Genomic DNA, 288,358 nt, shown 5'->3' on the forward strand with positions numbered 1-288,358 from the left:
AGTTCCTTGACGCTGTAGGACCAAAGTCCTTGTTTTGTTACTAGCTGTCAGCCTGGGACTGCCCTTAGGTCCTAATAGCTTTCCCCCATGTCATGCTATATGGCTCCCTCCTCTCGGAGTATAACAATTTGCTTCATCTTCAAGGCCAATAGGAGAACATCTCTCTGAACGTTCTCTTAAAGGACTCACCTAATTAGGTAAAACTCAGTCAGGATAATCCCTCTTTTTATTCACTCAAAGTCAACTTATTAGTAAGTTATTCATGGCAATAATAGCTCATCATATGTACTAGTACCATCCACACTCAACAGAAGGGTATTATGCGTCAGGGGAGGGAAATTTCGAGGGCCATCTTAGAATTCAGCCTGCCACATCCACCTAAACCACCTTGATTTGGAGTTTGAGGGTTTTCAACCCTAGCATCCCAATAGAATCTCCTGGGGAAATAGTCAATCTTAGTATCAGAATTCTCATTTAGTTGGTCTGAGGCACAATCAGAAGAGATATTGCTTTTGTTTTTAAGGCTCTCCCATGTAATTCCAATATGCAACCAGGGATGAAAACCACTATGGTAGAATGAAAACCTTTTCAGATATCCAAGATCTCAAAGAATTTATTTCCCATTTGCCCTTTCTCAGGAAGCTCTGAAATGAGGCTGTAATAAAGGGAAGCGCAGGATCCAGGAAACAAGGACTCTAAACCAGGAAATTACAGAGCGAAGTCCCCGGATGACAGACTGCGGGAGCCTAGGAAGTGACCAGTCTGAACTGGAAAAGGAGGATGAAGGGCTCCAGGATGAGGTCTCAGAAAAAACAAGTGGAGTTAGTAGATTATCCAGATTTTTTTTCTTTTTAAGATTTCTAAAATGTGGACCATTTAAAAGCTTTACTGAATTTGTTACAGTATTACTTGTGTTTTATGTTTTGGTTTTTTGGCCTTGAGTCATGTAGGATCGGAGAAGGCAATGGCAACCCACTCCAGTACTCTTGCCTGGAGGATCCCGATGGATGGAGGAGCCTGGTGGGCTGCAGTCCATGGGGTCGCTAAGAGTCGGACAGGACTGAGCGGCTTCACTTTCACTTTTCACTTTCATACATTGGAGAGGGAAATGGCAACCCACTCCAGTATTCTTGCCTGGAGAATCCCAGGGACAGGGGAGCCTGGTGGGCTGCAGTCCATGGGGTCGCACAGAGTCGGACACGACTGAAGGGACTTAGCAGCAGCAGTATGTAGGATCTTAGCTCCCAAACAGGGATTGAACCTGCATCTTCTGCCTCGGAAGGCCAACCCCTAACCACTGGACCACCAGGGAAGTCCCAATCATCAGATGTTTCTGATCACTAGATAAAGAGAACTAGTATTAGGCATATGACAGAACTGATATATAATTGGAAAAAATTGTAAAAATAGGTGCAAAGAAAATTTATACATTTGATAAATGATGTAACTATTTTCTTCAAGAAAAATTATAAGCTTTTCAAGACAGAAAAGTATGTACTACTTGGCAATGCAGTTAACAGTATTAATGTGGCCATAATGTAAATATTGATCTTAAGTTAAAATTATAATTACCTCGAGTGTATAAGAAGAGGGGAAGAAAGAGTGTATGTATATCTATATAAAAGAGCTAAATCAATAAATTGCAAATTTTTTAAAAAAGAAATTGCAAAATAGAGCTATAGTACTAATTACAAGATAGAAAGAATGGGGAACTACTGTTTTATACATAATCTTTTCAATATTATATTTTTTAAACTATGTGCATGTTTAAATTGCTACATGTTAAAAAAAATAGGAGCAAAAGGAAGCTCATGAGTAATAATGTTAAAAGAAAATAAATTGATAATTTTATTCAATTTTTTACTCAGTTTTTACTAAATAGATTAGCAAAAGTTAAAAATTCTTACATGAAAAAACTTCTTACATGAAAAGTTGTTACAAAAGGTAAAGGGTAATTTGCAACTGGTAGGATGGTAAATTGGTATAGCAACTGGGGAAAGCAATTTAGCAGTTCAGCAAAATTGAAAACACAGGCACACTACTACCTAGAAATTTACATTCATGCATGAGCCTTAGAAAGATATCCATGCAGTATTTCTTGTAATTTGGAAAATTGAAAATAACTTGACCATTTATTGACATATCACTAAAATTCATTGGTTCATTCAGCACATGCTTTATGAAGTGGCTGCCGTGTGCCAAGCACTGTTCTTAAAACTAGAGACATGGCAGTAATGGATGCAGACTATGGAAAAAAAACAAAGCTGGGAAGGGTAACAGAAGCCCTGGGAAGGGGTGTGTGTTTGACTTTTAAAAGGGTGCTCAAGGAAATCGATTTTTGAATAAATACTTGAAAGTGATCAAGCAAGTCAAATGAATACAGGAGTTGGGAGTGTGTCAGCCCTTTAAAATAAATAAGCTAGGCCGCTATAAATCAAGAGAGACAGATCTCAAAAAGATAAAGTTGAGTAAAAATGGCTATAAATGTACCAAAACACTATTCTTCAAAATAATTTTAAGATGATAATACTATTCCTTGTTCCCAGATATAGGTAAGTAAAGTATAAAAACATAGAATTTTAGAATAAAACTAAAAAGAAAAAAATACCAATTTAAAAATAGCAGTTGGCAGAAAAACAAACAACCCAATCAAAAAGTGGGCAGAAAACCAAACAGACATTTCTCCAAAGAAGACATACAGATGGCTAATAAACACACGAAAAGATGCTCAACATTGCTCCATTTTAGAGAAATGCAAATCAAAACTACAATGAGGTATCACATCACACCGGTCAGAATGGCCATCAACAAAAAAATCTACAAACAATAAATGCTGGAGAGAATGTGGAGAAAAGAGAACTCTCCTTGCGCTTGTTGGTGGGAATTCAAAATGATACAGCCACCATGGAGAACAGTGTGGAAAGTGAAAGTGAAAGTCGCTCAGTAGTGTCCAACTCTGTGACACCGTGGTCTATACAGTCCATGGAATTCTCCAGGCCAGAATACTGGAGTGGGTAGCCTTTTCCTTCTCCAGGGGATCTTCCTAACCCAGGGATCAAACCCAGGTCTCCCACATTGCAGGGGGATTCTTTACCAACTGAACTATCAGGGAACAGTATGGAGATTCCTTTAAAAGCTAGGAATAAAACTACCATATGACCCAACAATCCCACTGCTGAGCATATATCCTATGGAAACCATAATTGAAAAAGATACACGTACCCCAGTGTTTGAGGTTTCCCAGGTGGCACTAGTGGTAAATAATCCACCTGCCAATGCAACAGACATAACAGACATGGGTTCAATCCTGGGTTGGGAAGATCCCCTGCAGGAGGCCATGGCAACCCACTCCAATATTCTTAAATGGAGGATCTCATGGACAGAGGAACCTATCAGACTACAATCCATAGGGTCACAAAAAGTCAGACACAACTGAAGCAAATTAGCATGGATGCACCCCAGTGTTTATTGCAGCATTATTTGCAATGCTGCTGAACCTACAGCCTATTATACAGAGTGAAGTAAGTCAGAAAAAAAATTTTGTTTTTTTTAAATTATTAATGCATATATATAGAATCTAGAAAGATGATACTGATGAACACATCTGCAGGACAGGAATGGAGACAGAGAACAGATTTGTGGACACAGGTGGGGAAGGAGAGGTGGGATGAATTGAGAGAGCAGCACTGAAACATATGTTTGTTGTTGTTGTTCAGTAACTAAGTCACGTCTGACTCTTTGCGACTCCACAGACTGCAGCACGCCAGGCTTCCTTGTCCATCACCAACTCCCGAAGCTTGCTCAAACTCATGTCCATCAAGTCAATGATGCCATCCAACCATCTCATCCTCTGTCACCCTCTTGCCTCTTGCCACATCTCATCCTCCTGTCTTCAATCTTTCCCAGCATCAGCGTCTTTTCTAAGGAGTCAGTTCTTCACATCAGGTGGCCAAAGTATTGGAGCTGCAGTTTTGGAATCAGTCCTTGCCATGAATATTCAGGTTGATTTCCTTCAGGATTGACTGGGTTGATCTCCTTGCAGTCTAGGGGACTCTCAAGAGTCTTCTCAAGCACAATTTGAAAGCATCAGTTCTTTGGTGTTCAGCCTTTTTTATGGTCCAACTCTCATATCTGTACATGACTACTGGAAAAACCATAGCTTTGACCAAACAGATCTTTGTCAGCAATATGTTTCATGCCTTCATGGACCACAGCCTTGTCGCGGTGAAGGAACTTGAGTAACTCAATAAAGCTATGAGCCACGCTGGGCAGGGGCACCCAAGGCAGACGGGTCATTGTGGAGACTTCTGATAAAATGTGATCCATTGGATGAGGGAATGGCAAACCACTCCAGTATTCTTGCCTGGAGAACCCCATGAACAGTATTGAAACACATACATTTCCATATGTAAAACTAGACAGATGGTAGAAATTTGTTGTATGACACAGGAAGCTCAAATCTGGCGCTCTGTGATAACCTAGAGGGGTGGGTTGGGGTGGGAGGTGGAAGGGAGGTTCAAGAGGGAGGAAATATATGTCTACCTATGAGTGATTCATGTTGATATATGACAGAAACCAACACAACATTGTAAAGCAATTATCCTCCAATTAAAAATAAATTTAAATTAAAAAAGAATGGCTTTCCAGTAATCATATGGCCTTTCCCATTGTTCATTTAAAATATTCTGAAATACGTAATTATTTTCCAGTTTAAAAAAAAATAGTGGTTGGTTCTAGGGATGAAAGAACTAGGCTTGGATAGAGGATCAATAATACCTATCTTTATTGTAGTATTTTATTTATTTGATGTGAAACAATAAATTTCACTCAGATAAAACAGACTTAAAAATTGTTAATTCTGGGTAGAAGGAAAATGGGTGTTATATAAATTTTTTTGTACTGTTCTGAATTTAAAATTTCTCAAAAAGATTAGCCAATACATTTTTGGAGAGAATAATGAGAGCAAAATTGATCTTTCAGATAACAAAGTGAACAATAAAGCTATCATGATTCAAATACTGCCATACTAGCGTAGACAGAGAGATTAATGGAACAGAGTAAAGTTCAGAAATAGATTCAGAGGTATATAGGAATTTTTTATACAATAAATACAGCATTTCAAGTAAGTGAAGAGACTAGAAAAATGGCCAAGAGGTAGAATAAGTCATTTAACAAAGAACATGAATCTCAATCTTCATTCAAGTTGCATGTATCAGTAGTTTGTTCCTTTTTATTGCTGATTCATATTACATATCATGGGTGTACCAGTTCCTTTAACTATGCATTTATTGAAGGACATCTATGGTATTGTGATTTTTGACTATTTTGTAAAACAAGTTTTGTGTATAAATATATCATGAAAAAAAAAAAGACTAAAAGACAAATTGCTGGGAGGTATACGAAAGTAAAAATGATCTTTTTAACCTTTTAGGGAGACTTAATTTTTTTCCTTTACACATTTCTTTATTGTCATTTTTTGTTTTTTGTTTGTTTTTGGCCACGTCACATGGCAGGCATGTGGGATCTTAGGTCCCCCACCAGGGACTGATCCATGCATGGCCCCCTGCAGTAGAAATATGGGGTCTTAACCACTGGACTGCCAGGGAAGTTCTATTGTTATGTATTATTTTTAAAGAGTAAAAATAATATTTGAGTGAAGCAGCCTTTCAAAAATTACAATTGCCAACGTTTAAGTGAGAACAGTAGTTCTTGCCTTATTATCAGACAGCACCCATGAACTATCAGGGATGATGTCATTGAAATGGATGCTCTTACAGCAAAATCGAATCTATTTCTATAATTTGTTTTTATTGTGGCGCGATGTAAAAATTTTGTTTCACATGAGAATGGCACACCAAAGTGAAGAAGAAAATGAACTGCATGTTTTTCAACATTCAGGTATTCCTGAGTTAGGGTGCACTGAAAATCACTTAGCTATATTAAAAGATTTGTCTTACTCAATATTTTAACGTCCCTTCTATTAGAACTTCATGATCTTACCCTTCTAATACCACCGGTTTAACTAATATAAAGGATACCCAATACAAATATTCCTGTTGTCTCTTAGGCAGAAACACTTTAACAAAGTAGTGTGTTTGTTTGTTTACTTTAGTTTGTTTAGTTTGTGTTTGTTTAGTTTCCACTAAACTATTTAGTAGATTCTACAATGGCACTGAAAGTATCCTTTGCAGCTGCAGAATTAATTTTAATCATAGCTATAGAGTATAATAAAATTGTTATTCTTTGTGGTCTATATGCAAAATTCATCTTTCTAACAATGTTTAATTTTTTAATGCAGTGAAACTGATTATTTTTCTCTGAAGAGCTGTTTCTTGCCATTGAACTTCATAAAAATACCTGCAAGGCATATTAGTAACTATGCTCCTTAAGCTATAGACAAAAATTTGAAATGAATGAAAAAATACAGGTTCTTAGCAGAGAAACAGAAACCATAAAAAAGAGCCAATTAGAAAACTAAAAATTGAAAAATATAATATCGGAAATTTTAAAATTTCCTTGGTGGGCTCAAAAGCAGAAATGAATGTAAAAGAGACAAAAGTAAGTGAACTGAAAGACAAATCAATAGAAATTATCCTGTATGGACAAGAGAGAGAAAAAAGATTGAAACAATGAACAGAGTCTTAGAGAGATGGACAACTTCAAAATGTCTAACATTCTCATCACTGGATTCCCAGAAAAGGAGAAGGAAATTGGCAGGAAAATACATGAAGAAATAGCTGCTGAAAACATTCCAAATTTAGTGACATACATAAATTTTCAAACTCAAGATCTCAGTAAACCCAAATAGAATAAACTCAAACAAAAACAAAACAAACAAACAAACAAAAACCACTTCAGCACATCATAATCAAACCGTCAGACCAAAACAACGTAAAATCTTGAAATAATCTAGAGAAAATTTTCTAGACAAATTACATATAAGGGGGAAGCAATTGATATCTGAATGACCACAGTCATAAGGGGAAAAATCCTGTTAAATCAGAATTCTATAACCAATGAGTAGGGATAAAAACAAAGTAAAAATATTCTCTAGTGAAGGAAAACTAAGACAGTGTGTCAAACAGCAGGCCTGCTCTAAAAGAAATACTAAAGTAAATTCTTCAAGCTAAAAGTAAAAGTAAAAATTCCAATCCCAAAGAAAGGCAATGCCAAAGAATGCTCAAACTACCACACAATTGCACTCATCTCATACGCTAGCAGAGTAATGCTCAAAATTCTCCAAGGCAGGCTTCAACAGTAAGTGAACCGTGAACTTCCAGATGTTCAAGCTAGATTTTAAAAAGGGAGAGGAACCAGAGACCAAATTGCCAACATCTGTTGGATCATCAAAAGAGCCAAAGAGTTCCAGAAAAACATCTACTTCTGTTTTGTTGACTATGACAAAGCCTTTGATTGGGTGGACCATGACAAACTGTGGAAAATTCTGAGAGATGGGAATACCAGACCACCTGACCTGCCTCTCGAGAAACCTGTATGCAGGTCAGGAAGCAACAGTTAGAACCAGACATGGAACAACAGACTCGTTCCAAATAGGAAAAGGAGTACGTCAAGGCTCTATATTGTCACCCTGCTTATTTAACTTATATGCAGAGTACATCATGAGAAACGCTGGGCTGGATGAAACACAAGCTGGAATCAAGATTGCCGGGAGAAATATCAATAACCTCAGACATGAAGATGACACCACCCTTATGGCAGAAAGTGAAGAAGAACTAAACAGCCTCCTGATGAAAGTGAAAGAGAGTGAAAAAGTTGGCTTAAAACTCAACATTCAGAAAACTAAGATCATGGCATCTAGTCCCATCACTTCATGGCAAATCGATGGGGAAACAGTGGAAACAGTCACAGACTTTATTTTGGGGGGCTCCAAAATCACTGCAGATGGTGACTACAGCCATGAAATTAAGAGATGCTTAATCCTTGGAAGGAAAGTTATGACCAGCCTAGACAGCATATTAAAAAGCAGAGACATTACTTTGCCAAAAAAGGTCCATCTAGTCAAAGCTATGGTTTTTCCAGTAGCTATGTATGGATGTGAGGGGTGGACTATAAAGAAAGCTGAGTGCCGAAGAATTGATGCTTTTGAACTGTGGTTTTGGAGAAGACTCTTGAGAGTCCCTTGGACTGCAAGGAGATCAAACCAGTTAATCCCAAAGGAAATCAGTCCTGAACATTCTTTGGAAGGCTCTCTTAAATATGTACAGGAATGTCTTAGAGATATTGCAGGTTCAGTTCTAAACCACCTCAATAAAGCAAATATCACGATAAAGCAAGTCAAATGAATTTTTTGGTTTCCCACTGCATATTCAAGTTCTGTTTACATGAAATACTATAGTTTATTAAATGTGCAATAGTATATCAAAAATGTACTAATGCACACCTTAATTTTAAAATACTTTATTACTAAAATATGCTAACCATCATCTGAGCCTTCCATGAGAGCAGTAACAACAAAGATCACAAAACACAGATCACAATATAATAATATTGAAAAAGTTTGAAATATCATGAGAATTACCAAAATGTGACACAGAGACATGGAGTAAGCAAATGCTATTGTAAAAATGACACCAACATACTTGTTCATTCATGGTTATCACAAACCTTCTATTTGTAAAAAAAAAAAAAAAAGGAAATATTGGCAAAGTACAATAAAATGAAACACGATAAAATACAGTATGCCTGTCTAACTGTTGAAAGCAAAACTTTAAAATTATCTAATGGGGTTTCCACATATAGAAATTTATAAATATACCAACTTTACCTTAAAAATCAGTGAGTGGGGCAAAGAGGGACCTATGTGACTACAAGGCGTCTTTCCACATTTTATTTGAAGTGATGTAATACACTCATTAGACTGTGAAAGCTTATGTATATATCTTGTAAGCCATAGAGCAACTCTTAAAAAAAATACAAAGAGATATATCCAAAAAGGCAATATACCAATTAATTAAAATGTACTATTAAAAATATGCAAATAATCCATAAAAAGGTAGGAAAGTAGGAATAGAAAAAAACAGAGAACAAACAGAAAATAAACAACAAAATAGTAAGCCTAAATGCAATCTTATCAACAATTATATTAATATTAAATGTAAATAATCTAAATACAGAAATTACAGTGATTGTCAGACTGGATTAAAAAGAGAGACTGATGTGTTGTCTACAAGTAATTCATTTTAAATATAACAATATAGATAAATAAAAGATAGGAAATATATATATCATGCAAATACTAACCAAAGAAGGTGGAGTGATTACATTAATATTAGAAAAAAATAGATCTCAGATCAGGGATATTACAAGGGATTAAGATAGTACATAATGATCAAAAGAGTCAATTCATCAAAAACACATAAGTCTAAATGTGTGTACAGCCAACAACAGAGCTTTAAGATATGTAAAGCAAAAATACACAGAAGCGAAAGGAGAAATAGACAAAGCCACAATTATAGCCGGAGACATCAATGCTCTTCTCCCAGAAACTGATAGAACTACTGCAGAAATCCAGTAAGGATATAGAGGACCTAACATTATCAACCAACTTGCCATGATTGACATAGCACATTGCACCCAATAACACACATAAAATGTTCTATCATAGGGGTTCAAACTTGTGTGCAGATCAAGAAACAACAGTTAGAACCAGACTTGGAATAACTGACTGGTACAAAATTGGGAAAGAAGTATGTCAAGACTGTACATCATCACCCTTATTTAACTTAGATGTAGAGTACATCATGTGAAATACCAGGCTGGACGAATCACAAGCAGGAATCAAGATTGCCAGGGGAAATATCAGCAGCCTCAGATATGCAAATGACACCACCATAATGGCAGAAAGAGAAGAGGAACTAAAGAGCCTCTTGATGAAACTGAAAGAGGAAAGCAAAAGAGCTGACTTAAAAACATTCAAAAAAACTAAGATCATGGCATCTGATCCCATCACTTCATGGCAAATCGATGGGGAAAAAATGGAAACAGTGGCAGACTTTATTTTCTTGGGCTCCAAAATCACTGTGGATGGTGCCTGCAGCCATGAAATTAAAAGATTCTTGCTTCTTGGATGAAAAGCTATGACAAACCTAGACATCATATTAAAAAACACAGCCATCACTTGCCAACAAAGTCCATATAGTCAAAACCATGGTTTTTCCAGTAGTCATGTACAGATATGAGAATTGTACCATAAAGAAGGTGGCTGAAGAATTGATGCCTTTGAACTGCAGCGCTGGAGAAGACTCTTGAGAATCCCTTGGACAGCAAGGAGATCAAACCAGTCAATCCTAAATGAAATCAAACCCTTAATATTCACTGGAAGGACAGATGCTGAAGCTGAAGCTCCAATACTTTGGCAACCTGGTGCAAAGAACTGCCTCATTGAAAAAGACCCTGATGCTGGGAAAGATTGAGGGTAGGAGGAGAAGGGGGCAATGGAGGATGAGATGGCTGAATAGTATCACTGACTCAATGGACATGAATTTGAGCAAATTCCCAGACAGTTAAAGACAGGGAAGCCTGACGTACTGCAGTCCATGGAGTCACAAAGAGTCAGACACAACTTAGTGAGTAAGCAACAAAAGGACATTTACTAAGATACTCAGGCAAAATAAACCTTAACAAATAGAAAAGAACTGAAATCTTAAAAGTATGTTTTCTGATCATAACCAAACTAGTAAGTGCTACATGGTAGTTCATTTTTGTCTTCCTTTGGTGTGTTTTTATTGTTTGACTTGGCAATTTTATAAATCCAGAGTATACTGCTTCATAATCAAGTTGACTCTTGTTTCCAAATGACTTCAAAGCTTAGCTGTAATTTCAGTGTTTGTTACAGAGTATGTTTCAGTGCACAATACACATTTGAGTATCAGTTATCTTTATTTTCAATGGAAATAAAACCAAAAGGCAAGTAACTATTATTAAATACCTCCAATGTGTTAGAATGGAACAACTGTGTCACCTTGGATGTTCTACCTCTTGACTTTAGAAAACAGCTCTTTAATTCTATATTCCATTTTTTGTTTGTCTTACAGTCTGAGTATCACAATTTCAATTTTTCCTGTAAAACATTCTTCTTTCAGTCTCAGGACCTGAAGCAACACATTTCATCATATAGAGGCCTGACATAAACACTGAAGAACAGTGCAGATACCTTCAGAAGATAAAGCAGACAACATATTAATGGTCACCATATAAACCAAATACAGCAATTGTGAATTCAGCAGTAAATGTTAATCCTGTACCATTGAGTAATCATACAAGTACCAGGTATGACATTTTCTGTTGTGACCTGCGTGCGTTCTAAGTTGCTTTAGTTGTGTCTGACTCTCTGCGACCCCATGGACTGCAGTCCACCAGGCTCCTCTGTCCATGTGATTCTTCAGGCAAGAATACTGAACTGGATTGCCATGCCTTCCTCCAGGGGATCTCCCCTACTCAGGGATGGAACCTGAGTCTCTTAAGTCTCCTGCACTGGCAGGCAGGTTCTTTACCACTAGCGCCACCTGGGGAAGCATGGCACATGTTGTGACACCAGATTTCTTAAAGGCAGATTGAAAAGCTGAAGAAAGTGAAAGTCACTCAGTCCTGTCAGACTCTGTGACCCCAGGCACTATACAGTCCATGGAATTCTCTAGGCCAGAATACTGGAGAGGGTAGCCTTTCCGGTCTCCAGGGGATCTTCCTAACCCAGGGATTGAACCCAGGTTTCCTGCATTGCAAGTAGATTCTTCACCAGTTGAGCCACAGGGAAGCCCAAGAATACTGGAGTGGCTAGCCTATCCCTTCTCAAGTGGATTTTCCTGACAAAGGAATCTAACCAATGTTTCCTGCATGGCAGGCGGATTCTTTACCAACTGAGGTATCAGGGAAGCCCAAAAGGCAAATTATCACATAACAAAAATCATATAATGCATGTACCATCTATTAAAATAAATTTTAGAAAAACATGAATTTACCATCATTTTCCCCCACTAAGGACCACCTATTAAGATCTCACTAAACTCTGGGCCTGGGAACACAAATTTGGGAAATGCTGCCTTAAGATTTCCTTTGACCAGTAATCCAATATCATCGCTTTTTTTTGTTGTTTGTTTAAATTCCTTTCTCTTGAGTAACACAGTGTTCTGAAAGTGCTGAAAAACACTGGTTCAAGAAAAATATTTAGAAACTTAGACTCCTGAAATATGAGATGAAAACCAGAGCTTAAAAGAGAGAAAGCACAGGAAATACAGAAACATAGTCGAATGAAACTATGACCACATAAAGGAATGGTTCTTTTTTAGGATTGGTTAAGGATGTGTGGTGTTTGAGCAAAACTGGTTATTGGTCAGTTTTCAGCACTGAATGACAAGCTGAACTGTAACATCTCCAGGGCGGGTCACTTTCAAGTCCTCTACTCCTTAAAATGCAAGAGAGGGCCCTACGTTGAGGACTTGTATTGCAGATTTCTGCTAATCACTGTTCCTACGTCTTTTTAATACACTGAAAGGCCACTAGGGGGAGAAACACGCCGAAAACCTGACCCTTACCAGTAGTGGTCTCAAAACCTAACAGATCCTATTACTCTCCAGCAAAAAGAAGCTTCTGTGGTACGCAGTATCAAACCACCACCCTGCGTCTACTCTGGAACCAAAATGGTTTTTCTAGAGTCTCCGTGGGCACTACGCGAAAAAAGCACGTGTTCTGAATAGTCAGAATGGAATCCTACAAGCTGATTCAGATCTGAAAAAAAAGGACATTGCAAAAGGTCTCCCTGAGTGAGTCAAAGTATTGCAGAAGGCTGTGGCAGTGCATTCCTCTTTCGGGATGGGCTACAACTCAACCTTACGTTGGCAAAAGGACGCGAAGCAACGTTTTGTAAAAGGCCTTCTTTCTAGTATCGATATCCATTTCTGGTTAGCCACTGACAGAGGCGGTTAGCCACTACATCCCCTCCCCTCGCCCCTATACGAGAGTAAATCTTATTTCCTCTATGGGCGTAAAAGTGAATGGACCCGCTAGCTCCCAATACGCCTTTCTATATCTCAACCCAGCCCTACAGCTCGTAGAAACACACAGGCGCATCCCTGCTGCTCGTACGACACCTATGCCTCCACAGGATGACAAAACAGCCTCACCACTGCAAAAGACAACAGCGTTAAATACCAGCGCGGCAGGAAAATGAGCCACAAAGCCACTCAAACTTCGGGCACAAAACCAAGGCGCAGGCGCACTGGCACACTGTCACCCGATTTGCCCACTTCCCCCTCCTGGTCTCCGCAGTTTCACTTCCTCTCGTTTGTTCCTCTGCTTCCGGGGCACAGTAGGCTCGGCCCCTCCTCAGCTCTTACCCTCCTCTGCCCGAGGAGGGGGGAGTCGAGGGGGTGGGGAAGAGTTCGTTGTTTGTTTACACGATGTGAGCGGAAAAAGAGACCAATAAAGTTTATTCTGGAAACAAAAGAAAAAAAAAAAAAACAGGGGTGACAGAGAAAGGAGACGGGGGCGGGGGCGTGTGGCGGGGGCTAGCTAGGAGAGGCAGCGAGAAGGAGAAAGCGGCAGTTCCGGTGCCGCCGCTGCGGCCGCTGAGGTCTCGGGCTGCTGCCGCCGCGGCCGCTGGGGCTGGGGCCGCCGGCGAGGCAGGGCTCGGGCCCGGCCGGGCAGCTCCGGAGCGGCGGGGGAGAGGGGCCGGGAGGCGGGGGCTGTGCCGCCCGCTCTCCTCTCCCTCGGCGCCGCCGCCGCCGCCGCCCGCGGGGCTGGGACCCGATGCGGTTAGAGCCGCGGAGCCTCGAGGAGCCCCGAGCGTGAGTAGAACGCGGACAGGCCGGGAGTGGGAGCGGTCGGGATGGGGGCCGGGTGGGTGCCGGGGACTCTCGGGCGCGCCCGCCGTCTTGGGCGGGGGCTGCCCGCCGGTCGTTTCTCCCAGCTTCGGCCCGCAGCAGAGTTCGCCTGCGATCCCCGCTCTCCGCCTGCCGCTGGCCTCACCCAGATGCAGAGGCGAGGGCTCGCCGCTCCCTCTTTTCTCCCTCTGGCCGCCGCCTCGCTCCTCGTTTCCTTCCTCTCCCATTTTTGGGGATGGGGCTGCTAGAGACTGAGGAAGTGCGCCCAGGGCCGCCGCCCCGGCCGCGGTGGCTCGGTCCCCCCGCGCCCTTGCACATCCACCCGACCCGCGAGCACCGCGGCGTGAGCGATCGCGGGTGCCAAACCGCGAGCTCTTCCTGAGGGGCTGTCACGCCCGAGGACTCCGACCGCGCCAGCCCGGCGACCCTGCGGTTTGCCTCATACTGGGTTTAAATCGCCCGGCTGGGGCTCGGAAGGCTACCGCGGTTCCTCTCCCACCCTTCCTCTCGAAGTTGTTTTTTTCCTTTTAACCGAGGCAATCAAACGTATTGGATCTTTCATTCATAGACCTGAGACATTGTCTCGCAATTGTGTCTTTAGTAAGTCTAATATGTGATGCCTGCTTCATAGCTCCTAAGTGGCTCGGAAAGGTAGGGTAGCGCCCAGAATTGGACTGTGTAAACACCAGACGTTCAGCCAGTGTGTTTTGATCGCGGCTTGAGGGGTTTATTTTAGGATGCTAAAGGAATAGTGGTGATGGTGGCTAGTTACCAGACTTAGAAATCGAAAGCTGTTTTGGCTGACAGTAATTGGGAAGCTGTTTACGTAGTCATAAAGGGTAAGGGGAGCGCAATAAGAGGGGCTTCTGTGAAAAGAGCCTGCATATTCTTTAATGAAGTAGAGTTGTGATTCCGTTTGGTGACGCTTCCTCATTCCAGCACTGCGCCTTTGGGCACATGCAGGACATGGGTTTGCGAGATGATGTTTTGATCGTAGTTTGTGAGGCCTGGGAGAACCCCTTGGAAAACTTGGGTAGGTAAACTTCTGTTAACTCAAGTCATCGGGTAATTACTATGGCCACATTTGAACCACTGTGGGCAATACCGGTCGCATGTTTTCCTGCTCAGAAGCTGGGTTCTCTGGGTATTTGCTTACATTGCACTGTACAAAATTTGTTTATGTACTGGATTGCGTGTTGTTAAAGAAATACCTACAAAATGCGTAAGATACCACGTTACTAATTTAATTTGTGTAAATCACAGCACGTCCTTATTAATGGATCCTAGAAGCAACTGTAGTGTAAGAATTTGTTAATATGTCTGTATTCAAGTTTTAACATTTTTTAAGACTGAACCATTGAATTCTGGTTGACAGCATAGATCTCTATCTAAACATCACATGTTCTGGAAAATTTTAATTATCAGATTAACTGTTCTGCAGTGTCATCAGCCAAAATTATCTGAAGAGGGCCCAGTGAGGGTGTGTGGGGGGGAGGAGGGGTATTTTGTTTGGCTTTCTGAGTTTTCTCATCTCACCTTTTCGGATAAAATTAAATTTCATCCGTAACTTTTTTCAAAAGTTTCTTACAGGTTTTTCCATCATTGTAAAACTGCTTTCCTGTTAAAATCACGAAATAGATGACTGAAAGAAGTGATAGCACATGGTAACAGTCATAGCATCATGGGGGAAATAAAAAGAAAATGAATGAATATTAACTTAATATTTTATCATTGACTTTATGAATATAAAGTTTGAAAGACATTCCTATCAGTTTTAGTTCAAGAATTAAAAATGAACCACATATAAATGCAGAACAGTGTTTTTATATGTCTAAAGTTTTTTTTCCCCTCAATTTTAAGTAAATTAGATATAGCATTAAGGAGATGTCACTAAATACAAATGCTGTAAACCCAAAAATTACTGCATGAAAGTGTATCTTCTCATGGGCTAGATACATGTGAAAGGAGAACTGTAAAAGAGCAATAGCTTTGCCTGGCTTTGGATGGAACAACCCTTCTTAAAGCAGAGCTTCCTTCCTGTCAGGATAAGATCCTCTCCATCCCAAATAAGTATTGCCTTTAAAAAAAAAGGTAAATTTACAAGTAAAATACTTAAATGATAAGATAGGTCATACATTTCCTAAAAGAGTTCGCTTGTTTCCTTTATTGAATTAAGAATTTTTAACATTTACTATTACCATTTAAAAGGCATTTGCTCTGTTGATCTGTTTATTTGAAAAGGGCTAACTTAATCCCGTTTGATCTCTTTAGCAACAAAAATAGCATTAAAAGGATCACTTCTCTATTTTATTATTTAAATATCTTGAATTTCAAGGGAGGGGTGATTCTGTAAATGAAATGTGTTTCTTAAGCATCATAAAAGATTTTATCTCTGAAAATATTTATGATCTTTAAATTTGTGCAAGTTTAGAAGCGTAAATCTGGGGAAATCAAGGTTTATATTAGTATAGTTATTGACCTGTTTTTTTTTAAGTATGTTTGTCTTGAGCTACAAAACAATCCTGTAGAGAAGGCAGTATTACTGTCTCTGAGAAATGACATTTTAATTTAAGGTCAGGCAAGTATCAGGTGACAGACTCATTGACAAAATGAATGCTTTGTGACTCCTTTCGTTTTGTTATGCTACCTCTAACTTGCTCCAGCCTGCTTTTTTTTTTCCAGACTGCTTTTTTATGATAAAGAAACTAGAGTCCATAGATCACCTTTTCCCTTATTTGTAGTAATAAATGGATGTGTTTAATTCCTCTATAACTTAAACAGTGGTTTTTGATCCTGGCCACATTCTAGAATCATCTAGTTAGCTTTTTAAAAATATCAGTGCCAGAGTCTCATTCCTGGAGATTCTGGTTTAATTGGTCTGAGATGGAGCCCAGACATCTGTTTAAGTTCCCCAGGTAATTCTAATAGACACGATTGTAAAGCCCTTGCTTTCTAAGACCTGTATGATTTGTCTCTTTTCTTCTACGTTCATCTCTCCTCTTTCTTCCTACAGCTCCCTTGGCCTTTTCCTGCTTCATGTGCCAGTGCTGTTTGCTTTTCATGAGACATTTGCACACTCTATACCCCTTGTTTAACTGGCTGACTCCTACTCATTTTTCATATCAATTCCTTTGAAAAGTCTAGTCTGGGTCAGGTGCCTTTGCTTCCTGTTCCCATAACATCTTGTGCCCCTACTGTCAGAGCACTGACTCAGTGCATTGGCGATTGCCTATTTATTTGTCTGTATCTTCCACCAAGATGTAATTTTCATGAGAACACTAGGGGTTTTATGTTATATAGTTATGTTCTCATTGCCAAGCACAGCAGCCAGTACATAATAGAGTTATTCACTGAATAAATAAATATATTGACAACAGACTTCTTTACAACATTAATAATTTACAAATGCCTATTGAGTTTTTATACTATATTTGTTCACTAAAAATATACATACCTAACCTGCCACACATATGTATCTTATTTGGAGATGTTTGGGATGTTCTAAATTACATATAAATTATTTCAAGAGTGACACTCAAACTCCCCCTCAACACACACACACACACAAATAATTAAGCACAGAACTGTGCTAGAAATCAGGAGATGTGAATTCAGATCCTAACCTCACCACAAGAGTGTGTCCTTGGGCAAGTCTCAATCTTTTGGGGCCTCAGTTTCCTTATCTGTAATAGAGGAATTGTACTGAATGCTGTACATGGTACTACTCAGTGCTTTAGCCTTAAAATCCTATGAGTACTAAAAATACTGACTTTGTAAAATCTGAACCTCCTTGGTTCAAACCCTGGCTTCTATACTTACTGGCAGAGTTACTTTGGACAGATTTCTTGATATGTATAAGGAGAGTAATTACTACTCAACAAAGTTGTTATAGTTTTTGTTTTGTTGAATTAAATGAGTGTAGATCCAGGAAAGTTTTGGCCAGGATCAGATGTCTAAGACATGTTCATTTCCTTTCCCCTTTGAAAGTGTTAGATCTTATGAGTGGACTTATCTGAAATAAGAAAAAAGACAGTTTATGTAATACATCCTGTTTTCCACTTTGCTGACGGCTAACTTTACAGGTGTGACTAGGGACCAAGAACCACGTGGCTTTTAGTTTCATTTTCTTAGAACCCCATTCCACTGTCAGACACCCAGGTGTTAGTTAACCTGCCTGGGAAATAATTATGCCTTGAAGTTTGAACCATGACTGGAGCTTCCCTGGTAGCACAGTCGGTAAAGAATCTCTCTGTAGTTCAGGAGACCCAGGTTCAATCCCTGGGTGGAGAAGATCCCCTGGAGAAGGAAATGATAAACCACTCCAGTATTCTTGCCTGGAAAAATCCCATGGACAGAGGAGCCTGGCGGGCTATAGTCCATGGGTCCCAAGAGTCAGACACGACTTAGCGACTAAGCCACCACGACAGGATAGCAAGTGTCAAGCTATTTATATATCATAATACATAATATGGAGGAAGGGGGAATCTGAACTGATGACCTTATACCATTGCCGAAGATCAGTAAAATCAGACGACCATTCCAAAAGAATGGAACAGATTAAAACTAAGGATGATTTACAAAAAAGACTCAGAGATTTTGGTGAAGTCTCTGTTTGCCAGACCTTAAAATTCAGGGAGTTTTTTTATTTAGTAAATTTTAGTAAAAATTATTTAGTAAATAGTAAATTTATTTAGTAATTTCCAGGAGATACAGGAAGTATACCTCTGGTCAGGACTAATTGTAGAAGATTGTTCTCGATTTCAGATTAGTAGTTACAGGTATCAGTTAGCAAACTGAAGTTTATTTTTATTTGTTGGCCACACCTCAGAGCATGTGGGATCTCAGTACCCCAATCAGGGATCAAACCCACACGCCCTGCAATAGATGGAGTCTTAATCACTAGACCACCAGGGAAGTCCCTTAAGCTTATGTTTAAAGTGAACTTTATTAATTATCTTTTAAGAGATGATACTGTAATAAAAATTAAAAATAGTGGTTAGGAGAAACTGAAGTATTAAAGGTATAAAAAAGAAGCATGAGGCAACACACAGTGAAGTCTAAGGATTCGACTTAAAGGCTTGTGGTTTCCATTGTTCAGAAAGGTTATTCAGCCTTAGATAAACAGATAATTTTTATAGCCACTTATGTTATTCGTATTTAATCCTTTATTAATATGAATCAGTTGATACTGGTTAAGAAATTTTTATATGTTCTCTCTCCCTCTCCTCAACTATACAATTTGGGGAGTTTAATGTTAAAATACTTCAATAAAAAGTTTCTAAGTTTATAGTAAAAGTGGTGGCTTAGAGCTTTTTCTTTAAGTTTAATGTTTCTTATACAGTGAAACTGTTTTTAGTATGGATTATAGTGCTCTGGTTTGGATGGCTGAAAGACCAAATTCCAATTCCAAACTGCTACTTTGTATTTGTCTATAGGGGAAAGGAGGCAGGCCTTATCACATCTTTGCCTCTCTTTAATATGCTACTTGCTAGTAACTCATATAATTAATGAGATAATTTAAGTAATTCCAAGTTCTATACAATTATTTAAAAGAAAATGTATACATACTAATTATTTTAAATTTATACCTAGTACAGGAATAACACACTTCAGCATTTGGTCTGACAATTAAACACTCATCTCTTCGTATCATTTTGCTAGTTAGCTTAATAGTTTATCTAAATTACACTCATTTATAAGAGGTTAAGTTTAAGTATCTTTTAGTATTAATATTAATTGGAATTGTTACAAAGGAATCACTGTGTTAGTGCCAGCATTACCATTTAAAATAAGTGTGGGATTTTTAAAAAGTTAGAAGTTAAGTATTCTTACAGACCATGCTTATCTGGTACACTTTAGATTTTAAATATTTGTGTAGTGGAAACCAAGGAAGTCAGTGTTGTGATGTAAAAATAGCTGCATTAGGATAGAAACATTCTGTTCTGATCATAATTCTCTTGCCAAACTCACCAGGATTTAGTAAGATTCTGTAGAGAAATGCATCTTATAAAGCACTATAGAGATTTAAAGCAATATTATGAGGATAATTTTAAGCATAAATTTTTTTTAACAGGAGGAGACTGTGTTCATTCTTGTATCCTAAGCACCTAGCATAGTACCCAAAAGTAGGTGATCAGTAAGTGATATTTTTGCAGTAGAATCATAATTGGGGATCAAACGTTTATCTTTCTATCAGTTAGTAGCTGTATACTTTATAAACTATCTGAAAATTAATAAATTGCTGTGTGCCAGTGTGGGTTGATCATTTACTGTGTATAGATTCAAATTATAGGAGATGTTTTTCTATAAGTAAATTAGTTGCATATTTCTGTTGATGTTTGTAGATGTTTTTAACAGAGATTGATAGGTTAGCAATAGCTATTTCCTAGAAGAACACTGAATCAGGAGTCTGAGAATCTAGCTTCTGTCTAGCTCTTTGGCCTTAGATCTTGATCTTTTAGCACTCGTTTGATTTCTAGCATTTTAAAAGCCTATTTTTGATTTCAGGGAAGAATAAGTAAGCCATTCCCTAGAGGGAAGATGGCCTATCTCATTTTACTGTTATCTTCAGAAGAGAAGATCTCTTTTATCTACCTGTTTATAAATTTGCACGTATTTGAAGGCCCTTCTGTGAAATTCTGTGACAGAAAAAAAAACTGCCATCAGAAAAGAATGGACTGGAAAGATTTTTTTCTTTCTCTCCTAAACTGTCAGGGACTTGGGAGGATCAGACTTAGAGCAGGCGCATCCTTTTTGGTCACTGGCACTGAGAGCAGTTAAAGTTTCTGACAGACACTGAGAACAGGTCATCTGTTGCACTCCAGTTGCCAGGGTTTTGAAGGCTCACAAACCTGTCTCAGCACCCTTAATAGCCATTGGCAATCTTCCTTACTTTAGTTAAAGACTTCTAGGAAAATGTGTCCCATAATTTCCTTTGGTAACCCATCCCACTAGTTGGTTTTCAGAAAATACGTTCTAATCTTAGAAATATAATTCCAGGGGCATAGTAAGGCTTGTTTTTCTAGATGTGTCCTCTGTTGTGTGTAAAAATATATGAAATGATGACAAAACTAATTGTCCTTAATCAGGAAACAGTGATGTGCATGCTATTAATTTGTTGTTTCTATAAATGTTCAAATTACTCACTTTCAACTTTTGAATAGGTTTTAAGCAGCAAACTGTTCAGGTAGTGAGATATTATGTAGAATTATTTTGATTATGTACTTCATTTTTCAACAAGCCAAGCAGATTTCTGTTGCTCTTCTTTGACAGATCATGCTTTTCCAAGTGCTTTTCTGATGGACTTTCTGCAGGTCTAGACCTGAAAGTACTATTGCATTTTTAAACAATTGATTGCCTTTAGCCTGAAAGCAAGTGAATTGTGTGTGTTTTGAGTTTTTTTCCTTAGGAGGTTAACCTCTTGACAGGTACAAAATCCTTCGAGTTTTCTGCCAAATAAGCTACTATTCTGGAATATAGATTTATGGAACATGTCATCAAGAGTAAATCAGCATTAAAGGGAAAAATTATTGGGAAAAAGATTGAAATTAGGCACTATTGTAAAGTCAATATGAAATCAAACTACATATGACAGCAAAGAAAGGAAAAATTATATTTTCACATTGTCATTTTATACTTATTGTAAAGATTAATAGTAACATCATTTTATTTTCCATATGAAGATTTCCTTAAAATCTAGTGGCTTCTTTTTTTTTTTTTTTTTGCAATTGATACCTGGATAGGCAGCATCTTAAAGTATTTATTTATTTTATTTTATTTTTTTATCTTAAAGTATTTATGAAAGTGATATTTGTATTCTTTTTCTATATACCAATTGTAAAAGTTGGACATGACTTTATCAAAGCAGTTTCTGTACTTGATAATTAACAGTGGTAGTAAAATTCAAAGCAGTTTATAATATTAGTAATGTTATGGTTCAGAGACTGGTAGTTTGATTTCTCTTCAGTATAAGGGACCAACTTTCAACTTTCTTAGTGATATTGTAGGACTTAAGATTTACTCAAAATCACTGTGAATAATTTTGACTGTTTCTATGCAATGAGAGCCTAAAGCCTTGTGTTGTTCACAGACACTACTAATATACAGCTAAATGATCTGCCGATGTGCAATGACTAAAGCACGGCTAAATGTGTCGTGTGATGGTGTTTTGTTGAGTTTAAATATCAGATACATAAGTCTGTTGAGTACATTCCTCTTGCAGATAGTATTTTTCCCCAGTCAAAATGGGGTCAAGTAGTCTTAACAACTGTACAGAATATTTAATGTCAGAACAGTCTTAGAAAATCCATAAAATATGGTCAATGTGTGTAGGCTTCTTTAATTTTTCTTTTCCTAAATATATGTCACAATGGCTAAAAGCATGTGCTCTGAAGCCAGACTATCAAAATTACTAGTTTTGTAATTAAGAGCAAAATTATTTACCTGTCTAGGTTAAGTATTCTGTTGTTTTCACCAAGTTGTGTCTGACTCTCTGCAACTTCATGGACTGCAGCATGCCAGGCCTCTCTGGGTCAATACATAATTCCTTATTTGTAGAAAAGGGATAATTACAGTACCTACATCATAATATTATAATGAAGGTTAAATGCCAAATACATGAAAGCATTTAGAACAATGCCTAGTACATAGTAAGCACTCAGCAAATATCTGTATGCTACTTGAGAGCACTAACCATGTCATGTTCATTGGTTCATTTTGGGGCTTTAACATTTTGTAATGAATTGAATCCTGTCCATTTTGAGAATTTACTAATGGATCCTCTCTCTGAAGAATGAATGATAAGGTTCGTGTCTGACAAACTTCTTGACATTACTCCTTGCTTTTTGTTCTATTACAGTTTTTTAAAGTTTCATACTCACTCAGAATTTGAATTCTATTTCATACCTAAGAGAAGTTAGCATATAGAGATTTAGTGTGATTGGAATGGGAGATTTGTGGACAGAAAGGAATTAAGTAAATGGATGTACATTTTTCACATCTAATCTGAGCTTCCTATGGATTAATTTTCCCTGCCCATTCTTAGAATCTCAGAATCCCCAACAGATATCTTTTTTCCTTTTTTATTGAAGTATGACTGATTTACAATATCAAATTAGTTTCAGGTGAACAACATAGAAATTCAATGTTTTTCTGGATTATACCTCATTTAAAGTTTTTATAAAATATTGGCTATCTTCATAGGCTGAACAGTATGTCCTTATAGCCTATTTATTTTATATTTTTTAATTTGTAGCTCTTGACTTCCTACCCCTATATTTCTCCTCCACTTCCCTCTTCCCCACTGGTAGCCACTAATTCTCACTATTCGTGAATGTGTTTCTGTTCTGTTATATTCTGACATTTATTTTTTAGATTCCATGTGTAAGTGATAACATACAATATTTATCTTTCTCTTTCTGACTCATTTCACCAAGCATAATACTCTTGAGGTCCATCCATGTTGTTGCAGATGGCAAAATTTCATTCTTTCTATGGCTGAATAATATTCCATTGTATGCATACATTCCACATCTTCATCCATTCATCTGTTGGTAGACACTTAAGTTGCTTCCATCTCTTGGCAGTTATAAATAATGCTGGTATGACCCTGATGGCTCAGCCGGTAAAGAATCCACCTGCAATGCAGGAGACACAGGAGTTATGGGTTCAATCCCTGCATCGGGAAGATCTCCTGGAGGAGGAAAATGACAACGCACTCCAGTATTCTTGCCTGAAAAGTCCCATGGACAGAGGATACTGGCAGGCTACAGTCCAAAGGGTCGCAAAGAGTCAGATGTGACTGAGTGACTAAGCATGCAATATTCATGAACATTTAGGGTATGTGTATATTTTTGAATTATAGTTTTGTTTTCTTTGGATATATACCCAGGAGAAAAGGAATTGCTGGATCATATAGCAACTCTATTTTTAGTTTTTTGAGAAATCTCCATACTGTTTTCCACAGTGGCTGCACCAATTAACAGTCCCACCAACAGTGTACAAAGGTTCCCTTTATTCCACATTTGCACAAACATTTGTTATTTGTGGTGTTTTTGATGATAGCCATTCTCACAGGTGTGAGGTAATATCTCAGTTGTGGTTTTAATTTGCATTCTCTAATGGTTAACAAGCTTGAGCATCTTTCTGTGTGCCTGTTGGCTGTCTGTGTGTCATCTTTGAGAAAATGTCTGTTCCGGTCTTGTGCACATTTATTAATTGGGTTGTTTGGTTTTGGGGGGGTTTTTTTTGGGGTGTTGAGTTGTATGAGCTCTTTATATGTTTTGGATATTACCCCTTATCGGTCATATCATTTGCAGATATTTTCTCCTATTCTTTAGGTTGTCTTTTTGTTTTGTTGATGGTTTGTTTTGCTATGCAAAAGCTTTTAAGCTTAATTAGGTTTCACTTACTTTTGCTTTTGTTTCCTTTGACTTAGGAGACAGATCCGGAAAACACTATTACAATTTATGTCAGAGACCGTTCTGCCTATGTGTTCTACTAGGAGTTTTATGTTTTCCAGTCTTACAGTTAGGTCTTTAATTCATCTTAAGTTTATTTTTGCTTATCGTGTGAGAAAATGTTCTAATTTCATTCTTTCGCTATTCATTTTTCCCAGCACCACTTATTGAAGAGACTGTCTTTTCTCTGTTCTATATTCTTGTCTCCTTTGTTGTAGATTAATTAACCATAGGTGCATGAATTTATTTCGGGGCTCTTTATTTTTTTTCATGAATCTGTTTTTGTGCCAATACCTTGGTGATTTGATAACTGTAACTTTATAGTGTAATCTTAAGTCAGGGAATGTGATAACTCCAGTTCTGTTCTTTTTTCTCAAGGTGGCATTGGTTATTTTGGATCTTTTGTGGTTCAGTATAAATTTTAAGATTGTTTGTTCTAGTTCTGTAGGTGTCTTGGACAGGAATTGCATTAAACCTGTAGATTGCTTTCGGTAGTATGGACATTTTAACAACAGTAATTCTTCTAGTCCATGAACACAGGATTTTTTCTTCAGTATCCTTCATCAGTGTTTTATAGTTTTCAGAATATAGGTCTTTCATCTCCTTGGTTAAGTATATTTCTTGATACTTTATTCTTTTTGATGTGATTTTAAATGAGGTTGTTTTCTTACTTTCTAGTAGCTCATTATTAGTGTATTAAAAAAGCAATCAACTCATATAAACTAATCTTGTACCTGCAACTTTACTGAATTCATGTTCTAATAATCTTTGTGTAGAAAGTTTAGGGTTTTCTATATATAGTATCATATCATCTACAAATAGTGAGTTTTACTTCTTTCCTTGGCTTCTACTTCTTTCTCTTGTCTGATTTCTGTGGCTAGGACTTCCAATACTGTGTTAAATAGAAGTGGGAGAGTGGGCGTCCTTGTCTTGCTCCTGGTTTTAGAGGAAAAGCTTAAAGCTTTTCACCATTGAGTATGATATTTGCTGTGGGTTTATCTTGCTGCTGCTGCTGCTGTTTTGTCACTAAGTCGTGTCCTGTTCTTTGTGATCTCATGGACTGTAGCTTGCCAGGCAAGGATACTGGGGTGGGTTGGCATTTCCTTCTCCATGGGATCTTCCCAAACCAGGGATCAAACCCATGTCTGCTGCTTGGCAGGTGGATCCTTTACAACTGAACCACCTGTGAAGCCCTGGGTTTGTCGTAGATGGCCTTTATTATGTTGAGATATGCTCCTACTATACCAACTTTGCTGAGTTTTTATCATGAATGGATGTCGAATTTTGTTAGATGCTTTTTCTCCATCTACTGAGATGATCATGTGGTTTTATCCTTTCTTTTGTTAATGTGGGGTATCACATTGATTTGCAGATATTAATTATCCTTGCATCCCTGGAATAAAATGCATTTGATCATGGTATATGATCCTTTGATATATTTGTGAATTCTGTTTGCTAATATTTTGTCAAGGATTTTTGCATCTCTATTCATCAGAGATATTGACCTGTAATTTTCTTTTTTTGCAATATTATTTGTTTTGGTTTCAGGGTAATGGTGGCCTCATAGAATGAATTTGGGAGTGTTCCCTCCTCTTCAATTTTTTTGGAATAGTTTGAGAAGTATGCATATTAGCTCTTCTTTATATAATTGATATAATTCCTCTGAAGCCCACTGGTCCTGGACTTTTGTTTGCCCCCCCAGCAACCATCTTAATAGCACTTTACCATGGGACTTCCTGGTGTTCAGTAGTAAAGAATTTGCCTGCCAGTGCAGGAGATGTGGGTTTGATCTCTGGGTCAGGAAGATGCCCTGGAGAAGAAAATGGCAGCCCACTCCAGTGTTTTTGCCTGGGAAATTCCATGGACAGAGGAGTCTGGCAGGCTGCAGTCCGTGGAGTTGCAAACAGTCGGACACAACTTAGCAAATAAACAACAAATTGAAGCAGTAATTGTTTCATGCTACTGGGTATTTCCTTTCCCTGTCTTTCTTCATGCGCTAGATGGTGATTGTGTCATACTGTCACATAGCTGTTGTGTTACATGGCTTTTGTAGAATTCTCACATCATGTTTTAAAGCTTCTCCATTATACTTGCTGTGAAGTCTTAATGAATACAGATTTAACTCTTGTGAATCATTCTCTTCATTACCTAGTTTATACTGACTGGACATTGTGTAAATCTTACAAGTCATTTACATGAAAATAAGGAAAGCAGTCATGTGTTCTGAATATTTTCACCAGTTTATCTTTTAAGTCTTTGCCTTAATCACTAAGGTAACTAGTTACCTAGCATCATGGATGGAAGTTTATGTGGCATCACCTACCTGGTTTCAGTACCATGGTTGGCACCTTACATAAATGAGACTGTTAGTTAGTATTTATGTTTTTGGTAACTCTGTGTGAATTTGTTTTCTTACCTCTTAGCTTTTAACAGTTTTCACTAGACCGCTCTTGATGGTCATACAAGGTAATTTATTTTTCTCAAGTTGATGATCCCATAGTCTATCTCTCATATAACAGGAAAATAATAGTAGTAAAACCCACACACTTTAAAAAACTTCATATATTATTGTAATTTAATTTATATGGAGATTGCTTTAGAAAGTGTCTATCATTTTTGGCATAATTGTTCAACATTTTTCGTTATTACTTGTTCATAAAGAATTGTTAGCATACTCCCAAGTGTTTTTTATGCATGTAAAACTGTGTAGAATTTTGTGTCTTTGGGGAGGGGGGAATGATACACATAATGAAAAGTTTAAAAAAAAATGGCAGTGGACTGCCCTTGTACTGACAAAGAATTAATTGACATTCTGTGGGAGAAAATTTCCTTGATTTTCCAAATGTACCTATTAATATATAAATTTTTTGAGTTACCTCAAACCCAGCAGCAGCAAACTTTAATATCATGAATCTGGGAAAGGGTAATGTTACGGACTTTATGCATGTTATCTCCCTTAATCTTCACAGTAGCACTTCAATACACATCCTCTCTTTGTTTCACGGGTTAGGAAACTGAAGTTCTACATCTAATCAGTACAGTGGAGTTGCATCACGCTCAATTTATAAGAATTCAGTTATACATATTAATACTCAGCCAAAAGTAAAAGCATGATGAAAGCAATCATTTAAATATTGTAATCACATTCCACTACTGAGCTTTTGCTTGAAGTAGACATGAAATTAAAGATGTGAATTTGCTGTTACCTCAAACTGGTTTCAGTGTGTAGGTATGGACTCACTGTGTTGAATGTGATTCTGTTATTCAGACATATGTGATGTTCATGCAGTATGGCCTCTAATACCAGTTCTCTAGTGCAGAACTAAAGAAACAGCAATATGTTCCAGTGTTGAAAGAGAAACTGTTGTTTTAGACTTGCTGAGCAATTGTGTTGATTTCTAAGGTGGCCTATAGACATGACCACAAAAAACTATCATCTCTCTGGTTACATGCATGGACATGGGGAAATCCACACCATTTTAAATACTAGATATATTTTATATATTCTGTATGTAATTTTGTGTTCTAAATTGATTATATACTAATATATTATTATCTTTACACAAAACATATTTTTGTACAAGGTGGTATACAAAAAACATCCATTGTAATTTATGGGGGATTTAAGAGACTTTTTTTCAGGAAAATGTTGACTCTGTAAATCCACAGACTATGTATGTGATGTTTGCCGCTATACACCCAGGACCTAGCATGTTACCAAGTACAAGGTTTATTGAATAAATGGAGAAAAAAATGTTTAATCATTCAGCAACTTACGTTTTTTTTAAATACAAATATACATATGGTGATCACATTTTCTCAGCCCAGATTTTGAAGGCACTTTAGAAAAATCTGCTTTATCCCCCAGATGGATTAGTCTTAAATCATATTAGAACAATAAGAAAATAGAATATTAGAAATTACAACTATCTCACAACATCTGGTCCTAATATGACCACTAAACTTACTGTTATTTATGTTTCTTTCCTTTCTCCCATCTGTTCTTTTATATGCATATGAATTTGCTGAAGGAAGTACAGCCATATTAGACAGAATTTATTTTATGAAAACCGAAATGGGTTTCTGCTCTTTCACCTAGAAAAATGGAAAGACCAGAGGATAGAAAATATAAATAAGGTAACAAATCTATGTGTTATTCTTATCTCCTTATGTAATATTTATTCCCTTTGTACAACCCCTTCGTGAATTCCCATCTGGTTTGTGAAGGGAAGAACTTCCCCTTAGTCCCTTGAAAGAGCTGAGCTGCCAGATATTATTCTTTTTAGCTGGTCCAGAAGACATGTCTCCTGGGCCATGAAGACATGATCTCTTTCTTACATTGGCAGGGGAGGAAAGGCTTGATACAGTGAAATAGGACATTTTCTTGTAATTCTAGATCAGAACCAGAATACCTAACCTGCCTGCTAACTGTGTGACATTGAATAAGCCACTAATGTTTCATAAGCCTGAAAAGTTGATGCTGTGTGGCTAGTGACTGAAAGAGATGTTTTCAGGGTGGTACCATGTTCCAGACAGAGAAGGAAATGGCAACCCACTCCAGTACTCTTGCCTGGAAAATTCCATGGATGGAGGAGCCTGGTAGGCTGCAGTGCATGGGGTCACGAAGAGTCGGACACGACTGAGCGACTTCCCTTTCTTTCTATAGTTTCTTTTGGAGAAAGAAATGGCAGCCCACTCCAGTGTTCTTGCCTGGAGAATCCATGGACGGAGGGGCCTGGTGGGCTGTGGTCTATGGGGTTGCAAAGAGTCAGACACGACTAAGCAACTAACACACACACACACTGTGTTCCAGAAGTGAGCTTATGCAAACAAACTTTAAGGATGTAGAAGTAGCTCAGTCATGTCCGACTCTTTGCAGTCCCATAGACTGTTGCCTACCAGGCTCCTCCGTCCAAGTGGGTTTCCATTTCCTTCTCCAGGGGATCTTCCCGACCCAGGGATCAAACCTGGGTCTCCTGCATTGCAGGCAGACATTTGAGCCACCAGGGAAGCCCCAGGGATGTAGAACTCAAATGAAATAGCAACTCTAAATAAAATAGGAGAGAAAATAAGTCAACAATATATTAAGTCTATTTTATGATTACCAAATAGAAATTATTCTAAAAATGCAGAGGTGGCTTAATACGAAATTTTATAATTCATAGATCAATAAATCCAATAAGGGAAGTAAAGATCATATCAATAAATATGGAAAAGTAATTTCCTTTTGTTTCTTTAAAAACCAGGAACAAAGAGAAATTTTAACAAACTATATCAAACTGAAAGCTGAAATAATGGTTAATGGTGAAACACTAGAGAAGTAACCATTTTTTAAAATTTGGAAACCCATTATCACTATATTATTATATAACATTGTTCTGGAAGTTCTGACTAATACAGTAAGACTTGAAATAGAAACAAGAGGAGTAAATACTAAAAAAGAAGCCACACAGTCCAATTTTCAGTATGATGTAGTTGCATTGTAGGCAAACTAATTGAGAAATTACTAGACTTAATAACAAAAGAATATAGAGTAACTAGATTTAAGACAAATAGTTTAAAATTAGTGGTTCTCCTTTATGGTAGCAATAATTGTTTAGAAAATATATTTAATATAAAAGAGCATTTTAACAATATACAGAAGAGGGTTAAATTATGTTCATAAGAAGTATATGAACTCATATGAAGAAGCCTAAAAATGAATGAAATATAGATAGAGTATGGGTACAAGAGACTAAACAGGTAAAATGAAATAAATTCTAAGTGAAAATGAAGTACAATCTCAAAGAGCTAATCCTATCACCCTATTAGATATGAAAATATACTATAAAATGCTAATAGTAAGTCAAGGACTTGGATAGTGGTATAATCATTGATAGTAAAGTTGGTAAAGGAAATAAAGATCCCAGAAACAGACATTCTGAATGTAAAAAGGAAGTTCAGAAATCAATAGAAAAAGGAAGATATTCAATAACTGTTTTTGAGAGCATTAAATAGAAAAACAAAATCAATTTGATCTTTATCTCATCTTCTATAACTGACTAAATTCTGGATTAATTGAACGGTTAAGTGAAATAAATATTTTTATGCCAAGATCTTAATGACCCAGATAACCACGATGGTGTGATCACTCATCTAGAGCCAGACATCCTGGAGTGTGAAGTCAAGTGGGCTTTAGGAAGCATCGCTACAAACAAAGCTAGTGGAGGTGATGGAATTCCAGTTGAGCTATTTCAAATCCTAAAAGATGATGCTGTGAAAGTGCTGCACTCAATATGCCAGCAAATTTGGAAAACTCAGCAGTGGCCACAAGACTGGAAAAGGTCAGTTTTCATTCCAATTCCAAAGAAAGGCAATGCCAAAGAATGTTCAAACTACCACACAAATGCACTCATCTCCCACGCTAGCAGAGTAATGCTCAAAATTCTCCAAGCCAGGCTTCAACAGTATGTGAACCGTGAATTTCCAGATGCTCAAGCTGGTTAACCTTAGAAAAGGCAGAGGAACCAGAGATCAAATTGCCAACATCCGTTGGATCATCGAAAAAACAAGAGAGTTCCAGAAAAAGATCTACTTCGTCTTTATTGACCATGCCAAAGCCTTTGACTGTGTGGCTCACCACAAACTGTGGAAAATTCTTCAAGAGATGGGAATACTAGACCACCTGACCTGCCTCCTGAGAAATCTGTATGTAGGTCAAGAGGCAACAGTTGGAACTGGACATGGACAATAGACTGGTTCATAATTGGGAAAGAAGTACATTAGGGCTGTATGTATATGTCACCCTCCTTATTTAACTTCTGTGAAAAGTACATCATGCAAAATGCTAAGGCTGGATGAATCACAAGCTGGAATCAAGATTGCCAAGAATAATGTCAGTAACCTCAGATTTGCTGATGACGCCACCCTTATGGCAGAAAATGGAGAGGAACTAAAGAGCCTTTTGATGAAGAGAATGAAAAAGCTGGCTTAAGATTCAGCATTCAGAAAACTCAGATCATGGCATCTGGTCCCATCACTTCATGGCAAATAGATGGGGAAACAATGCAAATAGTGACAAACTTTTATTTTCTTGTGCTTCAAAATCACTGCTGATGGTGATTGCAGCCATGAAATTAAAAGACACTTGCTCCTTGGAAGAAAAGCTGTGACAAACCTAGACAGCATGTTAAAAAGCAGAGACATTACTTTGCCAACTGAGGTCTGTATAGTCAAAGCTATGGCTATTCCAGTAGTCATGTATGGAAGTGAGAGTAGCATCACAAAAAAGGCTGAGTGTCAGAGAATTGATGCTTTTGAACTGTGGTGTTGGAGAACACTCAAGAGTCCCTGAACTGCAAGGAGATCAAACCAGTTTCAGTCCTGAATATTCATTGGAAGGACTGATGCTGAAACTGAAGCTCTGATACTTTGACCACCTGATGCAAAGAGTCAACTCATTGGAAAAGACCCTGATGCTGGGAAAGATCGAAGGCAGGAGGAGAAGGGGACAACAGAGGATGGATGAGATGGCTGGATAGTATCACCAATTCAATGGACATGAGTTTGAGCAAATTCCAGAAGGTGGACAGGGAAGCCTGGCGTGCTGCAGTCCATGGGATCGCAGAGTCGGACACCACTGAGCGACTGAACAACAATAACAGATCTCATTTAAGAAAGATATTTATCTGGGTGGGGAAGTAACTTCCAAACATACAAGAATGAGAGACTCTCAAAGAGAAAGTTTATTACATTTGACTCTCATGTAAAACATTGGCATTTATTCTGTCTTTATCTCCCACCCCCCCTCCTATTCCACTTCCCAATACAAACAAACAAACTAAAAGATGTGCAAACTAGGATTCGAAATTTGCAAAAATGTAATATTACAGATGTTTAAATTTTAAGGTATTCATACAAATACTTTCAAAAACACCAAGATCCATATAAATGAATGAGAAAAGAACTTGAGAAAACAGGTTTGTTTACTAAAGAGAAAATAAAAACATATGGGAAAATTTTTTTCCCAGAAAGATAAAGAAGTGAAACTGTAAGATACAGTGATATATTTTTACTTTTTGAATTAGCAAGAAGTTTCTTCAAACAACGTTGCTGGTGAAGGTGCTGGGAAATGTGCTTGCTCTTGTATTTCTGTTGGCAGCCTAAATTGATTCAACCCTTTCTGAAAGGAAGTCAGCAATTTTTTTTTCCATTAAAATTAACATACCTTTTGATCCCTTAATTCCATTTGTGGCATTATGACAGTAATGTCAATTTTAAAACAGTTGAAGTATTCAAGTAAGCTGTGCTATACCTTCCAAAGAAATAGGCAGTAAGAAGAAGACTGTTGTTCATGAAGAATTTACAGTAATTTGAAGGAACATTTTCAAAGTGGGGAAAAAGGCAAGATACAAAATTATTAGGCAGTTTGAGCACAACTATATAAGCCATGAAGTGAACTACAAAATATGCATATTAAAAAGTCTGTAAGAGATTGCATTGAGAAATGGTAATGATGGTTGTCTCAGGTGCATTTTTCACTGTTTTGTTTCCCTCCTTGGTTCATGTACCACTGTATTTTACATGGATACAGAGTGCCGTCCGATGGTCTTAACAGACATTTCAGTCAGTATTTAAGTGAATGAATAGCTCTAATATGCATGGGTTACTTTTACTTTGACAGAAACATGAATACAATCCACATCTAAGTTAAGGAGAATGTGGAAAGTGTTTTAGAAAGGAACTTGTTTCTATTTTGTGTGATCCTTTTCTGTTAATAACATCACTACTGCCCAAATTAGGAATTTCTATTCATTTTGGACTCTTATCGATAATCTCTGACCTGTTAAATCCAACTGATCACCAAAATCTTGAATTTTTTTTTTAGAAATGCTTCTTGGTTTCATGTCCATCTGTTCTCATAGTCACTGCCTTAGTTTAGTCCTTTCCTTTACCACTGAAGTCTCCCAACAAGTCTCTCCACTTTACTACTCCTCTTTTACCACACTGCTGCCAGAATTATCAGACATGTAAATAATCAGCAGAATTCTGTGTATGTGGTATAAAATAGTTGTATGGGGGAAAAGCAGGGGAGATTAACACTGTCAATTACACCATAAAATACAAAATTGATCTGCTTAAAACTTATTCCTTGTGACCTACATTGTTGCTTCTCAAACTTTAGGTGTATTAGAATCACCAGGGGGAACTTGTTAAAATATGAATTACCCAAGCTTAGAAATTCTAGTTAGATGGTTCTTTGGGCCTGGGAACATGCTTTTTAACAAGGCTTCCTGCTCTTGAGCCTCATCCATGTGATCCCAAGAACTAGATATTGAGGAACACTGACCTTAAAGGGCTCTCTTATTCATTTTACTATAATTCTCACAATTTGGCAGCAGCACACTTTTCTGTACATTTTCTACGCTATCCCTCATGAACACCTTGCAGTCTAGCCATCTAGAACTGCCTCAGGGTCACCTAGGCCCTTCTGGACTCCTGTGCTGGTGCTCACACTGTTTCTGCTGCTCAGAGCCTCTTTAGCTACGGCTACTCCTGCCCAGTAACTTGTTGACCTGGCACACTCTCTTCAGCTTCTCCATGAAGTATTCCTGGTCTCAACTCTCCTAGACAGAGGAGAGCTCTCCCTTCTTTATAGCCTCTACGTAGGGCTTCCCAGGTGATGCAGTGGTAAAGAATCCACCTGCCAGTGAAGGAGACGCAAGAGACATGAGTTCAGTCCCTGGGTTGGGAATATCCCCTGGAGTAAGAAATGCACCCCACTCCAGTATTTTTGCCTGGGAATCTCCTGGACAGAGGCGCCTGGGGGGCTGCAGTCCAAAGAGTCAGACACAAGTGAGCACATTGCAACACACTTAAGTTGTGCTTACTTATCTATGTATCTGTCTTCCCCAATACACTGTGAACCTCTTGAGGTCAGAGATGTCATTTTACTTACCTTATACCTTTAGCATAAGCCTGGCACATAATTGCTTAATAAATGTTTGTAATATCGATAACAGCTCAATAAAGAAGGCAGGGAAGGAGTGGTTAGTCCCACTTTTCAGTGAGGAAGATGAGGTCTTAAAAAGTTAAGTATTTGCTTATAATTACGCAGCTTGTAAGTACCATAGACTTGAGATTTGCCCCTAAGATACCTGGCTGCTTTTCTGGTTTTAGTCTACAGGAAAGGTAGACAGACTATCACTGTAAAATTACACACACACACACACACACACACACACACACACACACACACAGCCTTTTAAGCATTTTTTTTCCTGTTTATGTATTTGTCATGTTTTGGGGACACACACACACACACACACACACACACACACCCTTTTAAGCATTTTTTTCCTGTTTATGTATTTGTCGTGTTTTGGGGGGGCGTGTTTTAATAAACTTTTTTATCGTATTCACGATTTATAAATATATATTCCTCTAGGGCAAGAACTGATTACTGGATATTAAGCTGTTATTGCTTGGTGTTACCCTCTGCTTTGTGATGCTATTTGTATCCCTTTCAGAAACCATAATATAGTACCTAGTGGGGTATCCACAAATACTTGTGTAATTAAATTCAGCGAACACTTATGTACTTACCATTTATTCTGCAGTAATTAAGACAAAAATTACATATAAAAATATATATACACACATGTATATTACATATATGAATATTCAAGTGGTTTTGCATTGTGTTTTTTTCAAGTTCAATTTCCAGAGTTTGGTTGTGTTCAGTGTTGGTACTTCAGTCTTGATGTGTTGATGGAAATCAACGACCAGCTGCAAAGTTCAGATCCAGTGTGCCATAGAATACATCTAGCTACGGCTTAAACCAAATGTTAGCAATGAAATATTTAGTAGCAACTGTTCTTTTAAAAGAAACATTTTAGATAATTAGAGTCATCTTGTAATATCCTTGCACCCAGCTGTCAGCTTTTTACTTTTTCTGCCAATATTTCTGGAACTAAAATCAAGAAAATGGAAATTAGGGTACCACACTTTGAAGTACACTAAACACTTGACAAACTGTTACATCTTATAAAGATTTCCAAGTAGAGTTCTTCAGTCAGTGTCTCAAAAGATTTTGTAAAAAGCAAATATCTAAATTAACCTCCAATATTAAGCTGAAATACATTAGTAAATATTAGCATTTGAGAAATTGAACAGTTCCCTTTCTTAATAGTCACTGGACATGGAGATTATTAAATTTGAGCATTTAATTTTAAAAATTTCCTGTTACTGTTAATTTTTAACAGTAACCGTATTTAATCAGCATCTCACTATCCTTTTGTTCTCCCTTTCTTTAGCTTTTGTTGTTTCTGCTTTTAATACAGTCAAATGTCCATTTTCTATCACATCAACTTTTAATAATATTCCTGATATCCCACTGTTACACAGTGATAATAGTACCCTATCTTTCCTTTAAATTCTTGTCCCACCTTCCCTAACACAGTATATCTGCAGCTACTTAGTACATTGTCAAGTAATGGTAACTTTTACATTCTATTCTATGACCATACTTAAAACTGCTTATGTTTTGACTCTAGGTAGATTGTAATAGCTGATATTAGTAGTATTTACATTAATTTGCATGCGTGCTAAGTCACTTCAGTCATGTCTGACTCTTTGCAACCCTGTGGACTGTAGCCCACTGGGCTTATCTATCCATAGGATTCGCCAGGCAAGAATACTGGAATGGGCTGCCATTCTCTTCTCAGAGGATCTTCCTGACTCAGGAATCAAACCCCAGTTTCTTTATCTCTCCTGCATTGGCAGGCAGATTCTCTACCACTTGCACCACCTGGTATGATTATATAAAAATGTTTCACTCTACAACCAAATAATAGATTTTTTTATACGTTCAACATCATGAACCACACGAAGAATATCCTTAGTACTTAGATCACCTGGTTACTCTTTTTATACATGCCACAGGTTGCTCAAAATTGTGCTGTTTTCCTTCATATTTTGAGCCTCATTTTATTATACATTTTTGTTGTTTTTTTCCTCCCTAAAGTTTCAGATTGCCTTTTATTTCCTATTGTGAAAATAAGCATGTATATTCTTCAACATGCCATTAATACTTTATGACGCCTCATTTCTTTTATCTGCTGTTTAAAAGCTGTGAGATTCTTTTTTCTGAATACTTTTTACTTTGGCCACATAGATTTCATTCTAGTTTGGGCTTATTACTATCTATGATTGGTGTAAAACTTTTCCTGGGATTGCTTTTTCTTAATATAAATAAGATTATTTATGTGATTCAGCCTCTACGTCAGTTCTATCATCTCTAGCATGTATCTTCCTCTTTTTTGGCCTCCATTTTTGGTTGGCTTGAGTAATAACTCGTGTGCTTTAGGACTGGGTCATGGGAGGTAAAATCCATGGAAATACTTGATATTTTCTTTACATATGATAATTTGCTGGGTATAAAATTCCTGGTCAGAACATTTTCCAACAGATTTTAATTGCTGCCTAGTTTTCACTCCCTCTTTCCCTCCACTCCACAAACCTTAGTAAAATAGTAATAGAAAGCAGTTCCTTGATATATTAAATAGTAGCTATCCCAAGCCAGAAGCTTCACGCAGGCTTAATTACAAAGGATTCACATTCTATTCATGTTATGAATAACATAAGGAACAATCAGCTATTTTCTCACTTTTTTTGTATTGGTATACAATACTGGTACAGTTAAATGAGGGAAAGGAGACAAGTATGATAAAAGAGGATGTAAATTATTATTTGCAAATTTTACTTTCTGTATTCATTTCTGTCCTAACCACCCACTCGTATCCTGCTTTCCAAAGTGTAGCCATTGTTAGTAACATGATTAATTTTAAGGGGGAAATAGGAGGGAATACAGGAATATATATTTATGTAAGATACTTTTTAAGCCAGAGTTTTAGTCTTACTAGTATAGAATTATAATCAACATTTTCTTGTTCAAATATCTTCTCAGTTTGTCATTGTATTCCCCTTTAAATTTTTAATTTTCATCATCAAAATAAATGTATCCTCTAGTAATGACAGTGTGAGGAGATTGGGTGATTCTCCTTTGTCAAAAACAAGTGTAAGAATGCTGAAGTAACTATATTAATATCACCCAGTATATTTTAAAGCAAAGAATAATACTAGAGATAAATTATAAAGGAATGAACATAGCAGGGAAATGTGAAATTCTAAATACACGTGCACTTACAACAGAGACACAAAATACATGAAGTAACACTGCCAGAATTGAAAGTAGAAATAGGCAGTTAAACATTTAGAGTTGCAATTTTCTGTATTCTTCTTTCAACAATTGGTAGAATAAGTAGACAGAAAAGCAGGATATAGAAGACTTGAGTAAGGCAGTCAACCAGTTTGACCTGACACCTGCAGAATACCATACCCAACAGCACATTCCAAGTGCATTTGAAACATTCATCAGGATGAGCCATATAGTGGCCCACAAACATAAAGTTTGTTAATAAATATAAAAAGATTGAAATTATGCAATGTGTTGAAATTACGTAGTGGCAATTTAATTTAAAGGAGGGCTTCCCTAGTGGCTCAGAGGATAAAGCATCTGCCTGCAATGCGGGAGACCCGGGTTGGATCCCTGGCTTGGGAAGATCCCCTGGAGAAGGAAATGGCAACCCACTCCAGTATTCTTGCCTGGAGAATCCCATGGACAGAGGAGCCTGGTGGGCTATAGTCCATGGGGTCGCAAAGAGTCAGACACGACTGAGCAACTTCACTTACTCACTCAATTTAAAGGAATTAAAAGTCAATGCAGAAAGAAATAAGGACAATTCCCAATATGTGGAAATTGAATCACATATTTCTAAGTAATCTGTGGGTGAAAGAAGAATTCACAGGGGAAATTGGAGAGTATTTTTAACTGAATGAAGAAAATATTATTAGCTGCATGAAAATAAAAATACAGTATATAAAATTTTGGGTATAGAGCTAAAGCATTGCTAAGAAATTAATTTATAGCTTTAAATGCTTAATACTAGAAAAGAAGAAAGTTCTAAAATCAGTTATCTAAGCTTCTGCTTTAAAGAGCTCAAAAAGAAATAGTAAGTTAAGATCAAAGTAAACAGAAGAAAGGAAATAAAGATCAGAGAGGAACTAAAGTAAATAGAAAACAGAAAAACAATGAGATGAAAATCTCATTCTTTAAAAGGGTCAGTAAAATTGATAAACCTTTAACTAGAATAATCAATAAAAAAGAAGTAAATTAACAATATTAGGAATGAAAGAATAGATATCATTACATATCTATAGCTACTTAAAAAGATAATGAAAGAATATTATGAACAACTTTATACCAATCAGTTTGACAGCTTGGGTGAAATGGACAAGTTCCCTGAAAAATACAAATGACTAAAACTGACTCAAGAAGAAGTAGAAAATCTAAATACACTTATATAGAATAAGGAATTTCAGTTAATAATTAAAAACCTTCCACCAGTAACCATATTCAGGCCCCAATGCCATAGCTGGTAATTCTGATCAACACTGAAGAAAGAAAAATTGTAATTCCTACCCAGATTTTAAGAAAATAATAGATGTAAGGAGGACATCACAACTCATTTTATGACGCCAGTATTACCCGGATATCAAAGTCAAACAGACATCACAAGAAAACTAGCAGTGAACATTCCTCACAAATATAGACACAGAAATTTATAACAAAATATTAGCATATTAAATCTAACAGTATGTTGATATGAAAAGGAAAATGTATCATGGCCATGTGGGATTTATCCCAACAATGAAAGACTGGTTTAGCTTCTAGAAATCAATTCCATGTAATACACAGTGCTAATAAAATAAAATTGAAAAACTGTATGATTATTCAATGGATACAAAAAAAGTATTTGACAAAAATTCAACACAAATGCATAAAAAGGTCAGCAGGCTGGGAATTGCAGGCAACTTTTCCAGTCTGATAAAGAATATCTGTGAAAACACAACCAAAATCATACCTCAGTAAATGCATATGATTATGTCTTTTCTGGTACAGTTTTTGTTCTTGTTGCTGTTTTAATTAAATAATTAACTTATTTAAAAATTTTGTTTAGTTAAGGTTGCATCTGAGTCTGTCTTCCCAGAGGCATCAAACCATCTTTGTAATAATAACTTTAACCCATAGGGTAATTAGTTTGATTACTTTTGTAAGATACCTTCCTGTGCATACTAAGTCACTTCAGCCATGTCCAACTCTGAAACACCATGGTCTGTGTCTTCCAGGCTCCTCTGTCCATGGGATTCTCCAGCAAAGAGTACTGGAGTGGGTTGCCATGCCTTCCTCCAGGAGAGCGTCCCAACCCAGAGATCAAACCTGCATCTCCTATGTCTCCTGCATTGTCAGATGGATTGTTTACCAGTTGTCCCACCTGGGAAATGTTCCTAGAGCCTTCAGTTTTTCTGATTTAATATTGACTACCCCCTAGGTCTGTTTCACAGCTGTTACCTTATGACTTCTTGCTCTTATCCTGGAAATTCCCTTCATCTGCTTCCTGTGTTGAAGGATTGATTTCCCATGTCCCATACCTTCATGGCGTAATCTCTCATTTATAAGAGCATATTCTCTAGTGGTTTCTTGAAAAGGGATAGTTCAGTTCAGTTGCTCAATTGTGTCCAACTCTTCGCGACCCCATGGACTGCAGACACCAGGCTACCCTGTCTATCACCAACTCCCCGAGCTCACTCAGACTCATGTCCATTGAGTTGGTGATGCCATCCAACCATCTCATCCTCTGTTGTCCTCTTAGCCTCCTGTCTTCAGTCTTTCCCAGCATCAGGGTCTTTTCCAGTGAGTCAGTTCTTCACATCAGGTGGCCAAAATATTGGAGTTTCAGCTTCAGCATCAGTCCTTCCAATGAATATTCAGGACTGATTTCCTTTAGGATGGACTAATTGGATCTCCTTGCAAGGGACTCTTAAGAGTCTTCTCCAACACTACAGTTCAAAAGCATCAATTATTTGGCACTCAGCTTTCTTCATGCTCCAGCTCTCACATCCATACATGATTACTGGAGAAACCATAGCTTTGACTGGATGTTTCTTTGTCGGTAAAGTGGTATCTGTGCTTTTTAATATGCTGTCTAGGTTTGTGATAGCTTTTCTTTCAAGGAAAAAGTGAATTTTAATTTCATGGCTGCAGTCACCATCTGCAGTGATCTTGAAGCCCAAGAAAATAAAGTCTGTCAGTTTCCATTGTTTCCCCATCTATTTGCCATGAAGTAATGGAACCAGATGTCATGATCTTTGTTTTTTGAATGTTGAAAAGGGATAACTTAGGGGTAAATTTTTTGAGATTTTACATACCTGAGTATGTCATAATCTATTCCTGCAATTATGTGATATTTTAGATGAGTGTACAACTCTATAGAATGAAAATCATTTTACTCAGAATTTTAAAAATATTGCTGCTCTACTGTCTTCTGGCATCCAGTTTTGCTATTGTGTGATCAGGTGCCATTCTGGCTCTTGATCATTTATTCAGCTTGAAGGTGGTTGTTTTTGTCTTTAGAAGTTGTTATTATGTTCCGTTCAGGCCTGGTGTTATGACATTTTTTGGCACTGTCTCTTGGTATGGGTCTCTTCCTTTATTGTGTGGTGCGCTCAGTAGGTCCTTGCTTTCTGCAGACTTACATCCTTCAGTTCTTGGAAATTTTCTTGCCTTACTTTTTTTATATTTTATCTTCATTTTCATTGTTGTTTCTGGAATTCCTTCAAGTCAGATATTAGACTTCCTGAATTGCTTTTTCTAGTTTTTTACCTTTCCCCCATTACTCGTCTTTCTTTGTATTCTGCCTTCTGGAAAATTGCCTTGACTTTAAATGCCTATTGAATTTTCTTTTCAGTTCATATTCTCTCTCTTTTTTTCTTACTGGTTTCTCTTCTTGTTAAATGATGCAATATTTTCTCTTTCATGAGGATATTTTAATTAGTTTCTTCAACATTTTCTTCTGTCCCATCATTCTCAGTGTTCCTCAGCACTCCTGTTTTATCTTGGTCTCTGTATTTAATATTTGGAGACTCCTCAAATACTTAAAGATCCTTGGCTGTCATTTGTATTTAAAAAGCATTAAAAGCTGATAAAATGCTCTGAGTTTGAGGCAGGGCTCTTGTCTGTTGGTGGACTGTGCTTTAGGAAATACTTAAATGTCATTATCTTTCTCTAGGTAGTCAGTTTGGGATCATTTTTTGGAGAAAAATCTACCCTCTCTTATGTGGGACTACTTATGTTCTAGAGCTTTACTGAAGAAAAGAACTTTGAATCTCATTTAAACTTTCACATTATCCTCTGGTTTTATTCACAACTTTACTCTTAGCTATTTCTGTATCTGTTTCAGTCCACAGTCTTTTGGGTTTATTTTTTCCAGAAACTGTGCCTTCTGATTTCTGAAAGATTGGCAAGTCATTGACTACGTTAAATGAAGTTGGAGACCTGAAATTCTAATAGTTCCAGGTATCTCCTATCCTGAACCTTTCTGAGATTCTATGAGAATTGACTTGTTTCTTATCTATAGGCACTTAAATTTAATATTCCTCACCTCACTTATCATTCTTTTTTTCCCTTCTGAGCTATTTGTAAATTACCAAAAAAAAAAGAAAAATTAGCCCTTTGTCATGTTGATGTTTGAAGATGTTGCAAACACATCTTCCCAGTTTTCCAGTGGTCTTACAGTTTGGTTTATGGAAGAACTTTGACCAAAAAATCTTTGACTTTTTAGTCATTCTATCCATTTTTTTCTTTATGATTTCTTGGTATCATAACATTAATATATAAATGAACCATAGTTTTATTCTATATGAACAATAACCAATTATATAATGGAAAAGAAGAACTCATTCACAAAACTAACAAAAAGATCATTTATCTACATATAAACTTAATAAGCCATAACGGAACTTACATAAAGAAATCTTTTAAAACTCTACTGAGGAGGCAAAAATTTCTTGGGCAGAATATGGGAAGCCCTAATTATAAAAGAAAGATAAATAGGACTATCAACGTTAATATTTTTTTGCTTATACAAACACAATAGCAAGATGAATAGACATACCACAGAATGAAAAAAATATTCTTAATATTTATAAGTGACATAAAAAACTTATTTTCAGAATATAAAGAATCTGATATCAACATTTTAAAAAATCAGCTCCTAATATAAAAATGAAGAAAAGATGCAAAACATTTCATGGAAGATATACAAATAGCCAGTAACACATGGAAAGATTTTAAACATCATTTGTCATTAGTAAATGAGAATTAAAATCATTGTGTGTTTATTTGTAGAAATATCACTACCCACTAGATAGCAGGTACCCACTAGAATAGCTAAGGTTAAAAACTGATACTACTAAATATTTATGCGTATGTAGAGCAGCTGGAACTCTCTTTTATTGCTGGTGGGAATGCAAAGTGATCAGCTCCTTTGGAGAACTGGTGGGCAGTTTCTTATAAAGTTGAACATAACATTTACCTCCTGTGTCAGGAGCTCACTAAGACCAGTTTCAGTGGTTTTGCTTAGAGGACTCACAGGACTCAACATGTGGTCATACTCATTACTGTAATTTATTATAGCAAAGGATGCAAAGCTCAGTCAGCAAATGAAAAAGGTACATGGGGAGAAATCCAGGGGAGAGCAGGTAAAGCTTACAAGGGACCTCTCAGTGGAGTCATGCAAGGTACATTAATTTCCCCAGTGAAGAGTTGTGACAACACTGAAGTGTATCCAACCAGGAAAGCTTGTTAGAGATTCAGTGCACAGGTATAGCCTTAGAGGTTCATCCCTCTGCCCGGCACATACCCGAATTCCAGACAGAAAGCAGGTTACTAGATGCATATTGTTTCCATAAACAGCTCAGACACAGTGAGCCACTCTTACCATTTAGGGGTTGAGAATAATCCTCTCAGTATCTAAGATCCACTTTCCCAGATGCTAACTACAGGCCAACTTTGTAAGCAGGCCTTTTTAGGGATAAACAGTCTTGTAGAACCCAGCATTTCACTTCTAAGTATTTACCAAGAGAAATAAAAGTATATGGCCACTAAAACAAAACTGATAAAAACTGATGTAAAAATGTCCATAGCCAAAATTGGAAAAAGCTCATATATTCAACAACTAGAGAATGAACAAATAAGTTGTAGTATATTTTGGAGTACTACTTGGTGATTTAAAAGAACTGACTAGTGATACATTAACAGCATGTCTAAATCTCAAAAATAATATGTTAAGTGAAAGTAGCCAAATACAAAAGAGTATATACCATGTGATTCAGTTTATATGAAGAACCAGAAATACTAATCTGTAATTAGATTAGTAATCAATTAATTGATTAAAAATCGAAATGTGATTGGGACAGAGAGAAGTTAATTGGAAAAGAGCATGAGGAGACTTTCTGGGGTTATAGAAATAGTCTATATCTTGTGTGGTGGTTGCATAGATGTAAAAACTTAAAAATCATCAAACTTAACATTTAAGATATAAGCAGTTCATTGTAAGTTAGTTATAATTCAGTTTAGGCTTCCCTGGCGGCTCAGTGGTAAGGAATCTCCCTGGCAGTTCAGGAGATTAGAGTGTGATCGCTGAGTCAGGAAGATCCCCTGGAGAAGAAAATGGCAACCCACTACAGTATTCTTGCCTGGAGAACATCATAGACAGAGGAGCCTGGTGAGCTGCAGTCCATGATGTCACGAAAGAGTCAGTCATGACTTAGCAACTAACCAACAATGTAATTCAATTTTAAATGTAATTACCTGGGAACACTGAACAATAGTTAAGTGGAGATACATAACTGTATAGGAAGATTATTTTGTAAAAATGTCAGTACTGTCTAAGCATAAATCAAGTATTCATAATCAAAATATGACCAATTTTTGCTTTGAGCTTTGTTTTTGAACTTAACAAAGTGATTCTCAAATCCATTTGGGATTGAAAGCCAGGTTTAGTGAGACTGTGAGGAACTAGAAAGAAGGCATTTGGGTTGAATTTAAGGAATAATTGAAATGGCAATAAATAGACACAGAAGAAAGATCCTGGACTTTATTTACAAATGCAAAGAAAACAGAAGAGAAAAGATTGATCCAGTAAGGTTAGAGTTGGGAGGGTGGTTAGTGGGAGAGTCGAGACAGAGCGTTGTTGTAATGATTTGTGAGACTTTGAGCTATATTCTGTAGATACTAGGGATTCATCATATTATTGTAACTGAGTAATTGTATGATTAGGTGTGTTTTAGGTAGCTAGTGACACTGGGTGGTGAACTGGGGAGGGGAGAGATTAAATAGTGTATGCTTTCAGGGCTTTTAGCCTTAGTTCCTACTGCCCGCTTAACCTGCTGTGCCCTCTGTACCTGTCAGACATTCTTTTCATTTCATCTTAGAAAAAGCACTTGCTTATGAATGCTCATTGAATTATAAATAAGTCATTGTTCCATGTGAAAACTCTTTAGGACCTAATAGTGATAGAAAAAAAATCCCGTGGACAGAGGAGCCTGGCTGGCTACAGTCCATGGGGTCTCAAAGAGTCAGTCAAAGTGACTGACCAGTGACAGAGAAGATGGCCAGAAAAACACAAAAGATGGATTTAAGAACAGTTTAGTGGGTAGAAGTGGCATCCTGCAAGAAACATCTCCAAAGTTTCTAACCTTGGAGATTGATTGAGTGGTAATGTCATGAAAAGTCTCCACTTTTGCATAGTAAGCTGAGTAAGAGTTACCAATAAAAGAAGCAAATAAAGAGACCAGAATAATATCACAGAAAGATTATTTTTACTTTTTATTGGGGAAATTTGGGGAGAAAACTTTAAACCACTCATAATATTAATATTTTCTTACCTTTGTAATTTTAATCTTCTAATTTTGAAGGTATTTCAAATTAAAATGTAACATATGAACCTGGGAATTTTTTGACAATTACCATTGTAGAAATAGCCACTTTTAGAATGTTCTCTAAATATACTGTCTTGTAGTAACTTTGTAATTGATAGTGAGATCTATTACAGAGTTTCTACAGATAAATAGGTCAAATAGTGAGAGGTAGAGGAGGTATGAGTGAGCGCCTGAGTGTATGTGTCTGTATTTTGTCCTAGGAAATGACATCCTGACGGGACAGAAGAACAAAATAACAGTATTGAAAATAGCTAGAGTAAAGGTTGTTTTTTTCTGTCACCACACAGCAGATATGGAGAATCGTAGAAGCAGACAGATGGACAGTTAAGCTAGTTTTGGAGTGTTCTAGTAGAGAAAAGAAACTTTCTGTTCCTTTTATTCAGAAATTGAATTTCTAGGCTAACTTACTAGTTTCAGTAATAAGTTTCATATTCTGACCAAAGAAACATTATTTTTTTTACCCTGGGGATAATGACTCATCCTCTTCTCAGAATTTTGCTTTTGTGGAAACTGAAGTGCAGTCATAAATATAGCACTGTTATTTGGAACTTAGTGCTAATGATACTATTGTGAGCAGACTAGTGATGGGTAAGAACTAGTACTGTAAGGTCAGTTGTAACAAAGAAACCACAGACAGGTTTTAATTAGCTGATTCCTAGAGATACAAAAGTATTTAGATATTTTTTTAAAAAACTGATAAGATAGTTACTGTGATTTTGTTGATTATGCTATAAAAATAGAACATACTTTTATCTTTTTCTTTTTTTTAAAGTACTTCATTGTTTTGAGGACTTTGTGACAGACAAGTAAATTTCTGACTTCCAATAGTGACAGTGGAGATATTTAAAGAATTTTTTTCTGTGCATTTTTTCGTATACCACTCAAAATTGATATGAGACTATCAAGTTATAATCATATAGACCATAAAGCAACTCTCCAATAATAGAGATTCTCGGTGTTGCTGGAGATGACACTTGAGAATCCCTTGGACAGCAAGGAGACCAAACCAGTCAGTCCTAAAGGAAATCAGTCCTGAATATTCATTGGAACGACTGATGCTGAATCTGACGCAGTAATACTTTGGCTACCTGATGCAAATGGCCGACTCATTGGAAAAGACTTTGATGCTGGGAAAAATTGAGAGCACAAGAAGGGGGCAACAGAGGATCAGATGGTTGGATGGCATCACTGATTCATTGGACGTGAGTTTGAGCACACTACGAGAGATACTGAAGGACAGGAGAGCCTGACTAGATGCAGGCCATGGGGTCACAAAGAGTTGGACGTGACTTAGCAATTGCCAAATTCAGACTTAAAATGAAGAAAGTAGGGAAAACGACTAGACCATTCAGGTATGACCTAAATCAAATCCCTTACAATTATACAGTGGAAGTGAGAAATAGATTCAAGGGATTAGATCTGAGTGCCTGATGAGCAGAGTGCCTGATGAATTATGGATGGAGGTTCGTGACATTGTACAGGTGACAGGGATCAAGACCATCCCCAAGAAAAGGAAATGCAAAAAAGCAAAATGGCTGTCTCAGGAGGCCTTACAAATAGCTGTGAAAAGAAGAGAAGCAAAAAGCAAAGGAGAAAAGGAAAGATATACCCATTTGAATGCAGAGTCCCAAAGAATAGCAAGGAGAGATAAGAAAGCTTTCCTCAGTGATCAATGCAAAGAAATAGAGGAAAACAATAGAATGGGAAAGACTAGAGATCTCTTCAAGAAAATTAGAGATACCAAGGGAACATTTCATGCAAAGATGGGCACAATAAGGGCAGAAATGGTATGGACCCAACAGAAGCTGAAGATATTAAGAAGAGGTGGCAACAATACACAGAAGAACTATACAAAAAAGATCTTCATGACCCAGATAATCATGATGGTGTGATCACTCACCTAGAACCAGACATCCTGAAGTGAGAAGTCAAGTGGCCCTTAGGAAGCATCACTATAAACAAAGCTAGTGGATGTGATGGAATTCCAGTTGAGCTATTTCAAATCCTGGAAGATGATGCTGTGAAAGTGCTGCACTCAAGATGTCAGCAAATTTGGGAAACTCAGCAGTGGCCACAAGACTGGAAAAGGTCAGTTTTCATTCCAGTCCCAAAGAAAGCAATGCCAAAAGTGCTCAAACTAAAGTAATGCTCAAAATTCTCCAAGCCAGGCTTCAACAATACATGAACCGTGAACTTCCAGATGTTCAATCAAGCTGGTTTTAGAAAAGGCAGAGGAACCAGAGATCAAATTGCCAACATCCACTGGATCATTGAAAAAGCAAAAGTATTTCTGCTTTATTGACTGCCAAAGCCTTTGACTCTGTGGATCACAATAAACTGGAAAATTCTTCAAGAGATGGGAATACCAGACCACCTGACCTGCCTCTTGAGAAACCTGTATGCAGGTCAGGAAGCAACAGTTAGAACTGGACGTGGAATAACAGACTGGTTCCAAATTGGGAATGGTTCCAAATTGGAAAAGGAATATGTCAAGGCTGTATATTGTCACCCTGCTTATTTAACTTATATGCAGAGAACATCATGAGAAACGCTGGGCTGGAAGAAGCACGAGCTGGAATCAAGATCTGGAATCAAGATTGCTGGGAGAAATAACAATAACCTCAGATATGCAGATGACACCACCTTTATGGCAGAAAGTGAAGAAGAACTAAAGAGCCTCTTGACGAAAGTGAAAGAGGAGAGTGAAAAAGTTGGCTTAAAGCTCATCATTCAGAAAATTAAGATCATGGCATCTGGTCCCATCACTTCATGGAAAATAGATGGGGAAACAGTGACAGACTTTATTTTGGGGGGCTCCAAAATCACTGCAGATGGTGACTGCAGCCATGAAATTAAAAGACACTTGCTCCTTGGAAGAAAAGTTATGACCAACCTAGACGGCATATTAAAAAGCAGAGACATTACTTTGCCAACAAAGGTCTGTCTAGTCAGGGCTATGGTTTTTCCAGTAGTCATGTATGGATGTGAGAGTGGACTCTAAAGAAAGCTGAGCGCTGGAGAATTGATGCTTTTGAACTGTGGTGTTGGAGAAGACTCTTGAGATTCCCTTGGACTGCACTGAGATCCAACCAGTCCATCCTAAAGGAAATCAGTCCTGAATATTCATTGGAAAGAGTGATGCTGAAGCTGAAACTCCAATACTTTGGCCACCTGATGCGAAGAACTGACTCATTTGAAAACACCCTGATGCTGGGAAAGACTGAAGGCAGGAGAGAAGGGAACGACAGAGGATGAGATGGTTGGATGGCATCACCGACTCAGTGGACATGAGTTTGAGTAAACTCCAGGAGTCGGTGATGGACAGGAAGGCCTGGCGTGCTGCAGTCCATGGGTTCGCAAAGAGTCAGACATGACTGAGCAGCTGAACTGAACTAAACTGAACTAGCAACTGAACAACAATAAGATGAAGTTAAAGTTTATGTTCCAGTTTAACCTTAATCTTGCAGTTTAAGAAATAGAGGTTTAAATGTGCTGTTTATGTTCCATAATTGATGCTGTTATGCTGAATTTTCCCCACATCAGGATTCTCCATCAATGTATCCATCCTTCTAATAACTGTTATTGGGCACATATGCATAAGTCTCTATTAATATCTCCTATAGTGACTCCCTTTAACCTAGGAACTTTCCCTATCGCGTCACTGTAAACTTTGCAATCATTCCTTTTCTTGAGATAGTAGTACTCCTTAGTGAAGGTTTAGAATTTTAGCTAAGTTCCCTTGTTCAAACTTTCTTTTATCTCCCTCTGTGCATTTATTTTAATTTCAGCAAAATTAACTAATGAATCATAAGGTGGGAAGCAGTTGTTTGATAATAATTTAATGACTTGGGTGAAATAGTCAGTTTTAAAGGTTTTGTCAGTTGATACAGATTAAAAAAGTGCTTTAACTTTCTGAATTATATGATAATTTATTGTTTAACTTTATGTGTCAGGCAGTTGACTGGTGACAAACTAAGCAGCAATGAATAAAATGAAAATATTCTACTTACTGATCCCTTATGTTGCCGTTTATACACAGTCACACCCACTTCAGCTCGTCATTCTCATTGCTCTCATTTTAAAGTATAGTAACTATGATTTCCCAGCTACTTAGTACATTGTACTGTACCAAGTATAAGTGAATAGTAAATGTTTGAAAGTGCAAAATGAAACGCGTCTACTAATATAATCCATCATTAAATAGATTCTAAGATATCTTACCTATATTGTGTTGGCTGAAAAATCGAGTTTTTAAAAAGCAAGTCTGTGCTTACATGACTCCACATTGTTGTTGCTGTCATTCATAAGACTGCTTGTCTTTACATCTTGACTAGGGGATGCTTGTGCTGAAATTAAGCTACCTTCTCTCTGATTGCATACTGAATGATCTGTATTCCTTTGCTTGCCAGACAGCTCTCCTGCATTACTCCAAATCTTGCTTTTGTGAAGTAGCCTTTATACTAGAGAGCAAATACTGAAGTCTGATAAATCACTACTAACTTAGTTAATAATTGCTTGCAGGGGAATGTCTCTGCATTACTAGTGTAATACTAAAGTATTCTGTTATTGCCAGAAAATGGACCAGATGGCAAGCAGTTACACCAGAGTAAAGTATTATTGTTTGGTCTTTATCATTGAAAAAGAACATTTTTTAAATCAAGTTTCTACTGTATTTCATGTCTTCCATCCAGTGCTGTAGCATTCCTCTTGAACTGTATTGTTATCCGTAGATAGACTTGGGTAGTATTCACTAAACAAATAATACCTATCTTACTTTTTTTTTTTTTTTTTGGACTTCTCTGGTGGCTCAGACGGTAAAGTGTCTGTCTACAATGCGGGAGACCTGGGTTTGATCCTTGGGTCGGGAAGATTTCCTGGAGAAGGAAATGGCAACCCACTCCAGTACTCTTGCCTAGAAAATCCCACGGACGGAGGAGCCTGGTGTCCATGGGGTCGAAAAGAGTTGGACACGACTAAGCGACTTCACTTCACTTCATGTTTTTTTAGAGTTTAGTTTGAAGAAAATGGAACATATTTGCAAGTAGCTCTCTCTGGATTTATTTGATTAAGTTTGGTAAAATGAGGGACTTTTTATTTTGGCCAATAAATTTGGCATGTGGAATAAGCAGATTAAAAATAGATATTATATGATCATCTTAAGTGAGATTTAAGGAAATAAAAGTCAGTGCCCTTTGCATTCTATGCTCTGTATCTATTTGTAAGAATGTCAGTAATATATCAGTAAGTATGGTATAAAAGTAAGAATACTTGAAGAGATTGTAGTAGTGGCCTCCAGGAAAGGTAATCAGTTCAAGGACAAAGGGTGGGATTGTGATATTGGAACAAAAGGATAATAGCTATAACATAGATAAATAGCTAGACAAAAATGGCAGGGACCTGTGTATTGATATAACAACCAAGATTGTGCAGTACATCTTCGTCAGATTTTCCCAGTGTAATCTAAATTAAATCTAAATTAAAAACTAAAATATGTTTTCATGACACTGTATTATACTGATGCTTAATTTTGTAATACAGACATTGGGGAGTATGCCTTGAGATGAATGAAGCTAAAGGTAAGATCTTCCTAGTATTTTTAGTAAAAGTTCATTAAATTATACCTATTTCCACAGTATACTAAAACTAGAATGACAGCAAAAGACTAGTCCTAATCCCTGTGTAAGATTGATACACATATTCAAGAAGTACTCCATAGTTTTATGTTAATGTTTTTATTTGATTCACTTACCAGCAGGCTCTTTTCCTGCCATAAAGGAAATTGGCAGAGTCCATTTGTACTTTCTCCTTAGCCTGTGAGTACTCGAGAATCACCACCATGATGGTTGCAGTGCATGCTAGACCTCGTCATTTGATTTTGAAAATATTGTCCTTGTAACAGCCAGTTATAGCAATGATATATAAATATATGCTTTGTTCGTCCTTTGTGGTATATATATATATATATATATATATATATAGTCATATACTACCACTAGCTTATGATAATAGACACAGGTACCATAGCTGAAGTTTTATGACACTGCATAAAACTCAGGAGATAGAGAAATCCATTGGAAACTGTAGACCATGATGAAGCCTTATGATTGGCCACTCATTCTCTATTCTAGATAAATTTGGGCTTGTCACAGATAGTATAAATCTGTAAAATTTGAATAAATTTTGAGTTGACCAAAAATGAAAATAATGCTGTGCAGAGACTTTCAGTGAGATATATCTGGAAGTATTTAGGTGAATATATTGTCTGCTAGTATCCCCAGTCAAAATTGCTAGCTCCAACTTTATTGGATCAAACTAGAGTGAAAATTTACAATTTGGGGATTTAGGTTTCTCTCTCTCTCTCTTTCTCTGTGGACACAAAGAGCTTCCCTGGTGGCTCAGACAATAAAGAATCTTCCTACTGTTCATTCTTGATAAAGAGAAGAAAAGACAAAGAGGAACAGTGTGAAGCAGATGGTTTCCAGAAGTTCATCCATCCTTACCTGTAGTAGCAGGAGAACTTGAAAGAAGACCATTGAGATATTTAAAGCTATAGAAAGTCTTGTGAAGGCATTAGGCTAAACCAGAGAGAAACAAAAATGAAAGAGGAAAAACCATTTGATAAACTTTAGAAAAAGAAGTTCTCATTCCTAATGACTTATGGAAACATCTTACCTTCAGCTTATTACAGGTCTTTAAAAAGAATCAAGTCAACACTAGAAGACACCTTGCTAGTGTTACCTTTTACTAGATGTTTTAATTTGATTAAGATGATTACTTAGGACATTCTTAAACTCTTTAATGAATTTCTCTGGATGGGCCCTGGATGATGTACTCTTGTCTCTTCAAAAGACTATAATCTGAGTCCTGGATAGGTGTTAGCTTCATTAGAATAATAAAGAGTGAAGTTATTTTTGGTAAAGCACCCAGGCTTTTGAAAGAAGAACGGGAGAGTGGAGCCCTTTTATACTTTGCGAAGTGAACCCATCAATCAAGAAAGGAATGGTGTGTGGTTAGCATCATCCAAATAATGCCACGTAATAAATAGATTGTCTTCCTTAAATAAATGGGACATGAGTCTCATTTGAAAAGGGAAATTAGAGTCTGTGGCCACACCACCCTGAATGTGTCCAATCTCGTCTGAAAAGGGAAATTAGAAAGTACTGTGAGCCCCATTTTTTGGTTATCATCAGTAGTAAGTTTGGTTATAAACTTTGACTTGGTATAAAAGATTAAACTTTTAGGACCTTTTCTCTTCATCTTTCATGCGCTAAAATTTTTGCTTAGAAGAAAATCGGAGTAACATTTCTAGAACCCCTCCATATTTTGCATTTTCTTATAGTGGGTCATGCTTCCTTACTTGGCTGGTCTCTTCACTGATCTCATATTGGTTGAATTTTCATGGAGGCATTCGTGCATGATTAGGTTTCTATTTTCACCGTTGTGTTGGAGTATACTCTAAACCCTTAAATGGAGATACAGCTGTCAAACTTAAATATCATAGAGCTGTTTCTCTCTTTATATAAAAGATACTGCTTTTTAACCATTTTTCAAGAAAAGTATCTTTTTTACTCATTAAAAAATCACCCTCTATATTATACCAAATTTCCTTTAAGTATTGCTTCTGTGAACTAAATAGTATCTTAATAAGTGTACGTGAGCTGTATTGTTGGTTTTTAACCCAAAAGATCACCATCATCCCTGCTTATTTCCAGTCAATTCAGATATGATTAAAAGGCATTTATTTTAGCATAAAGAGAAATTTGATAGTATAGTCTATTTCATTCCTCTTTACTACTTGCTTTTCCTCACTGGTCATTATTTTTTTCAGTCCAAAAAGCCAAAAATATTTGTTACCATGAGTTTGCATTTTTATTTCTATTACTCATTGCAAATTTTCCCTTTTCTTTATATAAAAAAACCAATATAACTTAATGTATAAACTTAAAGAAGTAGATTTTACAAATAATGTATAGCATAATTCTAAAATAACAGTTTTTTCTATTTCCATCTGCTTTTTTAGAATAATCTCTTGTGTTTTATCATTGTTGGAATGTGTCGAATGACCATTTGATGCTTATGCTCTGCTGAGAGTGTACAGACTGATTTAAACAGATACAGGTTTCATCCTTTAGGGATTTCATGTTTGAATAAGAATACAGAGACAAATATAAAGATGAGGACAGAGACATCTGTTCAGATATCAAATATATCAATAAAATTACTCTGCATCAAAAAATAATTTTTAAAATATCTATCATCTTGTTACACTAGACCTGAAACAATAAAGTTCTGTCCCTTTCTGGATATGGACCTAGATAGCATTGATCTTATAGATAAGAGAGAGGGGAACTTTATTGAATTTTTATGTTCCAAGCACTACACTAAGGATTTTTTAACGTGTGTTATCTTATTTAATTATTACAACATCACTATGAGGTAGTAACCATTTTTTTTCACTTGGTGCTAATAAGGAACTGCCCAAAATTTCCTGAGGAAGTCTTAGTAATTGCAGAGTTCTCCATAAGGTCAGTAATGCTGAGGGTGATGGAGTAGTGATCTGAACCAAAGCAAAACCCTCAGTTTAGACCATTTCTGCTCTGCTGTTAGAACAAGACTGGTTTCATATATGTTCTCTTTGCTACTAAATACTGAATAATAGCATAATTGAAAAAATGTAGAGGTTTCTAAAATGTTTCTGGTCCCTTCGTCACTCATTTGCTACAGGTGTTAAGACGTCAAGGCTCAAGTCCTGGTTAGATCCTCTTTATGGAATGGTTAGCTTTGCTCTTGCCTTTGGGCAGGAGGAGGTACCCCTAACACTGTCCACTGGTCTTACCAGTCTTGCTGTTAGTCACAAGGTAGCCTGGTTAATAAAGAGGAATCAACAAATTAGAATTTACTATTTTCTACGACTAGAAAAACTAGGCAAACTATTAATGTATTTTTTATTTTAAGTATTACTCATTCTTTTAGTTCTATATTTCAAAATCGTAATTTAACCAAATACGGCTATCTCCATCTGAAATGTAAGTGGGATTTATAGAGTTACCTGATTTGCAGTTTACTTCTGACTGCCTGCTGCTTGTTTTATGTGAAGCTATGATAATCTGTTTTGACTCCCTCACAAAGATAAGAAAAATATTTCCTGGAAAGCTACGTCACTATGGAATCATTTGTTCTATTAAACTGTGTGTTACTATGAAATATCTCTTATTGTATTTTCCACATTGTTTAACTATGTTTACTTCATAATCTTGTCCTTCTGATATTCACCTCAGTTAGTTAATATTTAGCTCCTTTTGAGCTTAAATTTTAAGCAATTTTAATTTATCCTGTCACACTAAAATTTGAATTTTTATAAGTTCAGAGTAGGGAAATTAGTACTATATTTTGAGATTTGTTATGTTTTCTTCATTTATATAAAATTTGAAAATTCATAATTCAATAATCTGAGATCAAGTTCTTAGACTTCAAGATTTATTAATCTATATTTCATCTTATAAATGTCTTTTATGTTTGTTTATCACATTTGATTCTGCCTCTCACACTGGATTCTTTTAACCACTTTAAAGTTCTTGTTCATTTTTATTGATAATCAAAAGTCTATATCAGTATAGATATTCTTGACCTAGATTTTGTCATTATTTTAAAAATCCATTAGCAAAACCCTTCCTAAACCTGTTTGTGGACCTCATGTTAGGGAATGCTTATCTTATATAATGGACTTCCCTGGTGGCTCAGTCGGTAAGGAATTTACCTGCAGTGTGGGAGACCTAGGTTCGATCCCAGGAAGACCTGGGATCTTCCCCCGGGTTGGAAAGACCCCCTGGAGAAGGAAACAGATACCCACTCCAGTATTCTGGCCTGGAGAATTCCCTGGTAGCTCAGACAGTAAAAAATCCACCTGCAATGTAGGAGACCTGGGTTCAATCCCTGGATTGAGAAGATACCCTGGAGAAGGGCATGGCAACCCACTCCAGTATTCTGGCCTGGAAAATCTCCATGGACAGAGGAGCCTAGCAGGCTGCAGTCCATGGGGTCGCAGAGTTGGACACAACTGAGCGACTAAGCACATCTTATATAATGCATTAAATCTCTGAAATGTAGTGTTATAACACCTTTTTAAAGCACTACACATTTAATAGTGAAAATAAATTGCATTCTCTTCTAAAGGAATTTAAATTTTCTATATCCTAGTCATGAGCACTTGATTTTCCAACCTGATTTTCTCTTAATCACTAAAAGAATGTTAGGTCTGTTTTCTCATGATCTGCATATAAAGGTCAATGAAGGACAGCACTTTGAAAGAAGTGAATTATATGCATCCTTCCAGAGCTAGTGTATATTACAGCTGTGCCTTTGGACTCACTTCAACAACAGTTCAGTGACTCTTAGAGGAAGAGAATTTTAGAGGCCCTAACTGGGACTCAGAATAATTGTACTAAAAGAGGCTGTGGAGAAAAGGGAACCCTCTTACACTGTTGGTGGGAATGCAAACTAGTACAGCCACTATGGAAAACAGTGTGGAGATTCCTTAAAAAACTGGAAATAGAACTGCCATATGACCCAGGAATACCACTTCTGGGCATACACACTGAGGAAACCAGATCTGAAAGAGACACATGCACCCCAATGTTCATCGCAGCACTGTTTATAATAGCCAGGACATGGAAGCAACCTAGATGCCCATCAGCAGATGAATGGATAAGGAAGCTGTGGTACATATACACCATGGAATTTTACTCAGCCGTCAAAAAGAATTCATTTGAACCAGTCCTAATGAGATGGATGAAACTGGAGCCCCTTATACAGAGTGAAGTAAGCCAGAAAGATAAAGAACATTACAGCATACTAACACATATATATGGAATTTAGAAAGATGGTAACGATAACCCTATATGCAAAACAGAAAAAGAGACACAGAAATACAGAACAGACTTTTGAACTCTGTGGGAGAAGGTGAGGGTGGGATGTTTCAAAAGAACAGCATGTATACTATCTATGGTGAAACAGATCACCAGCCCAGGTGGGATGCACGAGACAAGTGCTCCAGCCTGGTGCACTGGGAAGACCCAGAGGAATCGGGTGGAGAGGGAGATGGGAGGGGGGATCGGGATGGGGAATAAGTGTAAATCTATGGCTGATTCATATCAATGTATGACAAAACCCACTGAAATGTTGTGAAGCAATTAGCCTCCAACTAATAAAAAAATTAAAAAAAAAAAAAAAAAAAAAAATAAAAGATACTTGCTTCCCATGCCTGCGTAATCTCTGCAGTGAAATGTTTAAAATTACTCTTCTTATCCCTCAACTCCAATTGGTCTCTCAGTGCTTTTGATTTTCCTTTACAAGGTATCTTCATTTATCTCTTTCTTGCTTTTTACTAATTGCTACCACTTTTTTGTTCAGGCCCTTGTTACACTTTCCCTGGGATAATTTCAACATATTAGTTTTCCTACTTACTCATTTATGCTCTAGGATTATAGTGACCCAAATAAAAACCTTATCCTGGAAAAGTTCACGGTCTATCAGGAAGTCTAACATGGATGTAGATAATTTTAATAATAACATATTAAGGTACAATTACAGAAATACATGTAAAGAGCTGACTAACATTAAGAAAGGAAGTAGTTAACTCTGGAAGTAAATATTAAAGAGAGTAATCAGACCATGGAATTATTGAGATTTTAGTCATGTTTCTGTAGCAAGTATAGAGGCCGGTTTTTGTTCTCTTGTTCTAAATAAATTAAAGATTCATTTGTAATTTTTTAAAAACAGAAAAGCTTATTTTCCAGTTTATGAACAAGTAGATGCAGCTGAGATGCGACTTTGGCAACTGAGTTAGCCACAAAACTAATGTTTTCTATCAACTTGTCTGAGAATGGGGTGGAAAATATCTTGTCATTATATGTCTGAGTAGATACACATTTGTTAATGTTTTAGTTAAATCAGATAACATGGTAAATGTATCAGTTATAAAAAATGTAAAACCTTTGGTCATTCAGCATTTATGCAGCTTCTGTATTTGTGGGACATGTATATGTATCTGTAAAATACAAGGTGCCTGTTGAGCAAATTGTGGCTGTCTGGGCTTTTCAAGTGGCTCAGTGGTAAAGAATCCACCTGCCAATCTGCCAGAGCCACAGGAGATGTGGCTTCAGTCCCTGGGTCGGAAAGATCGCCTGAAGAAGGAAATGGCAACCCACTCCAGTATTCTTGTCTGGGAAATCCCATGGACAGAGGAGCCTGGCAGGCCACAATCCAGGGGGTTACAAAGAATCAGACACAACTGAGCGACCGAGCAAACATAAGGTAATTAAGCTACAGTAGAGTCAGTATCAGTTCAGTTCAGTCGCTCAGTCGTGTCCGACTCTTTGTGACCCCATGAACTGCAGCACACCAGGCTTCCCTGCCCATCACCAACTCCTGGAGTTTACTCAAACTCATGTCCATTCAGTCGGTGATGCCATCCAACCATCTCATCCTCTGTCGTCCCCTTCTCCTCCTGCCCTCAATCTTTCCCAGCATCAGGGTCTTTTCAAATGAGTCAGCTGTTTGCATCAGGTGGCCAAAGTATTGGAGTTTCATCTTCAACATCAGTCCTTCCAACGAACACCCAGGACCGATCTCCTTTAGGATGGACTGGTTGGATCTCCTTATAGTCCAAGGGACTCTCAAGAGTCTTCTCCAACACCACAGTTCAAAAGCGTCAATTCTTCGGCACTCAGCTTTCTTTATGGTCTAACTCTCACATCCATACATGACTACTGGAAAACCCATAGCCCTGACTAGACAGACCTTTGTTGGCAAAGTAATGTCTCTGCTTTATAATATGCTATCTAGGTTGGCCATAACTTTCCTTCCAAGGAGTAAGCATCTTTTAATTTCATGGCTGCAGTCACCATCTGCAGTGATTTTGGAGCCCAGAAAATCAGTCAATATAGATATCCCCTAAATTTGCAAGTGTATACTTCAAGATAGCTTTTTTTTTTTTTTTTTTTGAACTTTTTATTTTGTATTGGGGTATAGACAGTTAACAGTGTTGTGATAGTTTCAGGTGAACAGCAGAGGGACTCAGCCATACATACACATGTGTCCATTCTCCCCCAAACCCTTCTCCCATCTAGGCTGCCACATAACATTGAATAGAGTTCCATGTGCTATACTGTGGATCCTTGTTGGTTATCCATTTAAAATATAGCAGTGTGTACATGTCCATCCCCAAATCCCTAACTATCTCTTCCCGCTGGCAAGCAGAATTTTGTTCTTGAAGTCTGTCTCTTTCAGTTTTGTGAGTTCATTTGTATCATGTCTTTTTCAATCCCACATATAAGGGATGTCACACAATATTTCTCCTTCTTTGACTTAACTTCGCTCAGTATGACACTCTCTCGGTCCATCCATCTTGCTGCGAATGGCATTATTTCATTCTTTTTAACGTCTGAGTGATATTCCATTGTATATATGTACCACATCTTCTTTATCCATTTCTCTGTCGATGGACATTTAGGTTGCTTCCATGCCTTGGCTATTGGCTATTGTTAACAGTGCTGCAGTGAACATTGGAGTGCATATATCCTTTTATATCATGCTTTTCTCCGGATATATGCCCAGGAGTGGGAGTGCAGGGTCATATGGTACCTCTATCTTTAGTTTCTTAAGGAACCTCTATACTGTTCTCCATAATTACTCTACCAACAAAATAGCTTTCTTATTTTTAGTGATTTTTTTGATGCATATGTAACATTGATATTTTAGAAACAAATAATTTTTAAACATAATATACTTCTGAAATTAAAATTTAAAATATACAAGATATGCTTTATGTATATTTTAAGTTAGAAAGTCTCTGCTATATCAGCCAGTGTATATAGACTTATAATCCACAGTCAACTAACAGTTATCTGTACTCTGCCTTAATGATATTAACTGTAGAGTATTGTACTAGCTGTTAGTTGCTGCATTTTGAGGTGAATATTATCAGCAAAAGAATACATCCAGTGATGGCAAAGAAGACAACAAGCTGTCTCTCTTGAATTATGGTTAAAGGAACTGGGGTTAAAAGAACTAGGGAAAATTTTTACTCTTTGTCAGTATGTGAAGAGATAAAAGGCAGACTGTTGGAATAAAGAGATGTAAGAGTAACAACCTTTAGGATTAACTTTAGAAATACTTCACAAAAACTTCTATATCAGATGGGTGAGCTCCTAACACTGAAAATTGCTACTGAACTTTTAGTTAGGTGACTTATAAGGTACTTCAGTGTTTTAAGATTTTAACTTGACTGGCTTAACATTAATCTCTTTGTTTTCAAAATATTTAGCTTGAAAGTGTGGGATTGAGGTTGCAAAGGCAGGGTTCGGATGACTTATTAGCCAGTGTACATTTAGAAAATTCTCTAGTTGATATCAAGTAATTCTGACATGTTTTCAGAGATAGCAGACTTTTTCTGTAAAAGGCCAGAGAGTAAATATTTTAGATTTTGCAGGCCACATGGTCTCTGTAGCACCTGCTCAACTCTACTGTTTTTGTGCGAAAGCATCGTTGATGGTACGTAAAAATGGTTTATTGGCTGTGTTTCAGTTGAACTTTATTTACAAAAGCAGGTGGTTATCTGGGTTTAGCCTGTGAGTCATAGTTGGACAACTCTTGCCTTAAATGATAAAATCTGGAAATACCATTCTAATATAAATGGAGAAAGGCTTTCAGTTAAGGAGTTAAAAACCAAATTGTCAAATGTCATTGTCTTTTTGGCTGGAAGAGTGCACGTCTGGTGTTCCAAATACTGAATTGCCCATTGAATTAAGAAACCTTTCACTATAAAAGTCAAGTGACAATGGAGAGTCTGAGACTATTATCTGCTGTTCATTTCTGCTGTATATTTTGTCCTTAAAGGTGTGTTTTTACACCTTGGTTTACTGTTTATTTGATTATATCATTTATTTGAAAACAAAACTTTTAAGAAATCTGAATTTAAAAATCATGAAAAAATGTCATGTTATTCTTTTGTTCAAAACACTTAGAGACTCCCTTTTACTAAGAGTATATACTATGTAGAATTCAAACTCCTTAACATGGAGTTTGTCCACTTTTCTTGCCCCTGTGTATTTCTCAATCCTCCCTCATTATCACATATCCTACCTATTCCCATGCATTTCATACTCAAGTAGTAAAAAAAATCAAACTTATATTGCTGGTAAAGGCTGCATTTTTTTCATGGTCTTTGTACACACACTTTTATAGCTCCCTCTTCACCTAGCTGTCCCATGTCCAAGCCACTTCTCTGCAAAATCCCTATTAATCTGTAATGCTGTACATAAACTTCCCTGATGCCTTCCTTAGCCTCCTCAGGCAGTTGGAGATTTCTTGTGACTTTTCCAAAGTTCCTATTCTGCCTTATAACAATTTTCCGTTGTTAAAGTTGTTCCTGGGTCTTGTCTTTCCCCAACAAACTCAACAACCAAAGAGAAAGCATCTATTTACCATTGTTTTCATACTGTTTAACCTAGAACCTAGCATAAACAAGTATTTCTCCAAAAAGGGCAATTAAGCCAGGGATTTCTCACACCTAAGCTGTAAATAGCTGTACCAATTAAATAGGGACACACGGGGTCTGGGGAACAAGCCACAGTTGCAAAAATCCCAGCATCTGAGCCACTCAGTACTGTTGCAAATTTGTCTTTGAATCTTGCGGTTCCGGCTCTGCCTTCAGGCTTTAGCACCTGACTCGTACTGCTTTGTGAAGCTGAAACTCCTTGTTTACTTGCCCCGCTCTGTAAAAGAACCCAGTCCTCTTTTTCCTATCACTAACTGATGCCAGTCCTGAATAATTCATAAAAACTTCAAAAGATACTGTGGGTATACTTGACAGGTTGTTAATTATTATTATTATTATTTTTTTTTTTTTTTGGTGCATGGGCCGGGAATGACAGGTTGTTAATTATATGTAACATTTTTTGAGTGCTTAGACCGTGCCAGTCTCTTTGCTTACATGTTTATCATATGTTACCTCATCAATACCATGGTCTGATGAAGTATATGCTATTATCCCAACTTAACAAATTGGGGCAGGGGGCCAGGGTGGTGGTGGTGGTGGTGATATAAGGCTTGGTGAGATGAATTGAACTGCTTAAGGCCATACAACTATTAACTAAGGCAGACAGAATCTGAATCCAGTGTAACTTCAGAGCCCGTTGTTTTATTCACCATTATTCACCACCAGAAATATTCCTGCCATAACTGAAGTCCAAATAACAGTATGGTTACAGTGTACACTTTGAAATCATGTAAACCTAGATTCAAAATACTTAATATTTACTGGTGGCAAATAACTTTACTTCTCTCACCTTCAGTTTTCTTATATGTAAAATGTTTATTACTTACCCCAAAAGGTTTATTGCACTCCCAAGTGCAAGATATATACTAAAGAGTAAGTGTTAGCGCCATTTGTCTCTTCTGCACTTATGTTCTTGTGAGCTCTGAGGTGATGGTTTGAACAGAATAAAGCCTGGGGTAAGAGGACAAATAAGAAAGTTAGCTTCCTCTCCCTCCTGTAGAGTACTACCAGTGTGAACCAGTGCCTGCTTTCCAGGATCTCCCAGTATTTTATGGCAATGATCACATTTATTCTCTTAATGAGAAGGGTGTGTCTTAAGTATTTCATAGTTGTTAATTGCCCATAAATATACTAAAGTAGAATAGGGATTAGAATCAGTGATCTTCTGGGTACTAGACTTCTCTTGCTAATTCTTAGGAAACATATGAGACTTTGGGAGTTGTTATTTATTATGTAAAATAGTTGCCCTCATGATTCCATAACATAGACCTGTTAGTGCCATTCAACAAAGAAAACTATAAACACAGCTGCTGTTTTGGTGTGGTCTGTGGTTTGGTTTTGTTTTTATTTGAACTTTTTTCTGCAGGCAGATCACTTAAAAGTAATCATTTGGCATTTCCCCTTGCATTCTTCAGATTTTTTTGTATGTTTTTTAAAAGTGTAACCTAACTCATTTCTATAATTATGCTGTCAGATGGATCCATCTGGTTGTTTTTACTAGCCAGTGAATTTTCTTTTAAAAGTATAGAGAATAGGATAATTATATTTTAAATCCTATAACCTCGGTGAGTCTCTTATAAATTTGAAGAAGATATTTTCAAGTATTAAAAAAAAATTGTACATTCCTTATTGTCTTTCAACTGATCTCTGTATTTCCAGAGGTAGGGAGAGGGCTTGAAATTCCTGCTCTTTTACTCCTCATCTCCTTCTTCATGTGTTAAAACTCTGAAGCATACCATAAACACTTGTTTACAACTGAGAATGGGTACTGCAAAAACATCTAATCAAAATAGATCCTTTTGCTCTCTCTAGGTTTCATAGGCCGTGTGGAGAAAGAGGAATTGTAGGGGGCAAATGTAGAGGTAGTAAGACAATTTAGGCATTTGCAGTGGTCCAAACAAGAAATAGTAGTGGACTGACCCAAGACATTAAGAAATTCAAGATATAGAATTAACGCAATTTGTTGATGAATTAGATACTGGCTTGTACGAAATAAAGGAGTCAGAGACAGTTTCTGGATTAAGTATATCCTGCTCTTCACCTCTTTCTCACTGTGTTCGTTCCACTCCTGCTTATCCTTAAAGAATTTAATTTATATGTTACCTTCTATGGAAAACTGTCTCATTCCAACTTCCATTAAGTTAGGTGACCACTGTATGTGCTTTTATAAGCACCTGGTACTTCTTCATGGGAGCTTTTCCCCCCCTGTTTTATACGTGTGAATTTTTTACTCCACACCAGCATACACATAACCTTCACACTCTCGATGTTGTCTTGTGAGGGCAGAGGCCATGCCTGTCTTACCATCGTATTCCCAGTACCTAACATGGTCCTGGGGACAGCACCAATACATTGTTGGTGAATAGTGTCATTTATAGTTACTGTCTATAGTGCCTGATAGAGTAATTGAATACAGTAGGTTGTCTGGGGTTTTTTGAATCATTCCTCTGGCTTAACTTTTATTTATTTTTTATTTTCTTAATATCTCTGACATTTTTTTTCTTATAGTTTTATAGTTTAGCTTACTGAATAACAAAATATAAGAAATAAATTTGTGCTACATGGGACTTCCTGTAGTTCATACAGTAAAGAATATGCCTGCAATGTGGGAGACTCAAGTTTGATCCCTGGGTTGGAAAGATGCTCTGGAGAAGGGAATGGCAGCCCACTCCAGTATTCTTGCCTGGAGAATCCCATGGACCCTTCCAGGCTCCTGTTCATGGGGTCACAAAGAGTTGGACACGACTGATCAACTAACACTCCTACTTTTTGGTGAAAGGGATGGATCCTTGCAAATTAATCATCCTATCTCAAGGAAAATGCATTGATGACACTTTTTATTATACTTAATATATAACTAGATTATACTTAAAGAGAATCATCAAGGTATCACTTAGACAATAACAAATACAAAAAAAAAGGAAATTACAAAGATTTTTCTTTCTTAAGAAAGAAAAAAATACTAAACTTTGTAAATTCTAATTACCACAGAGTAGAGGTAGTAGTGTAAAAGGAAAAGGATTTGACTTCTCTAGCCTTTACTTCACTCGTCTTTAAAATAAAACCACTGGTGCTGGTTTAGTTGCTAAGTCATGTCCGACTCTTGCAACCCCTTGGACTGTAGCCTGCCCGGCTCCTCTGTCCATGGGATTTTCCAGGCAAGAATGCTGGAGTGGGTTGCCATTTCATTATTCTTACCTAAAAGCCTTTACTTTACTCATCTTTAAGAACAGTGGAACCATGGTCTAAAAGGTCCTTTCCAAACCAAATTCTGTTGTTGACGTAAAATAGAAAAGAATAGTATATAATGGGAATTTTTATTTCAGTTGCAGCTTACTATTTATTCTCTCCATAGCTCCAGCTCTGTCTTGTTAAGATCTGACCTTAAAAATCCATTCAAATAAGAATTTTTTGTTGAATGAATTTATTAAATGTGATTAAATGCAAGTAATTGTTTTTTCTAATTTCTGGTTTGGAATCAATTCTTTTAGCCTGTGCTTAGTCGCTCAGTTGTGTCTGACCCCATGGACACATGGGGTCCCCCTTCTGCCTATGGGGATTCTCCAGGCAAGAACACTGGAGTGGGTTTCCATGTCCTCCTCCAGGGCATCTTCCCAAACCAGGAATCAAACCAGGTCTCTCCTGCATTGCAGGCAGATTCTTTACTGTCTGGGCTACCAGGGAAGCCATCTTTTAGCTTAATTAGGAACAATAATCTAAGATGAACTATAATTACTTACTCTAATCATTTCAAACTACAGAAAATGAAATTTTACATTTAGTAATGCCGTAAGTGTATTCTTTGATGGTTCCTCCTTTAACATACTTTTTCTTTCTTTGATTTAGATTTCTGCTTTGGGACAGCCACACATCTAATTCCTTAAAGTACTTTTATATGTAAAACTTGTAAAGGATCAGAACAATGCCTCCAAGACCATCATCAGGTGAACTGTGGGGCATCCACTTGATGCCCCCAAGAATCCTAGTAGAATGTTTATTACCAAATGGGATGATAGTGACTTTAGAATGCCTCCGTGAGGCTACGTTAATAACTATAAAGCATGAACTATTTAAAGAAGCAAGAAAATACCCTCTCCATCAACTTCTTCAAGATGAATCTTCTTACATTTTCGTAAGTGTTACCCAAGAAGCAGAAAGGGAAGAATTTTTTGATGAAACAAGACGACTTTGTGACCTTCGGCTTTTTCAACCCTTTTTAAAAGTAATTGAACCAGTAGGCAACCGTGAAGAAAAGATCCTCAATCGAGAAATTGGTATGATAAAATTTTGAAATGGCATTGTCATCCCCTTCTAAATGCAAATAACTATGAAGCTTAACTGTTTTTTCATTAATACAATATTTTGTCTGAACTGGTTAAATAGATTTCAAAATAAAAATCATTATAATTCGAAAGTATTTTTTGACTGTTAGGCTAAGGAACTATTTTTAACACCTTGGTATTATTCTGTAAAGTTTTCTTTAAGAAGTATCATATGAAGGAATGAGGGATGATTTATATTTTTTATATCCCAGTTTTGTTTTGTTTTCTAAAAAATAATTGATAATGAATAATTTTTGCTACTTTTGCTCCAAATTACTGAGCATATCATATTTTATATATTAAACATATTTGAGATTTTGTCAATTCTTACTATATGTATTCATCAAAAATTTTATTAACACAGAAAATTCTTTATTGTGATCATCTATAGCTACCAAATTCCTTGTTTATAACAAGCATGGTCTTACTGTGTGTTTAACAGAATGTTATATCCTTTAAGGTTTTGCTATCGGCATGCCAGTGTGTGAATTCGATATGGTTAAAGATCCAGAAGTACAGGACTTCCGAAGAAATATTCTCAATGTTTGTAAAGAAGCTGTGGATCTTAGGGATCTTAATTCACCTCATAGTAGAGCAATGTATGTTTATCCTCCAAATGTAGAATCTTCACCAGAACTGCCAAAGCACATATATAATAAATTGGATAAAGGTAAGAAAATTATTTATCTACTATAAATGGCCACTGTAATGAAAACTTCTGTCTGTACCTATATCAATATACAGTCTTTTTGCCTTAGCTAAATGATAAGTTTCTTGAAGACAGGGACTGCTTAAACTGACTGATATAATTGACCACCACGTACACAACTTGTATGCAGTTAGTATTGATTGAGTGAATGAATGTGTGCATGTGGTGCTGATCCCTTGGTGAATTGTTTATCTTAGAATAAAACTGAAAAGAAAACATTGAATTTCAAATTCACTGTTAACAGAATTACAGCTAATTATATTTTTACAAATAAAAACAACTATAAATAGAAATATTTTATGAAATTATGGAGAAGGTTAACACATTCTTACTATATACAAAGAAAAAGTAAATGTTAGATGCAGTGTTTAACTCTGATCATAATGAGTGATAATAATGACTTAACTGTTGACAGTATATCAGTTTCTAGAATTAAGTGAATATGAGAGTATTTAAACTGCGTTGTTTTAGAAATGAAAATATCATTTTATCAGATAAATATTTGTGTTTTTCAAGGTAACAAAGTGAAGTTTTTAATGGAAACTTATAGAATAGGTTTACTCATTAAACATAGTATTCTGTCAGTAGAATAAATTAAGGCATCTTATTACTGTTTCAGCCATATTATTCAAAGTAGTTTAATGATTATATAACATAAGATCTTCATTTAAAATTCATTTCTACATTAGCATGGTTTTTAAAATGGAATGATCTTTTCATTTTTTCCTAATACTCTTTATGAAAATTTTCCAACAGAAAATCTGAAAGAATTTTACTGTGTATACCTTGGCCACTCCAACACAGTTTTAATCTTTTCATTTTCATCTTCTTTTTCTTGGTCCCCTAGCTTTACACTTCATTAATCTTAAAAGGAAAAAAATAGAAAATTTATTTTCTTCCCCGTCCCTCCCCCATCTTTTCTCTCATTCTGATTCAGCATCTTTCTTTAAGTCTCCATGGTTCTTTCCCATAGTTACGAGACACAGTTGTACTTAGAGTACTGTTGAACTTTTGATGCCATCATGAGTCACTCTTCACAGGGATTGTATCTGTGAAGTATGTCATGCAGTTTAGAATAGAAATTAGCTTAGTCTCAGGTACTTGCAACACACAGTAGTCGCAGTTTTGTATGCTTGCCTTAAAACACGAGGTTGGGGCATGGTTTGTCAGCCCTATCGGATTTGAAGATTTGCTCTTTCTACCTGACATTTACCTGTATTTAATTATGGTTGATTATAAGTTGTTTCTGTTTGTGGTTAGAGTAATGGTACTGCATACTTTTTGAAACTTCTCTCTTGAAAAATGAAATATATGTGGTGACTGCATCTAATATTATTTTTCTATTATAGGGCAAATAATAGTGGTGATTTGGGTAATAGTTTCTCCAAATAATGACAAACAGAAATATACTCTGAAAATCAACCATGACTGTGTGCCAGAACAAGTAATTGCTGAAGCAATCAGGAAAAAAACTCGAAGTATGTTGCTATCATCTGAACAACTAAAACTCTGTGTTTTAGAATATCAGGGCAAGTATATTTTAAAAGTGTGTGGATGTGATGAATACTTCCTAGAAAAATATCCTCTGAGTCAGTATAAGGTGAGTAACAAGTTTTAAAGATATTACTTTTAAATTTAAAAGGTAATAACATTGGGAACTGATATCTGTATTTAGGATGTAGTTTTTGAAAATTTAGTTTTTTTTGGCCACACTACTTGGCTTCCAGAACCTTAGTTTCTTGACCAGAGATTGAGCCCTGGTTTTGGCAGTGAAAACACCAAGTCCTAATTACTGAACTTCCAGGGAAGTCCCAAAACTAAATAATTAGTATTAATAAATAGCATTAATAAGTTTATTTTTTTACACTATAATTTGAGAGACAAATTTGAGAGGACCAATGCTGTTCTTTTATATTTTATATAATTAATATTTGGGGACCTGACTACATGTATATGGGTAAGCTTAGTAACAGTTTACAGTTGTAACAATAGTTATGTCATTATTCAGATACAAACATTTGATTTGGTGACGATTTAATTGTGCCATGAGGTAAGATATAATAATGTTTCAGGTGTTTTACAAAAAATGCATTATGTGCTTTTTCTGGATAGCTCCAGTTCTATAGTGGAAATACTTTTATAGCCAATAGGAATTTTAAATAAATTGAAACTTGCCCAAAAGGCTTTTCATGTGCCATACTTTTCAAAAAAGGGCTTGTTGTATTTGAATAGGCAGTGTTAGCAATAAAGTAAATGTTCTTTGTCAAAAAAAAAAAAAAATTGGCAGTTATACTAACACCCAAATATGGGGCATTCGATGATTTTCGTCCCTTTGCAAACAGTGGCACCAGAAGGAATTAAACATTTCAAAATCCATGATCTACAGTTAATTAAGATGTACTGTTAATACTTCTCTATTCTGTTTTTCTGTTCATTAAATAAATACCTATAAGAAGCAACCATATTTGTACCAAGTATATGTCAAATACTGATTTACCGAGTAAGACATGGTCTTGGCTTTTAGTTTGCTTCCATTCTACTAGGGCTTATGGGTAAGAAAACAGATTTTTGTAATATGTGTACAGCAGTGCTATGTGTATATGGGCTTAGTCGCTCAGTTGTGTCCAACTCTGTGTGACCCCATGGACTGTGACCCCCCACCCCCAGGCTCCTCTGTCCATGGAATTTCCCAGGCAAGAATACTGGAGTGAGTTTTCATTTCCTTCTCCAGGGGATATTCCAGACCTGGGGATCAAACCTGTGTCTCCTGCATTGGCAGGCAAATTCTTCACCCACTGAGCGATTAGGGGTATACAGTAGCATTTATATTAAAAATCTCTATCCTGATTATCATCTTAAAGTTCAAACCAATGCATTTTAATATTTTTAAGAACATATTTCATAATTATTAGTTTCCTCTCTTTGTGTGTGTGTGATTTTTTTTTGAGAAATGTTTCTCAAGAAGTGTTGGGGCAAAAGAACAAGTGGGCAGCAGCTCTTGGATTTTACATCAGTATGACTTAATATGTTGAATGACATAGGCTTTCTAAATATCTTGCTTTTTCCTTTAACAAGTACAGTGTTTTCATAATGAGTATGTCCTGATCCTTATTTTTAATTCTTTCTTCTTTCTTTTTTTTTCCAGTTGAAGGTAGAACTATAGTCTCAAAAGCTGACCCTGATTTTCTTTTCTTTTATACAATTTATATGCCAGGAGGTGCTTGGCTTATCTGTGCTATAACCTAACTCCCAAATGTTAGTATTTTAACTATTATAAATATAGCAACTGCTAAAAAAAAATCTATAATGTTTGATTTGTTTAATCACCTTTGCAGATTAGTATGTAAATTCTGTCATAATACTCTTGCATTTTGCTTTTAAAATGAAAACCTTACAAGAAGTGGCTTCTCCCCTCCCACCTTAATCTCTTACAGTATATAAGAAGCTGTATAATGCTTGGGAGGATGCCCAATTTGATGCTGATGGCTAAAGAAAGCCTCTACTCTCAACTGCCAATGGACTGTTTTACAATGCCATCATATTCCAGACGCATCTCCACAGCTACGCCATATATGAATGGAGAAACATCTACAAAATCCCTTTGGGTTATAAATAGTGCACTCAGAATAAAAATTCTTTGTGCAACCTATGTGAATGTAAATATTCGAGACATTGACAAGGTAAGGTCAGGTGTTGCTGTTTATAATTGATATAAATTATTTTATATAAATCTTTTTTATTGAACTATATCATAATCTGTTGACCTGCAGTATGTTTTCAGTTGGCTAGAAAACATCTACCTCAGTTTATAGTCCTTCTCTGTAATTCTAATATTCTAATATCCATAATTCTAAGCTCTTAAAACCAAACTTTTATAGAATTCATTTGGCGGGAAAACCTGACCTAATCTGAAGCAAGGTTTTTTATAGTCTTTATTTATCCCACTTAGTGTAAATATCCATATGTTTCATTGTAGAAATATTAATAATTTCTCTATGAAGTGCTGCTCTAACTGCTAAGAGTACTAAGTAATATTTAGTATATGCACCAATTTATCGTTCTGAAATTTGTAAAACTGAACTACAAAACTGGCCTAAAAAGGGATTGTGGGCCTGTGTTGAAGGCAGCAGCCTATTGGTGAAAAATCTACATCATTTATTAATTTACTATATATGGGAAGAAAAAGAGACCAGAAAAGCTACATCTGAACAAAAACTTTTAGTTGATTCTCTCATTCATGTCAGTTAAATTGTTTTGATAATGTTTAATACTGGCCTTGTCTAGTATGTATGTGTGCATGCATATATGTATGTGTATACACATAACTTTTTTTTCCCTTAGATTTATGTTCGAACAGGTATCTATCATGGAGGAGAACCCTTATGTGATAATGTGAACACTCAAAGAGTACCTTGTTCCAATCCCAGGTAAGGAAGTATATGAATTTATATTTTCAAAAGTCATATTAGTGTTTAACAGTATAATAAATAAAAGTAGCATATTTTACATTATTAGTTTTATGCAAGTCATATATAATTCCCAGACATTTAATATAGAACATAAGGACATCCCATCAAATAAGTATCCTCATTCCGGGATCACTTTATTTATTTTCTCTAAAATGTTATTGGAACAGGTTTTCTGATTCTCTCTTTCGTTGTATCGAGGAGAAAACAGAATGTGGTTATAGTTTTGTGCTGATGATTCCTTACAGTAGATCTAAAAACCTTGCATTTTATTCCTTTTTAAACTCCATTTTCATTAAGAAGTGAGAGTTGGCAAATAACTTCAGAGCTGTACTACTCTGAGGCAGTTTCCTTTACAACACTCCCAGGAATACATGTTTATGACATTCAAGTAAAGAATCTTTGGGAACAAACCAATTTCTTAGTGGGAGGGGGAGTTACTAGAAATGTTTAAAAATGATTACTGTCTAGATAAAATGAAGAAATAAAAAAGGTAGTATAATTCAGCAACTTTCCATCTTGCCATTTCTTTGCCTTTCTTTATAGAATCATTTGGGAATAAAAGTTTATTCCTGATGAATATAGTAGTATCTTAAGAGAACTCAAATTGGTTTTAAATGTTAAAGTAGACTTTTTAGACTAGTAGTAGAGCTAACTAATGGATCTTCCAGAAGTAAGTTTTATAATGAATTCAGCCTGAGTTCTAGAAAAGTCAGGAAAAAGTTCTGGTCTTGTAATGTAAGTGCTACAGGTGCCACCCTTCTAGACCGTAGGTAAAGTTCAGAGAGATGGTAGCCTTCTCGACCAGGAAGAAGGAATATAATTGCAATCCTGCCTGAACCACTGTAGGTCAGAAAGCACATCACTCAGGGTAGAAGTTACGCTGCAGCAGTAAACAACACCAGAATCGTTTAAAATTTTTGTTAGACCAGCAAAAGTTTTGTTTCCCATTCTTAGAGGATATCTGTCACAGGTTAAGTGGGTGCTTTTGCAAGGAGCATAAAAACAATATTTGAGGAAATAATAGCCAGAAATTTCCAAATTTTGGTGAAAACTATAAGACCAACATCCTAAGGGGTTCAACAAGCCTAAGGAAAGACCCCAAAATAATGTTAGATAGATTTATCCTAGTTATTTAATGATATAAGATCAAAATGTCAAAATGTAATATATTAAAGTAATTATTTAAAAAGGATTTCTGTTTCATTATCATTTCCTTAAGAATATCTGTAAGGTAAAATCCCTATGGAAGTAGTATGAAGACTTAAGTAAATTTTTAAGCTTTTCTGTACTTAAAAACCAGAGATAAAAGTATATGAAGTTATTAGAAAGATAGAATCTTAAAAATTCTTACTGAGATTAAGTGATTTCTCCAAATCTGTGCTTTCTATATGCTAAATAAATTAGATACTTTATGATTTCCATATAAATGTTACCAGTTATCTCCCAAAATCAGAATAAATTTGGAATATATATATAAAACCATTGCTTAAAACTGAAGAACTTAATTGGGTTGTACGTGTTTGTGTGTGTGTGTTTTGTGGACTTTAAAAGAAGAAAAGAACACGCTTTAGTTGGTTAGCACAATACTGAACAACTATAATGCGTTAATAAGACATAGCTCTCTTAAAAAGTGTGTAGAAAATTTTTCATTAATTACGATCAATTCAGAAGGTTTCAATGTGGTAAAAAGTACTAGGTACATTTGAGATACACCATCTAATTTTTCTTGAATTACTATGAACTTAACAAAGCTTACAGTATTTCTTTTCCCTGCATTTGTTGTTTGCTTTCCCTTTAGATTTCCTTCTAGCTGAGTTTCCCCACTTTAAGTGTAAGTCTTCTCTGTATAAATGGACACTTGAGCTTTTAATGTGGACTAGTTATTGTTCTAATTTCTTTATGTATGTTATCTCATTTAATTTTCACAACTGTATGAGAGTTGGTGCTGTTATTAGTCCCATTTCACAGATGAGAAAACACAAAGCAAGGGTTACACATTTAGTAAAATAGTAGAAACAAGATTTTACTCCAGACAGTCTGACTCCTAAGTTCATATTCTTAGCCATTACTATGTTTTTTAATTAAAAACAAAAGAATTACTTATTGTATTTGGTTCTTTATAAGTATGTATACCAAATATAGACATAATTTCACATGTAACAACCAATAAGTTAAAGAGAACCTAGGAAAATTTGAATAATTTTTATCACTTTTTGTTGTAACTTTTTTCCTCTCATTATGTCGTTTTACTACTTCCTGTGAAGTAGTTACTCTGAAATTTGAATACTTTCTCCTTATGTATCTTTTATTTTATTTATCTACTGACTTATTTAAATTAACAGGCTCTTCTGAGTGAAACTACATCATACATAAGAGTAATTAAATATAATTTTAATCATAATAGGAAATTAATTTTATCTTTAGTTTCCTTTTTCTATTCCATCTTCTATAAGTGAATTTGTTTTTTATTTTTACCAAAGTACAGCACAAATGCATAAAATTATACAAATCATGATTGTATAGTTCAGTGAATTATCGCAAAATGAATACCTGTATAACCACCTATATAACCACTATGCTGGTCAAGAATTAGAACATTTACAGGCATTCCGAAAACCCCTCCTCATACTCCTTCCCAATCCATTAATCTTCTCTCCTCCCCAAAGGTAGCTGTTCTAATGCTATTAGTTTCAGTTGTTTCTAAATTTTATATAAATGGACTCAAGGATTTGACATTCTTTTGTTCCTAGTTTCTTACAGTCAATATTATGTTTATAAGATTTCATCTATTTGTAAATAACTAGTGTTCATTTCCATTGATATACAGTATGCCATTATATGACCATACTACCATTTATCTATTTACTTTGAAGTTTGGAGATACTGTATATAATTCTGTTAGCATTCTGTTCAGGATTGCATACATTCTGTTCAGAAAACCTTCTGAATTGATCATAATTAATGAAAATCTGTTCAGGTTTGCATATACCTAGAAATGGAGCCAAGTTGTGGATCAGTTTTAGTAGATTATGGTTTCCAAATTGGTTGTACAAATTACACCTCCCCTAGCATGTATGAGATTTCCTGTTAATGCATCTCTTTACCACCCCTTAGTATCATCAGTCTTTATCATTTTAGCCATTTCTTTTATAGTGTTATCTTTTTATTTTTGCATTTTCTGGATGACAGATGATATTGACTACTCTTTCATGTCTATTAGCCATTTAGATTTGATCTTGTAAAGTTTCTGTTCCAGTCAGTCTCTGACCTGGTTTTCGTTTGATTTATCTTTCTCTTAGTGAGTTATAGGAATCATTTATATAGTCTGGATAAAGTCTTTTTTGGTAAATTCTTTTTTTCTTTAAAATTTTTCACAGGTGGAATGAATGGCTGAATTATGATATATACATTCCTGATCTTCCTCGTGCTGCTCGACTTTGCCTTTCCATTTGTTCTGTTAAAGGCCGAAAGGGTGCTAAAGAGGTAAAGTATCAGAAAGAATAGTAATATTCACTCCTAAAAACCCCTGAATATACTGCTGATTGAATTTTTCAAGAAATGGGTATTTTTTCCCTTACTTAAAAATTAATAAATCAAACATTTAAAAATAATATATTTATTTAAAGAAGAATAACTTAGTAGAGCTTCCAGAATTTATTTTATGATGAATATGTCCTCAGTTCATATTGATAAAACTTTTAATGTACACAGTGACTACACGTAAATATGTCTTGCTTGCTTTGGTTCATATTTCCCATTTATAATTTTAAAAATATGTGTACTTTCAAATGGGGAAAATGAAACTACACTTGGAAAAAAATTAATGTGACTTGTTATAGATACAGTTTAAAAGGCAGTTGTTGAATTCTCCTTTCTGGCAAAGATAAGTATTTTGAAATGCGTTTTATAATTTAATCTATAGAATAGTGAACATTTTTCTGTTTCTTAAGGAACACTGTCCATTGGCCTGGGGAAATATAAACTTGTTTGATTACACAGATACTCTAGTATCTGGAAAAATGGCTTTGAATCTTTGGCCAGTACCTCATGGACTAGAAGATTTGCTGAACCCTATTGGTGTTACTGGATCAAATCCAAATAAAGTAAGCTTTTTATTATCATAAATTAGATTTTTTTTTCTTTTTTGTGTGTGTGACAGTCAAGTATAATATGTATAATAACTTTTGTTCCATCTCTTAGGAAACTCCATGTTTAGAGTTGGAGTTTGACTGGTTCAGCAGTGTGGTGAAGTTTCCAGATATGTCAGTGATTGAAGAGCATGCCAATTGGTCTGTATCCCGTGAAGCAGGATTTAGTTATTCCCATGCAGGACTGGTAAGGCAAATCACAGAGTTTTCCTTAAGTATCAGTCATAATCAGTGCATTTGCATACCTACTTTTACTCTTTGAATGGAAAAGGTTTCATGTGTTTTATTTACACTGGCATCAATATTACAGGCTCTAAAACAGTATTGCAATAGAATAAAATTCTGTATGCTAATATTTTTTCTGCAGTCTGCTTCTTAGTTTAGCCTGCCTCATTTAACAAATATTTTATTTAACACTGACTACACATATATATTTACTATACAATAGGTTGTTGTTCAGTCACCTAACCATGTCCAACTCTTTGACTGCAGCATGCCAGGTCTCCCTGTCCCTCACCTTCTCCTGAAGCTTGCCCAAGTTCAAGTCCCTTGCATTGGTGATGCTGTCCAGCTATCTTATCCTCTGATGCCCTCTTCTTCTTCTGCCCTCAATCTTTCCCATCATCAGGGATTTTTCCAATCAGTCGGAGCGTCACATCAGGTGACCAAAATGCTAGAGCTTTAGCTTCAGCATCAGTCCTTCCAATGAGTTTTCAGGGTTGATTTCCTTAAGATTGACTGATTTGATCACCTTGCTGTCCAAGAGACTCTCAGGAGTCTTTTCCAGCACCACAGTTTGAAGGCATAATTCTTTGGTGCTCTGCCTTCTTTACGGTCCAGCTCTCACAACCGTACACGCCCACTAGGAAGACCATAGCCTTGACTAGACGGAACTTTGTCGGCAGAGTGATGTCTCCGCTTTTCAACACACTGTCTAAGTTTGTCATAACTTTTCTTCCAAGGAGCAAGCATCTTAGTTTCATGGCTGCAGTCACCATCTGCGGTGATTTTAGAGCCCAAAAAAATAATGTCTGTCACTGTTTCTATTGTTGCCCCATCTATTTGCCATAAAGTGATGGGACCAGATGCCATGATCTTAGTTTTCTGAATGTTGAGCTTTAAGCCAACTATTTCACTCTCCTCTTTCACTTTTATGAAGAGACTCTTTAGTTCTTCTTCACTTTCTGCCATAAGGGTGGTGTCACCTGGATATCTGAGGTTATTGATATTTCTCCCAACAATCTTGATTCTAGCTTGTGCTTCATCCAGCCCAGTGTTTCTCATGATGTACTCCGCATATAAGTTAAATAAAAAGGGTGACAATATACTAGGTGACATACTCCTTTCCCTATTTGGAACCATTTTGTTGTTCCATATCCAGTTCTTCTGTTGCTTCCTGACATGCATACAGATTTCTCAAGAGGTGGGTCAGGTGGTCTGGTATTCCCGTCTCTTGAAGAATTTTCCACAGTTTATTGTTATCCACACAGTCAAAGGCTTTGGCATAGTCAATAAAGCAGAAGTAGATGTTTTTCTGGAACTCTCTTGCTTTTTCGTTGATCCAACGGATGTTGGCAATTTGATCTCTGGTTCCTCTGCCTTTTCTAAATCCAGCTTGAACATCTGGAAGTTCACAGTTCACATACTGTTGAAGCCTGGCTTGGAGAATTTTGAGCTTTTAGTTTTACTAGCATGTGAGATGAGTGCAATTGTGCGGTAGTTTGAGCATTTCTGGCATTGCCTTTCTTTGGGATTGGAATGAAAACAGACCTTTTCCAGTCCTGTGGCCACTGATGAGTTTTCCAAATTTGCTGGCATACTGACTCCAGCACTTTCACAGCATCATCTTTTAGGACTTGAAATAGCTCAACTGGAATTCCATCACCTCCACTAGCTTTGTAGTGATGCTTCCTAAGGCCCACTTACTTCACATTCCAGGATGTCTGGCTCTAGGTGAGTGATGACACCATCGTGATTATCTGGGCTGTGAGGATCTTTTATGTATAGTTCTTCTGTGTATTCTTGCCATCTCTTCTTAATATCTTCTGCTTCTGTTAGGTCCATACCATTTCTGTCCTTTATTGTGCCCATCTTTGCATGACATGTTGCCTTGGTATCTCTAATTTTCTTGAAGAGATCTCTAGTCTTTCCCATTCTGTTGTTTTCCTCTATTTCTTTGCACTGATCACTGAGGAAAGCTTTCTTATCTCTCCTTGCTATTCTTTGGAACTCTGCATTCAAATGGGTGTATCTTTCCTTTTCTGCTTTGCCTTTTGCTTCTCTTATTTTCACAGCTATTTGTAAGGCCGTCACATTCCCTAGTTTTATTGACCACAGTGCTTCATAAGGTCCATTTGACTTCACACTCCAGAATGTCTGGCTGTGGGGGACAGATCACACCATTGTACTTAACCAGTTCATTAGGATCTTTCTTGTACAGTTCTTCCATGTATTCTTTCCATCTCTACTTGATCTTGACACAATAGGTACCAGGTAATAAAGTTGTGACCTGAAGAGACCTCTACTGTTTATTCAGTGTGCTGGTGAAAATAGGCCTGAGACTGGTAAAAGCAGAAATATAAGATTACAAATTATGCTGAGTGCCATGAAGGAAATAGTAGTGTGTCAAGAATAATGAACTGTTTGGGGAGAAAGGATAGTGTATCTTGGTGCAGGAGAGACCTCTCTGGGATAATAACTTTGAACTTGAAAGCAAGGTGTACGTGTGTTGTTAACTGGGCCTGGAAGCAGAGGAAATAGCATATCACAGTAGTCTATGCTGGACTTCCCTGGTTGCTCAGTGGTAAGGCACTTAAATGCTAATGCAGGAGATGCAGGTTCCATCTCTGGGTTGGGAAGATCCCTGGAGAAGGAAATGGCAACTCACTCCAGTTTTCTTGCCTTGGAAATTGCATGGACAGAGGAGCCTGGTGGGCTGTAGTCCATGGGGTTGCAAAGGAGTTGGACATGACTTAGCAACTAAACAACAACAATAACAACATAGTCTATGCTAGAAAACAGTATATATAAAATGGAGTTTAAATATTGATCTGTTTGTCTGATCTTGGCTGTAGTTTTAGAACCACAGTGTAACTGGGTTCAAGGATCGTAAACTCTCCCTTATTTTTCAAGGCAAAAGTGTCAGTACTGAGAGAAGAGAGTATTTTTGTTCTCTGCTGTCTCTTTTCCCAGGTTCCTAATTTGTCACCTTTTTCTTTGGCCTAATTAAAGATTATAGATAGACCATTCAATGAATGTGGGTTCTGAAACATGCCTACCCCCAGTAATAGTGGCACCCAGGGGCAGTCTGGAATCCTATATTTAGAAACTTTATTAGTTTAACTTTATTATTAATAGTTGTGTTCTCAGTAAGGAGTTTACCAAACTTTTGTAAACAGAATAATAATAATAATAGTGATAGTAATCTTCCTGCCTGTGTGCTTTCAAAACTATGTACAAAATGTTTTGTTAAGTAGAAGTTAATTTAAAATCATTTCTGAATTCTGTCATTTACTAAAAGTACAATCAGCTTTTTTGACATTAAAAAAGGGATTCTTTTGCTTGAAAAATGTAACCACTACTTTGTAAGTTTAATTCCTTGAATATATTTAACATGTATTAAGTGCTAACTATGTACTATAAATGCCATGCCAATTACTTTTCACATATTACCTCATTTAATCTTAAAAGTAGTCTCAATGAGAGTAGGTGCTATTTTAACTCCTATTTTACCAGAAAAGAAAAGGTTTAAGGGGTTTAAATAAGTTATCCAGTGTCACTGTTAAATAAGTATTAAGTCTTTTACTCTTAACCATTCTAACTTAGATAAGCAGGATAATAACCTTGATTCCTTAATTTTGAAATTAAGCATTTCTGTAGAATGTCCATAACTCTATCTAATTAGTTATACCTATAAATTAACTGAATTACCAGAATTAGATTACATACTTGAAAACTCATTTATTTCCTATTTTATTCATATTTTAGTCATTGAACTCAGTTTGCCACAGCCCATTTTAGCTTTTGAGTTTCCTTTTTGAGCAGTTCTAAGTTTTTTAGGATTGATATTTTTATGACATTTTCTTCCTAGAATATTTTTTTTTATTTCAAAGAAAAACTGTTTATTTTTGTAATAGAATAAAACTGATTCTGTCTTTCAGTTACCATCGGATCTATTGAAAACTTTCATAAATCTAAGATACAACAATGGGATACTTAATTTTCTTGTATCTTAAGACATTTTACTATTTAATCATTATTCATTAATTAATTCCAACTATGCTAAAAAAAAAAAGACTAATAATATGGAAACATAGAAGGGTAGAACAACTAGAAGGATGATACAATAGTGAGGTAAATCATCACTTTTACATCATCCTTCAGTCTTATTTAAATGCTCAGTGTTTTCCATCATCTTTCCAGATGTATAAAGAAGTCTGCAAACACCATCTTTGTAGTTTTTTGTTTTGTTAGTTTTTAGGCTTTCATTGAACACTGTTAATAATTTAGAATTTTTCCCTTTCCACCCACAGTGACAAAGAGAAGAAAACTTGACAGAGAAAAATATTTCACAAGTATTAAATCAGAGTATGAATGCAAAGAAATGGATAATAGTGCTTTAAAGCACAGTTTCTCAACCTTAACACTGATGACATTTGGGGCCAAAAATTCCTTTGCTGTAGGGGCTGTCCTATTCATTACAGGATGTTTAGCAGCATCCCTGGCCTCTACACGCTAGATGCCAGTAATACCACCACCACCAAAAACGTGTCCCAACACCGTCAGTGGTTCCTGGGAGGTAGATGGGCAAAATCACCCCAGCTGAGAACCGCTGCTGCTGCTGCTAAGTCGCTTCAGTCGTGTCCGACTCTGTGCGACCCCATAGACGGCAGCCCACCAGGCTCCCCCGTCCCTGGGATTCTCCAGGCAAGAACACTGGAGTGGGTTGCCATTTCCTTCTCTAATGCATGAAAGTGAAAAGTGAAAGTGAAGCCGCTCAGTCATGTCTGACTTTTAGCAACCCTATGGACTGCAGCCTACCAGGCTCCTCCTTCCATGGGATTTTCCAGACAAGAGTACTGGAGTGGGGTGCCATGGCTCCAGACTTAAATGATGATGTTAAAATTGATCATATTAAGTGAAACATCAGATGACACTATCCTAGATGAATTTTCTCAAACTCAAGAGACAGTGAGTGAACAATGTATCTCCAAGGACAAAAAATGACTAACACAAGTTAGTCATTCTGCAGGAATGACTTTATCACACAATATGTCTTAGTAAGAACCTGGACCACAAAAAAAATTTTTTAAATATTAAAAACCTGGACACCACATCTTTTCCAGTATTCTTTTTATCTTTTATGATGTTGTGCACCAAAATATACTTTTTAAGTGGCTAAGTGCTACAGACAGTTGTGTATAAAAATAACTGGAAGGAAAAAAATAATGTAGAAAAGTCTTAACTCCTTGGATTGATTATTCTGATTGATATCTGTAAGTATAAAAAATAGAAATGTTTTGTACTTATGAAGCAAAGAAGATGGTTATCAACAAAATTATGAGTCATCAAAGTTTTCAAAAGTATTGTATTTTGAAAATGCAAGTATGAGAAGAAAAACCAAAAGTAATGATAAGCTAGAACTTACGAGATATGTATTTGAAATCTGGAATCAGTATTCACAAGATGGATATGTTTCAGGCTCACACAGGACAGCTGATTAGCAAGTTTGTTGCTTTCAACATATGTTGCCCATTTTGGATTATAAATTTGGTTTTACTGTGTTTAAATTCTTATTAAGATGTCTATTAAATTGTGTTTACCATTTTTTATTCTCTAAATTATTTTGTATTAAAAACAAAAATAAGTAAAAGAACTAAGAGTCCATTGGAACCCAAATGATTAATGTTAATGACTACTTTTTCTGATGAGTTGAGGGTTAAGTATTTATTCTTTTACCTGGACTATTACGGTAGCTCCCTACCTGGTCTTCCACTTATCCCAGAGCAGCCAGAATAGCAAAATTATAAAAGCTAAATCAAGTATTAATAACAGTATTCATCCTGTACATAACTTTCACTAAAAGTAAAACCCAAACCTTTTACCCTAACCTACAAGTTTTACACGCGGTGACTATGACCTGCTGTCCGTCCTCTCCCTCACCTACTGGGCTTCAGATGCCACTGAACTTCACCAAACTCTGTCTGTCTGTGGGCACTTTTCACTGTTTCCTTCATCTGTGGTAATTTTTCCCTGGTCTTAGTGTGGATGGTTCTTTCTTGGCATTTGGATCACAAATTAATACGTTCTCAGAGGCCATTTCTGAACACTCAGTCTAAGGTAACCACCCCGTCCTTCTCTGTCACATTACTCACAACATCTGTCTGTGTTGACTCTCCAATAGCTTTATTTGTTCATTTAATTTTCCACTGTAATAGAGTCTCTGTTAATACAGGGTGTTTTACTATTTTCTGAGCCCAGCAGTAAGAATAGGACCAAGTTACACAATACATGTATTAAAGATTTGTTGAGCGAATATGTGCCAGTAATATTTTGTTATGCTGCTGGATAAATTAACAATATTTAAATATATAAAAACCAGGGTCTCCCCTGGTAGCTCAGATGATAAAAGAATCTGCCTGCAGTGCAGGAGACAAGACCTGGGTTTAATCCCAGGGTCAGGAATGTTCCCTGGAGAAAAATATGGCTACCTACTCCAGTATTCTTGCCTGGGGAATTTTGTGGACAGATGAGCCTGGAAGGCTATAGTCCACAGGATCCAAAGAGTCAGACAACTGAGTGACTAACACTTTGACTTTTTAAATAAAAACCAAGTAGCATGGATGTCTGCTTTCATCTTTAGCCATTAGGAATAAGTATAACCCATCCTAAATGGCATGTGTTTTTCATCATATGTTAGTATGTTCATAGTTATTCATTATGTGGTTAATATATTTGTATTTAAAAAGAATAAATACATTACTTAGAATCTTGGAATTATATCAAAAGTTATGGTATTTTCATTTTAGTTTCCAAAATTCAGCGTGCAGTATTTTAAAGTGGGTTGTTGTGTTTGTTTGTTTTCCTGTTTTCCCCTTATTTTTACTTTTGAAATTGGAAAGCCTTGCAGTGATTATAAGGATATATTCAGGCAAGGGTTATGAAAGAATTTAAACTTGTTCTCCCCTATCACTGAAAATAAAGTCTTATAATGACAATAAACTGTTTTGCAACAGTTAATAATCAATGTAAAGTTTATTGAAAGTTAATCTTTTTTTGCAGATCACTCATAAATCGAGGGAGAGGGTTAGGAAATATGACAAAGAAAAAATTATATAAGATACTACTTTATTTTACAGAGTAACAGACTAGCTAGAGACAACGAATTAAGAGAAAATGATAAAGAACAGCTCCGAGCAATTTGTACACGAGATCCTCTATCTGAAATCACTGAGCAAGAGAAAGATTTTCTGTGGAGCCACAGGTAGGTGTTAAGATAGAGTCTCTGTTTCTCCTATTTCACAAGAAAGAACTGACTTTTGCTTGATCTTGCCATGTTTCTGCCATTACCTATTAGAGTAAATAAAGCATAATTTATATGATTTTTTATTATGAGCATTATCCTTTTTTAAACTATGGATGTAGATCAGTATTTCTAGAAAATCATGATGCATTGGTACTAAGCTTGCAGGTGGAAGGCTTTTTTAAAATTCTAAATCCTTAACATGATCTTTTCTTAGATTTGGTTTTTTTGTTTTGTTTTCAAATAAAATTTAAGATCCACCCCCCAAAAAATACCTGTAGTTTTAGACCCATTTAATTGTGATTTAGTTGGCCTAGGTATTTTCCATTTTTAAGAGTTCCTTTCATTTTTCATTTTTCCTTATGCTTCCTGAAAGTAACAATGTAATGCCCTATTTTTACTTTTGAAGAAATTACTCTACAGCTTGGTATGTGTACACTGGTTTATTTAAATACAGTTGCAGTGCATTTATGCAGAAAGTCCATTTAAATATAAGTTTTGTCCACTGACCACAGTAGAAGTGGAAATCTTAGCATGGTTCATGATTAAAAATAGAAACTATGTAAAGAATGTTATAAGTTCATAATTTTTCCTAAGTAGTTGTCCTCCATTTGGATTTTCCTTTTGTCTTCCATGCCATTTATAACTGTCTCTAAATATATATATGTGCAGCTATAGTGTTAAATATTTGTTTTGATTTTAAGGAAGGCTAGTCATGGTAAGAAATTTTTAAAATGTTTGGAACTTCTTAGAGATTGCATAGTTGAAAATTTAGACATTTAGGTCTTTTGGATAACATGTAAGAATGGTTTTTTATTTTGTTTTATCTTTTCCACATAGACACTATTGTGTAACTATCCCCGAAATTCTACCCAAATTGCTTCTGTCTGTTAAATGGAACTCTAGAGATGAAGTAGCTCAGGTAAATGCATATTTGAAATTACTGAATAACTGTTGCACAAATTTGGTATGTCGTTCAAATTGTTTTCTCTCAGAAAATCTGCATAAGTGTAAGAGATGAAATAGACTGTGTGTTTTAAATTAACTAATAATGATAATACAGATGGTCCTCAACTTACCATAGTTCAACTTAAGATTTTTTGACTTTACAGTAGTGAGAAAGTGATATGCATTCAGTGGAAACTATTTCAAATTTTGTATTTTGATCTTTCCTCAGATTAGCAATATGTGGTAAAATAGTCTCTCCTGATACTGGGCACAGCTTCAGTCAGCCAGGTGATCATGAGGGTGAACGACCAATATCCTTACCACTAGTCTGTACCCGTACAGCCGTTATAAAACAGGCTTTGTGTTAGATGGTTTTGCCCAACTGTGGGTTGATGTAAGTGTTCTGAGAATGTTTAAGGTAGTCTGAGTTAAGCTATGATGTTCAGTAGATTATGTGCTAAATGCATTGAGCTGTTTTCAACATATGATAAGCTTATCAAGACATAAGCCCATTGTAAGTCAAGGAAGATATGCATAGTAAAGAAAAATACCATTTACATAACTTTCACTGATAAAATTAATTAGAATTAAACATTTTAAGCACTGAAGTCATAAGGGGGGCTTTTATCTAATTTTAAAGCGAGAAATTAAGACAATGTCTGAGAGGGTTCATTCACAACTATTTTTTCTTTTTGAATATAATTTATTATCTCACTCATACACAGATGTACTGCTTGGTAAAAGATTGGCCTCCAATCAAGCCTGAACAGGCTATGGAGCTTCTGGACTGCAATTACCCAGATCCTATGGTTCGAGGTTTTGCTGTTCGGTGCTTAGAAAAATATTTAACAGATGACAAACTTTCTCAGTACCTAATTCAGCTAGTACAGGTAAAATAATGTAAAATAGAAAAATAATGTTTTATTTTAAATCCATGCAATTTCCAGAAAATGCTGTATTAGCTGGTTTTATACTTTTGTAAAAATCAGTTTTATTATCAGGAGTATCTATTTTCTTCCTAAGAAATTTTTTCTTTAAATTCGGCCATGAAGAAACTTATACTGATTGATGTGGCTTTGTTTTTATGTATGTTTGTTTTTACTGACATAGGTACTAAAATATGAACAGTATTTGGATAACCTGCTTGTGAGATTTTTACTCAAAAAAGCATTAACTAATCAAAGGATCGGTCACTTTTTCTTTTGGCATTTAAAGTAAGTCAAATTATTTTTCCATTTAATTCTTTATATAAATGTTACTTGTATTCTAATGTATAACATATACATGTATTAATGTATACTTCTGTATTACTTATCTATTATTGTTTTTGTCTAGAAGAGGTTTCCATTCTGAAAGTATATTGTACCAGTGAACTTTCTCAGCTTTTTCTCTTTAACATTAAATAAGCAGTAAAATTAAAACTAAATTTTATATAGGAATGAGAGCTGAAATATTTTTAAAGACTTTGATTCTATTTTAAGAAAAGTAAAATTTGCTAGGTCTAGGTTAATGTTGCAATTGATTTCACTGTATGTGTGGATTAAGATATTCCTTAACCCCCCCAAAAAATCTTCCCTTGGAATTCAGAACAATAATGATGAAACCTTACTAGAAAATAAGATAATTAACAACAAAAATATTTTGCAGAATTGATATATGTAATACACAAAGTTAGAGGTCATAAACCATGCATGTTTTTATAAATTCAGATACAGATTTATAATTAACATGGTTTTTTTTTAATGTTAAATAAAAAATTGAATCTGGAAGCTAGGTTTAAAATAACTTAAATTCAGGCACAGTACAGAAAAGGGACATATATGTCAGAAGGGTCAAATAGTACTCACTGAGCTCTTCATTCCCTCCCTGTTTTTTTATTATTTTTCTGCCTGATTTCCTTTTTTCATGTTTATATATTTTGTGCTAAGACTAGTAAATGAAAGGTAGTTGAAATAAATCTAAAATTCTAGATTTTTTTAAATTTATATTTTCAGGAACTACCTGAAACTCTTTGTTTTGCTCCTAAATGATAGGTTTTATAATAGTTAGTATGATTATATTAGTTAATATTAGTATGATTATAACATGTTTTGAATTTAGAAAACGGGTTTTCTTATTTTCCTACAAAAGGTTCTGTGTGTACATTTACAGTTCTCTCTCCCTGCCTGCCTGCTTCTTGCCCTCCCTGCCTCCCTCTCTTGCGCTCTCCTTCGCTTGCACTGGTCTTTTAGATCTGAGATGCACAATAAAACAGTTAGTCAGAGGTTTGGCCTGCTTTTGGAATCCTATTGCCGTGCATGTGGGATGTATCTGAAGCACCTTAATAGGCAAGTTGAGGCTATGGAAAAGCTCATTAACTTGACTGACATTCTCAAACAAGAGAAGAAGGATGAAACACAAAAGGTAAGTGACTCTTGAGTGTGTTTCTGAGACTCCTTCATTGCAGTGGAGCACGGTTATTTGAGAGCCCAGTATATATGCCTTAGAATTAGGCAGATTAAGATTTTGATCCAAGCAGTGTAATGTTGAACACATAATTTAGTCTCTTGAGATTTGATTCCCTCATCTATAAAATGGGACTAATACTTTCCTCATAAGGTTGATGTGAGAATTAAATCAAACCAGATACACAAAGTACCTGTCATAGTCCCTAGAACATGGAACATGCCCAGTAAATATTAGTTCCTTCCTCTTTACATTCCTTTCTCCTTTATATAGCCCTCTTTAATATTCTTTTCCATTATGGTTTATCATAACATACTGAATATAGTTCCCCATGCTGTACATTAGGACCTTGTTGTTTAGCCCTAAGTGTTGAAATTGATTTTTCCTTGCTCTCTGTCATTTCTTTTCTATTAGTAATGACCCTGAAAATGAGTGAAAAGAAATTTAGTTTCTGTATTTCTAAGCTTAAAATGGACTCAGTCACACAGTGAATAGTTCACACATTCAAGTCATCTGCAGTCTCACTTAGTGTAACTAAGTAGACTAAGTCTACTACAGTAGACTAAAAAAGTGATTTAAAAAGGATGTTTCTTTCCAGCTATGTACTAGAACTTAGTAGCATGAGACTTTTCCCAGACCTTCTTTACTGAACAAAGAATGTGGTGTTTTCTGAAAAGCTTAAAAGTCAGACTATTAAGCTAAGCTAACATGATGTCTCCATAGTTTTTCCTCTAGAAGAAAGATCTGCAGACTTTTTCTTAAAAAGTTAGATAGTAAATATTTTAGACTTGGCAGGCCACACAGTCTGTTTTAACTACTCAACTCTGCTATTCTACTGTAAAAGCAACTATCAAAGTGAATAGATGTGACTATGATCCAATGCAGTTTGACTTACAAAAACCGGCCGGCGGCTGACTAACAAGCCATAGTTGACCGTGCCTTGATCTAGAGCCCAAACATAGTCTCTGTCAGGATACAGGACCTTCTTACAGGAAGTGAGAGTGCTGTAACTCTCACCTCTCTGCCTGAGTTGTGCTGCTCTGTGCTGTAGAATGTTAGAGAGACCCTTCTACTTAGAATGCAGCCAGTCCAGGATATGGATTCAAAAACTACACACTAATGAGGTTCCAGTGGGTAAAAGATACTAGCAATTAGTTTTACCTTTTATCAAGTCAATTTCTAACTGTGATTATGCTTATCTATCAGGTACAGATGAAGTTTTTAGTTGAGCAAATGCGGCGACCAGATTTCATGGATGCTCTCCAGGGCTTTCTGTCTCCTCTAAACCCTGCTCATCAGCTGGGAAACCTCAGGTAAGGAACTTTATTGGCAGTTTTATTCATATATTTAAACACATACTTTCTTTGGAGAAAACTTGAAAAAAGTAAAAATGTCCATAATAATTGTATTCAATAATATATGCATCTCTTTCCTTTTCCTACCCTGCAAAATAAGAGTAATAATATTTTCTTAAGTTCAGGACTGCATTTATTCAGAATGAGTTTTTACTGCTTCAACAACAGAATTTAAAACGTTCTATGGCCAGAATTTGTGATATCATTGGATAAAAAACAGAATGTAATATCTGTAAAACTAATGATATATACCTGTATTTGTGGAAAATTCATATTCTGTGTAGAAGAAATTTTTAAGCTTTTTATTATGTATTTTTTCTTTATATGCCCTTAGAAATTATTTCATATGTAAAACTGAGGATAATGTTTAATCCTCATAACTGAGGATAATGTTTAAAATTGCTATAACAGTTCAAAAAGCTATACAGTATATGTATTTTGAAATAAATTGAGACTATAAAGAATAACAAAGCTAAGGTGCCGAGTAAAATTTTCAACTCTGTTAAAGGCTTGAAGAGTGTCGAATTATGTCTTCTGCAAAAAGGCCACTGTGGTTGAATTGGGAGAACCCAGACATCATGTCAGAATTACTCTTTCAGAACAATGAGATCATCTTTAAAAATGGGGATGGTAAGAGTATTAATGGACTTATGATACATGAACTTAGCTATATTTTTATACACAGGATATTTATGAACCATGAAGATTATTGAAAGCCATTTAAGGAATATGCATGTGGTAAAATATGTGATATTAAGCAGATGTCTTAACATTTAGAATATGTATTTATAATTTTTGAAATGAAAAGATGTATTAGGTTTAGAATCAGAAGGCCTGAAAATCATTTTCTTTAATGTATATCCATTCACTCCATAAATATTTGACATGCTAGGCCCTGAGGTTGTAAGAATACACAGAATGGAATCCATGCCTTCTTAGAATTTATAGTCTAGCAGGGAAAAGAGAGACATTGAACAAATAACTACATAAACAAAACTACAACCTGGTAGATGTAGTCTGCTAAGGAGTCATGAAAGAAGGTCCTAATTCATTTAGAGAATAGGCTGTGGGGGAATATATTTTTATATTCTAAACAAATGTATCTTAGATGGGTTTTCATTAAGAAATGGCCTTTCAGCCCTGAATTCTGTTAATCCAAATATTTTAATATAAACATGTTCAAATTTAAGGTTTCAGAAAAATAAGTAATTTATATATTTTAATTTTTGTATGAAATACATGCCCACTTACCCTACATTGTTATACAGATGTGTTTAAGCAGATACTTTAGAAATGGTTTAAAAACTCAGATTTTTAGCCTCCAACTAATAAAAATAAATGGAAAAAAAAAACCCTCAGATTATTGCTTCCTTACAGATTATTTTGAAGAGCAAATATAGTTCTATATATTTTCTGTTTAAAAACATTGTGATGATGTGATACTCAAATTTGTGCTTGTGGCATTAAGTGGTGCTATACATATTATTTGAATTTCAGATTTACGGCAAGATATGCTAACCCTTCAGATTATTCGCATCATGGAAAATATCTGGCAAAATCAAGGTCTTGATCTTCGGTAGGTAACCAGTAAGGTGACATGTATGTTGAAAGTTATCCTGAAAAAGTAAACCATTAGTAAATATTAATTGTAAGGTATATTAATTAGAAAGAATATAGTCATGTATCTATAAATAAATGTATAGAGTAATAACTAACACTAGTTGATTACACTGTGGTACTTTCCATTTGTCCTCTTCTTCCTTGGCTCAGAATGGCTAATGAGATTCAGCTAGGTTAGAAAAACTATCTCTGATAAGCTGGTAAAGACTCTGCAGTTGCCTTCAGACTGTCACTAACAGTCTTCCCTTGGTATCTGCAGTGGATTGGTTCCCAGACCCCTACTGATTTCAGAGTCCATAGATGCTCAAGTCCCTGTATAAAATAGCATAGTATTTGCATAAAGGCTATGCACATCCTCCTGTATACTTTGTCATCTCTAGTTTACTTACAATACCTAGTATCATTAAAGGCTGTGTAAATAGTTGCCTGTGTGCAGCAAATTCAAGTTCTGCTTTTTGGAATTTTCTGGATTTTTTCCCCCCCCAAATATTTTCCATCTGCAGTTGGCTGAAGCCAAGTCTCCAGAACCCACAGTTGTGGAGGGCCAGCTGTGTTTAGGAACAGGGCATAGGGGACATGAGGCACAGAAGGCCCAGTTTTCATTCGGAAGTGAAGAATTTAAAAGAAAGTTTCTTTCATGATACTAGTTTTCTAATTCTAAAACTTTATAAACTCTCTAATCTTGAGTCAAGTTGCAAAGTAGTGACTGTGCAAAAAAGCATCTGAAGTTAAGCTAGCTATATTATTGAAAAGTAAGATGGATCTTTGAAAAGTTGTTATGTCTTTTAACTTAAGTAAATTTAAATTTAAAGTTTAATTTTTTAATAATAAGCCTTATAGGATTATGTAACCCTTTAGAAAATCCTTATTGGATTATGTAACCCATTATGTAACTATGAGCATGTTCAATAATAATAATAAAATTAAAATAAGGAAAAATGGTCAGGAGTACCACCTTAAGAAATTCCTGTATTTACCAGAATAGATGGAAGGAAGGATCACAGAAGAAAAATGATCAAAACTGTAGGAAGACCAGAGTAAGTAGTTCACAGATACCAGAAGACAGGAGAGAGTTACAAACAATTTACAGTATCAGTTGCTTCAGGAGTTTAAGAACATAAGGACTATGAAAAAGCTTTTGGATTTGATGATTCATGGTTAGTTTTAAGAAGAGTCAGTAAAATGGTAGTCACAGAAATTAGGCTACAAGGAATTAAGTGAGAAAGTGGAAATAAGTTTAAACTATTACTTTTTTAGGAATTTAGGAAGTAAAGGAAAGATGAAAAGTAGCCTATGAGAACAACAAAGCAATAAAAACCGTACTTTAGTACTTATGTGCCAATTGGCATATTAGATACTTTTTTCATTGTCTCTTTAAATCCTCACATCTCTGTGCTTGAGACTATATGCTGCTGCTGCTAAGTCACTTCAGTCATGTCCGACTCTGTGCAACCCCATAGATGGCAGCCCACCAGGCTCCTCTGTCCCTGAGATTCTCCAGACAAGAACACTGAAGTGGGTTGCCATTTCCTTCTCCAATGCATGAGGGTGAAAAGTGAAAGTGAAGTCGCTCAGTCGTGTCTGACTCTTTGCGACCCCTTGGACTGTAGCCTACCAGCCTCCTCCGTCCATGGGATTTTCCAGGCAAGAGTACTGGAGTGGGGGGCCATCGCCTTCCCCATTGAGACTCCCTGTCCTTTTTTACGTTTTGTGTGGTGAATGGGAAGTAGCCCTAAAGCACTTCTGCTTCACACCAAAGTATGCTTACGTCAAGGAAAAAGCACTGGTTGGTTATTTGAGCTGTGAGCTAAACTAACTGCTTTTATCCTGGAACATCATTTTGACTTAAAGAACAACTAATAGACAGAATATGGTTATTCAGACATGGATGTTTGGCATACATTTTCTTGAACATGAACAATTTCTTGAGCATGAACAATATGAGACTCTTCAGAGAGAAAAACTGACAGCATTTGTTGTCAGGGATCAAATTTGAGCTTTCAAGCAAAAATTAGAATTTTGAGAACCTTGTATCTACTGCTTTAAACTTCCCCCAAATTAAAGATTTTTCTGATGAGATCAATGGTAATGTTAGCAACTGTGATTTTTTTTTTTTAGTTAATAAAATGAAAAAAAGTACCATAATTTGAAAGATCTCCATATCTGAGTGAACTAATATATTCCAAATGACCAATGTAGGATATTATTAAGTCATGTATGGGTAAAAGTTCCATTCAGAGGCAAGATGAACAAATGGGTGGGTCTTCATGTAACAGAGTATGAAAAGTTTACTGATATGATTTCACTTTCCATACTGCAACTTGAGAAACTATCTCTTATCAAGTTTTGGAGCAGTGTAAAGGAAAAATCTGTACAATTATCTGAAAAGGCTACTATGATACTCCTTCTTCCAACTACATACCTGTGTGAGGCCAGGTTTTCTTCATATGCTTCAGTTAAAACTTTGCATAAGATTGAATACAAAAGCATACATGAGAAGCCAGCTCGGTGCTATTAAGCCAGACATTAAAGAAATTTGAAAAAATGAGAAACAATATCACTCTTCTAAGGGTTTTTTGTTTGTTTCTTTTGGTTTTTAAGGTTTTTCTTTTGTAAAAGATAGTATTTTTATGTAAAGAAATATAAATATTACTTTAGATGAATTAACAAATAGTGAAATTTTTAAATTTTAATTTCTAGTGTCAGTAGATATAACCCACATAAATAAAAGCTCTTTGGTATCCTTGATGATTTTTAAGAGTAAAGGAGTCCTGAAACTAAAAACTTAAGAACTGATACCTTAAGGTATCATTTAGATGTCAATTAAACACCCATATTTTTAAAGTCATAAATGTTTATAAACTTTGAGTTGGCACAGTGATCTTCATGCTTTTCTCAAGTACAGTTAAATGCTTTCACAGTTGAAGGTTATAATAAATGATGGCAGATAATTTGAGGATTTTTCTAGGAATGTTTGTCATTCTGTAATAAAATTAAAACTAGATTAAAGGAGTAAAGGTCCCACTTAACAAATTTGCACATAGAATATTCCTTCATTAGCCCATTAAAATATTTGCTATTTTGGGGAGCACCCTTTGCTAGATGGAATGCCATTTGATTCATGAATCTCCTAATGAATCCAATTAGAATCCAATTAGATCTTCACATTAAAAAAAAAAAGATAAAATATTTGCTGTTTTAAAATCTCATCAACTAATTGCAAATGTCTTGATCCTTTTTCAGAATGTTACCTTATGGATGTCTGTCAATTGGTGACTGTGTGGGACTGATTGAGGTGGTGAGAAATTCTCACACTATAATGCAGATTCAGTGTAAAGGAGGCCTGAAAGGTGCTCTGCAGTTCAACAGCCACACCCTCCATCAGTGGCTCAAAGACAAGAACAAGGGAGAAATGTGCGCTTATCATCCTTTGCTTCTGTGTTAATATAACTTTCTGACAGATAAGTTTTTTTAATGGTTGTGTATATTTCGAGTTAGACCAGAAGAAAGAATTGTATTTACTTTGGAAAAAGATATGTTCAGCGTTTGAAACGTTTGAGGTTACTGCATTTAAATGATCAGAATTGCTTATAATTTGGTGAAATCCAGGAATCTAAAATCTGTTTTTCTTAATGCTTATTCTTTTGTTAGAAGTTAATGTTAAATCAACATTAAATTAATAAAAATTAAAATGAAAAATTGTACTCCCTATTCATTGTTAAAATGATTCAAAAATTTTATTTTAATGGCACGCTAAGTATTTTTTCACTATAAGAATTATGCTTTGGTCAGAGAATATCTAGAAGTTTTCTTAGATACCTTTGATAACTTCAGAATCCTAAAGTTCATCAGATTTTTTAACATAATTATTTCCTTGCCCTAATGTCAGTGATTGTTTTCATTGTTTTAATACAGACTTCACTAGCGACTCTGACCATGTTTTCCCAGTTTGGACTGGATCATTCTGTACTTCCCTACTAACACATGCTTATTTCTTTGTAGATATGATGCAGCCATCGATCTGTTTACACGATCATGTGCTGGATATTGTGTTGCCACCTTCATTTTGGGAATTGGAGATCGTCACAATAGTAATATCATGGTTAAAGATGATGGACAAGTAATAGTTTCCTCTTTTTAAATATGTTGACATTCTTAAATTTACTAATTCGGGACATTGTATTTCTGCATTTGTCAAACTAACATAATTTCTTATTTTTGAAAGCTGTTTCATATAGATTTTGGACACTTTTTGGATCACAAGAAGAAAAAATTTGGTTATAAACGAGAGCGTGTGCCATTTGTTTTGACACAAGATTTCTTAATAGTGATTAGTAAAGGAGCCCAAGAATGCACAAAGACAAGAGAATTTGAGAGGTAAGCAGAAGAAATCAAAAGCACAAGCTGAAGAATTCTTGCTAATATGCAATTGATATTTTTCAAGCAATTTAAAATAATAGATGTTATATTAACATTGTAGTATAAACTGAATATTTTATGTGTTTATTGTGTAATGCTGTGAAGGAAATGGAAAGAAAAACCAGTTTAACTTATTGAATTAGTTAAGGCCTAAAAAGGAAGTGATCTTTAAACTCTTTGTACAGTAGAAGTTTTTCTTTACTGCTGCTTAAAAATTGGAGTCCACCTTCTCTGTATTAACAAATCATGGATAGTGTGCTACATACAATACTTTTTAGTCATACAGTGTGAGGAATTCAGTCAGCCATGAATACCATGTTTGTTCATAATTTTTCTTACCACCTTAGGGAGTATCATTAGTCTATCTGAAAACCTTAATGTACTTTTAAAAACCTTTTATAAAATTCTCTTTTATCTATAGCTTAGTCCTGGCCCTAACCTAACCCTAAAGGCTTTCGTATAGACCAGTTCATGCATTTAATAAATCCCTATTCTATTTCTAATGTGCTAGGCATCATCTTGGGGGTTGATGACAGCAGTAAACAGACTCCCTGTGGACTCACAGAGTTCACATTCTAGTGTCAGGTCAGGGAATAGAAAGTGTTGTTAAGAGGAATAGGGAGAAGAACGCTATATGTTATAGTTTTGTCTAAGAAGGCCTCTATAACTATGTGACGTTTGAGCAGAGACCTGAAGGTATTAACAGGATTTACTCCATACTGACCAAACTGTTCTTATTACTTGTAGGTTTCAGGAGATGTGTTACAAGGCTTATCTAGCTATTCGGCAGCATGCCAATCTCTTCATAAATCTTTTCTCAATGATGCTTGGCTCTGGAATGCCAGAACTACAATCTTTTGATGATATTGCATACATTCGAAAGACCCTAGCTTTAGATAAAACTGAGCAAGAGGCTTTGGAATATTTCATGAAACAAATGAATGATGCACACCATGGTGGCTGGACAACAAAAATGGATTGGATCTTCCACACAATTAAGCAGCATGCTTTGAACTGAAATGATAACTAAGAAACTAAAAGCTCAGTATCTGGATTCTATACTGCACTGTTAATAACTGTCAACAGGCAAAGACTGATTGCATAGGAATTGCACAATCCATGAACAGCATTAGAATTTACAGCAAGAACAGAAATAAAATACTATATAATTTAAATAATGTAAACGCAAACAGGGTTTGATAGCACTAAACTAGTTCATTTCAAAATTAAGCTTTAGAATAATGCGCAATTTCATGTTATGCCTTAAGTCCAAAAAGGTAAACTTTAAAGATTGTTTGTATCTTTTTTTAAAAAACAAAACAAAAAACCCCCAAAATATATAGAAATGATGGAGAAGGAAAAAGGATGATGTTCTCTTTTTGTCTTGCAAATGTTTTCTGTTTTGAAATGTGGACACAACAAAGTCTATTATTGCATTAGGTCCAAGTAAACTGGAGTTTGATGTTAAATTACTTTAAGATTGGAAAATAATGAAAATTTCTTATTTTTTCCATTGCTGTTCAATTTATAGTTTGAAGTGGGTTTTTGACTTCTTGTTTGATGAAGACAAATGCTTGGGGTGTAAGGGACTCTTGAGATTTCAACAGAGACTTTTCTTTTTTAATAAATCAAATCTTTTGATGATTTGGGGTCTTATCTGCAAAGTTTGGGAAGCAGTCACAAATGAGACCTGTTATAAGGTGGTATTTTGTTTTTTTTCCTGGACAGTATTTACAAGAATCTGATTCTTATTTCCCAGGGAAATTCTGGGCTCCCACAAAGTAAAATAATCATCGTAGAGAAAGAATGAGCAGGGATAATTCTTGCTCCAGAATTGTACAGTATTCACCTTAGATTGACTTTTTTTCTCCTTTTGCAATGAATTGAATACATTTTTCATGCATGTTTTCCAGAAAATAGAAGTGAGTATTAATGTTATTAAAAAGATTATTTTTTTTATTAAAGGCTATTTATATTATAGAAACTATCATTAATATATATTCTTTATTTACATGATCTGTCCCATAGTCATGCATTGTTTTGCACCCCAAATTTTTTATTGTTTGTAGCAGCATGGTCAGCTTTTTTCTTGATCTGTGGGTAAGGTTCAGGCACTATCTCATACCAATGACTAGTATATAACTACTTAAAGAAAACAGATTTAAAAGTTCTCCTCTTTCCTTTTATTTTCTTCTGTTTTCACTTGAATTGCCCATCTTCCATCCTCTTTTATAGCTGAGAATGCCTCAGTCATATGAAATTAGTTGCCAAATTAACACAGTTTAGACTGTCTTCCTAATTGCTTCACTCCTCTACCCAGGTATGCTCATGAATAATACTTTATAATAAGGGCAATAGAAATCATGAACTTTTTACCTTTTTAGGCTATTTACTCAATATCTCCCTAGTAAAATTAGGACCTTAAACCATTTTAAGATCATGTCCCATTTCCGAGTCATCAGGGCTCACTTTCCAACTTTATTAAATAGCATTTGAGCACAAGATACATCCTTAAACATTTTGAAAAACGTTAACCCTGGATGTAGGGGCTCAAGCTAGTCATCACTCTACAATCTGATATTTTACTGAGTATTTGAAATGAATGATTAATGCCCTAGAAAATAGCTTTAGCAAATGTCCAGGTGCCACACCAGAAAAAGTGCAATAATTTACTGACAGTTTTCTAGACTAGGTTTATTATTGGAGTACAACTCTATGAAGAGTGCATATTGTATACAGCATCACTTAAAAATATCCACTTATGAAATCAGTTACCTATATAGAAGTCTTGGATAATAAACAGGGACTCTAATACAGATACTCTTAATATTTGGCTATTTTAGAACCCTTAAAGGGCACAATTACTGGAGACTTAGGTACCTCACTAAAGTGTGTACATAATATTGCCAATAAGAAAGATTAATTTGAAAATTAGGGAAACTTCTCTAAACTGTCTTGGAATAGTTAAGGAGAATTTAAACTGTTTTAAGCAGGAGACCAGATAGATTCTTTTGCAGATATCGGAAATTTCAAACTTATTAAAATTTTGTGATTAATGTTTTTTGTCTTTTAGATTTATTCAGTTAATACATACTAACATCCCAGTATTTTCTGATTTAGGGATTAATTACAGGAAAGCTCAGTGAAATAGTACAACTTCGAAAGAAGTTTTGATGGTGGAAACTGAGATTTTAACAGAGAACTAACTGTGTTTTACTGAGTGCCAAAAAAGCTTTGAGCTTCCTTGTACAAAGTCAATATAATTTTTGCATTTTTCACATCAGTCCAGTTAGTTCCTTCCCCTAGGACCTCTCTGCCACTAAAAGACAAGCCACATAGCTTATTTTATCCCAAATTTTAAGAGTTATTACAACCAAATTAATTCCATTGGATGAAATGTAGACAGATTCCATAAAGACTATAGATTAAGTGAACTAGCTAAAAACAAAGTATATTTCAAACATAGCCAAGCAGAGTTTATGCAAACAGCATTAAAAACAAGGAAAAGGGGGACAAGTAGTACTCAGAAAGCAAGGAACCAAAAATTGAATTAGATGCTACGTGGGATGACTAGGATATGTTTCAAGTAAGTCAGTGATAATATAGCTACTTCCAGGTACTTCAGTATCAGAGATCAGTTCCTATTGGCCAGTTTCTGTGACCAGCGGTCCTTGTCATTGAATGTGGTATAACTGACTATTGACTTGACAGGTTCATTTGGTCACTTGAGCAATATTTCCTTTAATGACTATTTTGGAGAAAAGAAAAATAGGTTTAAAGAAAATAAAACTTAATTTAAACACATTCTCGCAAGAAATAATCAACTATTTGAAAATCATGCTTTAACTTTTTATCATATTTTCAGCTATATAAAATCATTTATTTTGAAGACTTTCAGAATGCTGTTAATTTGAAATCTGTTAATCATGTTGTAGAATTTGGTTTTTTAAAAAAGATGTTTCTAATTGGATTTTTTAAAGACGAATGGAATTTGGTCACTATTTTATGATAGAACCTAAGCTTTTTGTGGTTCTTAGTGTCCTCTGTAAAACTTAGTGTCAAGGTAATCAACTTTTGAGGTTTTCCCTTCTAATCTGCTTTATATTATAAGCCCTTTAGGAAATGGGAACCTGGTGAATATATAATGAATTGTAAAATATTTTAATGTGTAACTTTTTCAACTGTGAAACTATGACTATTGGTTTTTTTGAAGAAAACAGCTGCTGATAAAGTATTTTGTGTAAAGTGTAGTTCTTATTAATCAGGAAAATAATCAAATACTTGATTAGAATGTATATATCCTCTTGGATTTTATTTTAAATGGATTGGTGATTTTCACATAGGTAAAACACAGTCCATCTGTATTCTTTTTCCATCAAAAATCTAGTGATTTGGCATTTATTAAAAAAAATTTATGAGCAGCTTATCTATTTTAAAGGCACCATGGAAATTTCACAGTACATAAACTTGGATTTGTTTCTTAATGATTTGTAAATCCATTTAATTCATATCCTGATCAGTAGTTCATGTTTGCCACCTTTTGAAGAAATATAATTTCTAGCATTATTTTAAACATAGCAAGTTAACTTTTTCTGAACGTTATAAATGCCTTTTGTTTCTATATCTGCACAAACTGCAGACCTGGGCTGGACCCACACATTCAGAATCCATCTTAAAAATTGATTTTGATGTCCAAGACATCACTAAAATATTTCAGTTTAAAGACCGTATGTGGTGTTAATGGATTGTGGTGCTTCTACTATTTAAAAACAACTTTCATACTTCAGATATTTTTGAGAAGAGAGGAATGTGAAGGGAGGGGGCAGAACAGGGAGGAGTTGCTTGAATGAGTTACATTCTTCATATCCGTCCTGCTCGGATCGGGCACTAAGAGAAGGCTGAAAGCTGTGAGAATATATTGTGCACACCATGAGGGAGTTAATTCTTCTTCAAGGATGGGATTGTGAAGGCTGAGCTATACAAATCAGCACTGACAGAATCTTCAGATAATAATTCTTGGTGATAGAGAATAATGCAGCTGGGCTGTTTTTTAAAATATAAAGACCATTTTTATTTTTTAATTATCACATTAAAAATTGTAAATGTATCTTATGTACCATGGCCTGGGAAGCCTTTTTTCTTTTCTCTTAAGAGTTATTTTCACTTTCTGAAAAGAATATAGGGTTCAGCTCAAGATAACTATGGTCCTGATAAAATTGGATGGGTAATTCTACCTCAGAAGGTTAATAAGGAAAAAAAGTAGATGAGTCACAATTCAATACTTTTGGCTCTGATATTACAGAAATTTGCAGAGCACTGTATTTTAGATTTATAAAGTCAGAGTTGGCATGTCTTGTTTTTAATGGCATTGGATACATTTAGAAAAAATTTGGATTAAAATTTAATCATTGCTCCAGCCATTTGGGAAAGGCAGTAGTGCTAGGGGGTTCATGGTACTAGATTCCTGAATTTAGCATTTGAAATTTTTTTTATTGTTATTGAAATTGATGTGTGTATATTTGCAGACATTTATATTTGTATACACAGTACTTGCTAACCCTAGTCAAGAGACATCATTTATAAAAGGTGTAAACATCAAGGTTCTAAAATTCAGAAGAGTTTAGAATCGATTCGGAGTTTCCCAAGTTGGGATGTTAGTTTTTACAAGCTTATTTCGTCCAAGGACTTCACTTGAGTAAGGGTTTGCACTTTTTGTCAATGCAGCGCCATTCCTTTTGCTTGGTTTTAGTTATGTTTATATTTCAGCCATGCTAGTTAGCATAAAGAGATAGTTATGAGCCATAAGAAAATCTTATGACTTAATTTTTACACAACTACATTTAAGCGTTTTAGCAACAAAGAAAAAAGATCAGTCCACTGTACATACTAGCATAGGTGGGTAGCTGGTTTTTACTACCAACAGTTGACTCCAGTCCTCCTGTTGGTAAGTATGGGAAGGATAATGCATTTTGTAAGCATTAAGTTTATTAATCTATCTAAAATATTATTTAATCTCTCACTATAATAATTCTGTGGTTATGCTAAGAGCCATGTATATTTCTGGTGATTCTTACTTTTGTTAATCCTTCTAAGATAGCAAGGAGGCAGAACCTTCACTGTTCTATTATTTTCTCAGAATCTTTAATAAGACTAACCTCTTTAATTCTAGTGCAGATTTCCAAATGTGGTCACTAGCCATTGATTTCATAAGAAAAAAACTCTTATCAGATTTATATTCCTATTGGAGAGCTTGGCCTTCATGATTTCTAGAAATGTTTTTGGCTATGGAACCAAAGTTTCAAATGCAGTTAATGTTTTCAGTGTGGTTCAGTCCTAAGACTTTATTTCAGTTGAATAAAATCTAAAAGAATGTATCCTTTTAGAACATAACACTTCAACATCTTGGGAATGTGACACTACCAGAGACTACTGACACCTCCAGTATTGACTTTGGAAGCTTCAAAAAGGAGCTCCCATCACCCTCTTTAGCCCCATTTATTGTCACAAATCTATTTATCTATATTTGTCTTTCATTGAGTTAAGAGTCCTGTAGTATACCACATTAGTTAGGAGGAAAATGTTTTTAAGTGTTCTTTCAGTGATGGCCCAAAAAAGTATTTGACACAGCAAGTGCATGTGTTACTGTACTGAGAATATAGAATAATAACAGTGTCACTAGATTTAAGACCTCGTCCCAGTCGTGCTCTTCCTGGCAAGAAGTTTGGCCTGTGACTGCACTTACTGTTTGTGCTCATCAGAAACTGTCAATGTCTGCTTTAACTTTGCAGTCTGTAACATCACGCTGTTTATTAAAAAAAAAAAACAATTACTTTAACTTGTGTCCAAACAGTCCTTAGTGTACTATATGTTGAACAAAAAAACTGTGATAATTACTTTTGCCATTTAATACTTAACAACAAACCATCTTTTTAATACTTAACAGCAAATCACTGTTGGTAATAATCAAAATTTAGCTGAATTTTTCTTATCAATGATGACTAAGTATAGTTGATAGAAAACCTGAAACTATTATGCCTTAAAAGTCAATTTTTCTGTCACAGTAAAATGATGAATATTGGAGAAATATCAGTTTAAATATTAACTTCCTTTAAACATGAAGAATTATATGCTTGTATTTTAAGCAGAGATACATGTGTACACATACATGTATGAATGTGTCTGTATGTGTGGACAGACTTTTTCCCAAGTCAGTTGATGACCAGAACCTAAAAGTGAAGTTCATCTAGAAGCAAACTGGTTTTGCATTCAGCTATCATAAACCTTGCAAAAGGTAAGTCTGGGCTTTTCTTGGACCAGTAATGCACATGGGCATTGATATTTAGTGCTTCTAAGCAATTCACAGCAAATAATTGCTAAAATTTTCATTTGCCAAATGGTTTGAGTTAACGTTGTAAATTGACTTTGTTCTTCAAGCATAATGTCTCTCTTTCCTGAGATGAGCCAAGTAGCTACTATATAAATGGAAAACTATATTATTTGAAACACTTCAGGTTTCACACTTCATATGCTTTAGGTTTCTGATGGTTTTTAATTTGTTAGAAAAATCCAACTGCATATTGTTAGGTGGGTGTCAAACTTAGTAAGAAATGGAATAGATATGTGACCTTAATTTAAGAAATCTAGAGAATCTCAATTTGTGGAATGACTTAAAAAGTGTATGCATACATATATTTTATTACAAGGAAGTCTTTGGCATACAAAATAGTCTACTACAGCCTTCTAAATAGCATGTTCTGAACTCTAGATACATATCACACTTAGCCAAGAAAAAGTGGGGAGGAATCGGCTCCTGCAGCTCCTTACCCCAGCCCCTGTTCCAGCTGTCCAACAAAAGGTACCAAGACTGGTTGAATTATTTTGTTTTTAATAAGAACTGTACATACTGAAGGTTTACAATATGGTGATTTGATATACATATACATAGTAAAATGATTACTATAGTCAAGCTAGTTAATGTATCATTCACATAGTTACCTTTGTGTGTGTGTGTGTGTGTGTGAGATGAGAGCACCTAAACTCTTAGCAAACTTCTGGTATTCAATGCAGTATTATTAACTATAGTCATTATGTTGTACATTAGATCATGAGATTTATTCATCTTATAATGAAGTTTGTACACTTTAACCAATGTCTCCCCTATTTCCCCGACCCTGCCCCTGGTAACCAGCATTCTGCTCTCTGCTTTTTATGTATTTGACTCTCTTAGTTCCACATATAAGTGAAATGCAGTTTTTTCTTCTCTGTGTCTGGATTATTCTTAGCATAATGCCCTCCAGGTTCGTCCATGTTGTTGTAAATGTCAGGATCTCCTTTTTCTCAGGATGAAAAATATTCCATTGTATGTATGTGTACACACACACACACACACATTTTATATATATATATATATACATATATCACAATTTATTCATCTGTCGATGGACACTTAGGTTGTTCCACATCTTGGCTGTTGTGAGTAGTGCTGCAGTGAACACGAGAGTACAGATCTCTTGAAGGTACTGATTTCATTTCCTTTGGGTACATACCCAGAAGAGGAATAAGGCTAACTAAAAATTGAAACTTAGCAAAAGTTTTGTTATCTATCTACTAGGTACCAGAAACCAACCTAGGTGTTTTACATTTGCCTTTTTTCTTCCCTAAAAATAACCTCATGAAAGAAAAGACCCATCCCCATCTTACGGATGAGAAGAGAGGCTCAGTTCCCCTGACGTGCCCAAGGACACATATCTCAAAAGCTGTAATTACGGCCCACCAATTTTAAAAAGCTGTACTCTGAGACACATGTTCTCTCCACTGTTCCACACTAGAAGGAGGAGAAAATACCCAAATTGTTCACTGCTGGTCAAGTCAATATTGCTCTATTATTCAGTTTGTTTAATAATGTGTGACTTGCAATTATTGCTAAAAAGGCATTAAATTGGCTGAGAATCAAAGTTTGTTTTGATTACATCTACGTATCAGAGTTGCTTCAAAAGTCGTCCTTTTTATTGTCCATGATGTAAGATCTTTTAGTAAAATTGTAAAGATACTTTGAGGAACATTGGTTTTCAAAATGAAGTCTGTTTTCAACTCATATTCAGCTTAATCTGAAAAGCACTTGTTGGGAGAGTCTTGTGATACTATTTCATAACCATGGTTGATTCATTAATTAAAGTACGGACAATTGTGACTATCCATGTGGGACTTTTCTATGATGCGGATTATCTGAGATGAATGTTAAATTCTATGCGGTACAGCTTCTCCCTAACTTGATAACATTTCTAGCCACCTCTCCCACTCCCTCCAGAGTGTACACAAAGAGCAAAATGAACTTATGGGAATCATAATTAACTAGAAAGAAATGTTTCTGAAAGAAAAATCACATGGTACATGGCAAGGTTAAGTACCAGTAACACTAAGCTGAGTGAATTTCCCAGGCAGCAGCTTTCCTCTTTTCTCATGGATGATGAGGTAAAACGGTAGGTCCATATTTTCTGAAATTACCAGATTATTATCTTCCTATAGTGTATGAACTGCTCTTCACTAAGACTTCTTTGACAAGTGTTTTAATGTACACTGCATTGCATGGAACTAGACTGCCTGTTCAGTGTTCAGCAGGTTAGAAACTTGCATCACTTATTTCGACAGTGACAGGTTCCAGCAGGGCTGATACCAGACGAAGCACAGTGACCGTGAGCTCCTTTTACCCTGTGGAAACAAAAGGTGCTTCCCTGGCTCATGTGGAGAGATTTGGAATAGAAAAGATGGTGGATTTATATTTATTTATAGAAGAGAATACACAATGAGACTTTTTAACATTTTTCTTTCCCACATGAAGTAACCAAGCTTTGTTTCTACCCGGTTAGTTTGCGAGGAGGCATAATCAGGTCCTCAAGTGCAGACCCTGCAGGTCCCTGAGGGCCAGGACTTGAATTTGGCCACCGCCTCAAGGTTTCTCCGCTCCTTCCTTCGCTCCTCCCCACACGCCACAGTCTGCGTTGATGCTGTGCCGTGTAAGGAACTTTGCCACTTACCTCATCTCTGAATGCAGCGCTGTGTTTTTCACACAAGAAGGACAGGTACTGTGTTAATCTCACCATGCCAACTATCAGGACGCCACCCAGCAGGGTCAGCGAAGGCCAAAAGAAACAGTGGAAGATCACCGTCCGGTCGTACTTTTTTATGAGAATGACATCTTCGGATTGGCTGTCTGGACTGTAGAAGCATGAAAACGGGGTCCCATTTTTGTGATCGAAGAATTCCTTTATGTCCAGAGCACCGCTGAGCAAATCATTTCTATCCTGGTGGCACTTAGGTGTGTAGAAGCACTAGGAATACGGAGGAGGAAGAAAAATGAGGGCGCTGGCTCTGAAATCAAGCGCTTAAAAGCTTTAATTCTGAAATCGCTTCACAACTGAAGCTATTACGAGTTTTAATCTCCCAAGGTGACAAGACCTATTACATAGCTCATGGGGAAGGGGTGCCAGGAGGGCAAATAGTGAACTGGCCATTTCTGAGCACTAAACAAAGACGTGGGAATAGAGACACTGAGTTTATCACCATATCCACTAAGCATTCAAGACACTCTGCCATCAGCCTACAAAAACATTTGAGACCTTAAAGGTTATGGCATCCAAAACAAATCACCAGATTGAAACGAGTGCTTAAGCAAACACAAAGAAGTGTAAAATGTCAACTAATTTAAGTCAACTTTTTATAGTTAGGTGAAAATGTACTCTTTAAATCATATGAACCTATTGAGTATCCTTTAAAGGATAATCTTTAAATTTCTTTGATAAGAATAATTACTTGTTTGATTTAAGGTGGGCTGTAAGTTCATTTTAACATTTTCAATACAATGAGGAATGGGATCTCCCAACAATAAGTTAAGACTACTTACAAATAATTTTGTTCACTGTCTCAAGTCTTTAAATTCCAGACACCAACATGAACTCTCTTTTCTATATATCCCATTTTTCCTCCAGGAATGCTTTTAGCTTCATTTATCCTGATTGGGTCACTATTGAGATGTTCACGGGAAGAAAACAGCTTTATCTAGAGATGGCCCTAGGTACTGCCCCTTGCTAGGGACAGTCTGCCCTGGAAAGGTTGCTGTAATTAGAGCACTTTCACACATGAAATATACACTACCTTGGAGTTTATCTGGACAGCCTCTTCATTATAATGTAGGAGCACTTTCTGACCTGAATGGGTGAGGTTCACAAACACCTGGAGACACGGGTACTTGCCCTGACCTCGGCAGTCCATCCCACAGGTAAATGCACAGTCCATCCAGTCGTCCATGATGTGCGCATGGATGATAGTGCAGTTCATTCTTCTCTCTGAGTGCTTCCATTTGGAAAAGTAAATAAATGATTTTCTTCCCTAGAAAATTTAGTCCTATATTTCTAATGTGATAACCCAAGGCACCTGTCTATTTCAAAGCAACACAGGACCCATCACAGAAGGCATTTAGCGATTCAGGAGCACAAGAACCTTGCAACGGGATAAACAGCAGCGAGGTACCAAGTTCCATCTCAGTTATGACCCTCCTGGTGTATTTCTCACTATGTATCAATGGTTTTCGAATTTCAGAATCACCTGAATGGGTTTGTTAGAATGAGGAATTTGTTAAAACATGGTTTCTGTGACTTCTAGGGATTTGGGTTCAGTTGATCCAAGTTGAGGCCCAGAAATCTGTGAATTTAACAGTATTTAAGTTGTTTGGGGAAACATACTTTTTAGCAATATTAGCCTAAATATTATAACCACAAAAATTCACACTCAGAAATCTTACCATCTTTTCCTGCCTCATCAACTCAAGATCCACCCACTGGCTTGTCCTGGTGAAAATGTGCCTTTGGAAGGAGTCCAGCCACAGGACTTGTAGGCAACTTAGCCATTCCATTTACCCTCCCTAAGAGGCAAGTGCAAATCATAAGAGGAATCCCACTAGAAAACTTGCCATATTTTAACTTTAGTAAACTCCTTAAGGTCAAGAACTATATCCTCTGCATCTTTGTGTTCCTCAAAGCAGAAAGCACAACGCCTCTCACATAGTAGAGGCTCTTTAAGTGTTGTACTGAACTAAATTCTACTTGGCTTCCCTGGTGGCTCAGTGGTAAAGAATCTGCCTTCCAATGCAGGAAACACGGGTTCTATCCCTGATCCAGGAAGATTACACATGCCTCGGAGCAACTAAGCCCCTGCACAACCACTGAGCTTGTGCTCTAGAGCCCAGGAGCTGCAACTACTGAGCCCGCGTGCCAGTTACCAAGCCTGGGGGCCCGAGAGCCTGTGCTCCGAACAGGAGAGGTCACAGCGATGAAAAGCCGCGCACCACACCTCAAGAGCAGCCCCACTTGCCGCAACTAAAGAAAAGTCCGCACGGCAACAAAGACCCAGCATAGCCCCAAATAAATAACAATTATTTTTTAAAATATCACTTGGAAAACATTCCTTAAGGATTTGCACACACACCACACACAGAGAATGTCATAGATACAGTGAGAAGGGGTAGACAAATGTCCTGCCCCTGAAAACTCTGTAGTGGTATTAACCTTGGTATTTTCCTTGGCCCTTCTGAGCCTGAGATTTCTCATTCATAAAGTGAAAAAGTAATAAAATAATGCTTCGTTCATGGACTTGCTGTAAGTTTATATAGGGATAAAATATATGTTTGACATATGTATTATCAAGTGTGAAACAGATCGCCAGTCCAGGTTGGATTCATGAGACGAGGGCTCAGGGCTGATACACTGGGATGACCCAGGGGGATGGGATGGGGAGGGAGGTGGGAGGGGGGTTCAGGATGAGGAACACATGTAAATCCACAGCTGATTCATGTCAATGTATGGCAAAAAACCACTACAATATCATAATTCAGTTCAGTCGCTCAGTCATATCTGACTTCTTGTAGTTAGCCTCCAACTAATAAAAATAAATGAAAAAATATATATATATGTTTGATATATAGTATATATTTAAGTTAATGGTAACTTATTACATGTGTTTAATAAGGAAACTACTTAAAAAGAAGAAAACTAATATTTGTTGAGCAACTACTATGTGCCAGGTAGATATTACCAAACTCAAAAACTCAGACTCAAAAAATTGTTGTTATGTTCATGCAGAAACTCATGCTCATCTCCTTCCCTAGGATGTTAGTGTATTAAAGAATGTATTACCTGCAGGGATATTGAATATGTGAACCCCCTATTGAAAGACTTTGGAGGCTGGAGGAGGGGAGCAGCAAAGGAATATCTTTCACTTTCTCACCACCCCTTCCTCCACACCCAGCTGCCTCCCAGCACTAAGAGAGGAACAGGGATTCTGGAGGAAGCAAAGCCAGCCTCCCCTCTCCTCTACCACTGTGCCTACACCTAGGATAAATGTTACGTCTCCTCTCTCTGTTCTCACCTGAGCAAGCAGGGCTTCAGGATGGTTACTCCAAGCACGAAGAACATTAGGACAGAGAAACCCATCATTGCAAACCCCAGCAGTATGGCCCGGTCCTCTCCAGCACTGGATGGCCGCTTCCTGCGCACATCTGGTGGGTCTCCATCATCGTGGTCTGTGTGTCTCCTCGTCCCTGAGGTAGGAAAGGCTGACCTTTGTAGGAACAGGGAAGGAGATATTTCAATAAATTGGGACCCCAGTTCTCATTAACAGTTGGGAACAGAAGTGATTATTTTGTATAATACAGAAATGTTGAATCACTATGTTGTACACCTGGAACTAGCATAGTGGTGTAGGTCAATTATACTTCCATTTTTAAAATTAAATAAACTATTTGTTTTTAAAAGCCTAAGTTTAAATTCTAACACTTCCGGAAGAAAGCATAATATAAATCCTTTATGAACACACAAGCACAATCTGACACACAAGCACAAACAGAACAAATTGGTAAACTGAACTTGATTAAAATTTCTGCTCTTCAAAAAAAAAACACTGTTTAAGGAATGAAAAACAAGACCAGGCTGGAAGAAAATATTGGCAAATCATTTATCTGATAAAAGTCTTGAATCCAGAACACATAAAGAACTCTCAAATTCAATAATGCCACACAACACGATTAACAGTTTCAACAGCCACTTCAGAGAAGGTATATACATAGCAAATAAGCACATAAGAAGATCTCATTAGAAACTTGTACATTAAAGCTACACCAGCATACCACCTCATCCCCACTAGAATGGGTTAAACCAAAACAACAGACTGTATCCAGTATTGGAGATGATATAAGGAACTGGAACTCTCCTGCACTGCTGATGGGAATATAAAACGATATAACCACTTTGGAAAACAGCTGGTATGTCCTAAAAAAGTTAAATATATAGGGGACCATATGACCCAGGTGTTCCATTTCTAGGTATTTATTTACCAAGCAGAATGTAAGCACACAATCATACAAAGACTTGTACAGAGATGTTCTTGGCACCCCAACTGTAAGGAGCCCCAAACTGAAAACACCCAAATATATGATACACTTTTATCAATAAGTATAAATTCTTACTTTTGTATAATGGGATACTATGCAGCAACAGAACTGATAAACACAGTACTCATAATGGACCTCAAAATAATTACGCTGAGCGAAAAATGCTGAACAAATCAAAGAGGCCACAGTGTATAATTCCATTCCAACAAAATTCTAGATGATGCAAATTTACCTTTAGTGACAGAAAGCAGATTAAGCGGTTACCTGGAGGTTGGAGGACATGCTATGGGCTTCCCCCGTGACTCAGTGGTAAAGAATCCACCTGCAATGCAGGAGCCACAGGAGATGCGGGTTCGATCCCTGGGTTCGGAAGATGCCCTGAAGGAGGAAATGGCAACCCACTCCAGTATTCTTGCCTGGAGAGTCCCATGGACAGAGGAGCCTGGTGGGCTACAGTCTATAGGTCACAAAGAGTCAGATACAACTGAAACGACTTAGCATGCAAGCAGCATTGGGGACATGCTAAAGGGTACAAGGAAACTTTCGTGGCTGTAGGTGATGGGTATGTTTCTCATCTTGACTGGTGATGGTTTCATGGTTACACACATATGTCGAAACTTACCAAGTGGTACACTTGAAATATGTGCCATTCGTCATATTTCAAACATAAAGCTTTTTTTTTTTTTTTTTTTTCCTTGACAAATGTTGGAAGAAAAAAAGTGGGACATTTACCAACCCATGGTGATGGGATGATCCCCTCTGCCGTTCACCTGAGGGGTGTGGGCAGTCTCAATGCAACGCGGTGAGATCTTACATTCAGAGCTCAGTCCATCTAAACAAGCTAAGATGACACGTTATAATTTTTTTTTAATGTAACAAACAAGACTAAGGAATGTTGCCTGGGTAAAGTCTTTAGAGATCTGTTTAATCAATGACTAGGAAAGAATCACCTGTTAGTAGCTTTCATATGAACTTAATTATCTCTCAGGGATATTGTATATTCCCCCAGAAAATATTTTTTACATTCCTTTATGAATTCCATATGGGAAGAATGACTCCGCAGGCTCCCATTTGGAATTAACAGCATCCTGAAGGAGGATCTGACTTAGTCTTTCATGTCCATCTGCCGGGAAGACAGCACATCCAGGGCTTTCTGGCCGGGGGCCAGCCTGCTCAGAACAGTGAGGGTCTCACTCTGGCTTCTCCCCCTGCCCACCTTCTCTGTCTTCATGCAGCTCCGTAAACAAGGCCCTCCATCTCTTCCCGCTCTCTGCTCTGTTCTAGCAAAAGAGGTGATAAATTCTTTCACCAGGGGGCTGTCCAGTGAACCAAGTCCAACACAAAGGTCACCAACTGGTGGCCCATGGACAGCATCCAGCCCACAGATGTGTTTTGTTTGGCTGTTCCTGTGTGTTTTTTTAATTGTGGGATTAGTTGCTAACGCTTTAAAAATCATGAAATTTCTCACACAAATGCGGATTTCTACTTTTGAAAAAAATCACAAAGGCCACATCACTGCCTGTGAACAGCTGGCTGAGCCAAGCAAAGGCTGCTCCTGGGGGCAGGGGTGTCTTCTCCAATCCGCCACAGTCCCACCACTTCCTGTGGGCACTGTCGCTGTTCCCTGCTCAGCGGGCATTTGTGTCCCAGAGGTATTTCCATTTTAAGAAGCTTAACGAAATCTTAAGCCAAACAAATGCAGCCATCATGGTAAAAACTCAGGCTCCATCAAGCTGTGTAAAAAGCTTACTAAAATTTTGAAGTGGAGCAAAAACCCTGTTGACAGAATTGCTAGTTGTTGTCTTCTGAAAGCATATTTTATACCTTATCTTCCATCCTTCCTCTTTTCTCTCCCTAAATCCCTTTCTCCTGGCAATATCTTCAGACCAAGAGAGTGAGATTGGGGGGGATTCCCTGGTGGTCCAGTGGTTAGGACCCTGTCCTTTCACTGCTGAAGGAGCAGCTTCAATCCCTGGTTGGGGGACTACGTTCCTGTAAGCCTCGTGGCTCAGCCCAAAGAGAGAGTGTGAGCAAGGGTGATGTGAGGCAATCCAGTTTCTTTCGGGGGCCTGCTCTGGGAGGCACCTCCCTCAGGAGATGACAATTCTGTTGTTACACTGTTTTGGGAATCAAAGTCCTGGTTTGGGATTTTTAGTCTCCTTTGATATTTTACTCACCCTCTATCTATTATCCCACCTTCAAAGAATGGGGGAAATTTTAATGAAATCTGAGCCAGCATATTACAGTTTCTCAACAAATATGATAGCTTGATTAAGAGTTTTAGCCCTAAAGGAAGGTTTGGCTATTTTCCAGGTTCCCATTAGTAAAGAACCCGCCTGCCACTGCAGGAGACACAAGAGACAACGGTTGGAATCCCTCGGTCGGGAAGATCCCCTGGAAAAGGAAATGGCAACCCACTACAGTATTCTTGCCTGGAGAATCCCATGGACAGAGGGGCCTGGCGGGCCACAGTCCATGGGGTCACAAGGAGTCAGATGCAACTTCGTCATTAAGCCACCAGGTTCCCAATACCCAACACCCAGAATTTCCCTCTTGTTCTGAAACTGGACTTTAATTGCTCTATATTGTAAAATCTCCAGGGGCTTATTGTCAGATATCTGTGGAATCCATGCATGAGGAGGCTTATTATGAGGCCTCTCTGGCCATTTCTGACCTATTGATTTGACATACCCAATTATACCTGTGATGTACAAAACTGGAATAACCTGGGAATTAGACCTAGTAGTATAATAGACTATTCTTTCTAATATTTCTGTCCACTTTGTTTAAAGGCTTTATGAAAAGCTGAAAACCTCAAGGACACCTTGTGAAGAAATTATTTTATATATGGAGGGAAAGATAATAAACAATAATTGCTAAAAATGAATATACAGCTATATTTTACTATTATAACAATGACAACAATCTTCTATTTCTCTAGTAAAATAAACTAGATACCACTTTAACTGTAAACAATAAAAATTCTGGTCAAAGCTTAGAAAAAAAAAGAGTTTGAGATATGCAAAAGACAAAAACTATGTGAAAATAAGAACCCAGAGGAGAAAATGGACTGGAGCACAAGTTGACCTGGTGACCCTGAGTCTCACAGTTTGTGGGAAGGACACAGGGACAGGAGATAATGCCCAGAGCCCACCCAGGGTATGGGAGTTAATGCTCTCAACTAGAGCTGGGCTCCAAAAGACCTCATACTCCGTGTGAGGTGGAATGACAAGTCCCCATTGTCCACACACAACTCCCTAAGAGACTGCCAGGAAAGAGCCTTTCTCAAGCCCTCACACTGCATAAAGGGGGAAAACGACAATCTCCTCCGAGACTTCACAACCTTAAGGAGAGACTCAAGAGAGTTTCTGGCCAGAATTCACACTACTTGGGAAATCCAGAAGCCTCAAGCTGAAAATGTCATTCAGTCTGCTCTCAAGTAGCTGGTGCCCTCTGGCAGCAGGCAGAAGCCAATGTATAACTTCTCTGGAGGAGCTCTCCTCCAACCTAGGTCTCCAAGGAATCCTACAAAGTTTCAAGGAGTATGTGCTCTCATTCCAAAGTCATAAAACACAAAATTAGGGCCTTGGAGTGAGAAAAATACACAAGAGTCAGATCCCCCCAAAACCTTCTGATATTGGACCATATACAAAAATATATCTACAATATGTTTGAAAAAATAAAGGAGGGGGTGGATATCAGAAAGAGCAAGAGACTCTAAAACATGACCAAGACAGGATTAAAAAGAACCAAGTAGAATTTCTAGAAATGAAAAAGAATTGATATAAAAATTCAATGGATAACAAGGACCTACTATATAGCACAGGGAACTATATTCAATATCTTGTAATAACCTATAGTGGAAACGAATCTGAAAATATATATATACATATTATACATATATGTGTGCATGCTCAGTCATGTCCAACTCTTTGTGACCCCATGAACTGTAGCCCACCAGCCTCCTCTATCCAAAGAATTTTCCAGGGAAGAATACTGGAGTGGGTTGCCATTTCCTACTCCAGGGAATCTTCCTGACCCAGGGAGTGAACCCTTGTCTCCTACGTCTCCTGTAAAGGCAGGCAGATTCTTTACCACTCTGCCACCTAGGAAGCCTGTGTGCGTGTGTGTGTGTGTGTGTGTGTGTGTGTGTGTGTGTGTGTGTGTGTGTGTGTGTGTGTGTGTGTGTGTGTGTGTGTGTGTGTGTGTAACTGAATTACTTTGCTATATACCTAAAACATTGTAAATCAATTATACTTCAATTAAAAAAAATTAGTGGATAGATTTAACAGTAATTTAGATACATCTGAAAAGAATTAGTAAACAGTTTGATCTGCAAAATAGCTAAGTATATAATATAGAGGTTTCTTTAATGGAAAATACTGAAGAAAGGTTAAGAAGCATGGAAGATAGACAGAAAGGGTCTAGCATAAAGTCTAGTCAGAATTCCAGAAAAAAAAAAAAAGAGAGAGAAAAAGCCAAGTAATATTTTAAAAAGACAATAATATTAAAGAAATGATGAAGGTCCAGTCCACAGGTTCCAGAAGCTTAGTGGGATAAAATAAAATGAAACCCACACCTACATACATCACAGAGATTTTGCACAGAGACAAGAGAAATTCTTAAAAGCAGCCAGAGAAAAAGATTAACTTCAAAGGGATGACAATTAAGCTGAGAGCTTACTTCTCTATAAGAACAGAAGCCAGGAATATTGCCTTTATCCTGAGAAAAAACAGAACTCTATACCCAGCAAATATTTCACAAGAGTTAAGTAAGAAATAAAGGCATTTCAGACACACACAAAGCTGAGTTTGCCATCAACAGACCCCCACTAAAGAAAAAGGTGAAGCATTTACTTCAGGCAGAGGGAAAACAATCCAATCTAAGAGCCAAAAGTTAGTAAAAAATGAAGAGCAGTTACAGGGGTAAACAGTTAAGTAGAGATACTAACCTCACAAAATAACAATAAAATTTAAATATTTAAATTTTTTAATTAAAATAATGATAAAGGTGATGACAATGCCTATTCACTTACTGGGTTATTCCTTTGTCTATATTGTTTAAATAGAATGAGAGCAGCAACTTCCCTGGTGGTCCTATGGTTAAGACTGCATTCCCAGTGCAGGGGATACGGGTTGGATCTCTCATTGGGGAACTAGGATCCTTCAGGCAGCGTGGCAAAGCCAACAAATTAATTAATTTAAAAAATAAATAGAATGAGATCATACTGGATATAGTGGAGTTTTTTTTTTTAAGCTTGTCTTTTTCACTTAACATAATAACCACTTCCCCATGTTGGCAGCAATTCTTCATAACCCTTCTGCTGGCTACATAATATTCCATCCATTGGATACACCATAATTTCCTTAACCATTTCCCTGTTGTTGGATATTAAACTGTTTCCAGTTTCCCCAGGCCATAAACAGTTCTGTAATTAAGTTTGTGGTATTTACAAGTACCTTTCATCCAAGGACCTCAAAGTGCTTAAGAGTGATCTAATTTTGCTCTCCAGCCAATAAGATGAGTGAATAGCATTTTCATTCCTTTTTGCCAGCAATAATCTTCACTTCCAACCAATGTGTGTACCTAGAGGGATTTTATTCACAGTCATGGCAGTACCCACCCCTTCCTGTTGCTCTTCTTCTTTCAGAACTGACTTTCCCACCTGCCCGAACTACCACTTTTGCTATGGGTGCTTTCTGGCTTAGCCTGAGGCAAACTCAAAAGAGCTTGAACATGTTCATCTGGGTGTGATCCCTGAGGAAGCCAGCAGCCTCTCCCTCCAACACTGTTACTTGGGCAGGATGCTGACGTTCATCAAAGCTTAATAGTTCTGCTGACACTCATCTCACATGTATATGTAATTTTAAGCACTGGGTATGTTAAATTAATATTTCCTTATAATTTGCGTTGCAGAGATATGGGTAATTATTTTTACCCTTCTATTTTTTCAATTACAAATTTATATAACAGCTTCTTTTGAAACAGCAAAGAAGGTTGAGGAAAGTCAATATGGTCTGTGAAGTTCACCAACAGGCAAGACGTGTGATGCAGTAGTGCATTTCAGAAGTGGAAATGGGACACTGTGTTGCTTTGGGGAGAACACAACTGCTCTCACAGCTCGTTAACTGTGTTATGAATGGGGCATTAGAACTTGTTCCCTTGCATGTTAGTCATTTGATCTTCTGCCATACAATGATTCACTTTAATTGTCTTCTCACAAAAGCATTAGTTCATTTGTAAGAGAGCAGTGTTTTTGCCTAGGTCTCTTTCTTCTGTTTATTCCTTCCTCCTCCAGCCCTGTCCTCCATCCAAACCCCTCTCTCTCACTTTCCTGCATTCTCTCTCTCAAAGGCGCATCAGTGTCGTTACAGAAGATGGGAGTGAGCAATGTGATGACCATTATGATCTTTATACGGTTTCCACTTTCTCAGCTCCCAGCTCCACTCAAGCTGCTAACAAACCACCCAGGTTTCCAGATACAGTGAGCAAACATAGCTATGAAATGTACCCTCCCAGGAGTAAGCTGGCAAGCCTTAATATCTCATTCCTCAAGCCCCCTCAGGCATTGTTCCTCTCTCCAGGTGGGTCGTGCCCTACTGCTCCACTCCTGGGGGCAGGCAGATGTAAAGCACCTCTGTTTTGCCTTCCCCTGGGGAGGAAAGAGGTCCTCAAGATAACTGGTCTCACTTCCCCCTTCGATAGTAGAGGTGGGTGGTTAATAACAGCAGCTGAAATGTAACATGGTATAGTATAGAAAGTAGCACTGGCTTTTACACTAAGGCATGCAGAGACCATCACTACCTCCATCAGCAGACAAGGGGATGGGGCAGAGACAGGTGAAGTGATTTGCCCACAGCCAGACAGCCATTTAAGCCAGCTGGATTTCAACCCAGGCTGTGACGCCAAGATCCAAGCAGTTTTCACCAATGAAACCAATGCTGGTAGTAACTTCATTCAACTGACAGACGTTTGTTGAGCAGCAACTGTGTGCTGGGCAGAGTTCTACTGGTGCAGAGCCAGGAAGGCTAGAGTCCTAGCCCCCAAGAACTTGCCATCTAGAGGAGGAAGCCGGCAAGGAAGGATGCGCCCTTGATAGCAGCGGTGGGGGGGAAGCCTCCAGGCTCCCTCGGGAGGCATGACAAGTGGACACCCTCTGAGGATAAAGACCAGACTCAACCCCCGAACTCCTTGAGGCCGCTCTTCTTCTCACCAGTTGTTCAGCGAGATGCCCATAAAGGCTGAGAGATTCTGGGGGTGACTTACCTCCCCTGGCGTCTCCGGCCGCCCTGGAGTGTAATTTGAACAGGGATGCTGAACGGCTGCATGGGACCAGGGGGCTAGGCAAAATGGACTGCTCTCACCAGACTCACAGCCTCTGAGGGAGCCAGAAGGGCGAAGTTTAAACATCAGCAGAAGTGGGGTCCCAGGGGAGGCCCTCAGGCGCACCTGCGCCTCCAGAGTTACCACCTGGGGGGGTGCCGCGCCCGCTCCCCTGGCAAGTGGGGAGGTTAGGACAGGCCTGTCCAGGCGGCTCTGCAGACTCCTAGCAAGGCGGAGCGGTCCGTCCAAAAGGCTCAGGATGGACCGTCCGTGGCTTCTGCAGCCAGACCTTCTCCCCAGGCTCGCCCAGAGCCTGCCACCGCCTTAACACCTGGGCTCGGCCTCAGCGGTCATGCATCGCCATAGAGACTGAAACGTTTGTGGAAAGTTCTGAGGCCCAAGGGACCCTATGTAATTGGTGAAGGGCATATCAGTTCAAAGTTTATAAAAAGAGGAAATGTTTTGCCCTGTCCACATTTCTTTTTTTCCTTTCAAGTTTTTCTGTTAGAATATACATTGAAAGTGTTAGTTGCTCAGTCGTGTCAGATTCTTTGCGACTGTACCGTCCATGGGATTCTCCAGGCAAGAGTACTGGAGCGGGTTGCCATTTCCTTCTCCAGGGGATCTTCCCAACCCAGGGATCGAACCCATGTCTCCTGCATTGCAGGCAGATTCTTTTACCGTCTGAGCTCGTGTATGTATGTGTGTGTAGAATATACATTAATAGATAGCTAATGGGAAAGTGCTATATAACACGGGGGAGCTCAATCCAGTGCTCTGTGACAACCTAGAGGGGTCAGATGATGAGTGGTGGGAGGGAGGTTCGGGAGGGAGGGGACATGTGTATACTCATGGCTGATCCACGTTGTTGTACAGGAGAAACCAATACAACATTGTAAAGCAATTATCCTCCAAAATTAAAAATAAATTTTTAAAAATTTCTGTTAAGAGTGCAAGCTTAGAGGATGGATTTTTCTTGTTAATCGCATTTTCTGATTAAGAGAATTCATTTCTAGACCATATGTGATTTAACAAATTTTTAAGACTCCAAGCGTCATAAAATAACTCACCATTAAAACTACATCAAAGTTTAAAAAAAACAAAACAAAACTGTATCAAACCTCTTTCCCAGCTGGAACCATGAAGGGTGCCAGAAGAGAAGAAAAAGACGGTTCCTGCTGTGCCAAAAACCCTTAAGAAAAAGTGAAAGAATTTCGCAGAATTTAAGATCAGGTGCCTGAGGAAGAAGCTTGCCCAAAAGAACAGCTTCAAAAGGCAAGGAGGAAATTTATCTATGAAAAAGCCAAGCACTATCACAAGGCATGCAGACAAATGTACAGAACTGAAATTCAAATGACAATGATGGCACAAAAAGTGCCATCTATGTACCACGGAACCGAGATTGGCACTTGTCATCAGGGTCAGAGGTATCCATGGTGTGAGCACAAAGGTTTGAAAAGTGTTGCAGCTTCTTTGCCTCTCACAGATCTTCAATGGCACCTTTGTGAAGCTCACATGCTGGGAACTGTGGAACCATACATTGTTTGGGGGTACCCAAACCGAAAGTCCGTAAATTAACTGATCTGCAAGCGTGGCTATGGCAAAATCAACAAGAAGCGAATTGCCCTGATGGATAACATGTTGATTGCTCGATCTCTTGGTAATACAGCATCTTCTGCATGGAGGATCTGATTCATGAGATCTGTACTGTTGGAAACTGTTTCAAAGAAGGAAACAACTTCCTGTGAGCCTTCAAACTGTCTTCTCCACAAGGTGGAATGAAGAAAAAGACCACCCATTTTGTAGAAAGTGGAAATGCCGGCAACAGGAAAGACCAGATCAACAGGCTTATCACAAGGATGAACTAAGGTACCTACCATGATTATTTTTGTAATTTGCTCAGTTAATGAACACTGTGCTCAGTCACTAAGTTGTGTCCTCTGCCTCTTTGCAACCCCATGGACTATAGCCAACCAGGCTCCTCTGTCCATGGGATTTTCCAGGAAAGAATACTGGAGTGGGTTGCCATTTCCTCCTCCAGGGAATCTTCCTGACCCAGGTATTGAACCCACATCTTCCAGGTTTCCTGCTTTGTAGGCAGATTCTTTACTGCTGAGCCACCAGGGAAGCCCCTAATAAACACTGCGTGCTTTCAAGTTGAGGAAAAAAAAACCAAACAAACACTGTATCAAATGATATTCTCTCTTTCTTTAATAACTAAAAGACATGTGGGGGATCTTTCAATACCACCAAATCATGAACATAAATTACTATTACATTGCAGCTCACTGAAATGATGATGACAGAATGCCAAGTAGACTACTTTTGCTGAATTTTTTTTTTAAGTAAAAGTAATATTATCTTGAGGCTTCCCTTGTAGCTCAGTTGGTAAAGAATCTGCCTGCAATGCAGGAAACCTGGGTTCAATTCCTGGGTCAGGAAGATTTCCTAGAGAAGGAAATGACAACCCACTCCAGTATTCTTGCCTGGAGAATTCCATGGACAGAGGAGTCCAGTAGGCCACAGTCCGTGGGGTTGCAAGAGTCAGACACAACTTAGCAACTAAACCACCACCAATATTATCTTAACATTTTCCAAAACGTTGGTGTTGGCAAGAAGGTAAGCATAATCTCATCTATAAACATCATGTATATGTAGCCATATTAACTATTACCTGCAACTGTATTAATATTACTTAATGAAAAATATATATACTTCTGATTTGTATTTTCTACTAGAGTTATGGACTACTTCCTTTGTAAATTATTTGTTTTTAATAAACTGATACAATTTGGAATAAAAACTGGTAGCAACTAGATTTTTTTTTCCCATCTTCCTCCTGCTTGTAACAGCCTTATAAATATATAAGAACTTTCTTTTTCAGATTATATGTGCTAATAAATTTCCCTGCAATTTGGTATGTAACTCTCTTTGAAAAAGTGTGATTTGCTGCTATTTTTATGCATTTGAATCAACTTCAGAAATATGGTACTTTTTGAGCCTTTGAGACCTCCTATTTGAATTTGCACCTGCCTGGGGCTTCCCATTTTATGATTCTAGTTCCACTCAAGTGAAAATACTCATGTAGAATCTTTTAATAAAATCATCTTAAAAGGGTGTGAACAGAGAAAGTGAGTTATTTTAAATTACTTTCAGTTCCAATCCAAAAGTTCTGATAGATCCAGGCAGATTTATTTTGAGTCCTGGACAAGTCTGGGCCTGGTATGTCTTAGAAATAGCTGGCACAACTGGCCATCTGAGATTGACCTCAGACCTAGCCTGTGCTCAGGTTTTTTTTTTCCTTTTTACATAGGGTCATGATGGTAAGTGGAAAGGAGTAACTTAACCTGTTACCCTTTGATTTTCTTTCTGGTGCCCCTTCACTTGGTAACTGATCAGCCTCTCTGTCCACCGGTACCCTCCCACCCTTACAGCAAGTGCCCATTAACACACTCTACCCAAGAAGAACCTAGAGTGGTTGGTATGAATTGCCATCCCAATGCATCCATTCAGGAACACGTAAGCTAAGCCACAAGAAGTGCGGTGCTGAGAGAGGCCAGGTACATGGACCTTCGCTGGACATCAGAATCTCTAGTCCCCACCCTTGGTCCCTGAGACCCTCTCTGAGTCCCTGGTCCCATACTTGGTCCCTGAGACCCTTCCTGAGTCCCTAGGACTCATGTTTCCCAAATAGATGGGGAAACAGTGACAGACTTTATTTTTCTGGGCTCCAAAATCACTGCAGATGGTGACTGCAGACATGAAATTAAAAGACGCACCTTGGAAGAAAAGTTATGACCAACATAGACAGCATATTAAAAAGCAGAGACATTACTTTGCCAACAAAGGTCCATCTAGTCAAGGCTATGTCTTTTCTAGTAGTCACATATGGATGTGAGACTTGGGCCATGAAGAAAGCTAAGTGCCAAAGAATTGACGCTTTTGAATTGTGGTGTTGGAGAAGACTCTTGAGAGTCCCTGGACTGCAAGGAGATCCAACCAGTCCATCCTAAAGGAAATCAGTCCTTAATATTCATTGGAAGGACTGATGCTGAAGCTGAAATTCCAATACTTTGGCCACCTGATGCAAAGAACTGACCCATTGGAAAAGACCCTGGTGCTAGAAAACTTTAGAGGTGGAAGGAGAAGGGGATGACAGAGGATGAGATGGTTGGATGGCATCACCTACTCAATGGGCATGAGTTTGAGTAAACTCCGGGAGTTGGTATGGACCCTCTCTAGGCCTGGCGTGCTGTAGCCCATGTGGTCACAAAGAGTCAGACGTGACTGAGTGACTGAACTGACTGAGTCCCTGGTCCCTGCCCTTAGTCCCCGAGACTCTCCCTGAGTCCCTGGTCCCACTCTTGGTCCCTGAGACCCTCCCTGAGTCCCTAGCTCACTCTTTCAGAGTAGCTGGGGATCACTTCCTATTCCACAAAAACCATGAGTCAACCATAAGCCCACCACTTGGGCCCCCCGTCTCTCTGGACCAGACGCTTTCCCCCCAGTTTTGTAACTTCAAGTAACCTTTTATACATTCCCTACCCTGGTTTTCCTTAGTAAAAAAATAAATAAAATTCCATGTGAGTCGTATGAGTAAGATGAAACTTAATTAGTGCCCACAAACTGCAGTGAAATCCAAAGATGAAAGGGGATGTTATTGCAAAATGCTGGCATCATGAATTCCTGGCTCCACAGTCATTTTCTTTTTCCTTGAACAGATGCTTTACTCAAGGGGAAAAAAAGAACCATCTCTCCCTTTCACTAGGCTGGAGAAACCACTTCCTCATTCATTTTCATATTCTCTCAATTACACACTACCTACTATATAGCTAAGAATTCTTTGGTAGCTGAAATTCTCCATATTCATGAGAACTATATTTGTCTTCAAATTTAGAGATGTCCAAATCCCAACAACCTAAAAAGTATACCACAGCTTATGTTCTTTATGAGTCTCTGTGTATTTGTCAGAGATTAAATAAACCCCATACTGAATAATTATCCTGGTATGAGTAGTTTTTGCTAGTGCAAGCAGCAATTTAAACTGTCAAAACTAAGGTAATAACTGAGCTTATATTCTCTTTGTAGGAAAAACAAACAATAAGGGAGTATGATCTATGCTACACATTTACAGAGTCTCAGATGGGATCTTTCTTTTCCTTCATCATAATGACTAACTCCAGACATCTTTGCTAATCAAATGGACACTGACCCTATGATCTAGGCTTGTGTCAGAGAAATCAGTGTCACCTCTCTATAGATGTTCTTCCTGCTCCGATGAGTGATAATACTAATGACTAACACTCACTGGGTAGTTACTATGAGCCAGGAACAGTTCTAAGACTTTACATGCATTAATTCATTTCTCAGGCATTTTTAAGAGCAGAGAGCTACAGTGAGTTACACAACCTCACAAGAGCCACAGAACTGGGCCAACCTGGCTTAGAAAAAGCTCATTGTATAATTGAAATGGAAACTAACAGAAACAATAGCTGAAGTTGTTAGATAGTTCAAGAGCCCTTAATTTATCATCTTGTTTGAAATCCACTGTGACCAAGTCTTCACCAGGTAGCACTGGGGACAGACATATTTTATAATAATATAAGTCAAAGTCACTGATCACTATGTGAGTGGTACTTGATTTCAAGGGTGACCTAAGGCCCCATCTTTAGAGATTCTGATCAAATCACTGAGCTGTAGGACCCAGGAACCTGCATTTTGAAAAGCTCCTCATGTGATCCTAATACATGTGGTCCTATAATTCATGCACTAGAAAACCCTGGGTCATGAGTTATGAATTTAATAGGTCTTGGAGGCCTGGTCTTGGGATCCTAAACATTGCTTCTGGTCCAGATCAGAAGACCTCCCTGAAACTCAGCTTACTCCTCTGTGCAATGCAGGAGTTGGAGCAGATATTTAAAGTATTTTCCACCTTTCAGTTCAGTTCAGTCGCTCAGTCGTGTCCGACTCTTTGTGACCCCATGAATCACAGCACGCCAGGCCTCCCTGTCCCTCACCAACTCCCGGAGTCTACTCAAACTCGTGTCCATTGAGTCAGTGATGCCATCCAGCCATCTCATCCTCTGTTGTCCCCTTCTCCTCCTGCCCTCAATCTTTCTCAGCATCAGGGTCTTTTCAAATAAGTCAGCTCTTCGCATCTGGTGGCCAAAGTACTGGAGTTTCTGCCTCGACATCAGTCCTTCCAATGAACATGCAGGACTGATCTCCTTTAGGATGGACTGATTGGATCTCCTTGCAGTCTAAGGGACTCTCAAGAGTCTTCTCCAACACCACAGTTCAAAAGCATCAATTCTTCAGTGCTCAACTTTCTTTATAGACCAACTCTCACACCCATACATGACTACTGGAAAAACCATAGCCTTGACTAGATGGACCTTTGTTGGCAAAGTAATGTCTCTGCTTTTTCATATGCTGTCTAGGTTGGTCATAACTTTCCTCCTAAGGAGCAAGCGTCTTTTAATTTATGGCTGCAATCACCATCTGCAGTGATTTTGGAGCCCCCCAAAATAAAGTCTGTCATTATTTCCACTGTTTCCTCATCTATTTGCCATGAAGTGATGGGACCAGATGCCACGATCTTAGATTTCTGAATATAGAGCTTTAAGCCAACTTTTTCACCCTCCTTTTTCACTTTCATCAGGAGGCTCTTTAGTTCTTCTTCACTTTCTACCATAATGTGAAGTGTCATCTGCATATCTGAGGTTACTGATATTTCTCCTGGCAATCTTGATTCCAGCTTGCGCTTCATCCAGCCCAGCGTTTCTCATGATGTACTCTACATATAAGTTAAATAAGCAGGGTGACAATATACAGCCTTGACGTACTCCTTTTCCTATTTGGAACCAGTCTGTTGTTCCATGTCTGGTCCTAACTGTTGCTTCCTGACCTGCATACAGGTTTCTCAAGAGGCAGGTCAGGTGATCTGGTAGTCCCATCTCTTTCCACCTTTAAGATCCAATAAAAATATGAAGCTTCTCTAGTGGCTCAATCAAGTAAAGAATACACCTGCAATGCAGGAGACTGCTTGCAATGTAGGAGACCCAAGTTCAATCCCTGGGTCAGGAAGATCCCCTGGATTAGGAAATGACAACCCACTCAAATATTCTTGCCTCGAAAATCCCATGGGCAGAGGAGCCTGGTGGGCTATAGTCCATGGGGTCGCAAGAGTTGGACACAACTTAGCCACCACAAGAAAGTACATGCAACCATAAGTTAGTTTGCAAGGACAAGTCATCTCTCCTCCTGGAGTTACAATAATGTGAGAACAACCCCACCTCAGCTAGCTGAGTGACAGCTAGAAAGAAAAAGAACCCAACCATCTGCCCTCAACCCACTTCTCTTCTGTTCAGTTCAGTCACTCAGTCATGTCTGACTCTCTGTGACCCCATAGACTGCAGTACGCCAGTCTTCCCTGTCCATCACCAATGCCTGGAGCGCACTCAGACTCATGTCCATCGAGTAGGTGATGCTATCCAACCATTTCTCTTAGACAGCTTATAATAGCTGAGGCACTCTGAGCAGCCCCGGACTGCGGCATTGTGCTCAGTGGCTTGGGACCATCATTTCCCTCAGTTACACCACACAAGGAGGGAGGTAGGCACTCATTCTGCAGATGAGGACACAGAGACCCAATCACAAAGCCACAGCAGGGAGGGGTGAGTCCAAGACTCCAGAAGGGATCAAATGCAAAGCCCAGCTTTTCCTGACAGTAAGTCTGCTTTATCATTCAGTGGCTTGGGATGTGGGTCTTACTCTCAAGGTCTGCCCAGGAATGTTGGTGGCCAGGTCTTCATAGAGACAGGATGTTCACAAGTTTTGATAGTGTCAACTACAACTCGGCACTTAACAAGAGCATTGCCAACGACTGAACAACAAAGGCATTTGCCATCTGCCTCTGGAGATTAAACCCTATGCTACTATAGTTGTTGACCTTCAACAACCCCTGAGGGAGTTTAGGGTGGAGTGAGGCACTCTGTGCTCCAGGGAATCTGGTGGGACAGGTCTTTAGACAGTTGGATGGTTCTAGGTCTTTAGATAGTTGGATGTTTTTAGGTACTTTAGATAGTTGGATGTTTTTAGGTCTTTAGATAGTTGGATGTTTTAGTGCTGCACTCAAGATGTCAGCAAATTTCGAAAACTCAGCAGTGGCAACAGGACTGGAAAAGGTCAGTTTTCATTCTAGTGCCAAAGAAAGGCAATGCCAAAGAATGCTCAAACTACCATACAATTGCACTCATCTCACACGCTATTAAAGTAGTGCTCAAAATTCTCCAGGCCAGGCTTGAACAACACATGAACTTCCAGATGTTCAAGCTGGATTTGGAAAAAAAAGAGGAACCAGAGATCAATTACCAACATCCACTGGATCATTGAAAAAGCAAGAGAGTTCCAGAAAAACATCTATTTCTACTTTAGTGACTATGCCAAAGCCTTTGACTGTGTGGATCACAACAAACTGGAAAATTCTTCAAGAGATGGGAATACCAGACCACCTGACCTGCCTCTTGAGAAATCTGTATGCAGGTCAGGAAGCAACAGTTAGAACTAGACATGGAACAATAGACTGGTTCCAAATAGGAAAAGGAGTACGTCAAGGCTGTATATTGTCATCCTGCTTATTTAACTTATATGCAGAGTACATCATGAGAAATGCTGGGCTGGAAGAAGCACAAGCTGGAATTAAGATTGCCGGGAGAAATATCAATAACCTGAGATATACAGATGACACCACCCTTATGGCAGAAAGTGAAGAAGAACTAAAGAGCCTCTTGATGAAAGTGAAAGAGGAGGGTGAAAAAGTTGGCTTAAAGCTCAACATTCAGAAAACTAGGATCATGGCATCAGGTCCCATCACTTCATGGCAAATAGATGGGAAAAGATTGGAAACAGTGACAGACTTTATTTTGGGGGGCTCCAAAATCACTGTAGATAGTGATTACAGCCATGAAATTAAAAGATGCTTGCTCCTTGGAAGGAAAGTTATGACCAACCTAGACAGCTTATTAAAAGCAGAGACATTACTTTGCCAACAAAGGTCAGTCTATTCAAAGCTATGGGTTTTCCAGTAGTCATGTATGGATGTGAGATTTGGACTATAAAGAAAGCTGAGCACAGAAGAATTGATGCTTTTGAACTGCGGTGTTGGAGAAAACTCTTGAGAGTCCCTTGGACTGCAAGGAGATCCAAGCAGTCCATCCTAAAGGAAATAAGTCCTGCGTGTTCACTGGTAGGACTGATGTTGAAGCTGAAACTCCAATACTTTGGCCACCTGATGCGAAGAACTGACTCATTGGGAAAGAACCTGCTGCTGGGAAAGATTGAAGATGGGAGGAGAAGGGGATGACAGGATGAGATGGTTGGATGGCATCAACAAGTCAATGGACACAAGTCTGAGTAAACTCTAGGAGTTGGTGATGGATAGGGAGGCCTGGCGTGCTGCAGTCCATGGGGTCACAAAGAGATGGACACGACTGAGCGATTGAACTGAACTGAAGTTTTTAGGAACAGATTTTATGATCTCAATCCTTGCATCTCCTCAAATCTAGAGAAGCACTAAATCCTTCATGGTGACATCAGATTCTCATGACTAACAGAAATCTTTTGTAAAATGAGTGCTTCATGGCAGTGAAGTCCCCCTTCATCAAAACCTTATATAGTGACCTTCCCCCACTGCCACTTTGGAGCAGTCTCTTTGAGCTATCTGAGATGCTGCCTCCTGGGCTGCCGTCCTCATTTTGCCCCAAATAAAACTTAACTCACAACTCTCAAGTTGTACATCTTTTTTTAGTTGACAGTAGATCTGGCTGTCTTACTTTTAGATAAATTCTTGCTTCTGATTTGACCAAGCCCTCATTTCTTGTCAAGTGACATGTGGTCATTAATTCTAATGCTTCCTTTAAAATGATAGAATCAGGATTCCTGGTACAGGAATGTGCCTGCGAATGCAAGGGACATGGGTTCGATCCTTGGTCCAGGAAGGTGGAGCAACTGAGCCCACACATCTCAACTACTGATGCCTGCAAGCCCTACAGTCCATGCTCTCCAAGTGAAGTCACCACATGAGAAGCCCACGCACCACGACTGGACGGTAGCTCCTGCTCACTGCAACTAGAGAAAGCCCACACAAAGCAACAAAAACCCCGCATGGCCAAAAATTAATTAAAATATGGCAATGTAGATGCTTCATTTTAAAACAAAATACAATGATAGAATAACTCTGTGGATAAGAACTCAAATAATCATAATTCTCAACTAACTAAAAGATGTTTGTTTTGTTTCATTTTCTGTTTCTCTTTCTGAGAAGATGACAGAATATAGAGAAATAAACTTAGGGACACTTAATTTTTTTAAATAAAATTCCACGAGAGTTCCTGGGTTAGCAGATTAACTCTCCTTGTCCAGCAAGTTTTTAGCTAGTGGGCTCCTGATCCCACTGCAGACACTTTTAATGTTAGTTCCTCCTGAGCTCAAAAATTTAGCTCCTTGAGGGTCTGAATCTGTCTGCTTTATTCACTACTGGACCACCAGCTCTTAGAACAGTGCCTAGCACAGACACTCAGTAAATAGTTTCTGAATGACTGAACAAGCTGGAGACTACCTCAGAAATTATTCTGTGTATAGCATTAAAGCAACCACCAACCAGTAGGAACAGGCTTGAAAGATTAAAACATTTGGCTATCCCTGTCTGGATCTCCATTTGTATCTACAGCCTCTCCACGGTGTGACTTAAAGTTCAAAATGATGGTTGCAAGGATCTGCAAGACTCTTAGTCATTCCATCCAACAAGCATTTAATAGTGTAGTGTATTAATTAATTAATCGGTGTAGAGTTCAGTTACAGTCACATAATACACAGCAGTGGTTCTCAAAGAGGACGGTGCCACCCCCTGGTGGACACTATGGAAACCTCTGGGGTATTTTCTCGGTTGTCACCAGGATTGGAGTGGACAGCCAGATGCGGCAGAATCCTGCAGCTTGCAGAAAAAGTCCCACACAACGAAGACTCGCCTAGAGTGCCATGGAACTTTCCACATTCCCGCTAGACATTCATGTAGGTGAAAAGCCTGTCAAAAATGATGTGAGCTAAAACCAAATGCCATGTTACATATGAACACAAAATATCTTATCTTTGAGTGGCTTTTGCATTTTTTCACTCTTCACTGAATTTTCCAAAATGCATCTGCTGAGAAAATTGATGGATTTCTTTTGTTCAGAACTTTATTAAAAGTTCTTTGCCATTTTAGAAACCTGCATCACCATCACCAAAGTTGTGCATGGTATTTGAGTTACCAATATAATAAAACCCAAATCAGCCTGTTTTCAGCAGTCACATCCATGGTGACTATCCATATAAGTGTCAGGATGCGTACTTCATTGTACTACTGATGTGGCCACGCCCAAGGATTCGAATGGAGAATTACATACTTAACAGGAACTTACTCCACTTCAATTTCTCCTGTATAATACAGTTTGGGTGTGATTTTTTTTAAACATATGTAGGTAAGTTATATTATCTATGAATCCTACTTCAGAATACTGAAGTACTTGCTAGGAAGGGGACACTGGGTCTGAAAGGATTGAACACTACTGTTCTCCTTGTTAAGAAAGTAGACAATTATGTTTCAGGAATTTTTTTGAAGCTTGACTCACATATTCTTTTCCAGGCTCTTTGATACAGCATGTCAGCATCTTTCTTGGGCCAAATGGGACATGTCTACTCAAGTTGGTTCACAGTCTCATTTCAATCAGCTCATTTGGAGAAATAAGTAGGTGTTAACACACCCCTGCAAAGAGAAATCCACACAATTCCTGCATTGGAAACATCCAGCCTTCTCTGAGTTTCTAAGTTCACACACCACGCACAAGCACAAGTGAACTGCGCCCTTCTCCCCTACTCCTCCCCAACCCACGGCGCTGTGCTGCCCTCAGTGTGACGACCATCCTGGTCTGGTACCTGCCGCCCAGTAGCCTCAAAATAAAAGGTCTGAATAAATAAATGACCCTTGAAGGTATCTGTACCGGAGGTAATGGAGCAAACAGGAGGCGAAGCAGGGAGGTGATACAGAAGGGAGGCTGTCTGTATTTATATCCAGATATGATGACCGCCCCCAGTTTATTGTAACCAGAAACATGGCTTTCATGCATCAAATGTTGTTGGTACTTGAAACATTTTATGGAATTCTTACCTTGCCTCTTTCTTTGCAGAAAAGAGAAATAAGGGTTCTTACCTGTGTCTCCTTCAGCTTCCCTCCTCCCTCCAGGTGTCTCTGCTGCCTTGTCACCACTACACTCACCCAGCCTCTCCTTCCTCCCCTTGCCCAAAAGGAAAGAGGTCCCAATCCTTTCCAAGAAATACTTTCAGCTGGTACTTTTGCTCCCTTTCCCTTCTATCTTCTGTAGGATCTTGAAGTGCCTTCGTTTTTATAATTTAGCCTTTTGCTCTCCCAATCAAAATGTCTGCATCAACCCTATCTGCTCATATTGCATGAGGCACCACGTTTACCATGTTTGATGCTTCTGAACTGCAGTGTTGGAGAAGATTCTTGAAAGTCCCTTGGGCTGCAAGGAGATCAAACCAGTCAATCCTGAAGGAAATCAGTCCTGAATATTCATTGGAAGGACTGATGCTAAAGCTGAAGCTTCAATACTCTGACCACCTGATGTGAAGAATTGACTCATTGGAGAAGACCCTGATGCTGGGAAAGATTGAAGGCAGGAGGAGAAGGGGACGACAGAGGATGAGATGGTTGGATGGCATCACCGACTCAATGGACATGAGTTTGAGTAAACTATGGGAGTTGGCAATGGACAGGGAAGCCTGGCATGCTGCAGACCATGGGGTCGCAAAGAGTCGGACACAACCGAGCAACTGAACAACAACAACCATGTTCACTGCTGTGTGCATGTGCATGCATGTGCGTGTGTGTGTAAAACGTTCACTTATTGTTTCTTTTGATTTTTCCCATCACCCTCTAAGCTAATATTATTCTTGCCTTACAGGAAGGAATCCAGGACTCAGAACCTTTCCCAAGTGTCACAGCTAGTCAGCTAGTGAGTAGACAGGTCAGGGTTCCCCCCAGAAAACCCTCCACTCTCTGTTTCTCTGTCTCATTAATCCCTTATGGTCTGACTTCTCTGCGTCATCACCAGAAAGTTGCCTTTTTTAAGGCTAATAACCTCCTAATGCCCAAGTCAATCCTGGCACATCTTATTTATAATAGAAAGTCTTGATTACTTTTTTCACACTATTTTGCTTTTAATTCACCATTTAACTCTACCAGTGGTTCTCAATCCTGGCTACATCTGGACCATCTACAGAGACTTCTTTAATTTCCACATTTATTTTGTAGTAGGTAATATGTAACCATGGTCCACTATGTTACAGTGGAGAGTCTTCCTCCTGTTTCTGTCACCCAGTCACCCAGGACCTGACCCCAGATGTAACCAACAGTACCAGTTTTCTATGTAGCCATGAGCTTATAAAAGCTACAGACTGTTCTCCAGGAAACTCAGATTGAATGGGTCAGTATTGGGGAAAGCAAAGGTAAGTCTTAAGTTTGAAGTTTGAAGATTCTTTCTAAAACTTCTGAACATGTATGAGTCACTGGGGTCACAAAGTTCATGTCTTCTGCCATTTGGAAAGTTGAACTTAACCATATCTCCCCACGGCTAGGAACCCTTCAATGGCTCCCCAGACAAAATTGCCATAGAACTGAATGCGTGATCTGTGGGGGGGGGGGGAGAAAAAGAAAAGGTCCCGTGCTCAAATCCATTTGAAAAATGCTCTGTGACTATGTCCAACATCAGGAAATGCAAAACCACCCAGCATATTGCCCTAATTAGCTTTGTGAAAACATAATAATGATTGTCAAGCCCTCAGCCCAGTGTCTGCCTAATGGCATGGGCTGAAAGAATGTTAATTCTTGTCTTTATTAACCTCTTAGCTTATATCCTATAACACGAACTCCTTTCTGGGATGTGGCTCACTTGTACAGACTTAAATCATTTGGAGGGCTTTCCTCCTGTCTCAGTGGTAAAGAATCCGCCTGTCAGTGCAGAAGACACAGATTCAATTCCTGATCCAGGAAGATCCCATATGTCGTGGAACAACTAAGCCTGTGCACCACAACTATTGCGCCTGTGCACTAGGGCCCAGGAGCTGCAACGACGGAGCTCACACACAACTGCTAAAGCCCGCATGCCTGGAGCCTGCGCTCCGCAAGAGCAGCCGCAACAAGAAGCCCGTGCACCACGACTAGAGAGTGGTCCCTACTCACTGCAACTAGAGAAAGCCTGCCCAGCAACAAAGACCCAGCACAGTTGAAAATAAATAAATTAAAAAGGAAAAGAAATCATTTGCAGCCATTTGCTTAATTCCCGTCTTCCTTATTGGCCTACAAGCTCCAAGCAGGGGACAATATGTATTGTTCCCTTCTGTCCCCGCAGTTGTCACAAGATGGTGCACAGCACTTGAGAAAAACAGGTACCAACTGAACAGTGTTAATGCTGTCCTTTAAAATCAGTGTTCCTCAAATTAATCAGGAAACCCTTTCACCATGCAAGAACAATTATCATCACACAGAACAAGTATTCCCTCAAAGATGTTTTGAAAAATGCTGGTCTACAGGTTAAAACTCAAGTGCCTTATGGGATCCAGAGATGGCTCTGGTCTGGTCTCATGCCATTTCTGGTCCACACTTTCCTGTCTTTTGTTCTTGCTGTTTCTCCCTGTTCCCCATCCTTTATCTGACCTGTTTGTATTCAGCCTCCAGGACTTCACGCTACCAAGGCCCTCACCAAATCAGACTGAAAGCATCTGCCCTCGTGTCTTGCATCACCCTTTAGACTATCAGCTCCTCAAAGACAAGGACACATCACACTCATGTTTGTCAAGTCCTAGCACAATGCCTGCAATGTACTACACAACTTACAAATGGCTGGTGAGTAAAGAACTGATTTTCTTTCACAATGAAAATTTTCATGTTAGGGATGACATACATAAAATTACCAAATGAATTATGGTTTTGAATTTCAATCTGTGATAACATAGTGGCCAAAGGATGTACAGAATAAACTCATCAATGAATTGAAAGTGGAAAGAAGGAGCCTGAGCTAACCCTCATGCTGTGCGTCATTAATCTATCGTGGGTAGGATGACATAGGCGTCCTCTCCAGCACAGACACTGTTATGATTAATGCTGCTGGACTCACAAGAGCTACTGACTATAACTCAGGCTAGATGAAAATAGAGTTGGTCAAGAACTGAGAATGTCACAACCAGGACACAACTCTGAATTTCTATCCTAGGCTAATGAATAGGAGCATGTGATTGGAGGATGGTCCAAATAGACTTAATTTGACACAATAATGATGAAATGAGCTCTTTTGCACACGACTGGCCAAAGTTTCAAAGGCTTTTTCAGTGATGTGGTTTCGGGATAAAAGGCCCTGTATTAGTGGATTTTATTATTGCATCACTAACCCTGACTTATCTCTTGCATACCAGATTTGTACATTCAGTTTATTAACACACTCACCAACTTGTATAATCCCACACAGAATTTTTGCTGGCCAAGAGCTCACAGTCTAATTAGGAAGTAAGACAGGTCAGCGAACAAGTATACGATGCTGTGCAACATGTGCATTATTAAAGGTTGGGAAGAGGTGTTCTGAGAGCAAGGGAGAAGGGGTACAGCTCTGGGGGTCAGGGCAAGGTAAGGTTTTTGAGAGGCAATTCCAAGCTGAATCTAGGAGTTTACTTGACAGATCAGGTGGACGGTTCCAGCAAAGGGAGTTGGATGGCTCCAAGTGGACAGCCTCCAATTCAGCCTGCATAAAAATCCATTGCATCTTCTCCCCCTGGCATAGACCAGGCATAATGGGGGCTCAGCAATCAAGAATCATTCATAAGTAGCTCAGTGAGCACCTGCTGTGTTGAAGGACCTATTCCATGCCTTCCAATAAAACAGTGAGCTTAAGAGGGGAGGTCCCCGCCTTCCAGGAGCTTTCATTCTAATGAGGAAACAGGTAAGGAACAATGACCCAAATAAAAGAATTCCAAATCTGTAGTGTGATGAGGAACAAGAAATGGGGTGAGAATCTAGAAAGACACGGGAAGAGGTCAGGCAACACTGAACAGAAATGTGACATTTAAGCTCAATCTGAATGGCAAGGAAATGCTGACCAGGCTGGGGGGCAGAGGGCTGCCAGAGATGGGCAGGGCAAAGGCTGAGGTGGGGAGAGTCTGATCAGCAAAGAAAACAAGAGTTGACCCAATAACTATGGCAGGGACACCAATGTGGGGAAGTGCCATATAAGACTCTAGGAAGAGGTAAGCCCGCCAGGCAGGTAGATAGTCAGGCAGAGGAATGCCCTGAACATTCAGGTTGTGGCTAATATTTAGGAGCCAGCTGACAGATCATCACTGAGGGCTCTTTGTCCATGTGAGGTATGGCCTTAATCAACACGCCAGCCAAGTCGGACAGAAAGAGACTGCAAGAGTTGAGTTGGATACCAAGGCCTAGCCACTGGGAAGGTCCTCGAGCAGCCCTAGAGTGCTAAGGCTAAGGAGGGGAAACTGAGGCAGCTTATTATGTGCTAGAACTCAGGCCAACCATGCATCAGGATTCACTCTCGGGATCCCTAAGACCTCGGTCCAAATTGGCAGCAAAGGAGCCTAGTCCTGGAGAACTCTGAGAAGGCATAAAGGCCAGACCCCTAGACCACCGTAAAAGGTAGATCCAGCCAGACCACGGGATCCAAGGCCAGTGGGAGCCCCAGCAGACAGGGGAGGGCACAGGGAAAAGAGGGGTGGTCATTTCTTGGGTGTTATCAGGAATGGTCAAGGACTGAAGTGGGAAGGTTGGGGGTACCTGAGGAGCTGGGAATCACCGCAGCCTCTGAGCTCTACAGAGATTAATGGCACAGCATGGACCCCATCCATCAGTGGAGCTGGAGGCTGAGTCACCGCCTCTCCTCACCTCCACCCAACATCCGTCAGCCACTGCAGTCTGCTGCTGACAACTCATCTGAACTCTCTCTTGAATCTGTGCCCTGCTCCTATTCACGCTGGAATTCTTTCACTCAGCCGTCTTTCTCTCTGCAAGGCAGAGTGGAAAGTGCAAGGGCTATAGGGTCAGCCCTGGTTCCTAACAGTGTTGTGTGGGGCGACGGAATTCCAGCTGAGTTATTTCAAATCCTAAAAGATGATGCTGTGAAAGTGCTGCACTCAATATGCCAGCAAATTTGGAAAACTCAGCAGTGGCCACAGGACTCGAAAAGGTCCGTTTTCATTCCAATCCCTAAGAAAGGCAATGCCAAAGAATGCTCAAACCACTGCACAATTGCACTCATCTCACACGCTAGTAAAGTAATGCTCAAAATTCTCCAAGCCAGGCTTCAGTAATATATGAACTGGGAAATTCCAGGTGTTCAAGCTGGATTTAGAAAAGGCAGAGGAACCAGAGATCAAATTGCCAATATCCACTGCATCATCAAAAAAGCAAGAGAATTCCAGAAAAACAACTACTTCTGCTTTATTGACTATGCCAAAGCCTTTGACTGTGTGGATCACAACGAACTGTGGAAAACTGTGAAAGAGATGGGAGTACCAGACCACCTGACGTGCCTCTTGAGAAACCTGTATGCAGGTCAGGAAGCAACAGTTAGAACCAGACATAGAACAACAGACTGGTTGAAAAGGAGTACATCAAGGCTGTATATTGTCACTCTGCTTATTTAACTTATATGCAGAGTACATCATGAGAAACACTGGGCTGGAGGAAGCACAAGCTGGAATCAAGATTGCCAGGAGAAATATCAATAACCTCAGATATGCAGATGACACCACCCTTATGGCAGAAAGTGAAGAACTAAAGAGCCTCTTGATGAAAGTGAAAGAGGACGGTGAAAAAGTTGGCTTAAAACTCAAAATTCAGAAAACTAAGATCATGGCATCAGGTCCCATCACTTCATGGCAAACAGATGGGGAAACAGTGGAAACAGTGGCTGACTTTATTTTGGGGGCTCCAAAATCACTGCAGATAGTGACTTACAGCCATGAAATTAAAAGATGCTTGCTCCTTGGAAGAAAAGTTATGACCAACCTAGACAGCATATCAAAAAGCAGAGACATTACTTTGTCAACAAAGGTCCGTCTAGTCAAGGTTATGGTTTTTCCAGTAGTCGTTGAGATGTGGACTATAAAGAAAGCTGAGCACTAAAGAATTGATGCTTTTGAACTGTGGTGTTGGAGAAGACTATTGAGAGTCCCTTGGACTGCAAGGAGGTCCAACCAGTCCATCCTTAAGGAGATCAGTCCTGCGTGTTCATTGGAAGGACTGATACTGAAGGTGAAACCCCAATACTTTGGCCACCTGATGTGAAGAGCTGACTCATTGGAAAAGACCCTGATGCTGGGAAAGATTAAGGGCAGAAGGAGAAGGGGACGACAGAGGATGAGATAGTTGGATGGCATCACCAACTCAATGGACATGAGTTTGGGTGAACTCCAGGAGTTGGTGATGGACAGGGAGGCCTGGCGTGCTACGGTTCATGGGGTCGCAAAGAGTCAGACATGACTGAGTGACTGAACTGAACTGGACTGAACTGTATTGGGTTAGTTAACTTCTCTGTGCCTTAGATTTCTCACCCATAGAATGGAATAGTTACACATTCCTTGGGGTTGTTGTCATGTACTGATGTGAGAGCTGGACCACAAAAAAGGCTTGAGCACCGAAAAATTGATGCTTTCAAACTGTGGTGCTGGAAAAGACCCTTGAGAACCCCTTGGACAGCAAGGAAATCAAACCAGTCCATCCTAAAGGAAATCAACCCTGAATATTCATTGGAAGGACTGATGCTGAAGCTGAAACTCCAATACTTTGGCCACCTGATGCAAAGAACTGACTCATTGGAAAAGACCCTGATGCTGGGAAAGACTGAAGGCAGGAGGAGAAGGGGATGACAGAGGATGAGACGGTTGGATGGCATCACTGACCCAATAGACATGAGCAAACTCTGGGAGATAGTGAAAAACAGGAAAGCTTGGCATGCTGCAGTCCATGAGGTTGCAAAGTTGGACACAACTGAGCGACTGAACAACAAATGGGGCTTTATAAGGACTGGAGGAAGAACCCTGTAAAAGCAAACATATTCTATAAATAAAAGGATTTATAAACTTATGTTTCCTTAGGTTTCAATATAGTGTTACATAAAAAACAAATCCAACCTTGAAAGGTTAAACAGTAAGTACAAGCTTTTATTGATGTGTCGCCACAGTTTTTATTTAACTAGCCAACTCCTGCTCTCCCTCTCCAGTGCCCCGAGTACCTTAGGGCACAGCCCCTCTTTGCTCTCAGTTCTTATCCCATCTGTCTCCAGAGGTGACACAGGAGACCCAGGCCTGGCCAGTCAGAGCAGCCCGTCTCCTTGGTCAGCCATGTGACTCAGGGTTGGCCAAGTGACTGAACTTCAGCCAATCAGACGCCAAGCAACTTTTTCTGGAGTTAGTACCTGTCATTTCCACCACAAGGAAGACAACTTAGCTCCATAGTCCAGTTCACATGTACCATTTCCTTCGGTCACAAGGACTAGTTTAAAGATGAACTCATGGCCCAGCAGAGCAAATGAGCACCTTCTCTGAGGGCAATGTCAGAGCAATGGAAGAGAAAGCCTCTGTTTTCACTCAGGGCTGCCAAGCTGGAGCGTATGTACCCAGAGCTGCTGTCACCTGTCTTACCTATCAGACAAAGGGAACCTGCCTATAGAACAGAAAAGGACAGGCAAAGAGATGGAGAGAGAAAAGTGCCCTGGATGATAATGTGTGAACCCCCCAGATACAACTGTGCCTGAAGCTAATCCACTTCTGGCTGCACTTCTCTGTTACATGAGTCAATAAATTCACTTTTTTGCTCAAGGTGGATGGAGTTGAGTGTCTGTCATTTGTCTCTGAAAACAGAGTCAATTTCTAAGCGATTCAGTAAAAGGAAACAGTTTCACCAGCATATTAAAGTAAGTATTCCTATTCTCTGCTTTCCTGGACAGAAAACCTGACCCAAACATGGAAGGATAATAAAGAGAGCAGCACACATCCATTCACCCACTTTAAATGCCTAAGGATCTATGAAGGAACAAATAGACTAGAAAATCACATTTTCTCTTTGTGTCAATTATTAATCATAAATTGAAGCCAATAACAATCTACCGATATTGGCAGAGTTAAATGATAAGACATCTGTCATTTTGGCAGCAAGGAAACCAGCCTCCTGTTTAAAAGGACGTGTTACACCAAAGCACATTATTTATTAGGCACTTGGCTTTGCAGCCACATAGGGCAAAAGCGATGAGCAGCTCCATGGATCACCCCATCTGGTTCCTCCAAGCTGAAATATCTAGGCCGCATTTCCCTGCCAAATTAAGAAGAGAAAAGAAAGGAAGGAAGGAAGGAAGAAATCTGAAAAGGAAACCACACAACACAATCCTGGACTGACTCCTGAGCACCAAAAGCAAAGGTTTGCTTTTCCAAACTAGGTTTTGCAGCATGGCCTGTCGAGTATTACAAGCCCTTTATTAAGAAGCTGAATCTATTTCCATTTGCTCCTCAGGAAGAGAATTATAGATGCTTGATTTCACAAACCTGGTATGTGCCCTGTAATGCTTCCACTGTCAGGGAGGTAACTACGATGGGTAGAGGGAGGGGTCACGTGTGAGACCGCAGCACAGACTGCCTGGGAGATGGGGCAGAAAACCACATCCTCATGTCCCGACCCTTGATACCAGGTCTCTTTCCACTTTCCCCAGGAAATATTTTCTGTCCTCTGGGAAGCTGAGGATTCATGGATCCTCTTTCCTCAATACAACTGCTGTTTTATGGGAAACATTTTTAAAATATGTTAGTGGATTTTCCTCTTTTGCATCTCCATGTGAGTGACGTTCTCACTAGTCAGACAGACACACAACTCTCTGAGGTCCCTGGGCAGACAGAAGGGGATAGGATTTTCCTAGTAGGAATGTCAATATAGGAGACTCCATATTCAGTCTCTGACACCCAAATATGTGATTTTGGGTTCTGCAACAACAGCACAATAGATTTTGAAAGGCAGCCTTTGTCAGAAAAAAAAAAAGATTTTCTACATGCCTTATGTTCCTTTCTACAATTAAGAAGCAGATCAGGTGAACTCTGGTCTGGGCAGCTCAGTTTCTCCAAAGCCATAAGGACGATATGTTTTCTTCTCCCCAAGCACATGAGGCTGGCAGTGCACAAAGAAAGGACCCAGAGGAAGTGACCGTCCTGGCCACCCCAGGTCTGACACACAGTGAGTGCCCATAACTGTTTATCCACTGAACTTGAGAGGCTTTCCCAGTCTGGTACCATTAGCATTCTGGCCTAAATTTCTCCTCACTGAAGTATGAATTCAAGCAATCAGAAAAATCCAAGACACATAATCTACCCACAATCTCCCTCCCCAGATCCATATTCCAAATTAGAAAAATGGATTGAATTCATCCACACTTTGCTTACATATTGTGTATCTGTTTCAGGTTGATTTTGTTGCAGGTGTAACCCAAACTCAATGTTATTATATTCTGCGAATATAAACTTAGTTTCTTTTCCAGAGCCACATCTGTGACACTGAAAATGAAGCCAGAAGGTCACTCAGTTGTTCCTCAGCCTTGAAAGTGTGTGCAGCATGGACCAATGGACCTGCAGGCCCGGTCACCCCCACAGGTGAGACCCCAGAGGCAATGAGCCCAGCTCCTCCTCCTGTGAGCGCACCTCATTAGAACCTTTGCTGGATGCACAGGAAACATCAATAACATCAATCTTTTAAAACTGAAGGACTTTTCTGGATGCAGGGGGCAGGAATCTCATACTAATAGGAAAACTGTCTAGATGGAAAGATCCACACATCAGGAAAAAGGGTCAAATCAACTTAAATGGTAAGGCCAGTCTCGTTCATTCAAAAAATGCTCGTTGAGCATCTACCATGTACCAGATGCCAGGAGAAAAAAAAACGCACAGAGGCAATTTGTTAACCACCCACTCCACCCCATCCCCAAGCAGAGCGGATACAGAGCTGCTACTCAGGCTGGGCAGGGTACACCTCCGGGCGGTGCCATTCACGCCAGCTTCCACATGGGCTTCCCAGGTGGCGCAAACGGTAAAGAAACTGCCAGCCAAGGCAGGCAACATAAGCAACCCAGGTGCAATCCCTGGGTCAGGAAGATCTCCTCAAGAAGGAAATGGCAACCCACTCCAGTATTCTTGCCTGGAGAATCCCATGGACAGAGGAGCCTGGCAGGCTATGGGGGTCACACAGAGTTGGACACGACTGAAGTGACTTAGCATGCACACACACACCATGTGAATGGGGCCCCTGGGAGCTTACCACTCTGCCAGAGGCCTTCATATTCCCACTGGTGACAGAGCTACCAAGGAATAACTATGTGTGACAGGTGTAGGAATAAAGGGAAGGGTGAGGAGTCATGGGAATTTGGTCAAGAAATGAGGTGGCTCCATCCATCCTGCTTGATACCCCCAGCTTCCCCCAGGTTAAGGCAGCAGCAGGTCCAGGGTGTTTCTGCCTCTGGCATTCCTGCATGCCGCATTCCTATGTATACGGAAGCACTTTGGGGAAACAATTAATATCAGATCAAAAGAAGACTTTTTAGCTTCCAGATCTGCTCCCAAAGCACAGATTCTGGACAGTCAAGGTGTTGCACTGACCTGAGATGCCCCACAGCCCATGGTACAGGGGACTCAAGCATCCCAAAGGGCTGATTATCACTTTTGCCTTTTCTTCCCAGGAAAATGCAGCTGATTGGCTGGTGGAAAAAGTAAAACCAACAGGTGGTTACATTTTTTTAAAATCCCTTTGGTGATTTCTCTCCATTTTCTAGAGAGGAAACAGTGCCAAGTTCATCAGAGCCTTTTAAGATATCTACTCTTGTGACTTCCCTGCTTGTCCAGTGGTTAAGACTCCACACTTCCAGGGCAGGCGGCACAGGTTTGATCCCTGGTGAGGGAACTAAGATCCCACATGCTAGTGAGGTTAGGAAAAAAAAACAACAACACTACTTTTGCTGAGGGGACTGAGGCAACAAGTGACTTCAGCTACCTTGGTTGGCTCTCAGAGACACAGAGAAGAAACCCACTTGTACCACCCATGGGGACAATGTAACTGAAATTTCTACCCTCTGAGCTAAGACCATATTGAGAATTACAAGTCACAGATGAGAACATTTTCTTCCCTGACTTATAATTCTTTGCTTTAAGCATCAAAGTAAACCAAATACACACATAATCCTCACAGAAATCAGGCAAGAGATGAAGAGCTGCTACACAAAAGACCAGTCTTATGTGTTTATACAATAGTTCACTTCATTCAGTCCCTCAGTCATGTCCAACCTTTTGCAACCCCATGGACTGCAACATGCCAGGCTTCCATGTCCATCATCAACTCCAGGAGCTTGCTCAAACTCATATCCAGTGAGTCGGTGATGCCATCCAACCATCTCATCCTCTGTCGTCCCCTTCTCCTCCTGCCTTCAATCTTTCCCAGCACCAGGGTCTTTTCCAGTGAGTCAGTTCTTCACATCAGGTGGCCAAAGTATTGGAGTTTCAGCTTTAGCATCAGTCCTTCCAATGAACACCCAGGACTGATCTCCTTTAGGATGGACTTACTGGATCTCCTTGCAGTCCAAGGGACTCTCAAGAGTCTTCTCCAACACCACAGTTCAAAAGCATCAATTCTTCGGCACTCAGCTTTCTTTATAGTCCAACTCTCACATCCATACGTGACTACAGGAAAAACCATGGCTTTGACTAGATGGATCTTTGTTGGCAAAATAATGTCTCTGCTTTTTAATATGCTGTCTAGGTTGGTGATAACTTTTCTTCCAAAGATTAAGCATCTTTTAATTTCATGGCTGCAGTCACCACCTGCAGTGATTTTGGAGCCCAAGAAAATAAAATTTGTTACTGTTTCCACTGTTTCCCATCCATTTGCCATGAAGTGATGGGACCTGATGCCATGATCTTAGTTTTTTGAAGGTTGAGTTTTAAGCCAGTTTTTTCCTTTCATTAATAGGGTCTTTAGTTCCCCTTCACTTTCTGCCATAAGGGTGGTATCATCTGCATATCTGAGTTTATTGATATTTCTCCCAGCAAGCTTGATTCCAGCTTGTGCTTCATCCAGTCCAGCATTTCGCATGATGTATTCTGCATATAAGTTAAATAAGCAGGGTGACAATATACAGCCCTGACCTACTCCTTTCCCAATTAGGAACCTGTCTGTTGTTCCATGTCTGGTTCTAACTGTTACTTCTTAACCTGCGTACAGATTTCTCAGGAGGCAGGTAAGGTGGTCTGGTATTCCCATCTCTTGAAGAATTTTCCACAGTTTGTTGCAATCCACACAGTCAAAGGCTTTGGCGTAATCAATAAAGCAGAAGTAGATACTTTTCTGGAACTCTCTTGCTTTTTTGATGATCCAACGGATGTTGACAATTTGATCTCTGGTTCCTCTGCCTTTTCTAAATCCAGCTTGAACATCTGGAAGTTAACGGTTCACATCCTGTTGAGGCCTGGCCTAAAGAATTTTGAGCATTACTTTGCTAGCGTGTGAGGTGAGTGCAATTGTGCAGTAGTTTGAGCATTCTTTGGCATTGCCTTTCTTTGAGATTGTAATGAAAACTGACCTTTTCCAGTCCTGTGGCCACTGCTGACTTTTCCATATTTGCTGGCATACTGAGTGCAGCACTTTAACAGCATCATCTTTTAGGATTTGAAATAGCTCAATTGGAATTCCATCACCTCCACTAGCTTTGTTTGTAGTGATGCTTCCTCAGGCCCACTTGACTTCACACTCCAGATATTTGGCTCTAGGTGAGTGATCACACCGTCATAGTTATCTGGGTCATGAAGATCTTTTTTGTATAGTTCTTCTGTGTATTCTTACCATCTCTTCTTAATATCTTCTGCTTCTGTTAGGTCCATACAATTTCTGCCCTTTATTGTGCCCATCTTTGCATGAAATGTTCCCTTGGTATCTCTAATTTCCTTGAAAAGATCTCTAGTCTTTCCCATTCTATTGTTTTCCTCTATTTCTTTGCATTGATCCCTGAGGAAGGCTTTCTTAACTCTCCTTGCTATTCTTTGGAACTCTGCATTCAATTGGGTATATCTTTACTTTTCTCCTTTGCCTTTAGCTTATACAATAGTAATAATTGTTAAATAATAATAATTGAGGGACTTCCCCGGTGGTCCAGTGGCTAAGATTCCATGTTCCCAGTGCAGAGGGCCTGGATTTGCTTCCTGGTCAAGGAAGTAGATTCCACATGCTACAACTAAACAGTCTGCATGCCTCATCCAAAGATCTCACATGCCACAATGCAGATCGAAGATGCCGAGTACCACAACTAAGACTGGGTGCAACCAAATAAATAAATTAATTAAAAAAAGAGAGAGAGAAAGCTAGAAGTATGACTAAAGATTAAAAACTAAGACAAAAACCAATATGACCTTTTCAAAGACCATTTAATATTTTCATGCCAAAAATCTTTAAGCATACCTCCATTCTTCAATAGGAAGAATATGGTAAATTTCTGTTACTATTACTTTATTGGTAGAAAAATGAGATCCTAAGAAGTTGGACAATTTACTTATGATTACATAAGGATTCTGAAGCAGACTTCAGGTTGGAACACTTTGTGTTCCTGCTCTGGGTCTATCTCTCTAAGTCACAGCACTTCTCTTAAATTACTTGCATTTTCCAAACAAGGGATGAAGTCTGAATTTAAAAGAGAAAAGAGTGATGTGTAATAGCCCAGTAATTGAGATTTTTATCATCCAAACAGAAGTCAAGGTAAAACTAATATATTTAATCCAAGATACCACACACATTGACAATAAGATAATATGCAAATAATACCAAGGACGACAGACACAGTGCTGTCTACAGAGACTGATTTTTCACACTGATTTGTGAGGCGTCCTTAGCAATATGACACTCATCAGGAACAATGCTGTAGAAGTTTAGGTAGTCCTGAAATTGATTTATGTTTTATCACAGGTCTTAGATCTTATTTTTATGGTTTTAGATCTTATTTTTTAACTGATTACAGCCATGGACTCCTAAGTCTTGAATTATGCACATAATGACCCAGAGAGAATCATCTTCCCCCAGAAAGTAGATATGCTAAGAGAAAGCTGGAGTTTTCTGCTGAGTCAGGGAACTCAGTGAACCTTGGAGAAAACAAGGGAATAAATAACAGGGGGGAAGAGGTGCCCCATAAAAATGCCCTGAAAAAAATAAAACCAGAAAAAAAATGTAACTTTTTCATCTTCCAGGTTTTGGTTTTGTGAATGAGTTGTTTTTCTGCAGATATGTGACAAATAAAAATCCACCTATTGGAAGCATCCAATATTCATTCACTCGTGTATTTATTTGGCTCTCCTTCTGCTACAGGTTAGGCCTTCCAATATCCAAAGACAGCAATCTCGAACTTCCCTGGTGGTCTGGTGGTTAAAACACAGTGCTCCCACACAGATCTGGGGCAGGGTTTCCTAGAAAAAAATGGTACAGATGAACCTATTTGCAGGGCAGGAATAGAGACACAGACGTAGGGAACGGACATGTGGACGTGGTGGGGGTTGGGATGAATCGAGAGATTGGTATTAACGTCTGTGCACTGCCATGTATGAAACAGAGAGCTAGTGGGAACCCACTGACAGCGCGGGGAGCTCAGCCCAGTTCTCCGTGGTGACACAGAGGAATGGGATGGGGTTTGGGAGGGATGGTGAAGAGGAAGGGGATACACATATACACACAGCCATTCACTTCATTGTACTAACAATGAAGAAACTCTGTTAGTTAGCAGAAACTAACACAACACTATAAAACAATTATACCCCATTAAAAAAAAAAAACACCTCTGTGCTCCCAATGCAGGGGGCATGGGTTTGATCCCTGTTTGGAGAACTTAAGATCCTGCATGCTGTGGGATGTGGCCAAAAACAAACAACAACCAACAAAAAAACAAAGATAGCAATCTTGTCAACTCTCCAAAGACTTCTCCAACTTAGTCATCCTTCGTGTCCTCAACTCTTCATGACAGGGTTGATTCATGCAACATGACCAAGTCCTACCCCAGGTGACGTGCGCACAGAACACCAAGACAGAGAGGCTGCTCTTCCACCTACGCACCTCCTGCCTCAGAGCTTATTTTCAACAGGCAAAAAATGCTGCCATGAATGTGTCAATTTGCAATGAATTAAATTCTAATTCCAGGTAAACTGATGAAACAATATTTATCCTTGCATACATATTTGAAAACCTTCTGTGTACAGAGCCTATGCTAGGCATTTCTAAATCAGAGAATCCTTAAGAATAGTTTTATAGTCATAAAACACAAGCACTCAACTTTAAGGTAAGGTCTTAGTTTCTGAGGGCAAAATTTGTTTTTCTCCTCTTATTTCTGAAGGACTCTCTGACTAAGAAGTACCTGATACAGGCATGCTCTGAAAGCCTCATTCAAATCTTGTCTGAATACAAAATGACTTAAGAAAAAGAGGAAACCATGTAGGAAAAAAGACACAAAATCTCACTGTCAAAATGTATTAGTCATGTACATCAGAGACTCAAATAAACCATCACTCATTCATTCAACAAACATTTATTGAGTCTCTGCTCCTATTGGGCACTTTGGGGACTGAGTAAGACAAGGCAGCTGTCCTGAAAGGGCTCATGATTGAGTACAGAACATCTGCATATACTTCACTACTTAGACCAAGCACAGATTCTAGCCTACAGGGTGTTTCCCCTGTGGTTAATTTATTAATCTTTCTGACTCTGTTTCCACATCTGCAATATTCCTGAAAGGATTGGTATAAGGATAAACTGAGATGATAAAGATTTCTCTCTCCCCAGGTGTGCTCTTGTTGGGCCAACCTGACCTTGATGGTCATACTCTAAAAGCACACTATCCAACATACAAACATCCCCACAAACAGCTTAAACAAAACAGAAAATACAAGTATTCTCTCAACTCTTTCCTCTGCCAAAAGTAATTTTGACTATATTTCTCACATATTTTGTAGTAATTAAGAACAGAAGGTAAAAGCAATCAAATGGAGACAATCTGGAAAATAAAAAGGTAGAGGCAAGGTTTTCCCCATATTCTATCATAATTGAGTGCTTAGAAGATTGATCAAAAATATGGGAATTGAGAGGGACTGAGATGGAGGAGGAGGTATCTCACATGGACTTCCAAAGGTTAGACTGACAGGCGGAGGGAGCAGACAGAAAGTTATGGAGAAACGAAATGCAAGGCCTGTTTGAAGAAACCCTGAGAAGTCCAGTTTGACTGTGACCTAGCACAGGGGTGGAGAATAAAAGGAAATAAAACTTAAGTTTGAACAGAGTAGAAGCCCCAGTGGTAGATAATGAAAACCAGCCTACGGCACTCAAAATAACTCAGAAAGTCATGTTTTAAAAGCGTACAATCCAGTGGCTGTCAGTACATGTACAAAGTTGGGCATTTAGCACTGCAATTAATTGTAGAATATTTTCATTACCCTAAAAAGAAACCCACACCCCTAACCATAATCTCCTCAATATCCCTTCCCCTTCCAGCCCTAGACAACCACTAATCTACTGTCTAACTATAGATTTGCCTATTTTGGACATTTCATATACTGTCAATGGAATCATACAGTACATGATCATTTTGAACTGGCTTCTTTCAAATAGCATGTTTTCAAAATTCATTCACGTGGTAGCATGTATCAGTACACTGTTTTTTTTAAATATTTATTTATTGATTTGGCTGTGCCAAATCTTAGTTACAGCACGCAGATCTTTGATTGTGGCATGTGAACTCTTAGTTGCAGCATATGGGATCTAGTTCCCTGACAAAGGATCGAACCCAGGTCCACTGCATTGAGATAGCAGAGTCTTCACCACTGGACCATAAGGGAAGCCCTCATCCTTTATATTGATGAATAACACTTCATTATGCAGATATACTGCATTTCATTAATCCATTCATCAGTTGATGGACATTTGGACTGTTTCCATATTTTTGGCTATTATGAATAATGCTGCCCTGAACACTGGTATGCAAGTGTTTGTGTGGGCACAGGTTTTCAACTCTCTTCCATCTAGAAGTGGAATTGCTGGGTCATATGACTCCTGTTTCTTTTTGAGAAACTGCCAGAACATTTTCCAAAGATATCTCACTATTTTACATTCCCACCACAATGTATGAGGGTTCCAATTTCTCCATATCCTCACCAACACTTGACATTATCTTTTTTATTATTATTATAACCATCCTACTAAGTATAAACTGATATTTCATTGTGGTTTTGATTTGCATTTCCCTGACAACTAATGACATTGAGCATCTTCTCACTGAGCATCTTCTCCCTCATTGTGCTCACTGAGTAGGGTGTATGTCCTTGGAGAAATATCTCTTCCTTTGCCTGTTGTAAACTGAGCTATTTGTCCTTTTATTATTAAGTTGTAACAGCTCTTTTTCTATTTTAGATACAAGTCCCTTATCAGGAGTATATTTGCAAAAATTTTCTTCCCATCTGTGGTAAATAGGATGTTTTTGAGGCACAAATGTTTTTAACTTTAATGATACCCAATTTATATATTTTCGCTTTTATTTCTTGTACTTATCTCTAAGAAACCACTGGCTAATCCAAAGTCACAAAGTTTACACCTATGTTTTCTTCTAAGGACTTTACAGCTTTAGCTCTTTTGAGTTAATTTTTATATTAACACATGGTGTGAAGAGGAAGGTCATTTTTTTCATCTTTAACCTTCTAAATTCATCAAGATGGGTTTTAGACAGAGTAACCTGTCAAGAATATGTAGACCAGATTAGTTTGGTAGGAGACTAAAGGTGTAGAGGTCTAAATACATGGTAATAAAAGCAGTATAAGTTAAAGTCCTGGAAGTTGGGGCCTAAGCATCAATTTCAGTTCTTAGAAGAAGAAACAGGAAATATATTGGAGAATAATGAATGATAGACAAATGCAAGAGGGTCCTTCTAAGTGGCTGTGTCTAAGCAAGGTTAGTGCTGGGGTCACCCTGGTCTGGACTGACTACACCCCAGGAAAAGAAGAGGTGCAACAGAGACGCCTAGGGGAGGACTGGAAATACCCATCAGTGAATGAGCACATGCTGCTGAAATTTGACAAAAAGTACCTTCAAATTTAGTAAGTTTGCATCCCTGCTTCAAATCACCTGTAAAGTGGGAATTCCCTGGCAGTTCAGTGGTTAGGACCCCACACTTTTACTGCTGAGGCCCTGGGTTCAATCCCTGGTTGAGGAACTAAAATCCCAAAAGCCATGCAGCTTAGCCCCCCCCCAAAAAAAAAAATTACCTGTAAGGCACAATTTTGCCTTTTGTAGTAGGTGAGAAGTGCTCATGCTTTGGATGTTATCCTTATTTCATAAACGTGCAGGTGACTATCTCCACACATTTCCATCAGTTGTATCTCTCACTACCTATGTGGTTTTCAACCTGGAGGAACCAGTCATGGAAATTCACCTAATGAAATGATGAAGTCTAATTTGGAAGTTCAGCCACACAGGAAAGAATTGTCTTTTGGGAAATGCTTTCTCCATTCAGAAGCAGGAGACTAATTAAAAGAAAACACCTCAGCAGACTGAACTGAGGCATTAACATATTGGGTTAATGAGCATTTCCACCCTGAGGAAACTCAAAGAAGTTTCAACTGACCTTTGTGAACTTGGTTAACCAAACTCTGCATAGACTTTAATCCTACGAAGTCTAATTTAAAGGTTGCTTAGAATATATTGTAGACTGAGTGATACTCAACCCTGGTCTTCCATTTAAAACAACTTGGGTTGTACGTATTTACTTTATTTTCAATGCTCATTCCCTAGCCTTTATCTGAGAGTGCTTTGATGAAACATATTTGGGGTAGGTCACCAGTGTTTGTATTTTTAGAAAATGGGACAAGTGATTCTTACGCCAACCAGGATTTAGAATCAGGATTTGGAATGAAGAAATCTGCTTCTAACCAGGTTTGCCATAACTAGCTATTGTACTTTGCATGCATGCAAGCTCAGTCGTGTCCGACTCTTTGTGACCCCATGGACTGTAATTCACCAGGCTCCTCTGTCCATGTGATTTCTCAGCCAAGAATACTGGAGTGGGTTGCCATTTCCTTCTCTAGGGGATCTTCCTGACCCAGGGATGGAACCCACATCTCCTGCTTTGGCAGGCAGATTCTTTACCACTGAGCTGCCTGGGAAGCCCAACTAACTACTTTAATCTTGAGCAATTCCCTGAAGTCTATCTGAGCCTCAGTTCCTTGGTAAGAAAAGAGGGATAGTAATAATCATAAATACCTCCCAATATCTTCATGTGAGAGAAAAAATGGACATTCCATATTTCACAAAAGTGCTCCAAAATATGTCATGTTATTATCGAATCCAATGGTCACCTATTTTACTCAACAGCTTACCAGCATAAGACTTATCTGGCCTCCCCCTTTTTGAAACACTGCCTTCTCCTGGCTTCTCTAATGATACAGTTCCCTGGGTCTCTTACCTCAGGGACTGCTCCTCTTCCTTGTAGCTTTTTTGTTCCCCCTGCACTGTTGGGGCTCTAAAGGTTGAACCACCCAGGCCTCAGTCATGGTTCCCCTTATCTTCTCTACATACACTTTCTCCCTTGGCAATCCCGTCCAGTTTCGGGAGATCTGTGATTTAACATAAGCATCCCCAAATTTCTATCTCCAGCCCTCGCGTTTACTAGCTACCTAAATGCCTATTTGATCTCTCCTACTTAGACCTCCACTTGGAGGTCTAAACTATCTCAAACTGAACACACTGGAAAGAAAATTCCCGATTTTCCCTTCCCATACTGCGGCTCCCACTAATCCTTTCCCTTTCAGTGTGTGGTATGTGTGTGTGATTTACTACAAGGAATTAGCTTATTTGACTATGAAGGCTGTCTAAGCAAATCCAAAATCTGTTGGATGAGCAGACAGGAAGGGAAGATAGGACTGTGAAGTTCACAGTGTGAGCCCGCCCAAACTGTTCTCTTTTTCAAACCATCTGACAAGAGGCCAATAATCAAGTCAGTCCATGGATATTCCATGCTCCCTACCATACATCACACAACCTCCTCAAAAAATCTGCTCAAAGAGATTTCTGAGTCTATCTCCCTCACTTTCTTTTGGGCCACAGACTTTAGTTAGGTAGCTTGCTCAATGAATGCAGCTGTCCCCAGGAAGAGATTTCCTTTTTCACATATGATTTGAGTTGCATGGATAGAGAGGAACACACTAGACCAAAATTTTTCCTACTTCAGTTAATTTGCCTTTCTGAATCATTCACATGATAACTAAGTTCACTTGGTTCCTAATTGCATAAAATATTGTTTTAAAGACAAAACCTTTTTTTCTTTATAATCCATGAGTTGTGAGATTTTTTTACTCCGTAAGATTCTTATCCTAAAATGCTTTCTTGGGTTTAAAAAAGAAACATCAAATACATTTTTCTCTCTTGAATCACAAGATACAGAATGCTTCACAATATCTCTAGGGAAAAGACTTCTTATTGAGATATAAGTGACATATAATACTATATTAGTTTCAGGTGTACAACATAATAGGACTTCCCAGGTGGCACAGTGTTAAAGATACCCCCTGCCGATGCAGGAGACACAGGAGACCGGGGTTTGATCCCTGGGTTAGGAATATCCCCTGGAGGAAGAAATGGTAACCCACTCCAATATTCTTGCCTGGAGAATCCCATGGACAGAGGAGCCTGGTGGGCCACGGTCCATAGGCTTGCAAAGAGTTGGACCCGACTGAGCAACAGAGCATACATGCACGCATACAACACAATGACTCAAAATATGTAAATATTGCCACAATACATAGAATGATTACTACAGTAAGTCTAGTTAAAATCATCACAACATATAGTGATAAATTTTTTCTTATGATAGAAATTTCTAAGATCTACTCTCTTAGCAACTTTCAAATATACAGTACAGCATTATTAACTATAGTCATATAAATCTCCAGATCTCATTATATCTTTTATAATAGGGAATTTATACCTTTTTTACCACCTTTACTATTTCACCCACCCTTCAATCTTCTCATATGTAAAGAAAAAAATCCGCCTGCAATGCAGGAGACACAGGAGATGGAGATTTCGATCCCTGGGTCAGGAAGATCCCCTGGAGAAGGAAATGGCAACCCACTCCAATATTCTTGCCTGGGAAATCCCAGTGACAGAGGACCCTGGTGAGCTACAGTCCAAAGGGTAACAACGAGTCAGACACGACTGATTGACTAAGTGGTTTCAAAGAGTATCATGAAAAAAAAGAAAAAAAGAGTACCATGACTAGCATTTGATTGGTACATAATAATGATAACTGTTACTAATAAATGATTTTGGCAGAATTTACAATTTGAGAAATCCTTAATGCATATGAGAATTATCTGGGAAACTTTTAAAAGCTGTCAATGCCTAGGCTTCACTCCTGAGATTGATTCACTCAGTCTGGAGATTAGGCTTTTCCAAAACTTTTACACAATTTATGTACAGAATTATTTATAGTAGATTCCTTTCTGATAGCCCAAACTGGAAACAAGCAAAAGTGTCTAGCAATGCTAGACACTGCTAGTCCATGTTGTGGAGATGTGTCCATAACATGGGCTACCATTCAGCAATAAAAGGGAACAATCTACTGATAACATGCAGCAACTTGGATGGACCTCAAGGGCATCATGCTGAGTGAAACAAAGCCTAGCTCAGAGGTTTCTATACTACTCAAGGGAATCTATAGATTTAGTGCAATCTGTAGCAAAACACTCATGACATTTTCCACAGAACTAGAACAAATAATCCTAAAATTTATATAGAACCACAGAAGACCCAGAATTGCCAAAGCAATCTGGAGAAAAAAAGAACAAAGCTGGAGATAAAACCTTCCAAATTTCAGACTATACTACAAAGCTACAGTAATCAAAACACCAGGGCACCATGTATATTTCTCCAAGTATATACAATGGAGAAAAGATAATCTCTACAACGAATGGTGCTGAAAAGCCTGGAGAGCTCCCTGTGAAAGAATGAAATTAGAACATTTTCTCACGCATATATAAAAACAAATTCAAAATGGATTAAAGGGCGTCCCTGGCGGCTCAGTGTAAAGAACCTGCCTTGCAGTGCAGACGATGCAGGTTCAATCCCTAGTCCAGGGAGACTACATGCAGCTGTGACTAAGACTCAATACAGCCAAATAAATGAATAAATAAATATTTTTTAAAAGATAGATTAAAGATGAAAATGTAAGACATAAAGCCATAAAACTCCTAGAATAAAACACAGGTAAGACATTCTTTGACATAAATCTTAGTAATCTCTTCTTAGATGAGTCTCCCAAGGCAAAAGAAATAGAAGTAAAAATAAACAAATTGAACCTAATCAAATTTAAAAGTTATCACACAGTAAAAGAAACCATCAACAAAACAAAAAAATAACTTATTTATGGAATGGGAGAAAATATTTGCAAATGTGACTGACGAGGGATTAATTAAACAAAACACATCAAAAGCTCATACAACTCAATAACAAAAAAACAACCACCCAGTCAAAAAATGGGGCAAAAGACCTAAACAGACATTTCTCCAAAGATGACATACAGATAGCCAAGAGATAGCCATAAAAAGATGCTCATCACCACTAATTATTAGGGAAATACAAATCAAAATCACAATGAAGTATCTATCACCTCACACTGATCAGAATGGCCATCATCAAAAAGTTTATGAATAATAAATGCTAGAGAGTGTGTGGAAAAATGGAACCCTTGTACATTGTTGGTAGAAATGTAAATTGGTGCAGTCACTATGGAAAGGGGTAGGGAGTTTCCTCAAAAAACCAAAATAGAACTACCACACAATACAGCAATTCCACTCTTGGTTATATATCCAAAGAAAATGAAAACACGAATTCAAAAAAATACCCACACCCCGATAGTTTAGTTCCGTTCAGTTTAGTCACTCAGTCGTGTCCGACTCTTTCCAACCCCATGCACTGCAACACACCAGGCCTCCCTGTCCATCACCAACTCTGAGTTCACCCAAACCCATGTCCATCGAGTTGGTGATGCCATCCAACCATCTCATCCTCTGTCATCCCCTTCTTCTCCTGCCCTCAATCTTTCCCAGCATCAGGATCTTTTCAAATGAGTCAGCTCTTTGCATCAGGTGGCCAAAGTATTGGAGTTTCATCTTCAACATCAGTCCTTCCAATGAACACCCAGGACTGATCTCCTTTAGGATGGACTGGTTGGATCTCCTTGCAGTCCAAGGGACTCTCAAGAGTCTTCTCCAACACCACAGTTCAAAAGCATCAATTCTTTGGCACTCAGCTTTCTTTACAGTCCAACTCTCACATCCAAATGTTCATAGCAGCATTATTTAAAATTGCCAAGATATGGACCTAAGTGTCCACCAACAGATAAAATGGATAATGAAGATGTGTTATATGTATATATACATACACACACACACACACACACACACACACACACACACACACACTAGAATACTATTCAGCCAGAAACAAAGAATGAAATTTTGCCATTTGCAACAACATGGATGGACCTAGAGGGTATTATGCTTAATGAAATAAGTCAGACAAAGAAAGACAAATACTATATGATATCACTTATATATGGAATCTAGAAAATAAGTCAAATGAATGAATATAACAAAATCAGAAACAGACTCCTAGAGAACAAACCAGTGGTTATCAATGGAAAAGGAGGGAAAGGGGGAGGTAACATTGGGGTAGGGGATTAAGAGGTACAAACTACTATGTACAAAACAAGTAAGCTACAAGGATATATTAGAATAAACTTAAATGTAGTACAGTATAATCTTAAAAAGTAAAATAAAATTTCACAAGGGAAAAACATTGCATAGAACTATACACAGGCACAAGCATGCACAAATGAGTGGAAATAAAGCTGGTGAAACCTGAATAAGTCTGAATAAAATTGCAACTTTTGATATTATACTATAATTACCTAAGAAGGTACCATGGGGAAAACTGGATGAAAGGTACACAGGGTTTCTCAGTACTATTTTTGCAATATCTTGTGAATTTATATTTATTTCAAAATAAGAAGGAAAACTCTTTTGCACCCAACAACTTGGATCTTAAGGGCATTAGGCAGAATGAGGAAAACAATCTCAAAAGGCCACATATTGTATGATTCCCATGTATATAAAATTTTCAAAATTAAAAAAAAACAGATGGAGCATAGATTACTCACTTTCAGAGGTTAAATGTTAAGTGGGAGGAAAGGGGTGCGTGTGATTTTGAGAAGGTGGCATAAGGGGGCATCTTTATGGCCATAGTATAGTTCTGTATTTTGATTGCAGTTATGGTGACAGGAATCTCCATAGGTGATAAAACGCCATAGGGCTATACAAACACACTGTATCAATTTCCTGGTTTGGACGCCGTACTAAATTTAACAAAAACTTTAACCACTTGGAGAAACTGAGTGATGGGTACATAGGACCTCTCTATATTGTGTGTGCAACCTCCTATGAATAGTTTTCAAAAAATAAGACTTCCAGGTGACTTACATATATCACATTTTTTAGAAATACCCCTTTTTTGTTAACTCTGTCAGAAATATTAAATAGAGACCTCCCTGGGGGTCCAGTGGTTAAGACTCTGCGCTTCCATTGCAGGAGCCACACATTCAATCCTTCGTTGAGGAAGTTCCATGTGCCACACGGTTCAGCCAAAAGTTAAAAAAAAAGAAATATTAAATGAAAAGGAACAGAATTATGATCTGCTCAGATTATTCATTCATGGGGTTCTCAAAGCAAGAATGCTGAAATGGTTTGCCATTCCCTTCTCCAGTGGAACACATTTTGTCAGAACTCTCCACTATGACCCGGCCATCTTGGGTGGCCCTACACAGCATGGCTCATAGTTTCACTAAGCTACACAAAACCAGACATGGAACAATGGACTGGTTCAAAACTGGGAAAGGAGTATGTCAAGACTGTATATTATCACCCTGCTTATTTAACTTATATGCATTTCACGTTATGCGAAATGCTGGGCTGGATGAAGCTCAAGCTGGAATCAAAATGTCAGAGAGAAATATCAATAACCTCAGATATGCAGATGACACCACCCTTATGGTAGAAAGCAAGAGAAACTAAAGAGCCTCTTGATGAAAGTGAAAGAGGAGAGTGAAAAAGCGGGCTTAAACTCAACATTCAAAAAGCAAAGATCATGGCATCCAGTCCTATCACTTCATGGCATATAGATGGGGAAAAATAGTAAACAGTGACAGACTTCATTTTCTTGGGGTCCAAAATCACTGCAGATGGTGACTGCAACCATGAAATTAAAAGACGCTTGCTCCTTGGAAGAAAAGCTATGACAAACCTAAACAGCATATTAAAAAGCAGAGAAATCACTTTGCCAACAAAGGTCTGCATAGTCAAAGCTATGGTTTTTCCCATAGTCCTGTACAGATGTGAAAGTTGGACCATAAAGAAGGCTGAGTGCCAAACAATTGATGCTTTCCAACTGTGGTGCTGGGGAAGACTCTTGAGAGTCCCTTGGATGACAAGGAGATCAAACCAGTCAATCCTATAAGAATCAACCCTGAATATTCATTGGAAGGACTGATGCTAAAGCTGAATCCCCAACACTTAGGGTATCTGATGTGAACAGCCAAGTCACTGGAAAAGACCCTGATGCTGGGAAAGATTGAGGAAGAGAAGAAGGAGGAGACAGGAGGAGAAAGTGGTGACAGAGGATGAGATGGTTGGATGGCATCAACTCAACGGACATGAGTTTGAGCAAACTCTGGGAGATAGTGAAGGACAGGGAAGTCTGGCGTGTTGCAGTCCACAGAGTCACAAAGAGTCAGACATGATTTAGCGACTAAACGACAAGATGTCAGGTGAGTAAGCAAAGACCAATTCCTGCCCAGAAGGGAGCACCACTACACTGAAATGTAGTACCACTTAAGTGAGATGCTTTTGTTAATATGTATCAGAAAACTAATCATTAATCTACTTGTTTTCTTTTATCTCCTTACCAAAACAGTAGTAGCAACTGCTATCACAGGAAAGCATTATAAGGTTCCAAGTTGTTCTGAAAGATGAAATATATTTGCAAATACAAGCAAATAAAATCTATATTTTTTTTACAAATATTTCCATAATCATCAGGTGTATCTGCATTGGGAGGAAAGGTCCTAAAGACACTGAACTAAATGTCACAGAGGAGAGCAATGCTAGAGAATAATGAGAACTGCTAGGAGCCATCTCTAGCTAAGATATGTCTGCTAGTAGCCACACATCTCTCTAACTCCTCCATTCCCCTGCCTCTCACTCCACACTCATAACTGATCCACAGTGAGGGCAATGATCCAGAAGCATAGAGAGAAAACAGGAGAGAGAGAGCACAAAAAAAAAAAAAAAAAAAAAAGAGAGCACCTATCCACCGTCCTTAGTTATTATGATTTTTAAAATAATGTGTTACTTATATCAAAGTAATATATGTACATATTTTTTAAGTTAAATTGCTTTATTAGGCTTCTTATATAACAGCACTAGTCTCCTGCTTCAGCCCTCCCCATACCCAGTTTCTGGCCACAAAGCAATCCAACTTTTTTGGACCTGATGCTTTCCTATGTACTTTTTTTTAATAGCTTCCTTTTTTTCCCTCTGTATTTCTAAACAGCACAATTATAGGGGAACGACATTTTTCAGATTGTTATCTTTTATTGGCATTCTACTCTTAATAGGAAGTGTTTGGATCTCTTGCTCCTCCATCTATTTCCAGAGAACACCTTCCCTCCACCACACACATATACACACACTCCCTAATACAGATTTTTGGCTAAATATTTAGTATTTTTAACAACATTGTAAATAACTGTGACTCTCATCTGAGCCATTTCCTTTCTCATGAGTTTGTAACTTTCCTTGGAATTAAATGCTTCATTAGGCATAACCTTCTAATTCCTTTCAAGTTCTGTGCCAAAACTGCTTTAAAAGATAGCTGGTACTCTACTGGGTAGAGTACTATTTACTTACTTATTAATTTTCAAGTGTAGACATGTCTGGAACCCTCCACCTTCCTGCTCTATCTGGGTAATTTTTATCCTAGGCCTGCTACATTAGGGTGCTCTGGAATTTTTCCCATCATCCTGGGAACTCACACCTTTCTCTTATGTTATCTCCTTATGTGTTTACTGAGGTCCTTATATTCCTTTCTGATTTACTTACTTTAGTGGAGTGCGTTCTCCAGAGCTTTTGAAGAAGAGCACATTGGCATAAGGATTCTGAAGTCTTTATCTTCTACCCTCACATGTGATTGGTAGTAATGTCAGGTGTAGAATTCTAGATTAGATTCCATTTTCCCTTGGAATTCTGAAGGCCATGCTTTACTGCGGGCCAGCTTTCCTCTCCTCTGTATGTGATCTGTTCCCTTCCCAAACTCAGAGTTGTTGTTTTTTTTTTAATTAGTTGTAGGCTAATTACTTTACAATATTGTAGTGGTTTTTGCCATACATTGACATGACCAAACTCAGAGTTTTAGACTCGTCTCTTTAATCACAGTTTTCTAAAACCTCACGATGCTTTTGTTTCATTTCATTCATTTTGCTAGGCACTCAGTGAACCCTTTCAATCTGAAGACTCATGCACTTCTCTTCTGAGACACCTCCTTTATTTTTTCCCCTTGAATAACTTCTCTCTTTTCTATTCTTTTTGGAACACTGTTATTTGGATATTGGACCGACTCAAATGATTTTACTTGCTTATATTATCTGTCTTCAGTTCTCTTTTTTCCTACTTTAAAGATGTCTTCAACTTTATCTCCCAAAGCTTCTATTCACTTAATTTTTTTTCTACAGCATAAGGAATTATAGCCATTATTTTATAATAACTTTAAGTGGAGTATAATTTATAAAAATATCAAATCATTATGTTGTACTCCTGAAACTAGTACTATAAATCAACTATACCTCAATAAAAATTTTTTTTTTACTTTAACTAATCTTTTTATTTTCCAAAAGCTCTTCCTTAATTGATGAATATTCCCTTTAAGAGTATTTTTTCCCTCCTTTCATAGATTCAATGTCATGTTTTGCTCCTTGGATTATCTCTTTTCTTCTAAATTTTTTTCATGTTTCTTTTATTTTCTCTTTCATGTTAAATGCTTTTCCCAGATCTCTCATGGTCCTTGGGTGCCATCCATATGTAAGAGTAAGGCACGAAAAAGCTACCTGGAAGCTAAGCGTGGGCTTCACTATAAAGTGATCAGGCTGGAAAGTAGCTATTTCCCTGGCTGCTCACATTCTCTACTGCCAACATCTGTAAGTTTGTTTTCCTTGGTTTCCCAAGAGAAGAACCATCCCATTTCTAAGCCTGAAAATCAATCTTCTGACAGCTGTGTGAGGGAAAGAGGCTGGAGTCTAACCATTAACTCTGCAAACTGCCTCAGTGCCCACTCTCAGTAAGACCTCCCTTTCTTTGCTGTTTCTCATGTTTCCCAGTCCAGCCTCTGGGTCAACCGTTCTGAGGAGTAAACGTTTTCAGTCTTCTATTGAGCCAGTGAATTGGAGCCTGGCTATGTAAAGAAGCTGAAGCTCTAATACTTTGGCCACCTGATGCAAAGAGTCGACTCATTGAAAAAGACCCTGATGCCGGGTAAGATTGAGGGTAGGAGGAGAAGGTGGGTGACAGAGGATGAGATGGTTGGATGGCATCATCAACTCAATGGACATGAGTCTGAGCAAACTCCAGGAGATCATGAAGGACAGGGAAGCCCGCGTGCTGCAGTCCATGTGGTCACAAAGAGTCAGACATGACTGAGCGACTGAACAACAAAAACAACATGCAAAGATGAGAAAAAATTCTAGAGGTTTGTCTTAATCCACTCAGGCTGCTATAACAAAGATATCTTAAACTGAATGCTTTAAACAACCAACATTTGTCTCTCACATTTCTGGAGGCTGGGAAGTCTAGATCAAGATGCTAGCAGAGCCCCACAAGGACACACCCAGGATGGCACATACTATGGATCCACTGCCAAAGATCTTTAAAGGATGTTTTAGTAGCTGAACTTGTGGGCATTTTTGAAGCATATTTTTTGCTAAAAAGATGAACACAAGCGAAGATGTCAGGCAAATAAAGAGCAAGAAATGTCTCTTCATCTCAGAAGTTTACTACAAATCCACTGGACACCCTGAAATGTACAGAATCTGAGAGCAAGGTTAAGAAATGGCTGAACAACAAAAATTAGGAATTTGACCATCAATCAAGGTTTACCCTATTTCATAGTATCAGGCAAAATTAAAATTCTGAAGATGACATGAATGGATTTTAGAATATTTAAGGTTAAATGTAAATTCTAGTTAAGTCAGAGGCTTTGTTCTTTGGACTAACTGAGGAAACTGAGGGAAGGTTTGTTTATCATGTTATAAATAGAGTTTTGTTTACTATTCAAAATTAAGTGGTGGTTCTCCTTTAAAAAAAAAATGCCAGCAGATTTGGTATCTGGTGAAAGCCTACTTCCTGGTTCATAGATAATATGTTTTCTCACACTATGTCCTCACACGGTGGAAGGAAGGACAAGGAAACTCTCCTTGACACTAATCCCAAAGATGAAGATTCCACTCTCATGGCTGAATCACTGCCAAAAGGCCCTACCCACTAACAATATCATGTTGTGGGTTAGGACTTACTAATAACATATGATTTTGGAAGTGAAGTAAAGTTGCTCAGTCGTGTCCTACTCTTTGCGACCCCATGGACTGTAGCCTACCAGGCTCCTCCATCCATGGGATTTTCCAGGCAAGAGTACTGGAGTGGGTTGCCATTTCCTTCTCCAGAGGATCTTCCCAACCCAGGGATCAAACCCAGGTCTCCCACATTGCTGGCAGACGCTTTACCGTCTGAGCCACCAGGGAAGTCCTAACAGGGGGACACAAATGTTCAGTCCATAACAAGGTCTTAACTGCCTTCTTATGTTTCATTTTCACACAGACATTTTCATATTTTCAGTCCCACTCATACCTGTGCCTGTTGGGCTTACTTTGAGCTTTCCCAGGATATTGCTGTGAAACCTGGCTTGCTCCTTGAAGTTACCTGCTTACAGGCAGTTAGATCTGAGAAAGTGAAAAACAGTCCTGCTGGCAATCAGACTGTGATATCCCTCCAGAACATAAACAATGTTTCCAAGGGACATGAACAAGGTCACGTAAACAGCCTTTCTGTATAAGGCCATGCCACAGACCGACTAGCCATCTTTTCTTCTAAGTGCTTTCCTACCAATGATATTCCTGGTCTGCTTTCTTCTTTCAGTTTTTGGAAGAAAGATTTCTGAGATATCCAACTGCTGAAATGTCCCCATTTCTCAACAATATCCCACCCAGAAATGGCAGTTCACATCCCTCCTCAGAATCATGCAGCAAAAACCCAACCCTATGAGAATTCTTTCCTGGTGGGAATGCAAACTGAAACAACCACTACGGAGAACAGTACGGAGATTCCTTAAAAAACTGGGAATGAAACTGCCATACGACCCAGCAGTCCTGTAACTGGGCGTATGCCCTGAGGAAACCAGAATTGAAAAAGACACATGTACCCCAATGTTCACTGCAGCACTACTTACAACAGCTAGGACATGGAAACAACCCAGACACACATCAACAGATGAATGGATAAGGAAGTTGTGGTACATATACACAATGGAATATTACTCAAGTATGAAAAGGAATGCGTTTAAGTCAGTTCTAATGAGCTGTGTGATCCTAGAGCCTATTATACAGAGTGAAGTAAGTCAGAAAGAAAAAGACAAATATTGTATATTAACACATATATATATATGGAATCTATAAAGATGGTATGGGCAATCCTCTGTGCAGAGCAGCAAAGGAGACACAAACATAAAGAACAGACTTTTGGACTCAGTGGAAGGAGAGGGTGGGGCAATTTGAGAGAAAAGAATTGAAACATACATATTACCGTACATAAAATAGGTAGCCAGTAAGAGTTTGATGTATGACACAGGGCACAAAGCTGGTGCTCTGTGACGACTTGGAAGGATGGGGAGGGAGGGAGGTGGGAGAGGAATTCAGGAAGGAAGGGTCACACGTATGCCTATGGCCGATTCCTGCTGATGTATGGCAAAAACCATCACAATATTGTAAAGTAATTATCCACTAATTAAAATTAAAAAAAAAAAATTCTTTCCCAATTCTCCCTTCCTGAGATGCTTCCAAGAGTCCTCTGGGCTGTGTTCTCCCTTGCCACAGAAAACCAAACATAACTTTAACTCCAGGTGTGTCCCTGATCATCTCTGTTGGGCGAACATTGACAGAAATCAGCTTTCTGTGGTTTGTTAAGCCCTATGTATCTATTTTCCAGGTTCTAAAATACTGTTGGCCTCTCTCTCTGGGGTGGCCATAAGTTGGATCCTCCTCTTCTACTTGCTGTAAACCAATACTCTAGTGCCTAAAATTAAAATTAAATTCAGATTTCCATCACTTGCAACAAGTTTCTGAGTGTGTTAATGGCAAAAAATCCCGGAATGAATAAATCTGAGATAGCATCTCTCATGCTACATGGATAAGCCATGACTTTGAATGCTGAGTATATGTGTATCTCCAGACCAAGTCCTTCTACAAAGTATCACATGTGCCTAACAAACTCCATCTGTATGTCAAATTCAACAACTGTTGTTGCTGTTCAGTGGCTCAGTCATGTCCGACTCTTTGTGATCCCATGGACTGCAGGGACCCCAGGCTTCCCTGTCCTTTACTATTTTCCAGAATTTGCTCAAACTCATGTCCATTGAGTTGACGATGCCATCCAACCATCTCATCCTCTGTTGTGCCCTTCTCTTCCTGCCCTCAATTTATCCCAGCATCAGTTTTCCAATGAGTGGGCTCTTCACATCAGGTGGCCAAAGTATTGGATCTTCAGCTTCAGCATCAGTCCTTCCAATAATCAGGGTTGATTTCCTCTAGGATTTAACAATGTCAAAACCCAATTCATTCTCTTTTGCCATCACACTTGCTCCCCTTTCTGCATTCTCTATGCCAGTTAATCTACCATTTAATCAGTCACACAAGCCAGACACTGGAAACTCATTCTATATTATTTCCACTTTTTCATCTCCAAACATCCTATCACCATGTTCTGACAAATTTACCTCTTAAATACTTCTTGAATTTGTCCAGTTCCTCTGTCCTTAACACTGCTGCTCTGTTTCAAAGTCTTTATCATCTACCACCTAGAATAATACAGCTTCTGTTTTCTCTACCTCCTGGGAAGCAACCCTTATTTCATACTGCTGTTGCTAGAAGTTACCATTAAAATGCAAATCTGATGTTTATGCTACTACTTATCAATGGCTTCCTCCTGGCTACAGGATAATGTCTAAGCTCCTTATCAAGACAAACAAAACCCTCCTGGGCCTGGTCCCTGTCCATTTCTCCAGTCTAAAAACACATCCAACTTCAAATTTCACACTTTATCCCAGAAATACCAAATCTGTTGTTTCTCTTCCCCTTTGGATATGTATTTCTTCTGGCCAACAAACATCCCCATCTTTGTAACATGACTGATTCCTACTAATCTTCCAACAAGCCCTGCCTGCCCTGCACTCCCCAGCTCAGATAACATTTGTCTGACCCAGAAAGTTTCTCACGGCCGGGGGCTTTCTTTTTTTCTACTTTGTATTTCCCAGTGAGGAGCACACACACAGGCACATAACATGCATTCTGTAAATAATTCTTCTCACTTAAAAATAAAATGCTATAACTATATGATATTTTTTGTAAGCCTCACAGTAACCACATAGGAAAAACCTGTAGTAGATACACAGAAGATCATAATAAAGGAGTCAAAGCCTACTGCCATAAAGAGTTATCAAATCACAATAGAAGACAGCAAGAGGGCACTCAAGGAACAAAGGATCTACAGAAAGTCAGAACACAATCAACAAAATGGAAATAGGAAGTCCCCACCTGTCAATAACTACTTTCAACATAATGGATTAAATTCTCCAATCAAAAGACACGGAATGGGAGTTCACTGGTAAGCTAATGGTTAGCATTCCACGCTTTCACTGCTATGGTTTGGGTTTGATCCCTGTTCAAGAAACTGAGATTCTGAGAGCCACATTCCCACCCCTCCAACCAAAAAAAGACAAGACAAGAAAGGGATGAATGGATAAAAGAAACCCAGTGATGTGCTGCCCAAAGAGTTTCAGTTTAGCCTTAAGGACACATACAGGCTGAAAGTGAAGAGATGGAAAAAGCTATTCTAAACAAACAGCAATCAAAAAAAGAAAGCAAAGACAAATTCTAGCAAAAATAGATTCTAAGCTAAAAATAGTCAAAAGAGACAAAAGTTATTATATAAAGATAAAAGCATCAATTCATCAAGAAGACACAGCAATATTAAATATTTATGCACCCAATATCGGAGCACCTAAATATATAAAGCAAGCACTAACTGAACTAAAAAAAGAAACAGCAATACAGTTATAGTTGGGGAATGTCTCTTTAAAGAATTCAGCAAAAATTTTTTATTGATGTATAGGTGATTTATAATATTGTATTAGTTTCAGGGTACAGAAAAAATGATTCAATTATATTGTTGTAGATTATTTTCCATTATAGGTTATAAGATATTGAATAGGGTTCCCTGTGCATTATAGGTTATAAGATATTGAATACAGTTCCCTGAAAATCCTTATTGCCTGTCTATTTTAAGTATAGTAGCTTATATCTGTTAATCTCATACTCCTAATTTATCACTCCCCCTGTCCCTTTCCCTTCTAGTAACCATAAGTTTGTTTTCTATGTCTGTGAATCTGTTTCTGTTTTGTATATTGACTCCTTTGTGTTATTTTTTAGACTCCACATTTAAGTGATCTCATATTTGTCTTGGTCTGATTTCACTAAGTATAATAATCTCTAGGTCCATCAATGTTGCTGCAAATCGCATTGTTTCATTCTTTTTATGGCTGAGTAATATTCCATTGTGTATACATATATCTATTTGTTGCTGTTCAGTTGCTCAGTTGTGTCTGACTCTTTGTGACCCCATGGACTGCAGCATGCCAGGCTTCCCTGTCCTTCACCATCTTCCAGAGCTTGCTCAAACTCACGTCCATTGAGTCAGTGATGCCATCCAACCATCTCATCCTCTGTCGTCCCCTTCTCCTCCTGCCTTCAATCTTTCCCAGCATCAGGGTCTTTTCTAATGAGTCAGCTCTTCCGATCAGATGGCCAAAGTACTGGAGCTTCAACTTCAGCATCAGTCCTTCCAATGAGTATTCAGGGTTGATCTCCTTTAGGATGGACTGGTTTGATCTCCTTGCGGTCCAAGGAACTCTCAAGAGTCTTCTCCAGAACCACAGTTCAAAAGCATCGACACTTCGGTGCTCAACCTTCTTTATGGTCCAACAGTCACATCCGCACATGACTACTGGAAAAACCATAGCTTTGACTATATGGACTTTTGTCAGCAAAGTGATGTCTCTGTTATCTATCTATATGTATATCTAGATATACATATAGATAGATATCACTTCTTAATTCACTCATCGTGGATAGACATTTAAGTAGTTTCTATGTTTTGGCTATTGTGAATAGTACTGCTATGAACATAGGGGTGCACGTATAATTGTGAGTTACAGTTTTGTCCAGGCATATTCCCGGGAATGGGATAGCTGGATCACATGGTCATTCTATTTTTAGTTTTCTGTGGAACCATACTGTTTGGAAAGCAGTTTTTAAGTTGGACGCATTTCTGTCTCAAGTCGGGATTTTGTTCATAAGGAAGAAGGTTAGATATATTATACAGGGAACTGAAAATCTCAGTCTCAATGATTTTAATTTTAACCTCTAATTTTCAGAGGTCCTTACAGAAATCAAAATTAATTAGCCAAAGAAACGAGAAATGTTAATAGTGATAAGCTTAGAAAATGTGACTGAATTACCTGTTGTTTAGTTGCTAAGTCATGTACAACCCTCGCAACCCCATGGTCTATAGCCCTCCAGACTCCTCTCTCCATGAGATTTCCCAGGCAAGAATACTGGAGTGGGTTGCCATTTCCTTCTCCACTGAATTACTTCGTTGTACTCAATAATGTTTTGTTTTTCCTTGAAAAATTAGACCTCTCAATTAGTTTAATATTACAAGCCAGATAAATTAACAAAAGCTCAGTAACTTCTCTCTCCCACCCCATAAACCTGGCTGTTTTGTTTTGTAAGTCTTCCTTCTTTTTGTAAGCTAGCAAAGACTAAGAGATGCAAAATTCCTTAAGGTGCAAATTTTTGGAATTTTATTTGTAACAAAATTTAAAATATTTGAAAATTTTTAAAAATGTAACTTCATCTTCCATAATCAATGAAAGAAAAAAAGTGGGAAGTGGGTTTTTCCAGGTTAATTGTAACTAAAGAAACATGACAAGTAGGCTTGACTATAGACCTTACTTCAATCTTGTTTTTCAGCAAACTGAAAAAAAGGACATGTGTGAGACAGAAATTTGTGTCTTTGATGACATTAGGGAATAACTGTTCTTTTTGCTAGGTATGAAAATGAAATGTGTTTACATAAGAAGATGTCCATATTTTATAGAGAATTGTGTAGGAGTAAAATACCTGGGATTTCCTCAAAAAGCTTGAAAAAGAAAAAAAAAAGAAAGGAGGGAGGGAAGGCAGGATAACCAAAGGAAAAAAAAAAGACAAGTAGTATATGGTTTAGTAATTATTGAAAATGTGATGATGAGTATATGAGAGTACATTTATTCTTCTCTCTATTATATACATTTGGAAAATCTATAAAAGACAATATTCAAGAAAAATATCCAAAAGACAAGCAGATTAAAAATGGAAACAATAAATTTAAGTGAGATTACTGACCAAGTAAACTATCCTTTGAATATGCCAAACCTCATCATTTTTAAGAGTGAATCAATGATACACAATCCATAAAAATTCTCAAAGGGATTTTACATCTGTAAAGCACAGAAAAATCATGATCTACATTCCTTTTGATGTTCCTCTTTAAATCATTTTTCTTTTCTTAATGACTTCAAAGTACCCAAAAATCTTGTAGCTTTAAGGGTAACTGAGCTAAGCTTGTTTTGATGTTACCCTTCCCCTTAAGACTTCACATCAGTTTTCCTATTTCAAAACAGATTTAACATTTCAAAACATATTTGAGGGGGAAATTGAATATGAGAGGAATGCCTGGTAAATAATCTTTACTATTAAACATACTTTGAACACATAAAATGGACTAAACCTTGTACAAATATTTACACTGCGTAAGGATTTCATGCATCCTTTCCTTTTGTGCTTCATTCTTATAGTAAATGTTAGGTGATCATTCTGTCAGCACTGTGCCAGGCAAGCTTTAGGGATTAGCAGTCAACGAGACAGACATTTCTTACCTTCACTAAGCATACAGTCTACTGAGGAAGACCCCAGAGAATTCCTAACCACTTCTGCTAGAAGGTGGTGTTTTACTGTGATTAGCAACCATTATAAATAATCATATCTTTTGATTTTTTCACTCCCATTGCCAACAGGAAAAGCAATGCTAGTCAGTTTAGACTAATCGAAGTTTGAAACAGGTAAACTCTGGATATTCCTGATCATCAAAAGTGATGCCGTGTAGGGCCCTGTGGGGCTCCTGGGAACAGAGTCTTTCTGGGCCCCTGCCCCCACTTCTTTGATCATAGGAAACAGATTTCATTCAGCCTTCATGACCTTCTTTGAGTTCCAATGGGCAGATTCAAGTAGTTATTAATTAAGGAAGGGAGGGGACAGGAGACCAGGAGAAACACTGAAGAGCAGACTTGGGGCAAGGACCTGTTTCCCCAAAATGGATGCACACAGCAATGTGTTTGAGTTGTTTTGCACAAACTGAAACCCTCTCTAGGTGGGAGAAGTTAACGATGATGACGGTATGCTACCTACAAACATGCAGACACCAGATGAATTGGACCTGAAGGTTGACAATGCTGATTCCTACTTACCTCACCACTAACCCACCAGAAGAATATCCGTAAACTGATCACACCCTCTTGGAAAATACAAACCTTCTCACTATCTTCCCCAAGGGAAGGACACATGATTTTGAGGGTGTCTCCCTTTGCCTGGCAAAGCAATAAAGTTATCCTTTTCTACTTCACCCAAAACTCTGTCCCAAGATTTGATTCATTGGAGTACAGAGAAGCTGAGCTTTTGGCATCAAAAGCAGCTCCCATAGTCACCATTTAGAATGTGGTACCACTTGGTGTAAGACATGAGAAAAGCTACATGAAAATACTGCAAGAAAATTATAGCTCTAACTGAATTATATAGATTCTCAGTGTGGCCTGATAAGATTGCTACACACTTGGTGCACCTGGCAGTCCCATGGATCTCTCTTTTGCTTCAACAGTGTTTGGATGGAACAGACGGAGAGATGCCTTTTGTTCCAGCCTCTGACTACCCTCCAACCTTTTTTTCCAGTTGCAACCTCTGGAATCAGCCACTCAGCTATCCTTGGTCACCAGGACCAGCCAACACCATTTTTTGAGCTTAATTCCTCATTACCAATCAACCGTGAGCTCCCAGATTCGCCAGAATTATTCTACCAAGGTGGAGGCCACCATCAACCATCTGGTCAACCTACATTTGGCCTCCTAATCCCATCTCTGTCTGGGGTTCTATTGATACTTTGACTGCAAGGACGTGGTTCTGGAGGACATGAGCCACTTTTTTCATGAATTGGACAAAGAGAAGCACAAGGACACCAAGGATCTCTTGAAAAGGCAAAACCAGCACGGCAGCCGCACCCTCTTGCAGAATGTGCAAATGCCGTCTCAAGACGAGTAGGGTAAAACCCAGAACACTATGGAAGCCGCAACTCTCTAGCAGAAGAACTTGAACCACCCTTTCAGATCTGCATGCCCTGGGCTCTGCCCCTGCAGGCTCCCACCTTTGTGGGAAAAGCTACTTCCTGGAAAAGTAGATGAAACTCATCAAGAAGATGGGTGACCACCTGACCCACCTTCACAGTTCTGGCTGGACCCCAGGCTGGGTGGGCAAGTATTTCTTGGAAAGGTTCACCCTCAAGCACAACTGGGCTTCCCAGGTGGGGCTAGTGGTAAAGAACCTGACTGCCAATGCAAGAGACATGAGACTCGGGTTCAATCCCTGGGTTGGGAAGATCCCCTGAAGGAGGGCATGGCAACCCACTCTAGTATTCTTGCCTGGAGAATTCCATGGACAGAGGAGCCTGGCGGGCTACAGTCTATGGGGTCACAAAGAGTCGGACACAACTGAAATGACTTAGCATGCAAGCACAACTAGGAGCCTCCAAGCCCAGAAGCCTTTAAGGAGCCCCTCTGGTGTTAGGACTTCTGCCTGAAGCCCCCCTCTGCAGCCAATAGGCAGTTTTGGATCCCTGGATCCAAAAACCTGGATCCCTCTCCCAAGCCTTGGACCAAATGCAACGGGTGTATAAATTTATCCCTTGTCTTAGTCAGTGATGAAAAATGATTCTTCTATAAGAAATTATCCCCAAAACTTATCAACTTAACACAACAAAGGTGTGTTTCTTGCTCTTGTTACATCTGCTTTGTGTCCTGAGAGCTCTCCAGACAGAGGAAGAGAGGGCTAGAGAAGCAAGCACCAGAAATGAACTGCCTCCCGGTAGGACTAACACAGCATGTCGACTGACATTTCAATGACCAAAGCAAGTTATCTGACTCCACCCAACTTCAGTGGGATGAGGGGTGAAATATATGCCTTAGTGTAGAGAGCACCAGAAATTGGGAGATTGTTGACATTAGTAATGCCCACCATAGACCTAAACAATCATTGAGTTTTCTTCCCAGGGATATCAAATATACTTTCTAACTAGGGAAATGCTTTTTTCATCCTCTATTAATCTCAATTTCCCTTGACATGGCTTAGCCTCTTCACAGGAGAGTCATCACATTCCAGTGTTATTTAATTACCTATCTCCTCTAATGTAAAGACTAGCAAGGTAATGACCATGTCCATCTTGCTTATACTGTATCCCCAGAACCTAGCACAGTGCTGAACATAAGGTAGATAAGCAGGGAATAATTTTATTGAAGCTTTATGCAAGATGCTGTGCTAAGCAGGGAGATGGAACAGACTGGAAAATAACAAAACCAGAATTCAAAGCCTGTGAAGAGATGATATGATAAACAGGGGTAAAGTCAAATTTTGTCAGGACAGAAGCTTATGAAAATTGGGGGGACCAATTTAAGAAAAAGAACAAAATTATAAATGCAAAATTAAGTACCTTATCCTAGAAGAGGTTCATGCAGTGGCAGGGACTTGAAGCTTAAAGCTTCACCATTTCCACAATAAATGCATCTTTGACGGTAAGAGGATAAATGCACCAAATACTATAAAATCTCAGAAGAGTGATCAGAGATCTCTGCTAGGAAAAAATCAAAGATTTCATAGAAATGAGAAAAGTGCAAGCATGATCTTATAGATAGAAACAAAGGAAAGGAATTGCAGGTGGAAGAAACATACTGAAACACACAAAAAAGAAAGAGTTAGATCTATCTAGTTCAGTCGTTCAGTCATGTCCGACTCTTTGTGACCCCATGGACTGCAGAAGACCAGGCTCCCCTGTCCAGCACCAACTCCTGGAGCTTGCTCAAACTCATGTCCATCCAATCGGTAATGCCATCCAACCATCTAATCCTCTATGGTCCCCTTCTCCTCCTGCCTTCAATCTTTCCCAGCATCTGGGTCTTTTCAAATGAATCAGTTCTTCGCATCAGGTGGCCAAAGTATTGGAGCTTCAGCATCAGTGTCTATCTATGGAATAGTGAAAAGTACTGTACTGTTTAACTAAGGAGAGGTTGGGTGGGGAAAGCCTTAAAGGCTAGTGGTTCTCAGAGTGTGATCCTATACCAGCAGCAGCATCACCCGAGAACTTGTTAGAAACGCTTGATTGATGCTTTTGAACTGTGGTGTTGGAGAGACTCTTGAGAGTCCCTTGGACTGCAAGGAGATCAAATCAGTCAATCCTAAAGGAAATCAACCCTGAATATTCATTAAAAGGACTGATGCTGAAGTTGAAGCTCCAATACTTCGGCCACCTGATGCGAAGAGCCGGCGCATTAGAAAAGACCCTGATGCTGGGAAAGATTGAAGGCAAGAGGAGGCGGGGACAACAGAGGATGAGGTGGTTGGATGGCATCACTGACTCAATGGACATGAGTTTGAGCAAGCTCTGGGAGATGGTGAAGGACAGGGAAGCCTGGTGTGCTGCAGTCCATGGGGTCACAAAGATTCAGACACAACTGAGCAATTGAACAACAACAGGCTCCATCTCAGACTTACTCAATTAGACACCCCCGAGCTAGAACACAGGGCTCTATACTTTAACAATCACCTCCTAGTGATGCTGATGCAGTTAAAGTTAGAACACCTTAGGAAGTTACTTGAACATCAGATGAAGTTATTCTCAGAAATTTCATTTCAGGCTGTTATACAAAATGGAGAGAAATAAGAAAAAAGAATTATGTCAGAGAAAAAGTTTTCCTCATCTTACATCACATCTCACAAAATAAATTACAGATCAATTAAAAAGTTAAAGTAAAAAATGCAACCAGATCTTGTGTAAGAGAAAAGGTTATTTCATAGTAAGGCCAACAATAGAACTTGTAAAGGAAAAGATTAATCGACTTGATTTCACAACAATTTTAAATGTTTGTGCCATTAAAGAAAGTAAAAAGTAAAAACAAACCAGGAAGAAACACACATAACATATATCTCAGATAAAACATTTAAAACCTTAATTTTTTTAAAAAAAGGACAAACTTAGAAAAATGGGCAAAAGACATAAACTGATCCTTCACAAAAGAAATACAAATGGCCAAGAATCGTATGAGAAAATATTCAAGTTTACAAAAAAATAAAGTGCTCAGGTTTTTGGCAAATTATGCTCAGAGCCTGAGATTCTTTGCCAGTAATTTATTTTACAGAAGCTCACTGTGGGAATTATCTTATTATTCACAAGCCAATAGAAAACAGGTTAATATCTCTTAAGTCAATGAAGAAACATACTCCAAACCAAAGACAGATTGATTACACTACTGTCCCAGGCAGAGAAGAGGTGAAAGAAATAAAGTCCAAATTGAGTTGAGGTGTACCTTTTCTATGAGCTTGTTCTCAGTAGAGTCGGCTTAGCCAACAGTGAGCTGATGTCCAGCTGCCGCCAGCGCGAAAAGGCTCTCGAGGCCAGAGCACAACGCTAGTGGAAGCAAGGCTTGGCAGGCAAAACCACCTCCTCTTTCCCAGGCCCGCCGCCTGGTTTTCATCACTGCAGGCAAAGAGGAGCCTTAAAAGTGGTTCCACACCACCCCCTCGTGGCCTCCACCGTATCCGGTCAAGAAACAACCCTCCCGGAGAGCGTGGAATGAAAGGGACTGTTCTTTACAAATTCCAGAAACCTGTGTCAATTCCCTATTCCGTGCCATACCTAACTATACTAGGATTAAAAGGAGCCTCTAAACCTCTTCGTACTTTATTCAGGCCATGCCAGCATTCGTAAATATTCATTTGGGCTGAGCACACACATAAACGTTATGAGATTGTAAAAATTGAGCCTCACACACTAGCGTCTCTTTCGAATATGATTTTATCTCCTGGGAGTTAGCTGATGGGGTCAGAGTAAAGTCTATGATTATTACTATCCGGTGGTTGATTGGTTAATATGTGATAACCAAGAAAAGCACACACACGATGAAAGAAAAAAACACGGATTGCAGTCCTACTAGTGACCTTGGGCACATGATAATCCAGAAGGGCCGCATCATCCACTTAACAATCATTAATGAATAAAACCTAGTCTCTACACCCTCACAAGCTCACTTTACTAATTTGTAAATTTGGAGTAACAACTTTAACTCTGTCAAAAACATTAAACGCGTGATCACACCCCGTTCCCAAGTTTATCTATGCTTACTCAATTTAATCTTCTCTACATCTGCTCCTAGAAACTCAAGGTCAGAAAAAGTGAAATCATTTAATCCAATGGGCCATAATTTCACATTCATTCCACCAACATTTTTTGAGGCAGGGAATCCAGATAAAGACCAAGAATGACCCGCGATCTTTTAAATTTCCCCTCCTGCCCTGCGGACGGCTGCCCTTTTCGTCCCCAACAGGCGGCATTCCACGCTTTGAGGTTTGAAATGCCACATGCCTTGCCTAACCGGACGAAGACCATTCTGGCATGTCCCCAAAGGGGAATTTAGTGGGAAAAGGGCGTCTGGCGCGCGTTGCTGCTCCCACTTCCTCTGGGCGGGAGGGAGAGCCGGGCGCTGGTGGTGGAGGGAGCTCCCTCGGCAGCCTCGCTAGGAGCAATTCTAGAGGGTGGAATCACCCGCTCTTTCCGGGACGCGCGGTACCCCTCCCGGAAGGCACCCGCGAAGGCGCGGAGCCGCCTGCAGGGGGCGCGGGCCGCCGGGCCACCCCCGGGGCTGGAGGCCGGTGGTCCCTCCTAGCCCGGGAGCGAGGCGAGGCCGCGCCGCTCGCTCCCTGCCCCCACTCTCACCTCGTCACCTCCCCGCCCTCTCGGCGGGCCCCTGAGGCGTGCGGCGCAGGCGCGGAGCGCGGCGGTGAGTGCGGCCGCGGAGCCTGGGCCCGGGGCGTCGCAGGCTGGGCGTCGGGCGCGCGGGGAGGGAGTGGGGCCGGCCCGGCGGAGCGCCGGGGAGCTCGAGGACCAGAGAGGCGGCGCCGCCCGCGCGCGCCTGCGGGCAGGGCTGCGCTACCCCTCCGCCCGCGCTCGGGCTTCGCGGCCGCCGCCTCGCAGCTGCGCCTGGGCTGGCCGGGCGGGCCCCGGGGACTGGTGAGTGTGAGGGCGGAGCGGCCCGGTCGCCGCACTGCTGCAAGGGCCGCGGGCGTGCGGGCGCAGCTTCCTGCGGGAGAGGGCAGGGAAGGCCGGATGGCGCCTTTAAAACAGAAACCCTGCCTTCGTTTTCTGGCGGGACGGCGCGCCCCTCCCCCATCCCGAAGGCAGTTCCACCCCCTGCGGAGGGCATCTCGGCCCTGGCTGGCCTCGGTCCCCCGCTGCCTTTTTTCCGAATGGTGCCTTTGGGGTCGGGACTTGGGACTCCTGGCTTGTCGCCGGGCCCGGATGGGGCCAGTACGTGGCGCGCGGGTGGAGAAGCCAGGTCCCGGTGGCTCCTGCGTGGCCTCTCTGGGCCGCGGGCCCCTATCCGTGCCACGCTGGCCCTCAGGCCCTGCCGCCTGGCATGGTGACCGGCGGCGCATCCTTTGCCCGCGCCGGGAGTCGGCAACCTTCTGGCTCTTAAGTCCCCAGCCAATACAGTCTAAGGCACTTACGAGGGTACTTCTAACCCGTTTTATTTTGTTTTTCAGTACAACCTAGGGACAAGAGAGATTTGAGGCAGTTTATCTCTAAGCAGAGAAATAAAGCAAAGACTGACACTAAATGGGACGTGTGGTGGGTTCTAGTTCAAGTTTCCTGCAGCATTTTTGTATTTTCATTTCTTTCAAAATCTGGAAAACATACACTTGTTTCAAAATGAGGCTGGGGAAGAACATGCTTCTAAAACGCTTTAGTATAAAACCAACTTTTTATTGTAAATGCTTGTCTAATAGATATTTACATTGCGTGAAAGGTCTTAAAAAGGTTGAACCCTTTGATACAAGTGCTGCCTGCCAGTAAGGGTCTGCCAATCTGTATTGTGTTTTGTACTTAGACGTTCTTATTGTTGAAAAAGTGACATTGGAAAGATGTCTTCTAAGTTGCTTTTTTTTTTTAATGAGTGTTTTGGATGGCATGGTTAGCTTTTTTGTAAATTTAAAGTATGTATTAATCCCTTAGCATGAGAGAATGTCTACATGTCTATACTTTAAAATGTTTAGTCGCTAGGCCTTGTAGAGCTCTTTTGCGACCCCATGGACTGTAGCCCACAAGGTTCCTCTGTCCATGGAATTCCCCAGGCAAGAATACTGGAGTGGGTTGCCATTTCCTTCTCCAGGGGATCTTCCCAACCCAGGGATCCAACCGGTTTCTCTTGTGTCTCCTTCACTGCAGGCAGATTCCTTACCACTGAGCTACCAGGAAAGACGATGTTAACAGTGTTTTTTCTGGATGAACAGATTCTAAGTGATTTAATTATTTTCTTTTTTCTTCTTATTTTACTACAGTGACATATATTAATTTTATCTGTAGTTTTTTTTTAAATAAAAATTAAAGCAATTTTTATTTTATTTATATATATTTTTTTGTATTTTATTTTATTTTTTGGGGGGATTTTGTCATACACTGATATGAATCAGCCATAGAGTTACACGTATTCCCCATCCCGATCCCCCCTCCCACCTCCCTCTCCACCCGATTCCTCTGGGTCTTCCCAGTGCACCAGGCCCGAGCACTTGTCTCATGCATCCCACCTGGGCTGGTGATCTGTTTCACCATAGATAATATACATGCTGTTCTTTCAAAACATCCCACCCTCACCTTCTCCCACAGAGTTCAAAAGTCTGTTCTGTACTTCTGTGTCTCTTTTTCTGTTTTGCATATAGGGTTATTGTTACCATCTTTCTAAATTCCATATATATGTGTTAGTATACTGTATTGGTCTTTATCTTTCTGGCTTACTTCACTCTGTATAATGGGCTCCAGTTTCATCCATCTCATTAGAACTGATTCAAATGAATTCTTTTTAATGGCTGAGTAATATTCCATTGTGTATATGTACCATAAGTGAGGAAGAGGACTTGAGTGAAAAATTGCCTGTTCAGAATCTTCCCATTAAAAGAGGAGGACTAGAGAGCAAATGTGTGTTTGACATCCTTAGGTAAAAAGCCAGACTTCATCAGGGCAGTTGTACACACTAAAGGCACAGAAAAACATTTGCTGAAATGAAGGGTGGTTAGCATTTTTGGTCTTGAGTGGGCATTTTACCATCTTGCTTAAAGGAGGTTGGGTAAACTTTTGGATATTGTTCAGCCCTAAGTAGGAGTCAAACATTTCCTGATCAAGGTAATCTTGTTCTTTTCACCTGACAGTCTGAATCCAAGCCAGCTTGCAACATTAATTCTAATGCCACGCTTGGTTTCCTTGCTTTTTTGAAAGAGTTTGAAGTGTTTAAAATGCTTGGCTGACAGTTTTCAATATTCCATCTGATACTTGTAAAACATTTAGAACATGAAGTATAAAGCTTTCAGCTGTATAAATTCTGTACAAAAGAAGTGTTAGAAATAAGTCTTAAGATTTTAGTTTATTACATAAATATGAAAATAGCTGTTTTTTTTTTTTTAATGCACTTGATGGGGTGAGCTCAGGGAATGCTATTTGCGTTGTTAGATGAAGCATTATATATGTTGACACCATTTCTGCAGATATGGTTGTCAGTTTCTTTGAGTGATTCCCCCACCCTCCTCCCAGTTGGTGGCTGACTAAGGACTGGGAGCAAGATATAACTTGCTGGTGACTGTGATTATAAATGAAGATTTAATCACACAATTGTAAACCCAGAAGTCAGAAGACACACTTTTTCATCGCTGGCTCTTCTACTTAGATGACTTCACTTTCAATGAATTTGTTTCCTCCTCCAGTAAAATTGGAGTAGATTTGATAGTAGCCCTTCTATCTACGTCACAGGATTGTTGTGAAAATCAAATAAAGAAAATTGGCAGTAAATTCAGCAGCACTTTATGTGTATGATTACATTATGTATGGTGCTGATAATTTGTCACTGTTTAGTAAATAAGTCGTGTCCGACTGTTGTGATCCCATGGACTGTGTATTTCCCACCATTCTCCTCTGTCCACCGGATTTCCCAGGCAGGAATTCTGGAGTGGGTAGCTGTTTCCTTCTTCAGAGGCTCTTCCCGACCCAGGGATCAAACCTGAGTCTCCTGCATTGGGTGGTGGTTTCTTTACCACTGAACCTCCTAGGAAGCCCAGTATTGATATACCCAGCACTTAATAAAGCAGCAAAAATAGTATGTGCACCTCAAGTTCCCTACTGCTAGAATTGAGATGAGAAATAACGATGCCAAGTTCTACCTACTGTGTACCTGTATCACCTTGGTGATAAGAAAAGAAGCTTATAAGTTCACAGAAAAAACTTTACAATGCATTTTTCCCCTGACATTCCTTATTTTCCCACTTCTATAGTAGAAAGAACACTAATCTGAAATGGAGGAAAGAGTTCTGATTCTAACACTTGCTTAAGTTGGACTGATCACTTTATCTCCCTATTTCTATAAATAAAAGAGATTAAAAGCATAGACTTGAAAATCTGTGTTCAAGTTAGATCTCTGTTCAACCCTGTCACTTATTTACTATTCCTCTGACTTAAGTTTATGCCTCAATTTCCTTATCAGTTGTTGTTTAGCCGTTATGTCCTGTCAAACCCTGCAATGGCTCCTTTGTCCATGGGATTTTCCAGGCAAGAATACTGAAGTGTGTTGCCGTTTCCTTCTCCAGGGGATCTTCCTGACCCAGGGTCCCAAGCTGTGTCTCCTGCATCTTCTACAGTGCAGGCAGATTCTTTACCACTGAGCCACCTGGTAAGCTGGAGAAGGCAATGGCAACCCACTCCAGTACTCTCGCCTGGAAAATCCACGGGGTCGCTAAGAGTTGGACTCAATTGCACGACTTCACTTTCACTTTTCCTTTCATGCATTGGAGAAGGAAATGGCAACCCAGTCCAGTGTTCTTGCCTGGAGAATCCCAGGGACGGGGGAGCCTGGTGGGCTGCCATCTGTGGGGTCGCACAGAGTCGGACACGACTGAAGTGACTTAGCAGCAGCAGCAGCAGCAGCGCCTGGTCAGCCCTCTTTATCAGTAACAACTGGTAGATAATGGTGATTTGGAGAGTGTGTTATAGATTTTTCTAATCATGTGTGTGAGTCACTCAGTTGTGCCCGACTCTTTGCGACCCCGTGGACTGCAGCCCACCAGGCTCCTCTGTCCGTGAGATCTTCCAGGCAAGGATACTGGAGTGGGTTACCATTTCCTTCTCCAGGGGATCTTCCCAACCCAGGGATCAAACCTGGGTCTCCTGCACTGCAGGCAGATTCTTTACCGACTGAGCTACAAGGGAAGCCCTTTCTAATCATAGGTTTAAATAAAATAGTATGTTCACAGCCTGGTACATAATTGGTGCCCAATAAATGATCATTATTCTTCTATTAAGTAATCTATAAGGAGGATTTAAACAGTTGAAAATCTGTAATGTGGGAATTCCCTGGTGGCCCAGTGATTAGAACTCCATGCTTCCACAGCAGGGGGCACGCGTTCTATCCTTGGTCAGGGAATTAAGATCCCACAAGCCACCCCAGTGCAGCCACAAGTGAGAAAAAAAAAAAAGCCTGTACTAATTTGTCAGCTTTCATTATATTGGCTTTCATTGTGACTGAATAAATTAATGGCAGGAGAAGGAGGTTCAGTCCCTGGGTGGGGAAGATCCCCTGGAGTAGGATATTGCAATCCACTCCAGTATTCTTGCCTGGAGAATCCCATGGACAGAGGAGCCTGGCAGGCTACAGTCCATGGGGTTTCAAGAGGTTGGACTCAGCTGAGCACACACAAATAAATTAATGAGGTTTATATTCCTGTGTATTTATTTATGTTCCTTTTTTGGTGTTAAGATAGTTTTAGAAGGTAAATTCACTTCAAAGAAATATGACACATATTTACATGTAGGCACATATTTACCAATTTATACAAGTTTTAGTACTTAATACAGTATGTATTCAAAAGAATATTGTACTTGAGTTAATTCTGTATAGCTTTCCAGTTAACTAACATCCAGTACCTTGAGTCTCAGAAATGAACTATATTTTTGCTCATAAGACTTTTGTCCTGTTTTTCCTACAGGCATATTTCACCGTCTGTGAAAACTTCCCTGTAATTCAGTTTTCCTCTCTCCATTATTAAGAATTACACCAAGTAAGTAGGATGTGGCAAAACTAGTTAGTCAGTTTCATAACTGTCTATGGATATTTATTCGATAGCTGCCACATCTCTTTTGTTCTCAATAGAATGTTGAGTGTGACCTCATGAGTAAGAAAAGGATTTTTTCTTGAAATTATATTCTGAGCCTCTGAATGATGAGGGTGATTTTTTTTCCCTTCTGAAGCCAGAGAATTAATACAGATTTGTGACAGTATTCTTTTTTAAGGGGGTGTGTGGCTTCAAAACTGTCAAAATATTCCCAACTGTAAGAAATGTACCTATAAAACTCTTAATTTGGCGCCATAGGTACAATTTGTCTTTTATAAAAAATAAGCATAAAGCATATATAATTATTCGGTTTTCACATTTGAAAAGTTCTCAACCTCAGGAAGAAAGAAAACAGAACTCAGTGTCCTGCCTTTAAACTCGATCAGAAAAGTAAATCCAAAATATAAGTAGGATTGTTTAACATTTCTCTCATGAAGTCAGTGTTTATGTGATGCACACATTTCCTATCGCCAGCCAATTTTTTTATTAGAAGAAATTTGCATAACTATTAACACTTGTTATTTGTGATGTATTTGTTAAATTTTTCCATTTTTTAGATTAAAAAGATATGAATGAATATCCTAAAAAAAGAAAAAGGAAGACTTTACATCCTTCTCGTTATTCAGGTCAGTGTACTATTGAATTATTTAAAAGTTAGGCCATGTTTAATTCCTGTGCAATTGTGTTTCCATCCATTTTCTCATAAATGATCTCATAAGAGTTAAATATCTGGGTCAACTTTTAGGTAAGAGGAAACTTTAAGTTTTCTGAAAATATATTTCTCAATGTCTGCTGTGTGCTAGACATACATCAGAATTTCACATTTATTTTAATCCTCACAACTTCATAGTTTATAGACATTTAGAATTAGATATCCAAGTTACATATTTACAGAGCATAATTGATATTTGCCTGTGTTTCCCAAGCTTGTGCTTAAGTCTTAATAATAACCTTGATGGAAGATATTTTGCATCATTGGAAAAAAACTTTATCCTGTACATTATTTTCAGAAATGTTATAAGTTTCATTGTGATTGTGTAATTTTAGATCCTTCCTTTGAGATTGGCTCTACTATCTTGGCAAATAAGAGGTCTTGACCATCTGTAACTAATGCTATGCACAGGTATACTTGGGGCGGTCTCAGGTACACCTGTTAACCAACCCAGCCTACTTGTTTTTCATATCTGAGGAAATTAGACCTGGTCTACCTAACTGGCCCTTCCCAGGCAAGAGTTGAAATGACTGTCTTCAGAAGCCCTAACTGGTCCTCAGACCTTCCTCTGTGTATTATGCTTTCTCTGCAGTACATGGCAGATCTGCGTGGTAGTTAATTCAGTGTTTTTTGCAATTAACACATTTATTGCATATTCATATTTTGTGGGACTCTTGACCATGGGAATTGTATCTTAGTGTGTTTCAAAGTATTATATTTTAAATGGTATGGTTTATGGTTCTTTCAAAGCTCAAAGTCAATATCTGAATTATGAAAGCCTTCAGAATTGAGGGAACTATTAACACCTTATTACCAATACTATGAAAATTTATTTATGTTTGATAAAGAGATGGCTGTCATTAGATGTTTATGTGTTCAGTGTGCTTGAAAATTTTTAAATTTTGTTTTATGTTCAGATTCCTCTGGAATAAGCAGAATTGCAGATGGATTCAATGGAATTTTTTCGGATCATTGTTACAGTGTTTGTTCTATGAGACAACCAGACTTAAAATATTTTGACAACAAAGGTATATTTAAATTTTCCAAAATATTTTTATTCAAATTTTTAACAGTAGTTCAGACATATAAATCAAAAAAAAAATCCTCCTCTCTCAGTTTTAGTCAGCTAGGAATTGGTGGCGAAGCAGGAGTGACCCAGAGTTTTGAGTATTTATGATGAAAAGTTAAAAATAGTGGTATTTCAGGGAGTTCCCTGATGGTCCAGTGGTTAAGACTCCGTTCTTCCACTGCAGGGGATACAGGTTTAATCCCTGGTTAGAGAACTAAGATCTTAAGTGCTGTGTAGAGTGGAAAAAAAACAAAAAACCACAGAAAGAACAGTGTTACACACAGATCTTCTGCTCAGCTATACATCTCCATTTGGAGGGCTAATGGAAGGACCATTTAAAGAACATTCAGTCAGAGGCATCAGTATGAACTCATGTTTGGCCTAATATAGACACAAACCGTTACCTACAGAAACATTTATGGGATGTCCGTATGTTTGTAGTAGTGCACATGCACATATTTTTTGCTCTGTTAACTGAGAGTCTTAACAGAAATGACATCCCAGTAGCAATGAGAACATCTAGTGCCCTGATCTTGGTTTCTAATACCATTTTCCAATAAAAAGAATAAGAGCTTCTTGGAGAAATGGCAGGTTCTAGTTCTGGAGCAGGAAACCTCAAAGAAGCATCTGGAGCATTTTGTTGTGCCAAAAATTAAGAAAGTACTCAACATATAGAGTCACTCAATACAAGTATGCCAAAGGAGCATAAGGAGCCAACTAAAAGAGCTCCCAGTATCCAAAGCTGAAACAGTTTGAGAGGGGGAGAAATTGAACTATAACCCAAAGTATGAAATAAATATCCATGAGTCCGTACTGATATAAATAAATGATAGAATAAATAAGTAAGGGAGAAGAAACAAAATGTATACAGAAGAACTCCAGATTATTTGTGTAGCTAATCCTCCCTCAAGGAGGTGAAGCATAACTTTCCACTCCTTAAGTGTGGACTGCGCTCAGTACCTTAATTCCAAAGTGTAGAGTGTGGAAAGTAAAAGAGTGACTTTACAGTGGAGAAACCTGATAAAGCCCCAGGTTATCAAGTTCAACATCAGTAGTCATAAATAATGTTAGTAGTTTATACTCTTTATATAATGTGAGTTTTAAAACAAGGCAGTTTGCCTCTGTGTCTACCTTCCAATAATACATAATCCCAGTCTAATCATGAAAAAGAAAAGTTAATTGGTGGGGCATCCTGCAAAATACCTGACCAGTCTCCTTAGGATTGTCATGGTCAAAAAAAAAAAGAATTGTCATGGTCATCAAAAGCAAGGGAAGCCTGAGAAACTGCCACAGATAGCAGTAGCCTGGAGATATGACAAATAAATGTTATGTATCCTGGATGGGACCTTGGAACAGAAAAAGGATATTAGATAAAGACTAAGGAAATCTGGATGAAGTATGGACTTTAGTTAATGATAGCTTACCAGCATTTGGTCATTGTTACAACAAACAATGTAAGATGCTAATGGAGAAACCGAATGCAGGGTATGTGGGAATTCTCTGTATTACCTTCTTTTTTTTTTTTTTCCTGTAAATTTGAAACTTCTGAAAAATAAAGTCCTTTTAAAAAAGACATGATATTGAAGCCCAGTTTTCTCTAGTGACTGACATCTCAGTTTGTCCATGTAATGTTTAATGTTTTGATTGATATAAATAATAAGTATTTTTCCAAATTCTTTTTTACAGATGATGATTCTGATACAGAGACATCAAATGAATTGCCAAAATTTACTGATGGAATCAAAGCCAGAAATAGAAATCAAAACTACTTGGTTCCCAGTCCTGTACTTAGAATTCTAGACCACACTGCCTTTCCTACAGGTAGGAGAAACTAATAGCATCTGCACATTTTGTATAGTTCAGTGAAAAAAATAAAAAGTAAAATAAGTTTCTTTTTGCCAATTACTTATTTAATAGGTCTTATTTAGTAATAATAATAATAGTCTTGCTTTGTTTTTCAGAAAAATCTGCTGATATTGAAATTTGTGATGAAGACTGTGACTCCCCTGAATCGGTCCACCAGCAAACCCAAGAGGAGAGCCCCATAGAAGTTCACACTGCTGAAGATGTTCCAATTGCTGCAGAAGTACATGCAATTTCTGAAGACTATGATATAGAGGCAGAAAACAATTCCTCTGAGAGTCTCCAAGACCAAACTGATGAAGAGCCACCAGCTAAACTTTGCAAAATTGTTGACAAGAGCCAAGCTTTGAATGTGACTGCCCAGCAGAAATGGCCTTTACTGAGAGCTAATAGCAGTGGCCTCTATAAATGTGAACTTTGTGAGTTCAACAGCAAATATTTTTCTGATTTAAAGCAGCATATGATCTTGAAGCACAAGCGTACTGATTCAAATGTGTGTCGAGTATGCAAAGAGAGTTTCTCTACCAACATGCTTTTGATCGAACATGCCAAACTTCATGAAGAAGATCCCTACATATGTAAATACTGTGATTATAAGACAGTAATTTTTGAGAACCTCAGCCAGCACATTGCAGACACCCATTTTAGTGATCACCTTTATTGGTGTGAGCAATGTGACGTACAGTTCTCCTCAAGCAGTGAGCTCTACCTGCACTTCCAGGAGCACAGCTGTGATGAACAGTACTTGTGTCAGTTCTGTGAACATGAGACGAATGATCCAGAAGACTTGCATAGCCACGTGGTAAATGAGCATGCATGTAAATTAATAGAGTTAAGTGATAAGTATAACAATGGAGAACATGGACAGTATAGCCTCTTAAGCAAAATCACATTTGACAAATGTAAAAACTTCTTTGTTTGTCAAGTATGTGGGTTCCGGAGTAGACTTCATACAAACGTCAATAGACATGTTGCTATCGAACATACTAAAATTTTCCCTCATGTTTGTGATGACTGTGGGAAAGGCTTCTCGAGTATGCTAGAATATTGCAAGCATTTAAATTCACATTTATCTGAAGGGATTTATTTATGTCAGTACTGTGAATATTCAACAGGACAGATTGAAGATCTTAAAATTCATCTAGATTTCAAGCATTCGGCCGATTTACCTCATAAATGTAGTGACTGCTTGATGAGGTTTGGAAATGAAAGGGAATTAATAAGTCATCTTCCAGTCCATGAAACAACTTGATTGTTCTCTTTAACTTCCATAATGTTGATGTGAAATAATAAATTCAACTATTTTGGAAATGTTAAAATGGATGATTTTAAACACAACTTGTGAGAATTGTCTTTAACAAGATCTTTTTAATTGCCAGTTTTCTTGGCATTGCTGCCTTTTCAGTATATAGTTGTATCCTAAATGTGGTATTTTCAATGCATTCGTAGTTTTAACCACTTTTGGTGACTGTCATCGTGTTTCTTGCATGTGCTCTGAATTTATGAGTTGATAGGAAACATACACTAAAGAAACTATAGTTTTCCTTCCATAAATATAGGTGTTACAGACTTTTTCTTCTTTAAACTCAAAACAAGATCAGTCTTTCATGGATGAAGTCATTAAAGTACTGAACTTCCAGAGCTAAAGTGCAACATAATGCACAGTTAAGTCCACTGATACTCCCATTAACAAGATCCAGACCCTGCTTTTGCATTCCCCAGTAGTTACTCTCCCCACGACAGTCAGTGAGTCTTTCAATGACACTAGGAGCCCCATGTTACGGTAGGAAGGAAAGATCTGATTTTCTTGGCAATCTTTTTTTTTGTAATCCTTATTTTAGCCCCATCCATGTGCTGAGTAATCGTAGATGGGGAGGAACTGATTAGGGGTTAAACAATAAAGGAACATTTCATAACTCATTTATAAATGAAACAGGTCATTTTTAATCTGTTCATATTTCATTTTCACTTATGCAACTGCAAAGTCATGCCTGAACTTCTGATACCAAATCATTTGTTTCTGAAAAAACCCACTGAAGTATTAAAATAGAAATAGAAGGGTATGAGAGATTGGGGTTGCTATTATGAGAAGGTATAAATTACTTTTGATAATGGTAAAGCAGTCTTATCGTCTGTATTTTCTGTGGCTGCCATAACAAATTACCATAAACTGAGTGGCTTAAAAAGTAGAAGTTTATTGTCTTACAGTTGTAGAGGCTAGAAATTCAAAATTGAAATGTTAGCATAGTTGGTTCTTTTCGAGAGCTGTAAAGGAAGAATCTGTTCTCAGCTGCTCACCTTGACTTGTATGTGGTCATCTTCATGTTCACGTGATCTCCCTGTGTCCAAGTCTGTCTCCCTTTTACAAGGAATCAAACAGTCATTGGATTAAGGCTTACCTTGCCAAGCTCATTTTAACCTAATAAAGACACTATCCCCAAATAAGGTCGTATTCCATTACTTCAACATATGAACTGGGGAGACACAACCACCACAATTGAGTAACAGCTTCTTCAGTAGTATCAAGAAGATGGTATTTTGTGCATCATTGGCCTCAAATATAATAAACTGCTGCTAACAAACTATTGTCACTCAGGAATATTAATATAGTTAACAAGACTGGTTTATGACCCATGGTTTTCCCACCTTGAGACCCATGGGAGTTTAGTCTGTTTTGTAAATTGTGACAGCAATAAGTTTTTCAAAACCATTTTTATTTCCACCCTTTTGTCATATATGCATAGCTGTATTCCTAGAAATTACCATTCCATCTGATTATAACATTCCAGGTAGGGCTTGTCTGATAAAAACGTTTCTTAGAAGACTTAAAATTGTAATTAAATTGGAAGAAAACCTTAGAAACCATCTGATCTACACCCTCTTGTTTTCTTTGTTTCTTACAGAAACAGGTTATTATTAGGCCGAGGTCACAAAACCAGTTAGAGCAGACAGGAGTGGAATCCAAGTTGTTTGGCTTCCAATCTAGTGATGTTTCCATTACACCATGTTATAAAAATCTGAGCTTTGGGATATTTTTCATGACTACTTATCCTAGCCAAGAATTGCCTTGGTAATTCGGTTTTTATACTTTTTCAGTATCCATTCAGCTTCAGGAATTTGATTTTCAGAAAACAAACTTTAAGTAATGACTTGGTTTGTTTTTATTTTCTAATTGTGTATCTTACAGCATTACATTTTTGATCAGGCATTAGTAATCAAATTAGAGATTGTAATGGAACCACTGGAGACATTAAATCCAAGTTTTAGAACCATATAATTTGGTGCTTTTTTGATGAATCTGCAGCTTGAGGCCACATTTTACTGCCATTTGTCCAATAAAATCTTGCTTTGACTCAGCTTTCAAATAAGCCTATAAGTGACCATTAAATTGCTGTGGTAGCAAGTCTATATTTTTGGTTTAATGAACTTCTTTGGAAAAACAAGCCTACCTAAAAAGAAAATTTTCTAACTGCTTCTGGATTTTTTCTTCTCAAAGACATTTCCACTGTACTCTTGTGACTCGAGAATACATAACGGAATACACAATAGAATTATTGCCAGCAGTGAACAGTAGTGATGGATCTTTTTTTTTTCTTTGATCTTCACCTTGAAATGAGTGTTATTTGAAAATGGTGTGGTATTCAAAAGCCTCTTTTCCTGCTTGTAAATCTGCCAGTTTTAGCATTTTAAATGGCCTTTCATAGGTTCCTCTGAATATGTACCATAACATACTAACCAGTTTCCTTTTTCCACAGGGTCCACAGCTTGTTAGGTGATTGCTGAATTATTCACAGGTGTAGTATATACAGGTTTCTGGGGGGTTTTTTCCCCTAGTAAGCTAACAATATTCCTAATTTTTAAATCTGATCTTCAAAGCATTGCATTACTTAATTCCTGGCACTTTATCTTAGCTTGTTTTCTCAGTCTTACTACCTTTACAAGCAGGTTAATATATCCCCCAAACTACTGTGATTAATTTTTAATGGAATTCTGATGACTTAAAAGCACTATAAGTGACATAAATTTGAAAAAGCTAATAAAAATCAACTAACCACAATCCTCCTGGGAAGCAGATTGACTTAAAATAATCAATACTACTTACTTAACTGAAAATAAATAGTTAACGATTAACCATAAATCCCAACAGAGAAGCAAATTTGGTTAGTCAGTTTTACACTACAATTAACAGTCTCATCCCTGTAAATTAAAAATGAACTTTTGAAGATACAGTCTTCTGTAACTTTCATTTCTGATGACCGAAGATATGGAATATCTTTTAGAATTTCTATTTATGGCATTGGGTTTATGGATTTTAAATATACCTTGTATTGGTTTAGCTTTCCATAAATTAATAACATTCAAATCTAAGAGAAAGAAATGTGTATATTTATGGTGTAAAATATAAATACACAAAGCTTAAAAGTTGTCACATGTAATTTACATGTTTATATGAAATTACATGCTCAATTTACAAGTTTAAAAAACAAAATTTTAATGGTGTTTGCTCTATACTAATGATTTGAAAAATACTTTTCTATACAAAGATTTTCCATATTAAAGCATCACCACGACTTCCTTACTAAGTCCATCCTCTTTAATAACCTTGATATTAAACTAGTAACTCCCTGAACCTAAAATAAATCACATTTGTGAAAAGTAATTTTTTTATTGTAAAAAGAAACAATTTTCTCACATTGCTAAATAGGAATATTGTATTATCTACTGGTTTTATTCACATATTTTAAAAAGAATGACTTTAACTTCTTTTTTTAAAGGAATTTTTGTTGTCGTAACCATTGATTGTTGTTTGAGTTTTAAATAGGCAAACAGATATGACCTGGAAAATCTTTTTTCTTGCTGCTAAAAATACTGAACTGAATGAATTATACATTGAAAATTTTAATGAAAAGTATATTTTGAATAAAAACGTTTTCTAGCTTTTAATATCTAGGTATTGTCTGCTACTGAAAAACATCACAGATGAAATAATTGGTATTTTTGCCCTTATTCTTCAGAGTAAGCTCAGATTAGGAATTGGAATCAAATGAAAATAACATAGAAGCATCATTTCTGGTGGGTGATGGGTGGTTTTTTGTTTTGTTTGGGGGAGAGGTGTTAGTTTTTGTTTTTGATCCTCTGCCTAAATACCATTTACCATGATGTTTTGGATTTCAGTTGGCTGAAATGTGAGAGTATTGAATTCTTTTTTCTTGCCTACCTTGCACATTTTATTTAGGGTTATCACTTCTCTGCTATAACCTTATGTTTCTGAAATATATTGCTCAAGCTATATTCTACGACTGATTACTCTTCGCTTTGCAACCCTTTCTCACCTCATTTGGATTTTCAGAAAGTCTCAAAGAGAGTAAAATTTTCCCAGTTAGCAAGGAGAGAGTGGATGTCTTAATTCTTCCTTCTCTGTATTCTCCAAACTGTTAAAATAATTTACTCCTTTCATACCGTGTATCTCATCACTCACTTCTACACCCTGTAAATATTTTATTATATCCTGTCTAACAGAAGTGGTGAATTTATAAATTTTAATGTGTCTATTTTAGATTTTTAAGAAGCAGAATATCATGGCACTTTTCTTTCTGGCTGTGCTACACAACTTACGGAATCCTAATTCCCCAACCGGGGACTGAACCCAGGCCACAGCAGTGAAAGCACTTAGTCCTAACCACTGGACGGCCAGGGAGTTCCCTCACAGCACTTCTTTATGGTTATAAGATTATAGTTAATTGCATTCTTTATTGAACAACTAAATTGCTGAAGTAGAAAAACTAACACAGAGTGACAGAATGTTAATTTGGAAGGAACCTCAGAAATCATCTAATCCAGACCCATAAAGTGCATTACATAAAAATAATTGTATATGGTACATTATTTTATGGTTTTAAATTATATGTTGTAAAATGTAACACATCAAATCTCATTCATGAATATTTTTACTTAGGACAGAACTAATTTTTTTTTTAAAGCAAACGTTTAAAGAAAAACATGAAGTAAATAATGATACATCAACATGGAAAAAAATAGGCAGGTAAAACATGGATGACAAATTTGAGAATACAAAATCCTTATCTAAACTTCTTATTTATAGCTCAGAAAATGATTCTCTAACATCGTTAGTTGAATGCTTTTTAAGCTATAATAAATATGACACAACTCTCTACCACTCTTCAAAGAATTTTAGAAAAAGTGAAAATGTACCCTATTTTTTCAGTGAAATGTCATACCAGACAACTGAAGAGAGAAAATAATGTAATGGGGGGTTCTGGATCATGGCATGAGACCTTATTTTCTAGTCCCTGTTAGCTAACCATAAATTGTGTGACTAACCAAGGACAATGGATGTAATGTTACCAAGTTTTTCTTTCAATTCCTTAAAAACTTGTTTCACTACTACTCTGTTTAAAAACTATGGAATGTCTCTTCTCAAGCCATATGCACAGGGATACAAAGATAAACTGTGGTTCCTGTCCTCAAAGTGATTTACTGTATAAGGAGGAAACTTCTCTGTCATTCTTCTGAACTCCAGTTCAGTATGAAGCTGAGTGCCTTTTGTGTTTCTAACTGTTCACTTTCTATATAATGCTACCATAAACATTCTTGTATGTGTTAAGGTGTTTGGGAATTTTTTTTTTTTTTTTGTCCCTTGGAGGGATGTGGGCTTTCTGTAAATATTTTTTGTATGCTTGTGATTAAATATGTCCAAAATATCCAGACTGGCTCAAGTTTATACACCCATCATATGATCAGGTTTCCCTGCATCCTTATAGACAATAAAGTGAGTTGATTTTGGTAAATCTGAAGGGCATAAAGCACTATGTTACTGTTGTTTGAATTTGCATTGTTTGATTACTAACAAGATTGGGAAGGTCTCAATATGTTCATGAGACACTTTGGTTTCTCATTTTGTGAAGTACTTCTGCATATGCTTTGTTTTTTCGTTGTTGTTGTTTGTTTGAAAGCCCAATGTCCTAACCACTGGACCACCAGGAAACTGCCCTTTGTCCACCTTTCTATTAGGTTTTCTGGTTACTTTTGAGAAGTTCTTTAAAATTTTTAATTATTGGTCCTTTGTTGATGATATACACTGCAGAGAACAGATTCCCGGGTTCCCATCCATTGCTGATGTCTTTTGTTGAACAGAAATCTTTACATTTGATGTGGAGAGATCCATCACATTTCACCTTACAGGTCGTGCTTTCTACAATCTTGTTAACAAACTCCTCTGTAACCCCAAAGTCACAGAACTATTTTCCTACATTTTCTCCGAGTAATGTTGTGGTTGTACCTTTTGTGTTTAGGTCTGAATTTCTCTGTGTGTGAGAATGATTCAAGTTTTGTTTTTGTTCATTCAAGTGAGCCAGTTTCCTCAGTACTATTTGTTAAATAATGCATTCTTCTCCCAGTGATTGATGATAACAATTTGATCATATATCACTCCCCATGGGCATAATTGGCATACAAATTTGTGTCTGTACTCATTATATTCCTGTTTGTTTCTGCAACAGTTTAACACACTCTAACAGTTGCTTAAAACATTATAGGTTTCTAGTATGTCTTTCTTTTAATTGGAGTATGATTGCTTTACAATGTTATGTTTCCGTTGTATAATAAAATGAATCATTTCTATGTGTGCATATACCCCCTCCCTTTTGGATCTCACTCCCCAACCCCCATCCCATGTGTAAAATAAATAGCTAGTGGAAGCTGCAATAAAGCACAGGAAGCTCAGCTCAGTACAGTATGTCTTAATATCAGGTAGTGTGAATTTATTCTCTTCGCTCTTCTTTTGAGAATTGTTTTAGCTATTGGTGGACTTTTCCTTCTTCCATGTAAATTTAGAATTAGTTCCAAATTCCATCTAAAGTCTTGTTGGAATTGCATTATAATTATGATCATTTTAGAGGGAATTGACATCCTTATAGTGTTAAATCTTTGCTTTCATAAACATTGTATATTTCTCCATTTACTTAGGTCTCTTTTAATGTTCTTTAAAAAATTTTCCATAAAGGTTGTATGCAGTTTTTGTTAAGTCAATAACTAGATTCTTTAGTTTTGGTTGCTTTGACATGCTTTCTTGTTTTCTAATTGGTTACTGCATGTTTATAGGAAAGTCTGAATTTTGAAATATTGATTTTGCATATAGAAGTGTTTGGGTTTTAATCTTCTTAGTTTTAATAGCTGTCTTTCCTTAATTTTTAATGTAAGTCATCATATAATTGTCATAAATTATATACTTGTTTCTTTATTCCTAGTCTGCGAGTCCCGAATGACTCTTTTTTTCTTATCACAGAATTTGTCAGTGCTTCCACTACCGTAAAGAGCAGGAATAGCATTAGCAGGCATTTATTTTTTTGTTCCTAGCCTTAAGTGTAAGACTCCTCTAATCTCCCTGTCAAGTATATTTTCTGTAGGTTTTGGTAAGTAGCCTTTAGCAGTTTTCTTAGTTTTGAAGACTTTTTATTGTAAGTAGGATTAAACTTTAGCAGTGATTTTTTTCTATAGCTATTGAAATAAATGTGGGCTTTCTCCTATAAGTCTGCTAATATGAATTCCATTGGTTGATTTTCTAATATTATCTTTGTATTTCTAGGAAAACTGTACCTGTAGAAAAAAAATTTTTTAACACAGTGTTGGATTCAGTTAGCTAATATTTCACATAGGATATTTGCCTCTACAGTCATACATGTGATTTTCTTTACTTACACCCTCTGTAAGTGGTATTAAGGTTATTCTAGTCTTATAAGTGAGTTGGACTGTTTTTTCCTCTTGTTCTATGCTTTGCAAAAATCTATGTGAGATAAAATTAATCTTTTCTTGAAAGATTTAGTAAAGGGTTATCTCTAAAGTCATTTAGGCTGGCTTGTTTTTGGTGTATATGGGAAATTGCCATTTCCATTTTTTGAGTACTTACTAGTTTTTCATAAGTTTTAAAATAATTGAATTTTAGTTTTTGTTAATCTCTATTTGTTTTATTTAGCCTTTATATTTAAATTTTTCCCCCTTTCTTCTTTATGTTTACTCATGTGGTTTTTGCCTATGAGTCTTCTATAATAAGGAAAATGATGGATTAAATTACTTATTATATGAAAACACTTATTTTTATAATTTATAACATGTAATGTCACTTTTATTTGAAATACAATAATTATATTAAACATATAGTTGTTATTTGTAAAGTGATACTGTTATGATTTTAAAAATTCAAATAATATAAATAAAGCAAAAGTTACCTTTGAGATTCCTTGTGTTCAAAACTGATTTTGAGTGGTTCAGGATTTCACATAGCTACTAACTGGCATAGTGTAGATATGAACTAAGGTCTTCAGATTAAGTTACATGCCCTTTCATTAAAAGATTTCTTCTTCAATTTATATTTGTTGAATAAACATGAAGATCTCAGGATGATAACTGCTTTCACCTTTTGCATGCTAGTTGATGCTTGAAATTCATCCTGAAAATTTCATTCCTTTTTGCTTAATGCCTTAACTTGATTTTAAATTATAGTACTTGTTGGTCAGGCAAGTACAACAGAAGTCTTTTGATTTCAGAGTGTTTTATGCTTTTTAATTCATTATCTCTTTCCCTACCCTCCCTCTCTATGCCATAAACAAAAATGTTTACATAAACAGTATACTAATTATTTCTGCTAGGAATCCTTAGAATTGTGCTTCTATCAAAATTTCTTTTACAATAAAGACCAAGCATAGTCTCTTACTTCCATGTCAGCTGGGTTACAGTGTGTATCAGTTAGGGTTCAGAGGATAAGAAATTTATTGCAAGGAATTGAGGACTGGCTAGGCAAATCCATAATATATAGGGGTAAATATATATCTATATACATGTAGATATATACATCCAAAATGTATTGGGATATACATATATATGTGTGTATACTGGAATATTACTCAGCCATAAAAAGAATGAAATACTATAATGCCATTTGTAGCAACATAGGTGCACCTAGAGATTATACTAAGTGAAATAAGTCAGAGAAAGACAAATATCATATCGTATCACTTACATGTGAAATCTTTAAAAAAAATGATACAAGTAAACTTATTTATAAAACAGAAAAAGAATCACAGACATAGAAAAAAAAACTTATGGTTCCCAAAGGGGAAAAGAGCAGGGAGGAAGGGGTAAATTAGAAGTTTGGGATAAGCAGATACAAACTACTATATATAAAATAGATAAGCAGAAATGTCCCACTGTATAGCACAGGGAGCTATATTCAATAATTCAATATCTTGTAATAAACTGTAATAGAAAAAATCTGAAAAAGGAATTGTACATGTGTGTGTATATATATGTATATAAAACTGAATCACTTTGCTGTACATCAGAAACTAACAAAACATCATACATCAATTAAACTTCAATTTGTTGACAAAAAAATAAGCTAAAAGGAAAAGAGAATTTAATCCATCCAAACTGAGGATTATAACCCAGGAAACAAATTCTCAGAAGCTCTAAGAGTTGCTTCATTGGTCAGGAGTTAGAGATGCAGTTTTTTTGGGGTTTTTTTTTTTTTTTTTTGAGATGCAGGTTTATAGATTTTTGAGACAAAGAAATTATATAACATATTGACAGGTTAGCATTGTATCGATAGTTCAATCAACCAAGGTTTTTTTTTTCTTTTTCAATTACACATGTGCAGACAAGGCTTTGGTCAGTGCCACCCCTTGTGCCCTTGCCTGAGATGAAAAAAATACATTAAGCATAGAATTACAATGTAATTCTGTCTTGTGAAGAATGGGGCCAACCTTTTCTCATAGGGTGATTTCATCCTCCTGCTTTGAGAAGGTCTGTTTAATGTGTCATGTAGATGCACACCACACATGGTGAAAGGTCTGACATGAAGGGAGCATGTCATTTGTCTTCCTTTATTTTAGTCTGATTGTCCTTCCACAGAATATTTAAGATTTTCCTTATCAAAAATTTTTAAAGGGTGAAAAACCAAACCATGCTCTAAGGAAAATACAAGTGTAATAGGTTGGGCATTTTCTCCCCAAAATATGTGTCCAAGTTCTAACTGTTGATATCTGTGAATATGATCTTACTCAGAAATAGCACCTTTGAAGATACAATTAAGTTAAGGATCTTGAGATGAGATCATGGATTTAGGAGCCAAGACCCCAATCCCCATACTGAATCTAGTGACCAGTGTCCATATAAAAGAAAGGAGAGAGATATTTTAGACAAGGGCAGAAGGTCATATGAAGATAGGGGCAGAGATTGGTGGGTGACATGTATCCTTAAGCCAGGGCTTCCCTGGTGGCTCAGATGGTAAAAGACTCTGCTTGCAATGCAAGAGATGTCAACAAGGGAATGCCTCTAGCCAGTAGAAACTGGAAAAGGCAAGGAAGGAACCTCCCCCTGGAGCCTCCAGAGAGAACTTAGTCCTGCAGACACTTAGATTGTAGACAATATGGCCTCCATAAGACTGTGAGAGAATTAAAATTTTGTTTAAAACAAAAGCGAAAAGCACAAGGGCAAGTCATCAGTAAGACTTGGGCAGGAACTAACAGTCGATCCTGCAGTCCACAGGCAGAATGCCTTTATTAGGCAAATATCAGATCTGCTCTTAAAATCTTTTAACTGATTGGATCACCCAGTATCCGAATTAACCTCTTTTACATTCAGTTCAGTCCCTCAGTCATGTCCGACTCTTTGTGACACCATGGACAGCAGTACGCCAGGCTTCCCTGTCCATCACCAATTCCCAGAGCTTACTCAAACTCATGTCCATTGAGTCACTCATGCCATCCAACCATCTCATCCTCTGTCATCCCCTTCTCCTCCTACCTTCAATCTCTCGCACCATCAGGGTCTTTTCAAATGAGTCAGTTCTGTGCATCAGGTGGCCAAAATATTGCAGTTTCAGCTTCAACATCAGTCCTTCCAAAGAATATTCAGGACTGATTTCCTTTAGGATGGACTGGTTGGATCTCCTTGCAGTCCAGGGACTCTCAAAAGTCTTCTCCAACACCACAGTTAAAAAGCATCAATTCTTCAGCACTCAGCTTTCTTTATAGTTCAACTCTCACATCCATACATGACTACTGGAAAAAATAGCTTTGACTAGATGGACCTTTGTTGGCAAATGTCTCTGCTTTTGAACATGCTATCTAGGTTGGTCATAGCTTTTCTTCCAAGGAGCAAGTGTCTTAATTTCATGGCTTCAGTCACCATCTGCAATGATTTTGGAGCCCCAAGAAAATAAAGTCAGCCACTGTTTCCACTGTTTCCCCATCTATTTGCCATGAAGTGATGGGACTGGATGCCATGATCTTAGTTTTCGGAGTGTTGAGCTTTAAGCCAACTTTTTCACTCTCCTCTTTCACTTTCATCAAGAGGCTCTTTAGTTCTTCTTTGCTTTCTTCCTTAAGGGTGGTATCATCTGCAGATCTGACGTTATTGATATTTCTCCTGGCAGTCTTGAATCCAGCTTGTGCTTCATCCAGCCCAGAATTTCGCATGATATACTCTGCATGTAAGTTTAATAAGCAGGGTGACAATATATAGCCTTGACAAACTCCTTTCCCAATTAGGAACCAGTCTCTTGTTCCATGTCCAGTTCTAATTGTTGCTTCCTGACCTGCACACAGAATCCTCAAGAGACAGGTCAGGTGGTCTGGTATTCCCATCTCTTTCACAATTTTCCAAAGTTTGTTGTAATCCACACAGTCAAAGGCTTTGGCATGGTAAATAAAGCAGAAATAGATGTTTTCCTGGAACTCTTGCTTTTTCAATGATCCAATTGATGTTGGCAATTTGATCTTTGGTTCCTCTGCCTTTTCTAAATCCAGCTTGAACATCTGGAAGTTCATGGTTCACGTGTTGTTGAAGCCTGGCCTGGAGAATTTTGAACATTACTTTACTAGCGTGTGAGAAGAGTGCAACTATGCGGTAGTTTGAGCATTCTTTGGCATTGCCTTTCTTTGGGATTGGAATGAAAACTGACCTTTTCCAGTCCTGTGGCCACTGATGACTTTTCCATATTTGCTGGCATACTGAATGTGGCACTTTAACAGCATCATCTTTTAGGATTTGAAATAGCTCAATTGGAATTCCATCACCTCCACTAGCTTTGTTCATAGTGATGCTTCTTAAGGGCCACTTGACTGCATTGCAGGATGTCTGGCTCTAGGTGAGTGATAACACAATTGTGGTTACCTGGATCATGAAGATCTGTTTTGTCTAGTTCTTCTGTGTATTCTTGCCATTTCTTCTTAATATCTTCTGCTACTGTTAAGTCCATATCATTTCTGTCTTTATTGTGCCCAACTTTGCATGAAATATTCCCTTGATGTCTCTAATTTTCTTGAAGAGATCTCTAGTCTTTCCCATTCTATTGTTTCCCACTATTTCTTTGCATTGATCACTGAGGAAGGCTTTCTTATCTCTCCTTGCTATTCTTTGGAACTCTGCATTGAAATGGGTATATCTTTCCTTTTCTCCTTTGCCTTTCACTTCTCTTCATTTCATAGCTGTTTGTAAGGCCTCAGCAGACAACCATCTTGCCTTTTTGCATTTCTTTTCCTTGGGGATGGTCTTGATCACTGCCTTCTGTACAATGTCAGGAATCTCTGTCCATAATTCTTCAGGCACTTTGTCTATCAGATCTAATCCCTTGAATCTATTTCTCACTTCCACTGTATAATTTTAAGGGATTTGATTTAGGTCATACCTGAATGGTCTATGAATGGTCTAGTGGTTTTCCCTACTTTCTTCAATTTAAGTCTGAATTTGGCAATAAGGAGTTCATGACCTGAGCCACAGTTCAGCTCCCAGTCTTGTTTTTGCTGACTGTATAGAGCTTCTCCATCTTTTACATAGTCAACTGACTATAGATGTTAATCACAAATAATCTCCCAGAAATACCTAGGGTTAGTGTTTGGTTGAATAACTGGATACTAGCTCCTACCATAAAGTAGGTATTAGTATTCTGCATTTGTGGATGAAGTACCTGGGGCTCAGAAGGATAAAGGGGCGTCAATTGCAAAACCGTGTCTCTTGCCAACTATAGAAAGTCCCAGGACTTTCCTTTGAGCCATGTGTAGAACAGGAGCAGCAACACTCAAGGGATGTTAGAAATGCACACTTGGACCCAGTGAATCAGAATCTGCAGTTTAATAAGATCCTCAAGTACAAAATTCCTGAGTACAAAGTTTGAGAAGCACTAGTCATGGTTGGAGGAGAAGGCAATGGCATCCCACTCCAGTACTCTTGCCTGGAAAATCCCGTGGCCGGTGGAGCCTGGTAGGCTGCAGTCCATGGGGTCGCTAAGAGTCGGACACGACTAAGCGACTTCACTTTCACTTTTCACTTTCACTCATTGGAGAAGGAAATGGCAACCCACTCCAGTGTTCTTGACTGGAGAATCCCAGAGACAGGGGTGCCTGGTGGGCTGACATCTATGAGGTCACACAGAGTCAGACACGATTGAAGTGACTTAGCAGCAGTCATGGTTGGAAAACGTCAATTTTCAAACCAATCCCAAAGCAAGGCAATGCCAAAGAATGCTCAAACTACTGCACAATTGCACTCATCTCACACGCTAGTAAAGTAATGCTCAAAATTCTCCAAGCCAGTCTTCAGCAATACATGAACCATGAACTTCCAGATGTTCAAGCTGGATTTAGAAAAGGCTGAGGAACCAAAGATCAAATTGCCAACATCCGCTGGATCATCGAAAAAGCAAGAGAATTCCAGAAAAACATGTATTTCTGCTTTATTGACTATGCCAAAGCCTTTGAATGTATGGGTCACAACAAACTGTGGAAAATTCTGAAGGAGATGGGAATACCAGACCACCTGACCTGTCTCTTGAGAAATCTGTATGCAGGTCAGGAAGCAACAATTAGAACTGGACATGGAACAACAGACTGGTTCCAAATAGGAAAAGGAGTACATCAAGGCTGTATATTGTCACCCTGCTTATTTAACTTATATGCAGAGAACATCATGAGAAACACTGGGCTGGATGAAGCACAAGCTGGATTCAAGACTGCCAGGAGAAATATCAATAACCTCAAATGTGCAGATGACACCACCCTTATGGCAGAAAGTGAAGAAGAACTAAAGAGCCTCTTGATGAAAGTGAAAGAGGAGAGTGAAAAAGTTGGCTTAAAGCTCAACACTCCGAAAACTAAGATCATGGCATCCAGTCCCATCACTTCATAGCAAAAAGATGGGATAACAATGGAAACAGTGACAGACTTCAAAATCACTGCAGATGGTGACTGTAGCCATGAAATTAAGAGATGCTTACTCCTTGCCAAGGAAAGTTATGACCAACCTAGACAGCATATTAAAAAGCAGAGACATTACTTTGCCAACAAAGGTCCTTCTAGTCAAGGCTATGGTTTTTCCAGTGGTCATGTATGGATGTGAGAGTTGAACTATAAAGAAAGCTGAGTGCTGAAGAATTGGTCCTTTTGAACTGTGGTGTTGGAGAAGAGTCTTGAGAGTCCTTGGACTGCAAGGAGATCCAACTAGTCCATCCTAAAGGAAATCAGTCCTTGATATTCTTTGGAAGGACTGATGCTGATGCTGAAACTCCAGTACTTTGGCCACCTGATGCACAGAACTGACTCATTTGAAAAGACCCTGATGCTGGGAAAGATTGAAGGCAGGAGGAGAAGGGGACGACAGAGGGTGAGATGGTTGGATGGCATCACCGACTCAGTGGACATGAGTTTGGGTAAACTTCGGGAGTTGGTGATGGACAGGCAGGCTGGGCTGCTGTGGTCCATGGGGTCGCAAAGAGTCGGCCACGACTGAGCGACTGAACTGAACTGAGTCAAGGATTGGCTCCGTGATAAATAATCTGCTTGCAAATGCGGGAGACAGGTTGGATCCCTGAACCTGGAAGATCCCCTGGAGTAAGAAATGGCAACCTCGTCAGGTATTCTTGCCTGGAAAATTTTGTGCACAGAGGAGTCTGGAACGCTAGAGTCCATGGGGTCGCAAAGAGTTGGACACGCGAAGAGCTGGGTACGAGTTAGAGAGCGCGCACACACACGCGCACACACACGCGCACACACACACACACACACACACACACACACACACACACACACACACACAAGAGCTGGGTACGAGTTAGAGAGCGCGCACACACACGCGCACACACACGCACACACACACACACACACACACACACACACACACACACACACACACACACACACAGAGCTAAGGTAGTCCATGGGGTCGCAAAGAGTTGGACACGCGAAGAGCTGGATACGAGTTAGAGAGTGCGCGCACACACACACACACACACACACACACAGCTAAGGCAGTCTATAAGTCAAAAGGTTTTTCTTTATTGCTGATGGCCGAGCAAGCAGGATTCCTTGTCTTGCACCACAACCCAACCTCATCTCGCCGCACCTGTCCTCCTTTTCGCTCTACCTCACTACACCAACCACTGGCAGCTAGCGACGCCGAGGCTGGGCAGAGCTTTGGAAATTTTGAAGGCAGTGGGAGGTGAAGCAGAAGCTAGGGGAACTGAAAAGCATTCTTGTAGCAGCATTCCCTGCCAACAAAAACTCTGTCCTGTGCCCTTAAGAAATATGACGTTCGGCGAAGACGCACTTCCGGTCATGGAGCCAAACAAAATCCGGGAGGGCAAGAGGCCGGAAGTAACCGCCCTCGCGCCTCTCCTCCCGCCCCCTCTTAATTTCCCAGCATCTTTTGGGAGAATGAGGCTGCTTGAGGGCTGTGGCTGAGGTGCGGTTGCTGGGTGACAAGTCGGAGCCCGGACTGGGTGAGTGCCCGCTGTCTCGGCCGCGGATCGGTTCACTTTGCTCGGGTGACCTTCGTCCTGCCGGGGATAGAGGACGGGGAGTCGTGCGCGGGGCGCTCTGTGAAGAGGCGCCGCCGCGGGGTCTGCGGCAAAGGAGCGAGCTGGAGGGGTTACGAGTGGGGCCGGCGCCCGGGTCGGGCCCGCGGAGCCCGCGAGGTCAGTGCCCAAGGAGTCGGGCGGCCGGGTCCGGGCCAGGGCTCGCGGGACGGGGGTGGGGTCTGGCCCCGAGCCCCGCAGGCGGGGCTCCCGCGCCTGGTGTGGAGGACGGGCAAGGCCTTTCTCCAAGGAAGGCGTTCACAACCAGCTGAACCGGGTGGTTATTCTCACCGTGCTTTCTCTCGCAGCCATTCGGTCATTTCCTGACCCCTTGGAAGTCTCAGCCTTCTTTATGGCTGCTCTGCTCCATTTTACACACATGCACACAGGGATTAGACAGGTGTGTGATCGGTTTTGTTGGGTGCTCTTTATGAGAGGCTACCACGAAAAATTATTTTTCTTAACTTAAATTCCTTGAAGTTCTTGTTACTTTGGCTGGAAACGTTGATACTCTTTATGAGGCTTGTCTCCTTATTTGCTGCGATGAGAACTACTACTTTCTAAACGTTTGTATTGCTCTTTTTAAAGCTTGCCTCCTTATTTGTTGCGACGAAAACTAATTTCTAAACGTTAGTATTGCATCAAACGTTAATATGATGTTGGAAGTTTTATTTACTCACTCTGCCTATCCATCTCCACCCACCTAGAGGTCAAGGTTGAGAGACAGTAACTTATTGTTGGTGAACTTGGCTTCATCTCACTCATCCTGTTCCCTGATGTAGTTAAGTCACATGCACTCTTACTAGCATGAAAACAAATAACCCATTCAAAACAATGGGCAGAGGACCTGAATAGACATTTCTGCAAAGAGGACATACAGATGACCAATAGGCACATGAAAAGATGTTCAACTTCAGTAGTTATTAGAGAGGTGCAAATCAAAACTAAAATGAGATATCACCTCACAGCATTTAGAATGGCTGTCATCAAAAAATCCAAAAACAACACATGCTGGAGAGGGTGTGGAGAGAAAAGAACCCTTCTATATTGCTTATGAGAATGTAATAGTCACTATGGGAATCAATATAGTCACTATGGAGAGCAGTATGGAGGTTCCTTAAAAAACTAAAAATAGAGCTACCATATGATCCAGCAATCCCACTCCTGGGCATATATCTGCAAAAGAACATCCAAAAGGATACATGCACCCTAGTGTTCATTTTAACACTGTTTACAATAGCCAAGACATGGAGGAAACCTAAATGTCTATCTACAGAGGACAGGATAAAAAAGATGCAGTACATATATTACAATGGAATATTACTCATCCATTAAAAAGAATGAAATAATACCATTTGCAGCAACATGGATGGACCCAGAGAGTGTCATACTTAGTGAAATGAGTCAGAGAAGGAGAAATATCCTATGACATCCCTTGTATGTGGGATCTGAAAAGAAATATACAAATAAATTTACAAAACAGAAAAAGACTCATAGACTTAGAAAAGGAACTTATGGTTGCCAGGGGAAGGGATAGTTAGGGACTTTGAGAATGTCATGTACACACTGCTGCTGCTGCTGCTGCTAAGTCTCTTTGGTCGTGTCCGACTCTGTGTGATCCCATAGATGGCAGGCCACCAAGCACCCCTGACCCTGGGATTCTCCAGGCAAGAATACTGGAGTGGGTTGCCATTTCCTTCTCCAGTGCATGAAAGTGAAAAGTGAAAGTGAAGTCGCTCAGTCGTGTCTGACTCTTAGCAACCCCATGGACTGCAGCCCACCAGGCTTCTCCATCCATGGGATTTTCCAGGCAAGAGTACTGGAGTGGCGTGCCATTGCCTTCTCCGCTTGTACACACTGCTATATATAAAATGGATAATCAATAAGGACCTACTGTATAGCACATGGGACTCTGCTTCATGTTACATGCTAGCCTAGATGGGAGGAAGGTTTGGGGGAGAATGGATACATGTATATATATGGCTTCCCAGGTGATGCTAGTGGTAAAGAACCCACTTGCCAATGCAGGAGACACAGGTTCAATCCCTGGGTCAGAAAGATCCCCTGGAGGAGGGCATGGCAATCCACTTCAGTATTCTTGCCTGAAGAATCATGGGGTTGCAAAGAGTCAGACACGACTGAAGTGACTTAGCACACCTATGTATGGCTGAGTACCTTCAAGGTTCACCTGAAACTGCCACAACATTGTTAATTGACTATACCCCAGTACAAAATAAAAAGTTTAAAGTTTGGGGGGGAAAATAGAGTCACATGCACTCAGAATCTGGCTAGTTTTCATCATCAGCAAAGGGAAATAAGTAGAAATTGCTATCAAGTTTTGGGCAATAGACTTCACATATTTTAGTGGAATATTGCCCAAAAGTAGTCTTTAATTGTCTGAGTAGATCACTTCTCTCCCAAAAATAGCTACATAAAAATATTTAGGGGGACTTCCTTGGTGGTACAATGGCTAAGACTCCACACTCCCAATGAAGGGGGCCTGAGTTTGATTCCTGGTCAGGGAACTAGATCCCACATGGCCACCATTAAGAGCTTGAATGCTGCAGCTGAAAAGCCCACAAACTATAACTAAGACCCAGCAGAGCCAAGTAAATGTTTTGGAAGTTTGTTTCATTGGGGAGTCAGTGTTGCTGAAAAGTGTCATTAACTCACGTGTCTTTAATTTGTACTTTTCTAACTTTTTATTTTCAGCATAATGGCAGAAACTTTTAACTTCTTAGTTAATTCATACTTTTTCTAACTTTTTATTTTCAGCATAATGGCAGAAACTGCTTCTCCACTGAAGCACTTCGTGCTGGCTAAGAAGACAATTACAGCAATCTTCGACCAATTACTGGAGTTTGTTACTGAAGGATCACATTTTGTTGAAGGTTAATTATCTCTAAGTTTTTAAAATAATTACTTTTGAAAATATATAAAGATCCTTTATTCTTTCAACCTTGGATACAGAACACATACAGAGCATTGTGCTATATAAGATACCATAACAAAACCCATTTCTGCTGACCAAAGGAGGAGCATTGAATAATATTAATAGCAACTAAGAAAGAAGTATATGTGTGAGGTCCTGTTCTAAGCACTTAATAATAGCTCATTTAATACTCAAATCAAGGCTCATTTAATACTCAAATCGACACTGAGGAAGATTTTAATCACACTCATTTTAAAGATAAAGGACCTAAGGCACAGAAAAGGTAAGCAACTCATCAAAGATCACACAACTTGTAAATGCCCAGACTAAAAAGTGAGGCAGCCCACATTTAGCCATTATACTTATCTCCCTGTCAACTCAACAGTTAAGTCAACATCTCAGATCTGTTTTAGTGAAAAGTGAGACAGGAAAGCTGTGACAAACCTAGACATTGTATTAAAAGCAGAGATATCACTTCACCAACAAAGGTCCGTATAGTCAAAGCTATGGTTTTTCCAGTAGTCAAGTATGGATGTGAAAGTCGGACCATAAAGGCTGAGCACCAAAGAATTGATGCTTTTGAACTGTGATGCTGGAAAAGACTCTTAAGAGTCCCTTGGAGAGCAAGGAGATCAAACCAGTCAGCCCTAAAGGAAATCAACCCTGAATAGTCATTGGAAGGGCTAATGCTGAAGCTGAAATTCCAATTCTTTGGCCACCTGATACAAAGAGCCAGCTCAGTGGAATTGGCTGAAGCTTCAATACTTTGGCCACTTGATGCTGGGAAAGATTGAAGGCAAAAGGAGAAGAGGGTGGCAGAGGATGTGATGGTTAGATAGCATCACCGTCTCAATGGACATGAATTTGAGCAAACTCTGGGAGATAGTGAAGGACAGGGAAGCCTGGTATGCTGCGGTCCATGGCATCACAAAGAGTCAGACAGCTTAGTGACTGAACAACAACATTACCTATTCAAACCTCACTCTTAGCATGTGAATCCCTCTGCTCAGTTCAAGATTTGAAGCTCCTGTCAGAATGAAATTATAATTGCTGGATATTAGGTTCTAGTTACTCTGTTCAGAAATGCGTTTTGGTCTTAAGTGGGTATTTTGTATTAGATGAATAATAAATACCCTTTTGGGTCTTCCCTGGTAGTCCAGTGGCTAAGACTCTGTCCCAGTGCAGGGGACCTAGGTTCAAATCCTGGTCAGGGAACTAGATCCCATATGCTGCAACTAAGACACGGCACAGCCAAATAAATAAATAAACGTTTTAAAAATAAACAAACACCCTTTTGACTGGACCCCTGTAATTTTTAATAATTTTGTAATTCTGAGCAGTATTCCTAATGACCTGTTGCAACAAGGCATTCACCTTTTACCAAATATTCATATACCATGCCATTTTTATTTTCAAATGTCATGTTAATATAGAACAAAACCAAAATGTATGCACATATTAAGTATTTTATAATTACTAGAGTGGGTTGCCATTTCCTTCTCCAGGATCTTTCCAACCTAGGAATGAAACCCAGGTTTCCTACACTGCAGGCAGATTCCTTACTGACTGAGCTATAAGGGAAGCCCTATAATTAACTTAATATTCATCTATATTATTTTGTCTAATACCATTTTAATTTTACAGCAACATATAAGAATCCAGAACTTGACCGAGTAGCTACGGAGGATGATCTGATAGAAATACAGAGGTATAAAAACAAGCTTTCCATTATTGGTGAGGTGCTGTCTCGGAGACACATGAAAGTGGCATTTTTTGGCAGGTAACTCTTTACTGTTCTTCTCAAGGATAGTGTTCAGCTTGATCATATCTGCAGCTTTGTTTCTGATGTTTCAGCAAGGGTATTCCTTCTCCTTCTCTTTACAGCAGTTTCTGCTCATATTAAGTGTTAAAGTTATTAGCATGTAAAAGTTTGTTCATTTTAGTTCCTGGTATAAAATGAAGCTTTATGAAAGTCATTTCTTTTTTGAGGGTGCTCATCTCTAAGAATTGGCTTCTTAGCCAGTTATAAGAATAGAAAAACAGGTGAGTATAATTTGTGACTTACTCTTTTAAATTTCTATGTATTATCAGGTGTGACTTCCAAAAAGATTTTCAGCTCCATGATTCCCAGAGGGAGAATAAGACATGCCATTCCTTAAAGAAACTTCTGGAGTGATATGAGTGATTTCTGCCACAGCTCATAGATTAATTTAGGGACCATTTGTTAACTGTCTATGTACCAGTCACTCTGTTAGGCACTAGAGAAGCGAAGACAAATGACAAGGCCCGTACTTGGTTGGATATCATGTGTTGTGTACCAGTAGATGCATTTATTTACTCATTAAGCTAACCTCGTAGGCCTTCTAAGCTATTTCCCATCTTAGGGCTTTAGCGCTTTGGCCTATGCATAGAATCCTCTGTGTCTTGTTCAGTGTCAGACTCCTTTGCATTCTTTAAGTCTCATTCTAAATGTTACTATAGAAACCTTTCCAGACCAAGCTAGCTAAGGTATTCCTTTTCAGTTATTCTCTACTAAACCACCTTGTTTATGTCTCTGAAAACTTTTCTTCAGGCTCTTTTCTGTTTGTCTTTTTTGTTATTTGCTTTACCCACTTGACCTTGTGCAGAGTCTAGTATGAAGTAAGTCCATGAAAGAGACCCTACCTCAGGTTAGGATGGAGTAGAAGTCAGAGTAGGAGGGAAGAGGCTTGTTGGGGAAGTGATGACTCAGTTGTCCTACTTGAGAAGAAGAAATAGGAATGAGTTTTGCATGTAAAGAAGGTCCAGCCCAGATTTAAGAAGATTTAAGAATGGATATTAGACCACACCTTGTTATGGGAATCAAAAAGCAAGAAAGATAAAAAGAGTAAGGGAGGATAGCTTTATGGGAAAGGTAGGATTTGTTTTCCTCCGTTTTGTTTTTCTGAAATGTACATTGCTAATATTTATGTAAATCAAGTTGTCGACTTTCATAAAAAATGGAATCTGGTGAAATTTTTGTACAAAATTTGCATTCTAAAAAAGTTGGCCTTTGACCCAGTGAAAGAACAAAATTTTTATCATTATGTTTTGTCATGATTTTGTGTATTCATTCTTCAGGACAAGCAGTGGGAAGAGCTCTGTTATCAATGCCATGTTGTGGGATAAAGTCCTCCCTAGTGGGATTGGCCATACAACCAATTGCTTCCTGAGTGTTGAAGGAACTGATGGAGATAAAGCCTATCTCATGACAGAAGGGTCAGATGAAAAAAAGAGTGTGAAGGTATACTGTTTGACCTTTAGTAGCATAATGCACCTGAAATAATGTCCTTAACTTGTTCTTTTAGAAGCCTCTGACAAGATGTCTGCATTGCTAGAGATGGAAGAACCATTAGTATTTCTCTTCATAACTTTTAAAACCATCAGTAATATTTTGGATTTTCTCAGATACTTTTGCTTCAGAGCTAAATTCTTGGAAGAATAAAACCTGTCCTTAACTTAAAATGGAGATAAATTAGAATTAAAAGTTTATAAAAATTTTAAAGTACTGTTCCCAGTGAAAAGAACATTACTGAAGTGTGTCGTTGCTGTTTAGTCACAAATCTTGTCTTTCTAAAGAAAACTCTGTTTAAAAAATTGGGCTCTGGAATCTGTTTTTGACCCACACCTGTGCTTTTAGAGACTGTTCTTCTCTTCAGAATATTTGGTAAGCTAATTCATGTCTAAATGCTATACTTTATCAGATAAAGGCCAGTGGTAGTTCCTTGCTGCAGCTAAGTCGCTTCAGTCGTGTCCGACTCAGTGTGACCCCATAGACGGCAGTCCACCAGGCTCCCCCATCCCTGGGATTCTCCAGGCAAGAACACTGGAGTGGGTTGCCATTGCCTTCTCCAGTGCATGAAAGTGAAAAGTGAAAGTGAAGTCGCTCAGTCGTGTCTGACTGTCAGCGACCCCATGGACTGCAGCCCACCAGGCTCCTCCATCCATGGGATTTTCCAGGCAGGAGACTGGAGTGGGTTGCCATTTCCTTCTCCAGTGCACGAAAGTGAAAAGTGAAAGTCAAGTCGCTCAGTCGTGTCTGACTCTTAGTGACCCCATGGACTGCAGCCTACCAGGCTCCTCCATCCATGGGATTTTCCAGGCAAGAGAACTGGAGTGGGGTGCCATTGCCTTCTCCAGTAGTTCCCTACCTTGTATAAATTTCTTAAGGAATTCAGTGGCACTAGGTTTTTTCAGCCAAACGAATAAACAGTTTGCTTTGGTATGAAAGCAAGTGGAAAAGGCACTGTTTCTCTTTATATTCACTTTAGTCATAAGAGCTTTCCCACAAATACTGAAGTTCAGTATGTGAAGATCCATGCCATTTTAGTTTTGACTAAACTGTAGGTGAATTCATAGGTCTAGTCATCCTCCTGTGAGTTTGCTGTTTGATCAGAGCAGGTAACTCAATTGGTCTAATACCCTTCAGTATTTATTTATGAGCAATAAATGAGATGATATTTATGAAAATATTCAAACTTTTAAGCCATACAGAAAAGTCACAAGTTTGTAATTCTATCAAAAAGCTTATAAAAACAAGCGAAAAAACCACTACCTCTCATTATCACTGCGGAAATTCACTTCAACCCTGATCAGGACTACTGTGACCATTTGATAATAGATGTTTCCGTTTTTAAGTTTCATGTAAATTGCAAAAGAATCATAGAGGTATGTGTTCTGATGCCCTTTCCTTGATGATTAATTTTGTCTTAAGCCCTTTGAACTTAATTGTGTGTTTAATTTAACATGTACATGAAAGATAATAAACAAATGTATATCAGAAGTCATCTTGAGAAGTAGAAATATTTTAGGGAGCTTAAACGGAAAGAGAGGACATTAGTCAGTTCAGTTCAATTGCTCAGTCGTGTCCGACTCTTTGTGACCCCATGGACTGCAGCACACCAGGCTTCCCTGTCCATTGCCAACTCCCAGAGTTTACCCAAACTCGTGTCCTTTGAGTCGGTGATGCCCTGCGACCATCTCATCCTCTGTCGTCCCCTTCTCCTCCCGCCTTCAGTCTTTCCCAGCTTCAGGGTCTTTTCCAATGAGTCAATTCTTTGCATCAGGTGGCCAAAGTATTGGAGTTTCAGCTTTAGCATCAGTCCTTCCAATGAATATTCAGGACTGATCTCCTTTAGGATGGACTGGTTGGATCTCCTTGCAGTCCAAGGGACTCTCAAGAGTCTTCTCCAACACCACAGTTCAAAAGCATCAATTCTTTGGCACTCAGCTTTCTTTATAGTCCGACTCTCCCATCCATACATGACTACTGAAAAAACCATAGCTTTGACTAGGCAGACCTTTGTTGACAAAGTAATGTCTCTCCTTTTTAATATGCTGTCTAGGTTGGTCATAGCTTTTCTTTTAAGGAGCAAACGTCTTTTAATTTCATGGCTGTAGTCACCATCTGCAGTGATTTTGGAACACCCCAAAATAGTCTACCAGGAACACCCCTGGTGGACTTCCCTGGTGCCTCAGATGGTAAAGCGTCTGCCCACACTGCGGGAGACCCGGGTTCAATCCCTGGGTCAGAAATATCTCCTGGAGAAGGAAATGGCAACACTGTCAAGTATTCTTGCCTGGAAAATCCCATGGACGGAGGAGCCTGGTACTGCAGTCCATGGGGTTGCAGAGTCGGACATGACTGAGTGACTTCACTTTCCTTTCCTTTTCCAAAAATAAAGTCTGTCACTGTTTCCACGGTTTCCCCATCTATTTGCTATGAAGTGATGGGACCAGGTGCCATGATCTTAGTTTTGTGAATGTTGAGTTTTAAGCCAACTTTTTCACTCTCCTCTTTCACTTTCATCACAAGACTTTTTAGTTCCTCTTCACTCTCTGCCATAAGGGTGGTGTCATCTGCATATCCGAGGTTGTTGATGTTTCTCCCGGCAGTCTTGATTACAGCTTGTGCTTCCTCCAGCCTAGCGCGTGGGCTGTCCCTAACTTGAAAGCACGCGTGTGTGCTTACGGCCTAGCGACATTCCTTTACCTGCCCCCCATTAGTAAGCAATAAATTCATTTTAGAAGAGTCAGGAAATACAGTTAGAAAAAAAGAAAAGAAACTCCACAACTCACACACTTCCAAAATCAGTGGAAATACTTTGATATAGAGTTAAATTGGTGTTTCTCTGTATTTTTAAAAGAAAATGGTTTTATATGCTATTTTCTGATTTGCTTTTTTCCCCTTAATATATTGTAGATTTTTTTTTCATACATACAGTATAATCAAGTTCAGGTGTTGCATAGGATGCCATTTGTTGGGGCATTTAGAATGTTTCCAGCCCATTGTTTTGCATGATGGTATGAGTCAGCTGTTTTCATGGCTGTTATTTTCTTTTTTTCCTACTTGGTAATTTTAAACCTCAGGTTTTTCAAGATTGCCCTAGATGGTTTTATTTCAAATTACATAAAGTTCTGCTTTTTCTGCATGTTTTGCAAAAATAAACTTAGCAAGTCCTAATATTTAAAATTTTTCTTGAATTTTGTTACAAGTAGTTTTGTTTTTTCTTTCCTTCCCTTTTTAGACAGTTAATCAGCTGGCCCACGCCCTTCATATGGACAAAGACTTGAAAGCTGGGTGTCTTGTGCATGTGTTTTGGCCAAAGGCAAAATGTGCCCTCTTGAGAGATGACCTGGTTTTAGTAGACAGGTAAAATTACATATGAAATGTTTTCTCATTGTAAAAGTTTTGTTTAATAGAAATGCTGCTTGTATGTAGAATGCAGTACATGAAAATTTTAAATGTTCAATTGCTGCTTTGTTCTCCTTTGCTAGATTGTAACAGAACATTTAAGGTATTATTTTTTATTTTGTTTCTTAATGGTTACATGAAAGTGCTGATTTATCAGTATGATTCTAGTACAGGAAATTTCAAGAACTGACCACTTTTTTCACTAGACTGACTTTGTAGTTTGGATAATGGGCTGGGCCTTAGACACTGTCTGATTCTAGATACATTGATTATTGTTGTGGTTTAGTCACTGAGTCGTGTCTGACTCTTGATCCCATGGACTGTAGCCCACCAGGTTCCTCTGTCCATGGGATTTCCCAGGCAAGAATGCTGTAGTGGGTTGCCATTTCCTTCTTTGGGGGATCTTCTTGACCCAGGAATCAGACCCACAGCTGTGGAAGCCCAGATATCTTTGATAGATAACTCTAACCAGTTATTGTTTTTAATCAGTAATCATTCTTGAGACCTAGTTTTCCAAAATAACTGCTGGACACTTCATACAGCTTTTCGTTGTTCAAGAATTAATCAAATGCTTTTGTAATTTATTCCCAGCTCTTCTGATTAACCTGCATTTAATACGTTCTTTAAAAATCATCCTACTACATTGGTGCTTAATAAAATGGTAATGCATGTCCCTTTAGCAGAGTCCTTAACCAAAAAAAAAGTAGTTAAATGATGTTTTTTAAATTATGGTATGCTCTTTTGTTTTCTTAAGTTAAAATTTCAGTGTTTTATGCAAATTTTTTTTTTATTTGATGAGGGCCTTCCCTTTTGATTGAAAGAGTACTTCAAGTAATCAACAGAAATAGCTTGGATGAGAGAAAAGGTACTTGAGAAATAAAAACACTGAGTTTATTTTTTTTATGTTTTAATTTTTTAAATAATTAATTTTTGGCCATACCATGCGGCATATGGCATCTTAGTGCCTCAGTCAGGGATTAAACTTGCGCCCCCTAACCATTGAACTGCCAGAGAAATCGCCTAAAAATATTTAGTTTAAATATAATAGTTTTAATTTTTCTTTTACTTCATGGCTGGACTGTATCCATGACCCCAACCTGTATATCTTGCCAGCTGGTCACAGGATACATCAAGCCAATGTATATACAATTGGACTATACTTTTTATAGTATAAATTGTGTATTAGCCTCATTTTTTTTTCTAGTGCTTATTTTCAGCCTCCCAAAGCATAAAGTTTTTTTTTTTAATTAGAATATAATTGCTTTATAATGCTGTGTTAGTTTCTGCTGTAGAGTGAAGTGAATCAACTATACATATGCATATGTCCCCTCCCTTGGGCCTCCTAGACCTCCCTCCACCCCACCATGCCCTCCCACCCATCACAGAGCACCAAACAGGACTTCCTGTGCTTCATTGCGGGTTCCCACTAGCTATCTATTTTAACACATGGTAGTGTGTGTGTGTACACACACACACACACACACACACACACACACACACACACATATCAGTCTTAATCTCCCTGAGAAAACCATAATTTAAAAGGACGCATGTACCCCAGTGTTCATTGCAGCACTGCTTAAAGTAGTCTGGACAAGGACACAGCCTAAGTATCTAGTGGCAGATTAATGGATAAAGTAGAAGTGGTACATATGTATACAGTGAAATATTACTCAGCCATAAAAGGGAAACAGGGTCATTTGTGGAGATGCAGATGGACCTAGAGAGTCTGACACAGAGAGTAGAGTAAGTCAGAAAAAGAACAAGTATCATATATTAAAGCATAAAGATTTTAAATATTTATCATGCTACTTGTTTTGTCAAAAATCATGAAGTTTTCTCTCTTTAATAAATAAACATTTTTAACATTTGTTTAGTTGTCAGTTGGATAGGCTCTGGGAGTTGTCAGCAGAACAGAAGTATGTAGAACACAGTTCTCAACTTTCCACAACTGCTCTCTTATAGGTGAGAAAGTAATTTAAATCTCCTAGGCTTCAGACTGATAACTGGTAGAAATCCTATCCCTTAGACTTCAACTAATTCTTAAAAGTTAAAAAAAATTATCTGTCTGTAATCTAAATTTTCTTTTTAAAGAATGTATAGGGACTTCTTGGAGGCCCAGTGGTTAAGAATCTGCGCTTCTGTGTGGGGGGTGTGAGCTCGATTCCTGATTAGGGAACTGGGATTTCATATCCTACATGCTGTGCAACATGGCCAAAAGAAAAAATACATATGTACACATATATATGTATATAAAATATAATTCTTACTTTATTCCCGTTAGCCCGGGCACGGATGTCACTACGGAGTTGGATACTTGGATTGATAAGTTTTGCCTGGATGCTGATGTCTTCGTCTTGGTTGCAAATTCCGAATCAACTCTAATGAACACGGTAGGATCTAATCATTCTTTTGTTTGAGTGATAGAATATGAAGTAATATCCTTTCTGATTATGAAAAGTAAGGGAAATCCAAATCGTATATTAGAAGGAAGCTGTAATATCAGGGGTGAATGAAGGGGTTTGTGTTTCTTTGGGACTAGAAAGACTGATTTTGGTTTGATGGTTCTAGCTTGTAGTGAGTATTTGAGTTCAAGGTGTGTTGTTGACATTTACTGTAGTTATTTGCAAGTTTCTAAAGGAACAGACACCAGAATTGTTAGGCTATTGACTTAAGTATTCTAAATAAGATAGAACATTCCCACCTCACCTCCCTGTCTGGCAGGCAAAGCTTTTCATATTTTGAGTTTTGTCAACTTTCTCACAAAGGTTTACCTGTGTACGCCCTAGATATCCGCTTACCTGTGTACACTCTTAAGCTGCTGTTAAACACAGATTATTTATCCAGGATGTCTAGAACCAGACATACCTCAAATAAACTTTCCAGGGTTTTGATATCTAGTATCCAAAGCTATAGTGTAATTTTTAAACATTATTATTCCTCAAAACCATATAAATGGCCAAACACCGTTAAAACCGAGGTGTTAGCAACAGCCCCTGTTTTGTCACTGTGTTAATGGTGTTTATGTGGCCTGATCTATGTCATAAACCATGTTGCTCTGACAGCACTGACAGCTCTTTACAACCTGATGGTATAACAAACAGGTAAAAGTTTAAAATCTGCTTTAGAGTAACTCCATTATTTAGGTGTCAGGTAAGCAAACTTTGATATACATCTTGACTTTGGTACCTTTGTTTATGTTATTCTTGGCTCACAATTCTTTTCCCTCTCAATTTTTCCGTCCTTCAAAAAGCCGTTATCAGTACCATCAAACCTATCTTTATCATCACTTCCTCCTTTATAGATGATTTCTTAATTTCAGTTGGATGTTTATAGCATTTATGGCACATACGTTTTATTGTTTATTATGATGAAGTGAAGATGAAGTGAAGTCGCTTAGTCGTGTCCGATTCTTTGCGACCCCATGGACTGTGGCCTACTATGCTCCTCCGACCATGGGATTTTCTAGGCAAGAGTACTGGAGTGGGTTGCCATTTCCTTCTCCAGAGGATCTTCCTGACCCAGGGATCGAACCCGGGTCTCCTGTGTTGTAGGCAGATGCTTTACCATCTGAGCCACAAGGGAAGTCCTATGTTTACTATGATACGTGTGTCTTACATTAATTTACTTAGCCTGAATCTTCAAGATTTGAGGTAGCTTTTTAAAAGTACTGTCATATCTAGCAGTATCTTATGTCCTGCATGTAGTAGAAACAGATAAATATTTGTTCAATTGAATTTCAATAAAGACTCATGAGAGAAGCAGGAAAATCTTAACTTTTGCTTTCTTATATTTTAATTTTGTCATCTCTGGAAGTTTAATGTTCAGAGTGCTTTGGGATCCTTATCTCAGTAGGTTTTTGGGTGTTCTCACTGTTGTTAAATGGTTCAGACTTTTAGATTCAAATAAGTTTTCACGTATAAATATAGAAATAAAGTAGCTTTAAAAGTGAACATACTGTTGGGTATTGGATGTTTTTCAGGAAAAACAGTTTTTTCACAAGGTAAATGAGCGACTTTCCAAGCCTAATATTTTTATCCTGAATAATCGTTGGGATGCCTCTGCATCAGAGCCAGAATATATGGAAGATGTAAGTTACATTTTTTTCCCTTAAGTTTTGAAATATAGTAATGTACATTGGTATCTGAGAAAACAATACACATCATAGAGTAGAACATCATAAGCAGCTATTCTCTTGAGAAAAGAGTATAATTGTACAAAACCTGAAGTGGATATGTGCTAAGGACAGGTATTAAGCTACTTTGAAATAAAGTTGTATTATGACAGTACTGTCAAATTACTTTAGATCTTGAAACATCCTTTTTAATTCTCTATTTAAGTATAGCATAACAGAAAAGTGTACAAATCATTGGTGTCCAGCTCAGTGAATTTTACAAATTTAATACCTTTGTAAGGGTTCAGGTCAAGAAGGAGAACATTCCAGCACCCCAGTATCGCCCATTTCTAGCTTCTACCCTCCAGCTGAAGGATAACCACTTGTGTCTCTGATAGCTTAAATTAATTTTTCTGGTTGTTCAACTTTGTGTAGTGGAACCACATAGTATCTACTTCTGTGTCGGGTTTCTTTGTTCAGTGTTATATTTGTGACGTGTGCATTCTGTCGTGCATAGATGAAGTACGTTCTCATTGCTATATAGTCTTTCGTCCTATGAATAACAGTCGGTCTCTTCATTCTGATAATGATGGGCATTTGGGTAACTTTCCTTCGTTTAGCTATTGTGAACAGTGCTGCTGGGCATCTTCCTGTGTGTGTCTTCTTGTTGCTCACTGGTGTATATTTCTCTTGCATATATACAGCGCTTCTCACTGTGAGGGGTTCTGTGCCACTAGCATCTAGTGGGGGTGGGCTTGCGATGCTGTTAAATGACCTGTAACACAGAACAGCTCTTGCCCCCAAGCCAGATTTATCCGACTCACAGTGTCAATAACGCAGGAATCAGTAATCCATGGGTGTAGATCAAGGAGTAGAATTCCTGGATTATAGGTAAAGAATATGCTGTTTTAATCAATGCAGCCCAAGAGTTTTTTGAAGTGCTCATATAAGTTTATATTTCCGTCACCACATTGAGAGTGCCACATGATTTGTATCATGGCCAGTGCTTGGTATTTTTTGCTTTCATTTTAGTCATGCTGGTGGTTTTAGAGACTTTAGAAAGGATGAAAAATCTGGCATTTAGTGTACAAGTAATATTTAATTTGCTTGATATTTATTATTTTTTTAAGAAAACTTATAGAGAATTCTTTGGCAGTCCAGTGGTTAGGACTTCATGCTTCCATTGCAGGGGACATGGGTTCAATCCTTGGTTAGGGAACTAAGATCCCACAAGCCACATGGCCTGGTCAAAAACAAACAAACAAAAAAAAACTTTAGAAAATACATTAAAAAAATAAAATTTATACTGTCCCATCACTATTCACATGTTAGATTATTTGCTTTCATTCTTCCCCTGATCCCCCAAATTGAAATTTTGCTTAATATGAAACCTTATATCCTGTTATTAACTCATTTTGTAATCATACTCTTTCAAATCAAGCTCTCATTTAATCACAGAATCAGAAGATAGCACCCACAGATTGTTCTTCTCCATTCCTCTTTAGTTTAATTTTATTAAGTCTTAACATGGAGATCTCTTATCATAGCCATAATGTTAAAGGCTGGTACTAAACCCTCACTAACTTTTAATCCTTATTCCTAATTTAGATACCCAAGTGCTAATCTTAAACTTAATGTCACAGCTCTAATCCATAGCTAATGTGTTCTTCCCAATTTTAATTCCCAGTGTTTTTTGGAAGAAAAATATATCATTTATGCTCTGATTTCAAAGTAAAACTAACTTCATTATAGCAAATTTATTGTAGCACTTATTTTCTAATTTTAATAGCTTCATTGTAGAAAATTTAGAAAATGAAATCCTAAGGAAGAAATTAAATTGCCACCCATTTTAGTGAGTGTTGCCTGCATGCCACGTATTAATTACATAAATATGCATCCACATCATATATCCTTAACACATAATTAAGAAACTTTAAAATCCTAAGGAAGAAATTAAATTGCCACCCATTTTAATGAGTGTTGCCTGCATGCCACGTATTAATTACATAAATATGCACACACATCATATATCCTTAATACAGAATTAAGAACCTTTCCCTGTGCCAATAAGTACTAGTATTTGTCTACAATATATTTTTTAATGGTTGTGTAGTATTTGATGGGCCATCAGAATTTTAAATGAAATGTTCAAGGAAGAATCACTAAGTTAAGAGGAAGATTTCTCATCAGCAAGTATCAGACTTCATTTATTAGAATTTTTGGATTTATTGTTAATTATAAGGCAAAACTAACAATGTAAAGCAGCTATACTCCAATTTTAAAAAAAGTAGTTGAAAAAAATAAAGTTATTAAAAAGAAGTATAAGGCAACTGTTACTACATAGTATAGTAATCAGTTCAGTTCATCGCTCAGTTGTGTCCGACTCTTTGCGACCCCATGAACTGCAGCACACCAGGCCTCCCTGTCCATCACCAACTCCCGGAGTCCACCCAAACCCATGTCCGTTGTGTTGGTGATGCCATCCTTAATATCGCTACAAATGGAGTTTAGTATAGACCTGTAAATCATACTTGTTTAGTTATTAGAACTCTTTTAATACCCCCTTTTTTTTGTTAGGTGCGCAGACAGCACATGGAAAGATGCCTGCATTTCTTGGTGGAGGAGCTCAGAGTTGTGGATCCCTTCGAAGCACGCAATCGTATCTTTTTTGTTTCTGCAAAGGAAGTTCTCAGTGCTAGAAAGCACAGGGCACAGGGGATGCCAGAAGGCGGTGTGTATTCATCACAGATTTCCTTTTGAAGTATAAACGTGGATTGTAAAAATCGCATGCAAATGTCTTACCTTGCTATATACTAGGTTTTAAACTCTTCACCTAAATATTACAGGTGGGGCACTTGCAGAAGGATTTCAGGCAAGATTACAAGAGTTTCAGAATTTTGAACAAATCTTTGAGGTAGGAATTTTGTGAATGTATTGACTAATATAAAACTGGAGCTTTGGTTGGAAAGTGAGCATCATCTTCTGTTTTCATTACCTGTCTTTGTTAATAACCTTTGGTGTTATTTAGTGTAGTTTCTGACAGAACAAGTGAAGCAAGGAGAGTTTGAAGAAAGAAGGTCCCTGCAAAATGGATGATCTGTAAGAACAGAGAATTAAAGATTATAATTTCTTCTTATTCTTTTTTTTTATGTATTTGTATCTAAATGAGACATTATTTTCTAATATTGTGTTGTGTGATGAATATAATAGTCTATATTCAGTAGTTAAGGACAAGATTAAAGAAATGTAATTGCTGTTGGAATGGGTAATAGAGCAAAATGAAGATCTTTTTTCTTTTGATAGAACATAGTTAATGCCATTTGACAAAAGTTAATTACATCTCTCAATTGTATTGCCACCTGTTAATTCTCCATGTTTTATGACAAAGCAAACAGATGCAAAAATAATTAAGATACAGGTCCTATACTTTAGGGGAATCTAAGCTACTGAGATGCAGGAATATCTAGTGTGTGTGCCAGTGGAGAGAGAAGATCCTGTTATATTTTGGGATAGGTGTTTTATTCAGAGACCTTAAAACATCTTAGATTGACTGAAAAATACTTGAGCTGTTAATCTTCTTGGCTCTCATTTAGCTCTATCTAGTTGTATTTATTAGATTACATATCTCCTCACCCCCAGATGAACACAAATACTCAGAACTGAAAAAACTTCCGTCTGTAATTCTTCCCTATAAGTAGTAACTATTATAATACTTAGGACATAAATATTGAATGTGCTTGGAAGAATTTTTAAAATTAATTATTTGCTCACTATCCCCTACTTTTATTTATTTTTTTATCTCCTACTTTTAATATGGTGAGAAAAAGAAAGACCATTAGGTAGACAAAGACAAAATGTTTTAAGACAGCCTACTCTCTGCTCTCTTGGTAAGGTGTTTCTGATTCTTCAGAGGTCCCTGGAATATCAATAGGTGTTCTGTCAAGTTAAACTGTGGGATACATGATATCCCAGTTACTTAAAGATCATTGTTGTTGTTTATATTCTTTCCCTTTTCTTGCACAAGAGATTCAATCCTTTACCCACTCTTATCAGGAACAATCATTTCATCCATGGGAAAAATATTGGGGAGAGTATCTTTTGTTGTTTCCCTCATCTTTTCTTACGTATTGAGCTTTTCTTTCTTTGTGTGTATGTGTTTAGCATTGATTTCTCCTACCAAATCTTGTACTGTTCAGTTATACACTCATACCTCTTTCATATTGGTTCCTGGTACAGCTTTTGCTTTCCCAGAATATTTCCTTGAAGAGGTGGGAATGAGAAGAATAAAAGATGTGCTATAGAGCACTGGTTCCCAAACCTGGCTGGTGATGAGAAACACATGAGGTACTTTAGAGACCTGCAGGCTCCTGACCTGTCCCAGAGACTTAATCCAGTAGGGCCAGGATGGACCTAGGAATCTCCTAAATGTTTAAAGCTCCCCAAGTGATTTCAATAATCAGAAAGAGTTGGGAACTACTCTTTCTAAGGTTTTTAGAAGAAACTTGGTATTTCACTTTTTTATTTTAAAAGTTCTTTTGAGAATCTAAAAATTTGTTTGGAAAAAACTATTTATGAGCAAGAGCTTTTCCATGAAGTTGGAGAGAACGTTAGGCTTTAGAGTCTGAAATTTTTGTTTAAAGCTGTGATAGATATAAAATGAGAATTAGCTAAAAATGATTTGAATTTACCTAAGGAAATAGTCATATGGACAAACAATTTTGTCTTGATGGCCAAACCTTTTTTTGGTAATTAAATCGACAGCTCTTTTCAACTTTTTGCCAAAGTTCAGATTTGCTCCCTTTAAAATTAATTTTGATAATTTATGATTTCTTATAAATTGATACATTGCTGAGAATTTATAATTTAGTATAAAATTATTTATTAAACAATTTTTGTATTCCTTTTCTTTATCTGTCTATATACCTATATATAGATACATCATTAGATAAAGTATATAAGAAATATCTATATTTTAATCTTAATTGAGATTTGTCAATGATTTGATTGCTTTGCTTTATCCTCTAAAGATTAAATGGATAATTTTTCAGTTTATAAATAGCATTTTTTGGTTGTTAGTCATTCAGTTCAACTAATGTTTACAGAAAGTTTCTTTTTGCTTTCATTATAAAAGTGGAATGAATTTGTCTGTGAGTGTAGCTTTGGATGTCTTCCATGGCTTTCAGTACCCAGATTTCATTGTTGATTAATTTTTAATTATAGTTTTTGGCATTTCCTATTTAATACAGGAATTATTAAAATTCAGATATTTTGATCCTTCCCATATGACTTTTCTTGATTTTTTTTTGTGTGTGTGTGTGTGTTGTGATGACATGTGGCCTTAAATGCCCATTTTCTGTTTACAGAATTGACTTCTGTTTGTGTGTGTGTAGTCTTATGATTTTTGTGAAAAGAAAAACTGTACCAAGTTCATCATTTTATCAAACAATCTGATCTTTACCATAGACCTCTTGAGATTCATTTGATTTAGAAGAAGCTGAAAGGTATATTGTATCTTGGTGTTCTTTCTTGCACTTCTTCTGTCAGTTTAAAATATTTCCAAGTAACACATTTGGAGTGGTAAATAGCACGTTATTGGGTATTTGGGATCTTTTATCAAGGGGACTTGACAGATTTGTTTTATGTTTTAATTACACATAAATATTAATATGTACAAATTTGTAACTACGTATGACTAGTTGTCAGCTGTTTTCTTTAGATGTTAGTAGAAAGTCAGAAAATCTTAATTGAAATGTGATTATTGTTTTGCTTCTAAATCTTTAATAAGTTTTCAAGCAGCCTCTGGCATATTCTGATAAGATAAAATTTAAAATATCTGGTGTGGCATTTTAAACTTCACCTTATGAAAGCAGAGTTCCTAATGAAATAAGTCTGGATACTACTGCAGGCTATTTATGACCTCCATGGAGATTCATAAGTATATTAGTGTATATAGGACTCTGAGAAATGGTTCAGTAAAGAAGCTTTATTTAAATTAGCATTCCCTATACTTCGGTTGGAATAGAGTATTCCTTTTGTAGTTGACTTTTGATATTTTTCTGATCAGTGGGAACATCAGTGAGGCATACTTTTTAATTAGAAAAAAATTGCCTGTTTTCTTCTTTCTACATATTCACTACTGTATATTTTTGAATCAAGGAGTGACTTGTAATAACTTGGAGATTTTTCCTTTTTGTCTAGTCTAGCTCTAATACTGTGCTGTTATCTACAAATTTGGGGTCTTCATTGCTGATATCTAGATCTGCTTCATCGAGGAACATAGAATTTCTTTTAACTTTTATTCTTTTAACTTTTAAGTTTTATTCTTATTCTTTTATTATAGTTTTGTAAAGGTTAATTTGGCAATTAATGAGACAGTTATTTAAAGTAAAATCAAAGCTTTGTTTTGGTCATTAAAAATTAAGCAGTTGACTCTTTAAATGTTTGATATTATATAGTTTTTTGTGGTTTTGCTCTGGCATGTACAAAACAGTAATACTCTTAACTTCCTAACACTAATCTTTTCAAGATTAATGATAATTGAGAAACTTATAAATGAGCTTGATGATGAGCAAAAATGAGACTATGCTTTGAAAAAAAGTAGTGGGCTCTGAGTTAAGGAAACTGTTAGCTAAATGAATTATCCTCATGTACCCTGGAGCTAAAGAAATGAATCTGTTTTGTTTTCTGTACACTCCAGTATTCTGGCTTGGAGAATTCCATGGACTGTATAGTTCATGGGGTCGCAAAGAGTTGGACATGACTGAGTGACTTTCACTTTCTGTAAAGTGAAGTGAACAAAATAATCATTTAGAGATGTGAAGGCTTAACATAGATTATAAATAGGACATGAATTGAATATATATACTAATGATTTCAAGGTAACGAGTAACAGTGCTAGGGTATTGACTACCTTTAAAACTTGAAAGCTATTTATTTTGATAAAGAATAGTATTACTTTAGGAAGTAATTATCACAGTTTGTATCAGTTTTATATTAAGCTCAAGAAAATAAATTCATGGAAATATTAGAGAGTTGGAAGGTATATCCTTTTAAAAATTTATTGTAAAAAATAAACATGGTGTCCTACAGAACATCTGTTGTGGGTATTGATGTTGTGACCCAGATGAGTGTTTCTTGATTGTTGGAAGACCAGCTACCATTTCTCTATAGATGCTTGCAGTTGTTTTCAGATGTTAATGTCAGTATAGAATTAGACTTTTCTATGAAGTAAAAGTGAAAGGCCAATTTTAGGTTAATAGTTTTGCAAAGATTTAAGTGATGAATCACAGTTAATGTTTTAAATAACAAGCAGTATGCACACATACTGAAAGGAAACAGTTTCACGAAAGAAACATCCATGATCATATGTGATGCATTTTGATGTATTATTCTCTGTGTAAAAAATACTGGTCATGAAACACTGATTTGTACAACTGTTAGTAAGTTAAGACCTGCAATTAACTTGAAAGTAAAACGTGAGATAATGTATCATTCTGACCTGTATGCACACGCTATATTGTCCCATAACATAATGGGATTATCTTAGAAAAATAGAAATTTTTCTATAAACAATTTAAAATACTACATTGTGTAGTGTTAAAAGAGTATTTTTCCGTTTGTTCAGGCTTCAGTCTGTAGAAGTTCTTTTATGAATTTTAGGTGACATCATTCAACTGACTTTTTTCAATGTAGAATTCTGGTTCCATGGCTTAAGAACTTTATGAGGTGATCAATTATGAATTTGAGAAAGATCAAAAAAAAAAAGAAAGATCAAGATAGATGAAATAGATTAAAGGTGATCCAAGTAAAATTAGTACTCTAATAGGAAATCTTTTTTAACATTGAAAATAGTACCCTTTTTAATTTGTTTTTGAAGATAGTATAGTCAAAGATCCATTGCACATTACTGTGTAAAATTACACAAAGCTATGAACTTGCTGTTAAAACAAGCTTTTTTACTTTTGAATCCTTGACTTTTTTTAACCTTTATAACTTTAAGTTGTGTTTATGTTTCATTTATTTTCTTTCCTTGTGTCTGTTTTGGTTAATATGAACAGCAAGTTTTTGTGTTTAAATTCCTGAAAATGTTTGGATGGAATTACAGTAATGTGTTATGGCTTGGGCCCCTCGCAGGAGTGTATCTCGCAGTCAGCAGTGAAAACAAAGTTTGAACAGCACACTATCAGAGCTAAACAGATACTAGAAACTGTGAAAAACATAATGGATTCAATAAACGTGGCAGCAGCAGAGAAAAGGTATGAATTCGTTTTACTGCAAAATAACAATTATTTTTGTGTCAATATAAAAAGACTGATCTAAAATTTTTATTCTATTGAATACCTTTCACACTAACATCAGCCTGATAGGTTTAGCTGATGCCTACTTGCATGTTTTTTAATGAATATTTGAAACTGTTAAGCATTTTTTTTTTTTACAACCTTGAACACATTATTTACATTCTCAGTATACAGTCTCAGTATTCGGGTGTATGAGTTGTGATTTTTAAATGTTGAGTGACTTGAAAATATCTTTAAAGCAGTGAAAGAACCATTTCTTCAAGCAGAATTTTTTGAAGTTAAAAACAGGTGACTTTTTTTTTACATTCAACTTATCACTCATCTTTTATTTATTCGTATGTTGAAACCTTGAAATCACTCTTTTATGCTAGTTGTGGTTTTATATCAGCTGGTAAACAAGCAAGGTGGTACTACCTGCCAGCCAGAAGGTGAATTTGGTAAGCATTACTCCATATGTCATACTGTAGTACAGTATTTTAGTCCATTTATTGCCTTGTAACAATGAAAACAAATACAAAAACCAGCACTATTCAAAGAAAAGGGTAGTTCTCACAAACTTAGTACACTTGAAACAAAGATCAAGATGTTATTAGATGTTACAAGCATAATGATGTTAAGCCTCAACTGAACCTTTAAGTGAACTTAAGCCAATCAGTGGAAAGATATAAAGCATCTAAGATTAAATCCAAGGCGATGTAAAATTGGTAATTTTAAATGTATTTGATCTTGCTGAGAAGAAAACTCCACTCATGTCTAGGTCTGTTGCCTAATTTTGGCATTTTTGCAGGATGCATTGTGTATAAAATTAGAGAATTTGCAGCATATTAAACACAAGGGTCAGAACCCAGAGTCTCATCGCTAGCCTTGTCACAGTGTTTCTGTATGTTGGGCTCAGTTGCTACATTATGGTAGCCAAAGTAAGTATTGGTCCACTGGATTGACCTTAATTTTTATAAAAATATAAACATTGAAATAAACCTGGCACACAAAAAAAGATGTGAATTGAGGATGGTTTGTAACTCTTTTAGCTAAAGATGATATTAAAAAAAAAAATCTCAGGCTTTTGTTTTCCTATATCATCCAAGGGTTAACAAATTTAGCAGATAGTAAATATTCTAGGCTTTGTGGGCCATACTGTCTATTTTGCAGCTCCAGTTCTGCAGTTTTAGAGCAAAGGCAGCCAATTACACCCAATAGGTACATGAATGCATGTGACTGTATTCCAAGGAAACTAACAAAAACTAGCAGCTGACTGGATTGAGCTTTCAGGGTGCTTTATTAAGTAGACTCAATAATGAGTTAGTTCTATTTTGAATATTTGTATCTGTGAAATGGGTGGAGATTTAGAATCCTTATTAATCCTTTGTGGGATTCAGGTGCCACAGGAGCAGAGAGATAGCAGTTTCTATCTAGTCATCTGTAAAACATTTTATGAGTGAAATGTTATTTGAACCCCTCTTAGATGTTGAAATACAAGGTTTTGTTTTTTTTTTTTCTTATATCACACTAACAGATGGTTCAATATATAAGTGAGTGTCTCCTTAATTTCTTTAGGACTTAAATGTATCCTGAATATTAATTACTCTTCATACTATAATAGGGTTTATTCAATAGAAGAGAGGGAAGACCAAATTGATAGACTGGACTTTATCCGAAACCAGATGAACCTTTTAACACTGGATGTTAAAAAAAAAATCAGGGAGGTTACAGAGGAGGTTGCAAATAAGGTGGGTAACGTTAGCTTTGTGATAATATCTGGGAATGAAAATACTTTTGATAGTGCTAAAAATATTATCCATCTGTTACTTTAAAAGAATATTAAGTTTTTTCAATTTGATTTTTTTGAGTAGTCAGTCATCTTGTTTAAATTTTCTGATTTTTTTTTTTTTTTCCAGGTTTCATGTGCTATGACAGATGAAATTTGTCGACTCTCTGTTTTGGTTGATGAATTTTGTTCTGAGTTTCATCCTACTCCAAGTGTATTGAAAGTATATAAAAATGTAAGTTAAATTGTAGTTAAATGTTATTCAGATACAGTTTACTTGTTTTACCAAGTCTTAGTCCACGCTTCAGTGACTTGGCCATTTTAGTGTCTTCATGGCAATCAGTACAGGATTAAACTGTTAGCTCTCCTGTGCATTCTTATAATAAATGTAAATTATAAAATACACAAGAAAATGATCCACTTCAAAAGAATAAAATCGTATTAGTGTTTACTACTTTTTTAGCATTGTTATAAAGTCTGTATATGTTCTAGAGAAGAAAATAATGTGGGCACTTATTACCATTGTTAACAGGAGTTAAATAAGCACATAGAAGATGGAATGGGAAGAAATTTGGCTGATCGGTGCACCAATGAAGTCAACGCTTCAATGCTTCAATCCCAGCAAGAAATTATTGGTAATATTTATGTCTGCAAGTTCATATGTAGTTTTTTCTTTTTTTTTCAGTGATAAAAGATTTATTATAATATCTTTTAGATATCTTATAAAATGTAAAACATTATTTACTATTGTTAACCAAAGTATCATAATTTGGTTCTTTCTAGAAAATTTGAAGCCATTACTTCCAGCTGGTATTCAGAATAAACTGCATACGCTGGTTCCTTGCAAGAAATTTGATCTTAGCTATGACCTAAATTGCCACAAGTTATGTTCAGATTTTCAAGAGGATATTGTATTTCGTTTTTCTCTGGGCTGGTCTTCTCTTGTCCATCGTTTCTTGGGCCCTACAAATGCTCAGCGGGTGCTTCTAGGATTATCAGAGCCTATCTTTCAGGTATCTATCTATATATATATTTTTTTTTCTTTTGGTAGGCTTTTTAAAAAATTTTCTATTTGAGTAGGCTTTTTATTAGGTGGTTATTGTTATACTGTACAGGTATGTATCTGATTCTACCCGTTGAGAGTCTCTTTTTATTTCATTTGTGTGATTTTCTCTGTAGAACTAGCTGTGTCAGCTTTGCTTATTTGTAGGTAATATTTATGATATAGATCCATTTCAGAATTAGGTATACTACTATGTTTAAGGGAAAGCCAATCCCCAAATTTTCATTCAATACTGTTGTAGGTTACTCTGCATTCACTTTTGACACTCTGTTTTGTAAATTTTCTAATCTTAATCATTTAAAAAAACTTTTTTGAATTTATCAACTCAGTAATTTTTCAAGAAACTTACAGGGTTTTAAAACCATTGCCACAGTCCACTTTTAGAACACTTCTGTCACCCCCAAGGATATGCTTGTGCCCCATTTGCAGTCAGGCTTCATTTCCACCGCCAGCCCTACTGCTAGTCAGGTTTCTCTGGCTATTATTTTTGCTCTCCCTGGACATTTCCTATCAGTGGAATCATACAAAATGTGACTGGCTACTTTCACTTAGTGTAATGTTTTCAAGATTTGTCATCATACTATATGAATGTTGTAGCATGTATCAGTATTCAGCATTTCTTTTGTATTGCTGAATAGTATTCCGCCATGGCTGTCACACATTTTATTTATCCATTCATCAATTGATGGACATTTGAGTTGCTTGTACTTTTTGGCTATTATGAATAATGGTGTTATAAATACCCATATACTGTTTTAATGTGGGCATGTCTTTTCATTTCTCTTGAGTATTTAGGAATGAAATTGCTGGGCCATATGGTAACTCCATGTTTAACTTTCTGAGGAACTGCCAAACTGTTTTCCAAAGCAGATGCACCATTTTACATTCCCACCAGCAACGTATTAACATTCTGTTTCTCCACGTTCTAATCAAGGCTTTTTTTTGGCAGATACAAAGCTGTATCTCATTGTATTGATAGTTTCGATTTGTGTTTCCCTAATGACTGATGATTTTGAACATCGTTTCATATGCTTATTCTTGTATTTCATTTTGTAACATGTCTATTCAAATTTTTTGCTCATTTTTAAATTAGGTTATTTGGCTTCTTACTGACTTTTAAGAGTCCTTTACATATATTCCAGATATAAGTCTTTATCAGATACATGATTTCAAAATATTTATGTTTTTCTAGTCTGTAACTTGCCTTTTAATTTTCTTATGGTATGTTTTAAAGTGTAAAGGTTTTAATTTTGATTTTATTATACTTTCATTATTTATTTATTATTTTTGGCTGCATGGCTTGTGGGATCTTAGTTCCCTGACCAGAGGTTGAACCCAAGCCCTTGGCAGTGAAGGTGTGAAGTCCTAACTACTGGACCACAAGGAAATTCTCAAGGTTTTAATTTTGAAACCCAATATTTTTTTAAAAGATTGTGTTTTTGGTGTGAAAAAAATTTTATATGCAGTTTTAATTTCTCTTGAGACTTGAGGGCCTATTGTTATAGATAGACTCATTGTATATTAGAAAAATCTGTCCTTTATGGTTTCAGACCATTTTTATTTTCTTCATGTACTTATGGTAAACTCCTTAATTGGAGTCATTATTTTTGTAGTTTTACTGCTATAATTTTAAAAGAGAATATAATAGAGTTTTGTAAATGACTATTCCATGTATAGCTGTTTAATTGACTTAATTCTTTACCCCTCAACCTTATCAGCTCCCCAGATCTTTAGCTTCCACTCCCACTGCTCCTTCCAACCCAGCAACGCCAGATAATGCATCACAGGAAGAACTCATGGTTACCCTAATAACAACATTAGCCTCTCTCACATCTAGAACGTCTATGGGCATCATTGTTGTTGGAGGAGTGGTAAGAAACAGTACCTTTTTTTTTTAGAAACAGTATTTTTTGGTGTAATTAAAATTGAAATTTTTGCAAAGCTACCTGCTAGATCAGGAAAAGAAAGGTATATTTACTTCTGTTTCCAGGTTCAAAGTGATTGTTATACACATACACACACACACATATATATATAGCTTTTTTCAGATTCTTTTATAGGTTATTATAAAATATTGAGTATAGTTCTCTGTGCTATAAGTAGGTACTTGTTGGCTACTTTTTTTTTTTGGCCTCACTGCATGGTATGTGGGATCATAGTTCTGTGTGTGTGTGTATGCACCTAGTCATGTCTGCCTCTGCAACCACATGAAGAACGACAAGGTTCCTCTATCTGTGGAATTTTCCAGGCAAAAATACTGGGATGGTTGCCATTTTCTACACCTGGGGTTCTTTCTGACCCAGGGATCAAATATGTGTCTCCTGCATTGGCAGGCAGATTCTTTTACCACTGCACCACCTGGGGAGTCCCCATAATTCCTTGACCAGGGATCAAACCCATACCGCCCTGCAGTGGAAGTACAGAACCTTAACCACTTGACTGCCAGGGAAATCTATTTTATATATAGTTTGTTTTTTTAAACTTTTGACCTAAAAAAATTAGCATTCCTTTTTGAGATACATTAAATCAACTTAGCAAATACTTGGCAGGTTATAAAAGTTCTTGCCTGCTATTTCTGTACTATTCCTTTTTCAGCTTGATTTTCAGTAATTTCATATTTCCTTATAGAGTAGGAAGATACATTTTTAAAAAATGGATCTAACTCAAGGATCTGTACGGAACCAATGAAGTTTCTAAAGTGCCTTTTAGTACAGTCTCCCTAGTAGTGTCTTTCTTTCTCAAAGTAAGCTGTGAATTTATCTTACAGATTTGGAAAACTGTGGGTTGGAAACTCATATCTGTTTCATTAAGTATGTATGGAGCTTTGTATCTTTATGAAAGACTCACTTGGACCACCCGTGCCAAGGAGAGAGCCTTTAAACAGCAATTTGTGAATTATGCAACTGAAAAACTGCAAATGATCGTTAGCTTCACAAGCGCGAACTGCAGCCATCAAGTACAACAGTAAGTTGAAAGATTCATCTGTATTTTTGTTTTAAAGCTTTACTGAAGTATGACATGCATGCAGAAATGCACGAATAAGAGTACAACTCAAAGAATTAGCACAACATGGACGTATTTTATAATTGCCACCAAAATGGAAAAAATAGAATAATCAAACAGTGGGCTCAAAATAAATGCATGGTAGTGAATGTAATTTGTTTTTACTATTACAGCCCAGATTTATAGGCATGATTTTGTTAAAAATTCAAGAGAATTTTATTATAATAATAAATACCTGGGTCCACTGAGTATCTTTTATGTATACACTCAAGTACCATACACTCAAATATTTATTGTTAATTTAGTAAAAATACATAGGACCCCAGTCAAATCGATGCATAATATTCTGCATTAGGGTGCTACTGACAGCTGAATTAGAAAGTTTTCTGAGCTAAAGATAATTGCAATTTAGTAGAAAAAGCAACATGTACATAATTATAAAAAAAAAAGATGAAAAATGATAGGTAATGAGAGCTTCATAATGTGAGACTCTAGAATCTTAAAGCATAAGGGACAGTGGATCAGTAAGGTTTCCTGGAGGAGAGGTAGCCTGGCGAAATTTGAATGTGCAGAATAGAAAGAGGGAGACAGAGAAAAGAGCCCAAACTAAAAGCAAGAAGTTGGAGAAAAAAGGAATGTGTTCAGAAACATGAGACAATTTCAGTGTGGCAGATGTGTACATAAGAGGGGTCCATTGGAGTGTAAGCCTAACAATAGGACAGGTTTGGATAATCAGGAATCTTGGGAGTGGCACCATTAACATTAAGCTCTAGATCAGATAACTTGGCAGTGGTATAGTGTGTTAAGTGGTTTAGACTCAGGAGACAAAAACTGCCAGAAGATTAAACTGTTTCAAACACAAGATCAGAGCCTGTACTAACCTATTTAGAGCTGTAAGGAATGGAAACAACGAGGTCACAGAATTGAGACCACTGATTTAGTCCATTCATTTCCCAAATATTTATTGAGCTCCTATTTTATTTAATGGTGTTAATTTTGATTTATTTATATTAATGAGGATGACGTAGACCTCCAAAAGAAATCAGTCATGGTTCACATTTCATAAAAACAGAATGAAGCTTTCCATTCATCATCATCAAACATTTATTAATCACCTACCATGTGACAATAACTATAGCTAGAAGTTATGGTAAATTAAAAGTTAAAGATAACTTCTGTTCTTTCTTACATGACTTTACACTTTAACAGAGGCAACTTCAAATAATTATTCCAGTTAAAATAATACTAGCCAAATATTAATGTAGTGAAATGTTAAAATAGATGCTTCATTTGTCTAATCTTGGTATTTGGTCAGATGAGGAGAGATGGGAGAGGGAAAAGACCATGGGAAAGATGAAGATGGGCAAGAGAATAGTTGCAGAGAAAAACAAGTCAGTCAAAGTCCAGTGGTACACACCTACTAGGCATGCTCCCAATAGCAAACACACAATATTTGCCAAAGTTCACATATTAACTAGCACACAAATACACCCTTTAACTCTAGAAATGTAGTTAAATGTTGCTATAAAGTATTTTTGACTAAGTCACAGAAGTTCATGAAATTTCCTTTCCTGTTTCCAGTAATTTATTCTTATAGGTAGGGGATGAGAGTAAGGCTTATTATGCTTCTGAAGAAATGTACCCAACCTTTGCCTTTTTATAGCTTATTCACATTCACAACAAAATGGCAGAGTAGTTATTACCTGTTGAGCATTTGTCTTGAGGCCAGATGAAATCAAGCCCACAGTCATATTAAGCTTACAAGTACCATACACTCTACCCTCCCTCACACCATTCTTAGCAATGTTCTTTGATACCTTATGTCTTAGGGATTTTTTAATCTTGTGATCCTTTTTTAATGTAAGCTTTAGATTAAAGCTTATTCATTTTAAAAAGACATTCGTGACTGCTGATAAAATTGTTTTTTATTTTAAGGGAGATGGCAACCACCTTTGCTCGCCTGTGCCAACAAGTTGATATTACACAAAAACATCTAGAAGAAGAAATTGCTAGATTATCCAAAGAAATAGATCAATTGGAGAAAATACAAAACAATTCAAAGCTCTTAAGGTATTTGAACTTTTTCTTCTCAATAATATGAACATTTACTGGTCTCATTACCAAAATACAATTATGTAAAATTGCTAGCAAATTTATGTTAAAATTTTTGGCTTTCTGCATTGGCTTAATTATAATTTTCCATATTTAGTTCCATATGTTTTATAATTTCAATGAAAACTAATTTCAACAGCAAAAAAATATGAATTTAAAGGGATTTTTTAGATCCAGACTTAGAGCCCTGTGTTAAGCTATATTTGTCCTTTTTTAGAGCAGTTCTGTTATTAAAATTATGAGTTTTCAGTCCTATATATCTAAAATTCATAATTTTTCTTCTCAGTGGGGACTCTTAGGTATACTTAAATTTGAAGCAGCAGAAGTAAACAAGATATCCTAATATAAAGTGGAATTATGGTTTAATATGATTGGCCATGGATTCTTTGGACCCTAAATAAATTCTGCTTTGGGGAGTCAAGACCAGAAGTATTAGCACAAGGTCTATACTTGTTGACAGTTCTTAATTTGCTATGTATTAGCTCACTCAACTACAAGTCTGGAAGACTCACTAAGCATCATTTCATTTCTGCTACTACTTACCAGGGCACATGCTCCATACAGCTGCCTGTATGAAAACAGTTTGCAATGTTTGCAAATTGGAGAGACTGTCCTTGTGACCTGAATTTTGGAACACAAGGATCTGTCCATGGTATCTCAGCCTGATCAGCAGTTACATTCTCATCGCGTTTCTGTTTCAGAGTCTCTGAAAACGTGACTGCTTGTGACTTAGACTCCAGTATCCTTACAGACAGGCAGACACACACACACACAGTCTGTCCATGCATGGTTATTTCAGTCTGATCACTAGTCACATTCTCATTGAGTTTCTGTTCCAGAGTTTCTGAAAACGTGACTGCCTGTGACTTAGACCCCAGCATCCTTTCTCACACACACACACCACCCCACACCCAAGCGAATTTCATGTGTTCCATTGCTCCTATTTTAAGTTAGATCATCCCAAATACAGCCTTTCAAATTTGGTGAAACAATATCTAATAAAAAAAAATTTTAACTGAGGTAGGTTTTTATTTTTTTCATCTTGCTATAGTTAAAAAAAATAAATAACTGATAGATTATTGGTATTTATATATCTCAGGAGCATTTCCTGAAGAAATACACAGTGGAGTTCACATGCACATTTAAATTATATGGCCTTGACAATATCCACTTAGCACCATACATCACAAGACCAAGAAGGAAAGAGAGAGACTCATTTAAGTGTGTGTGTGCACTGTGGCACATGATGAGCATGGAGACACAGACCTGCTTTCCCTCTTTTTACGGGCATTCGGTTTCTTTATATACAATTTTTTAATATTAAAAAAATATATATTTTTGGCAACTATGGTCCTTTGACATCTGCCAGCTACTGTATGTATACATAAAATCATTTATTCTATGTTTTATACTTAAAGGGAATTCAGGAACAATTGTCTTAATGTGACTTAGGATATAATTTCCTTGTAAGGTGGTGTGACTCCACTGTCTCTTAAGCTTTTCATTCTTTTTTTTTTTTTTTTCAATTTTTCAATTTGTTTTTTAATTGAAGGATAATTGGTTTACAGAATTTTGTTGGTTTCTGTCAAACCTCAACATGAATCAGCCATAGGTATACATATGCGTAGGCTTTTCATTCTTGTTAAAGATTTTATCTCAGTATATCTTTCCTGGCCAGTGGAGTCTATGTTTATTACAAAGTTAGAGTAGCATATATAGTAAATGCTTTTAAGAGTGGATCTGAATTCAGATAAATGTAGCAACAGCTGACTAGTGATTTTTTTTTTTTGCAAGATTTGGATGGGATGCATTTTTTTCTCATTGACCTTTATGATAATTAGATTGGTGTTTATTCATTGTTTTTTTTAAATTAGAAATAAAGCTGTTCAACTTGAAAACCAGCTGGAGAATTTTACTAAGCGGTTTCTACATTCAAGCAGTGAAGAATCTTAACAATTGAGATTGCTTTGGTGATCATCGAAGGAGAAAATGGAGTTTGGAAGATTTGGATGGTTATTTTTATGAAGTGATTTTAAGTATGAATTATACTAACTATACCTAAATAGCAAATCCTTGAGTAGATCTTGGTATTGATCTATCTTAGGGTGTTTGCACTTCTGAAGAGTGTTATGGTGTCTCTTTAATTTTGGGTAAAGAAAAATTCTTTGATATGTGAAAATGATGAATTAGTTTAAAGCAAAAGAAACAACTCTGTGACCCCTGAGGGGTGGGGCCTTGCTCTTAATTAGGGCTCTCTTTGTTTTTGATTCTGAAAAACTCTGCTTCCTGGCATCCAGGAGTTAGAGAATGCTCCTTTCATCTTCTTTCTCAAAACTAATTTTTGATGCTGACTTTAATGGGAATAATTAGATTTTTGTTTTATAAACTGTATTGCTGTAACCACAAAGGAGTGTGGAATGTTCTTGAGTGTATTATTTATGCAGGTTACAATCACTTTTGCCATCCTGACAGGTATGTAAACCACTAATAATTAATGCTGTTTTTACTCCCTTTTATTCCTATTGAAACTGATGTAAAGCAGTGTATAGGTTTTGTTATTAGAAAGAAAGTCCTTTATGAAAGTATTTGGGTCTAAATAATCTGCTCATGTTTCTCAAGAAACACATTCAGCCTCAGCTGTGATTCCAGTAAGGAGAGCTTTCTGTTTTTGAGAGTTAAGTTTGAAGTGATAAAAATAGCCAAAGAGATGGGAGATCTGAATTTTGGGTGGCTACAGTAAAAATTGCTGTTCTTTGAAAGGTATTTGCCAAGGATACTGCTGGGTTGTCCCCCACAGTGACTTTTATGTTTATTTAATTGTATGAATTTGACAGGGCACGGTTAAAATTTTTATTTTTTACCTTAATGAAAATGTTTATGAGTTAAAACATTGTGTTTGTTTCTGTGTTAAAAAAAACTAATAGAAACTTATATGGAAACATTAAAAACTGGTCTAAGGCTTTGCTATGCAAAAATAGTTTTGAGGACCACTGAATCAACATCAGCAGGTGCATGTTAGGAATGCACAATCCCAGAAGACACAGCGCATTTGGCTGGTAAGAGTTGATGCTGCTCTTCCACAGGAGGGATAACGTTTCAGGCTTTTTTTCTTCTTTTAATACTCAGTACTTTTTCTGTATGTTTAAGTCTCTTGGATGCTATTCAGTTTTTTCACAACAGGTGCAACACCTCTTCTGGTTATTTTAAGGAGAAAATAACATTATTTAGGCCATAGAAGCCTTTAATGTTTTTTTATGCAAATCAGATACTAGAATGCAATATTCAAATCCAGATATTCATTTATAGCTAATATTGTGGCTTTATAACCAAAAAATTATACAAATCACCAAGAAGTGGGACTAAATAACAACTGCAAAGAAAAAACTGATGTTTAAGACTGTGTACTGCTAATTAAGGTTACAAGTTGAAGGCCTTAATCTTTATACACAAGTACTTGAACTTCTGAAATAGTATAGTGGTTTGTTATTACCCCATGAGTGCTAAGTACAGTGGTTCTCACAGTTCAGTCCCTCAATCAACAGTATCACAAGTAAAGTTGTAAAAATTACATTCTTAGGGCTCATCCCAGACCTACTGAGTCAAATACTAGGTTTGGGGACCAGCAGTTTCTGGTTTAACAAGCCCTCAAGGTGATCCTGATGCATGCAAAAAATTTGGGAACTGTGGAGTAGTGGTTCTGCTATAGAAAGTTTATACTAAATTTTCCATCAGTAGCTTGAATCCAGTTCTGCCTGATCAAGTTTGAAAATACATGAATGTTGGAAGTGGGACACTAAAATAATAAAGCCCACCTTTATGCTTGGGGTAAGTGCACCTATGACCAAGCCCATGAATGATAAAGAATTGTGATTTATGGCTGATGTTCAAAGTTACTGCACATTTACTTGTCTACTATGTGTTTGCAGGATTATTTATAAACTTTGTATAACCTTCAGCTTTTTACAAACCTAGACTTTTTATAATATGCAAGGTGGAAATAAAACTTGTTTGCCTGAAAGTTGATAAATAGAACATTTATACTGGCATTTAGTGAGTTTTAATCTTTTATTTTTGATGATTTTTATGGCAAGCATATAAGCTATCTTGGGGAAACTGGCTCATTTTTACCCTAAGGAAGCTTTAAGGGAAGAATGACTTATACTTTGCTTTTTCATGAAAATGTGTGGCCTTTTAACAGTAGGCCAGCATTCACAGTACTATAGGATAGGTCATTGGACCTCCAATCTCTTCCTTGCTTCTGGCAGCCCATTCATTTTTCATGACGAGAATGCTTAGATAAAGGAATCAGAGCTGAGCATGAATTGCTGGGCTTGGAGTTTAGTTCTGAGACTTAAAAAAGTAATCCTACTAAAAACTGATTTAAAACATGCTGCATGAAATCTGGTTAAAAGCACTTTATTGATTACAATATCAGTTCACAGCAACATTATTTCACAGAGCTACTATACAAATAAAGGAATGAATTACTGCAAGAATGATTCAAGAATACTGTTAAGTCGTGATACAAGTCCATAGTTTGGTTTAAAGCTTTTTTCTAAGAGCTTTAATCTAATACATTCACCTTTCCCACAGACTACTGACATTCAGGTTCAGTTGGCCACAAGTGTTGTAGAAACCACGCTAGGTGAAGAAAAACATTTTAATCAACTTAAAAAAACCCATTTAGATATGAATGCCTTTGGATAAGAATATGCAAATACAAGTGTTCAGATGCTTCTTTGAGAAGAGAAAACAATAGGATAGAGCACCATTGTGTAAGAGGCAGAAAAGGCTTGAAATATCTACCAAGTATATCACTGAAGTTCTATTAATTAAAAAATACTGTATGATGTAAGATTTTGTCGGGCACACTTAACATCAATTGAAACATTTAACCAGTTTTTCCATATGCTGCATTAGTCAACTATTTTATAGGCTCAATAACTGGTTTTAAGAAAAAAGACTTAGGAAATTTTATCAACATGCAAACAAATTTGCTAAACACAAGTTGTACCATCATTCTGATTAATAAATTACTTTTTAAAACAATGCTAGCTTAGACATTCAACTACAGACCATTTTATTGAGTACCTATTATAATCAATACTTTTAAATATAGCACTGAATTTAAGGCAACTTACAATGAACAATGGGAGAAGAAGCAGTAAATATGAAGGGTGCATCACACTGTATTTAATCTAATTTAAAATACCAATATTATCCACTGTGCTACCATTTCTCACAAGATAGTCTGACTGGTGGGTGTTTTCAAAATTCTAACAAGGTAAGAAATAGTTTAAAATTTTGCTTTCCACAATGGCAAAAGGGAAATTAGAAACTGAACATAATTTCAAAATGTTTTTAAGCCTAACTCACACCCTAAAGATTTTAGAAAGAACCTGTTTATTACTAAAATCATAGGCCCATTTGGGAGATTGTTTAATCAGTTTCCATTACATTTAAACACATCAAGAGGTAAGCTGCAAGTATTCGACTGTTATAAACTGTGAGACACTCACCAATAAGCATAAATTTCCCTGAACATCTTCATTTTTAAAACAGAATCTAAATTTACTTCTAAATCTAAAACGTCAAAAGTGTTGAAGAAGGTTAGTTATATAATATTAACACAGTATTTTTTTTAGCAACTTCAAAAATTTCATTTTGTCACCTGAAGAAGCCAAGGTTTATTTCTCTTTCAATAGGTTAACTTTAAAATTACTTAACATATTCCAGAAGCACCTACCTCTGTTATGTCTGAGAGACTAGTTTACTATCATCATGCAGTATTAATCAGTTCAGATGAGTCTAAATTAAAACAAGGAGACTGCCTACCAGGTAAGCCCTCTTGCAGAATTAAGAAGTATCTCTTGATACTTAAGTATCTCTTGAGATATTAAGCCTAAATCTTTGCTTCTCTGAAGATGGAACTCAATATGCTGTTGTAACCATGGATTCACAACTTTAAAAATTTGAGCTAGGGAAGAAACCTGGATAGTTAGTCTAAATCTCTAGTAGCACGGCTGCCAAAAATGAGGCCGGTCCATCGAAGTGGAGGCAGTGACCTTGCTGGCAACATGAAGTGCTTTTTTGAGAAGGTTTATGGGTTGATGTGCTGAACACAAGGCCATCACCCCAATTTTAGAAAAGAATATTTGCCTTTAAAATACTGTCATATCTCAACTATTCTTTATGTAGTGATTCAAGAATCTACAAATAAATCCAACTGAGGCACATTATGTTTAAATGTTTCTTAGGTAAAAAGAAAATAAATCAGGCACCAGAACTGCAATATTGATGCAAATTCCTTAAAACTACATTTGGCTTTTTTTTAATTTGGAAAAACTAAGATTCAAGCTATACTGTGCTTCTACAAAATATACTGAATTCAGGAAGTTTTAAATAGACAATCAGATGAACTCAGACTGCAAGTACACAGATTGAGCAAGTGGGACCCATATCAATAGGTAACAAAAGTTTTAACCTGTGAGTTAATTAATATGGTATCACCATTTGGTCATATGTATAATCAGCCATGATAGTGTTGCCTAGTACATGTTTAATTATGATAACTGCCTTTTAACCACCTACAAAAAGTTTAATAATATTAAATCATTTTTATTAACATGTTTAAGACAACATAATTCTTACAGTCTGTGTGCCTCTAAATTATCTTGTTACTAGAATCATTTTCAAACTGGTGGAGATACTCTTCATATATATAAGGCAATTTTGCACATGGCTACAAGTGCTTGCTTCAACAGGATTTTGGAATAAACTGCTGAACTACATGGTAATCCTCACTCCTATTTTTGCAAATGACTGTCCCTTTAAAATTGTCTTGCCTTACCTCAAAGAGCTGTTCTTTATATCACTTCTTAAATAGTCCACAAACATTAACATCAAAAGTCCACAGAAATCCTGTTATATGTATATAAATATACATTCATGCCTGCCGTCTACAGCAGTCTGGTTTTTTTTTTTTTTTTTGGTCCTATATCTTGATCTTCCTTTTTCCATTCTATTCTCTTTTTAGTATCTTAAAACATTTACTTCCTTATGGCTGATGTACTTATTAGCACATCCACAATATAAATGTGGAATATAAATTCCACATATATAAATGGAAATTTACAAGTAAAATTTGGGAGTATTTAGGATTACAGGTGATCAAAAGTTAACAGATCTAGCTCAATAGTAACTGACACAGTTTACTAAGTCACAAAACACAATGCACCTCTATATTAGAAAAACTCCATGACTTCACTATCAAGCAAGACTTAACAATCTTCTATTGTCAATCATTTAGATTATTTGTAAGAGAAAATCCAAGAGGAAAAGTATCTTTGTTTAAATTTAAGGGGGCTCATTCTAGTAATAAACACATTATATCACTGACAAGCAGAGAAATTGCTTAGTATTTTCCTCTGACTCCTTTAAGAACTGCTCTTGGAATTTTCTTTTGGCTTTAAAGTGGGGATCACTTTGATCTAGGTATCCTTTGAAGTAAAACCACTTAGAAACCAGTATTTTGTCCTAGTGGGAGGAAATGGTACAGAAGATCAAAAAGCTTGAATGTTTACTTTTTAAATTTTTGAAGACACAGAGCTAACATCAGTTCAGTTTTTATATGAACATAAATTCATAAAGCAACCTTACATTGTGTGTTACAATGTAACAAATAGATTTGTTAGATTTTATACTTCTTTCAAAATCATAATGCCATCACACACTATGTGTCCTTCCTAGATACATACTGATGGAAACACTGGGAAATTTTCTTAAGATGCAAAGACAGTCCAAAAGTTCATCAGAGTGCACCCTACAAACTCAGCTCTAGAAGATGAAATCAGTAGGAAAGCCTAACTATTTAGAATGCTAAGTATCATTTGATCATATCCAACTTTAAAAAATAAGAACAATTCATGTGATTACTGCTATCTACCTGTTAATATAATACGAGTTTCTTAAGTATGTCTCAAATTTCAGAGTGAGATTACCTGGCCTTTAGATTATGTCCCCTTTAAAGGACTCAACATAAGCACTTACTTAAATTAATAACATGGCAGAGTATGAGGCAGAAACTATTGATACTCACATGGACTCCCCTCAGCGATACCTACGTCTGACAGCATTTTTTTTTTTTAACTTTTTGTTTTGTATTGGGGTATAGCCAATTATGTTGTGATAGTTTCAGGCGAACAGCAAAGTGGACTCAGCCACACATATATGTATCCATTCTCCCCCAAACTTCCATCCAGGCTGCCACATAACACTGAGCTATAGAGTAGGTCCCTGTTGTCAACATTCTTAAACAGTAAGCAACCAGGATCTCTTTCAGATCAAAAAGAAAGCCGGAGTTTAAGGAGATCTTTAAACATCAGTACACACACGTATGGTCTCACTTCCATGTATTACTGTGCCTGTTCCTCCACTACAGAACACAAAAATGCAATACTTCTATATAAAATTAAAAATGTAATTCTGAAAAAATGCAAACATACATTCTAACATGATAGGTTGCTGTAATGTGTACATTTCTGTCTACACAAAGAAAATAAAGAATTAGACAATACAAGCAAGAATTCATCAAGGTTGAATGAGCTCAACTCCTCAGATCGATACACTGGTCCTGATCTCAGCAAGCACCTTTACCTTGGTTTCACCTTTTTTATTTTGTAGTTTACTGAAAGCTGCTTTTTTGTATATAATAATCTCAATAGAAAAATCTTCACCTGCAAATATAAGGTAAATTCTTTTTCACAGCTATAGGCTGTAGTACTGATTTCTCCAGGTATCAGTGGAGAATGGTAAATTTGCATGTATTGTTAATTCCAGATTCTAAGAAAACTGTCCCAAGACCCTGTTGCCACAGCCATGCCATCATCAGTTACACCTAAACAGCTGACACGGTTGTCATGACCAGCAAGAACACCTGAAAGACAAAAGTTCAGTAAAAAGTTAGCAATGGGCAAGTTTTAGGATTAAACAAGGGTATGCAGAAAGATCTCAGAAGGGTACTTATGGGCAGGAATATAAAATAAAATTTCTTTATATTACATGAATTTCTGACATACGCATCGTGTTTTTCATTTTTGAAAAATGTATGACTCCTTATATTCAAAATCGTCTCTTCAAAAATATGTAGTCTTTTATGTCACTAATAAGTTTATGATACTTCTGAATTTTGCTAATAAGCTGTTACAACAAAAACAAAATTTTAAATGAAATTCAATGAACTTTTACCACCACCACAACAAAAACATAAGAATACACCACCAAAAATACCAACATAATTTACTCTATTCCTTTAACCACTAACACTGGAATGTTTTGGTCATAACTCTGTGAAACCATCAAACTCATATCTAGTTTTAGTTTCTTTTGAATTATTAAGCTTATCTGATCTTTGGACCACCAGACAGGATAAAATTAAATATCCCAAACTGGGAGGAAAATGAGAGAGATGTAGAGATTTAAAAGAAAAATGGGACTATATCAAGTTCTCAGTAAGAATCTTTCTTTAATATAGTGTTTGAGTTTGCAATATCTCTCACATGTAATTAAGCATATCATTTGCACCCAATCTCGGGCACAGAAGGTATTCTTGTGTAACTCTTTAATATTCTCTGCAGTACCTTCTGTATAGCAATGTTTGGAAAAAGGCAAATTTACCATTATGGCTTGAAATTACAAAAAATGACCATTGTGACTAAATACTCCAAATCATATTGGACAGAAGAATGAATTAGCAATTCATGTCACAATTCAATTTTAAGGTGAAAGTAGCCAGTTGAGTCAACCTGAAACCCAACAGCTATCAGCAAAGCAAAACTAAATCTCAAGCAGATGTTAAAAAATATGAAAAACACATTTCTATTTTGTTATGGATACTGATTCAATCCAGGCAAAACACCTAATACCTCAAAAAAGGAATCAGCTAAACCATGAACTCTGCTGCCGTCTCTTAAGAGAGGTTGTAGAAAATTGTCCCTGGTGATGCTGACACTGCCTCTACTTCAGAAACCTCAAAACTGTACAGGAATTTAATAAAAGGGTAAGAACACAAGGACAGCAAGGATATGAGAGAAATGGCAACAAAAGTTTGTGAGCTATATGCTGATTATTAATGGACCCCAAAATGCTGAGTTCAAAGCAAATGGTCTGATAAGCCAACAACAACAAAAGTGATTGCAAGAAGCTCCAAAGGGGTCAGAAACTAATGGAACCAGGTATCTCCGGAACCACACACGGGCCAAGATGGGGTAAACTAAGACTGCATTACAAAACATCTGGGCATCGATTAGACTCTCCAGGTCTCTACCTTTACTCCGCAGATGATTTATCATCCTGCCCAGAACACAAGACTAGAGACGTGCTAGAGAGAGAACAAGAGGGTCTCAACTGGAAGAAAACAGGCACAGTTGAGATCAGTGCAACTACTGAAAGCTGGAGAATAAGCAAAGTTTACTTCCTAATTGTTTTGCACTCCAGCTTTCTTCCTGAAATCAGCCCCCAAACTGTCAGTCAACTTAGAGATTCCAGGTAGAAAAGTGGAAAAATCCACCTCAGAGAACACAGCAGGCCCAAGAGAGAAAAGGATATAAGACATCAGAAATTCCCCAATGAAAGCCTGGCCAGATCACTGTTCAGTGAGGCCTACTGTCAGCACACCTAAGAATGCAGAAGGCTTTCAGACAGTTTTAATGCCTTACTCTTAAGGATAAATAAGAGGCTAAAAATCATGAATTTCAAGGAAATACATTAATACAGGAGACTGAAAAAAATAAGGGGGAGAAAAGGCAACTTGGAAACCAAAAGATTATGCTTAAAGAAAACTTCAAGAAAGGCTTTTGTTAATGACCCTACAAAAACAAAAGACTTTTATTCATGGAAAAAAGAATGCCCTTAAAAAAAAAATCTCAAAAAGATGGTAGCAAAAATGGAAAACCAAGGCTTGACAGAGAGTTCATGGAAAGAAAAGGCAAGGATTTCTCCCAGAACATACAGGAAAAAAAAGACAGATGGAAAATAGGAGAGAAACTAAGTCAAAGGAAAGTCCAAGAAGTCCAACATCAGAATAATGGGAGTCCTACAAAGAGAATGATGATGGACAAAAAATGTGCAACTGATGAAATGAGCCCCCTAAAACTTCCCAGTGCTAGAGGGTATATGTTTTAAGATCTAAAAGGTCCACCGAATACTCAGAATGATAGACTGAAATGAATCTACCCCCAGACATAGCAAAACTTGAAGAAAGTTTGAAGAGTAATGAGAAGCACATCAAAAGTAAGAATGTGAGCCAAAAATTAAGAGGCCCAATAATTTGACCCTAGAGAATATTAAGAAGCTGCATCACAAAAGAAGTCATATATATATGTCACTGCTCAGCAGTAAGTACTGTTTTAAAAATTCATAAATGTGTAATCAACACTGACTGATGTTCTAAACAGAATTCACTACATGGGAAAAATTGGAAGATGGAAGCTGTGGTAGGAGGAAGGATGTTAAAGCCAAACCTCAAGAGATAATGCCTGAAAGTTAAGAGAAAAAAAAAAAACCAATACAGGTATGTTATTTAAAGATACGGAAATAAATACTTAAAAGTAGCTACCTTTCGGAGCAGAAAATATGGGCTGAGGTCAGAAGACTGCTGTGTTCCAGTAATAACCTATGTAAACCTAGCTGATTCTTTGCATATAAGTTTGATTCTAAAAACATTTAAGTCACTCTGTAATTTGTTATTAATGAGAGTCCCCAGTACAACTTATAATCCTGTCAGATTATAAGCAAACTGTAATCTGCAAGATCACAGTAAACTATATTCACTATTCATCTTTATGTCAAAACTTACCAAACATGAAAATATAGAATCAGATATTACTCTTTAGAAAATAGAAACATAAATGTGGTTTATGAACTATAACTGAACTCAAAGGTTAACAACAGCCAGGAATGAAAACTGCCAGGTTGCCATTCCCCAGGGTGTCCAGGAGACCTCAAAAACAACTGACAGGAGACTTCATGTTTCCCAGCAAAATCAAAAACTAACGTGTACCAATTTACTGACCTGCACGATCTCCTTTGAGTGTGTCCCATACATTACAATTGAAGTCATCATAGCCAGCTAACAGGAGACGCCCACTTTTTGAGAAAGCTACGGAAGTGATCCCACAGATGATATTGTCATGAGAATACAATAATAACTCTTGGTCTGCACGAAGGTCAAAGAGCCGGCAAGTGGCATCATCAGAGCCAGTGGCAAAGGCATATCCATTTGGGAAAAACTATAAAGAAAAGCAACAAACACTTATTCCATGAAAGTTAAAGAAAATTATGTAAGGCAGTGTAATGATGGACGCTGGGGTAAAACAGTTCAGTTCAGTAGCTCAGTTGTGTCTGATTCTTTGTGACCCCCAGGGACTGCAGCATGCCAGGCTTCCCTGTCCATCACCAACTTCCAGAGCTTGCTCAAACTCCTGTCCATCGAGTCAGTGATGTCATCCAACCATCTTATCCTCTATTTTCCCCTTCTCCTCCTGCCTTCAATCTTTCCCAGCATCACGGTCTTTTCCAATGAGTCAGTTCTTCACATCAGGTGGCCAAAATATTGGAATTTCAGCTTCAGTATCAGTCCTTCCAATGAATATTCAGGACTGATTTCCTTTAGGACAGACTGGATAGATCTCCTTGTAGTCCAAAGGACTCTCAGGAGTGGGTAAGACAGACCTAGATTCAATTTCAACTTGGCTTTGGATCAGGTGAGTGATTTTAGGCACTGAAGATCCCTGAACACTTGGGCCTTGTGCATGCTGCATGCTAAGTCGTTTCAGTCACGTCTGACTCTTTGAACCCTATGGACTGTTGTCCGCCAGGCTTCTCTGTCCATGGGATTCTCCAGACAAGAATACTGGAGTGGGCTGCCATGGCCTCCTCCGGGGGATCTTTCTGACCCAGGGATCAAACCTGCATCTCTTATGTCTCCTGCCTTGGCAGGCAGGTTCTCTACCACTAGTGCATCCTGGGAAGCCTTAGTTTCAGCTTTAGCAGGTTGGTTAGGGCAAAGTGGAATAAACATGCAAAGGACCCATAACACATTGTTCAGCACAAGACACATATTCAATAAATCCTGGCTCCGGTCCTCTGCTCTTGTTGAGTCACTAAGTCATGTCTGACTTTTTTGCAACCCCTTGGACTGTAGCCCGCCAGGCTCCTCTATCCATGGAATTTCCCAGGAAAATCCTTCCTTCTCCAGATCTTCCCAACCCAGGGATCAAACCCACATCTCCTGCTTTGGCAGGTGGAAACTTTACCCTTGAGTCACCAGGGAAGCCCCTAATCCTCCATATGTTTTACTAAAACATTTAAATCAAATATTACCATTTACAGTATTTATATATGTATGTGGACTCAAAGACATGTTCCAAAAACCTCATTATGAGGAATAAATAGAAACATTTTATAAAAGAGAACATAAATCATCCAGTTAGGCTAGGTTATAAAGTGAAGCTAGCAGTAGACTAAATGATCTCATGTGTGTGCATGCAAACACACACACACAGAAAAAAAAACTGCATTATTAGTTTGTGAATCTCATTTCTCAGATATTGTGGCACTACTCAACACTTTTTACAAAGAAGAAATCAATTTTCTTCAGATATCTACTGGTCATCTGTATTGCTTTTTTAGGACCTGTTGATCTGCAGGAATAAAATGAAGAATAAATTTGTTTACTCTGTGGCAAATATAGCTTATCATTTTCCTTCTAATATTGTTTACTTTTTAAAAAATATAAAGCAATTTTTTGGAGGTATCACAGGACCTGATTTCAAACTATACTACAAAGCTACGATAATCAAAACAGTATGTTACTGACACTAAAAGAGATACACAGATCAATGGAACAGAATAGCCCAGAAATATACCCATAGAAACACAGTCAACAACAAAGGAGGCAAGAATATACAATGAGGAAAAGACATAAATGGTGTTGGGAAAACTGGCCAGCTCCATGCAAAGGCATCAAACTGGATGACTTTCTCATACCATATATAGAAATAAACTCAAATGGATTAAATACTTAGATGTATAAATTTGAAACCATAAATCTCCTAGAAGATAACATAGAAAGTATGTTTTTAGTTCTTTTTTTCCGCACTGTGTGGCTTGTGGGATTTTAGTTCCCAGACCAGGGATCAAACTCAGGCCCTTGCCAGTGAAAGCACGGAGTCCTAACCACTGTACTGCCAGGGAATTCCCAGGCAGTATGCTCTTTGACACAGGTCTTAGCAATATTTTTTTTGGATCTGTCCCCTCAGGCAAGGAAAGCAAAAGCAAAAATAAACAGATGCAACTAAATCAAACTAGAAAAAGCCTTTGCACATGAAGGAAACTATTGAGAAAAGGAAAAGGCAGACTTCTAGGTGAGAGAGGATACTTGCAAACAGTATATCCAGAACAAGGTTAATACTCAAAACATGCGGACAATCTGCAAAACTCAGTATCAAAAAGCCAAATAACCTGCTTAAAATACAGGCAGGGGAACTAAACAGCCATTTTTCCCAAGAAGACATACAAACAGCAAAGGGACACACGAAAAGATGCTCGACATCACTAATCATCAGGGAAATGCAAAAATAAAGATATCTTAAAAATCTACAAATATTTAAAACTATAGAAGCTACTTCTAAATAACTTCATGGATCAAAGAGATCAAAAGGAAAACTATAAAGAATTTTTCACTAAATGAAAATGAATCAAAATTTGTGGAATGTAGCAAAAAACGATGCTTAGAAAGAAACTTATAAATTTAAGTTCCAATATTAGAAAAGAGAAAAGGTTTCAAACCAATGATACCAGCTTCTGCCTTAAGAAATGAGAAAAAAAAAAAAAAGAAATGAGAAACAGGAGAGCAAACAAAACCCATGTAAGCAGAAGAAAAGAAATAATAAAGATAAGAGTGAAAAATCAATCAAAGACTCTTTGATGCCAAAAAATGGTTCTTTGAGAAGATAAGTTAAAAAAAAACTGATACAGTTGTGTCTGACTCTTTGTGACCCCGTGGACTGTAGCCCACCAAGCTCCTCTGTCCATGGGATTTTCCAGGCAAGAATACTGGAGTGAGTTGCCATTTCCTTCTCCAGGGGAATCTTCCCCAGCCAGGAATCATATCTGGATCTCCTGCATTGTAGGCGGATTCTTTACCAACTGAGCTACCAGGGAAGCCCTGATAAACCTTTAACTAAATGCATTAGTTTGCTAGGCCTCCTGTAACAAAGGATCACAAACTGAATAGTTTAAACAACAGAAATTTATCATTTCATAGGTCTGGAGGGTAGAAGTCTGAAATCAAGGTGTCTGAGGCCTAAAAAGGGTCTGTTAGGACAATCTCCTTGGTTTATAGATGGGCTATCTTCCTATGTCTCTTCACACTGTTAACACTGTGTGTTTGTCTTAAATTTCCCTTTTCTAAGAGCAAGAGTCATATTGGATTAAGGGGGACTCCAATCCAGGATGACTCAACTAATTAATTACATTGACAATAACTGTTTTCAAATAAGGTCACATTCTGAGGAACTGGGGGTTTAGGACTTCAACATGTAAATTTTTAGAGGTATTCAATTCAACGCACAAGACCAATCAGGAAAAAACTAAGAGAGAAATTACTATCATGAATGAGATACCCTATAGATTCCATAGCTATCAAAAAAAAAATAAGGGAATATTATGAACAACTGTAAGCTAATACATCTGAAAACACAGGTTACAGAGCCAAATTTCTTTAAAGGCAAATTACCAAAGCTTACTCAAGCAGAAATGGATAGCTTAAGTAGGTTTAAATCTAATTAGGACATTAAATTTTTAGTTAAATTTCTTCTCACACAAGAAAATTTCCTTGGCCAGACAGAAAATTCAACCAAACAATTAAGGATGAAATCTTATCAATTCCACACAGTGTTAGATTCCCAGCTCCTCCTATGAGTCTAGCATTAAGCTAATACCAAAGTGGGAACAAAATTCCTCAAGAAATGAAAAATCATATCGTAACTTATCTATATGGATGCAAATTTTAAAATTACAACAAATAAAAATCCACCAGTAAATAAAAAATGATTAGGCATTATAGGCAAGTGAGGCTAAATGTAGGGTTAGGTTAATATTTGAAATTCAACTCATGTAAATTCACCATTTAGCAGACTGAAAAAGAAAAAACCACATGATCATCTCAATAGATGAAAAAGGGGCATTTGATAAACTTCGACACTCATTCTTGATAAATCTGCAGCAAACTAGAAACAGAAGAGATCATCAAGTTGATAAAGGTGGTGGGATGTGAGATGGACAGGATTGGGATGTACCTGCTCTAAAATTCTACTCTGCAAGCCAGGTTGGCCTAATAGCAGTGGAGGTCACAGAGCCTTTACTTTCTCTGATATTCTCTAGAAGGTGATATAAAAGTGACTGTCGATATATACATGATAAATAAAATTTATCCCAAAAATATCTTCTTGCAAAAGAAGATCAGAGTACATCTTATACATATAAATAGTAGCAATTACAGTACTTTTGGAAAATCTAGTCATCTGTATACATTCTGACATCTGATCTGCATAGTATAATTTACCTAAGTCAAGGAGTATCCCACTTTCTAATACCCCTCCCCTCAATCCTGACTGATAAACCATTTTGATTGTCATTCAAAATGCCTTTTGGCTTTAATTTATACACGTATGTCTATTTACTTTCATATATACGGAGTTATTATCTGGCTTAATCTATTTGTGGCTACATGTCTGAATTATTTTTTCCTTAATATGAAGGAGCTTATAAATAATTTATACTATTTACTGAGCATCCATCTCGTTTCATTTAGTTTCCACACCACGGTAGCATTATTCCTACCAAGGAATGTGTGGCTCACAGAGGTTAAGTAGCCCCCCTGGTCTCACACAGCTGATTCCCAGATTACTAAGATTCAATCCAGGGTTTGGCGGATTTCAAAAGCTATGCTCTCTACAGTAAACAGTCACCTCTGTCTTTCTGACTGCTCTCTCTTGGGGTTGTTCCCCTGACTGTGGAGAAACAGGATACTGTTCTCCTCTGAACAGAGCTGATACTCTGGATCCACTTTTTTTGTTCAAGATTATCTTGCCCTGTAAATCTAGAAATTAAACTTATTCCTGTTCCCCTGCAAATGAAGACTTAGGCCTATTAAAACCTTTCCATTAAAAAAAAAATCAAACTTTTATTATTTGGGGATTACATGTTGTTAAGAGCACTTTATTTATGGAATCCTTAAAGGGAATTTGTTGTTAAAATCATACTATGGAGTTCAAGACTTTATACGCACAATAAACTTTCCTTAGAAATGCTGTTCACTTACACTGACAGCATTAATATCCGACACGTGCCCAGTGAAAGACTGTCTGCACATTCCATCTCGAATATCCCATAATTTTGAAGAGGCATCACAAGCACCAGAAACAAAAGTCCTCATGTCAGGACTCAGAGAAAGACTCATCACATCTCCAGAATGCCCAGTGAAGGCAGTGGTCTGCTGGGCAGTTTCAATGTCCCATAAAGCACTATGGTAAAAAACAGACAGAAATAATTAATGACTGTTCTCCCCTCTTACATTAGTTCCTACTACCACGCTCAACCTCAAATTAGTAATCTTCTGGAATAAACTTACCACGTTGTGTCTCCTGAACTTGTAACTATTTGGCTATCATCTAAAAACCGACAGCAGGACAAGTAGCCTAGAGCATAGAGATAACAAATGTTAGGTTATCACTGATTAATTCAGTTACCATACAAAATAGTAATATGTATTTTAAAAATATAATACCTGGGCAACAAGTGTTTGTTAGTAAAATCTATAGTTCTACTTTTTTTTTTAGTTCTACTTTTAATAACTTCCAATTCTATGCTGCCTGCAACTTTATTTTACCAACAAACCCTCTCTTAGGTATTCACTATATCAATGACTCTAAAAGTTACAAACTTGAGTAAAAGACACAGTCCCTTCCACCTACTACAATTACCTAAGAGAAGGATACTCCTTAACACAAATATTATCTATTATCTATAGCAGATTGGGTTAAGTACCTTGGAGAAATACTTTAAAAACCTCAGTGAAAGCTTCATTAAAAAGGTGGATTAGAAAAAAAAAAAGTGGATCCGAATGCTCAGAATTCACCAGTTGTTCAAAATATGGAAATAGCAGGAGAAATACCATTATAGAGATTTTATAAAAAGCATAGCCAAACAGTACTTCCAAGAATTCAGAGAGGCTGAAACCTGGTAAGTGGCAACAAATTCCTATGAACACTGCTAACCAAATACTATACTGATGAACTATGGTGTGTACACTAATAAAGCAATGCATTATTACACAGTGGAAAAATACTTCATAAATGTAGCTTGATACAAACTTTCAATTACCTAATGAAGCATCCAAATACCATAATTGTTATAGGTTTGCAGAGAATACAGAAAAATCATATTTGCTTTCTGTATTCATTATTGTTTGAATTTTTGCAGTAATTTCTACAAAGCAATACTATTTTTAAAAGAAAAACAGAAGTAGAGTCATCATTTGTATAATTATAAAAAGTCAATGCTTCTCAGATTCACAGTAATTTCCATTCTCACTTGAACATGAATCCTTTGGTCAGTTGAGCCCCTTTTGTCCCTCTTTCTCCTTCATCTTCAGAGAAGTCAAATTTGGGAGGACAGGACAGTATGTAGCGAAGCTCACCTGTGTGACCCGGTAACTCTCGGCTCACTCTCACATTCCCCTCTCTGGTTTTTAAGTTATATATAGAGCAGATGTTGTCCAGCCCTCCACAAGCAACGTAATTACCAGAGGGAGCATAAGCACAAGTCATCACCCAGGAAGACCTCAAAGGGATAGCATGCATCTGCAGAACAAACACAACATAAAAACTAAGATTACAAAAGTCATTGATTTTTCAAACCTATTTACGGTGAAGCAGATATTACTAAAACTTAAATATATCTTAAAAATAAGCAAGTAAAATAAAGAATACAATGAACTGAGAAACTGAATAAAGAAAACCACAACGCACACTAAAATGCCCGTTATATTTTCTACATATTGCAAATCATTTGGATTTACTTCTTTTCAGAATAGTTCTTTTCAGAAAGTATTCTTTTAGGAAGAACAAAGACACAGAATGTTTCAACACTAATAGAGCTGTTTGAAATATTAAGTATAAAATGTTAAAAAAAAAACTTAATATAATTCTTGGCTTTTTGCAGTAGTGTTCAAAAGAGGAATTTCCTACAACAGAACACTGAATACAAGAATTGGAGTTGAATAGAATGGTCCTTCCATGAAGAACTATGTTGTTCTAATAACTCGTATTCTGGGCTTGAACAATGGTAATAGTTTGCACTGATCTATTCACACCATGCCTGATGTCTTATTACCCAACACCAAGCATTCGCAAATCAGGTAGCACAGTTTAATGTGAATGGGAACATCAAGGCTAAATGGCCCAGACACAGAATCAACATATTGTGTGATTACTATGCTCTTACTTAACCCAAAAGAGTATTTTTCATTTTAGAAAAATATAGCTGAAAGTCATTGACTGACACCAAAAAACTAATAAAACTGTTATATTATAAATCTATCCTAGCTAGCTTTTTAATTCTCAACCAGGCTGAAATTACTGTTTGCTTCACAAAATAGTACTTCTAAATCTTTAATGGAGACAGTGGTATAAGTGGAAAACATTTGACTTGTGAGCATTTTCTTGGAGCTTTTCCACTACCACTCAACACCTCTACATCAGGAATTCTTTCCAGGAGACATATTAGAAGAACTCACTAGTTTTTACCACCAAGGGATATAAACAAGTTGTAATCTGCCTCCAACCTATTGAATCTTCTGAACAGCCCAGAAACACAAATCAATGCCTAGCATTCCAGCTTATCCACAACTAAAAATAAAAACTATAAGGTCACTGTCACATTAGGAAATGGGAACTTCACAAAAATCATTTATATATAAAACTGATGCACGCTATCTTTTAATATTTGCGTATGAAATATGGGATTCAAGACACATTGAACTGTATTCCTAGAGTTGTCTTTGGGAATAAAGGGCTAAATATTAAAAGCAAATGCTAAGCCTAAAGAGAGGACCTAAGTAAAAATTAATGGAATAAATTTATCCCAGGAAGAAATTATAAGCCTGAAGTAATAGAATAAAGGAAAGAATTGGTTTATCAAACCAAATAAAAGGTTATATAAGAGGATGATTAAAAAAATTCTACCTTATTTGTTGTATAGCTATCCCAAATAATTAATTTTCCATCTTGGGAAGCACTGACTAGTAGCCTAGAGGAGCAAACACAAAAATAATGTGACACTTAGAGGAAAAAAGTAGTTTAAATTAATTATGCATTGCATTAATGTAGAACAGTTCAGAAAAGACAAATATTATTTTTCTAATAAAAAACTTGATACCAGGAAACATTCTCAACTTAAAAAATATATATTCTGCATGCCAAAAATTGTCAACATTAAAATTTTTTAGAGATTTTACTAAAAATGTCTCTGGTTATGATTCAGCTTTTTCATGGTGACAACATTCTAGGTAATAGTCACGATTTTGGTAGCTCTTAGTTGACTGGTTTAGTACGTACTGACTTAAATATAATGACAAAGGAGTACATGTAAGTCTAACAACCATGTTTCATTCAATCTAAAAATATCAACTGAGAGCCTGTGACGGAAACGCTGTGTTAACGGCACAACACAGGCGATACCTCCTACCCTTGGGGCCTCTAGCATCTGGTGGAGATAGGATGTTTACTAAAATAAATGAGGTAAGTGAAAATAGTCAGAGGAGTAGTATAAAATAAAGGCCATAGGAAAACAAATGAGGGACACATAACTAAGTTACTCAAGTAGTCTGGCAAAAGAAAACACATCTTGAAAAAATGGAATTTTGAAAGCTGGAGAAATCTGTATTCTATAAAGAGGGCAAGTTCCATGGCAAGAGGTGGAAAAATACAATGGGTGTTTCAAGATCTGTGAATTTCCCAGTTACACAGACTTCATAAGAAATGGAAAAAACAGTTGGGAAAAGCAGACTGGGCTTAAACAGCAGAAGGCTCTGTCTGCCAGGCTAACTAGGAACTCTTGACTGAAGTTACAGGCCACTGAATTTTTTGTTTTCTTTTGGGATTTTATTTTTCACTACGGGATAAATTCAAAAGATACAAAAGGATAGATACACAGTGAAAAGAATCACCTCTGTGTTCCTATCACTCAGCCACCCATTTCCCTTCACTACAGGTAAATACCGTTATGAGGTTCTTATGTAGTAATCACTGTAAGTTTCATGAAAGGGCAGATATAACCACAGAGTATGGGATGGAACTAAAGCTTTTTTAAAAACAACTGGTATCATCAGCACTGAGTTGAGAAAAAACTTAAGTAACAGGTTGATAATCAGAATGAGCAGAAAGACAGGTGAGACAAGTGCTTTGCTGACACGTCGTGTTCTGTGAAGATTAACAGTCTTGAGGAAATTTTAAGTAAGAACCATTAACATTTTCAAATGATTGTATTTTGAGTTATGTATTTGCTATCTCAATGGTTAGATTACTGCTTATGTTAAATTTAAGAAAAAATTTGGCCTAGGAAAAAAAAAACATTTGGCCTAGCTTTACGTTGGTTGTCAGTTATATACTTTCGTTTATCCCCTCCGAAGAGGCACAAGTTCTATTTTACTGTATTCAAGAATCCTATTTACACTGAGATGTGGGAACCATTAGCAACAGGTAGCAACATTTTTGGATTCTCCTGGAAGAAGAGAAAAAAATGTGCAACATCTATTAAAAATTAATTGGTTGGGCTTCCCCGGTGGCTCAGTGGTCAAGAATCCACCTGTCAGTGCAGCAGACATGGGTTCGATCCCTGATCAGGGAACATTCCACAGGCCACAGAGCAACTAAGCCTGTGCACAACTGCCGAGCTTGTGCTCCAGAGCCTGAGAGCTGCAACTACTGAAGCCTCCATGCCCCAGAGCCTGTGCTCTGCAACGAGAAGCCCCCGCACTGCAATGAAGAGAAGCCCCCGCTCACCACAACTGGAGAAGAGCCCATGCAGCAACAAAGCCCAGCACAGCCAATGATCATAATAAATAAAGAAATTTTTTAAAATTAATTTTTAAAATTTGTACTTATTTGGCTACACCAGGTCTTAGCTGTGGCACAGGGGATCTTTGATTTTTGTTGCGGCATGCAAGCTCTTTAGTTGTGGCATGAGAGCTCTTAGCTGCAGCATGTGGGATCTACTTCCCTAATCAGGGATCGGACCTGGGCCCTCTGCATTGGCAGTGCAGAGTCTTAGCCACTGGACCACCAGGAAAGTCCCCCCAAATAATTTTTTAGTTAAGAAATTTTCCCAATTAGAGGGACCAAATCAAAGGAACAAGTCAACCATTACGGAAGCAGGGTCAGACACTGTGTAGTATTGTCAGATTCTCTGGAAAAAGCACAGACCATACTGTAACCCTGTGAACAAGTCACAACCAACCATTCAACTGCAATCCAGACGGCGGCTGTGTGTGTACGTGCATGCACTCTCACTACACACACACTTGTAGGGTGTGGCTGGGGAATAAAAGAAGTATTCAATGAAAATGTCTTTTTGTAATTCCATTCTTCATGAATTTAGGTAATGAATAAATTATAGCAATATCTGGTAACTTGTACACAGCAGTATTCAACAAATATTTCCTTATTACCTGAAATTTCAATGTTTATTATGCAATAAAGCTACCCTGACATGTTAAAAAACAAAGTATAATACCCGGTTGCAAAGAAAAGAAATCCTAAACACTTTTCCTAAATCATTTGATAAAGGGTATTTCTGAGAGGTAAATTTCTTTTCCATATTAAAGGTTTCTAAACTTTAAAATGTCAATGAATATTTTCATTAAAAGCAAAGCAGTCATATTAGATGCATTTTTTTCAAACACTTCATAGAAATAGGTTGTTTCTAATGGAAAATGCAAGTGATGAGTCAACAAAACAATTTTGCAGGCAGTTTGAAAATGGCAGGTACAAACCTTGAATCGTATCCCCAGTGCATAGCATAGATTTTAGCTAGGTGACCCCTCAGCGTACGTCTCGTTCGCATCTGTATTCGACCCACGGAATCCATATTTGACGTGATCTTTAGGAAGTGATGAGAATGTTATTCTTTAGCTTAGACACAGCTCAAAAAATAAAGCAGAAACAATTAATTGGCAATAAAGTAGACATAAAATAAATGGACAGTTACTGAAGATATTTTAATATAATTCCTATGATGCTCAAGAAAAAGTGTGATTTATTTGTACACCTTCCAATAAGAACGTCTTCTATAGACTAATAAGTAAAAAAACAGACATACCTTCCAACCTTAGTAAAAAAACAGCCACAAATAAAAAGTTAATAGATGATCAAATAGTAAAATATTTATAATTTTAATTATTTAAAGAAAGCCAATTTTTTATTTAGATAGCACATAAAATATCCTTAATAAAAATGAGCAATTTTAATTAATGAAACTTTCCTAATAGTTTATATAAAGAAAAAACTTAATCAGGGCATATCAAAAAGAAGCAGAAGCTACCTAAAAAGAAACATGTTATATGAATCTACATATTTTATAATATTTACTTTTTCACAGACTTTCATTTTCACAAGTATGTTTTAAAAGGCTCTTGAACAGCATCTGACAAATTACAAAGCCTTTTTAATAGAGATCTCATTTTGCTTTCAATTAATTACTAATAAATAGAATCTGTCATTTGCATCATTGTCAAGCTATTTCATGCAAATTAGTAAAAGAAACTGAGGAAGAAAACTTTACCTGAACAAGTGTTGCATCATTACATGCTTTCCTAGCATCCTGAAATAAAGATGATTATACATTTAGACATGGAAACCCCTAGATATGATTTAAAATAAGGTTTACATTGGAAATGTAGATTTGAAATATGCTCCTTAGTGTAGTACCCAATCTTTATTTTTAAAAGGTTTATTGAGAAAATTCACATAATATAAAAATAACCACTTTAATCATTTTAATGTGTGCAGCTGGATTGGTTAGCATCTTGACAATGTTGGGCAACCATCACCACTACCTAAATATAGAACATTTCCATCACGCCTGAAAAAAGAAACCCTATACCTTCCAATTCCCTCTTCCCCCACCGCCAGGTGATCACTAATTTACTCTCTAATGGATTTGCCCATTCAGGACATCGCACACAAATGGAGTCATACAATATATGACTTTCATGTGTCTGGCTTCCTTCATTTAAATGTAATGTTCTGAAGGTTCATTCATGTCGTACCACATGTCAGTATTTCATTCCTTTCTATGGCTGAGTAATATTTCATTGTATGAATATACTACATTTTGTTTATCCATTAATTTACTGGATGGACATTTATGCTGTTTCTATTTTGTAGTTTTATGATTAATGATGCTGTGATTATTCATATACAGGTTTTTGTGTGTGATGTGTATGCCCAATTCTCCTGGGCATACAACTAAAAGTAGACTTGGTGGGTGATATGGCAATTATGTTTACATCTCATCTGTTTGTTTTTGGTTTTATTTCTATTGCCTTAGGAGACTGACCTAAGAAAACACTGGTATGATTTATGTCAGAGAACATTTTGCCCATGCTCTCTTGCAGGAGTATTATGGTATCATGTATTATATTTAAGTCAGAGAAAATGACTTTAAAATAAAGACTGTTACAAGAGACAAAGAAAGACACTACATAATGATCAGGGGATCAATCCAAGGAGAAGATACAATAATTGTAAATATAAATGCAACCAACATAGGAAAACTTCAACAAATAAGCCAAATATGCTAACAGTCATAAGAGGAAAAGTTGACAGTAACACAATAATCATTGGGAACTTTAACGCCTCAATTACAGCAATGGACAGGTCATCCAGACAGAGAATCAATAAGGAAAAAGAGGCCTTAAATGACACATTAGATCAAATGGACTGAACTGATATTTATGGAGCATTTACATTCCCACCAACAGTGTAGAAGGGTTCCCTTTTCTCCATAACTTCTATAGCATTTGTTGTCTTTGATGATGGCCATTCTGACTGTTATGAGATAATACCTCACTGTAGTTGTAATTTGCATTTCTCTAATAATTAGCAATGTTGACCATCTTACCATGTGCCTTTTAGCCATCTCTCTGTCTTCTTTGGAGAAATCTCTATTTAGATCTTTCCCCATTTGCACAGGTTGTTTATTTCTTTGATATTGAGCTATAAGAGCACTTTATATAATTTGGAGATTAATCCCATGTTGACTGCTTTATACGTATTTTCTCCCATGCAGTGGGTTGTCTTTGGTTTTGTTTATGGCTTCTTTTGCTGTACACAACTTTTAAATTTAATTAGGTCCCACTTGTGTTAGAGAATGTTCTGATTTCATTCTTTTCCATGGAGCTGTTCAAGTCTTCCCAGCACCACTTATTGAAGAGACTGTCATTTCTCTACTGTATATTCTTGCCTCATTTGTTGTACAATAATTTTTAGAGAAATGCAAATCAAAACTAAAATGAGATATCACCTCACACGAGTTAAGAAAGACCATCATCCAAAAGTCCACAATCAGTGAACGCTGACGTGGGTGTAGAGAAAAGGGAACCCTCCTACACTGTTGGTGAGAATAAAAACTGGTAAAGCCATCATAAAAAACAGTATGGAGGTTCCTTAAAAAACTAAAAATAGAACTAGCAAATAATCCAGCATTCCACTCCTGGACACATATCCAGAGAAAATTGTAATTCAAAAAGATACATGCACGGACTTCCCTGATGGTTCAGCGGTTAAGAATTCACCCACTGCTGCAGGGGACATGGGTTCAGTCCCTTCTCTGGGAAGATTCTACATGCCAAGAGGTAACTAAGGCCGTGTGCCACAATGACTGAGCCTGCGTGCAGCAACTACTGAAGCTTGTGCACCCTATTGAGGGAGCTCATCCTTCAGTTCAGTTCAGTCACTCAGTCATGTCCGACTCTCTGCCACCCCACGGACTGCGGCACACCAGGCTTCCCAGTCCATCATCAGCTCCCAGAGCTTATTCAAACTCATGGCCATTGAGTCAGTGATGTCATCCAACTGTCTCATCCTCTGTCGTCCCCTTCTCCTCACGCCTTCAATCTTTCCCAGCATCAGGGTCTTTTCAAATGAGTCAGTCAGTTCTTCACATCAGGTGGTCAAAGTATTGGAGTTTCAGCTTCAGCATCAGTTCTTCCAAAGAATATTCAGGACTGATTTCCTTTACAATTGACTGGTTTAATCTCCTTGAAGTCCAAGGGACTCTCAAGAGTCTTCTCCAATTGATGTTCAAAAGCATCAATTCTTCAGTGCTCAGCTTTATAGTTCAACTCACATATCCATACATGACTACTGGAAAACCATAGCTTTGACTAGACAGACCTTTCTTGGCAAAGTAATGTCTCTGCTTTTTAACATGCTGTCTAGGTTGGTCATAGCTTTCCTTCCAAGGAGCAAGAGTCTTGTAATTTCATGGCTGCAGACACCATGTGCAGTGATTTTGGAGCCCCCCAAAATAAAGTCTCTCATTGTTTCCATTGTTTAGCCATCCATTTGCCATGAAGTTATGGGACCAGATGCCATGATCTTAGTTTTCTGAATGTTGAATTTTAAGCCAACTTTTTCTCTCTCCTCTTTCACTTTCATCAAGAGGCTCTTTAGTTCTTCACTTTCTGCCATAAGGGTGGTGTCATCTACATGGCTGAGGTTATTGATATTTCTCCGAGCAATCTTGCTTCCAGCATGTGCTTCATCCAGCCCAGCATTTCACACAATGTACTCTGCATATAAGTTAAATAAGCAGGGTGACAATATACAGCCCTGACATACTCCTTTCCCAATTTGGAACCAGTCTGTTGTTCCATGTCCAGTTCTATATACAGATTTTTCAAGAGGCAGGTCAGGTGGTCTGGTATTCCCATCTCTTGAAGAACTTTCCACAGTTTGTTGTGATCCACACAGTCAAAGGCTTTGGCATAGTCAATAAAGCAGAAATAGATGTTTTTCTGGAACTCTCTTGCTGCTTTGATGATCCAACAGATGTTGGTAATTTGATCTCTGGTTCTTCTGCCTTTTCTAAATCCAGCTTGAACATCTGGAAGTTCACCGTTCATGTACTGTTGAAGCCTACCTTGGAGAATTTTGAGCATTACTAACGTGTGAGATGAGTGCAGTTGTATGGTAGTTTGAACATTCTTTGGCACTGCCTTTCTTTGGGATTGGAATGAAAACTCAGCAGTGGCCACAGGGCTGGAAAAGGTCAGATTTCATTAGAATCCCAACGCTCATCTTTAGGTACTTGATAAGTAGTCTGGGGCCCTTGAGGAGGAAAAGGTCCAGGGCCCTTGAGAAGGAGAAAGGGGTCTGAGGCTCTCAAGGAGGAGAAAAGGACTTTTTTTTTCTCCATTGCTTTCTTTGTATTAGTCAATATAACAATGTTATCTTGCTTAAGGACATGTTTCTCCTTAACAAGAACCTTCTGACTAATCTTGTTAAGATGTATGTTGTAGGGGTGGGTCTTTCTATTGTTAGTTCTAATCCTGTTATCTTATACTGTGGGAGTGGGTCTGGTAAAACCCTTTTATTGTAACAAGGTATAAAGCTCCCTTGCAAAGACTAAGCCTCTGTCCCCTTTCTGATGTCTATGTCAGAAGTTTTCCCTGTCCCCTTTTATACTTTAATAAAACTCTGCTACACAAAAGTTCTTGAGTGCTCAGGCCTGGTCCCTGGTCCTGAAGTTAAATCTTCTTCGGAGATCACGAATCCGACATCGTTCACCGTAAGCTATCAATATGCTCCACAACAAGAGAAGCCACCACAATGAGAAGCCCATGCACTGCAACTAGAGATTAGCCCCTGCTCGCCACAACTAGAGAAAAAGCCTGCAGACAGCAACAAAGACCCAGTGCAGCCAAAAGTAAATACATAAAAATTTTTAAAAAGATACAGGTATGTCAATGTTCACTGCAGCACCATTCACAATAGCCAACACATGGAGGCAACCTAGATGTCCATCAATAGATAAATGGATAAAGAAGGGATGGTACATATATATACAGTGGAGTATTATTCATCCATAACAAACACTGACATAACGAAAATGGACCTAGAGATTAGAGATTATCATACTAAGTGAAGTAAATCAGACAGAGAAAGAAATATATTGTATGATATCACTGATATGTGGAATCTAAAAAGATGATTACAGGGAATCCCCTGGTAGTCCAGTGGTTAGGACTCTGACTACCCACTGCAGGGGACATGGGTTCAATCCCTGGTGAGGGAATTAAGATCCTGCATGCCAGACAGCTTGGCAAAAAAAAAAAAAATCATTACAGATGAACCTATTTACTAAACAGAAAAAGATTCACAGACTTAAAAAAAAAAAGTATGCTTCCCAATCAAGAAAGATGACAGGAGAGGGATAAATTAAGAGTTTGGGATTAATACATACACAGTACTATATATAAAATAGATCTTCAACAAGGACCTACTGCATAGCACCTGAATCTCTACTCATTATTCTGTAATAACCTATAGGGGAAAAGAATTTTAAAATGATTGGATATGTTAGGTAGGAAGTTAGGCATAAGCAATGAGGGGTGAAAAGGATGCAAGCTAATCTTTAAACCCCATCCCAGACATGCCCAGGGGAGCTCACAGATATCCTACAAAAATAACCACAGAGACTTTTCCAAGTTCTCAAAGGAGCCTCAGGCACACAGTGAATATAAACTAACCATAGGGGCTTACTCAAGTGACCTTAGGCAGCTAGGAAGACATTAAGGATTGATTAATGTTCCATACATACATACATCTGGTAACAACAGACTGAATTATAGGAAGACATGCACAACAGAGTCTGTTGCTATATAGCCTGCAACTGTCAATCAGACTTGAGTATGTCCATTTGCATTCCCTTTCCTGACTGGTGGTGGTTAAAGCCCTATTTGGCATTGGGCAGAACCAAAAGGAAGAGAAAAGTGAAGTTGCGCAGTCGTGTCCGACTCTTAGCAACCCCATGGACTGCAGCCTACCAGGCTCCAACATCCACGGGATTTTCCAGGCAAGAGGGGAAGTATAAAAAAGGGAAACCTTTTGACTTCTCTGGGGTCAGCCTGCTCCCATGTCTATGGAGTATCTGTTTAATAAAAGTTCTGTCTGCTTGAGCTGTAACTGAGGTGTAACTTGCCTGTTGTTTTTAAACCGTTTAGTCTACCATTTAAATTTTTGCTGCAATGAGATAAGAACGGAGGGAGAGAAATAAACCAACCTGACAGAAAGATAATCAGTCTGCTGTATACCTGAAATTAACCTGGACACTGTAAATCAACTATACCCCAAGAATAAAATTAAAATAAAACTAAAAACAGACACACCACTTGACTCAGCAATTCCATTCCTGAGTATTTATCCAAAAAAAACCCCTGAAAACACTATTTTAAAAAGATACATGTACCCCAATGTTCATAGCAGCATTATTTATAATTGCCAAGATATGAAAACAATCTAAATGCCCGACAACAGATGATGCATAAAGAAAATATACACACACACATATACACATATAATGGAATACCACTCAGTCATAAAAAAGAATGAAATTTTGCCATTTGCAATGGATGGATGCAAGCCCAATATGGATGGACTTGGATGGTATCATGCTAAGTGAAATAAGTCAGAGAAACAGTGTAGGATATCACTTTTATGTGTAATCTAAAGAATAAAACAAACTAGTGAATAAAACAAAAAGGAGGACTTACAAATATAGAGAACAAATTAGCAGTAACTAGTGGGGAGAAGAGGTGGCAAGAATACACAGAAGAACTGTACAAAAAAGATCTTCACGACCCATATGATCATGATGGTGTGATCACTCACCTAGAGCCAGACATTCTGGAATGCGAAGTCAAGTGGGCCTTAGGAAGCATCACTATGAACAAAGCTAGTGGAGGTGATGGAATTCCAGCTGAGCTATTTCAAATCCTAAAAGATGATGCTGTGAAAGTGCTGCACTCAATATGCCAGCAAATTTGGAAAACTCAGCAATGGCGACCAGACTGGAAAAGGTCAGTTTTCATTCCAATCCCAAAGAAAGTCAATGCCAAAGGATGCTAAAACTACCGCACAATTGTACTCATTTCACATGCTGGCAAAGTAATGCTCAAAATTCTCCAAGCCAGGCTTCAACAGTATGTGAACTGTGAATTTCCAGATGTTCAAGCTGAATTTAGAAAAGGCAGAGGAACCAGAGGTCAAATTGCCAACATCTGCTGGATCATCGAAAAAGCAAGAGAGTTCCAGAAAAACATCTATTTCTGCTTTATTGACAACACCAAAGCCTTTGTATGGATCACAACAAACTGTGGAAAATTCTTCGAGATGGGAATACCAGACCACCTGACCTGCCTCTTGAGAAATCTATACACAGGTCAGGAAGCAACATTTAGAACTGGACATGAACAAGAGACTGGTTCCAAATAGGAAAAGGAGTACATCAAGGCTGTATATTGTCACCCTGCTTATTTAACTTATATGCAGAGTACGTCATGAGAAACGCTGGGCTAGAGGAAGCACAAGCTGGAATCAAGATTGCTGGGAGAAATATCAATAACCTCAGATATGCAGATGACACCACCCTTATGGCAGAAAGTGAAGAAGAACGAAAGAGCCTTGTGATGAAAGTGAAAGAGGAGAGTGAAAAGTTGGCTTAAAGCTCAACATTCAGAAAACTAAGATCATGGCATCCAGTCCCATCACTTCATGGCAAAAAGATGGGGAAACAGTGGAAACAGTAGCACACTTTATTTTTGGGCTCCAAAATCACTGCAGATGGTGTCTGCAGCCATGAAATTAAAAGATGCTTACTCCTTAGATGGCAAGTTATGACCAACCTAGACAGCATGTTAAAAAGCAGAGACATTACTATTTGCCAACAAATGTCCGTCTAGTCAAGGCTGTGGTTTTTCCAGTAGTCATGTGTGGATGTGAGAGTTGGACTATAAAGAAAGCTGAGTGCCAAAGAACTGATGCTTTTGAACTGTGGTGTTGGAGAAGACTCTTGAGAGTCCCTTGGACTGCAAGGAGATTAAACCAGTCAATTGTAAAGGAAATCAGTCCTGAATATTCTTTGGAAGGACTGATGCTGAAACTGAAACTTCAATACTTTGGCCACCTGATGTGAAGAACTGACTCATTTGAAAAGACCCTGGGAAAGACTGAAGGCGTGAGGAGAAGGGGATGACAGAAGATGAGATGGTTGGATGGCATCACCAACTCAATGAACATGAGTTTGGGTAAACTCCGGGAGTTGGTGATGGACAGGAAGGCCTAGCGTGCTGCAGTCCACAGGGTCACAAAGAGTCGGACACGACTGAGTAACTGAACTGAACTGAGTGGGGAGAAGAAAGGATAGAGGGACAAGAAACGTGCAGGAAATTAAGAGGTGTAAACTACTATGTATAAAATAAATAAGTTACAAGGATGTATTGTACAACACAAGGAATAGAACCAATATTTTATAATAATTATAAATAGAATATAACCTTTAAAAGTTATGAATCACTATACTATACATCTGAAACAAAATACCATACAACTACACCTCAATTAAAAAATTTAATTAAAAAATATAACACTTCTTTAAAATATTTTGTAAGTATACTATATACAAATGCTATTAGAAATAAAATACTTTAGCTCTAACATGATAAAAAGATATGACATGTCAGGAAAATAACTTTTTATATAATGTCACATCTATATTTTTATATTAAAAGCAAATTCTCTACAGGTTATCAGGTATTTATGCTTAAGTATTACGGGGTAGCCTTTCAAAGAGACCTTAAAGTTTTACACAAACTGAAAAGAATTATTAAAAGGAAGAAAATGAAACAAAAATCAATGTAACAAAGTAAGTAAAAGCAAGCAAAGGACATGTTTAATAACCAATATAATGTTTTAATGGAGAGGGAAATGGCAACCCACTCCAGTATTCTTGCCTGGAAAATTCCATGGATGAAGGAGCCTGGTTGGCTACAGTCCATGGGGTCGCAAAGAGTCGGACACGACTGAGCGACATCACTTTCTTTCTATAGCTCCTTTTGGAAATGGAATGGCAGCCCACTCCCGTGTACTTGCCTGGAGAATCCCATGGATGGAGGGGCCCGGTAGGCTGCAGTCTATGGGGTTGCAAAGATTTGGACACGACTAAGTAACTAACACACACACACACAAAATGTTTTAAATCAAGTTTATCAGTTAATAATAAATTTAGAAGATTCATATACATGGGAAAGAGAAAGTGAAAGTCACTCAGTGTGTCCAACTCTTTGCAACCCCATGGATATTCCCTGGAATTCTCCAGGCCGGAATTCTCCAGGCCAGAATTCTGGAGTGGGTAGCCTTTCCCTTCTCCAGGGGATCTTCCCAACCCTGGGATTGAACCCAGGTCTCCCACATTGCAGGTGGATTCTTTATCAGCTAAGCCACAGGGAAGCCTAAGAATACAGGAGTGGGTAGTCTATCCCTTCTCCAGCAGATCTTCCCCACCCAGGAATAGAACTGAGGTCTCCTGCATTGCAAGCAGATTCTTTACCAGCTTTCTTTATCAGGGAAGCCCCATATACATGGGAAGCACAATTCATTTTTTCCCACTAGATTTGTTCCAAACATTTTCTCCTAAAGGTTAGGGTAGTATTATCTTCAACTCTTATTTTTCCCCACTGTGCTTTGCAGGCACTATTTGTTGAATTAATGTCCCCAAAGGACAACCTATTCCATTCATTCAGGGGAAAAATGCCAGCCACTGCCTGCAACAAAGGCTAAATGGATATACGATCTTTTTGGTAGCCTTTGACCTATTTATAAACACTTAGAATATTTCTATATGAGGGTGTTCATAAGTAGTTACACACACATATGATTTCATTCTCTCATTCTCAGTCTAACTGTGGGTTTAGAAACCTGATTTGGCAGGGAACAATTTAGCCCACTCTCCTACAATGAAAGAACTTCCAGAAATGACAGAGATGGCCTGAGCCATGTCCAAAAATGGTGCAGTTGAAGACTAAAGTCTATAAAAAAGAGCTCTCTGATTTTAAGCTTTATGAAAATGAACTGTCATTGTTTAGGTTATTTTTCTTAATTCAGTCATTCAATAAAAAAATGTCTGTTGTACACACTACTCTAGGCACCATGGAAACAGCAGCAGACCCAAAATCCCTGCCCTCACAGAGCTAACCTTAATATTAACAACACAATTAAAACACTGTAAGTGAACATGATTGAACTTAGTCTAATAAAGTTATATTCACTATAAAACGGAATATAAGGGAATCATCCCCAATTAACAGATGAATTTCTTACTGTCCACCTTAAGAAATGCAAGCTCTGATATTAACATCTTTGTGCAAAGTAAGAGAAAATTGGTGCTTCTCACTCCAAATCAAACAAGCAGAAATTACAAAAGAAAATCTATGTTTTTTCTATTTTTTTCAATTTAAAATGAATCATGGTTAATCAATGATACTCAAATATAAAACGCAAAAATGTTTAATGAATCATGTATTGTACCAAATAGCACACATTTCTATTATGTCATGTGTTTATACCTTAGTTAAATATACAGTTAAGTTATATTTCTGGAATTAAGAGAGAAAAAAAGGAAAGAAGGAAGAAAGGATTTTTAATTATAGTATGACATGATTAAACTGAAAAGTATGTGGTATTTTACATACATGTGGTTACTTGAAATCACGTAAGATGATTCAGTGAGCTATATGCTCATGACATTCTACTTGGATGCTGGTGAGATATAAAGATGATTAAGACACAGAATTTTCCAGTCAGACACAGGTAGTGGAGGCAAACATGCACAAGGAACTATAATACAAAGCAAGCTGCAATCAACCCTAAAACACAAATCTAAAAAGCTGTACAAAGAACTGCCACTTACTGGCACTGGTCTAAGTCCTTTGCTCGTCATTTTGTTTCATTCTCCTCCATAAACCTATATAGCAGGCTTTAGCATTCATTCTTTACAGCAAAGATGCTGAGCATCAAAAAATCTGTACATGTGTCCTGACCACAAAATAATTAAAAGACAGAATCCATGCACTTTTCCATCAGGCCATGCTGCCTTCCAGCAAAAGCAAAAGAATTACAAGTGGAGGACTTTGAGGCGGCTTTTTAGAGGAAGAGTAGGATTCAATGAACAGAAGTACCAGGAGCAAAATCAGAGCAGAGGAAGTGTAATTCCAGGCAAAGTAAAAGATCTGGAAAAAAGCAAGAAAGTAGAAAAGGGAATGCTCAGGGAATGACAACAAATTCATGTGGCCGCAGCCCAGGCTACAAAGCCAGAAGTTAGACCCGCTGGGTCTACAGTGGTCGTATGGCAGGACCACTGCCATATAGAGACCCTAGAGTGGGTCTACAGGCAGGTCCATGTGGTGCCCACGGCACCAGTTCTGGAACCAAAATACACCTGGTTTGAGCCCTGGATCTACCACTTCAAAGTCATGTTACCTTCACAAGTTACTTAATCTCACTGAGGCTCAGCTTCCTCAACTAGGAAATGAAGAAGGACCTCTTCATCTACCTCACAGGGTCGCTATGAGAACTAAATAAAATTCACATGTGACCAAATAACTGGCCAAGCACTTCAGACAAGAACATCACAAGAAATGAAAACTGCACGCTGACATCCATGATGAATATAGATTCAAAAATCCTCAACAAAATATTAGCAAAAAAAATTCAACAATACATCAAAAGGATCATACACCATGATCACATGGGATTTATTCAAGGGATGTAGGTACAGTTCAACACCCACAAATCAATGTGATATAACCACATTAACAAAATGAAGGATAAATATCATACAGTTATCTCAACACATGCAGAAAAAGCTTTTGACAAAATTCAATATCCACTTATGGTTAAAAGAAAAAACCTCTTAACAAAGTGGACACAGATGCAATGTACCTCAACATGATAAATATGACATATATAACACCAAACATATGTAACATCAAACATATATAACATCATACTGAATGGTGAAAAGCTTAAAGCTTTTCCTCTAACATCAGGAGCAAGACACAGATGCCCACTCTTGCCACTTTGATTCAGCATAGTACTGCAAGTCCAAACAGAAATAAAACAAAGGGCATTAAAATGTGATAGGAAGAAGTAAAACTATCACTATTTGCAAATAACATGATATTACATACAGAAAACACTAACGACTCAATCAAAAACTGAGAACTAATAAAGGAATTTGGTAAACTTGCATATATATAGAAATATATATGCAATATATACAGTATATATTTATACAATATAATGTATATACAATATACAATGTATATATAATATATACAAAACATACAATTATACAGAAACATACAAAATAAGTATATAGAAATCTGCTGCATTTGTATACACTAATAATGAGCTATCAGAAAGAGAAATTAAGAAAACAATCCCATTTACAATTACATCAAACAGGATAAATCACCTAGAAATAAATTTATCCAAGAAGGTAAAAGACCCGTGGGCTTCCCAGAGGGTGCAATGGTAAAGAATCTGGCTGCCAATGCAGGATGTGCAGGAGATGCAGGTTCGATCCCTGGGTCGGGAAGATCCCCTGGAGTAGGAAATGGCAACCCACTCCAGTATTCTTGCCTGGGAAATCCCATGGACAGAGGAGCCTGGCAGGCTACAGTTCACGGGGTGACAAAGAGTCGGACACGACTGAGCACACAAAAGACCTGTACACCGAAAACTAAGACACTGATGAAAGAAAATGAAGACGACACAGATAAATGAAAAGATATTCTGTACTCAATGGATTGGAAGAATACTGTTAACATGTCCATACCCTAAACAATCTAGATTCAATGCAATCCCTATCAAAATCCCAATACCATTTTTCAAAGAAACAGAACAAATAATCCTAAGATTTGTATAAAACCAGAAAAGACCCCAAACAGCCAAATGCAGTCTTGAGAAAGAACAAAGATGGAGGTATCACATGCCTTGATTTCCAAGCATTAACATATTACAAATCTATAGTAATCAAAATAATATGATACTGACACAAAGCAGACACACAGATGAACGGAACAGAATAGGGAGCACAAAAACACACCCACACAGATATGATCAATTAATTCACAACTGAGGAGCCAAGAATATACAGTGGGGAAAAGACGGTTTCTTCAAAAAGTGGTGTCGGGAAAACTGGACAGCTACATGCAAAAGAATGAAGCTGGACCACTATCTTATACCATTTTTCCAAAAAAGACATATAGATGGGTCAACAGATACGTGAAAACTTGCTCAGATCACTGATCATCAGGGCAATGAAAATAAAAACCACAATGAGATAGTATCTCACATCTGTCAGAATGGCTATCATCAAAAAGAGGACAAGGACTTCCCTAGTGGTCCAGAGGTTAAGACTTTGTGCTTCCCATGCAGGGAGCATGGGTTCTACCCCTGACTGGGGAACTAAGAGCCCACATGCTGCATATAGTACAGCCAAAATATAAAAATTAAAAAAATAAAACGAAAAAGAGGAAAACTCAAAAAAAGTTTTTAAAAGAGAGACAGAATAACAAGTATCTGTGAGGATGTGGAGAAAAGGGAAACTTGAGTGCTGTTAGTGGGAATGTAAATTGGTGCAGCCACTATGGAAAACAGTATATTAGTATATAGGTTCCTCAGAAAATTTAGAAAAAGAACCACCATATTATCTAGCAGTTCCACTTCAGGGTATGTATCTAAAGAAAACAAACACCTTAACTTAAAAAGATATACTCACCCCCATGTTCCCTGCAGGATTATTTATAATAATCAAGATATGGAAACACCCATGTATCTGTTGACAGATGAAAGGGGACACACACACATAAACACAGTGGAATGTCACTCAGCCATAAAAAAGAATATCTTGCCACCTGTGCTGACAACGTGGATGGACTCTGAGGGCATTACACTAAAACAGAAATATGTCAGACAGAGAAAGACAAATACCATACAATCTCACATGCGCAATCAAACAAACAAACAAAAAACACCCAAGCTTATAGATACAGAGAACAGAATTTTTTAAAATGAGATGACCACATGACCAATGTGCTTGGCCAATCAGTCATTCCTGTTCAGGATCTGGAACAAGTGAGATAAAGAGATGCTGAAGAATCCATTCTGGTGGTGGCAGCAACATCCAACTAAGAGATTAGCCTATGAAGCCTTCTCTGATCATCCCAGGCAAAATAAATCCCCCTTTGACAGCTTTGTTTGGATACCTAAGGTATCCATTCAGAGTTCTCATTCACATCTAAATCATTAGCTTCCTGAATTCCTGGGAATAAGACTGGTTGCTCCTTGGAAGGAAAGTCATGACCAACCTAGACAGCATATCAAAAAGCAGAAATATTACTTTGCCAATAAAGGTCCATCTCATCAAGGCTATGGTTTTTCCAGCAGTGATGTATGGATGTGAGAGATGGACTATAAAGAAAGCTGAGCACCAAAGAATTGATGCTTTTGAACTGCAGTGTCGGAGAAGACTCTTGTGAGTCCCTTGGACTGCAAGGAGATCCAACCAGTCCATCCTAAAGGAGATCAGTCCTGAGTGTTCATTGGAAGGACTGATGTTGAAGCTGAAACTCCAATACTTTGGCCACCTGATGCAAAGAACTGACTCATTGGAAAAGACCCTGATGCTGGCAAAGAGTGAAGGCAGGAGGAGAAGGGGACGACAGAGGATGAGATGGTCGCAGGCATCACCGACTCAGTGGACATGAGCTTGGGTAAACTCCGGGAGTTGGTGATGGACAGGGAGGCCTGGCGTGCTGCGCTCCACAGGGTCGCAGAGTCGGATACTACTGAGCAACTGAACTGAACTGAAGACTGGTTATAGTTTTAATTCACTCATCTCAACATTTTTCTGCTGACTGTTCTTTACCCATCCCTTGTTTTTCCTACTCCCTTTCTCTCCTTCCTGTAATACCTCTGCATAGATCCTATAATTGTTCCTTTTTTTTTTATTTTAAATCTTCACTTTTGGATGAGAAGAAAAAAAAATCTTCACTTTTAAATTAGATAAGTAATTCTGAAATTACTGCTGCAAAAGATTCATATCTCTCATACTGGAGGATCACAGGAGTGTTCCAAGTTACTAATAACTTGGATTCTCCCTGCTTCATAATGAGGTTCTTCATTTATAAGTTGTTTAACCCTTACTTTTCCCTGTGAAAAGAAGTAGGTAGCACCACACTACACACAATTTAGTCTCTCCTCTACCCTGCTCACCAAGGGGCTTCCTAAAAGATGGCATATCTATACCCTTTCATTCTTATCTCTGCCTTCCTTGCTATTCCTCAGTCTAGAGAAGCACATTTCCATTGTTCCAAAAGAAAGGAATGATGTTGTCCCTATGGGAATATAAGATTTACAGCCTCAGAATTCTCCTTTTAGAGCCTGTCCATACCCTGATATTTGATAACTCCCCCCCCTTCTATTAGGGTCTGAAGTTTTAAGTGTTTTTAAATTTTGTTAAAGATGAAGTTGTATTTGTTCCTCATGCTCTTTACTGTTTAGAGTTGATTTCCAAGAGTAAAGAAGACAGACATGTCTTTATTATGCCACTGGACTTCCCAAGTGGCGCAAGTGATAAAGAACTCACCAGACGATGCAGGAGACAAAAGAGACACAGGTTTGATCCCTGGGTTGGAAAGATCCTCTGGAGAAGGAAACGGAACCCACTCCAGTATTCTTGCCTGGAGAATCCCATGGACAGGGGAGCCTGAAGGGCTACAGCCCATGGGGTCACAAAGAGCTGGACACAACTAAAGCGACTTAGAAGCAGCATTATGCCACTAATTATTTTTAATGTTTTTCTGCAATCTAACGTTTTAGAGATTAATTTTCTAGTATATTACAATACAATATCTTCCTCATTGTATTGCTGTTGTTCAGTCTGTCCAACTCCTTGAGACCCCATGGACTGCAGCACGCCAGGCTTCCCTGTCCTTTACCATGCCCTGGAGCTTGCTCAAACTCATGTCCATTGAGTTGATGATGCCATCCAACCATCTCATCTTCTGTCATCCCCTTCTCCGTCTGCCTTCAATCTTTCCCAGCATCAGGGCCTTTTCTAATGAGTTAGCTCTTCGCATCAGGTGGCCAAAATACTGGAGTTTCAGCTTCAGCATCAGTCCTTCCAATGAATATTCAGGGTTGATTTTCTTTAGGATTGACTGGTTTGATCTCCTTGCAAATCCAAGGGACTCTCAAGAGTCTTCTCCAGCACCACAGTTCAAAAGCATCAATTCTGTGATTCCAGGCGTGTGAGTAGAAGAGGATGATGTCAGCAGGGATTACATGTACAATATTAGCTTCTTAGGGACAGAAAGGTCACTGGTCCACATAGGTATCTGTTAGAAATGACTTTTGGAGTGTTCTTTAGAGACATGATAAAAACAAACTGACCATTTCTCATTTCAAAAATTATTTAGTATATGTAAACTATTATTCAAATTTTGTTCATCACTAGTAGTTCATGAAAGTGTGAATAAAATTTCAAAATGAAGAAGTTTGCTCTTACCTGGATCTGATTCCGAAGCTGCTCAGCTTCCTGCCTCAGCTGTTCCAGCTCACTCATCCTTGAATTTCCTCACGGCAGAAATTAACAAATGAAAGCCCTGTACACAAGAGAAAGAGAAAGACTGATTCACTTCTCCATTTACATATTAATCTACTTTTTAAATACTGACATATAATTGGTCCTTCTGAATCTCAAATGCAAACATTATTACTAGAACTTAAAATGGCTTAGTAAATAGAGATCTAGATTATTTACTAAAGGATTTTATGGAGGAATGGGATGAGAGGATGGAAGAGACACCTTGATTAGTAGTATTCAAGACTAAACTATAGACAATTAGTACTAGAACTGAGTCCAGTGAGAAATACAACAGTTCCAAAGGTACCAAGAGACATTTGGACCTAGATGCCTAAAAGGCACCTCAACTTACTTCAAAAGTGAACCCCACACCTTTCTCATCACTGTAAATGGCAATTCTGTCCTTTCAATTGTTTAAGCCAAAAATCTGGGAGCCATCCTTAACTTCTCTGTTCTGTTTCTTTTATATCCTACCTCTAATCCACCAGCAAATCAGGTCAGGCATTCCTTCAAAAAATATCCAGGATTTGACCAACTCTGATTACCCTACTCTGACTACCTTGGCAGAAGTCACCACTATCATTCCCCGGGTCTCCTTCCTATCGCCCTTGCCCTCTCTCTGGTCTATTCTAAACATAGCAACCAGTGATCCTTTGAAAATACAAGTCACTCTTCTGCTTGAAATTCTACAATAGCTTTTCACTCCACTCAAATGTAAAGTCTGTTTATCTTGACCTACAAAGCTTTACGCTTCCCTGGAGGCTCAGCAGTAGAGAATCTGCCTGCAATGCAGGGGATGCAAGCTCAATCCCTGGGTCAGAAAGATTCCCTGGAGAAGGAAATGGCAACCTGCTCCAGTGTCCTTGCTTGGGAAATCCAATGGACAGAGCAGCCTGGTGGGAGACAGTCCATGGGGTCACAAAGAGTTGGACACAACTTAGTGACTAAACAACAACATCAATGCAGAGCCTTACACAATCTGTTATACATCCTTCTAACATCATATCTCTGCTCCCTCTTCCCCCTCTCTCTCTGGTCCAGACACTCAAAAGCCTTCTTAATATTAGAAAACGTTCTTAGTGAGCACACCAAGCAAGCTCCAGCTTCAGTCTCGGCACTTGCTCTTACCTCTGCCTGGAAGCCTCTGCCCCTGATATTTTCATTCCTTGCACCTTTATCTCGATTCAAATGTTCCTTCTCAAAACAACCTTCACTGATAGCACACATGCACCCAACTGGACCCCCTTACCCCTTGTGTGCATCTAAGATGTACAACGTGATTTGATATTTTTATATTTGCAATATGATCACCACCAAAGCATTCACACCTCTCTCACATCACATAATTACCATTTCTATTTTATGGAGAGAATATTTAAGATCTAGTCTCTCAGCAGCTTTAAAGTACATGACAGAGCATGGCTGACTGCAATCGCTATGAACTTTCTCATCTTCGAGTTTCAAGTTGCACTTTCCTTCTCACTCAGGCTAGATTCCAGGTCCAGCACTTCATGGACAACTCTGCCAGCACCCTAGTTTCCCCTGCCCTTCTACTAGGTCCCATTCAACAGACAAAAATCACACCTTTGACAAACCCAACACCCTACTTTCTTTCAGCCAGCGCTCAAACTACCAAACACTGATTGTAAAGTCAAATGGCGGAGGGCACATCCCGTAGTTCTACTACAAGTTCATATAAGCAAGTTAGCTATTTAGCCGGCTACTCCATGCAGCTTTTTACCCATCGCGTCTGCTCAGTATCAATGATTCTCATAATAGAATCAAAGAGGAGCTTCTTTAATAGAAGCTTAACAGAAGAAGGAGTTTCCTTCCTTAACAGAAGGAGCTTCCATAATAAAAGGCCCTCTTCATGATAGAGGAGCTGAGTTTTCTGTCCTCTGGGTCAATTCTTCCCCCTGAGATTTAAATCCTAGCTATCCCTATCTTTTTAGTAACCTTACACTTCTGATTATCCCTTTTCACCTAGTTCATGAACCTCTTACTTTCCTCAATTGTTTTTGTCTTTTTATTTAGACAAATTTCAAACACAGAAAGAGGTAGAGAAGTCTGTATAATGGACATCCATAACGTCCACCATGAAGGTTTACAAATTGTTAACACTGTTACTGTGTTTGTCCCAACTTTTGTTCCTTTTGCTGAAGCATTTTAAAGTCAAGCACAGACATCAACGGATGAGGAAAATATGCTGCATATATATAACGGAATACTACTCGGCCAAAAAAAGAATAAAGTAATGCCATTTGCAGCAACATGGATAGACCCAGAGATGGTCATACTAAGTGAAATAAGTCGGACAGAGAAAGACAAATACCATAAGATATCACTTACATATGGAATCTAAAATATGACACAAATGAACTTATCTATTAATACAAAACAAAAACAGACTTTCAGACAAGGAGAACAGACCTGTGGCTGCCAAACGGGAGAGGGGTGGGTAGGATGGATTGGGAGTTAGGGATTAGCAGACACAAACTATATATGGATAAACAACAAGGTCCTACTATAATCGCATAGGGAACTATATTCAATACCCCGTGAGAAACTATAATGGGAAAGAATATGAAAAACAATATATACATTTGTGTATAACTGAGTCACTGTGCTACACAGCAGAAAGTAACACATTATAAATCAAATATAAATTTTTATACTTCCATAAATTTTTTAAAAAACAGACATCAAGCTACTTTAAAATATTTCAGTACACATTTCCAAAAATATCAAGACATTTTTCTACTAAACTACAATACCATTAACAAACCTCCCATATTAACAATTATCTAGTAGTTAATACCCAGTTCATTTTCAAATTTCCCCCATTATCACCCAATGTCTTTGATATCAGAGTTGTTCAAATCAAGTCCAACTCAGGACTCTATAATACATTTAGTTATATCTCTTAAATCTCTCCATCTAGAAAAATCCATCTCCTGCTTTCTTTTTTCTCTAATAGAGTTATTGGAGAGACCTACCCTGTAGAACATCTCACATTCTGTTTACTTCTTCATGGTATCACTTCTCTATCCTCTGTAATATCTATGAATTGGAAGGAAGTTAGATCTACAGGCTAGATGATATTCAAGCTCAATGTATTTGGCAAGAATACTCTTAGGTGAGACTAAACGTCATATTACAAAACATTGGAATGAACTTAATGTTTATGTCGCTACTAGTGAAGCTACAATTGAGTAGTGTATTCAGTATTGAAAGCTAGTGTGTCTACTGTAAAGTTACACACCCTCATTTCATTCAACAAACAACCTGTGGGGAGCATTTCACTTTCAACTGCATCCTTTCCATTAGGGGTTACACACTCAAGTCTCTCCCTTTAAGAAAAAAAAGAAAAAACTCCCTTATTCTATGTTTCACCACCACTTACAGACCTTTTTCTATATTTAAGGAACTTTCAAACAGACTTGTCTTTACCTGACTCTATGTCCTCATACGGAATTCTGAATTCTCAAGTCTCATGTCCAATGACTTCAGCTAAGTTTAAGCATAATAGAAAACTTCATGTTCTATTTAATAGAAAACTTAAACTTCAGCTAAGTTTAAGCATAAGTTTAAGGCATAACAGAAAATAAGGGGGAAATTGTAAGGCAATGGACTTTCTGAGAAAATTTCCAAACAGCAAAATCAGAACCCTTGTGATGCATGTGCCCAGTGAAGGGTAGCAAAATATGCCACCCCATAATATGCCTCTTGGGCAGCAGGATTAAAACAAGAGCCGAAGTTACCCCCTTTGAAATGGAAAGCAACATCTATGAAGGGAATCTCCCGTTTTAAGAGTACTTCTTGGTGCCATAAGTGAGGGATGACTCCAAATGACAAAAGTCTTATCACTGGAGAAGGCAAGGTCTTAAATCTGTACATCAAACCTCACCCTTGCTTTTCCTAGGAACCTCTCAAGACTGGCTTCCAGCCCTAACCTCTCAAACTTCCTTCTGTCTTTGGCTGAAGATGGTATTTAAGCTGGTGGCTTGGGTTCCTCAGGGAGTTACTCATCTTTTCCTGGGTATCTCACATTAGACTTCTATGTTTTCCTCCTGTTCATCTTTATTACAGGATATCTCAGCCAAGAGCTCAGAAGGATAGAGTGAAAATTACTTTTCTTCTGCTAAAGGACAACCACAAAATTTTCATGTCTGAAAAATATCACAGCAGCGTTCCCTGCCTTTCAAGCCTGTTGCTAAAAACAAGAACTAACTTTTCGCTCTTTAATGAAAACTTATTAGTGTTACCTGAAAACCGTATTCACCTCCTGGTGGGTGTTGCGCCAAAAGACACAACCACCTTAAAAACTGGAAGGAAGGATTTACTACTTACAGCAGGTAAGGAGAGCGCAGGGGATCTTCCCCTAAGCAGTTATCTCCCCAGCAGCAAAACTAAGGCAGTTTTAAGCTAAGGGTTCATGCAGATTCATGAAGGGGCCTGGCTGGTCTACAGAGACTAAACTTTAGTTGACTAAAGTCACAAGGTTCAGAAAAGGTCAACATCATCATCCCTTAGGTTCCAGTTGATCTCGAGCCCTTCGGGCTAATCTTCACCACTGAAACAAAACTGGGAGTCCTTACAACTGACATATTATCTTTGCTATTGCTACTTCTCCTGCCTGACATTCTTTCGTTCCCTTGGTTTAGTCACTAAGTGTCTGACTCTTGTGACCCCGTGGACTACACAGCCCTCCAGGCTTCTCTGTCCATGGAACGCTCCAGGCAAAAATACCAGAGTGAGTTGCCATTTTCCTTCTCCATATGTTCCCTCAGATCATCAATTACTGGGACCTGTTCAAGCGCAAGCACTGTTGCCAGGTTTAGAACACAAAATGGCTTAGATCAAAGTGGATTCTCTTCTGTTAAGAAAGTCACGCCTGATTCTGTTTCTCGGAGAGCCCCAACCTAATCCATTTATATTAGTTCTGTCACTAAAGAGGGAGAATAATTTGATTAAACAGACTTTCTGTTGATGTCTTCTTCTCACCCAACAACTGTTGTATTCCTGAGAATACACCTCCCCCCACAAAAAAACTACATGCAGAATAGACTAGTGGATTATAAACTACTTCCAGACAAGTCCAGGGGCTGATTAGAGTAAAAAGAGGCAAAAGGATACCCCCAGATGAAACCTAATATGGTCAGTTCAGTTCAGTCAGTCGTGTCTGACTCTTTGTGACCCCATGAACTGTAGTACTCCAGGCCTCCCTGTCCATCACCAACTCCCGGAATCCACCCAAACCCATGTCCATTGAGTCGATGATGCCATCCAACCATCTCATCCTCTGTCGTTCCCTTCTCCTCCTGCCCTCAATCTTTCCCAGCATCAGGGTCTTTTCAAATGAGTCAGCTCTTCGCATCAGGTGGCCAAAGTACGGGAGTTTCAGCTTCAACATCAGTCCTTTCAGTGAACACCCAGGACTGATTTCCTTTAGGATGGACTGGTTGGATCTCCTTGCAGTCCAAGGGACTCTCAAGAGTCTTCTCCAACACCACAGTTCAAAAGCATCAATTCTTCAGCAGTCAGCTTTCTTTATAGTCTAACTCTCACATCCATACATGACCACTGGAAAAACCATAGCCTTGACTACACGGACCTTTGTTGACAAAGTAATGTCTCTGCTTTTTCATATGCTGTCTAGGTTGGTCATAACTTTCCTTCCAAGTAGTAAGCGCCTTTTAATTTCATGGCTGCAATCACCATCTGCAGTGATTTTGGAGCCAAGAAAAACAAAGTCAGCCACTGTTTCCACCGTTTCCCCATCTATCTGCCATGAAGTGATGGGACTGGATGCCATGATCTTAGTTTTCTGCATGTTGAGCTTTAAGCCAACTTTTTCACTCTCCTCTTTCATGTTCATTGAGAGGCTCTTTAGTTTTTCTTCACTTTCTGCCATAAGGGTGGTGTCATCTGCATATGGTAAATCCTAATAAATTATGCTTTGAAGGAGGAGGATCTCAAGAAGTGACCAGTCTGGTTACTGGAAATGGTTCTGTGGATATATGGCTACAAAAATTGTGAATTCTTGAGGACAATATTGTTGCAGGAGGTATAGTTTATTAAGTAGCTCCCTCAAACTATACACCTAATAGCATGCTCAAAATCAGAGAAGCAAAGTCTCTAGGGCATTTATTTTGATTGGTAGAAAACAAAGTCATCAGACTACTTGCCCTCCTGCAGTCCTTTGCACCCACAATTATTAATAAAGTACAGAAATAAGGGAAGTGGCAAAACATTTTATAAAGCACTGTGAATCCCATGTGGGGAAAAGGAAAATATGGAAAATAACAACAGGAGATGGAAAACCAGTCAGATAGTCACCCACTAATGAAAAAGTCTTCACTGGGTGTAGCCAGGCAGACTAAGAGCAGAGAATTCCAGAAAAACATCTGCTTCTGCTTCACTGACTATGCTAAAGACTTTGACTGTGGATCACAACAAACTGTGGAAAATTCTTCAAGAGATGGGAACACCAGACCTGCCTCCTGAGAAATCTATATGCAGGTCAGGAAACAACAGTTTGAACTGGACATGGAACAACAGACTGGTTCCAAATTGGGAAAGGAGGACGTCAAGGCTGTATATTGTCACCTTGCTTATTTAACTTATATGCAGAGTACATCATGCAAAATGCTGGGCTGGATGAAACACAAGCTGGAATCAAGATTGCAGGAGAAATGTAGAAAACCTCTGATATGCAGATAACACCACCCTTACGGCAGAAAGTGAAGAGGAACTAAATAGCCTCACAATGAAGGTGAAAGAGGAGAGTGAAACAGCTTAAAACTCAACATTCAAAAAACAAAGATCATGGCATCCAGTCCCATCACTTCATGGCAAATAAATGGGGAAACAATGGAAACAGAGACAGACCTTATTTTCTTGGACTCCAAAATCATGGCAGATGGTGACTGCAGCCATGAAATTTAAAGATGCTTGCTCCTTGGAAGAAAAGCTATGACCAACCTAGACAGCATATTAAAAAAGCAGAGACATTACTTTGCCGAAAAAGGTCCATCTAGTCAAAACTAGTTTCCACTAGTCATGTATGGATGTGAAGTTGGACCAGTAAGGCAGCTGAGCGCTGAAGAATTGATGCTTTTGAACTGTGGTGTTGGAGAAGAATCTTGAGTCCCTTGGACTGCAAGGAGATCCGACTAATCCATCCTAAAGGAAATTAGTCCTGAATATTCATTGGAAGGACTGATGTTGAAGCTGAAGCTCGAATACTTTGGCCACCTGATGTAAAGAGCCGACTCATTAGAAAAAGACCCTGATGCTGGGAAAGACTGAAGGCAGGAAGGAGACAACAGAGGATGAGATGGTTGGATGGTATTACCGACTCCATGGACATAAGTTTGAGCAAACTCCGGGAGATGGTGATGGACAGGGAAGCCTTGGTTACTGCAGTCCATGGGGTTTTGAAGAGTTGGACAGACTGAGTGACTAAATAACAACAACAAATAAATAAGGAAAAGCCTTATCTAAAGTATTTAAAATAATTTAAATCTGAAGTATTTAAACAACCTGAGAAGAGAGTAAACCAAAAACATTCTTTCATAAGACTTTCCCTGAGTTACTGACCAAAAAAAGAAGTGATTATACACTGAAATTAAAGTATACCATCTCCACTGGTTATATGTGTAACAGAAAATTGAGTAGAGCTTCTCCTAAGGACTCAGACCTGGCAACTAGCCCCAAAACTGAAGACAAAGAGGCATCAAACACGCCACTTAAAAAAAAAAAAGTTCCCAACAAATGGAAGTAGAATCACCCTCCAGGCTTATTAAACAGTCTAACAGTCTGATGCATACACACACACACTCACAGAGTTGTGTGCTTTTAACAATTATCTTTATACACAAAAGCACAGAGGAGAGGAGGAAAGGTCAGCTACAAGAGCTGTTGTGTAAGTACAGTGTGTGCATGATGAGAAGAACTTATCCTCTACATCAAAAAGAAAGAAAAAAAATAAAAAACAAAGACATAGATTGAGTGAGAAAGGACAGTTGCAAGCTAAAATTTAACTAAAGGATTAGCATCGTAAAGAATTAACAAATAGAAATTTAATTAGAGTTGGGAGACAGCAAGAGGGAGCTCCTGCACCCTGTGACATCACAGAACCCCCAAGGAAAGACGCATTCTTCTTTCCCAGCAAGGACACAGCCAATGGAAAGCCATGGGCTGTTTATTACAGCCTACTCAACTTCCTTTTCAACTCTATAAAAGGATTCTCCTTTCCTTGCCCGGTGAGACTGGCACATGATTTGCCAAGGTTACAGACCCTGAACTGCAATTCTCTACAATAAATCCAAAAAACTCATCTCTTAGGGAAATATCTTGTAGTCAATCTGTTTTACATCCACAGCACCTAGAATTTAAAAGCAGTTCCTCCAAGCTAGTAATAAAAAAGACTGATGACCCAAAAGAAAAATGTGCAAAGATACAAATAGCAGATCACAGCAGGAAAACCAGTAGAAGCCAATATACAAATAAGAAGATACTCAACCTCAAGTTAACAGGGAAATGAAAATAAACAACTTCTCAGATTAACAGAATTTTTTTTTCCCCTTCATCCAGGAGGTGGCAAAGCTGTGGGAAAATGATAACATATTCTGACGGAACAGTTCTTTGGGAAGCAATCTGGCAATATCTAACATGGGTGATGATATGTGTACCTTTCAATCTGATAATTTAATTACACTTCTGGGTAGATGAAGAAACTTAAGTACATGTACTCATGTGCTCAAGAGCTGGATTTATACAGCATTACCTGTAACAGCAATAAATTGCCTGCCAATAGGGAAATGGATAATTATACTGTTTTTACAGTGAATTATTACATTGCAGTAAAAATGAATGAGCTATAGGTATGTACAACATAGACAAATCTGAAAAATACTGCTAAGAGGAAAAAAGCAAGTTCCAGAAGACACATACCAGCGTAATACCTTTTACAAAATGCAAAAGCAACTAAAACTAAATAATACATTGTTTAGGAGTGTATACATATCCAATAAAACTTTTTGAAGCAACAGAATGATAAAACAGGAGGAAGAAACACACAAGTAGTTAAAAGCAATTGTTATTTTACAAATTCCTGAGTTGGGTATTTGCTTTATAGGTGTTTCTATATTATCAATAAGCAAGCAAATATAAATACATAAAAGTGAATCATACATGGATCCAAGAATATATTTACAATTAATACAACTCTTGGACAAATTCAGTCAAACAAGGAAGCCATTAGACTGAGGTGATTCTAATATCTTAGCAGCCTGTCTGAAGAAAAAGAAAGTGAAGTCGCTCAGTTGTGTCCGACTCTTTGAGACCCTGTGAACTGTAGCCTACCAGGCTCCTCCCTTCACAGAATTTTCCAGGCAAGAGTACTGGAGTGGGTTGCCATTTCCTTCTCCAGAGGATCTTCCCAATCCAGGGATCGAAGCCGAATCTCCCACATTGCAGGAAGACACTTTACCATCTGAGCCACCTGGTAAGCAGCCTGTGTAAGCAAACCAAAACCTAAGCCTATAAATGCCCCAAGGTTAAGAAATCAAAACCTAAGGACAACCAATTACAGCTAACCAGTGTACCAAATAAGGCAACCATGTAAGCTCAGTTCAGTTCAGTTGCTAAGTCACGTCCGACTCTTTTCGACCCCATGGACTGCAGCACGCCAGGCTTCCCTGTTCATCACCAACTCCCGGAGCTTACTCAAACTCATGTCCATTGAGTCGGTGATGTCATCCAACCATCTCATCCTCTGTCATCCCCTTCCCCTCCTGCCTTCACTCTTTCCCAGCCTCAGGGTCTTTTCAAATGAGTCAGCTCTTCGCATCAGGTGGCCAAAGTAGAGTTTCAGCTTCAGCATCAGTCCTTCCAATGAATATTCAGGACTGATTTCCTTTAGGATGGACTGGTTGTATCTCCTTGCAGTCCAAGGGACTCTCAAGAGTCTTCTCCAACACCACAGTTCAAAAACATCAATTCTTCGGTGCTCAGCTTTCTTTACAGTCCAACTCTCACATCCATACATGACCACTGGAGAAACCACAGCCTTGTAAGCTACAGCCAATCAAATAACACCCTTGCTCCCTTTCTTCCTCTTCTCTATACAAGGCTCAACCCTGCCTCCATAGGTGGGTGGCCCAGAACTCCTAACCACTTCTGGTTTGGCAGTACCCAATCCAAATCGATTTTTGCTCAAAAGGAAAACAAACAAAATAATCTTAAATGTTTCAGTATGACTCAGTTTACTTTTTAACATACCTTAAGTCCACTGGGAAATAATAAAAGTAATGGAATGAAATAAAAATAAAGACAAAAAGAAGCTGAGATTAGGTTAAACGATTTGCCTAAGATTAGAAGCAAAGTTAGGACATGAATCCAAGCCTGTGTGACTCTGGAAGCCACTCTCCTTTGACTGCATGCAAGGGCATTTCATTAGGTCTCTCCGCTGAATCTAACGACGCTCCCTTCTTACTTAAGCTTTACTCCAGTAGCTTTCCAGGCTCCTCACGTCCTAGATCTTCCGAGTACTTCACTGACTATTCCTTCTCTGCATCACTGTGGACTCTTCCCTCGTGCCCCCAACCCCCAATTCATTTCTTAAACATTTTATGTTTTCCAGATCTGTCTTCGACCAACTGTTAAGAAATTTCCCTTCTGGGAGGAAGGGAAGTTACAGAAGTGTATGAGATACATAGAAGCCATCTCTACCTTCCTTTACAAAAACACATAAAAATCATCAGAAGGGCGTGGTCAAGGAATTTCACCACTGCTGATTTTTACTCAAGATCCAATTGGAGTTGTTTATCACAGTCTCTGAAATGGTACTGAAGTTACTAAAGCAATTTGAAACTAACAACTTAACAGAAATTAGTTTGATATAAGCATAGTGCTCTTTCAGTTACTCTAACTTCTTGACTAAGTTCTTTTTCAACATGAATATTTGATTCATTTAACACATTTCACACAACTTGATCACATAGTGAAAGCACTGTTAGTTGAGCAGAAGGCAGCCTATCAGTTATCTTTTTACAAGTTCAGCTGTACCAGTAACAAATATAAAAAAATACCAACGGGTCATTGTACCCAAGCCAATTTATTAAATGAAATGGAAAAAAATACAGTTGCATAATTCAAACATTCTCCTCTCTCCATTTCTTAAAATGTCCACAGAATTTTTACTAAAGCAAGGCATTATGTAGACTGTACAATTATACTGCTGTGTTAGGAAACAGCTATTTTAACCCATATGAGACAAAGACATACAAGTATTTCTTACCTACTAATAATTTTCGTATGGATCTTGGCAGCTCATGTTAAAGCATGAAAGAATATTTTAAAGTGTACTTTAAAAGTTTAAGTATAAACTACTTTTACTTACTAGAGTTTATCAGAAAAGTTGAAGTTTGCTATTTTTATAATTAAATTCTCTAATGTTCTGCTTTTCTTTGTAATCCTGAATCATAACTCCTGTACTTTATTTTTTTAAAAAAACCCATAAGTTCATAATGAATTAGTTAAGGTACTTGTTTTTATAATCATTCACATAATCATATAAAAATCAGAAGTTTTTATAATCATTCTAACCAAGGAATTTAAAAACATATTTGCTTACCCACCCCAAGTAGTCTTCCAATTGCAAATACTCCATGTGGCTTTCCTTGTGAGTCAAAAATCTAGAGTTGTATGAGACAAGTGGATCACAGAAGAAAACAGAAGAGATGCTTGACACAATACAAGCACTGAGTTTCTTATTTTGCTACCAAATTTCTCATTACACTGAACATTTTTAAGTGCCCCCAAAGTAACACAATTCAGCCTCTTATGAACTGAAGGCAGTCTGTTTTGTCTGTGCTCCAGGAACAAATAAGATGCTGCTCTCAAGTCTGTTTCCCTTTACCTAACTGGTATTTCTGGCATAGTTCACTCTCTCACCAGACATTTACTGAATGCCCATTATATGCCAAGAACCCAGACTACACATGAATTAGATACAGGCCTAGCTCTCCAGGAGTCGACAAGTCTAAGAGGGAAAACAGCCATTTAAGTGCACATTCACCTAGGTCCATAATCCATTATCCTGAGCCCTAAGGGCCGATTCAGAATCTGGGAGTTCATAGATTTTAAAAAGACTTTTTTTAAGGTTTTCAGATTTTAAAAGGTATATTCAACACATATTTCATAATACCCCAACTGGACTTTGTGGCAGCACCCACATAATCCAGAAGGAGTATTTCTGCAGCAAAATATAATTATCTTCACAATCAAGTGGGGAAAAGATACACTAGCAACAGTTTCACATTAGTTCAAAAGTTAGGCTGTGCCTTCAAATGAGATCAAATCACATAAGGTTTTGCCACTAATGATACATGACCAAAAAAAAAAAAAAAAAAAACACACAAAAAACCCTGCAGTTTCAAAGCATTCTGGATCTCCAAATTGTGGGTAAGACTCTTTTTTTAAAAGCAAATAACAGTTTATCTAAAAGATGTGTGAGGCATTTCCAAGAAAGGAACACTTTTCCAGTAAGTACAACCTACTATGCAGTGATTAATCATAGTCTCATTATCAGTTCAGTTCAATTCAGTTAAGTTCAGTCGCTCAGTCGTGTCCGACTCTTTGTGACCCCATGGACTGCAGCACGTCAGGACAGGGAGTCCATCACCAACTCCCGGAGTTTACTCAACCTCACATCCATTGAGTCGGTGATGACATCCAACCATCTCATCCTCTGTCATCGCCTTCTCCTCCGACCCTCAATCTTTTCCAGCATCAGGGTATTTTCAAATGAGTCAGTTCTTCAGGTGGCCAAAGTATCGGAGTTTCAGTTTCAGCATCAGTCCTTCCAATGACTATTCAGGACTGATTTCCTTTAGGATGGACTGGTTGGATCTCCTTGCAGTCCAAGGGACTCTCAAGAGTCTTCTCCAACACCACAGTTCAAAAGCATCAATTCTTCGGCACTCAGCTTTCTGTATAGTCCAACTCTCATATCCACACATGACTACTGGAAAAACCATAGCCTTGACTAGATGGACCTTTGTTGGCAAAGTAATGTCTCGGCTTTATAATATGCTGTCTAGGCTGGTCATAACTTTTCTTCCAAGGAGCAAGCGTCTCTTAATTTCATGGCTGCAGTCACTATCTGCAATGATTTTGGAGCCCAGAAAAATAAAGCTACCCACTGTTTCCACTGTTTCCCCATCTATTTGCCATGAAGTGATGGGACAAGATGCCATGATCTTCGTTTTCTGAATGTTGAGCTTTAAGCCTACTTTTCACTTTCCTCTTTCACTTTCATCAAGAGGCTCTTTAGTTCTTCTCCACTTTCTTTTCCATAAGGGTGGTTGTCATCTGCATATCTGAGGTTATTGATATCTCTCCTGGCAATCTTGATTTCAGCTTGTGCTTCATCCAGCCCAGCATTTCTCATGATGTACTCTGCATATAAGCTAAATAAGCAGGGTGACAATATACAGCCTTGACCTACTCCTTTCCCTATTTGGAACCAGTCTGTTGTCCCATGTCCAGTTCTAACTGTTGTTTCCTGACCTGCATATGGATTTCTCACAAGGCAGGTCAGGTGGTCTGGTATTCCCACCTCTTGAAAAGATTTTCCAGTTTATTGTGATCCACACAGTCAAAGGCTTTGGCATAGTCAATAAAGCAGAAGTAGATGTTTTTCTGGAACTCTCTTGCTTTTTTGATGATCCAACAGATGTTGGCAATTTGATCTCTGGTTCCTCTGCCTTTTCTAAATCCAGCTTGAACTTCTGAAAGGTCACAGTTCACATACTGTTGAAGCCTGGCTTGGAGAATTTTGAGCATTATTTTGCCAGCATGTGAGATGAGTGCAATTGTGCGGTAGTTTGAGCATTCTTTGGCATTGCCTTTCTTTGGGATTGGAATGAAAACAGACCTTTTCCAGTCCTGTGGCCACTGCTGAGTTTTCCAAATTTACTGGCATATTGTCTCATTGTAAGTTACAGCAAATACACTACAGTGTAACAAATAATTTCTTACAAAATTGGTGGCTATGAGAGAGAGACAGACAGACAGAGACAGAGAGAGGGAGACACACGTGGCCAGTAACATAAATCAACCTCTTGAGTATAAGCAGCCAAATTCTGATCCTGAGCCTTCACCTTCTCATTGTAAAAGCCAAGCTACCCCATTTAGATTCATGATTCTCAAATCTCGTGGCACACAGACCAGGTGAGCTGATAAAGAGATTTGTGACCTATAATAATATACAGGAGGAAGATTACCTGGGTGATCCCTGAACCTAAAAGATCCTTAGTATTTAGCCAACCAAGAGATGACATTTACTCAGTGCTTACTGTGTGTCATCCACTGTTCACAACTCTTCAAGTAACTCATTTAACAACCTCAAATCAACCTCAGAAGGTAAGTGCTAATATCATATTTTACAGATGAGGAAACTACATGTTTTGGAGGTTATGAACCTCACCCTAGTTCACACAACCTAGTAAGTGTTGGAGTATGACTACACTTACTGTGAGATCCCAGAAAATGTTTTAACTTCTGAGCCTCAATTTCCTCATCTGGACAGTGGAGACACTAGTATCTACCTTCAAGTGATTGTCTCAGGGATTAAATAACACATATAAACAAACATCCTCAGAACTTTAAGTCAGAGCTAATTTGGCTTAACGAAGGAAATATATGAAGAAGTTACAATCATAGGGTTTCCATGGTGGCTCAGACGGTAAAGCATCTGTCTGCAATGCAGGAGACCTGGGTTCAATACCTGGGTCGGGAAGATCCCCCGGAGAAGGAAGCGGCAACCCACTCCAGTACTCTTGCCTGGAAAATTCCATGGACAGAGGAGCCTGATAGGTTACAGCCCATGGGATCACAAAGAGTCGGACACAACTGAGAAACTTCACTTCTATAATCGTAAACACGACTCAGGTTCATATTCACATCTGTTGATGGGTCAACAGATATAATAATACTTTTTAAAAAAAGGAAAATAAAATTATCACCAGAAAGAATTCTGTTCAAGGCCTCAGCATCTTAATTCTCCTGCAATGTCACTTCTTCTTTGTCTCCTTGACTCCTTGAAAAGCACCACTGCTTCCTCACTGACTCAGAGGCTGGAAGTTTGCTGGGAGAGGACCTACACTACTACCCCGTCTGCACTCTTACTTACGGACCAGGACTCTCTAATAGGCATGGAGGAGGGAAAGAGAGCCAAAGAGGGAGAGGAAACATTCAGTCCTTTAAAGGGCTACCTCCAACTACACCCACCTCCTGAAGATCCCAACACCTGCCTCTCCAACAGTACCTTGCCCATCCCACTCCAATACTGTCACTACTAGATTGGGGCATTTCAGATTTTAATTAATGTTTTATCCATTAGGTGTGTAAGGAAAGAAACATGGCTGACAGCCACTGATTTAACCCAATAGCCTAATCACTGGTTCTCAAGAGGTGAGGACCAGTAGCATCAGCTTTTTTTCTGAGGAACCTGTCAGAAATGCAAACTGGTGGGCCCTTTGCTAGGCCTAAAGAACCAGAGACTCCGAGGGTGGAGCCCAGCAACCAGTGTCTAACAAGCACTTAAAGTGATTCTGATGCCTCTTGGAATCTGAGAACCACAGGGCTAAACTCTCGTCTAAAACCACTGGATTGGAGGAAAGTTCAAGGATGTGTGTTCACGCATGAAGAAGTTCCTAAAAACACTATATGATATTTATATTATCTTTCTGGTTAAGCAAAACATCTACATACTTAAAAAAAATAAAGATAATAGATGGAATACATAAATAGAGAAATCATTCCCCTTCCAATTGGTTTTAAAACAGAACAAAACTATTTCCCATATTTGAAACATGAAAATGTTTTGTTTTTCTGAAGGGCAACTTGAGAATGAGAAAAGAGGCAATAGAAGGGAAACAAAAGAGCGGTTTCTCTGTAAATTTCCTATTTCAACACTCTCAACGTAAAACATTTTTTACAAAGAAATGATTAACAATTCCTTGATGTAGTTCAGGTGTTATCTTCCTTTTCCTCAAGGGAAACTATCCATCTGGCAAAATCTTGATTTTCTCTTTTTCGGGGGGCAGCCATTACCTCTTTTTAATGAGGCTTCCTTGGTGGTTCAAACAGTAAAGAATCTGCCCACACTGCGGGAGACCAGGGTTCAATCCCTGGGTCAGGAAGATCCCCTGGAGAGGGGAATGGCTATCCATTCCAGTATTCTTGCCTGGATCAAGAAACCAAGAAACCAAGTTCCTTATCCAAGTGTCACAAACAGATTCACTTGGAGTGAACACTTTGGATCACAATTTGCGGCTCTATCATCGAATGGGCTACATCATCATTGTAGAAACCTAAACTGAGATCGTAAATTTCAAGACCCCATAAAATGTCATGCATAAAAATGTTTAAAAGGAATAGAAATTCATGGAATTACAAGCAAATGGATTTCTTTTCCTACATATTTTTTACATCCGTGTTATAAATTAAATGTGTGTGACATATGCAATGTCTTAGCCTATTTGTTGTTCATAAAAGCTGAGCATTTAACCCTAAGTTCCTTAAGTTTAATTTTTAAATTAAAATTATATTAAAATTTTAATTTAAAATTAACCTTAAGAAAATAGAAAAGAAGGGGAAGAAGTCTTGAGGCGAAGCTAACACAAATAAAAATTACTGTAATATCAGGTATTACATGAAAACCTGATGCACAGTACATGTTATATTAATAAATATAGAGTAGATGTTTCTATTCTTTCAGGGTATCCTTTTTAAATTTCCACATACATATATAAAGACACAATGGAAGTTTTAAATGAACAGGTATAGCTTTTTTCCAGTTAACTTTTTGGGAAGGCTTTCAAAAAAAGAATTTTCTTCCTGCTTTTCATATTCTTATCTATAGTCCTAAGTACATAATAAATGAGACGGAATCAACTACTGTCAATTCAAACCATTATGTGATTTATTCTTCTACTCAACAAACATGTTATTAAACATCTACTCTGGACCAGACATAGTAACCCCAATCAGGAAAATTCATCTTCTCACAACAAAGTTAAGAATAATTATATTAGTAAGTGCCACAAGGCACATAATTAGAGTGTTATGTCACCAAAACCAAATGTTCCATGAGAATGTGACAGGACTCCACAGTAAGGATTTCCCTTAAACTTAATGCAATACATTCTGAAACCATTTTCAGCATGCTTGTATTTTTAGCTGTAATGGACTTCCCTGGTGGCTCAGATGTAAAGAATCCATCTGCCAGTGCAGGAGATATGGGTTCAATCCCTGGTTCAGGGAGATCCCTGGAGAAAGAAATGGCACTAACTCCAGTATTCTTGCCTGGGAAATCCCATGGACAGAGGAGCCTGGTGGTCAACAGTCTGTGGGGTTGGAAAGGGTCGGACACAACTTAGTGACTAAACAACAAATAACAACAACCTCTTTAAGTAACTAGTTCTGTAAATTCACTGTCAGTGATGTAAACTAGTAGGGTATCTCCTCTTATTTAGTCCTCAAACTCTTTTCTCTAAGTTGAGACTCCTCTAGTTTTAGTGTTTTTAAGGCTTTGTGAACCAAACACTAGAAAAATCAATTATGATTATGTAAATTACAGATCATAACCATGTCAGCCTATCTTTTCTCATATAACTTCACTCAAGTGTTATCACCTCTTGGGTTTTCTGAATAGGACCATGCATAGTTCATATCTGTATCACTAACTCACAAAGTCTTACACCCTTTAAAGTCACATAATTTGCTTTTATTTTACCAGAAACAAGACCTTCAATTTACCAGATTTGGTTACATATTACTCTTGGTTATATACAAAATCAAGTTTAATTGGTTTTATTAACCATACCACTTAAATCTTGGTTTAATTAATCTTACCACTAAGGGATGAAAATACAGCAACTGATCAGAATTTCATCCACAAATTTTTATGAGTGCCTAACACACATCTATCATGATCTAGCTCATTTGCTGAGTTGGCTGGAGAACACAAAATGTGACTTGTTTAATTAGCATATTCATAGATAGGTAGCTACAATTCCATATGTTCAGAGTTATAAACATAAAATATCTTAAAAGTTACCAATAACAAGTAGAAATATGAGTATAGCACTCAGTATCTTTCTCCCAGTGCAGATTTCATTCCCCAGTGGCTCAGCAGTAAAGAATCTGCATGCACTGCTGGAGCTACAGAAGATCCTGGTTCGATTCCTGGGTTGGGAAGATCCCCTGCAGGAGGGCATGGCAACCCACTCCAGTATTCTTGCCTGGAGAATCCCATGGACAGAGGAGCCTGGCGGGCTACAGTCCATTGGGCTGCAAGACTGAAGTGACTAGCATGGACACATGCAAAACTATTATGCCTACCCATGAGATAAAACACTGATGTTTTACTAATTAAGAAACAAGTGTGGGGCTTCCCTGGTGGTCCATTGGTTAAGACTCCACACGCTTCCACTGCAGGGGGCACATGTTTGATCCCTGGTCGGGGAACTAAGATCCTACAAACCACACAGCATGGTTAAACAAACAAACAAACAAAAAAAAAACGGCAAGTATACTTATATCATATTGGTTACCAATGCTAATTCAGGATCATACTTCACCAAAAAGTCATATGATTGCTGTCCTGGGTTTAGACCAACAGTTAATTAATAACCTACACTAGCTTATTTGGAACTCCACTCCATTCCCAGTTCCCCATCCCAAGTAACGTCCTCAAATGCTTTTCTAGGCTTCAGAGGTAAAGAATCTGCCTGCTGAGGCAGGAGACACAGGTTCGATCCCTGGGTCGGAAAGACCCCTTCTAGAAGGACATGGCAACCCACTTCAGTATTCTTGCCTGGGAAAATCCCATGGGCAGAAGAGCCTGGTGGGCTACCATCTATGGGGTTGTAACAGAGTCCAACATGACTTGGTGACTAAACAACAAAATGTCTTCAAAATCCATCAGTCAATAAAGGGTTTATCTCCACCAAGTGCCTTGAACACTACATTCTGCTCTTAGTTACATTTGCATCATAGCCACACCCAGTTTTACTCTACTTCTCTGTTGTCCTATGGACATTTTCATCCTACCATCCACACCTACCATCACACATACCAATACTGCTCTTCAGCAGCATTAAGGAAACACACATTGTTCTTAATGCTTCACCGTCTCATCATAACCTGCCTATCATCCCTGGAAATATACAAAGATGCTCCCTCTTGAAAAGATTAGTTATACCAAGGGGGGAATTTATATACAAACATTTCTCTCCTTTCTTGTATCTTAAGGCATGGAGGAGTCTTTGTGTGTGTGTTTTTAAAGTTATTCCCTCCCCCAAATCTTCCCTTGTGGCACACTAATTATTAATAAACATAATGAAATCCTTTGTTGATGAAGTTTAATTCCCCTAGGTAAAGGTTAACACATAACCATGAAAACTAATATCTAAGTTTAAAACTTTTAAAATACAGACTGCTTTTGCTTTTTTACACTAAATGACAAGGAGACTACATTTTTCAAAAAGTTTATTCCCAACTGTAAAGCAATTATCCTTCAATTAAAAAATAAACAAATTTTTAAAAAAAGAAAAAAAGTTTTTCCCTCCTAACAGTTCCCTAGAGGCCCATTTATTAAGCAGGGCACATAATGAAGATCCCCTGTTGACAAATTTCAACTTCCTTAAGCAATCAGCTGTCTACCATTTTCCATTTAAATACATAATTTAATTTAAAGAAGCCCAGAAAGTAAAAAATGCTTAAAAATCACTTTCTTATTAAAAACTGGTCACCATAAGCCATATGTTAACTATCCTAAATACAATGTATAATCTATGTCACATACCAGTTGGACAAACAAAGCCTCATTCAGCTTTAGTTGCATTACTGGGTTTTTAATTTCACAAGCCAAGGAATTAATGCCCAATTTTCGTATTTTAAGCAGTTCCTGGGTAAAGGTGTTTAGGTGGGGAACTCATAAAAACTGAAGGGGAAAAAAACTGAGTCAAGCCATTGGTAAAAGTCATCATAACAAAAAATACCAGAAATTCCTATGGAAAAGCCCAGAGGTTATTAGTTCTTTGGGCATGGGGACCACTGTCCTCATCTTTGTCCCTCCCAAAGTAGTGTATGCATTTTATGGTACAGATTCTATTTCTCTATAGCTAAAAATGTATTAAAAGTTAGATGAAGAAGAAAGAGTAAAACTTCTAAAAACATTGCATTTTTGAAGAGGAAGAATCAATGTTTAGGGCTTCCCTCGCGACTCAGTGGTAAAGAAACCACCTGCCAATGCAGGAGACACAGGTTCCATCCCTGATCCAGGAAAATCCCACGTGCCGAGAAGCAACTAAGCCTGTGCATCACTACTGAGCCTCTGTTCTGTTCTACAGCCCAGGAGCTGCAGCTACTGACGCCCTGGAGCCCTGGAGCCCATGCTCCACAAGAGAAGCCACCGCAATGAGAAGCCTGCACACCACAACTGGAGAGTAGCCCCCACTCACTGCAAACTAGAGAAAAGCCTGTGCAGCAAAAACAGATTTAAAAAAAAGAAAAAGAGTGAATGTTTAAAGACAGTCATCATCCAACTGTTCATATAACCCAAAATTATAAATATACATCAATTGGCCAGCCAAAGGCAAAACTGGGAAAAAATTTTAAGCTGTATACTGCCTTAAATATTAACTAGGACATTAAGAGAAACTTCATATTATTTTAGGAAGGCAACAGTACCCAAGTGTTGAACTCTTTTAATGTGATTTCTACTTCAAAACAAATTAAGTAAGATAGAATTCTCGGCAATTTTAGAAGAGGCTCCCCATAATGCAAGCCAGGAAAACGGTACTGAGGAACACAAGCTGTGAACTTACCCAGCATTTTTTGGTTCGTAACTATTACACCAAAGGAAAGTGTTTGGTGCCTGCACCATTCATAGGACATTTGTAGGATGGCTGTAGCGAAGCACGCTAATTAAAGTGCTGCCTCTAGTACCCAGCTGTTCGGGTTTGAATACTGGCTTTTCCTCTAGCACATGTTTACTGACAACTGGAAAAGTTTACAAAGCTTAGCTGAAATTATTAGCACAGTTGAGAAAAAGATGTCTTTGAACTAAAAGATGGACAAACGTTAAAAATATTTTAAGAGAGGAAGCATATTTAAGCAGAAATTATTTTAAGTAATCAAACCATTTTGGAGCTTGTTTTATTTTTCATCCTAAGCCAGATATTTCTTTAACTACTGCCTATTTTCTTTTCATTCTTTCCAATCTTATTGTGGTTAAGTTTGAGGCTTACTTACTAAAATTTTCAAATTTTTGTAGTTTAAAAATTAATTGTCCAGCTTGTAATCAAGGTTGGTCCACTTTTACTTCTTCCTACTGACCCGTTCTACTCATCTCTTGCTTCTGAGTATTCCCTCCACCAGAGGGCAGACAAAAGAAAGATGAATAACTTGTTCCCTTCCAGAGAATCTTGAGCGGTGCCACCAAAAAACTTTAAACAGCACTGATATTCTCTGAGACAGTCTTCTTCAGTTGCAAAAGCGTTAAATAAAATACAGCCAGAAAGCTGGCAATATTAATGCATTTATTCATTCATTCAACAAATATCTGAGTTCCAACCACATGCAGGGCACATCCACGCTCCAGAGATCCAGCTGTAAACAAAACGAAGTCTCCCGTGGTCATGGAGCTTTATTCTACATATGTCTAGGAGAGGATAATAAAGCATGTCAATAAATAACAATTTCAAGTAAAGCACTGTGCAGGGGGAAAAAAAGAAGTTGCAGGATGACCAGGAGAGGTATTTTTAAAGAATTTAATCTCAGTTAAAGACTTGAATGAAATGAGTGAACAAGCCATGCCTTAAAAGGGGAAGAGTGCTCCAAGCACAAGAAACAGTAAAACGCAAAGGCCCTGAGGTAGAAACTGCCCTGGCAAGCTGAATCAACAGGAGACACGGGTGCAGACTGGAGGGGAGTGAACAAAGCAGAAGCTATACAGAGGTGGGCAGGAGCCAACTCTGTGATACACGGGCCTCTAGACCATAATAAAGACTTCATCTTTTATCTAACACTAATGGGTTTTGATAACTGGGAGACAGAATCTAATTTGACTCATACCTTTTAAAGTTCATGCTGGGTGCCAGGAGACACACAGACTGGAAGTTGAAAGACCAGTTAGGTGCTACTACAGTTGTCTGGGCCAGGAAAGATGGTGGTTTGACACAAGGGTAGTGGTAGTGGGAGTGATTAAAAAATAAGACAAATCTGGAATAATTTTTAAGTTAGCGCCCACTGTTCAGTCGCTAAGTTATGTCTGACCCTGGGACCCTGTGAATCGCGGCACACCAGGCTTCCCTGTCCTTCACTATCTCCCAGAGTTTGCTCAAACTCATGTCCATTGAGTCAGTGATGCCATCCAACCACTTTGTTCTCTGTCGTCCCCTTCTCCTCCTGCCTTCAATCTTTTCCAGCATCAGGGTCTTTTCTAATGAGTCAGCTCTTTGCATCAGGTGGCCAGTGTACTGGAGCTTCCCCATCAGTCCTTCCAATGAATGTTTGGGGTTGATCTTCTTTAGGATAGAGCCCATAATACTTGCCAATGGAGGAATAAATATAGGATGAGTGAATCAGGATTATTCTTAGGAGTTTTAAATTTGGGCATCTGGGTGGACGGTGACACCATTAACTGAGCTGGAAAAGAATTACAAGCCACAGCCAGTGAGGCCAGACGAAAATCAGAATTAGTGTCCCAGAAGTCAAGGGAAAGAATGTTTCCCTAAGGAAGGAGTGGTCAAATGTGGTTGAGAGATCTAATCTGGCAAGACTGCCATTCCTGATGACATTGAGAAGAATGGTTCTGGGGCATAGGAGAGATAAAGTCTCTGGAGTAGGTTCAGAAGAAAATGGGAAGTGAGGAGTTGAGAAGTAGACACAGGCGAAATGGAATCTTTGAAAAATTTCTGAACACAAAGTAGCTTTATTAGTTTTTGAAGTTTTAACTTGCCTGTTTTTGAAATTTCAAACTTAAAGTTGAAAATTTTTGGTGGCTAACTCTGTAAAGAATCCATCTGCAATGCAGGAGACTCGGGTTCGATCCCTGGATCAGGAAGATCCTCTGGAGGAGGAAATGACAACCCACTCTAGTATTCTTGTTTGGAGAATCCCACGGACAGAGGAGACTAGTGGATTATAGCCCATGGCGTCAGAAAGAGTCAGACATGACTTCGCTGCTAAACCACCACCTAACATAGTGAACACTCTTATTCCATTCACCTAGATTTACCAACTGTTAACATCTGCCACATTTGCTTTATTGCTCTCTTTATATGTAATAATCATTACTGCTTGTTCATTTGAGAGTAAACTAAAGGTATTTTGACCCTTTACTCCTAAATAATT

General features: G+C 37.9%; 5 protein-coding genes and 1 long non-coding RNA gene across 9 annotated transcripts in view; 3 read left to right on the top strand and 3 right to left on the bottom strand.

Annotated features, from left to right (window-relative positions):
• Positions 1-13,355: 13,355 nt before the first annotated feature.
• PIK3CA (phosphatidylinositol-4,5-bisphosphate 3-kinase catalytic subunit alpha) lies at positions 13,356-99,523 on the top strand. The gene is made up of 21 exons (XM_043874554.1): positions 13,356-13,802; positions 64,578-65,005; positions 65,514-65,723; positions 67,112-67,362; positions 69,197-69,442; positions 70,104-70,189; positions 73,609-73,714; positions 74,182-74,334; positions 74,432-74,566; positions 81,738-81,862; positions 82,742-82,823; positions 83,575-83,739; positions 83,960-84,063; positions 85,081-85,252; positions 86,501-86,607; positions 87,158-87,279; positions 88,147-88,225; positions 91,513-91,683; positions 92,272-92,389; positions 92,495-92,646; positions 93,436-99,523. The coding sequence occupies exons 2-21, from the start codon at positions 64,654-64,656 to the stop codon at positions 93,704-93,706; spliced, it is 3,207 nt and encodes a 1,068-aa protein (XP_043730489.1). The 5' UTR covers positions 13,356-13,802; positions 64,578-64,653; the 3' UTR covers positions 93,707-99,523.
• A 2,928-nt stretch (positions 99,524-102,451) lies between these two features.
• Positions 102,452-114,940, bottom strand: KCNMB3 (potassium calcium-activated channel subfamily M regulatory beta subunit 3). Its single transcript, XM_043874558.1, is given in 5 exon segments — positions 102,452-103,016; positions 103,840-104,021; positions 104,024-104,037; positions 106,108-106,299; positions 114,395-114,940. Coding segments are annotated over 5 exon segments (924 nt in total). The 5' UTR covers positions 114,457-114,940; the 3' UTR covers positions 102,452-102,542.
• A 9,117-nt stretch (positions 114,941-124,057) lies between these two features.
• On the bottom strand, positions 124,058-169,259 carry LOC122675608. The gene is made up of 3 exons (XR_006335297.1): positions 169,154-169,259; positions 126,121-126,254; positions 124,058-125,534 (listed from the first exon to the last, which is right to left on the bottom strand). It is a non-coding gene; the product is annotated as an uncharacterized LOC122675608 (long non-coding RNA).
• ZNF639 (zinc finger protein 639) lies at positions 168,926-179,667 on the top strand. Of its 3 annotated transcripts, none has more exons than XM_043874555.1 (6): positions 168,926-169,447; positions 174,460-174,531; positions 175,143-175,211; positions 176,215-176,325; positions 178,053-178,187; positions 178,328-179,667. In XM_043874555.1, exons 3-6 carry the CDS (start codon positions 175,154-175,156, stop codon positions 179,479-179,481), a joined length of 1,458 nt encoding a protein of 485 aa, XP_043730490.1. In that variant the 5' UTR covers positions 168,926-169,447; positions 174,460-174,531; positions 175,143-175,153; the 3' UTR covers positions 179,482-179,667. The 3 variants fall into 3 exon arrangements, with proteins under 3 accessions (XP_043730490.1, XP_043730491.1, XP_043730492.1); XM_043874556.1 differs by having other exon boundaries at positions 168,926-169,217; XM_043874557.1 differs by lacking the exon at positions 174,460-174,531 and having other exon boundaries at positions 168,926-169,217.
• Positions 179,668-194,867: 15,200 nt separating this feature from the next.
• Positions 194,868-227,979, top strand: MFN1 (mitofusin 1). Of its 2 annotated transcripts, none has more exons than XM_043875402.1 (18): positions 194,868-195,018; positions 197,869-197,984; positions 199,670-199,805; positions 201,125-201,287; positions 204,571-204,695; positions 207,022-207,130; positions 208,720-208,827; positions 211,429-211,582; positions 211,698-211,765; positions 216,985-217,106; positions 218,749-218,875; positions 219,044-219,148; positions 219,446-219,548; positions 219,697-219,926; positions 221,695-221,847; positions 222,744-222,940; positions 224,915-225,049; positions 226,966-227,979. In XM_043875402.1, the coding sequence occupies exons 2-18, from the start codon at positions 197,873-197,875 to the stop codon at positions 227,042-227,044; spliced, it is 2,226 nt and encodes a 741-aa protein (XP_043731337.1). In that variant the 5' UTR covers positions 194,868-195,018; positions 197,869-197,872; the 3' UTR covers positions 227,045-227,979. The 2 variants fall into 2 exon arrangements, with proteins under 2 accessions (XP_043731337.1, XP_043731338.1); XM_043875403.1 differs by lacking the exon at positions 194,868-195,018 and adding an exon at positions 195,040-195,213.
• A 1,512-nt stretch (positions 227,980-229,491) lies between these two features.
• GNB4 (G protein subunit beta 4) overlaps positions 229,492-288,358 on the bottom strand; it is a 67,813-nt gene continuing 8,946 nt past the window's right edge. Inside the window, exons 2-10 of the mRNA XM_043875404.1 lie at positions 264,845-264,941; positions 248,993-249,031; positions 248,205-248,311; positions 245,398-245,461; positions 243,852-244,014; positions 242,784-242,850; positions 242,475-242,676; positions 237,162-237,378; positions 229,492-234,026 (exon numbers count right to left, since the gene is read on the bottom strand). Coding sequence (XP_043731339.1) covers positions 233,920-234,026; positions 237,162-237,378; positions 242,475-242,676; positions 242,784-242,850; positions 243,852-244,014; positions 245,398-245,461; positions 248,205-248,311; positions 248,993-249,031; positions 264,845-264,901 — 1,023 coding nt within the window. The 5' untranslated portion in view covers positions 264,902-264,941 and the 3' untranslated portion in view covers positions 229,492-233,919. The remainder of the gene's footprint in view (positions 234,027-237,161; positions 237,379-242,474; positions 242,677-242,783; positions 242,851-243,851; positions 244,015-245,397; positions 245,462-248,204; positions 248,312-248,992; positions 249,032-264,844; positions 264,942-288,358) is intronic.

This window comes from Cervus elaphus, chromosome 19, assembly GCF_910594005.1.
Source record: "Cervus elaphus chromosome 19, mCerEla1.1, whole genome shotgun sequence".
Taxonomy (NCBI): Eukaryota; Metazoa; Chordata; class Mammalia; order Artiodactyla; family Cervidae; genus Cervus; species Cervus elaphus.

Excerpts from the sequence above, each read along its gene's own strand:
- PIK3CA (XM_043874554.1), top strand. The coding sequence starts at position 64,654 with ATGCCTCCAAGACCATCATCAGGTGAACTGTGGGGCATCCACTTGATG. Across the intron at positions 70,190-73,608 it reads GTACCTTGTTCCAATCCCAG|GTGGAATGAATGGCTGAATT; the intron begins GTAAGGAAGTAT and ends AATTTTTCACAG. Across the intron at positions 81,863-82,741 it reads GATTTTCTGTGGAGCCACAG|ACACTATTGTGTAACTATCC; the intron begins GTAGGTGTTAAG and ends TTTTCCACATAG.
- ZNF639 (XM_043874555.1), top strand. The coding sequence starts at position 175,154 with ATGAATGAATATCCTAAAAAAAGAAAAAGGAAGACTTTACATCCTTCT. Across the intron at positions 175,212-176,214 it reads ACATCCTTCTCGTTATTCAG|ATTCCTCTGGAATAAGCAGA; the intron begins GTCAGTGTACTA and ends TTTTATGTTCAG. Across the intron at positions 176,326-178,052 it reads AAAATATTTTGACAACAAAG|ATGATGATTCTGATACAGAG; the intron begins GTATATTTAAAT and ends TCTTTTTTACAG.
- MFN1 (XM_043875402.1), top strand. The coding sequence starts at position 197,873 with ATGGCAGAAACTGCTTCTCCACTGAAGCACTTCGTGCTGGCTAAGAAG. Across the intron at positions 197,985-199,669 it reads AGGATCACATTTTGTTGAAG|CAACATATAAGAATCCAGAA; the intron begins GTTAATTATCTC and ends TTAATTTTACAG. Across the intron at positions 199,806-201,124 it reads AAAGTGGCATTTTTTGGCAG|GACAAGCAGTGGGAAGAGCT; the intron begins GTAACTCTTTAC and ends TTCATTCTTCAG.